The sequence below is a fragment of the Zonotrichia leucophrys genome, chromosome 7 (genome assembly GCF_028769735.1).
Source record: "Zonotrichia leucophrys gambelii isolate GWCS_2022_RI chromosome 7, RI_Zleu_2.0, whole genome shotgun sequence".
NCBI classification, from domain to species: Eukaryota; Metazoa; Chordata; class Aves; order Passeriformes; family Passerellidae; genus Zonotrichia; species Zonotrichia leucophrys.
The window spans coordinates 38045481-38329642 of NC_088177.1; the positions used below are offsets into that span (position 1 = coordinate 38045481).

Below are 284162 nucleotides of genomic sequence, written 5' to 3' on the forward strand. Positions count from 1 at the left end.
TACTTTTCTACTTCCTATAAAAACTTTCTGCTCACAAATCTCATGGCTACTGCTTAACTCTAATGGCATTTCTGCTGTCTCTGAGGCCTGCCTTGTGTAGCTTTCCTAAAACGCTCTGATTTTCAGGATTCCCCCACCCGGGATGGATGAGCCTCTCAGACTGCGGCCAGGCAAAGCAGATTGGGCAGCACCTTCCTCCCCACCCTCCTCCTCCTCCTCCTCCTCCTGCTCTCCCCAGCAGAGAGAGGAGCAGCACCATCCCCATCTCCCGCTCTGCGGATCCAACTGGTAATGGCCGGGCTGATTGACCGCAGATTTCCCCTTAACTGAGCTTAATTAGCGAGCTAATCAGCTCTGGAGATGCTTCCAATTTATTTATTGGCTGGTGGCTGTTGCCACTTAATTGGCCCGGCCAGTTCACGCTGGCATCGCCGAGCTTTTGTGCCAGGTGAGGAAAGAGAAATTTATTTTTCTTTTTTTTTTTTTTTTAAGAGGTAATTTTTTTCCTGGATTTTCCTTTTCCACTGGAATGGCTGGGAAAGTGGCATCGGTGTTCCATGGGTGCTGGGACATCTCTGGGCTGATGTTCTTGGGGTGGAGGCACAGGAGGAAGGGGAGCACTGCTGGTGGGGCAGACAGAATCCAGACAGAACCTCTGTCCCAGGTGTTGGGGAGCAGGGAAGCAGAGATGGGAAAAAACTCCCAGCCTTGGCTCCTGGCCCTCCAGATGTGGGACAGAGATGTGGGATGACAGCAAGAAAAGGAGGGAAGGGAATGGGATTTCCACACCTTCCTTCCCTGCTGCTGAGAGGAAGCAAAGGGAAGAGAGGAAGGATGGAAAGGGAGGAAAACAGCTGGAGAAGGCACCTGCAAGGGCAAGAATCCACCCATCAATGCCCTGAAGGCATCCAGTCTCCAGCTGAAGACCTGGAGAAGATGGAGAGACCCCCCCCCATACCTTGTTGGATCTGTTACAGATCCATATTTTAAGCAAAACAAATTAAGGAGAAAAGGCCTTGCTGCTCATTGGAGCCTGCCAGGCTCCATATGCTGGATCCATTCCCCTCCCATTGGTCCCAGAACCCTTCAGTGCCAGTGTTTGGGCAGTAATTAGTAATAATTGAGTTAATTAGTAATAACTGAGCCAATTTCCCCCCTTTCTGCCAAGGCAGGAGGTGGGTGGGGGTCAGGGCCTGGCACCTTGGGGACAAGGGGTGACAATGCCAGGGGAAACTCCCCATCCTTCCCTCCCCTGGGGGATGCCAAGCTCATCCCTGGAAGTGTCCCAGGCCAGGACACCTGGAGCCACCTGGGCAGGTGGGAGTTGGGAATGGGATGAGTTTGGAGGGGTCTCCCCACCCAAATATTCCTGTGGGTCCTGCAGGATCCTGCAGCACATCCTGGAGCTCCACGGCAGGCAGGGACATGGGGCTGGATGGATCCAGGGAAATGGGGACTGGGAACTGGATGGATCCAGGGAAATAGGGATTGGGAGTTGGATGGATCCAGGGAAATGGGGAATTGGGAGCTGGATGGATCCAGGGAAATGGGGGACTGGGAGCTGGGTAAATCCAGAGATCCCTGGAATAATCAGGGTTTGGTCCTGGCACCAGGGGAGCAGAGGGTTCCTGGCTGCAGCTCTGGAATCTCTCCTGGAGAGGGTCATTAGAGGGAGTAATTGGGATCACCTCACTTTACAAATGTTACTCTGCAGCACCAGGCAGGAAGACAGATCGATCTCAACTATTATTCATTAAGGAAAGTCCTTTATAAATCCCAAATTAACAATTTCTCTCCGAGAGAGCCTTCCCATTACCCTCCTCTGGCGGGGACTTATTGCCTCTCTGGAAATGGGGAAATCTGAAAATAATTGGGGAGGGGGCAGAAACGGCAGCTGTGGGCTTAGGAGCCCAACATCTGGCTGGGAAAAAATACAGATGTGTGTTTTAAAAATGGCCATGAGCCTGATTCAGAGGGGATGGGACAGAAAGCTGCTCCCACTGGGGAACTCTGCACTGGTGATTTGTGTAACCCATTCCCATGGCTTCTTCTGGCTGTTCTGGGAATGCCAGCAAGGGATGCAGATTCTTCTTAAAGCGCTTTTGGGGCCAAACTCACCTTTTCCCACAACATTCCCAAGCATGGATGCTTTTGCAGCAAAACCAAAAATCCTGAAGAGGGTGAAAATGGGGAGGAAAACGGTAAAAAATTCTGTTTATAAAAATTCTGTTTATATTCAAGAAGTTGCAATTTTTATCACTTCAGGTAGCATCAAGACGTGCTAACTTAAAAAAAAAAAAAAAAAAAAAAAAAAAAAAAAAAAAAAAAAAAAACCCAAATCACTGAAAAAGGCCCTTTTGGGGAGGCCGTTTTTTGGGCTCTTTTAGAGAAGCTTGGGAGCCCCAGGCAGGTGGCACCACACAGGAGAGTGTTATGATGAAAATGATAACCGGGAATCCCCGGGTTGCTTTTGCTGGGTTCATTAACAGATGTGAGCACTAAAAGCCGGCCGTGGGCCCTTTGCCACTCTGGGCTGAAATTCCCATTTCCAGCGTGGTTTTAGGGCTCTGACTCGGGGCAGCTCAGCTTCAAACACCCCCGGTTCCACCGCCCGATCCCCCTGCCTGGTGATTATTGCCCCGGGGCATGAATTCCCGTTCGGAGCATCCTGGGAGCAGCCGGGACTCGCTGCGTGCCCGGGGATGCTCTGGGGATGCAGGATGCGCATCCCCAGGGTTTTCCCCTCGCTGGAAAAAGCAGAACGCCGTGCCCCACACGCCCCTCACGGCAGGGTCTAAATCTGTAGGAATTCCGCGGAATTCTGTAGGATTTGGCTATTGCTAAAATCGCCCTGTACGGGTTTAACTCGATCTCCTGCCAGAACCGGCAGCCGAGGAAACGCCGCCTTTTAGTTGGGAGCGGAGATTCCGGGAGATGAAGCAGAGGTTTAAAATCCACGTGGTTCAGGAAAAAAAAAAAATAAAAAAAAAGAGCAACAAGCCAAGAAAACAGGAGCAGCCTCCGTCCCTGCATCCCTCCATCCTTGCTCCATCATCGGGGCTGCTCGGGGGGCCGCCTTTGCCTTCCCCCTCCGGCCCGGGGAAAGTTTGGCGAGCGAAGTTGGGGCCGGAGGGAGGGAGGGAGGGAGGGCGGCCCCGATCCACGGGCGAGTTTAATGGGATCAGGTCAGTGTAATCCTGTTTCAGCCATTGTCGCGCCGGCAGCCAAGGAGACCTCGGACTATAGGGGAAGGCGCTTTTCAAGCCTCCGCGGTGCTGCCACAAAGCCAGAGGCACAAAAGCGGCCGGGAGGATGAAGTGGCTCGAAATAAACAGATTAAGGCTCTCTATGGGCCGGGCGTAGCGGGAGGGAGAAAAGAGCAAGCGAGGGGCGGGCGAGCGGGGCACGGAAGGGACCCGGCACCCCCGAGGGGACACGGGGGGACACAGGGGGGACACGGGCCCGGCGCCCCCTCCGCGCTGCCCAAGGCTTTGGGATGAGCGATCCATTTTACGGAGCGCTCTGCGATTCACACAGGTTGTCTCCGTGCGTGCGGGGCTGCTCTGGCGGTGCTTTGTGGCACCGGGATGCGATTCCGTGCGGGACAGAGGGGACACGGCCGGGACACCTCGGGGATGGGGGCAGTGCCGGGGGGCACCGGGGGACGCTCGGTCCCTCGGCAGGGCATTCCCAAGGGATCGCAGCCCCCCGCCCCTCTCCGCACCCCCGGCCGCGTCCTGGCACATTCCCGGGGCAGGGAAAAGGCAGGAAAAGCCGGACCGGGCTGGGATAATGAAATCAATTAATGCGGGACACACAGACCCGAGCCGCGCTGGGTGCGGGGGCTGCGGGCAGCGCGGTGAGCGGGGGGGATTTAAAGGCAATGATGTCTCATTTAACATCCCAGCGCCATCCCAGCCCGGCTGCCTTAAAAAATCCCCATTTGTGGCCAAACGCAAAGCCGGGTTTGCAGCAGAGAGAGGAGAGAGCTCCCCGTCCCCTCCGAGCTCGGGTTTGCCGCCGCTTCTCCCCGAGCCCCGCGATTATTTGATCTGCAGATGTAAGAGGAATTTATTGTAACAACAAATATAGTGATGTCAAAGCCCAGCCTTGGATTAAAGCCGGCAGCCAAAGGGGAAGTGTATTAATTTCAAACAGCATCAGAGGCCAGCGCCTATTAGGACGAGCTATTCTTCAGACCCCCCCATCAGAATTAATCATTGGGAGTTAATTTGAAGCTCAGACAAGTTGCTGTTAATTTAGTGCGGGGAGGACGGGATGGAATAAAAAGCTGAGGTGCTGGCCGGGCCTCCTGGGTCTCATTAATCAGCGAGCTGAGACGGCCTGGCTTGATTACAATTTGCAAAAAAATTCATTAGAGCCCGGGCGATTGACAATTTTTCTCTCTGCCTGTGATCTGACTCATTAGGCAGCCAAATGAAAGCCATGATGATGGTGATGATGACAGCTATCAACCCCCTCGCTTGTTTATCTCCTTCTCCTCCGGCCCCCGGCCCGGGGCTTCCCCTCCGGCCCCGCTCCGGCCTGGGGGGACCCAGAGACTCCCAGAGACCGGGGCTGGCACCGGGGGGATCCCCGAGGGAACGGGGCTGAGCGGCGGCCGCTCCTCCCCAAAACCCCGCACTGGCAGCCCCGTTTGGGGGCACGGCCCGGTTTGGGGCGCACGGCTCAATTTGGGGGGCACAGCCCCGTTTGGGGGCACAGCCGGGTTTGGGGAGCACAGCCCGGGTTTGGGGTCGTACCCCGGTTTAATGGGTCAAGACCGATTTGGGGGGCACAACCTGGTTTGGGAAGCACAACCTGGTTTGGGGCGCATCTCTCAGTTTTGGGGAGCACAGCCCCGTTTGGGAAAACAGCCTGGTTTTGGGGTCATACCCCGGTTTAAGGGGGCACAGCCCGATTTGGGGTGAATCCCCCGGTTTGGGAGCACAGCCCGGTTTGGAGGTGCATCCCCCAGTTTTAGGGGCTCAGCCTGGTTTGGGGCGCACAGCCCGCTCTGAGGTGCATCCCCCGGTTTGGGACACCCCGTTTTGGGGTGCATCCCCTAGTCTGGGGATGCATTCCCTAGTTTGGGGTGCATCCCCGCTTTGGGGAGCACACTCCTGTTTGTGGATGCACCCCCTAGTTTGGGATCGTGCCCCCGTTTTGGGGTGCATCTCCCGGTTTTGTGGATGCACCCCCCGGTCTGGGGCCACAGCCCGGAGTTCTGCAGGCTCCGCGCCGCCCGGGCAGCCCCGAGATCCGGCCGGGATCAATCCCAGCAATTCCACAGATGATTATTTTTGTTTTTAGCAGCAGCAGCAGCAGCGCCGGGGGTGTTGCGGGGGGTTCGTCCCACGCGTGTTTTCCCGCGGCTCTCGGCGAACCCCCGAAAATATGATCATTATAATGAATATTCCGCTTTTTAAAAGCTTTTTAGAGCTTTTTGCAGCTTTCTAAAGCAGGCTGGAACGGCGCGCGTTTCCCCGCGTGTCCGCGCTGCCCGTGGGGCGATGCTGGCCGGGGTTTGGCTTTTTTGGGGAGCGGCTGGTGGGGATGGAAACGGATCCATTCACCCCCGTGCACCCCCGGAGCCACGGCCGAACCCCCTCGGACCCAAACAACATCATATTAGCAGCATTAATTATAATCATTATAATAAATTAGTGATGAAGCGCGAGCGGCGTGGCGCGGCCGAGCCTGGGAGCCTGTCCCGGGACAGAACGAACCCCCCCATCCCCCGATTTAATTATTTCATTTTAATAGACCTCACCTCCCACCAAAACCCCCCCTCGGCGCTCCGTTTTCCTGGGGAAAATTTCATTTTTTAATCCCAAATCGCCGCCGCCGATGGCACCGGCACGGATGGAGCCGGGATAATGGGGAGGGAAAATAAAAAAAAAGGGATGAAAAGGGAAAAGGATGCGGGAAGGGAAGGGGGGACGCGGGACCCTTCGGCCCCGAGCCCTCCCAGCCCCGCCGCAACGAAAACGGGCGCGGGGTTTGGGGCAGCGGCTGCACCCCCCAAAAAATCCCCCAAAACGGGGCTGGGGGAGCAAAGGGAGCCCCAAACCCCGGCTGGGGGCGGGAGGGAGAGGCGGAACCCCAAACACGGGCAGGGTCAGAGCCGGGAGGGTGCGGGGCTGCTCTGCCCCCCAGCCCCGAGCAGGCACTGCCGAACAGATTTTTGGGGGTTTTTTTGGAGCTTTCACAACCCTCAAAATAAGGGGAATAGGAAAAAAAAAAAACCCAACAAAAAAGAGAAAGTTTTCCACCAGGCTCCCCCCTCCCCGGCAATAAATGCGGCTAGGAAAATATGAAAAACAACCACAAAAGCAGAAAATCGAAAATAGAGGCGAGAGCAGCATCGCTCCGCTCCGGCAGCGCAGGAGGGGAAAGGAAAATCAGCTCAGCGCCAAATCCTGGGCAGAGCAGCCGGGGGCTGGAGGGCGTTTTTGGCTTGTTTTTTTTTTTTTTTCCCTTTAAAGTCTTTTTTTGTTTCTTTGTCGGTTTTTATTCACAAGACTTAGTTTGCTTTTAAATTTCATAACTTATAAGGAAATAAGCTACATTGAAATAAATTAAACACAATAGTGAAGATCGTGCTGCTTTTTTTTTTTTCTCTCTCTTTTCTTTTTTTTTTTTTTTTTTTGCCTTTTTCCCACCCTCCCTCCCCTTCTCTCCTTTAAACATGACTTGGTAGAATAGGCAAACCAAATCGACAGAAAGCCAGGCAAAAAAAAAAAAAAAAAGAAAAAAAAAGAGAAAAAAAGAAAAGATTTTAAAAACTCATTCCCCAGTGCCTGCCACTCAGCCATCGGCAATAAAACCAAACAATAAAAAAGGCATGAAATGAAACTCTGAGTTTTCTTTCGGCTTTTTTTTTTTTTTGTTTGTCTGTTTGTTCTCTCGTCTTTTTGTCGGTTTGTTTTTGTTTATGTTTTTTTACCTTTCGCCCCCGAATAAGAAAGAAAACCCCAAAGGTGGCAAAAGGCGCGGCGGGGCTCGCTGGGGACGCTCCGGCCGGGGGATCCGAGGGCGGCCTGGCAATAATAAATATCTCTGTTCTGGGGCAGGGAGGGCTCTGTGCGCCTCTTCCCGCCGGGATATCCCCGCTCCGACATTTCCCAAACATTTCCCGAGCCTTTTCCCCTCGCGGCGAGCGCAAAGTTTCGCTTTAAAGTTCGCCCGTGCTGGGGACTCGACTCGCCGGGCGCTCACAACGCGGGGTTCTTATTTTTTCGTGCTGTTTTTGGCGGTGCGTTTTTGTTGTTGTTGGGTTTTGTGGGTTTGTTTTGGTTTGGTTTTATTTTTTTCTGCTCCTCTCGTTTTTGTTTTTATGCGGGCGGGTCGCCTTCAAACCCCGGGTTTGGGAACTTTTCCCGTGAAAAACGGAGCGCGGGAGGGAGGGAGGGATGGAGAGCGATCAGGGTCGGGCTTGCTCCAGCTGCTGGTGCTGACTCCTGATGGCGAACCTGCTGACGTGCACCGGGATGGGCACCACGATCTTGGGGTTCCGCGAGGGCTCCCCCGTCTTGGAGTTGGCGTTGCCCGCCTTGACCCGTTTCCACTTGGCCCGCCTGTTCTGGAACCAGATTTTCACCTGCACCTCGCTGAGTTTGAGGGCGTGCGCGATCTGGGAGCGCTCGGTGAGCGACAGGTACTTTTTGCAGTGGAACTCCTTCTCCAGCTCCAGCAGCTGCTCGCTGGTGAAGGCCGTTCGCCGCCGCCGGTTCTTGCCCGTGGCCGTGGTGCTGCCGGAGCTGGGCGCGCTCTGCGGGCTCTCCTCCAGCGCCGCGCCCGAGTCCTCCTCCTTGTGAGCCGCCTGCCCCGCGATGTTGTCGTCCGAGCTGTAATCGAGATCGCTGTCCATGGAGAAACTTTCCTCCTTGCCTTTCGCCTCCTCCTCCGCCTTGGCGTCCTCCTTGCCCTGGCCGCGGAGAGCCCCGGCTGCAAGGGAGCAGAGGCCTCGCGTTAGCGTCCCAGCGCCCCAAAACCCACGCTCTGACCGTACCCCCTTTTTTAATTTTTATTTTCCCTCAGTTTTTTTCCCCCTACCTTCCGCTCGCTCCGATGTTACCGAGAGCTCAGCCCTCGCTGCCGCCCGCTGCCCCCCATCATCCCCGCGCCATCACTCACCGAGGGAAGCCTGCACGGCGTCGGCGGCGGGGAAGGGCAGCAGCGCTCCGTCCTTGCCCAGGAAAGCTTTTCCGTCGTCGCCTCCGCCGTCCGGGGGGATGCCCTCGGCTTTCTCGAAGTTGCCCGGCGGCGGCGCGAACTTCCTGGCGGCCTCCTGGTGCTGCGGGGACGCGGGGAAGGTGCCGGGCAGCGTGGCCATGAGCGTGGAGGTGAGCGCCATGCCCTGCGCCAGGCTGGAGCAGAAGCCGGAGGGCAGGCTGGGCAGCGGGTGGTGCTGCGGGTGCGCGGGCGGCAGCGCGGGCGGCAGCGCGGGCGGCGGCGGCGGCGGCGGCGGCAGCACCACGGGCCGGTAGGGCATGAACATGGGGTAGCCGGTGTACACGAAGTGCCCGGGGGCGGGCGGCGGGGGGCTGCCGATCAGAGAGTCGATGCTGAAGGCCGTGCTGCTTCCCAGCGGGCGCTGCATCATCATCAGCGAGGGCTGGAAAGCCGCGCTCATGCCGGAGCAGCGGCGGCGGCGGCGGCGAGCGGGAGAGCCGGCACCTTCCTCCTCCTCCTCCTCCTCTTCCTCCTGCTCGTCCCGAGGCTGCTGCCGCTGCTCGGCGGCGGCGGCGGCGGCGTGCTGGCCGCTGGGCCGAGCCGGGGCGGAGCGGGGCCGCGGCCCGGCAGCTCCCGCACCTCGGGGCCGCCCCGCCCGCGCTGCGCCCCCGCGGAGCCGCCGCCGCCGCTCTGCCCGCCCGCGCTGCCCCGCGCCCATTCACATTTTGGCCGCCTGGGAACCCGGCCCGCCCCACGTGGCCGCCGCCGCAGCCGCCCATTGGTGGAGAGGCGGAGGGGGCGGGGCTTGGAGGAGAGGCCACGCCCTCGAGGGCACGCCCCATTCCCGGCGCCCCGGACGGCGCGGCCCACGCGGGACCGCCCGCGGAACCTCCGCGGCTCCGGCCGGGACACCGGGACAGCCCCGCGCTGCCTCCCGAACCCCGGAACACTGCTTTCCCTAAACATTTTCCTTTTCCCTTTTTCTTTCCTTTTTTCCTTTTTTTTCCCTCTTTTTTTCCCTCTTTTTTTCCTCTTTTTTCCTCTTTTTTTCCATTTTTTCCCATTTTTTCCCTTTTTTCTCCTTTTTTCCCTTTTTCCCCCTTTTTTTCCTTTTTTCCCCCTTTTTTCCCTTTTTCCCTATTTTCCCCCTTTTTGCCCTTCCTTTTTTTTTAAATTTTTTTATTCATGCTTACCCTCTCTTTTTTCCCTGTCCCTTCTTTTTTTTCCCCCTTTCTTTCTTTTTTTTTTTCCTCTCTCTTTTTTTTTTTTTTTTTTTTTTTTTTTGAAAAGCCCCCAAATAGGCTCCATGTGGTTCTGGGTAAAGTCAGCCCCTGGCTTGGCTTTGAAATTGCTTCTGCAATTATGTAAAAGAGCCATTCAGCAACACGGCGGAATTAAAAGCGATGGAGGGGCTGCTCCCTTTTTCTCCGGCGAGCTTCTCATGTTGGCCGGCTCAAAGCCTTTTCCAACACGACGTCTTTGGCGAGGACAAAAGCTGGAACAAAAAAAAAAAGGAAAAAAAAAAGGGGGAAAAAGGAAAAAAAAAAAAAAGCCCCCAAACTTGTAAATTGAACGTCAAGGGAACTTTACACAATTTCAAAGGCCATAAATAATGATAAAGGGACCAGGCGAAGAGGCAAACCCAGGCAATTAATGGAGGTTCCCAAGCAAAGATCAAGTGGTTTGGAAAATAAAATTAAATGCAGGGAAAAAAAAAAAAGAATAAAAGAAGGAGAGGGAAAAAAAAAAAAAAAAAGAGAAAGGAGGGGACTTGCCTGGGGGTGGGTGGGATCCCTCCTGCCTTTGGCAAGTTGAAGATTTCCCAATGGGACAATGGCGCTGGCTGTGCCCCTGCGCTTGGCTTTGGGGGGCTCAGCGGGCAGACCCCGCCTCAAAGCGGCTGTGGCAGGAGGGAAGCTCCCCAAAACCCGGATCACGGAAACCGCTGGGAGGGTCCCAAACCCGATCAGCGGAGATCCGTGGAAGGTGAAGCGGAGATCCGCGTGGGAAGGGTCCCCAAAACCCCGGGATCAGCGGGAAATCCCGCTTGGGAAGGCTCCCCAAAACCCCGGGATCAGCGGGAAATCCCGCTTGGGAAGGGTCCCCAAAACCCCGGGATCAGCGGGAGATCCCGCTTGGGAAGGGTCCCCAAAACCCCGGGATCAGCGGGAAATCCCGCTTGGGAAGGGTCCCCAAAACCCCGGGATCAGCGGGAGATCCCGCTTGGGAAGGGTTCCCCAAATCCTGGGATCAGCGGGAGATCCCGCTTGGGAAGGGTCCCCAAAACCCCGGGATCAGCGGGAGATCCCGCTTGGGAATGCCCTGCTGCTCCCTCCCAGCCCCCCAGTACCCCAAATCCCCTTTCCCGCAGGTTCCCATCCCAAATCCCGCTGTGTGTGGGGGTGGGATCGCCCCCGGCCCCTGCCCGGATATCTGGGTCAGTTTATCCCCCAGCCACCATCTGAAAACGTTCTTTGCAATTAAAGCAGGGGGGCAGGTTATTTCTTGAAGGTCTTGGCGCATTTTTTGCTGCATCCCCCTCCCCGCCCTGCAGTTTTTGGGGTGCTGCCCCCCCGTTGCTGACCCCATCAGGATTTTGGGGTTTTTGCGGGAAGGATTTTCCGCGGCCAGGGGAGCAGCTGGGCTGGGGATGGGCAGGGGGGGTTTGTGTGATGTGCGTGCACAAACACTTTTGGGGCCCAGCTCCGACTTGAAGGGAGTGGGAAAAGTTGGATTTCCCAGCTCATTTCCATATGTCCTGGCTCCGTCTTGCGGAGGCCACCATATGTGCAGCAGCTCGGGAGATTGCCCGTTTTCCCCGTGGATGCTTCGTGGATTCTTCCTCTCCCATTTTTTTCCCCTTTTCCCCGTGCTCCACCCTGCATCTCATCCCTCTCCTTCCTCCCTCCCTTTCCACCATGCTAAAAAACCCCCCAAAATCTGGGAATTCTCGCGGGGAGCAAAGCCAAGCGAGCCGAGAGGGGCAAAAAAAAAAAAAAAAAAAAAAAAAAAAAAAAAAAATCCCATTTTTTTTCAGGATTGCGGGAAGGGCAGGGATAATTAGGAATGGCAATGTGTACCAACAGGCAGCTCCTGCAGCTGTTTTTATTGTCAGCCCCCTTCAAAATTTGCCCACAAACAAGTGCCTTTGCAGGACGGCAGCATTATTTCGGGCAAGAATGGGCTTTTTGTTCGGCACATAATTAGCTGATTTTCTTTTTCTCCCGAAGGAAAAAAAAAAAGCAAAAAAAACCCAACCAAACTCGGCGATCCCTGATTGTGGCAGGAGCAAGCGGGGCGCGATTGTGGCAGGGAGTGGAGCAGGAGAGAGGGGGGAAAAAAGGCAAAAAAAGGGCGCGAACCCCAAAGATTTGGTGGGAATGAGCGCTCCAGAGGGTCGGGATGGGTTGCGGGAGCGCTTTTCCCCCAGGCTGGGCCGTGGGGAGGGAGCAGCCCCAGCTCCAGCAGGGAATGCGGTACCCGGGATGGAGCAGGAGCAGGAGGCTTCGGGCAGAGTTTGTCCCCAAAAAACCTCGCAGGGGAGGAGCAGCAGCGATGTTGGGAGTTTGTGGGGTGGGTGTGACCCCTCTTGGGGTTTTAACCCAATTCCTTGCAGGGAGGGGACGCAGTTTGGAGAGAAGGGAGCGCTGGGATGGGCTGGAGCCGCTCCAGGTGGGAATGCCCAGGGCACAGCATCCCCAATGCGGGCACAGCATCCCACCACAGATCGGGGCACAGCATCCCCAACCGACAGCATAGCTGACAGCATCCCCAATGCGGGCACAGCATCCCCATAGGGCACAGCATCCACGGCACAGCATCCCAGCCGGCACAGCATCCCCAACCCGGGCACAGCATCCCCAGCCTGGCACAGCATCCCCAACCCGGGCACAGCATCCCCAATGCGGGCACAGCATCCCCAACCCGGGCACAGCATCCCCAGCCTGGCACAGCATCCCCAGCCCGGGCACAGCATCCCCAACCCGGGCACAGCATCCCCAACCCCGTCACAGCATCCCCAATCCGGGCACAGCATCCCCAGACTGCACAGCATCCCCAGGCCGGGCACAGCATCCCCAGCCTGGCACAGCATCCCCAGCCCGGGCACAGCATCCCCAATGCGGGCACAGCATCCCCAATGCGGGCACAGCATCCCCAACGTGGGCACAGCATCCCCAGCCTGGCACAGCATCCCCAGCCTGGCACAGCATCCCCAACCCGGGCACAGCATCCCCAGCCTGGCACAGCATCCCCAACCCGGGCACAGCATCCCCAACCCGGGCACAGCATCCCCAATGCGGGCACAGCATCCCCAGACTGGCACAGCATCCCCAGCCTGGCACAGCATCCCCAACATGGGCACAGCATCCCCAACCCGGGCACAGCATCCCCAACCCGGGCACAGCATCCCCAGCCTGGCACATCCCGCCTGCCGTGCCAAGGGATCGCTGCCCACCCTGCCCTGGCACCCCCATCTCCCATTTCCAGCTGCTGATCTTCTCCAAAGCGAAACCCCGGCTCCCAGAGCCTCTCTCCAGCTCATTCTTGCGTTTGCCGGGGAAATTTTAATTGCGTGGGAAACGTCACCAAAATCACCCAAACCACATCACCCTGCGGTGCTTTTAAAGTCTTTTTTAATATTTTTTTCCCCCTAGGAAAGGGAGGTGAGCACGAGAGGAGAACCTGAGCAGAATTACCCCCCAAAATCAGCGAGTTCTTATCAGTGACGCAGGTGTGAGCCAAAATCAGGCATGCGGCCGCGGCTCGCACTCCTCCTCCTGTAGGGAATGGAGGCACTCCCGGGGTTATTCCGGAATTTTGGGAGAGTTTTGGGAGCTGCCAGCCGGAGGGTGGGAGGGCAGGATTTCGGGGATTTCAGGGATTTCAGGATTTGCCCCTGGCCGTGCACGGAGGGATGCGTGGAACTCTCTCCTTGCTCCCCCTTCCCCTGCACAGGAGAAAGGGAAAAGGCAAAACAAACCCCAAAACAGTCCCCAAACCCCAAACAGTCCCCAAACCCCTCATTCCCCGCCTAATCCCATTAACTCCCTCTCGTGTTCCCCTCTGAACTCCTTCCAGCCCCTCCCGCGGGTTCCCCCACTTCCACTCCACGCTTCTTATTTTTTTTCTGGCTTTATTTTTACATTTTCCCCCCCTTCCGTCCTCCCTCTTCCCTTTTTAACAAACTTGAAGGTGGTCGGGATTTTCGGGTAAGGGGAAAAAAAAGAGGCTAAAAGGGTAAAAAATAACACGGTGCAGGTTAAAAAAAAAAAAATAGAAATTTGACTTCCATAATCCCGGCTCTCATCCCGAAATTCGTTCGGATAATGGCAAATAGGTTCTTTTAAAAATGATTTTAAATGGATACTTATTTAAACAAGCGGACACAGAGTATTTTAAGAGCCTTACAGGAGATCTTAACCAAACACATCGCCACGGAGAGTTCAGTGCTGGCAAACCCCACGCACCCTCTCGATCCCGGCTTTTCGTGGGATCCAGTTGAGAAATCGGCCGGGTCAAAAAGGAAAAAAAAAAATTAAAAAAAAAATCCCGACTAAAAGTCTAAAATATTCCCGGGTCAGAGGGGCACCGTCTCATTAAAACCAGCGCGGTCCTGAAACTGCAGTGCAGACATTAAAGTGCAGTATTTTTCAATTAGAGCTGACGAATTCAATCAAAATTCCATAGATTAGGATGAAATGAGGCATGGGTCATTTACAGGGGAATTTAATTGCAGAGCCATTAGACAAATAGTATATTTGCCATTCTCACATTATCCATCATTTTAGACATCAATAGAAGGAGCAGCATCTTTGCTAATACAGCAGCACTTCCCAATCTCTGCCTGTAAACACTCCCTTTCCCCATAGCTCCTGATTATATCTGATTTCATTTAAAGCCATGGGGGATTATAAATGTTCCTGCAATCAGGTTCATTAGGACTTCAAAAAAAAAAAAAAAAAAAGAAAAGAAAAGAAATCTCATTTCTGATTCGTATCCGCGCTTTGCGGATCGCCCGGCTCAGCCCGAGCTTAAAAAAAAAAAAAAAAATTGAAATAAATAAATAAATAAATAAATAAATGAAGGAAATCAAACGCTGTTTCATTACCGGGGCCACTTCGGGGTTTGATTATCGCCCTGACGAGCCCCTGGTCGGATGGTGAGAGGCAAACTCGGCTTCCCACCGGGATCACCACCCCCTGCATCCCGGGGGGGGCTCCATCCTGCTCCAGAGGGGACAAAACACCCGACGGGACGGCAAAACCTTCTTTTTTTCCAAATGATTTTTATTATTTTTATGTGATTTTATTTGTATTTTCCGGTGGGAGGGCGCGCATCGCTCCTTAATTCTCCCCAGCTCCTCGCAATCAGAGAGGTGTGTGCAGCAGGGCGGGCAATTCCCATTATTTGGAAATTGTTTTGCAGCTGGACCATCGGTGCTTTAATACCGCAGGGTGGGAAAACGAGCAGGAGCAGCCCAACCACACACACACACACACAGAGGAAAAAAAATAAAAAATAAAATCCTCGAGGAGAGAGGAAGGTCTCTGACATTTTTTGCCTTAATAGCAGCTTAATATTAAACGTCTTTCATAAAACACGCACATCCAGATCTACTTAAAAAGAAAAAAAAAAGAGGAGAAAAAAAAAAAAAGAAGAGAGAAAACACAGAAAGCCTTCATTTCCCCCAAATGTATGGCGTGTGCAGCGCTGTGTTAGCTGCCTCAGTAATTTAATTGGAATGAAACGTGAAAAATGTGTCATTTTTTGAAGAATTTATGCATCGCTTCCTGGAAATCTCATTGTCTTAACTAGCAGCCTACTGTGTTCTGTTTAGCAGGCATAATCGCATTTTTATGTGTCTCCGTATTAGAAGTTAATGTGACCTCCCGTCTTTAGCTGCTGGAAAATAATAATAATAATAGCCAAAAATATAATAATAATAACAATTATAATAAAAACCTCCAAAAAAACCGAAAAAACGAGAACATCTGCATCAAAACAAGGCGCTGCCAGGAAGGCAAAAAAAAATCTAAAAAAATCTGTATTTGGGGTATATATAATTTAGAGTATATATATATATATATATATACATATGTATACAACGCCCGCCAAACTTATCAACCGCAGCCCGGAGCATCATCCCACTCGGAGCATCATCATCATCAGCCTCATCATCATCATCATCATCATCATCATCCCACCCGGAGCATCATCACCATCATCCCCAGCACGAGCACCATCCCGCCCGAGCATCCTCCGGCAGCCGCGCTGCCCCTGCCGCGGGCAGAAGGGCTCGAGCCGAGGGCAGAACCTCCCCCGCCAGCCCCGAGGGCTCGGAGTCCGTTTTTTTAGAGTTTTTTTTGGCCTCTAAATCTCATTTTTCGGCTCTTTTTGGGGCGTCGCGGCTGCCCCCGACGGCCGAGCAAAGCGCGCCCCCTGCCGGCCGCGGCGAGCAGTGCACCCCCCCACTGGTGTCCCCTCCTGTCCCTTCTTGTCCCTTCCGGTCACCTCCGTCTCCTCCTGTCCCCTCTTGTCCTCTCTTGTCCCCTCCTGTCCTCCCTGTCACCGCCTGTCCCCTCCTGTCCTCCCCTGTTCCTCCCCGTCCCCCCCTGTGCCCTCCTGTCTTCCCGTATCCCCTCCTGTCCCCCCTGTCACACCCTGTCCCCTCCGTCCCCTCCTGTCCCCTCCTGTCCCCTCCTGTCCCCTCTTGTCCTCTCCTGTCCTCCCTGTCATACCCTGTCCCTTGCTGTTCCCTCCTGTCACCCCCTGTCCTTCCCATCCCCTCCTGTCCCCTCGTGTCCCTTCCTGTCCCTCCCCATCCCCTCCTGTCCCCCTCTTGTCCCCCCTTGTCTCCCTCTGTCCCCTCGTGTCCCCTCTGAGATGCATTCCCCGTTCCACCCCTGTGGATTTGGGGTTTTGGGGGATTTGGGGTTTTGGGGTTTTTGGGGTTTTTGGGGTTTTTGGGTGTCCTGGTGGCTCCCTCTGTGTCCCCCTCATCTCACACGGAGGTAAAAGGTGACAGAGGTGACAAAGAGCAGCGACATTGGGCTTGACAGCTCAGCCAGGATGGGATTTGCCTGAATCCCCGACAACTGCCACCAAAACAAACCCGGACTCCCACAGGCACGGCGGTTTGGGATGGGGACACCCCGGGAGGCACAAAATGTTGGGGACACAACGCGGGGCAGGGCTGGCAGCGCTCGGGCTGTCCATGGAGGGACAGGGACGCTGTGGAAGCAGCAGGTGGAGGATGGGAGAGGGGAAAAATTGTTTAATTCCTTCTCCTCATTTCCATGCTCCAAGGGCAGCAGCTCTGGGAGCCAGGGATGCAAAGTCCAGCCAAACAGGAAAAATGAATTATCCATATATATCAAAATAAAAAAAACTATATAAATTAATATAAAATATAAATATAAAATATAAATATATAAAATATAATATATGTATTTTATACACATAAATAAATATTTTTAAAATTATATAAAATATATTTATATATAAAATTACATATAAAATAGAAATAATTATATTAAAATAATTTAATATATTATTTTTATATATAAATAAATAAAATTATGTATAGAATATGATATATAAAACTGTATATAAAATATAAATAATAATAGAAATATATGAATTAATTTACAATACATTTTAAATATTTTAATATATTATATATAAATATATAAAAATTATATATAATATATAAAATTTATTTTAGATAATATATATATATTTACATATATTATATATAATAAAAATATAAATAAATGTAAAAATTTATATTAAAATATCTATTTATATTTAAAATTATATTTATATTTATAAATATATAAATACAGAAAATATAAATTTATATATTTATCTCTATATTTACAAATATATGCATGTATATGTATGTATACATATGTGAATATATACACACAATTATATCTAATATATATTTTTTATTTATATGTATGTGTATATATATGCATATCTATAAACACACAATTATATCTACTATGTATATTCATATATTAAAAATACAATACATATAATTTTGTGTTTTTTTTTTTTTTAACCAAACCAAGCCCAGGTGTAATTGAGCACTGGAAGAATTTTGGGGAGCACAGTGGCAGGAGGACAGCTGTTCCCCCAAGGGATGCACGTCTGCACATCCTTTGGTTCAGCAGGATTTAACCTGGGGATCCTGAGGGTGTGGGAAAAACAAATCCTCACTCCTCCTGGTCCTGTTGGGCAGGTCGCTGTGGGAAATGAAAACCCAAACTGCACAAATTTGGGTTTTCCAGCCCCCTCCTGTGCCAGCCTGGGGACAGTGACAGGCACAAGGGGTATGGGAGGGTCTGGGACATCCAGGGAGCTGTGTCACCCTGCTGCATGGAGCAGCCACAACATTCTAGGTGGCTCTTACATTAAAAAAAATATTAATTTTAAATCATTTGTAGGGTCTTAATGCCACAGGACTTTGCATCCTGCTAAGAGCTTCTACACAACCCCTCTGCTTGTGCCACTCCCAGGGGAGATTTATCCCAGGGGATTTGATGCTCACCTGGGCTGGTTTGGGTCTCCTGGGCTGATTTGAGTCCTCTGGGCTGATTTGGGTCCCCTGGGCTGATTTGGTCCCTGTTTGATCCTGGCTGGTTTGAGTCCCCTGAGGTGATTGGGTCCCTGGGCTGGTTTGAGTCCCCTGAGGTGATTTGGGTCCCCTGGGCTGATTTGGGTCCCCTGAGGTGATTTGGGTCCCCTGGGCTGATTTGGGTCCCCTTTTGGATCCCCTGGGCTGATTTGAGTCCCCTGGGCTGACTTTGGTCTCCTGGGCTGGTTTAGGTCCCCTAAGCTGATTTGGGTCCTCAGGGCTGATTTGTGTATTTGTGTCCCCTGAGCTGATTTGGGTCCCCTTTTGGATCCCCTGGGCTGATTTGTGTCCCCTGGGCTGATTTGGATCCCTTGAGCTGTTTTGGGTCCCCTGAGGTGATTTGGGTCCCCTTTTTGGGTCCCCAGGGGTGGTTTGTGTCCCCTGCCCTATCCCTCCCTTCCCACACCTGAGCAGCCCCCACTGCTTTGCAGGGATCCTCTACAACCAGCATTATTCCTACCAGCCACTAATCATTTTATTACTCTTTACAATCTACTTAAAGCACAATTAGAAGGGGGAAAAAAAAATCAACTTATACAAATTTCCAGCCAAAAGCACATTTTATTCCTGGGAAAGCCAGGACTACAAATGGAGCCATCCACCCACCACGGTGACCCCGATAGACACGGATGCTCCTGGATGTGCTCCTGGCTGTGCCCCCTCACAGCACCACTCCCTGGGGCTCCAGCAGCAGGAATTCCTGCAGGGCCCTGGGCAGGGGCAGCAGGGGGACGAGGCAGTGGCACTTGTCCCCAAGGTGTGCCCGGAGGGTGGCACGGCACAGGTGCTGCAGGCTCCGCGCCGTGCCCGCCAGCCCCAGCAGCGACTCGTAGAACGCCTGGTGCTGCTGCAGAGAGGGGACAACGGGGACAGTGCCACCCACAGGGGCTCTGCCACGTGGGGTCACACCTGTCCTGGCTGCCAGGGAAGCTGGAGGTGTTCAGGGATGAAGGGAGGAGGGAAGGAGCCCAGGTGTGGCTGTGGGTGTGGGGAACGGGCACAGGGAAAGGGTGGGCGAGGGGTTCTGGAATTCTCCTGTGGAATTGGGCATTTTGGACTGGAATTTTCTTGTGGAACTGGGACCTTGTGGACTGCAATTCTTTTGTGGAACTGGGACCCTGTGGACTGCAATTCTCATGTGGAATTGGGACCTTGTGGACTGGAATTCTCCTGTGGAACTGGGACCTTGTGGACTGCAATTCTCCTGTGGAATTGGGACCTTGTGGACTGGAATTCTCCTGTGGAATTGGGACCTTGTGGACTGCAATTCTCCTGTGGAATTGGGACCTTGTGGACTGCAATTCTCATGTGGAATTGGGACCTTGTGGACTGGAATTCTCCTGTGGGAGCACCTTGGGGGAAGCCAGTCTTGGGGAGGGTGCAGCAGCATCCCACAGAAAGCTGATGGAGAACGAGCCTGTCCCTGAGGGAACTGGGAAACAAAGCAGGATTGGGCTGTTCAGCCTCAGCCTTTCCTTAATCTGGGGGGATAAAATCCTTTGTCCCATTCCTCAGAGCATGGTGAAGGCTTTGTTAGCATTCCAGCCATTCCTTACAGCCTGTGGGGCCAGGAGTCATCCCAAATCACTCCAGAGTGGGCTGCATGTACCTGTTGCACATCCAAGGAGGAGCTTTTCCAGCCAAAAGGAGAGATGTGGGCTCCTGCTGGGAAGTGCTCCAGAGGCTGAGAGTGGATTTTATGGCAGGCTGGGGCAGGGATGTGGGGTCTGAGCATGGTGGAGGTGGAGGGATGCAAGCCTGGAGGGATCAGGTGTGTGGTGCTGCTCTAGGGAAAATTCCTTTTGTTTCCCCTCCATCCAAATGAAGTCTGGGTGCGGGGAAAAAACAGTCTGAGGGGGAAAAACGCCCTAATTCTGTGGGGAAAATAAACCCTAATTCTGTGGGGAAAACCCCCTCCTAGGGTCTCAAAGCAGCAGGGCTGCCTCACCTGGAACACCTCCTGTGGCACGGCCTCTCTCCACTCCTGGGACACCGGGATTTGGGAGTAGGAGTTGAAGAGCACCTCGATGACCTCTGGCACGGCTGCACAGGATCTCAGCACCTGTCCAGGGATGGTGGGAGGGCTCAGACAGAGAGGCAGGGCCAGAGGGGACAACACCCACCTGCAACAGCCGGGGTTTGTCCCACCCCACCCTGCTCCAGGCTGGGACAGCCCCTTGTTGGGATGGGGCAGGCGTGGGGTTTCTCCTGGTGCCTTTTGGAGCAGGAGAAGTCCCACCCTGCTGAGGCACTTCTTCCTCTGGATGCACTCCCTGCTCCTTATTTACATTTTTGGCTTGTGCCTGACAAGGCAGGATAATATTTTCTTTATGGTTTGGTGTAAAAACAATGGAACGCAGAGCCACAAGGCAGCTGATGTGCCAAGCCTGTCTCTGATATTCCCTAGAATTCCAGTGCACAAGGAAAATCCCCTCTGAGCCACACTGGCTCCATCCTGCCCTTCTGCTGAGCCTTCACTTCCATCACTCCCCAAACCCTGCCCAGACTGGGAAGCTCTCCCAAGTTCTCCCACCCTGCCACCTCCAGATGTCCCAAATCTCCCAACTGTCCCTGTCATATTTTATGAAAAATCACTTTGCCAGGATTTCTTCTCCTGGGAAACTGGGAAGCTTCAGCTACTCCATGTTTTGCTCCTCTGGACTGCAATACTTAAAGAACAATTAGAAAAAAATATAAACCTATACAAAATTCCAGCCAAAAGCACATTTTATTCCTGGGAAAACCAGGACTAAAAATGGAGCCATCCATCCACCACAGCAAGCAGTGACCCCGACAGACACAAATGCTCCTGTGCTCCATGGATTTGCTCCATGGAGCAAATGTGATTTGGCGAATTGCTTACCCAGCACGTGAATTGCTTTAACTTAATGACCAATCCCAGTCCAGCTGTGTCGGGACTCTAGTCAGTCTCGGGTTTTTTTATTATCATTCCTGTTTTAGCTTTCTGATGTCTCCTCTCTCTTTAGTGTAGATTGAGTATATAATTTTCATATAATAATATGATATGATTGATATGATATGATATATAATAAGATATCAGCCTTCTGAGAACTTGGAGTCAATTCTCCTCTATCACCTCGTCCTGGGGACCCTCAACAACACCACAACAATTAACAACTGCACCCAACCTCAACCTCCCGGGTGCCAGGTGCTCTCTGGGAGCCGATTTGGGGCCAGTACTTTGATGAAGGCCGAGGGCCAAATCCTCTGGGAGCAATTTTGGGGCCGGTACCTTGAAGGCCAAGGACCAAATTTTCCAGGAGCCATTTTTGGGCCAGCATGTTGCTGAAGACCTGGGGCCAAATCCTGTGGGAGCCATTTTGGGGCCTGTACCTTTCTGAAGTCCGAGGACCGAATTTTCTGGTTCCCATTTTGGGGCTTGTACCTTGATGATGGCTGAGGGCCAAATCCTCTGGGAGCCCTTTTGGGGCCTGTACCTTTCTGAAGGCCGAGGGCCGAATTTTCCAGGAGCCATTTTTTGGACCAGTATGTTGCTGAAGACCTGGGGCCAAATCCTCTGAGAGCCATTTTGGGGCCTGTACCTTTCTGAAGGCCAAGGGCCAAATTTTCTGGGCGCCATTTTGGGGCCTGTACCTTTCTGAAGGCTGATGGCCAAATCCTCTGGGATCCGTGGTTGAGCAGCAGCTGCACGGTGCGGTGTGGCCGCAGCTCGGGGCGGGAGGCCGCGGCCTGCAGGGCCCATCCCAGCGGGGACACGCCGTCGTAGTCGATGGCGTTGGCGTCGGCGCCGCGCCGCAGCAGCAGCCGCACCAGCTCGGCGTTGGCCGCCCCGCAGGCCCGGTGCAGGGGCCGCCTCCAGCTCTCATCCCGCGCCTCCACGTCGGCGCCGTGGTTGAGCAGCAGCTGGAAAAGCTGCAGGGAATGGTCGTCCTGGGCCGGGGCCTGCCCGCAGAGCACGCCCAGCGCCGTCTCCTGGCGCGCGTTGCGGGCGTCGACGTGGGCGCAGCGTCGCAGGTAGAGGCGGGCGTGGTGGCAGAGACGGTGCCTGGCGGCCACGTGCAGGGCAGTGTCACCTCCCACCTCGCTCGGCAGCTCCACGGCCGCCCCGTGCAGCAGCAGGAGCTTGGCACACCTGTGGGAAGGGGTTTGGGGTGGTGTGGGGTGAGACATGAGGGATGGTGGGGTGGGGTGAGGGGGGAAGTCCTGCTGGAGCTGGGATTTTTGGGAGGGTGGCACTGTGCCCTGATGCACTCCACAGTGAAGGCAGTGGTGGTTTCTGCAGTATCTCCCTCTGCCCCTTGACCAGGGTTGTGCATGGATGGTCATCCTTGACCATCCTGGACTGTCCTTGAATACCTTGACCCTCCTTGACCATCCCAGACTGCCCTTAGCCATCATGACCATCCTGGACTGTCCTTAGCCATCTTGACCATCCCTGATCATCCTTGACTGTCTTCAGCTATCCTTGGCCACCCTGACCATCGTTGACCATCCTGGACCGTCCTTTGCCTTGACCATCCTTGAATACCTTGACCATTCTCAACCATCCTTGACTGCCTTCAACTATCATTGACCACCCTGACCATCCTCAATCATTCTCAGCCATCCCTCACCACCTTGATCACCCCTGATCATCCTGAGTGTCCTGGACCATCCCTGACCATTCCTGAACACCTTGACCACCCTAGCCTCACTTGCTTGGATATAAAAATGGATTTTCCCTCTCCCTCAGAGGGACCCCACACCTGTGCTGTGCTCCTGCTCCAGAGGATTGTGTTTTCACAGGATCACAGAATATCCCGAGCTGGGAGGGATCCACGAGGATCATGGAGTCCAAGGGAGGAGCACCAACTTTTAACTCCCTCCTGCCTCTCTAATTTTCATCTTTTCTTTCACCTCAGGTGCCACTGGAGCCCTGGGAGAGGGTCTGGCCTGACACAGAAGCAGCATGAGAGAGAGAGAAGTCCCAGCCTGATCCTTCCAGCAGCAGGAATGGGGAAGAAGAGGAACCTCAGGGAGGAAGGACAGCACCAGGATATTGCTTGTTTTTCCTGGCCCAGGGGAATGCTAATGAGTGTTCGGAAAATATCAATAATAAAATAATGAGATAATGCTAATAATGCTAATACTAGTAACAATATACTTGACTTTTTGTGGACCTGCCTCATCGCCTCCACAAGGGTTTGCTGGGAGGATTTTCACTGTCCTTGGCAGTGCAGAATCTACAAACACCTCCCTGAGCTGCTTTTCCTGTGCACCTCAAGCCTGAGATACCAGGAAAAATCCCTTCAGGATCTTTTCCTGCACCTCCCAGGGGTGCCAGCCCTCACCAGAGCCTCCACCACAAATGCTCTGCTTGGGCTGTGGTTGCCTGAGAGTGGATTTAGGTGGGGTTGTGCCATTCCCAAATCCTCAGGCCCCCACTTTCCAATTTCATTTTTTGCACTAGGATGCTGAATCCCTTTCTTTAGGAGTGGTTTGTCTCCCTGAGGCTTTTTTTGGGGCTTGCTGGCTGCTGTTGAGGGGATCACTCAGACTTTTGGTGTCTTTTATTGGTCTTGGCTATCCTTGTCAGCAGGGAATTTGAGGCCCTGATTATGATTATTCTCTTGGGAGTTATGAGCAAGGAGTGATCTCTTCCAGTGAATGGAAAAGGTGGGAGCCTGGGAGGATCATTTTCCTCCTGTTTGGATATCTGGGCATCAGCAGGTTAAGGGGAGAGGCTCTGGTTAAAACTCTAAAATCTCTATTGATGAATTCATGAGCTCCAACACTTCCCCAGCATTTCTGGCTTCCTGTATTTTCATTCACAGCCTGGTTGTTGCCACCAGATTGGACTAAAATCCCATTAAATAAGGCCCAGCAATGGCTTGCTGCTTTTTCAAGGACTCCTCTACAATTTTCTGGGGATACTGAAAGAGCACACTGAGTTCAGCTTTCTGTTTATCTCAGCAGAAATTCCATGGCAAAATAGGTAAGTTTGTTTTCCATCCAGCCTGGTGCCTAATTTTGACTAATTTAAACTCACTTCCAAGTAATTTGCAGGTGATGGGTGACATCCCCTTGCTGGACAAGTCACTTCTTAAGGTAAATTAAATTTGGGGTGAGTGGTGCCGGTGCTCCCTGCTGTGAGCTCCTGGATCAAATGGAATGGGAGAAAATGATTTGGGATTGATTTTTTTAATCTCTTCACCCATCAGAGAGCCAGGCCAGGATGTGCCCATCCTCCTTTATGCCAGGATGGCTCCCACTGGCTGGGATGAAAACCACCAGGCTGGGAAAGTGGGATTTGTTAGAAATGGGATGTGAAGAACAGCCAGCAGGAGGAGCAGGAGCTTGGGGCAGCGGAGGCTGCAGGGAAATTCCCAAAGTCCCAAAACCCCACTCAGGCCCCAGATTCCTTAAGGAAAAACCTCCTGTTTGTTTTTCCCTCCCATCCCCGGGGTTTATCTGTGAAAGCCCTCATTTTGTCACGTCTCAGAGGGCAGGGCCAGCCCTGTGGCTGCTTCTGGGCTCTTCATTTCTCTGTCAGGACCCAGCCAGGAGCTGCTCTTGCCCAGCTTCCCAAAACGATGGCTCCAAACGCTCCGAGTGCTGTATTTAGCAAGGCTGAACAGAGCAGAGGATGAGGTTTAGCACTAGATGATGCTAAATGCTGGCTTTTCATATCCCTGGGCTTTTTTTCCCTTGCAGTGCTGCTCATTCCCACAGCCACAGGGGCAGAGTGCCCAGGATGGTGCTGGAACAGCTGGAGAGAGTCTGGAGCTGGCTCCTCTGGGTCAGTCGCCATTTCCTGGAGTTTGGGAGCCTTGACTCGGCCTTTTCAGGCTCCTGCCTTCCTGCTCAGCTCCTGTTTCCAGCTCCTTCCTCCCATTCCCCCTGTCCCTGGTGTTGCTCCCCATCCCGGTGCTCCTCGCACGGAGCCCCTGAGCTCCTGCATGGGCTCATCCCACCCTCCATCCCCCACCCCTCACCTCTGGGGGCTTGGAGGAGCTGGAGAGCTCTGATTCCAACTCCCAGGGTGGGGAGAAGGCTTGGAGAAGGGAATTGCTCAGCTGGAAGCGGGGTGACACCTTCACGTCCCATCCCTTGGCTTCCCAGCGCTCTTTCCTTGCCGAGCTCTGTCCTCCTGTGCGAGGCTTGAGAGGGGAAATTCCTCTCCAGGCAGGCTCTCCCTGGCCTCGAGGGGAGCCTGGGACATCCAGGGAGCTCTGGAGGAGGGCTCTGCAGATGTTCAGCATCCCTCCCTGCCGTGATGGGAGGCAGGAGCCGTGTCCTGCATCCCTGCCAGGCCCACGCCCGCTCTCCCCTCCCCTCCCTGCCACCGAAGCTCTTCCTCTCCCCCTCAATTATTTTTATTTTATTTTTTTTTTCGGGGTGCCAATAAAGGCAGGCTCCTTTAATCATCCCCAGCTTTAAGAGGGAAAAGGGAGAGCGCCAGGGAGAGAGTGCAGTGAATTTAGAGACTCATCTTACCCCACCATGTTAATTATCTCGGCTGTAAAAAAGAGGTCAAGGAGAGGAACTCTACTAAATAGGCCGACGTTGGCATGAACAGCTCCTAAAGTGAAGAAGGTAAGACTGAACTTTACTGGAACTTTTTTTTTTCCATCTCTTCAAAAAGCTCCTAGATTAAAGCTCTGATATCCTTTTTGTTGAAATCTCATGGATTCTGAAGCTCAAATGGCTGGAAGGAAGCCCAGATAATTTTTTTTTATCCCAGTCACTGAGAGGCTCAAAGGTTTTAAGTCCTGCCCCCATGGTGAATTGCCGAGTATATGGGAATACAGAGGAACCTGGCACATAGGTGTTCTGGCCATTGTTATCGAGAGGGAGAAAAATAAAATAGCTCTCTATGTAGGTCAATGACCTGCTCTTTGTTGTCAGTAAAAAATTAAGGATGACCTAAAATCTACTACTCGACGAAAAAAATAATAAAATAAAAAAAAAGGAGGCGAGGTAAAGTAGTCTCCCCCTAATCAAAGAGGAAATGTTTGTGTTACCCAAAGCTTGACCTCCTCAGTCTCTAACTTTAGCAAAGTCTTTGCTATTGAAAAAGCAGTGGTCGAAACCTCAAACCCTGTCTGAAATGTCTATTAATTTTTGATCTTTCAAGGGAGTTGGCTCAGTTATTGTAGAAGCCCCCGTAGCGCTGGGCGCCGCAGTTAAGGGGCTCGCAGCATTTCCATTATAAAGCCCCAATATTCCAGGCCTTACAACTCAGCTGTTGCCACCTCGGGGCTGTCTGATCCCCTTGGTGGCTGTGCTGCCATCCCCCTCTGCCTTCCAAGGGAATGGAACATGCAAATCAGTGAGAGCAGATCTGTTTTTTAATGCATCTATATAAAACAGTATTTTTTTTCCCAAGCTTGGAAGCAAAGACCTCTGTGGTCCAGGAGATCCTCTGCACGCCCTGGGGTGGTTTGGTGGCCCCATCTCTTCAGGGAGAGAAGCCCAAAATCAGGGAAGCACTGGGGTTTTAGGATGAGGTTGGAGGTGGAAAGGGAGCTCAGGTGAAGGAATTAAAGCCAGAGCTGCCTGCAGCATTCTCCCTCTCCCATCCCGCTCCTTCCATCCCTCACGGCACCAAGGATGTGTTGGATTCATCCCTGGATGTTTTTGGCTGAACCAGGAGTTGATTAATAGCTGATTTTTGGACATCCTGCAGAGGCTCTTATTGATGAGCAGGGATCAAACCTTTCCCTCTCTGGCTGCTTCCCTTCTCCAGAACTCTCTCCCTGCCCATGATATGCTGGAACCTTGCTTTCACCACCTGCTTCCAGGTAATTTTGCCTGCCTGGAGGGCAGAGGATGGAAGCCAGGCTGGCTTTCCAGGGAAGCTGACAAGTGATGGAATTCACTGTGGCCCTGAGCAGTTTCATCAGGATAATATCAAGCGGCTGAGCTCTTTATTAAAAAAAAAAAAAAGAAAGAAAAAAAAAAAAAAGAAAAAAAAGAAAAAAAAGCAAAATATCCTGGTTCCATATGTCTAGCTATCCAGGCACATAAAGTCCTACAGAAACATATTTTTCTGTGCTTTTCCATATTTTTCCAGGCAATTTTTATGCTCATCTGTGTGATGTTGATCCAGGGTGGGATGTGGGTGCACCTGGAGGAGCTCAGCCCTGCCTGTGAACCAAGGGGGACCCCTATATGGCTTGTGTGGGGTGAGGGGGTGGGAGCACTGCTCCACATCCCATAAACCCATCCTGAGCAGCTCCTGGGGAAGTGTGCTGGATCTGGGCTGCAGGACACACTGATTTTAGGGGAAATAGTCAGGAAAGAGGAGGAAGGAAAGGCTGAGGCTGGGCTGTCCATGGGGAGAAGACTTAGGCTGTGCAATGTGCCTGGCACCAAAATGCCCTTTTTGTCTCTGCTGTGGCAGTGGGGAGATGTGGGAGCGTGTGGGAAGCCTTGCCATGGATCATGGCAGCTTTTTGTGCTTCATCTTTTTTTGTCTCCAACAGGCAGAGCTCCTGGGCTGTGTGCACAGGGGATGCACAGCAAGGTTAACACAGAATGCCAGAAGGGTTTGGGCTGGAAGGTTTGGGTGGAAGAGGTTTTACAGCAACTTCTGTGAGCCAGGGAGAAGCCTGAGAAGAGGATCCATGCTTGATAAGGGGATCCATGTTTACCCCTGAAAGAATTTCCTACCAAGGTCACTGGCATAGAAACCAAGAAAGAAAGAAGGATAAATAAGAGAATAAACAAGAGAATAAATAAGAGAATAAATAAGAGAAACCTGCAACTGCCTATTCCAATAATTGTGGCATTCACATTTTCTGAAAAATCTCTTCACCCAGGATTTTTCTCCTGGGAAGCTGAGGAGCCTCAGAGAAAAGGAAAACAATTCTGATCTCATTTGCTTCTCCTGTGCTGTGCTCGTGTGGAATGTGTTTGGGGATTGTTCACCCACAGGTGATTGTTCCATTGGGTTCTGCTGGGAGTTGTTTTGGCTCTTTGGCCAATCAGAGCCAAGCTGTGTCAGACTCTGAAAAGAGTCAGGAGTTTTCATTGTTATCTTTTTAGCATTCAGTAAGTGTCCTTTCTGTATTCTTTAGTATAGTATAGTATTCTTTAATATAATATAGTATAATAAAAAAATAAATTAGTTTTCTGAGAACATGGAGTCAGATTCATCATTCCTGCCTTCATCTGGGAACCCCACAAATACAATTAATAATCCCTTTGTTTGTCTCTTCTAATCAATGAGTAAAGTGTAAAGTTCTGAGCTTTGTAAGAATGTCTAAAAAGCATGCCTTCTAGAATAAAACCAGTTTGAAGCCATCTGGAAATGGAATGTTGTGGCCGCATTTCTCTTCACAGAGAAAAGCAAGGCCCAATTTCCCAAGCACATCTCTCGGATTCACATTCTCTGAACCTCAGAGAAAGAAAAAACCAATTCTTATCTTATTTGCTGCTCATCCTGTTGTTCACAAGTGTAATGCCTTGTGGAAGATTGTTTACCTGAAGGCAATTGGTGATGGGATTCTGGTGTGTTTGGATTCATTGGCCAGTTGAATCCACGTGTGTGTGTCGGGACTGCTGGCTGGCAGTCACGAGATTCTGGGCAGTTGAGTCGGGTGCTTGTGCAGATTCAGTTTGGATGCAATGAAATATAGTATAGAATAATATAGTACAGAACAATATAGTGTAATAAAGTAATTAATTAGCCTTCTGATATCGATGGAGTCAGATGCATCATTCCTCCTCATCATCAGGGCTGCCTGCTTTAGTACAGAGCATTTCCATCTGTCTCCATCTCAACTACAACAGAAGGGACCTCAAATCCAGACCCATCCCACCTCATTCCAGGGCAGGGACACCTCCCATTGTCCCAGCCCCATGCCAGCCCCAGCAGGGCAGCCCCAGCAGCGGGTGGGCGCCGTGCTTACCGCAGGGAATCCCACGAGGTGCAGAGGTGCAGCGGGGCCGTGCCGCGCTCGCTGAGCAGGTTGGGCTGGGCCCTGTACTCCAGCAGCAGCTCCACGCAGTCGCTGTGCGCCCCCAGGCAGGCCTGGTGCAGGGGGGCCTCTCCCCCCGGGGCCAGGTTGGGGTCGGCCCCGCGGCGCAGCAGGTGCCGCAGGCAGTCGGGGTGGCCGTGGCGGGCGGCCAGGCACAGAGGGGAGCTCAGCTCCAGGCGCTCCTCCAGAGCCCACAGCCCTGCGGGACATGGGAATGGGCGTGGCACTCACAGCCCTGGATGGGCGTGGCACTCACAGCCCTGGATGGGTGTGGCGCTCAAATTTCTGAATGGCTGTGGAACTCACACTGCTGAATGGGTGTGGCACTGACATCTCTGGATGGGTGTGGCACTCATGTCTCTGAATGGGTGTGGGATTCACATCTCTGAATGGGTGTGGCACTCACAGCCCTGGATGGGTGTGGCACTCACAGCCCTGGATGGGTGTGGCACTCACATCTCTGGATGGGTGTGGCACTCACACCTCTGGATGGGGTGTCACACCCTTGAATGGGTGTGCACTCACATCTCTGAATGCCTGTGCACCAGATCTCCTGGATGGGTGTGGCACTCAATCTCATGATCGGTGTGTGCACCACATCTCTGGATGGGTGTGGAATCTCACGATGCCCTGGATGGGGTGCTGGCACTCACATCTCTGGATGGGTGTGGCACTCACATCTCTGGATGGGTGTGGCATTCACCCCTCTGAATGGGGTGTCACACCCTTGAATGGGTGTGGCAAGCACATTCTCTGATAAAATCCCTTTGCCCAGGATTCTTCTCCTAGGAAGCTGAGAAGCCTCAGAGAAAAGGAAAACAATTCTTATCCCATTTGCTTCTCCTGTGCTGTGCTCGTGTGGAATGTGTTTGGGGATTGTTCACCCACAGGTGATTGTTCCATTGGGTTCTGCTGTGAGTGGTTTTGGCTCTTTGGCCAATCAGGGCCAAGCTGTGTCAGACTCTGGACAGAGTCAGGAGTTTTCATTATTATCTTTTTAGCCTTCAGTAAGTGTCCTTTCTGTATTCTTTAGTATAGTATAGCATTCTTTAATACAATATAGTATTATAAAATAATAAATCAGCCTTCTGAGAACATGGAGTCAGACGCATCATTCCTGCCATCATTGGGATATATCCCAGCAAATACAATAAATGAGGCTCCGATTGCACCTGGTCCAGTCCTGCCCCTGCATTCCCTCCCCTGCCCAGCAGCCTGGTGCCTGAAGCAGCTCCTGACTCCTCTTTTCCCATTTTTCTCTGGCAGCTTTAGGGGCTGGATGTGCTCAGTGGCTCTGACTGCAGCTGGGAGAAGGGGAACACAACCCCCTCAGTGCGTGCTCATCCAGGAGTGCCATTCCAGGTGGAATCAGGTGGGCAAGCCAATGCCCTGCTGGCCACCAGGACATGCAGGTCCATGTGCAAGTGGCTGGTAGGAGCTAAAGGCAGCTCAGAATTCCCCAGGAAAGGAAAAGCTGACTTTGCTGGGAGTGAAGGCTCCCAAGCCAGGTGGGAGGGTGATGGAGGGCTGGGTTTGGGATGTGCTGGCTTTGGGATGAGCCAGAGAGAGGAATTGGGTTTCCCAGCATCTCCAGGACCTCCTGGACCATCTCCTGAGCACCTGGGGCCATGGGGAGCATCACCTCAGGGCATCTTATCCTTCCTGATAGGACCATGGGGAATTTGGGCTGTGAGCCCTCCTGAGAGCATTCCCAAAACCCAGAATGCCTAATCCCAGCCTGAAGAAATCTTGTGGATGCACAGATTTTACACTTCCACTGGGTTACTGGGAGCAGAAGAGAAGAAAATATTAAAAGTGATGAATATTAATGACCAGAACTGTGGGCTAACCAGAAACCTTGGGCACGCCTAAGGCACCAAAATGCACTGCACCTCTCCTGTTCAGGGTTAGTAAATACCCACTGACTTCATTTTCATTTCCTTCAAAGGAAAAGTACCTGAGAGTCCATAGGAGGCTTGGCTTTTCACCTGCCACTCCAGCTGGTTCTTACTGATCTCAAAGACCAGGTTGACATCTTGGTGGTACCTCTCAGTCAGGAGCTGCAGGCTCCTCAGGTCCCCTGTGACCAGGGCTGTGTAGAACCTGGCGATGGGGGCTCGAGGTCCCAAGGGATGCTCCGGGTCCAACTTGGAGGAAATCCTCAGCTTTCCTGTCCCAGCTCCTGGTGCCTGGCTCATGCCAGTGCTTCCTGGTGTGCAGGTCCTGCCTGGGGGGATGGCCAGGCTTTTATAGCCCATTGGTTCCATCCTCTTGGCTCATTGTCTAATTATAATCCAGTCCAGGCTCTGTTGTGGAGTATTTATAACTCCAGAGGGGCTGGAGCATGATGGACATGGGCTACAATGAGGATCAGGTGGTCATTGGGCCATGCTGCAGCAGCACCTCTTTGATTGAATTGCTGGATTTTTGGAGGGTCCAACTTGAGACAGAAGTGTTTAGGCTGGGAGGAAAATGGTGCCTAATGTTTAGGAAACTAAAAAAAAAAAAAAAAAAAAAAAAAAATTAAAAAATTTAGTCGTGCTGTCTGTCCATCCCCAATAACCTTATTTGTGTCCTCTCACCCAATAACCTTATTTGTGTCCTCTGAGCTCTGAGTCGATTTTATTTTCCCCCCCTCTACATTCTTTTTTTTCATGAAGGTGCTCATAGGAGATTCCAGTCCTGTGGTTGCAATGTGGAAAAATCTGGGCTACGTGTTGCTGGCCCAGCCTGGAACGCTGGGATGGCCCTTGCAGCAAGGTACAAATGCTCCTGGGGCTTTGGCACTCCCAGACAGTGCCTTGTATAGCAGACAGAAAGCTGCCCTGGATGCCAGCAGAGCATTCCCTGCTCCCACTTCCCCTTTCCCCAAGGTCACCGGAGAGATCCGTGCTGGGGACAAGAATAGAGACTGGCATCTCGTGACTGGGAGGCTCTGGGTGACAAAGCCTGCCCTTCCCAGCCCTGCCACCCAGCTCTGTGGGGATAAACCTGCTCAGAGCACATTTTGGGATGTTACACCACAGCTGGAACTGCCTCTGTGTGGAGCCAGCCTGAGGCTGGGAGAACATTTTGGGACCTTCCTGGGGATCCTGAGCATCCCTGAGCCAGCACCCCCTGTGCTGCCAGAGCCACCTGAGGGTCCCCTGTGTGTGTGTGTGTGTGTGTGTTGTGTCCCCAGCATGGCTGTGGTGACACCCAGCTCAGGTCCCGGAGCCACAAAATCTCCCTGGGGTGTCCATGAGTGTCACAGACACATTTTATGAAAAATCCTTTTGCTAGCATCTTTTCTCCTGAGAAGCTGAGAGGCCTCAGGAACAAAATGTAAACAATGATTATCTGCTGCTGTGGAATGCAACAGGTGCATCTTTGGCTGGTTGTTTTTAATTAATGGCCAATCACAGTCAGCTGGCTCAGACTCTCTGGTCAGTCACAAGATTTCAATTATCATTCCATTCCTTTCTTTTCTAGCCTTCTGATGAAATCCTTTCTTCTAGTCTTTTAGTATAGTTTTAATGTATCATTTTATTTTAATATTATGTATATAATAAAATAATAAATCAGCCTTTTGAAACATGGAGTCAAGATTCTCATCTCTCCCCTCATCCTGGGACCCCTGCAAACACCAGCACACATGAGGGACGGGGTTCCTGCTGAAGGACCCTCCTTAAGGCCCCTGCTCATGGGAGCAGCACTGGGAGATAATTTGAGACCATCCTATGTGGTTTTTCCTATTTTGTCCTTCTTTTCCCCTTGGTCTCAAGGCTGGTTGGGGACACCTAGCTGTGCCCATCCTCTGTGTTGGTTTGGAGCCTCCAAAGCCCTCATTTGAAAACATGAAAACCCCCCTGGGCATCCCTGGGCTCAGCAGAGGGTTTGGAGATACAGGGAGAGGCACAGCCAGGGATCATTCACCCTGGTTTGGCATTCCCAGAGCTGCCCTGGCTCCTGTCCCTCTCCTCTCTCTGGTGACCCTGTCACATATTTCTGTGGTGACAATCCTGCCTCACAGCCAGGGCAGGGATCACCTTCCCCGGGCAGGGATTGCCTCCCTGGGTAAATTTAGCAGGCAGGGCAGACACTGTGGGCTCTAATTCCCTGTGACCCCTCTCAATCTGCATCTATTTGCATATAAACACTGGAGCGCCGTGCCAGGGTTAAAAATACCCAGGGACAGCAGGAGAGGAGAGAAAAGGGACCCTTGGCACACAAACTCCAGGTCTGGGCTCCTGCCAGCCCAGCTGAGAGCTGTGTGATGTGGAGGGTGCTGTGGGGATGCTGCTGTGGGTTTAAGGGAACGTGGCTGCACAAGGTGGGGCTCACTGCAGAGAGGGGCCAGGAGAGCTGGGCACAGCCTGGGGCTGCCCAGAGCAGGGGCAGAACCGCCTGGTGGGGTGTGGAAGGGAAACAAGGGGGTTCCAACAGCTTGTAGAGCTCTTGCTGCCTTCAGGCAGCGAGTTTGGGCGCTGGAGGAAACCCCACAGCCTCCCCTTGTCACTGCTGTGTGCCTGGGGCACATCCCTGCCAGCACAGCTCTGTGATCCCCGAGTGCCTGACCCTGCCAAAATCAAGCCTGGGATCGTCCTGCTGTGGCCTTACTTCAGCAGTGTGAAAAATGTGTATTTTATTGTTGGCTTTCTGCAAATATTCAAATGAAAATTATATGTGCTGTGTTAGAAAGTGATGCTGTATTAATTCTCTTAAGTAGTGTGTTAAATATAGTTTTGGGTTATAGCATAATGTTAAAATAGAAACTATGCTATGTAAGATATAAGAAAGGACTTGCACTGACATAGCAGCCACGTGAATCTTTCAGAGAAAGAGAATTTATTGCTCCATTATCAGAATAAACGAACTTCTTCCCACCTTGCTCAGCCCTGAAGATGCTGTCAGGATCAGAGGAAGAAGCTGACACTGACCAGACAGAATCCTGTGTTTGAATGGAATTTATGCACCATGGATGAGGTGTATGAATGTGCAACAGGCTGTTGCTTTTAAGGGTTAATCCTCTGTTAACATGGGTCCTTTTTTGGACTTATTTTGCCCAGAAAAGGTACCCAGACCATCCTTTTGTTCTTATTGTCTTGTATTGACCTAATCCAAATTATTCAAATTTTTTATTACTGTAATTATATTGCTATTTTTATAACCATTTTATTACTAATAAACTTTTAAAAATTAAAAAAAACCCAAGTGATTTTCCACAAGCAGGGATGCCCCTGCACACACCAGAGCCCAAAAGGGTGACGTGAGCCCCTGCAGCCTCCCCCTCATGGATCTCCAGCACCTTCTCCCTGAACAAAACATGCTGCATTTCCCTTCCCCATTAATAACAGCTTCCACTGCCTGCTCCACTCCCCATCCCTGGCAAAACTCATTCCTGGCACCAGCAGCAGGAGGGGTTGCAGAGAGCCTGTCCCCAGGTGTGCTGCTGTCACCTAGCTCAGCCCTCACTCTGGGGACACCGCGGCCCTGCTGAGGCTGTGGTGAAAAACACCCAGATGTGCAGATCTCCTGGCACCACCACCCCGATTTACAGCTGGCCCCTGGCAGCAGGCATGGCATTGTTACCATCATCATTATTATCATTGTTATCATTGTTATCATTATTATTGCAGGGAAGTTTCCAGCGCGGCGCAGGGGCCTGCAGCACTGCCTCCTGCATCACACAGGGGCTGATTTACACCTTGCATCCCCTCCCAGCCGCCCCAAACAGCTCAGACGGGGTCCCTGTGATGGCAGGGCCCCCCAGCACCCCTGGCAATGCCCCCAGTGCCCCACACCTACCTTGGGGCCATGGGAGGGGGGCTCTGCTGGCTGCTGCTACCTCATGCCCCCTGTGTCCCCATCCCTGCCCGGGCACAGCGAGGGGTGAGCTCCAATGGTGCCACCTTGCCAGGGGCCACCCCGTGCCCAGCACGTCCCCACGTTTATATTTGCAGCTCTCCATGTGACAGCACTGCCCAGCTATGTGCCTGTGCCAACACACATGTCCCTGTCCCTGTGCCTGGGGAGGGGACATGCCTTTAACCCCCCCTAAAACACTTCTGCAGATGCTGCTGCTCCTCTTTAGGAGCTGCTGCCCGGTGAAATATAAACTCGTCCCGAGGCTGCATTGATTTTGTGCAGTTTTTATTGGAAATAAGATGATATTTAAGCATTTCCCTTTAACAGCTCTATATAACGTGGAAAGATCTCGTGCTACAGTTGGTTTATAGTGGCTTATCTTTGTCAGGTGTAAATAATTCAATAAACCCCTCTCCAAACTCTTTCCAATTATAACTGCACAATTTTCCTTTTTCTTTTTTTCCTTTTTCCCCATCAATTACAGGAATAATAATAAAAAATATTGCTCTTAGCTTAAGTAAAAATGCAATTTGTCCCCACCTCCCTGCCGAAGAGCTGTTAATTATCCCCTGGGAATTCAGTCCTGGGGCACATCCTCTGTGGAAGGTGGAGCCCTCCCAGTTATTTACCCCCTGAGTTATGTGCTCATGGAATGTCACCCTGGGTGCCAGCCTGGAAAACCAGCTGGGCTGACCCTCATCACGTGTTCCCCAGCCAGGCTCAGGACTAGGGGCTCCTTGTGGGGTCCAAAATGTGGGATTTCCTCCTGGGATGGGAGACACCGAATCTGTGATTTGTGTGGCACCCTCGCCCCTCACGGACTGCCACCAAACAGGGTTTTGGGAAGGGCGACAGTGAGGACACAGCACTGGGCACTGCAGGACTCAGAGCCCAGCTCTTTCCCCCCAGCTCGTGGAATCTGGAGCAGGCTCACCCCATTCCCACCTGGAATTCTGTCAGAACCCAGGACATCCCTCTGGCTGCCCTGGAGGACTCCAGACCCTGGCAGGGGCTCAGAGACCTTGGCACAGAGTCACAAACACCTGTGCCTTTGATTCAGCCCATGGAAACAATTACCAACCTTGTGTGAGGAGTTATAAACCACAAGAGTTTGAGTAGAATGATAGTGAATTTGTCACAGGTGAAAAAGTAGAATTTTGGGGTTTTAGAATGGGGATTCAGGGGGCAAGATGGAGGAATCTGGGCATGTCCAGCCTTTCTCCTCCTTCTTCTTGGCCTTCATCTTCTGCTGTGATGTTGGCACTTTTAGATTGGTTTAGAGTAGAAGCTCACTGTCTAACGTAGATGATAGGTATTGGGAAATTATTGTAAATAAAGTACACATAGTTTTTAGTATAAAAAGCTAACACCACCCTGAGAGTGGTCAGTGTGCCTCAACCCAGCCTGCTGGACAGACCTCAGCAGGTCAGAGAAAGAATTTTACAGATAAGAGAAAATAAACAACCTTGGAAAGCAGAACTGAGGAATCCTGACTTCTTCGAGCGTGGAGCTGGGAGAAAAAGAGACTCTTTAGTACCTCTTTTATCCCATTTCAGCAACACAAAACCCAAGGGAATTGGAGGTGCAAGGCCACCACGAGCTCCAACAAGCCCTTCCCTTGGCTGCATGTCACCCCTGAGCACAATTAGAGTTTGACACCTGGAAGTGCCAGGCAGCTGTGGGGGTTATTTATGGGCTGGGGGATGTGTTTCCCAAGCACAGCCCCAACAGAAAGTTCCTGAGATAATTGCTTGCCCTCTGGGGTGCAGGAGAACAAACCCAGCCATCCATCCCACGCCCATTTCTGGGGGATTGATTTATCCCTTCCCACTGGACACACCGCCAGAGCTGGGCCTGTCAGGGTTAATTAGTGGGGCCTTGGCCAGGTTCATCAGGGCTCCTCCTCTCCTTGGGGCTCCAGGAGGGAAGCACCTGGTTCTGCCCCCATTCCTTCCCATCACCTGTGGGGCAAGGGCTGCAAATTACAGGTTTGGTTGTGCTGTGCTGTGCAGCTGGTCCTGGCTCATGTGTCACAGCACGTTGTCCCCAGTGCCACCCCTGAGCTGACCCCACTGTGGGTATGGGGGGACAGGGCTTTGGGGTGTCCCTGATGGCTGCAATGTGGTGTCACCAGCGGGGCAGTGACGTCCCAGGGCTGGGGGATTGGAGGGAGCAGGGATGGGGTTGGAAACATCAAATGGAACAGTGGGAAAAGGGGCAGGACCTGCTTTAGGGTCAGAAATGACCCAGTGAGGATGGGGCAGGTTTTGGGGCCACGTGTGTGTGATGTCCCAAACCACCCCCAGGGAGAGGAGGTGATGTGGGGCTTCCATTCCAAGCCCACCAAACCCCAAATTCCAGATGGGCCTGATGCCTGTTAGCATTTCCCAGAATCCCAGAATAACGAGGTTGGAAGAGCCCTCCAAGACCATCGAGTCCAACCCATGCCCTGTTTCTCCCTGCCCAGCACCCCCTCCCTCCCTGAGAAGCTTTTTGGGAAGGAGTGGCAGGCATTTGGGATGGAGATGGGAGTAATTAGGGTAATTAGGGGTGTCACTTCCCAAACTTTGTGCTGAGAGGTGCCAATGGCTCGTTGGCACCATTCCCATCTCCTGCTGATCCCCCAGCCCTTTCACTGTTCCAGTTATTGCCAAAGAGAGCCCAGGGCTGTACCCAGGCCTTGACCTCTCCTCAAACCTTCACTGGGGCTTAGAGCCCACCATGCCCAGGCCAGTCCTACGAGCTGATGTCCAAACAGAATTTCTTGGTGGATTTTTTCGTCATTTCACCCCATTCTCTTTCCCCTCTGGTTTGTTTTTTTTTTTTTAATTTGTTTTTGGTTTTTTTGTTTGGTTTTTTGTTTGGAGAGGTTTTTTTGTGTTGTTATTTTTGTGGGTTTTTTGGGTTTTGTTTGGTTTTGTTTGTTTTGGTTTGGTTTATTTTGTGTCGGATTTTTGTGGGTTTTTTGTTTTCTTTTTGGGTGTTTTTGTGGGGTTTTTTTGGTTTTTTTTTGTTTGGTTGGATGGTTTGGGATTTTTGATTTATTTTTTGTGTGTGTTTTTTGATTCCTGGAGTTCGAACTTGAGTTATTTTGACTCAGAAAGCCAACATCCCGCTCTGTGGGTGGTCAGGCACTGTGGCTTCTCCTTGCTCCCCAGAATCCCACAGACAGTGCTGTGCCTGGGGTGGGAATGTGGGAATGCCTGTCCTCTGGGGGCAGCAGGTGGTTTGGGCGTCCCATTTGCTCGTGATCCACTGAGCCATTCCAGGGCAGGACCTGCTTTAGGGTCCTGGCTGGGTCAGAAAACACCCTGTGAGAAGATGGGGCAGCTTTTGGGGCCAGGTGTGCCCACACCAGTGACCTTCCCACCACCCTGAGGGAGAGGATAACAGCCTTGGGGCCAGGATTCCTTGGGTTTTGTTGGTTTCTGGTGGCTGAAGCAGCACTGGAAATCCTTTTCAACCACAGCCCAGCTCTCTCCATGCAGAACATGAGTTCCAGGGCAAGGGGAGTTCCTTGAGTGTGTTTTTCCATGTTTCTGAACCTGGCTGTCTTCTCCAGGCTCTTCTTGCTCCGTTCCTTGTTTTGTGTTGCTGTGGGTGCCTTCCCCCCTTCTCACGTTTCCATTACTCCTGGTTGCCTTTTCCTGGTTGGGAAAACTGATTTAGGGTCAACCCTAAAGCAAGGAAACTGGCAAAGGCTGTTAGGGAATGCTGGTTTGGAGCTGCCCTCCTGTCACTTGTCATTTTCTGGAAAATCCTCTTTGCCCAGGATCCTTCTCCTGGGAAGCTGAGAAGCCCTAGAGAAAAATGAAAACAACATTATCTCATTTGCTTCTCCTGTGTTTTGCTGCTTTGGAATGTGGTTGGAGCTTGTTTATCCGCAGGTAATTGTTTGACTGGTTCCATGTGAATTATTTTGATTTAATGACCAACCAGTGCCAAGCTGTGTCAGGACACTGGCAAGAGTCATGAGTTTTTCATTATTATCTTTTAGCTTTCTGTCTGTATCCTTTCTGTATTCTTTAGTATAGTATTCTATAATATAATATAATGTAATGTAATGTAATATAATATAATAAAATAATAATTCAGCCTTCTGAGAACACAGAGTCAGATTCATCATTCTTCCCTTCCACAGGGGTCTCAGAAAACCCCACACCCTCCTGGGAAGGGAACAGCTTTATTTTGGGTTTCTCTCCCCCTTTGCTTTAGTTGTGTCATTAATGATGATTTTCTTGCTAATTGGAGCAACTTGAAGCTTCACACTTGTCAGGAGAGGAGATTCCACCCTTAGGAAGCTGAGTGGGTTTGTTTGGGGATGCTCAGAGGAGGTTAGGGGTGGGATAAGTGATTTTCCAGAGGACTGGGGGAAGCTGGGAAGGATTTGGGGTTGGCATTTCCCTCCTTTGGCTTTAAGGCTGTTGGGAGGTGGGTGCAGAGCCTGGCAGTGCCCTGCTCTGGGGGGTTTGGGGTGGGATGGGGGTCTCTCCATGCTGGCACATCCCCTGGGGCTTTCCCTACTACACCAAAAAAGGGATTTCAGCCCAGGGCTGTGACAGCCCCACAAGCACTGTCCAAACCCCAACAAGAGCCCCAAACCATTTGGGGATTTTGTGCAGCTTGTTATCTTAGGCGTAAGGTTTTTTATTTTTTTTTAATTTGAAATCCCAGCACGAAATAATCCTCTTTTTCTGGTCGGAATAGAAATGGCTTGATGCCACGAGGCAAAAAAAAAAAATAAAAAAAAAAATAAAAGGCAGCTCTACCCAGTGCTGTGCTGATTTGCAAGGCTAGTGAGAGACTACAGAAGGTGTTTTCAAATAGACTCTGATATTTTCAGTGCTTGAAGAGGGCCCGACTACATGACACCTTTTTTGAAGCCCTGATTTACAATGGCCCCAGGCTGAGTGCATTATAATTTGCTGCCAGAAGTTCCAAAGTCGCAGTACTTTCAATAATGAGGAGAGAAACCCTAATACCAGAAGACTTTTCCCTTTCTTTCTTTTTTTTTTTTTTTTTTTTTTTTTTTGGGGCATTGTGTTTAATGAAAAGCTAAAAATGTGCTAATTTGTAAGTCCTGTTGTGGTAGTGGCATCGGAGGCTTTTGAAATGCGTTACTGACTTGGGGAGTATTAAGGAAAAATGACATTTTGCTACTAGCAGAAAAGTCAATTATAATGTTTCCACACTTTAGAAAATTGCTGATGCAGGATGGGAGTTAATAGAACAGTCAGCTTCACTTTGTGTTACCGGATTTGGGGGGTTTTGCTGAGAAACCTGGGCTTGTTTTTAAATTCTGATGGCAGCTTCAATCCCGGGCTGCCACGGGTGCTGTGAGCCTGGGCTCAGGCAGGCTGGGATGTGTTCCCTGCTCGTTCCCACCTGGAGCTGCCAGCCTGGCGTGCTGCAGAAACAGGGAAATCAGCATCAATGAAGATGTAGTGCTTTGCAGTCCCTTTGATCCATCCCTGGTGGTGCTGGAGCTCTGAGCCTGCTGCACTCTGCAGAAGAGCCCCGAGCACTCATTTCAAACATTTACAGCCAGAAACAGGGGAAGGAGCTGCTCTTTCCCACCGTGCTCCCAGTGCAGCCTTTCCCCCTCATCTCCTGGGGAAGAAAACAGCAGAAAACTTTTTGTGAGCTCCTGGGGGAAGGAGGGTGGCAGCTCCGTTAGAACAGAGTTTCAGTGCTGCTGGTGAATCCCTGCTGTGGTGTTGGGAGGGTCCCTAGGATGAGGTGAGAGATGAGAATTTGACTCCATGTTCTCGGGAGGTGGATTTATTATATTATGATATTATATAAAATAAATTATATACTAAAGAAAGAGAAAGGATACATCAGAAGGCTGGAAAGGAATGAATAACAAAAACCTGTGCCTGACCACAGAGCATGACACAGCTGGGCTGTGATTGATCATTAAGTAAAAACAATTGACATGGAACCAATCAAAGATGCACCTGTTGGGAAGTAACTTCTAGACTACATTCCAAGCAAGCAGATAATTGTTGTTTACATTTCTTTTCTGAGGCTTCTCAGCTCCTCAGGAGGAAAATCTTGGCAAAGGGATTTTTCAGAAAATATTCTAGTAGCAAAAGCCCAGGGCTGGAGCTGTCAGGCAAGCAGGGGCAATCCCAATGATCCCATCTCTGGGCTGGGACAGGTGAGGAGGCAGAGCAGCTCAGGCTCTTTTATTTCCAGCCCTTTCCACGGGCAGGGACACCGTCTACTGTCCCAGGGAGTTCCAAGCCCCATCCTGGCCTTGGACACTTCCAGGGATGAGGCAGCCACAGCTTCTTTGGGAATTCCATTCCAGGGCCTCCCCACTCTCCCAGGGAACAATTCCTTCCCAATATCCCACCTATCCCTGCCCTCCGGCAGTGGGAGCCATTCCCTGTGTCCTACTCCAAGCATGGCCTTGGGGGCTGCATTTTAAGCACATAAAAATCCACAGGGCAGGGAAATGCTAATACTTTAATTATCTTCTGCTCCCCCTTCCAGGTGTTCCAAAAAGGGGCTCCTGCTTGGTGTCGTTAAAATTGGAGGGTGGGGGAATGAGCATCAAGACTTTTCTAAAAGTCACGTCATATGTAGTTCTCCTGAGTTTGCAGGAAGCAATTAAGGCAATTAATTTATTGGTAAATTATCTGATGATGAAGTACAAAATAACTGCAATGAAATGCTGACATTCACATTAATACCAAATTAGTTACTGTATTATGACTGTTCTTACAATGAATGCCCAGTAATTTAATAGTAATGGGACATTTAAATAATTTAGCTGATCGTTCTCTAGATCACTTCCATATATAAATGAGCATGACAGCTTCTCCTCTCAGCTTTGCTGCTGCTGCATTGCTGCCACCTCCACACCAGCAGGCACAGCAGCCTGGCCTCTCTTTGCTGTCCCCCAGAGCTCCTCTTTTGTGGTGTTTTCTGGGGTTTCTCATGGCAGGAAGGAATGAATCTGACTCTAGGTTCTTAGAAGGATATTATATGATATGATATTAATTTTATGTAATAAAATACAATAAAATTGATTTTATTTATTATCATTTTATTTAATTATTTATATTTTATTATTTACATTTCAGTATTTTATTATTCCATTTTTATTTTATTTTTCATTTCATTATTAATTTTATTTTATTATTTTTAATTTTATATTATTTATTTATTTTATTATTAATTTTTTCTTTATTTTCTTTATTTTCTTTTTTATTTTATTTTATTATTAATATTTTCTTTATTTTCTTTATTTTATTTTATTTTTTATTTTATTATATTATTAATTTTTTCTTTATTTTATTTTTTCTTTATTTTATTTTTTATATTATATTGCTATACTAAACTATACTAAAGAATAGAGAAAGATACTTACAGAAGGCTTAACAAGATGATAAGGACAAAACCTGTGACTCTCCAGAGTCCAACACAACTGGCTGTGATTGGTCATTAATGAATAACAATTCACATGGAACCAATCAAACATTCACCTGTTGGATAAACAATCTCCAAGCCACATTCCAAAGCAGCAAAACACAGGAGAAGCAAATGAGTTAATATTGTTTTCATTTTTCTCTGAGGTGTCTCAGCTTCCCAGGAGAAGAAATCCTGGCAAAGGGATTTTTCAGAAAATGTGACAGTGACAGAGGAGGGGGCAGAGCTTTTCTGCTTTATGGGATGGCTTGGGTTGAGGGGACCCTAAATTTCATCCAGTTCCACGCTGTGCCATGGGCAGGGACATCTTCCAGGGTCTCAAGTTGCTCCCAGCCTTATCCAGCCTGGCCAGGGACACTTCCCCATCCCTTTGTCACCTCCTGCACCCCTGGAGCTGTTTGTTGAACCAGCTGGGGCTTCTGGACCCTCACAGAGAGAAAGAAATGCAAGCAGCCACCAGTGCAAGCTGCACCTAAAGGAGACACTCTCTCCTTTTATTTCTTGGTTTTATTTGGGTGTTTTTGTGCTTCGGTGTTTTTTTTGGGGGGGGGGGTGGGGAGGAGGATTTTGTTTTTTTAAATTTTTTTTTTTTTTTTTTTGTGGGGGTTTGGGGGGATATTTGGGGGATTTTGGTTTTTTTTGGTTGGTTGGTTTTTGGGGTTTTTTGGTTTTTTTGGGGGCCTTTTGGGGGCAGTTTTTTGGGGAGGTTTTGGGTTTTTTGGGGGGGATTTTGGTGGGTTTGGGGGGTTTTCTTGAATTTTTTTGTTTCTTGGGTTTTTTGGGGGCCTTTTGGGGGAGTTTTTTGGTGGGTTTTGGGTTTGTTTTGGGTTTTTTTGTTGTTTTTTGGGGGAGTTTCTGGGGGGGTTGGGGTTTTTTTGGGGGGTTGGGGGAGCCTTTTGGTGGGTTTGGGGGGTTTTCTTGGGTTTTTTGTTTCTTGGGATTTTTTGGGGGGGTTGGCGGAAATTTTTGGTGGGTTTTGGGTTTGTTCTGGGTTTATTTTTGTTTTTTGGGGGGAGTTTTTAGGGGAGGGTTGGGGGTTTTTATGGATTTTTTTTAGGGATTTTTGGGGATGTTTTTTTGTTTTTTTTTGTTTGGGTTTTTTTTGTTTGTTTGTTTTGGTTTGGTTTTTTTTTTTTTTTTTCATTTTTAGTTTGGTTGGTTGGTTTTTATTTGGTTTGGTTTGGTTAATTTTATTTTTTGTTGTTTTTTCCCCACGAACTGGTGCCTATCTGGCCAAACCTGGAGGTGTGTGGAAGCTCAGCACCCTCGCTGTGCCCTGGAGATGGATGCTGCCAGTCAGCTGCTCTGGCTCTGCTATTGAGATTGCAGTGAGGCTGCTGAAATATGAGTTAATGGGCTTGCTTACATCCTCCTGAAATGTGCTCCTTCCATCACCCCAGCCCTGCTGTCAGCCCTGGTGTGCAGAGGAGGGCTCTGCTGTCGGCAAGATTGAGGGCAGAATTACCCAAATTAGTTTCCCTGTGCACGAGAGCAGAGATGAGGGGGTTTTAAACACCAACCCTGTCAGCTCTTTGGAGCTTTTCTGCCCAAGGATGAAGTTAGAAGTGCCTTATTTGATCAGTCTGGGGTGTGCTGCTGAGTTTGGGCACCCACAAAGAAGAAGGGATGGGAAGCTGATGTTTGCAGCTGCATGCTGCCATGGATCGAAGCCAGGGGCTGGCAGCTCCTAGTGTGGGTTATCCCACATTATATCCCTCTTGTGGATGTTCCAGCAGCTGGATTTCTGCTGGGGGAAGGGCCGGTGTCCATCAGGAATGTCCTGAGGGGTGACACAGGGGAGATGGAACAAGAATTCCCTCTGTTGTTGCTTGGATCTCCTTGGTGGGGCTGGAGGTGCAGCCTCGAGGTTGGAAGGGGGAAACCATGGGGAGCCCTGAACCAGAGTGTGAAATACAGCTAGGAAGGACCAGAGAAATCCCAAACTGGGGTGGCTCCATCCTGTGTGCTGGGGTAGCCTAAAGGGAGACAATCCCCTTTACTAACCAGGCCAATCCAGTTCACAGTGACACAACTGCTTGAATCCTTTTCTGTGCAGTCTGTTACACCCAGGAATCCTCCCAGGCCCTCCTGTGCCTGACATGAAGGTGCTGCTGCCTCCATGAGCATCCTATGGGGTGTCCCAATGCTTTAGAGTGTCCTTATAAATCCTTTGCCCTCAAAACTGCTGATTTGTAAGTAAACAACGCTCATGAAACAACAAACTGTTTGCTGTTTATGCAAACAAGCTAATCAGGCATTACTTTCTATGGCAAAATAGATTAAAACCAGATTTTGGTGGCCATCCACCCAAATCACCAGCTGGCTGCTTGGCTTTTTTCTGCTGACACCCACAGATATGAATTTGTCTGTGCTAAGGCCTCCAAAGGTGCAAGTGCTGTTCCTCCTGCAGCTGTGTAAATATCCAGCTTGTAGTGGATTGCACCAAGTGCCTTCTAATCCATCCCAATTAAAAAGCAGTTTTTAGAGCTGTAATGGTTTTATTGAGGACTGTAATGCTTTAGACCCACAGATATATAAAGCAGTTAGTTTTATAAAGCATATAGGATATTAAAGTAATGAAAGACATTAAAGTGACATCAATTTTTAAGGAGAGTTACTTGCTGAAATAAATGAGTATGGCCTAAAAGTTGATGGCATGTTACAGGCCTGAGTAATGAACCCTTCTGCCCCCTAAAATCTCTTAGAATAAATAATGCTTGAGCAAGTCAGTGGTCATTAACTCTTTATCCTCTGAGAGCTACATGTTACATCTCATCTGATTTTCTTCCCCTTTTTTAACTTTAATAAATCCATTCAGAGAGGAATTCTCTTCCCTGGAATACCTATAACATTAATTTGTCATGCCTTCACAGAGAAATAGAGTTGTGACTGGTATGGCCAGGTGAAAAATCCTTGAGAAAGTTACTTTTTCCCTTTCCCTTTCCCTTTCCCTTTTCCTTTTCCTTTCCCTTTCCTTTTCTTTCTTTTTCCTTTTCCTTCTTCATCTGTTGCATGTTCTGCGAGCCACGCTTTCCCCAGCGGGGTCTTGCCATACCAGGCCTGGAGAACGAAAAAAGCATTTAATAAAAAAAAAAAAAAAAAAAAAAAAAATCCCCAAACCTCTTAAAATCCAGGCTGGCTGGTGGAGAAGCCAAAATGAAAGCCTCAGATCTCTTGAGAACATGATTATCCCAAGAAGTGCAGCAATTGATCGAGCTGAGTCTCATTAACAGCAATACTTAGCTGGGCCATTTGTGTTGCTATAGTTATGGAAATGTTAAATTCCATGATCAACCCCCATTTCCAGAGAATATAGCTCTTGTCAGAGCTCCCTCTGCTCCAGACTTGGCAACAGACAAATCATCCCCTCCTCGTGCCTCTGCAAATCGATGCAGACAGCTTTGATTTCCATGAGGGAGCTCAGGAAGCCAAACAAACCCCCAGCATTAAGAACCTGTTTATTGCTTTCAGATGCCTGCTCACAGGCCTGTGACTTGTAAATGATTCTGCTGGAGCTGCTCTGCACACTTGTCCAGCTCCTGGTGTCAGGGAGGCAGCTCCAGGCTGTGTCAGAGTGATGGGGAGTGAAGGAGAAGGGGAGGCTTTGAAGGCAGCCCTGGGTGGGAATTACTCCTTCCTTACTCCTTCCTTACTCCTTCCTTACTCCTTCTTCCCTACAAGAACCTCACTCAACAAAGTCCTGCCTAAACCAGAGATTCAGACTGTGCCAGGCATTGATAAAATTCCTTCCTGACCATGGGCTGCTATTTAATCTCACATCTCTGCCCAGGTCATCTCCAAGCTCCCTCCCAGTGTGGCATCCTGCAAAATCTGCCTTTTCCCAAATCCTTTGCCCCAAATCCTGCTCCCAGCTTGAGCCTCTTCAGGCATTCCTGAAGAATTTGTCTTCTCCAGTGTGTGTTACAGGAAGAGAAGCTGGGAGAAGAGGTACTGGAAGGGAATAGGGAAGGAAAACTCAACATGTTCCTCTCCTGACCCCAGATGGTCCTTCCTGGTGCCACCTTTACAAGGTGGGGTAAAACATCCACTGCAGTTCTGCTTTAATTATCTGAATTAGCTGAGCATCTCACCTTCAAAACCCCGATAAAATCATTCTCCAGCCTCCTGGGTGCCCACATCCAGGCAGGGCATGGATGGTGGTGGCAGGAACCCCAGTGAAGTTGAACTTTTGGCTCTCAGTGAAGTTGAATTTTGCTGCCTCAGTCCCAGGCCAAACTATTCCAGGTTTTGGGAGAACCACAGAGCTGGGCTGTGTTGCTGTTTCTGGCCCATCCCACGAGAGGGATGAGGTGGGGACTGTGAGTTTGGGCTCCCTGGCAGAAGCTGAGGGAAGCCAGGAGAGCCCAGTGATATCTCTGGCCTGGATGAGACTCCACAAGGCTACAGGGATTTTATTTCCCCCTCAGTTTTGTCTCCTGGGTGTAACACCCTCCAGACCTTCTGTGGGAGGTGGAGAGGGTGGGAAAACCTTGCCAAGAGCTTTCTGGGAGCTTGGTGGGGTGGAAAGAGCTGTTTGAGCATCTCCCTGCCAGCTCTGGGTCACTGGCAAAGGACTCGAGGCATTTGGCAGGAGAAGCCAAGAGACCCTGGATGTCTCTTTTTGTTCTCTTCCCAATTCTTTGTGCAAATATTTCAGTGCACAACAGTAACTTTTTGTCTGTTTAGCTGGTGGAGCTGTTCCATGAAATTAGCTCCTCAGACACAGCTAAAATTAAAGTCCATTTACCACCAGCAGCTGAACTGGGGATGGAAGTTACTGGCAGCAGCGACTGATCAGTGTTAAAATATTTGGCTTTTGGAGGAATGATGTCCACAGGCTTTGGAACGGGTTCTCTTAGGTATTTCTGTGGCTGCCACATCCCTGGAAATGCTCAAGGCCAGGCTGGATGGGGTTTGGAGCAACCTGGGATAGTGGAAGGTGTCCCTGCCCATGGAATGGGGTGGAACAAGGTGGGATTTAAGGTCCCTTCCAACCCAAACCGTTCCATGATTTTGGTCCAGTCACTACCAGGCAGAATTGGTGTGGTGAGCTGGCTTTGCCTCTCCAGAAATCCCTTCTGTGTAAGGATTTATATCAACCACCCTGGTGCACTAATTTATAATTTCAAAAAATGAGAATGTGTAATTGGGACAGAAATTTGAGTAAATGGAAGGCAGAAATCACATTGTCACCAAATTTTGCATTATTTATACTCATTTTGGAACACTGGCAGAATATAAATGTCAGACTGGGAGATTCATGCTTTCAGGGAAGAAAAACCCAAGATTCATCACAGGGCTAATCTTCACTTGGAACACAGTGTTTTAGCTGCCCCACTTCCACAGGGGACACAGCAAAGCAAAGGGAAAGGTCCAGAAATGGCAGTGATTGGAAGCTTGGGAAGAGGGGCTTCTGTGTGAGGAGAGATGGGGATTACTGGAGTTAATTAATGCACAAGGCTATTTTGACAATCCTGCTCCCCTGTGCCATATCTCAGGTGCTGCAGCAAGGCTCCGTGACATTTAAAAGGGAAACAAAATTCCACCAGATATAAGGAAATACTTTCTTAAGGGCTGTAATTAATGCAAGGAGATGATTGCCATGGGATGCTGAGGACAGGATCATTTGAGCTGTGTTCCAAATGAAGGGCTGCCTGGGCACTTTGTGCTGTACAAAACAGGAACATTTTATAGTGCCTGGGATAATATTTTCAAGTTAAACTCACACTAAATACTTGCTCTCATGTTTCAGGGTACAAATGGATTACTACTTGGAGCTGGGAATGATGGAGTATTTTTTTTCCTCTTTGCTGTAACACTGAACCATTAGCCTTTCCCTGAGGAGAGATAGTGGTTTAGTGAGCAAGCATGAGGAAAAAAAAAGGGTAATTTGCCAAATATCACAAATTCTACATGTGCTGAGTGAGCCAAATGGCTCTAAATGGAAATTGGGAAGTACTCAGCAGGGCTGGAAGAAATGTGCACTGTCATTAGGTCAGCAGTGGGAGAAGCCTTGGAGAACACTGTGGGAATCAGCATCCTGGTTGTGCTGGGAGCTGCTGGGGGGAGCAGGACAACAAGGAAACCTCCCAGCCAGGAAAGGTTCCTGGCTGAAATTAGATTACAGGAATTATTCCAAATAATTCCTAGAAGCAGTAGGAATTATGGGGGCCATGGGATGGAGAAAGCTCTTTTGGGGTCTCCTGGAGCAGTCCAGAGGTCTCACCTCACTGGGAGACAGCAGGGCTCTGCCCAGTGCCCAAGGACTTTGTAGCATTTATCAAGCTGGAAAGTGATCCATGGGTACTTGAGGCATGTGTGGAATCACAGAATCCCAGACTGGTTTGGGCTGGGAGGGTCCTTAAAGCTCATCCCATCCCACTTCTTGCCATGGCAGGGACACCTTCCACTATCCCAGGCTGCTCCAAGCCCCATCCAACCTGGTCTGGGACACTTCCAGGGAGCAGCAACAGCTTTTCTGAGCACCCCGTGTCAGTGAAAAAAATACACCTCAAACTCTCAGTTCTGCCCTCAGGATTTTATAGCCCTGAGGGATGGAGCTTGAGGCAGAAACTCATTTATTTTAAAGCCTGGAAGGAAAACTAGATTCTAAAGAAATTATTTTTGAAATGATTTAAGAGAAGGGCTTAGAATGGATATTGAATGGCCAGGTGCTTTGCCTTCTCAAGGTGATGTATCCAGGCTTGCTGAACACCTCAGGTCTGGAAGGGAAAGGACAAATGCATGGAATTGATGGTCCCTGTGTGTTTTATCCATGCATATGGGAGGCTACTCTGCTCAACATGAGCAGCAGCAGGTTCACCAAAGAACCTGCCAGCTGTGCTGCCAAAATAAGGACTGCTTTGGCACATCCAGCTGGGGGGAGATGGGTTTTGGTGCTGTTGAGCCCTAAATCACCTCTCAAATGGTGAGGTGCCAACCCACGAGCACAGTGAGCAGGTCCCTGCACCACGTGTGGCTGGACATGGCAGGGGATGTGTCCCAGACTGCAAGGCAAGATGTATTCTGTTACCATCTGCATGGCAGCTGTCTTTTGTCAAGTGGGCAGCTTTCCTTATCTCTTCCACACCCACTCCTCCCTCTGGGGAGACACCTGCTGATAACAGCTATGGAATGTCACTGCATGGCTGATAAGAACTGCAGCATCCCATTGGGAGATGGGAGCCCAGAGGGAGGAGCCAAGCATTCCTGCCTGGATATAATCTGGAGATTCTGGAACACCAGCACAGCTTCTGCACTGGATTCCCAGAGGAACAGCAGCTGCCTCTTCCCCTGGACCTTCAGAGGAAGAATCCATCCTTCTACAGGATCCTGCTCCAGCAGAACCAGCCCTGACACTGCAGGAGGGCTGAGCCACAATTCCAATGGGACTGCTGCCAGCACCCTGACCCACAGGGTGTCAGGTTGGGTTCTGACTCTGTCAGTGCTGTTTTAGTTTACTGCATTGTTTCTTTTATCCTTTTATTTTTTTTTTCTTTTCCCTATTAAAGAACTGTTATTCCCTGCTCCCATATTTTTGCCTGAGAGCCCCTTAATTTAAAATTTATAGCAATTCAGAGGGGTGGGGAGGGTTTACATTCTCCATTTCAGGGGAGGCTCCTGCCTTCCTTAGCAGACTCCTGTCTTTCCAAACCAAGACAAATGACAAAAGACACGAAACAGAGAATTCACCTGGAACGCTGCTTCCTCCTCGTTGTACACTGGGTCGTGTCTGGCCAGGGAAGTGACAAACTCAATAGTCCTCAGGGGCTTCCTGGCCATCTGCAGCAGCCTCAGCTCAGTCAGCACAGCGTGCACCACCTCCACAACGTGGCCCTGGGTGTAGCCATCCGACATGTGGGCCAGGCAGTTGAGGTTCAGCAGCTTGGTGAGGGTCCCACCACCCTGCAGGATGTAGTGCTTCCACAGGGCTGAGCACCAGGACATGCAAAAGAGACAATGCAAAGACAGAAAATCAATGAAAGCAGGAGAAAGATATTTTATTATTATTTATTTTGTTACTGGAACAAGAAAATAAGGACTAATAATTAGGAAAGCCAAAATTCAAATTTTTTTTTGTGTGCTCTCTTTTCCCTTCAGATTTGCAGCATAGGGCTTTTAGGCATGAGTGCTTTTAAACCCTTACTGAAAATTTTTGGTTTGTGCCAGTGCCTTTCACTACTGAATTTATGGTCTAGTTATTCAAAGGCAGGCAGGAAACAATCAATTTAAAGAAGGAAATCCTTATTTCCAGAATAAATCCTTATTTCCAGCTCAAATATAATAACATTTTATTATTATTTATTTTGATACTGGAACAAGAAAATAAGGACTATTGATCAGGAAAGCCAAAATTCAATTTTTTTTTTTTTTGGTGTGCTCTCTTTTCTCTTCAGATTTGCAGCATTAGTGCTTTTAAACCCTTACTGATAATTTTTAGCCATCAGTCAGTGCTTCTCAGCAAGTCCTTGAGGGCACACAGAGTGGGCTGGGTATGTGTGTAAGAAGGGAAAGAACCACTTGTGTGTGTCCACAGAACCTGTCCAGTGCTCCCATTTGGATGTGCAGAGTTTAATGCCTTTACCACCAGCCTGTTTTTATTTCTCTGACCCTCATCACAGCTTATTCCTGCTGAGCTGAGGGGCTCCATGTCCCAAAGGCTTCCAGCTATCAAGCACATGTTTAAAGGTGCAAATTTTCTGTGATTGGGGTTTTGCTGGTTACTTGAAAGGTGAACTTGGTTGTATCTTTTAGCTGTGAACTTCTGTGACCTGATTGATTTCTTTGGGGTTGTGAAGTGGCTGAGATTTTGTTCCCAAAGAATAGGAATAATACCAATTTTTTGCTTTGTTTTATGTTGAGTAAAGCTCTATTTCAGAGAAATTTAGGAGAGCTTTGATGCGGCCTCCTCAGGCTTTGCTTTAAAGCATTACATAGAAATATTTGGAAAAGATTAGGAGGATTATGGATAAGAGGTTAAAAAGTTCCTTGAATGAGACATTTTGAGTCTGCTGTGCCTGAAGGCTCAGATGTAGCATGAAGATGTTGGGTGGAGGTTGGTGCTGCTGGAAAAGCTGCCTTGTTCTCCCCTGGACATCAATTCCATGGACTGGAGCCCATAACTATTGACAGCTCTGCTCTGCATTTCTCACTCCAGCAATTTGTGGTCTCCCACTTGCCTCGTGCTTGTGCTCAATAAATATTGGCTGAATCACTAATTCATAAAAGAGGAATTGATGCACACAGGCAGACATTGTGTGCTGCAGCTCCTGGTGCAGGTGTGTAACACAAGGCACTGCCTTGCTGGGTGATTAATGGCAAGAAATCAGTATGGGATTGTGAATCTTCCAGTTTAATGATTTCCATTGTATATTTACTGCTCCCACTGAGCACAGATTGGAATCCTCTGCTCTGTAACCAGAGGGAGGGCTGCAGCACACAGGTACCTGTGCACTGTGTGTTACAAGTATTTGTTATGTCATTATTTTTCTGTCAAAACAAGTTTCTTTCCTTCTCAAAGGGGGTGTCAGGCACTGAAAACTGACAGCACTGGGAGCTGAAGATCCTATTTCCATAGAACTTCAGGGAAGCTTGGGGCTGAAGAACAAGCCAGGTACTCTGAAATGGGGCAACATCAAAGAATTAAAGCCACACATTTATTCTGCTTTAAAATGCCACAAGTTAACTTTTTTGGGCATTCTGAAGTGTGCAGTTGAAACCCCTTGAGCTGGCCATTTTTTGGACTCCAGGTTAGTGGTGAAAGTCCCAGAATGTGGCAGTTCAACCCCTAGAAGTGAGCACAGCTAAATTCAGCTGCTGTCACCTCCTTTCTCTGGGTTTTGCTCATGTCTCCTTATCTCTCAGCAATTCCTCAGAGCTGTCACCTAACAAGAAACACTTGTTCCCTTGGTTGGTGACCATTTCCCATCCACAGCAGGAAAATGATGCAACCTGGGAGAGGTTTGCAATGTGCTAGGCAGCCAAACTCTGTCCTGGGCTCACCCAGATGTGCAACACCTGGGTGCCTGGGCTGCCCCTGAGGGATGCAGGATGGAACTGGACTGCACAATGTGTTTGTCAGAGTTTTGTAACAAGGTGGCAATGGACAGAGCAGAGAGTGCCTGTGTGCCAAGGTCCCTGAGCCAAAGGGGTTTTCTTTTATTGCTGTTTATTGCAGATTTCAGGGTGCTTAAAACCTCAAAACAGTGGAGGTTTGTTTTATTAGAAAATACCCCTGTTTTCCTTGAAAGCTTTGAGTCTCAGTACATGGAATATTCAATGATTTTGTCAGAATTGGAGAGGGCTTGTTTATCACTGTAAACATTTGACAGACCAGACATGCAAAATCATGGATGCCTGTACAATTTCTCTCGTGATCTGTAAGCACAAAAAGTGGAATTTGTGAGAGAGAAAATTTAGTACTCCTGACATGGTCTGGTTTTGGAGAGGCTGAGAAGTTGTGTTGTTTGGAGTATGGAGACTGGAAATTCAGAACTGCAAACTGGAACCAGAAATTCAGAAGCAATGTGTTAAAAAAAATTAAAAATTAAAATATAAAATATGTGCTGAGATGGGGTGGGAGGGGACCAGCTCAGCTTGGTGCACACTGAACTCATGGAAAAATGTGAATTGGTGGTGAAGAGTATTTTAAATTATTCTCCTAGCTTCCACTTTTATTATTTGGCCTTTGGAGGAGCCTGTATTGATTTAACCTACATTGCCAGGACTTGAGCCACACCAGGGGCATGACTTGAGCTGAAGGGCAGTTCTGAGGATGACCAGGCAACAAGCAGGGATTTGAAGCAGTGGGATTAACCCTGAGGATGACTGAAATACTTGCCAAATCTTGTCAGGTAGTCAGGCTTTGAGATGAGAATGATTTTCTGGTAGAGTTTGCAGAAAGGTCCCACATTGGCATCAAAGGGTCTCCTGGTGGTGCCCACGAGCAGAACCCTGTCCTTGGGTTTCAGAGTCCTCAGGAACTGGGGCAGCAGCCTGGCCAGGCGCTTGAAGTTCACCTGCAGCACGTGGGAACAGGAGAAGGAAAGAGTTGTTAAGGATGCTGACAGCTCAGAGTTAATGAGCTGGAGCTGGACCTGCTGCCTGCAACAGGATTTTGGGTTTTTTTCAGTGCTCTGGTTGTATTTGGTGTGAGCTGGTGAGATATCAACACAAGCAGAAAGATTCTGCCTCCTCAAATTGAGATAAACACTTAATTTCTGCTTCTGTTTTTGTTTTGGTTTGTGCCAGTGCCTTTCACTACTGAATTTATGGTCTGGTTATTCAAAGGCAGGCAGGAAACAATTAATTTAAAGAAGGAAATCCTTATTTCCAGCTCAAGGAGAAATATTGCAGGGACCTGCACACCTGATGAACCTCGACAGGTAGAAAATTGTAACCTGGCTTGGAATCCTCCCAGCTCTTGGAGGTTATGATTTTCTGACTTCTAAGTGTGAAAAATACACTCCCTATTTTTTGCTGTGCTTTTTAACTTTGCTGAGGCTCTGAGAACAAAGGTTCTGGGAGCTAAGGGTTCATTTCTTTGCAATAATTTACTGCTTGACTTTGTAACACATTTTTAACTGCTGCTTACAGAGCAAATGAGTATAGAGCAGAACCTTTTATTGGAGAACCTTTTATATCAAATATTATTTATATTTGATAATGTTCAAGTGAATATTGGCTGAAGAAGCCTCACCAGATTGTTGTAGTGTCATTACTGTTAATCCATAAGCTTTCCCACAAGTTTTTGGGTAGAGTAGCACTTTTTTTCCCCTAAATAAGCTTGTCTTAACACAATACATTTGGTGGATCATTCCTTTGCTTCTCATGGTCATGCTGTGCATTTCTGTCACCCTGGGATGAGCACAGTGACTGGTACTTGCTCTGGCCTCTGGAGGCTGAGCTTAGCTCATCTTTTAGGATGGGCCTGGTCTGGTGGAAGATGTCCCTGCCCTGCAGGAGGTGGAACCAGGTGAGCTTTAAGGCCCCTTTCAACCCAAACCATTCTCCAAAATTCCAGCACTCTGCCTGTCCTCCCAGGTCCATGCTCTCTCCTCTAAGTGTTGGGTGTGCTGTGAACAATTTGGGATGTGTGGGATCCCAAGCCTGGAGCCAACAGGCTCCCACCAAGGGGGAATGTCTTGGGATGGGTACAAGGGCCAGAGGGGACACCCTGGACTCTGAAGTGGGCAGGACAAGAAAGTTTTCCACACAGATGGCAAAGCAAGCAAGGATCATGAGTAATCCAGGCCATTTTGGGCCCCTAATCTTAATTTTAATCCTCATCTGCATTCTCTGTCAGGGTTTGAGCCCAAGAGAAAGGTTCCCTCCCACTGTGGGGACCACTAAGGGTCCCTCTGATGCCTTGAGAGGCTGCCCTAGAACAGAGGCTGGAGAGAGTTAAAGAATAAAGCAGGGATTGATTAAAAGGATCTCCTCAATGGACACACCTTGGGTAGCACAAGAGCCCAGCCAGGGCTGCACCCAAGATGAAACAAAATGGTCACAAAATGGATGACTGGTCACCAGGTCTCTAACTTTTAAAAGTTCTGCTCCATTTGCATATTGGAGTTAATTGTCCCATTACAGCTGTAGGTTATCAAATCTCATCCTTCTTGTTTTTCTCTCTCCAGCCCACGGGGTTTGTGCTCCTGGGCTGAGATTTGGATCATTTGTCCCTGGTGCCCAGCTGGAGCAGGAATTGTTCTGTCTCCCTGCTCTGTGCACAGAGCTCACCAACCCATAATACGAAGTTCAGACCCACACACTAGAGCAGCACAGAATGTGAAAATACAAAAGCTCAAACCTGAGGCATCACTCTAAGGATCCCTGCACAGCCACCACCTCACCCAGCCCTGGCAGAAGGAACAGCCCCAGCCAGGGTTGGGTTGCCTTGTGCTGCCTTTCCAAAATACATTCTTGTGACCACCCCACAGACACTCTAAGTAAAAAAGGTTTAATTTTTCACATAAAGCTCTAATAGCAAAATATTCTGCAGGCAACAGGAACTGGGGCGGTGTTGTTGCTGTGAATATGGGGCAGAATTTCATTTTCTTTCCAATGGGGAAGCCCCACAGGAGAGGAAGGAATGGAAGCAGTGGCATTAGGACTCCTGAGAGCCCAAAGAAAAGAATCTCTAATTGTAACTATTTAACACAGGCTCATTGTTTTTGCAGTGGAAATCTATCCTTGTTACTTTATTGTTCACTTTGGCTCCATCCAATTTCTCAAATTAATAGAGCTGAACAATTTAAGCTCATCTCAACTTTTAGCTTCTTGCCTCATATTTTGAAATTCTCCATTATTCCCTTTTACTTTCCAGGGCACTGATGAGCAGTGACTGGACTATTTTTAAATAAAGCAAGGATAGGTGGAAGAGAGAAATGTGACCTCTTGGGGGCTCTTAAGAAGTCACAAGACTCTCTTAAAAGCTAAAAAAAAAAAGAAGTTAGTGAGACAAGCTATTATCAAGCAAGCTTTGGCAGGTCTGGCCATAGTGCTATGTGCTTTGTGTGGGCTGTAGTGCAACAGGAGAAATTATCTGCACTGAAATAAAGAAGAATTCACCTCATCTTCTCCCTTTGTTGCTCCTTTGGAATATATTCTCTCTGTGTCTCCAATCCACACCACTGAAGGCTGCAATTCCTTGCCCACCTAGGAGAAAAGGCAAAGAGTTGATTAAAGCAGCTGCAGTTTCATACCTGGGAGCCTGTCACTGGGCTTTTGTATCCAGATTGCAGCAGCTCAATTAGTCTGGCTCATTTTTTATCCCTGGGAATGTTGAGCAGTTGTGGAAAGCAGTGCTTGGCAAATCCAACTCTTTCTAGTCAGGAATGGAGCATTAAGAGCCCACCCCAGACTGGATCATTTTGTCTGCTATGCTTATCTTTAATTTCTCAGCACACATTCAGTTGTGCTCCTGCAAGAGGAAGCCTGGATTTGGTGTTCAGTGGAAAATCATGGTCCAAGGGCAGCTTTAGGATCCCACCCTGCTTTTCTGGATGGGGACACAGGCAAGGCATGGCTGCTGCATGAGAGGGAGGGCACTCTTCATTAAGCAAAACAGTTTGTCAATCTTCTGGTTGAAACATTTAATTTGCAGTGAGCCCAAGAATTAAATTTGAAGGAGTGGGGGGGGGGGGCATTGCCCAAAATTGGTTTTTCCTGTTCCAAAGTGGGAGGCTTGATACCCCTGGTTCACAGCAGGATGGCAGCAATGCTACAGGCTTTTTCCATATCCTGCACTCTTCCCCATTGCTATAGAAACGCCAGAGGTTGAGCCATTCCAGAGGTTTAGACACTCTGCTGCCAAATTTTAATCACTTTCCAGTGGCTCTCAGAGTTTGCTCAGCAACAAAAAGTGACGGCTCGAGGAGTCAGCGGTAACGAGAGAGAGAGAGACAGGCACAGCTTCTTTCTATCCTGCCTTTTGCTTTTTTTATTTTTTTCCTTTAATTCCCCCTAGTTGAAGCTGCTGCTTCCAGGAAGGCAGCTGACAAAACCCAGGGGCTGTGTACATCACAGGCTGCTGGCTGATTGGCAGCCAGGCAGGAGGAATTGAGTTGTGAGCAGCTCTGCAGCTCATTTTGGTGGCTGTGTTTCAAAGGGTGAGTGTGGGAGTGCAGGAGGGGTGGGCTGGGATGGGGGAGAGCACGGGGAACAAGGGCTGGTCACTTTGTTTGCTGTGCTGCTGGTGGGGTGAAGTGGGAGCAGTGCCACCTTCAGTGTGTGACACTTTGATGGGTGGCAGCTGGTCAGTTCTAGAATATGTCAGGTGATACCTCCAAGTCCAGTTGGATTGTAGAACTCTGGAATGGTTGGGGCTGGAAAAGATCTTAAAGCTCATCCCATTCCACCCCTGTGCCACTGTCCCAGGCTGCTCCCAGCCCTGCCCAGCCTGGCCTTGGGATCCAGGGGCAGCCACAGCTGCTCTGGGCACCCTGTGCCAGGGCCTGCCCACCCTCCCAGGAACAATTCCTTCTTCCCAATATCCCATCTAAACCCACTCTCTGGCAGTTTAAATCCATTCCCCCTTGTCCTGTCCCTGCAGGCCCTTGTAAATAGCCTCTCTCCCTTTTTCTTGTAGCCTTTTCAGGCACTGGAAGTGATGCCTCAGGTTTTAGCTTTTATATTTTTCACATTCTGTGCTGCTCTAGTGCATGGGTCTGAACTTCATACCAGGGGATGGTGAGCTCTCTGCACAGAGCAGGGAGACAAAACAATTCCTGCTCCAGCTGGGGACCAAGGAGAAATGATCCAAATCTCAGACCCAAGAGCACAAACAACGCGGGCTGGAGAGAGAAAACAAGAAGGACGGGATTTCATAACCTAAAGCTGTAATGGGACAATGAACTGCAATATCCAAATGGAGCAGAACTGATCAGAGTGAGAGATCCTGTGACCTCATGACCATTTTGGATCCATCTTGGGTGCAGCCCAAAGTGGATCCATGGAGGCCTTTTAATAAATCCCTGCTTTATTCTTTAGCTCTGTTCAGCCTCTGTTCTAGGGCAGCCTTCACAGGGCATCAGGAGGGGCTCTAAGGTTACCCCCAAGCCTTTTCTTTTCTAGGCTTGACAATCCCAAAGTATCAGCCTTTCCTTGTAGGAGAGGTGCTCCATCCCTCTGATCAGATTGGTGGCCTCCTCTGGCCATGTCCTTCCTGAGCTTCTTCCTTTGGTGGATGGCAGGAACTCAAGTATTTAATGTTAATAGTGAAGATGGAAAAAAATAAAACCAACTTATTAGAAAAGATATCACATCCCTGGGGAGCCTGTTCAGTGCCTGCTGCTGCAGTGGGAAACAAGGGTGGGGAAAGGTTACAGAGGCTACAAAAGCTGTTGGCAAAGGTTGGACACTGCTGGTGTCTCTCTTTGTCTTTCTGGTGGGGTCACCACGGGCTGGGAGGTGCAGGTATTCCTTGTTTGGCTTGGAGATGGTTTCTGTGCTGAGCAGACCCCTGAAATGCAGCCTAGGTCTGAAACCAGATTATACCTTCATTTTTACAGGAGAACACTCACTGTGGTCACATCTTTCATCTTCTTTGCCCCTTTTGTTTCCCCACTAAGTGGAAATAGAATGAATAACCTCAGTTTTGGCCCCTAAAGAGAGAATTCCCTGTGTTTTCTGTTTTGAGGCAAAGAGCCAAATGGAGAAAATGGCCTGCATGTGTTTGTTGCCCAGAAAAGCGGTGGATGCTCCATCCCTGGCAATGTCCAAGGCCAGGCTGGACTCTGGGGCTTGGAGCAGCCTGGGAGAGTGGGAGGTGTCCCTGCCATGGCAGGGTGGCACTGGATGAGCTTTAAATCCCTTCCAACCAAGCCATTCCATGATTTGTCAGGTGTTAATAGACATTCACAGAACGCAGTCCAACACACTGTGTTTGAGCCTGGCTGTTTCTTCTTGGGAATCCAGATGAGACCCCCAGAATCCACTGGCATCTAATTTAAATTGTTGGCAGATCTGTAGCTGCCTGTATATCCCCCTGTGAAATGCTCCATTTGAATTATCCACGGACAGTTTGAATCCATGGATAATTAAATGCACTGTACATAATTAATTTGTAATTGAAATTTTATTAGCTTCGCTGCAATTCCACAATTTGTTGGAGCTGCCAGCAGATGGCCCCTTAACCCTTCTAATACCACACTGAGTGAGATTTGCTCTTTGGGAAAATCATTATGGGGAAAAAAAAATAAAAATCCCTCTCATCCTGCTGTCAAGAGTCACCAAAGATCAAACAGCACTTTTGAAAGCCTTGGGTTCAGCTTTTCAAACCTGGGAGCCAGAGTTTAACAGTTAAATTGTTACACTTGAAAATGCAGCAATGTGATTCTTGCCCAGGACATGTTGCACAAGGCTCCTCCAAACTTGAAGGATTTGATGGATTTTTGTTTTTTAAAGGCCCAAGATTTTTTGAAAGCTCAAGTTATTGCTGAAAAACTTAGTGCTCTGTAGTTTATACCCCCAGAAATGCTGCACTGAAAGCTGTGATCAGACCTGATCAGCAGGAGCATCACCAGGTAAATATTCCTGTGCTACAGAGATGATGCCACTGCATTCTGGTTTGTGAGGCAGAAAATGACTTGCATCAGGATAAATTTAATTTTTAACCTTAGGGTAACACAAGTTCAAGCTGCTTTCTCACAGAAATAATTGCATATTTGAGCACTGTTTGATACTTAACTCTTCAAGGATCTAAGAATTACAGCAGGCTGAGCTGCACCAAGAGCAGAATTGTTTTGGATGCTGGAAGAAAGACTCATTGTACTGTTCCCAAATTTTAGCTGTGGTGGGAGAGTCTTGTGGCATGGAAATGCTAAACACACAGAGAATTCTGTCAGTGTAGCAGGACAAGCTCCTCAACCTGGCAGAACAATGGTCTGGCTGACAATACAGCAGTGCTTATGAACAAATGAACACAAATCAGTGGGAAAAAATTAAATTAATGGCAGACTTCAAAATTCTGTTGCTTCTAAATGCTGGGGTTGTGTAATGTAATTAAATAAACTGCATCACATCCCTTTTTTGGGTGTAACACTTGTACAGTCACCTCTGAGTTGCTAAAGAGCAGACCCAAAGAGGCTGATAAGAATCCCCCAGCACTGATGGTGCTGAAATATTTTTGGACAATATTAATCTCTGTGGCCCTGCACAGCACACATCGAGCTGCTGGCACACAAACACAGCTTCCCTGCTGGCATTTCCTCCTTCCTGGCCATCTCTCCCCAACCTTTCAGCCTGGCCAGAGCTGCTCTGAGGAGGTTTCCCCAGGTGTGGCTCGGAGCACAATGAGCTCTGTGTCCTGGAGAGAGGATGGGTCCCTCTGCTCGGGATTAACCCCCTGCTTGGCATTTTATTGCCTGCAGCTAAAGCTCTGAACTACCTGGGCTTTTGTGTCACTGAGCTGTGCATTCTGCCCTCTGCCCTTGCTCCTTTCTGGGTCTGATTTTGCTTCCATGCCTCCCTCCCTGCCCTTCCTTGCATCTTTCCTGGATTTTATGGGGACATAGGAGAGCCAATTGGCACAAGCTGGCAGCTCAGGCTGGGAAATGGGGCTTAATTGGAATATTACAGGGTGGAATATTTCAGTTAATATTTAAATATTAAATTAGTAGTATTTCATTAAATTGTTACATAATATTACATTATTATTGTATTTTATTATAATGTATAATATATAATTATTATAGTATATAATATTACATGATATAAATAATATAATATAATATAATATAATATAATATAATATAATATAATATAATATAATATAATATAATGTAATGTAATGTAATATTATATTATATTATATTATATTATATTATATTATATTATATTATATTATATATAATAATATTATACAATATTATCTATAATATGATATAATGATATATAGTTATATTATATTATACTATAATTATATTATATCATACTATAATATATAATATGATAATATAGTATTATATTGAAGTATCATATTACACATTAGAAATAAATAATATTTACTATTGAAATATTAAGTAAATAATATTTCAATAAATTGTTGTGTAATATTACATTATTATTGTATTATATTATAATGTATAATATATAAAATATTAAATATTATATAATAGTATACATATTATTATATTGCACATTAAAATAAACAATAATTAATATTGAAATATTAAATAAATAATGTTTCATTACATTGAAATCGTTACATGATATTACATTGAAATAAATAATATTTCGATATTATTTTATAAATAATATTTTAATATTAATTTTATAATAAAATATAAAAATATATTTTATTGAAATAAATAAGATTCCAATGTGGAATATTCTGCTTCACGCTTCAAGAGTGAGTTTTGTTCTGGGGGGGGGATTTCTGGGAAGTGCTTCTCTGCTGGACACAGATCCTCCCCTTTTTGCTGTGAAGCAGAGCTGCCCTGGCAGGATTTGCTCAAGCTTGGTGTTTGCAGCCTCTTTCAACAGTTTCCCTATTCAATATCCACCTCCCTTCCATCTCTGAACAGGCAGATTGAAACGCTGGTGTTTCTGCTCTGGTATGAGAAGTCATTTCCTCTGGATGACATTAAAATGCCTGCCTGGAGTCACACTCGAGCCTCTCTTGGATCAGGGCTGCTGTGTCTCCTGTGAGTCCCCTCCCTGGGAAAGGGAGGGGGGGAAAAAGCATTTTGCTTTTGCATCTGAAACAAATTAAAGTTTCATTTTTTCCCCAATCCTATTCACTTGTTTAGGGCGTCTCCCACCAAACAAGTGCCAGCAGCCAGCACTTCGGTCATGGAAGGAAAGTTTCCTCATGGTCATTTTATGCTCTCCAGAGTTTCCTTTCATTGCAGAAACTCTTTTGTTTGCATATAGGACAGGTAATCAAAAGTGTGAGGTGACTTCACCTATCCCACAGAGCACCATAAATCCTTATTTACTAAATCCTGGTTGTGTGGATCAGAATTTAAGCGGCAAAGAGCTGTCATGTTTCCTGTCCTTCACTCACAACTTGCAGTGCCAGGTCTGCATTTTGCTTGACTAACTCTCCATAAAGGCACTTCTGGGAAGCTGGAGTACAGAGCTGCCTTGACAACAGTTGCTGTTTCCAAAAAACGCTGCCCAGAAGTGTCTGATTATGGAGATTTGGGGCATTTTCAGTGATCTCTGCACACAGGGCCCTCAGATGGGGGGTACTGTGATGGGTCAGGTAAGACTGAGAGCTGGGAATAGTAAATATAAAATATCAGCTGCAAGCTACCAACGACGTCCATGGTTTGTCTGCCACATGTGCCACTGTCCAGTGTAGTCTTACATTAACCAAATAACCAGATTTTTGTACCATGGTGAAAAATGAACTTTTCTGGGGAGAGCAGTTACCAGTGCTCGGCTTTCTCTTGTCAAGGAATTTGTTTTGAATGTGTGTTGTTTTTTTCAGCTTGGGTAGCAGTAAATTCCTGCAGGATATAGGAGATTCCTTGTCCTTTAGCTCCTCATAAAACTTTCTCCTTAATACACAAACAATTTCCCTTGTTGCTACTTGTGCCCATTTCTTCTTGTCCCATCTCTGTGCACTCTGGGCAAAGTCTGACTCTGTTCTCTGTGTTATCCCATGAAAATCCTGAAAACAGCCGCTAAACTCCCTCTCACTCCAGCTTTATTTTAACCCCAAACAGCTGGATTTGTCCAGATGTGTCTCACACTCCTGCCCCTTATCTCCACAGCTCTCCTCTGGAGCTGCTTGTCAAGGCCTGTTTTAACTGGGCAGTCCAGTTGTGGTCTCATAAATGCCCAATAACAGGGAATAATTGATAATTTTAAGGTGTTTGCTGTATTCCTGCTGGTACAGGCAGGTATTTGGCTGAGTTAGTGCTGCTGAACTGGAGCAGGGAGAGGGGGCAATGAGGCACATTTGGCATTGTCAGGAATAAAGAGGTGGAAATTCTGTGGGGTAGGATTGTTTCCAGCCTGGCTCTGGGAACCTACAGGCTCTGAGCTGAAATGCTCAGCCATGGGGACAGAGGGTGATGGGAGAGCTGAGACCACCACAGGAACTGGGAATGCAGATGGAGCACAGTGGATTGGGATGCTGCTAGGACTGGTTTGGGTGGGAAGGGACCTTAAATCCCATCCAGTGCCACCCCTGCCATGGCAGGGACACCTTCCACTGTCCCAGGGTGCTCCAAGCTCCATCCAACCTGACCTGGGACACTTCCAGGCATGCAGGGGCAGCCACAGCTGCTCTGGGCACCCTGACAGGGAAGGATTGAACACCCAGGAAAGAGAAACCCTGTGCTGTTCAAGCAGCAGGGTTTGCAGCAGTGCTGCAGTTGGAACAAGTCAGCTTTTGGTAAGCAAGGGTGCCAGGGATGCTGTGCCTGCTTTGCTGTGCCTGCTCGACATTCCTATGAGAATTTATAAAATTAGAGGGTTTTGGGAAAGCTGTAAGAGGTGTGCTTATAGTGATTGCATAAAACTACTGTCAATATGCTTTTACTTTATGTGATTAGTCAAACAACTTTTAAAATAAGTTGTAACATTAAGTTCTTAGTCTGCTGCCTGAAATGTAAACTGATGGCATCTTCCCATTGTCATAACCATGTAATAAAACTGATGCTAAAAAACAAAACAACTCAAGACACATTCCTAGCAATCTCATCCTGTTTGTGATTTGTACATAACCCCCAACCAACAACATATTCCCACTCTGTCTCCATGGCTGCTCCAGGTAAATTCATCCTGGGCTGTGACAAATATGATCCATCACCTGGGAAAGCCTCAAACTGGGGAAACACAACAGCCCTGAAGAGCCCTGATTCCATGGGATTGTGAGCAACTACATCCCAGGAACTCACAGGGGCTCACTCAAGTGTCACTGTCCTTTGCAAGAGTTTGAGTAGAGAGAAATAAGCTTGGACTGCTCCCCATGGTTTTGAGGAAGGAGTTGGAGAAGTGTTTCCAGTTATTTGTAATTATTGTAGAAAAATATAAGGGTTTGAATGTACCTGTAGGCACTCATATACATGATCTGTGTGTGTATTCTTATTAAAGTGTATAAATACACATTTTATACATGCTCCTCTTGTTCACATTATTTATATGCAAGTATGAAAAAATCCCTTGCTATCTTCAGCTGGAACCCTGTCCAGGAGTACAAAGGCTTTCCTCATTTCCCCTGTGCCCAAAGCCCTGAGCTCTGCCATGGATGAGGGCACAGACATGGAGTGCAGAAAGGTGAAATGTGCAGAGAGGAGGGACTGCTAGCTCAGGATCATGGCTCTGAATCGTGCCAGGGAGCGCCAGGCCCAGTGCCAGTGCCACAGCACCACAGGTGTGTGATCACAGCACTGCCACCCCTCCCTTGGCACCACCTCCTCAGGGGTGGCTTTGCTCACCTGTCACAAAACCTGCTCCAACACTGGATTCCATGAAATACAGCTGATTAATCCCCAGCAAGGCAAATTTTAGTAGACCACTGGCACTGGAAAAATATTCCCTTTGGCTTTTTCCTAATTTTTTTTTTTTGTCTGGAAATGTTTACCAGCTCCTATGCAGAGCAGAAATACTGAGCATTTAAAATCTGGAAGAAATCTTGCCAGGATAGTGTATTTTTTAATTTTTTTTTTTTTTTAGGAGGAGGGTTTGGGCTGTGTTCTTCACAGTTCATATGCCTGCTTTCATTTCCAGACTTCTCACACGTTTCTGTTCCTATAATCCTCAACCAGGATTCCTTCTTCTGAAGACCTTGCTGATAGGTAAACAGAGAGCAATATAGGGGAGAGAGCTCTTGTCCAGCAACAGCCCCAGAGAGGAAATTTCTGACCACCCCCAGCCTAGCATTTGATTAAATGCTGCATGGCAAGCATTCCTGGCTGATGTGCACATAAACAGAGAACAGAATTTTCTTTATCTGTGCTGCTTTTCATATTCAAGGTAACACAAAGCTCCCATAAATCTTAATGTGAAAAATATGGCTGCTCCCAGTGATTTCTCCTGGGGCATTAAATCCTCTGCAGAGCTGCACACACTGGCTGTCAACAAGTGGTTTCACAGAATCACAGAACCATTTTGGTTGGAAAAGACCTCGAAAATCAAGTCTAACCTTTGACTTATCACCACCTTTCAATTAGTGCAGAGCACTGAGTGTCACATCCAGTTGTTCCTTGGACCCACCACTCCCTGGGCAGCCCTTTCCACCAAGAAATTCCTCCTGATGTTTTGAACACTTGAAGGCAGGGAAGGAACTCCAAATTGGGCTGAGCAGCTTTGCCCAAGCTGTGTATGTTCCTTGTTATGGAGGAACTACCATTCCCTGTTTGTCCCACAAAAGAACTGGGCCACCTTTGTGGAGAATTGCCCACCTTGAGAATCATGTGAAGCAACATGATGAGGCCTTCCTTGCCTGAATAATTCACAGTGTTGGAAGGAGTGAGGCTGAAGAGGTTGGCTCCTGCTTCTGTGCAGATGGCATGGACCAACATTTTCTTTCCAACACCAGCAGGTCCTGCCAGCAGCAGGGATTTCACCAGAGGAGCATTCTCATGGACAGTTTGGGAACCTGTAAAAAGTCATAAGGCATTATTATTGCTTTCATTTAAATCTGCCATAAAGGTAATGGAATGATTCCTCCTTTTTTTATTCACCATAAATAATTGATAACATGAATTAATTGTTTCCTTCCTATGGCGTGAGTGCTCTTGAGTTCAATTCTGTATAACCTGAGCTGAGAGTCCAGCAGATTAAACATCTCTTTTTGGAACAAGACTCACCCACCCTTATTTGTACCTCCTGGTGGGAAAACTTCACTTTTAAACCCCTGTGTGAGTTAAAAGAATGATTTTGGGAGCAGAGGAAATGTGAGTGCCAGGGTTGCTGTGCCTGCTCAGCATTCCCACTCTGTCTCCATGGCTGCTCCAGGTAAATTCACTCTGGCTGTGACAAATATGATCCATCACCTGGGAAAGGCTCACTTTTGGAAAACACAAGCACAGACAGGCTTAGGTGGTTGATGGGGATGGAACTTGTCTTCCCTGCAGCTGCCACCACCACATGAACTGGGGACAGGGGAACCTCCAGAGGTGGAAATAGCCGGAAATGTCAAATATTTTGTCCATGCCCCTTTTGCCTCAATGCCTAAATAAGTCCTGTGTCAACAGTGGTGCTGTTTAAATGTGCTTGAAAATCTCTGGGAGCATCCACAGCATCTGGAGGTCTCTCAGCCTGGTGTCCACCAGATTGTGGGAGTGAAACTGGCCCCAAAACTGATGGGCTGCAGAGGGAGCCTTTGCCTCAGCCTGGAGCAGCCCTCTGGCTTAATGGGGATGGCTGCTATTTAAAACAAATCCAATCAGGGTGGTTATCTGTGTCCTAATGGTTTAACATCCCAAATAGATGGCAGGGAACTGAGCACAGAGACAAATGCCATTATTCCAGCACGGTGCAGGGTGTAGGAAGTTGTCAGCCACCCAGGCTTTATTAATTTTTGGTCATTCCACAGCAATCCATTACTATTGCACAAAGATTTATTAGGAGGGGAGCAGCAGACTCCTCTGTGTTAAAAATGAAGTATAGCTTCTACTATTCTTTCTCCTTTCAGCTGCTTGTAATTTTCTTAGTGCCATTTAAGCTGGGGCTTTCCTTGCCATCAGGTGGCTATTTTGAGAAAAACTTTCACTTCTGTGATACACAATTATCTCATGATGAACTAGTTTGGAGACCAATTAAGTGAAATGTCATCCGTAACAGATCACCCCATAGGTGAAACCATTCCTGAACCTTTTTTTTTTTTTTTTGGCTCATGTAATGGCTTTTGTTACTCAAAGGCATTTTTCAAACTGCTCTTGCAAGTACCTTTTATTTGTTTAACTAGTCCAGGGTCTCCTCTCCCTAGAATTTTTGCCAATTGTATAAATGGCAGAAAATTTATGGGTTCTCCTGATTAAGGGGTGTCTCAGGGCTTGATTTCCCTGGATCAGATGGTGTCAAAACACAGCTTTGGAGGAGTCTGGGGATAAGTGAAACACATTGTGCAGACAGGCATAACTGCTTAGCAATCTCAGCTGACTGCAGTCAGACCTTCAGCCTTACCCAAACCAGCTGAGGGTGTTGCTCCAGGTGGGAAGAGCCCCATCCAGGCTGAGGAGAGAATAACCTGAGCACACTTTGGGAGGAGGGGAAAACAGAAATTCTATGCTTGCTCTGTGTTCCAGGGTGGGAGGCAGGCAGATGTTGGTGATTTTGCCCTCTAAGGGGGATGAGCAGACACTGACACAGCTTGGAGGAGTTAAAATCTCCCTGAGATCCACTCAGGAATGGAAAAGGAGGCAAGTGAAATGTTGAGGCTGGAAAATCCAATCAGGAGTGGAAAGGGACACAAACAAGGTTTTGATAAAGGCCCCCGAGACAGGCACTTCTTGCAATCACTGGAGTTTGGCACAAGGCCATTCCCAAGTGAAAAATGGGATAGATTTTACATTAAAAGCAAACAACCTGACCCAGCAAAGCCTTGCTAGATATTGGCTAAGCCTGGCATTAAAACTGCAAGGGCATTTACAAGTGTTTTCTGTGGTGTACAAAATGTATCCAGACTGATTCCTCCAACGATTGCACTGTGCAGCACCAGTAACATTAGCCAGCTTGTAAAAGGTAAATTGCAACCTTAGCCCTTGCCTTAACTTGATTAATTTTGATCACTGGAGCTTGTTTGAGCTATTATCTTTCCCAAGTGGTTTCCCTTGATGTGCTGCCATTCACAAACTGCTGCCATGCAGGCAGAGATGGGCTGGGGAGGGCATGCACTGTTCAAGGGAGCCAGCCCTCACTCTGAAGGCTTCATTGAAAAACAATTAGACTGCAAAATGCTTCAGATTGCCACTAATCAGCCCTGTCAAAGGCAGTAAAATGCAGTTTCTGGCAGGGAGCAAAGGCTCAGAGTGCTGTGCCCTCTGGTGTGCTCTTACCCAAGGGCAGTATTCCATAGAGTGCCACGAGCTGCCTGACTTCTGGGATGGAGGGCATGGGCTGGGCCCCTGTCTCACGAAGCAGGGTCCCCAGACAGTCGTAGTAGCCTGTGAGGAGGAAGCAGGAGCTCAGCAAATGGGCCAGTGTCGTTGCAGAGAGCATCACTCAGGGAATGGGGAGCTGCCACAGCTCGGGGCTGGGGCACACACTCAGCAGAGCCAGGCCCAGGGACTCAGGCTGGGCAACCTTCTGGTGGAATGTGGCCCTGAGAAAGGTGAAGTGCAGAGGGAAATTGGAGCTGAGCAGGCTGTGGAAGTTGTTCAGCGGAGAGCAGACGGTTTGCAGTAACCTTTGAAAGGAACTTTGTGGAGAGGAATCATTAGCAGCGCCATAAATCATGCTGCTGGCAAAGCATTCCTGGATTTGGGATTTTGCAGGGCTAGAATCCCAGTGAACCATGAGCTCTCAGAAGGATTTCAAAAAGGGGAAAAGCTATTTTAACAAGCTTTTCCCTGGCTGGGTCCCATCTCAGCTCCTCGCTGTGTCACCTCATTTGGTGGGGCCCTCTGCTTTGCAGTTCACCTCTTCTTTTTTCCCCTCTTTTGTTCAAAAAACCCTCCACAAAACAACCCAAGGAAACTAAAAATCCCTGACACGAGCTGAAAGGATTTAATCTTGCCTTGGCTCTTGTTGCAGAGCTATAATCACATTGCTTGCCCTGTCAAAGCCCATATCCAAGCAACGTTGGAGAGCAAAGATACAGGAGGATGAGCCACAAGCAGGAAAAGCAGTTGTGATGCAGTCAGTGATTATTTTTAGCATAAATTACATGTGATTATGGTGATTATTATTGAAAAATAATAATATATTATGTTTTACTGAAGATAAAAAGGCAGAGGGCAAGAGGCCTCTGGAGCAGAGGCAAATTAGCAGTGGTTAAGAGCAAAAGTGGAGGTATAATTTGGGGGCAAAAAGGCAGACAAGGCCTGGTGCAACTGCCCCCTCCCCTTTGAAGAATAAAATTAATTTCAGGTTTTATCTTTTATTTAAGGAGAAATCAAAAGAACGGGATAGGAATTAATCTTCACAGATTTAATTAGAAGGCATCAAAGGGTTTAATTGCAACTGCACATAAATCACAGTGGATATTCTCTGACTAATTTAGATAAGGTCACCAAGAAAATTAGTTCAGTGATGTCAGTTTGTCATAGAGGGGGGACATTTCAGTGCCTTTACTGGCTGTGTAGCACAGTTCCACTCTTTGTCCTTTCCCCAGGAACTGGAAGTGACCTTCCTTAGGCTCCAGCCATGGAAGGCTGAGCAGATGAAGGCTTCTTTCTCTGTGTCCTTGGGGCCTTCAAGAGAGTTTTTCTGGATTTCAAAAAATGGTTGGAGATGTGCTGTTTTAAAAGCATTTGTGGTGGGGGAATGTTTGTTGGACAAAAGTGACCTTGATAGGTTGGGGGAACAAAGAAAGAATGGAAATCTTCCTTTACTTGGTGGTCTTTAATGAGCATGGAGTGGATGGGACACTTAACTGAGAGAATTCACAGCTCTTCAGAGGAATAGACAGAGGCTCTGCAGGCTGAACTGGTGCTTCTGAGAGTTTATATAAACATGGCATTTGGGGTGATAGGAGAGAATTTGTCTTTTCTGCCTTGGCCTTGTACTCTCAGCCTGTAGCACTTCTGCTTCTGGATAGCAGCAAATTCAAACCATGGCCTTTGACATAGCTGAATCTTGGGGTTTTTTTTGCTGTTAAGATGCTGTGATTTCACTGTGTGTCACCAAATGTTTGTGGGCATGGTGTTAGACACCTCTAAAGTCTGCAAATGTGGGGCTTGGGGGTTTTTACCCCTTTTTTTTCTCTGTAGAGCACAGATAAGCAGGACTGGCTGCAGTTGCAGCTAACAGAAACCAGACAAGAGGAGTGTGAAATGCAGAACTAGGCAGAGACACTTCTTTCTCACATGAAGGGCCAGATATGCCTCAAAGCACTGCTCAAAGTTCATGGGCAGTCAGGGAGGTGCAGGGAAGGGGCCGAGCCTTTACAAAAGACAACAAAAGCTGGAGGTACAATTTTTGCTGCTCTCTGGGAAATATTCTGCATTATGGATTTTTTATGACCCCTGCTCTGTTAGACTGGCACTGTCTTGGCACTGCCTGGCAAGGGCTCCTTAAAGGGTGTTGTGGTTCCAGCTCAGAGTGGCTGTGACATCCACAACCCTTCAAGGCTGCTGCTGTTGCTGCCTGGAGTCAAACACCAGCTCTGCAAACAGGTCCTGCCTTCAGCAGCAGAAGTGAAAGCTCCTGAGCAGCCTTGATTTGCATACCTGGCCTTAGATATTCAAAGTGCAGTGACCTGAACTCAGTCCTGACTGAAAACAGGGGTCAGTGAGGATGTAATGGCTGGAGGTCTGATCAAACACTACATTTTCTCTGAAAGGGGTACTTTACCCATGTAGTCAGAGAGATTCACATTCTTGACTTGGATGAGCAATCTTTCTTCTGCAAGCTGCTGGTACAGGGAATCAATGCTCCTGCGGGCAAGAGACATCACTCAGAAATGGTCAGGAAAGGCTCAGTGCTCTCAGAACTGAGCCAGCCTGGGAGTTGTTTGTTTGGCCAGCTTTATAAATGCCCTCTGTGGCTCAGAGGTGCATGATTAGTGCCATCAGTGTGAAATCAATAAGCACAGCTTCTGTCTTGTGCTGAGCAATGTCTTTCCCTCCCTCCCAGGCTGGGTCCCCCTCTCCTGCTGACTCCATTTACCCATTTCAGGTGATGCCAGATCAGTTATGACTTGTGTAATGGACTCATTCATTAATATCAATTACTGGGAAATTATTTTTAAATTACACAATAATGGCAATCCTAACACTACTATACCTGTTCACCCAGCTCTCCAATTAGTACTAATTCATTAATTCTTCTTGGAATTTATTGTGTTGGCAACAGACAGCCTCATCTCTCTGGGAACACACTGGGAATGCTTTGCTCACATCCACCACCTGCAGGGTTGTGGTCAGAGGGGAACTGGGGCAGAAATGTCCAGTGGAAGTGTTGCCCCATCCCTGGCGGTGCCCAAGGCCAGGCTGGATGGGGCTTGGAGCAGCCTGGGACAGTGGGAGGTGTCCCTGCCCATGGCAGGGGTGGCACTGGATGGGTTTTGGGGTCTCCTCCAACCCAAACCAGTTTGGGATTCCATCAAATGGGCAAAAGTTCCCCAGTGGAAGCTTCTCCCTATCTCCATTAGTGGCTGGAAGTAGATCCCAATAACGAAGGAGTTAAACCACTTAAATTTGAGTGTGGTTTTCTATTGATGTGGATCCTCTCTATGCTTTCTTTTGGAATTCTAAGTATTAATTTCAATGACATTTCTGGCACTTGGTTTTATGGAGTAATACTGCTTCCAGGATGATGAAAACTGAATAAACCTGTCGGAAATTCTCAGTGTATTGACAGCATAAACAATATTGATTTTAGTCTTTTTAGATCTCTCAGTGTTTTTCCACACTTTTCACATTCTTTCCCCTCAATTATTCTGTCTTTCTCACCTATCTTAATTGGGATGTCCTGGTCTGGCTACAATAAATATATTTAATAGTGCCTCTCAGCTGGCTAATAAACCTCCAGGTATAATTTGAGGTCTGCAGCCTTTTTTCCATTTCAGCTGAGGAGTTTTATGTTTATGCAGTCTTAGTGGCACAATTAATGTAGGAGCAGCAATAAGCAAATCCAAAATTTAATGCACCTTCAACAAGGTTGATTTTGCTGCTCTGACTCTTGCTTTCATCCTCAGTGGTTTTATGTTGGGAATGCATCATAAACCAGGCAGAAGTTGGAATGGCACTAACCTGGCAGCTCTGGTGGGAGCAGGACTTCTACTTTTTCTGGTTTATTATTTTTACTGTGCCAGGTAAATGATGCATGTCCCCTCTAGGGGAGGGGATGTGACCAGTCTGTGCTGGCTGGAGCCCCCTGTGCCCCCCTCACTGGGCCAAAAGGGACATTTTGAATCTGTTATTCAGCCTCTCTCTGGGTTATTTCTGAAATGCTCAGCAGGGAAGAGCAAAGCAGGGAGATATGCCAGATAAAAAGCCAGCTACTAAAAAGCTCATGTTTTCAGCTGGCTGCATGGTAAGTTTATATCCAAAGAAGCAGGTATGTGCAAGAGCAGTTTTAAAAGCAGGGAATATATCAGATTTTGGCACTGTTCTGTAGGAGAGGTCCTGCTCTGGTATAATCCATGAGACATGGATTTTAAATATTTGCTTGGAGGTGTTTTTTAATTTTTAAAATATATTTTAAAGCAGGTAAAGAGATCATTGGCTGGTTGTGCGGTGCCAGCACCCAAATGATGGAGTCCAGGTCTGGCTGTTCTTGCACAAATGGGTTTTGGGGTGAATTTCACTGATTGTGTTTGGCACTGTGCTGTTCTCCAGCCCTGCTCCTGGATCAGCTGCTCCCTGTGGTGATGCCTCTGTGTTGTGTGAAAAATGGATTTTTAGGGAACACATCACTCTCACTGGATATGGCAGGGCAGAAGGAGAAATCCTCTCAGATCCTCCAAATAAAATAAGAGTGCTTCAAAGAGCAAGGGTCCACAAGAGGAGGCCAGGTCTGGCAGCACTCTGATTGCTGCATGAGACTGATTTATGGCATGTACACCACAGCTCAGCCATGAGGGGATTTGGGAAGAGTCTGCAGCCTCCCTTATTGGGATGGAAAATCTGAGAGCCACCAAAGCAGCCAGGTGCTTCTGCACCTGCAGAGAGGGGGAAGAGGCACCCAGGGCCCATCTCCTGCTGAAATGCTGCAAGTGCTGAGCTCTGCCCACTGCAGTTCACCTGCCTGCAGGGCATGGGCTGCTCCTGCTGCTGAGTGACAGCACAATGGGGATTTTAATCTGTGTTTGTGGTGAAGGTGAGGAAAACCAAGGCTGATACTGGAGATGTAATGCAGAGAGGCTCTCCTTACCTGCCAGGAGTCAGATCTTTCTCCAGCTCAGATACCTTTTTCTTCACAGCTGCCTTGCTTACCTGAGGACCACACAAGCAAGCAGGAGTTAGTGACTTTAGAACAGATAAATATTTTTGGATGTACTGAAGCCAAGTGAGGGCCAGAACAGCCAATGTTTCAGTGTATGAATGTAGCCCAAAGGGAAAAACCCCAGGGTCATTTTGCTCCGAGGGAAGAAGCTTCTCTCCTTCCTTTTGCTTGGATATTAAACTTTTTTTTTTTTTTTAATTGGCACAGCTGTCCAGGACAGAGGTGGAAGCCCCAGCCCTGAAGGGATTTAAAAGCTCTGTGGATGTGGCACTTGGGGACATGTTTTAGTGGTGGCCTTGGCAGGGCAGGTTAAGGACTGGACTCGATGATCTCTCAGAGACCTTTTCCAGTTGTGTGATTCTTATTCCATGATTTTTCTGGAACCCACTTCTGTGGCTGAGGGGAGACATGGCCCTTGCTCAAGAAGGAAGCAGGAAGGAAAAGGGTGTGGGGTCCAAGTAGCTGCTCCAGAGACTGTTTATACCTTTTTAAAAAACAGATATATATTAAGTAAATATATATTTACTTAATATATATTAAGTAATATATATTTACTTAATATATATTAAGTAATATATATTTAAGTAAATGCATATTTACTTAATATATATTTAAGTAAATATATATTTACTTAATAGAGATTACTTATAAATATTAAGTATATATATACTTAATATATATACTTAAGTATATATATTAAGTATATCTACCTATCTATCTATATCTATATATATACTTAAGTATATATATTAAGCATATATATATTAAGTATATATCTATAGCTATCTATCTATATCTATATCTATATCTATCTATCTATATATATATACTTAAGTATATATATTAAGTATATATATACTGAGGGGAAAAGCTCCTGAGACTCTGGCTATCCACCTAACCACTGGACATCCTTCTCCTCCCTAATGCCTCAGGGAAGAAGCTGGAAGAGGTCAGAAAAACACTACCTGCTCTTTTCATCTTTTCACCACAATTTCACCACAGAAAGATTTTTACTCGTGTGCCTCATTTCTTTACACCTTACAAAAAAAACTCCTGGCAAACATAAATAAGGAAGATGTGACTCAGGCTTGTCAAGGCCCTCCATTAATTACAGCTCAGGAGCCATAAATATGGTTAGGGATAATTAGTAGTGTGGAGAGGGCATCATTAATCCATGTTAGTGCCCACCACTGGTGTCTGAGCTCCTTAAAGCACTTCAGCATTGCTCCAGTGGAGCTGTTTACACAGAAACCTTGGGGCACCAGGGGATTTCTCCAACAGCTTAAATTTAAGCACGTGCTTAAATGCTTAGTTGAACAAGACAGCTTATTCTTTCCAAAAGTTTATGTTCACTTTCCTGGGAATACAGTCATTTACTTTGCCTTTTTTATAAGAGTGAATACTTCTGCAGAGCTCTGGAGGCTGTGTTGTTGAGTTTGAAAAAAATCCTATCCAATTATCTGGAAAATGCTGGGCTTTTTCACAGAATGGATCAGCAGCCTTCAGGAATACATCAATTTCAGGTTTTTCAAGATAGACACAATGTGAGGAACCTGTGGTTCAATCACCTGTTCCTGTTTGTGATGCCACAAAGATAATGCAGAGGAAAATGCAGCCTAAGCCCAGCACTACATGGATCAGCTACTGAGAAAAGGTTTGGGTTAGGATAAAGCAAACAACTCTGTATTTGGAGAACTAAACCTTGGGTTTCTTTACATAAATAAGTTTGGCAGCAAATATTCGTCCAAATGTGCCAGGGGGATTTTGTTTTGAAGAAAAGGAATGGGAAGAAGAAAGCACATGCCATGCTGTTTTAACAACTGTGGAAATATTGAGGCTGTCACTGGTTTATTTTTGCTGTTCCTCCTGTTTTGTCTTTTTAACTTCTCTTCCAACAAGCCAGAAATTACATATATTTGTGTCTGACTGGGAAGAAAAGCTCGTTTCAACCTATGTAAAGACACGAAGCATATGTTGAATTTATTGGCCAACTGGTATTGTCCTCAAGGCAGCTTCACCAATAAAGTAACTCCAGAGCAAAACAAAAATGAACTGTGTGGAGGAAAAATGTGTTTTCCTAATTAACAACAGCACTTGTGGGGAATTTGGCACAGGCTGAGATGTGATAAGAGCAAATATGAATTGTAGACAATGGCTTGTCTCCAAAATGTCTTGCTGGGAACTGCTTTTATTTAGGAAATGATAATGTTTAATGGATGTGAACACGCTGCTCATTTAGAATGGAAATCTCTGGCTGCTCTGCCTGCAGTGCCAGCTGAGCTCCTGCGCACCGTGCCCTGACTGGGGCATTCCCTGCTCTGCTGCCCCCACAGGGTGAGCTGCACCAGGTGCCAGCTGCCAGGGACACTGGGCTCTGTCCTGTGCCCAGGGGGGACTGCTCCCACCCAGCAAAACGTTTTGGGCAGCTCAGGGGCTGGAGCAGACAAGAGCCTCATTTCAGAGCCAATTCCAGAGCCCTGGCTGCTGCTGGGGTGGCAGCAGGAGGGAGAGGCTGTCCAAATGTGTCCCTGAGGGGAATGGATGAAACTGGAGGACGTGTGACACCCTTTGGCTGTGATCTCACAGTCCTGTGACACAGGATCACATAGATCACAGCTATGGCCACCACAGGAATCATGGCATGGCTGGTTTGGCAAATCACACAATGCCACCCCTGCAGGGACACCTTCCACCATCCCAGGCTGCTCCAAGCCCCGTCCAGCCTGGCCTTGGGCACTGCCAGGGATCCAGGGGCAGCCACAGCTGCTCTGGGCACCCTGTGCCAGGGCCTGCCCACCCTCACAGGGAGGAATTCCTTCCCAATATCCCATCTAAACCCACTCTCAGTTGGACGCCATTCCTCCTTGTCTGTGGAGTTTGTGAGGTCCCCAGGAGGAGGTGAGAGATGAGAATCTGACTCCGTGTTCTCAGAAGGCTGATTTATTATTTTATGATATTGTATTAAAGAATGCTATACTAAAACTGTACTACAGAAAGAGAAAGCTTAACAAGAATGAAATAATAAAAACTCATGTCTGACTCCTCAGAGTCTGACACAGCTGGCTGTGATTGGTCATTAATTAATAACAATTCACATGGAACCAATCAAGCATTCACCTGTTGGTAAACAATGTCCAGACCACATTCCAAAGCAGCAAACACAGGAACAGCAATCAGATAATTACTGGGGTTTTATTGATTCCTCTCTGAGGCTTCTCAGCTTCCCAGGAGAAAATCCTGGGCAAAGAGGATTTTTCAGAAAACATCATGGTAAAACTTGTCCCCTGTTGTAACAAGTCCCTCTCTGTGGTTCTTGTACATTCCCTTGGGGAACAGGGACAGGAGGGAAGTGCTCCTGTGGTTTAAGGGAAACAGCAGCAGCTGGTGCAGTTTTTTAGGGGATTCCTTGGATCATGTGAGATGTTTAAGATGGGAGGTTGAGCAAGTGCAGCTTTGCACTGGGCCTGGGTTGAGAAGCCTGTTCTGGCAGTGCTGAGATAAAACAAGCAGCTTCTGGCACCTTCACTGAAAAAGTGTTCAGACAAAGATGCTCCCACTGACTCATTAACTTGCTGAATGAGGGACTCTGCTCTGCCATCCCTGCTGGATTTAGGATCCAAAGAGGTGACAGCTCCCACAGCTGGCTGAGGGCTCTGGGTGCAGCAGTTACAGGAAATCCAGCAGGGCTTGGGAATCAGAGCCTCCAAACCCAGCCTTTCTTCAGTTCTCACCCAGCTTCCCTCCTGGCCTCCATTTATATATATATAATCTATCTATATATTTATTTTCATATATATGTACATATAAATATATAGTATTTATATAATATATATAAATTTATATTTATACACATATCTACATTTATATTATAATGGTATATAATTATTATATATTTATTTAATTTTATAATAATTATAATACATTAATTTATATTTATATATAAATAGAATATTTTTACTTTATTATTATCTATTATGATAGATAAATAATTATTATAATATATAAATATATTATTTATATAAATATATTATATATTATTATATATATATTATTATATCTAAAATAATTATATATTATTACATAAAACAATTTACATTTATAGATATAGTTATATTTACAGATATATTTATACCTCTTGTCAGTATTTTTGTCACACCCACTTGTGGTTTTCTTGCTTCTGCCCAGTTTCACCAAAAAGGAACCTCCAAAGCTGTGCTGAGGCATAGCCCAGAAGGAAGTTTTCCACACTTAGGTTCTCATGTCCCCCTTTCCTGGGTTGTTCTGTGTCTTTTTTTCTTTTTTCCCCCTGAATTCTGGCCATGCCTTTGTGTCTGTGTGGGTGTGTTCATTTCCAATGCATTGCTTTACCTGCACTGGGGATCAGCAATAAATCCTTGGGGGAGCAGAGCAGGAAAAGCAGCACAATGGGCTTGGGAGAAAGAGCTCTGATAAGCTCTTAAATGTAACTTCCAGATCAGTGCCTGCCATGTTCCTCCCTCAGAGGACATCCCCTGCCAGCCCTTCCTCAGCCTGGCCTTTCCCAGTGCTCCCAGCCCCAGCTGGTGATGCTGCCTGGGCAGGGGATGAGCTGCCACTGTGCCAAGAGAAGGAAAATGCAGTAGAGAGCAGAGCTGACCCAATTCCTCTGTTCCTGTTGTGTCCCCATCCCCTTTCCTGTGACAGTCACGGGACCAGGGGCTCTCTGGAAGAATCAGAGGAAAGCAAAGTGTGTCTCAAACAGGACACTCTGCTCGATCCCTGGGTGTGGGAAGCGTCCAGCTTGGAAACAGACACAGGTCTCATGGTCATATTTTATGAAAAATCTTTTTTGACAGGATTTTTTTCTCCTGAGAGGCCTCAGAGAAAAAGAAAAACAACAATTATCTGCTGCTGTGGAGTGCAACAGGTGCATCTTTGGTTGGTCCATGTGAGTTGTTTCTACTTGATGACCACTCACAGTCCAGCTGTGTTGGACTCTCTTGTCAGTCACAAGATTTTATTACCATTCTATTCCTTTCTTTCCTAGTCTTCTGATGAAATCCTTTCTTCTATTATTTTAGTATAGTTTTAATGTAATATATATCATAAAATAATAAATCAGCCTTCTGAAACATGGAGTCAAGATTCTCATCTCTTCCTCATCCTGGCACCCCTGTGAACACCATCACACACAGGATCTGTGACTCCAGTAACAGCACTGTGCTTTATTCACTATTAGCTGCAATCTAATAATTTTGCTATTTCCACATCAGTCTGCTGCTCTGGAGACCCACTTGTCATGAGAAGAACAATTTTTTTCACCCAAGTTTGTTCTTCCACACAGCTGCCAAATGGAGGATTTGTAGTTTTACAAAGTTTATAGAGAGAATAGCTCTTGTAGGTGAGTAATCTTAATTTCAGCACTGAGAATGGTGGGGATGGAGGAGGATGGGGTATTTTGGCAATGGAAGACACTCCAAAGAAACTCCTCTTATCTCCAGGAGCTCTAAGAGCAGCTCTTGGTAGGGCTAAGAGCTGAGCCAAGAGTCAGCTTTTAGCAGTAAGTGGTATTTGAAGATTTGGGAATCAGTGATAAAGAGCTCATGGAAATAAAGGAGTGGCTCTGGATAGGCCTGAAGATGTTATATCTTGTTTTTCTTAAATCTAAGACCTGAGATGTCTGGAACACTCAAATTTCCCTTCAGATTCCAGTTCCAAAATGTCCTTGCTGTATTCCCCACAAAAGGGATTTTAAAACTCAGATTGGTTCTTGTGGGTCAGGCAGATTTTTTTGGTTTTAATATGGATTTGACAGAAATTTTCTGAGTTGAGAGCTACTCATCTTAAGGCTTGGGAAGGCACAGAACCTCTGGTAGGGATTATTCCCTGACAAAGAGAGCAGAAGAAATTGCTCCCTAAAACAGAGGGAAGGGCCAAATGTGGCATCAGGAATTTGGGATAATGGTCTCTAGACACAAAATTCCACCTGTAAAAGCTCTCCTGAAGAAATTCCCCTTTTATTGCCCCTTGCCCACTGCCAGAGTGCAGGAGAAGGTCTGATTCCTCTGAAGAATATTGAATTCTCCTGAGAATGCAGAAAATCCCCTTTGTTTTTGGGCAGGGGAATGTTTCACACTGAACTCAGCCACACTCCTGGCTACAATGAGAACCTGAACCTGTTATTTTGTGCTGCATAGCTGAGGGGAGACATATGGGACCTCTAATGTTGCTTGAAAAACTAGAGATTTTTTTTGCTGAATAATAAATTAATGAGCTATTTCCAAAACTTTCCAGCTCATATTATTCTTATTATCTAGAGCAGGTTATCCTGAAGCAGATCTGCAGTCTGTGTGCACAGGTATGCACTGGTTTGGTTTATGGCTGAGATATTTATGCAAACACTAATTGGAAAAAGCCTTTGCCAATGCTGAATGGACATTTTAAATGGTTTTGCACAGGGGAGATGTGTTTTGACTTAAACTGCACCCATCCCTCAAATAGAACTGTTTTGGCTTGGGTGGGGTTATTTTAGATGAAATCTTTAAGGAATTTCTATTATCTAATTAGTGCTTCTTTCCCTGCCTCATTCTCTCAGGCTACTGGCATAACTTGGAAAGATAAAAGTTAAATAATCTCCCTCCACCCTAAGCTATTCCAACAGTACATTGAAGGGAAAAAAACAAACCCAACCCAGCCCTAAGATAAAGCTCTGTAATTCCAATGGGACATTTTGCAGCAGGGCACTGACCAGCTGATCTAAATGTGGCTGCCCATGAAAACTTGGGGGAGATTGTTGCAATATTTTGTCTGTCTGTCTTAAGCCCCCCCCCTATTTTTGAAGCAGATTTAGGAATCCAGTTGGGATCAGCTTTCAGAGCTGCCCCAGTCTTTTCTTATTAGATTGTCCCTGGAGGTTTGTCAGGTGAAAGAGCATTTTTAAAGATAATTTGAGTAGAAGTAGAGCAACAGCAAGTATTTGCATGCTAAAAGGTATTACAGAAATGAAATACAGCATGAGATTAGGGCTGGCTATTTGCCCTGAGGGTTTTAAGTGGATCTGCTGATTGAGTGGTGGGCTGTAAGCTCTGAGTGATTTTGCACTGACATGATCTCTCATTTAAATGCTTTGGTAAGGAATTTTAGAGAACCACAAGCTGTGGAATTCTTCATATGATAATGCTGTAAAACTAGATGTGAACATGACATGTGCTGTGTTTTGGGGAGGGTTTAACCTATTTTTTATGCCTAAATAAACTTGGCTTAATTGCAAATTCCCAAACCCTTCAAGAGGATGTAGTAACATAATGAGTACCTGGCTGTGTGTGATCTATGTGGTGTTACAGACAAATGAAAGGTTACATCAAAACATTCAGAGGGAATTTTTTGGGTGTATGGTTTTGAAACATAATAACCAGCCCTTATTCAGGAGGAAAACAGCCAGCAGCTGGAAAACTCACCGGCCTCCAGATCCCTGTTTTCCTTGGAAAACTATAAATCTGAACTGGTCAGGCTAAAGAGAGGGATTGCTTCCATTCTGCTGTTTGACTGCATCCAAGGATTTCAGGAAGGTGAAAATCTGAACTACATTGCAGTGATTTATCTCTGGAACATCTCAACTTGCCCTAAGCAATATTTATACCAGTTAAAGAGCAAAAGCTAATGGAGAAGGTCCTGGAAATAGCCACAGGTGAAGAGATTTTCAGATGTTCCTGATGTGAGATTCAGTAAATGTTATGGGGGGACATTTTGATGATTGTCCCTGAGGTTTGCACTGATGGAATTGAGGCTGCCCCTCAATTCCCCACCTTGCTGCTCTTACCTTCTCTTTGACAGCTTTGACCTGACCTGGACCTGTCTCTCCATCCACAGCCTCTTTGACTCTCAGCAGCTTCTCCTGCATCACTACATCGACCTGCCCAAGACAAACACAGAGGGACCTTCCTCAGCTTTCTGTTCAGCTGAACAAGCACACAACAGCCAGCAGGGACTCTGGAGGGAGGGAAGGGCTGTGCCAGGGCCAGTTCTTGCAGCTGGAGAAAAATCTCCCCAGGTAATGCACGTGAGCAGTGTCCTCTTGCTACTGTGAGCTCACCTGCACTCTGATCTCCTCCACCACTTCTCCCCGTTCCCCTGCTCTGATCAGCTCTGGGTCATGATCCTGGAGAAAATCTGCTTTGTTATCTCTGTTCTCCCAAAAGACTGTTAGCCAAAAGAAAGAAAAAAAAAAAAGGGAAAAGTTACAGAAGCCATTGGTTTCTCCAGCTGCTTCTGGAGGCAAAAGAAAGGGTGGTTGTAGGCAACTTTTATTTAATGATGAGCTGCAGGAAGGCAGCAGGCTCTAGGGACCCTCACCAAGTTCAGAGCCCTGTTGTCATCATGAGATTTTCTGAAAAATCCCTTTGCCAGGATTTTTCTCCTGAGAAGCTGGGAAGCTTCAGCTTCTCCATGTTTTGCTCCTCTGGAATGTGGCCTGGAGATTGTTTATCCAAACATATTAATTGCTTTTAATTAATGACCAATCCCAGTCCAGCTGTGTCAGACTCTCTGAGTCAGTCACAGGTTTTTATTCTTCATTCTTGTCCAGCCTTCCAATGTCTCCTTTCTCTTTCTTTAGTATAGTTTTAGTATAGCATTTCTTATACTAGAATATCATATCATAATATAATATCATAATAGATCAGCCTTCTAAGAACCTGGAGTCAAATTCTCATCTCTCACCTTGTCCTGGGCACCCTCACAACCCCACGACACCCTGTTGTGTTAGGATCTGCAAATCTTGAGGTTAAGGGATTTCTGCTTTTGCCTTGGCTTGCAGAATGGGAGCAGAATTCAGGAGGATTTTGGGATAGTGAGGCTGTGAAGCTGAGAGCCTGGAGCGTGCTCAATCTCCATGAACCCTGGTCCCGTACCTGATTTTGGCATTATTTTATTTTATTTTATTTTATTTTATTTTATTTTATTTTATTTTATTTTTTAAATTTATTTCTTTAATTTCATTTCACAGCGCAAGGCTTCAATCTTTTCCATGAAGAAGGCACAGGGGTGGCTCCCACCCTGAAGGATGTGCTTTCCACCAGTGTCACTTGGCTTGGGGACCAAAGGAAGGGGACTAATTCAACCCACAAATTTCCTTCTTTCATTCCCAGGAGGCTGAAATATGGGAATAGGGGCACTGGAATGGGAATAAAACCAGCACAGAGCACCTGGAGGTGGGAGAGAGGAGGGAACAGTGAGGGTGACAGAGCAATAACCTGCAGCTGACCACAAGGGATGCAAGGCCACACAGACCTTCACTTTTTAAGGGGATTTTAAACTCAATTCAGAAGTTAAAAGGCAGTTAAGCCCAAAAGAGACAAGACCCACCAGATCCAACCCCTCTGTTTTGAAGTGCTGTGCAAAGGAGAAGTAACAAGAAGACCTAACACCCAGTCACAGTGAATTTGTGGAACTGGGGATGGAAAAAAAAAGCTGTTTATGATAAAGTACCTAATGATCCTGAGGTGCAGCTCGTTATTTTTGTTGAGGCAAACTGCAATTTTCTCTTTAGAAAGAAAACTAAATGAAGTCTGACGAGCTCAGTGCATATCTGAGTTCTCTAAGTGTCTGGTTTTAATGGAAACACCTTTTCTCCTACACTCCTTGAGATAATTTGAAGGAAGACAATTCATATCTTGCCTTTCAAGCCCTGATTGTATCTTCCTAAATGACAGCTAATCTCCAGCTGTGTGCTAATTCAATTTCCTGATGATTTGAAATGACAGTTTTCCACTTTCAGATGTTGGCTTCTGTATGAATCAGTTTTGTACAGATATTATATTTGTACAGACATTCTTTTTGTACAGATATTATATTTGTACAGACATTATATTTGATATTCTCCCCTGCACCCCTGGCCTGCTGAAGGCACCATGCAAATTCAGAAGGGTTTTAACATCCAAGTTTTAATTAATCCAAGACTGGCTGCTCTTTCCATCCCCCCAAAAATTTTTCAGGGCTCAATTCCAGGCAGAGGATTTGGAGTTTTACAAAGTTTATAGAGGGATTAATTCTTGTAGGTGAGTAATCTTAATTTCAGCACTGAGAATGGTGGGGATGGAGGAGGACAGGGGAGATTTTGGTAATGGAAGAAACTCCAAAGTACAGACATTTAATTTCTTTAAATTACTTGTGGGTCATCAGAGGGCATGACAGATGGCATGTAATATTGCAGCAGGAAAAGCTGATTTGCCCAAGTTATGAGGTAGCTCCTCCAGCCTGGAATTCCAGCCTTGGGGAAAGGGGACATTACATAAGAGTTATGTGAATTTTTAAACACTTTCCTGACTGGGTCAGCAGGTTGCCAGTGCTATGTTTTCACAGGAATACCAGGCTTTGGAGATTTATTTTTCATAGAGGGATCTGTAGGTTTTTCTATTCTGGTTTTTTTCTTTTTCATAATTGTTTATTGTCATTTTGTAGATTGATTAGTGGTTAATACCCACTGCAGGCAAAGCAGGGAGGGTCCCCCCAGACCCAGGGATTACCTGGCAATGAGTTACCTCAGTGTTATATTAACCACTGGGTTAGAGGGGCCTAATTTTAGTAGAGACATCAATAACTCATAGGTGCTAGATGCTCTGTTATTCTTTTATAGATCAACAAAATGTTTCAAAGTTAATTTTAAAGGGGGGTCAGGAGGCTAAGGATGTTATGTTTTCACTGGCTGGTCAGCAGAGTCTGGTATTTTGTTACAGGCAGGGTCAGCCAGCTCCAGGAGCTATTTCTGTGCCTGTATGTGTGCAGTGAAATTGATGTCACCTTTTCTAAAATAGTGTATGCTTATTTTGGGATTGTTTTATATGCAGAGATGGCTCAGGGCTCAAAGGCAGCCCAGAGCACTCCTAAATCTGCATCCCAGCTCTGCAGGCCAGTAGGGAACTCCAATATCCCCGAATTTCACAGAACAGCCTGTTAATAACAATTCTAAAATATTTATTTGAATCATGAAGCTTCTCTTGAAATGGCCACTTTGAACCTCCTGGCAAAAGGATTTGAATCTTTTGAAGGCTGGTTAAAAATACAGAGTATCACCACACCTTCAAGGAATATTTGGGCACACCATGGAGTATTTGAACTCAAATATCCTCTGTGACACTGAGCAAGTCATAAATATAATCTGTAGGATGGGGAAAATGGCACATTGCTGCCCCACACTGCAAAAATACACTGCAAAAATACAGAGGGAGGAAAAGGCTCAGCCTTACATTTGCCCCCTGTAAACTCTGGCTATTCCAGTGTCACAGGAGATGCCACACAAAGAGGCTGTTTCCAACCACATCATTCAAAATAAATGTTTTAGGGCTTGGCAAGTGGAATTTAGCCACTAGAAAAATGGCCAGATATAGCCTAGGAGGATAAAAGGCTTCCAGTGACGTTTAGGCAGCAGCTCTAGCTTGGTAAAAGAGTTAAAAACAGAGTGAAATGTTTAGATTTTTGTCAAAACTGATCTAAATTTAAAAATTATATTTAAGAAAGCTAGGTATAAAGCACCAATTTCATGGGATGAGAACACTTTCTTCAAATTAAGTGTTGGGGGCTGTGACAAAAGAAAGATGCTTGTTGTTTGGTCAGCTGCCATTTAGGTGAACTTTAGACACTTTGAATTACTCCTGATACAAACAGGAGCTTTGAATTACTCCTGATACAAACATTTCTTAATCAGGCTCTGTTGCTTCAATCATGTCTTCAAGGTTTCTGCACTAACAAATCTGAACTTCTGTGCAAATGCTGATAGCAAGTGACCTATTTCTGTATAAGATCAGGGGGAAAAAAGTTCTCAGTAGAAAGTCCAAACTCAGACCTATTTTTTCCTGCATAATTCTGCTAGTGAGAGGAAAGCGGCCTAAAAATTAAAAATACAAGAGTCTGTGGTGTTCTGGTGGATGTTGTTGTAGATTTGATTCTGATGAAAGAATTTGATTCAAAGGATCCATGGTCAAATTAAAAATGAAATCACTTTGGACAACCCCCAGGTAGTATTGTGTGAGTGCCCTGCAATGAAAAGCCCAAACCATCTAATTACTAAAAAGCTAAACCAGCTAATTACTAAAAATAAGTGTGGTGTCAAACAGACCTGGTTCACCAGGAGAAAAGGAGGAAAGAAAAACCCCACCTGAAGTTGAACAGCTACAGACTCCTCCTGTGCCTAAGGCAGAGCTGCAGGTATCCCTTGAAGCCTGCAAGAGAGCTTTTCCACTCTGAGGCTCCTGCTTGTGCTCTCTGCAGAAAAGGGCTCCTTCTCATGTGCCTTCAGAGCTGGGGAGCAGCTGGCAGCCCCAGCAGGATGGGCGGGAGGTGTGGGGTGTGGAACTGGGAAATGGGAGCCACAGAGGCACTCACACTGTGGGATAACCCCCAAAGTTCTGTGTTTGGGAATGGGAATCACAGAGGCACTCACACTGTGGGATAACCCCAAAGTTCTGTGTTTGGGAATGGGAATCAGAGGCACTCACACTGTGGGATAACCCCCAAAGTTCTGTGTTTGGGAATGGGAGCCACAGAGGCACTCACACGGGGATAACCCCCAAAGTTCTGTGTTTGGGAATGGGAATCAGAGGCACTCACACTGTGGGATAACCCCCAAAGTTCTGTGTTTGGGAATGGGAATCAGAGGCACTCACACTGTGGGATAACCCCCAAAGTTCTGTGTTTGGGAATGGGAATCAGAGGCACTCACACTGTGGGATAACCCCCAAAGTTCTGTGTTTGGGAATGGGAATCACAGAGGCACTCACACTGTGGGGATAACCCACAGAGTTCTGTATCTGGGAATGGGAATCAGAGGCACTCACACTGTGGGATAACCCCCAAAGTTCTGTGTTTGGGAATGGGAATCAGAGGCACTCACACTGTGGGATAACCCCCAAAGTTCTGTGTTTGGGAATGGGAGCCACAGAGGCACTCACACTGTGGGATAACCCCCAAAGTTCTGTGTTTGGGAATGGGAGCCACAGAGGCACTCACACTGTGGGATAATCCCACAGAATTCTGTATCTGGGAATGGGAATCAGAGGCACTCACACTGTGGGGATAATCCCACAGAATTCTGTATCTGGGAATGGGAATCAGAGGCACTCACAGTGTGGGATAACCCCCAAAGTTCTGTGTTTGGGAATCACAGAGGCACTCACACTGTGGGATAACCCCCAAAGTTCTGTGTTTGGGAATGGGAATCAGAGGCACTCACACTGTGGGGATAACCCCAAAGTTTTGTGTTTGGGAATGGGAATCAGAGGCACTCACACTGTGGGATAACCCCAAAGTTCTGTGTTTGGGAATGGGAATCACAGAGGCACTCACACTGTGGGATAACCCCCAAAGTTCTGTGTTTGGGAATGGGAGCCACAGAGGCACTCACACTGTGGGATAACCCCCAAAGTTCTGTGTTTGGGAATGGGAATCAGAGGCACTCACACTGTGGGGATAACCCCAAAGTTCTGTGTTTGGGAATGGGAGCCACAGAGGCACTCACACTGTGGGATAACCCCCAAAGTTCTGTGTTTGGGAATGGGAATCACAGAGGCACTCACACTGTGGGATAACCCCCAAAGTTCTGTGTTTGGGAATGGGAATCAGAGGCACTCACAAAGTTCTGTGTGTGCAGGGCTCAGAGCAGGTCCTGGTGTTCAGATACAGCTTGGTGACAAATCCCCCATCCCCTTCTAACCCCCTGGCTTCTCATAGAGGATAGTTGGGAAATTTGGGAGACTCCACCGCTGTCCAAGTCCCCTCTGTGGTGTTTTTATTCCTCACTCCTGTCATGTTTCTGTGGTTGAGATGACCCCTGAGGTATTACAAAGTCTCTTTTTCCCAGCCCCACGACCAAAGAAGAAGTTGAGGCTCCTCATCTCTGCTTCTCAAGGCTGTTTAATTTTCCTTATCTACTCCTTTCTCTGACCTGCTGAGATTTGTCCAACAGGTCAGATTGTGGCACAGTGACCACCCTTGGGGTGGTGTTAGCTTTTTATACCAAGAACCATGTGTATTTTATTTACCATAATTTTCCAATACCTATCTGTTGGAACCCAGGAATCCCTCTGGCTGTCCTGGATGGCTCCAACCCCTGCCAGGGGGCTCAGAGACCTTGGCACAGAGCCCAGGACACCTGTGCCTGTGATTTTGACCCATGGAGCAAATTACCACCTTTATATGAGGAATTACAATTATTAAGTAGAATAATAGTTTCTCATGGGGTGAAAAATAGATTTTTGGGGTTTTTAGAATGAGGGCTCAGGGTCCCAAGATGGAGGAATTTTGGTGTACCCTGTCCTTCTTCCTTCTTCTTCTTGGCCTCCATCTTCTGCTGTGATGTTGGCACTTTTAGACTGGTTTAGAGTAGAAGCTCACTGTCTAACGTAGATGATAGGTATTGGAAAGTAATTGTAAATATTGTACACGTAGTTGTTTTTAGCATAAAAAGATAACACCGCCCTGAGGGTGGGCAGTGTGGTTCTGTCTGACCTGCAGAACAGACCTTGGCAGGCAGAGAAAGAATTTTATAAATAACAGAAAAATAAACAACCTTGAGAAGGAGAACAGAAGAGTCCTGACTCCTTCTTCCACTGCCAGGCTGGGAAAAGGGACTCTGACACACCTTGGGGTCACTCTGAGCAGCAGAGATTCCAATACCTGGAATCCACCTATGTCAGACAGTCTGTCTCTACTCTAAACCAATCCAGAAGTGTCACTTTCACAGCAGAAGATGGAGGCCAAGAAGAAGAAGGAAAAAGTCTGGATATGCCCAGATTCCTCCATCTTGCCTCCTGAACCTGCATTCTAAATCCCCAAAATTCTACATTTTCACCCTGTGACACATTCACTATCATTCTACTCAAACCCTTGTGGTTTGTAACTCCTCACACAAGGTTGGTAATTGTTTTTTCCAAGGGCTGAATCAAAGGCACAGGTGTTTGTGACTCTGTGCCAAGGTCTCTGAGCCCCTGGCAGGGTCTGGAGTCCTGCAGGGCAGCCAGAGGGATGTCCTGGGTTCTGACAACTCTGGAAGCCACAGCTGAGCTGAGCTCAGAGCCAGGCACGTTCCCTCCATGGCAAACCCCTCCTGCCCTGCCCTGGGCACTGCCTGCCTGGCAGCCCCACTCTTGCCAAGGCTGCCTTTGACTTCCAGGGGCCATTTCATGCTTGGCCAGCTCAGGAAAGGACTTTGGATGGATTTGATGCTTATCTAAAGCTCCTGCTGCCTTCAGCAGGGTTCTGACGTGCTAGTTGAGAGCAGATGGGATGCAAAGCTCCTTTTTTTTTAGCCAGAAAGCTGCTCTGTGATTTATAAGGTGTAAGAAAATCCTAATTGTTACGAGTCAGAGGTCAGGCCAAACTACTGATGCACATTTAGCAAGTTTAAGTTCACTTCTTTCTCTCCAGCCAGCTGAAACCAGGCAGAAAACCTGACACCAGTAATTTGTCAGCAGGAGGGAATAATGGAGACTTTTCATATGAGGAATTTTAGCAAGGCACTAGCTCTGAAGAGTGGAGAGCAGAAAAGATATTTTTCCATATTGTATCAGAACAGGATCTGCAGAGATACAGCAAAAATAACCTAATTTTCCACTTTAGACAAGTGCAAGACTTCCTAATTCATGTGTGGATCAGGCTGAGCACTGAGGACAAGGGTTGAAGAGATAAACAGAAATATCAAAAGCAGAGGAGGGGATAGAAGAGATTTGGAAAAGAACCAAATGCCCTTTCATGGTTTTTATTAAGAAATCCCTTTTTGGGATTTCTCCCCAAAGCTTTTTGGGGCTTTCTCCAGATGAAAAACCAGCCAGACCCCTTTCTCAGTCTGATTATGTTTTAGTTTCACACACTTGGCATGAAGCAAGTACATTCAGAGTTTTGTGCCTCTGCTTGGGAAAATGCTCCTCCTATTCAAAGACATCATAAAAAATAATTTGAGCAGCTGTGAAGGAATCCATGGACTCTTCCATGAGTTCTCACTCTTGGAGGAGACGGGACAGGTAGAATTACAGGAGTAAGAAAACATTGATGCTGAAAATTGGTCTACAGTCTGCTGCTTTTGAATTATTGGCTATTCTGATGTCATCCTTGTTGCCCTCAGAAAATCCTAAATTGCCTTTTTTTTGCTTTTTGAAGCACTTTGCTTTGAGTTTGTTCACTTTCACCCACAACAATGTCCCTTCCTGCATGATTAGCTCAATGGTTTTGACAGATTCCTTGGAAGAACTGAGGTCCTGAGAGCCTCCCTCCCTAAATACCATTTTTAATCTAACATCCTAATTTTTATAACATTCCATAGTTTGGGCAGCTGCCCACTTGACTTTATAGGAATGAAACTGCCAGTAAGCTGATCTGGAAGAACATTCCAGCTGGAATTGCTATCTTTTGCTACTGACCTTGGTACTGAGAGCTTCCTTCCTCCAGCATTGAAAGGAAATTGCTTGGAGCCATTTTCCAGCCTTCATCCACTACCTAGATTGGGGGGAAAGTGAAGAGAGGAATTGCTGACAGCATTGTTTCACACAATTATGGAATGGGTTGGAAGAGGCCTGAAAGATCCAATTCCACCCCCTGCCATGGGCAGGGATACCTTCCACTAGTCATTTTATCAGCTGAAGTCACCAAATTAAACAAGAATTAAACTCCAGCTTGTTTGAAGATGTAATTTTAGGTAGGCGACTTGCAATATTGAAATGGAATTTCATTTAAATGCCATTTTTGTTGTTACTTTGCCACATTCCTGAAACAGTTTCATTTAATTGAAGCAGTATTGCCAAGGGAAAAACCTCCCAGAAAATTATCAAAGTTTCTTCACCTTGTATCAGTCATAAGTCTCAAGATGTGAGTAAGGCAGCAGTTGATAAAGAGAGATTAGATCACTGTTTGGGAGGAGATGAATGTAGATTTGTACCAAACAGGATCAGGATTTTGCTAAATAACCTGCAAACCAGTTGTTATCAGCAAGATAAAACAGCAGCAGCTCTTGGGATGATTAAAACTAAACACTACCTAAATAAGCCCTAATAAGTAATTAAGGAAATATCTGATACCGGCAGGTACAGCTGCAGCCCCATTATGGAAATTATCAAATATCTGCTTTTAATTAAAGTATCATTACACTAATTCCAGTTTGGGCCCAGAAGGACAGGAAAATAATACATTTATCACTTCTACCCTATAGATGCATTTGAAAGAGACTTGGGAGATTCTTGACTGAACATCAAGAACTGTTTTGTTTTAGAACTTTGTTTAAAGGATAACAAAAAGTTGGAGGATTTGAGCTCAGTGTTACTCCAATGTATTCCCAGTTTCACAGGGTGTGGTTCATCCTTGGATCATTTGCAGTGGGCAGAATCCTTCTTGTACCATTTTTTCCATGGTATTTTATAGAAAATGATTCAACCACGATGTTCTGAGAGGAAATGTGTCAACTATTAAAAAACCCAACAAACCAATTCCCCCCAAACCAGCCTAAAAATGGGCTGTTCATTTTTAGCCCCTCAATACCACAGGACACATCAACATTTTATTGTTATAAATAAGCCCATGAATTGTTTTAGTTATTTTCTTCAGTGGTTTTAGACACTGATGTCAATGATATCATTGTGTCAATTTAATTGATTTTAATAAAACCCATTCTCTTGTGTCTTAAGGACAGTTGCTGCTCTGTTTTCTCTTGCCTCAATTAACAGCCTAAGAGTCAACATAATAAAAAGAACTTTTCCTTTGAAGCCAGTTCATGTAGTTTTTGATTTTCAGTGGATTGAGTCCATGCTTGTTCTGTTTTAAATGAGTTAAGGCCCCTTGAACCAACAATATATGTTTGAATTTAAGCAATGCAATCTGAATTAATTAAGAAATGTGGAAAAAAGAGCCTCAATCTATTTCTGAGGCTTTCCAAAGCCAGCTCCACACCAGGTGATTCCCACTGTACAGCAGGGATAACTGAATGCCTTCAGTTCACTGTGCACATTTCCTTTGGAGATTTCCCTCAGAAGTTTCACAGGGACAGGAATGTGCCTCACCATTTGACATTTCTGGGTGAAATTCAGGGATGCACAGCACAGCCTTGCTCCCATTCAGTGGGACAAGCTCCAGCAGGTTGCTGGGTGAGGCAGCCCAGACTGCTGCTGCTTTTGGAAAAAGGGATTTTTTGGGGGATGGAGACATGGGTTGTTTTTTTCCTTAGGGAAATCAAATCAGCACCTTGCAGAGAAAAGAAAAAGTGAAGTTCCTTTGATATCAAATACTCTTTGTAAAGATTGCTATCAGGCTTTTCAGAAATACTTGAATTTCCTTCTGGGATCCAACTTTTGTTTTCTTTAAGAGCTGAAGTTGGGAGCAGAGCTTTTTTCTGCCTGCATCCCTATGACTTATAGCCTACACTTATTTTAATAAGAGTCCTGCTGTTAGAACTTTTCCAAATACTTCTCAACTGGTCTAAGACACTCTTTTTTTTCCCCCTGTCAGTGCTATAACCTTGGAGAGAATGTTCCCTTTGTTGTTTCTCAATGAACCATAGAGAACCTGATATAATGGCTCAGAATTTTACTTGACAGGAGTTGTGATGGCTGAGGAGATGGGAATGACATGAAGTTATAAAACCCCAGAGCTCCACGCTGTTATTTCACCCAATTCAAAACAGCCTTGCAGAGGCTGCCAGGGGATCGAGACACATTTCTGCTGTTGTTGGTTCTTACCTTCAGAAATGTGCAAAACCAAAAAAGAATTCAATTTTACCCTGGGAAAGTCAGGTTTTTAAGCAGATGGGTGAGATGCCATCCAGTTTTAGGAGTTTCACCACCACGGCTGTGACAGTGTCACCCAGCAAATCTGTCACACTAACAAGGGACTGACTGAAGACATGTGTGACCAGAACTTAAAAATTTGGTTTGCACAGGAGCAGTCACAACCATTCCTAGTTACCAAACTTAAGCAATCAGGCTTAAAGACCTTGAAAAACTTTCATGTAATTCCTCCTTCAGTCTGCTGTGTATTTTCATCTACATTTTTGCATTTTCATTTACATTTTCATTTAAGGAAAAAAACCCAAAACACCCCAAACCCCCAAATAGTGTTTTCAAGGTGCTCATTTACAAGTTAACATTTAGGCATCTACCTTCCAATTAAATTGACTGATGCTTCCTAGATTCATGTAATTTAGGTTCCTGGCTAGATGTTCTGAGAGCTTTGGCCAGATTAATGGATGTTGTCCAAGAAAAGCATTTTTTTGGAAATATATTTGTTCTAGGGTTAGGCCTTCAAATTAATTTGTGTAAAACTTGCAGTGAAGAGTAAGCTTTGCCCTAGAATACTCACCCTTCTCCTCCACATATTTAGTGAGAGATTAATGACCCTTATTAAAAAAATATATATTCTTTTAACTTTTGTTTATACTGTGGAGGTAAATGAGAAACAAAAGCTGCTGCTTCAGCAAAAGCTGACCATTTTTGTTGCACAGCTTGCTTTTGAAGATGCCCTTTGGTCACTGCTCTGTTCCACAGGTGGTTTGGTCTCTGAAGATGGTCCTGAAATAATCTGCAAGTGTCTTTTATGAAAGCAGCCCTTTACCTCAAAAATTTCGGGGGTATATTGCACATTAAGTGGTGTCTATTGACATTTGAAACAAAACTAGTTCCTACCCTGAGGACATGAAAAATGCATGGCTTTATTTATGCATGGCTGATGGGGTTTAAAAGTTGGTTTGAAATCCACACAAGTTCTGAGGTTTTTAATTCCTAATTTTGCAAGGGGTGGCAGTGATGAACTACTCTGCACCATTAAATTCTTTTTAAGGTTCCCTCCAACACAAACCATTCTGTGATATTTACCTTTGGGGATGTATGCTGAGTACATCTGAGTGCTGTAGAAATTCTACCATATTCTGAAATTGGGAAGGGTTTTCTGGTTTATAATCTGTATTTTCTGTGTGATTCTCCTCCTCTGAGAGGGTGCAGTTGTTTGGGGTGATGTGGCTCCTCTCACCTTTTTTTGGTAGCAACTTCAGCTTATGTCAAAAAACGAGGGGAGGAGAAGACAATGCCCATCTTTCCATGGAAAGAGGGTCAGGCATTTACTGAGCAGTCAGGGAGAGCTGGGATTTTCCATGGAAAGAGGGTCAGGGAATGCTTGGTTACCACCTTGTGTCCTGGCAATGACCTCAAAGCCCCAAAGTGGATTTTTGCTCTCATGGATGTCCCTGACAGTCTGCACGTCCTTAGCTCTTCCCACTGAGCTCAGCTGTGGCCATTCCTAAAATATGAGAGGTAAAAAGTTCCCCAGAATCCCTGAGGTCATGGGAAGGCTGAGAGAGACCAAGCTCAGCCAGTTCTTGGTGTCCTGAACCTGAGCCTGGAGCTTTGGTGACCACTTTAATGTCACTTTCCAGCCCCTGCCCACACCTGAGGCTTCACAACCTGCTTTCATTCCTTACCGGCTTTTCAACTTCTGGCTTTTTCTCTGGGGCAGGTTCCTTGGCTTCTTTTTTCTTCTTATCCTTTTCATTTTTCTGTGCCTCTGCCTGTGCCTTTTTGGCAGCCAGCTCCTCAACGATCTGAAAGAGGCAGGGAGGAATGGGATGGGGAAAACACAACATCCAACAGGCTCCACACTCTGAATTCCAGACCATCCCAGAGAAGCCTTTTTGTGCTGCCCAACTCCAGCACAGGTCCTGAATATCCCAATTTATCATTAGGGAAAGGCTGATTTCTCTGTCCCAAATCATGGGGGCTCTTATGGAGTAAGACCAGTTCCTGAAGCTGTCTAGAAGCAGAATATTCTAATGATACACAACTCAAAGTTCCCTCTGGACACAGACCCATATGATGAATTCATAATGAATTATCTCTGACCCAGATGATGAATTTGTCCTGGTGTTTGTAAGGCAGATTGATTTTTACAGGGATGGATTTTGAGAGGCTGCCCTGAAGTGTATCTAATTTCAATACACGGCTAAAGACTGAAATTGTTCTAGTGGCTGAAGGAGATTGGATGGAGATATTGTGACAAACCCTGACAGATACACAGGGAAAGCTCAGCATCTTTATCCCTGCAAGCAAGAAGCAGCTGATAGCTGGGTACAGCTCCATCAATTCCCATATCTTTAGTTCCTGGCCAATTATACTTTATTATCTGAAAAAGGCAGGGAAAAATTTGCTGCTTCCACCATTCTCTTGTTTCTAGGCAGCTTTCTTGTCCCTGAGAGGAATTCTAAGATCATTTACTAATGAGTCTAAATCAGAACACCCATTGAAGTTCATTAATGGACCACTAATACTGGCAGTACTGTGAAAGAGTACAAAATAAAACATTTCCATCTGTAAGATGTGTTTCCTGTAACAGTGAAAATATTTGTTTTCTCAAGTATACCTTTTAATATAGGATGCTGGAGGGAGACAATGACAAGGGCTGTGCTTTGCAGCCATTAGTGGCAGTTCCATTAGTGGCTCTCCCCGAGCATTTCAGTACCTTACATTTAATTAAATATGGTAATTCAAGCCCTGAGCACTGCTCAGTCACATCTTGTGCTGATAAGCAGCGAAGCATTTCATTCCCTGGGATAGATTAACAGATTGACTGGGGTTCAGAACAGGTTTTTAGTGTCCCAGCAGGCCCGTTGGATCCAAAACCAACACAGCTACTCTGAGTGTATCCTTTACTGCAGCGCTCCCACACAGCCAGAACCCAGCCCTGTCACCTCTGCTCTGCCTGCAGAGGGGAAGCAGAACCATGCCCAGCACCTCTGGATACCTGCACACACACATGGGATTGACAAAAGGTCCCACTTTGCAGCAGGGCCACTCTGCAGCAGTATTTCAGTGCACCCACACTCTGCTTTCATGTTTCTGCACAGAGCAGTGATGCTGGAAGGGGTGAGCCAGAGTTTGTGTTCTCATGAACCTGCTGGGGTGGCACTGGGCACCTCAGGTGTCCTTGTGCCTCTGCCTGGCCTTGCTGCAGCTCCTCCAGCTCTGCTCCAAGCAGCTCCAGCATTGCAGACCTGGGGGAAGCTGTGTCCAACCTTGAGTGGCTTCTGCTCCTTTATCCAGAACCACTTCCCTTCCAGCTGCAAGGTGTCACTGTCATATATTCTGAGAAATCCCTTCGCCAGGATTTCTTCTCTTGGGAAGCTGAGAAGCCTCAGAGAAAATGAAAACAATAATTATCTGATTGCTTCTCCTGTGTTTTGCTGCTTTGGAATGTGGTTTGGAGATTGTTTATCCAACAGGTGAATGTTTGATTGGTTCCATGTGAATTCTTTTTACTTAATGACCAATCATGGTCCAGCTGTGTCAGACTCTGAGTCAGTCACAAGTTTTTCTTATTCTTTCTTGTTAAACCTTCTGTCTGTATCCTTTCTTTAGTATAGTTTAGTATAGCATTCTTTTATATAATATAATATAATAAAATAATAAATCAGCCTTCTAAGAACATGGAGTCAGATCCTCAATTCCTCCTTCATCCTGGACACCCAGAAAATACCACAGCAAGAGGATGCCTGAACAATCTGACAAAATGGGAGGGAAGAAAGGGAATGCCAAGCAAAGGTTAGTTTGAGATTAGTAGGCAATTCACCCACATTTTAGTGTAGGGTTTTGGTTTTTTTTTTTGTCCTGGAGAAAACTTCATAGTGGAAAGAGAAGTAGATATTTTCTTAAGTTGTTTTGGACTCCCCTTTTCTTTGCTAGGTTGTCTGGTTTTGAAATTATACAGAAAGTGGTTAGCAAACTCTTAATACTGAGGAAGAGACTGTGTTTCAATAGAAGCAGATGAATTTTAGCATCTTTGTATTTTTTCCCAGTCCTTCCTAGAACTCTTATTGTGCCCGTGATGATTCTTCACCAGTAACATTTTCTTCAGTGGCTGAAAAGACATTTTCCTTTAAAACTGATGCTCCATGAAAGTTGAATTGACTTTTGTATTCCTACATCAGTTTCTAAAGTCTTGCAGTGCAAATCTCCTTTTTTTTGGAGGCAGGGGAGGAACTGGGCACTAAACCAGAGTGTAGCCTGTGAATGAAAATGTCTAATGCTGGTTTATATGAGCCAAGAATAAGAAAACTTCCAGCTGCCAGCAGGACTCACTTGTTCTGCTGTCCTCAGACTCAGGAAGTTTTGGTGTTGGCTCAGGTAAAAGTTCTTCTTCAGGAATAAAACCTTCCCTTATTCCTTGAAAGAAAACCTTACTTGAACTTCTTGCCTTTCAGAGCTGTGGGCACCAAAGAAAAGCAGGGCTGGAGTGAGTTTGGGAATGCTGGATCTCCAGCTGTGCAGGTGAGAGCAGCCTCAGAGCCTGGCTCCAACACTGCACAGGGACACAGCCCAGTGTTCCTGGAGGGAAAATTCCTCTCTTGGAATATTAACTCTACAGAAAGAAGTTTTGCTGGAATCCAGGAAATGTTTCTTCTTTATGGAAGATTTTTGGTGGGGTTTTTTTGGGGTAGGTAGATTGCTGTCTGTAGGTGAGTGTAATTTAACAGAGGCCAAGGAGAGTTTCCCTCCTGCACAGTTAACTAGAAATATTCAGAATATTTAAAGGCTTTTAGTCTTTCTCTGACATCTTTCTTTTTGTTTTTTAATGTCATTTAATATTGGAAATGAGGAGCTGGGAGAGGGGGAAGTGCCTGTGAAATGGCAACTCTCTTGGCTTATTTTCATGGTGATGAGACTTAATGAGCTGCAGGGAAAGATCCTAATTTTGTTGGCGGCAGGATAAGGGCAAAGCTAAAAATTGTCACAACTGATGATTATCTGTGGAGCAAGACATAAAAAACCATTAGGGATAGAAATCTGGAACAGATGCAGGGAGATTACACCAATGTCCTGGAATGTTAAATTTCTCTTGAAGAGCAAGTAAAGAGAAAAAAGAGAAAAATCTTCTTTTTGAGGGACAGCACTTCTTTTTCTGACTGAAGCACCAAGTGCTGTGTGTTGGGATGTCTTTGGGAAGGTATTTGTAAAATGTCATGGAAGCAGTTTGTGCAGAAGGCCAGCTACATCACAAAGTCAAGTAAGGTCAGGGTTGTCAAAGGATCGAGAAATATAGAATGTATAATAATGCAGCAATGGTTCGTGAAGTGATTAATTTGTATTTTATTTTCCCCAAAGTGTCTTTACTGAAGCCTTATAAAATGCTCCCTTTTTAAATACAGCTTAGTCTTGATTTTTCATGGAGTTTGACTTGGGAGTAACCAAGCCCTGCTCATACAGGAGCTCAGACAGACACGAGGTGAACTCCTGTCCCCCCTGGAGTCAAGGACAAAACTCCCATCAGCTTGCATGGGGTTCCAGGATTTCTTTCTCTATGTTGCCCAGCAGACCAGTGAGTGGAACAAACCCAGTGGCCTCAGGGATATTTTAAATATGCAGCTGACTCAGTGGAAGAAAAAATGTTTTAATTGTCTGGCATTCAGGTAAAATCATGATTGCACTGAACTTTCCCTGGCCAGCTGCACTGGGGAGATCTCTTGAGGCTGTGACACACATTCTGCTGGCTAAAAAGGGAGAAAAAAACAGGCCCCAAAATTGGTGAAAATCAGATAATTGCTAGTGAAAATTTGTTAGGAAAATAGAGGAAGGTTTTTTTTTTTTTTCCAGAGTGCAGGGAAAATGAGGAGTAAAACAACCTCTCCAGACTTTTGGCTTCCATTTTTCCATGCAAAGAAAAAGCAGATGCTCAGCAAAGGCAACAAAACAGCTGAAGGTGGGAATCGAAAGCAGGGAGCATGACAGGGAGGTTAAACCCATTTCTCCAGAATCTACCTCCATATCCAGTGTTGCTCAGAAGAATTCCTTGCTGTGTTTTCCTCCCCAGCTGTGTTAATCCTTGATGCTGGCAGCTGTTTGGCACCACCTCCCCCAAACCCATCCCTAGCACTCGGCCCCACTTGCTGGGTGGCTCCCAACAAAACCTTCTGGACTCTGGCAGGAGTTTCTGCTTTGGAGGCTGAAAACTTCACTGAGGGTCTCCTTCCCCTGCCTGCATGAACAGAAGTGCCACTGTCACATTTTCTGAAAAATCCCTTCGCCAGGATTTCCTCTCCTGGGAAGCTGAGAAGCCTCAGAGAGGAATGAAAACAACAATTATCTGATTGCTGCTGCTGTGTTTGCTTCTTTGGAATGTGCCCTGGACATTGTTTACCAACAGGTGAATGCTTGATTGGGTCCATGTGAATTGTTATTAATTAATGACCAATCACAGCCAGCTGTGTCAGACTGAGGGGTCAGTCAGAAGTTTTATCATTCATTCTTGTTAAGCCTTCTGTCTGTGTCCTTTCTCTTTCTTTAGTACAGTTTTAGTATAGCATATAATATAATATAATATAATATAATATAATATAATATAATATAATATAATATAATATATCTCTGCCTTCTGAGGATGTGGAGTCAGATTCTCATCTCTCACCTCCTCCTGGGGACCTCACAAACTCCGCAGAGCAGAGCCCAGCAGGGTTTATCCCCTGGACTTGGTTAAAGCAGGAGTATGCCCCAGACTCAGCTTTAGTGGGGCACAGGGAGCTGTTTGCAGCAGTTTTCCTGTGTTTTTAGCAAAGCTGGCTGATGGTTAGTGCTGTGCTCTGTGCTGTCCTTCCATCCCCCCAAACCACACAGAGACTGCTGTGTATTCCAGGGATCCCAGGGAGGACTGGATCCAAAATTCTCCATCCTGGAAGCATTCAAGGCCAGCCTGGATGGGGCTCTGAGCAACCTGGGCTAATGGGAGGCATCAGGGTGGCTGCAATGAGAGGATTTTTACATCCCCTCTAACCCAAACCATTCTGTGATTCTACAAAAATCCTCTTTTACCATGCACCAGCTGCAGAAAAATCATGTAACAATCTCAGGGGTGGGGTTTTCAGGACCACAGAGCTTGGGTTTTGACCTCTGAAGTTTTGCTAGCCCAGCACAGTGGTTGACTCAGGGGCCAAATCCTGCGTCCTGTTGCCCCCCACCAGAGCCATGACCCCCTTGGCTGCTCGGGATGGGTGGGAAAGGCTCCAAGTGCTCAGTGCTGCCTTCGGCTGGGCTTAATCACTTTCCCTGTGTGACACCCAGTGATCAGAGGAAGAGATTATCAGCCACTTCCATTAGCCAGAGAAATCAGGAGAGGGATTTATCAGGAAAAACAACCTACAACACACAAGATAAACTGAGATACTTCCTTTGCTGGGATGTTCAATTTGCTTAATGAGGCTTGGCAGTAAATCAAGGCTTAGCCCTGCCTGCACTGGAACCTCTCCTCTGCTGTTCTCTACTTCTTTCCCATCACCTGAGCACCTTCAGTGGTGATTAAGTGGTTGCAGAGCCCAAAATGGAACAGATTTTAGCACCTGATGAAAACACCCTGGGAAAAAACTTCATTCTTTCATTTGCAACAAAAAGCTTTTAACCATAAGGGTCTTGGAGAACTGGAGCCACTGTTAGGGAAAATTGCTACTTAAATAAACTGACATGTTTTGTAGCAAATCCTTCTGCAACACCATGAGGTTTTTTTCATTAAAAGAGGGACAGTACCTCCTCTGGATGTTTTTCAACAATAATCGCCTTGGAACCACCTGCCTTCTCAAGGGGGTAGTCAGGAAACCTGCCTGTGACATGCCTGTGGGAGAAACAAAAGTGGAAGAGGAATTAGAGTTCATCATTTTTCACCTGGTTGATGAAGATGTTAGATAGCAGGGAAGCTTCTCATGGCAGTGGTTTCTGTCCCATAAGTTCATTAAGACCAATCCATGTCTTCTATCCCATGGCCCAACAAAAACTGCAAATTCTCAGGGAAATTCCTAAAACTGCAGATTCCTGCCTAGCTGAGAGATGGAGATGAAAGTGTTTGTACCTGGCAGTGCCCAAGGCCAGGTTGGACAGGGCTGGGAGCACCCTGGGACAGTGGAAGGTGTCCCTGCCCATGGCAGGGTGGGAATGGGATGAGCTTTAAGGTCTCATCGAACCCAAATCATTCTGGGAATGGTTGTTATGTTATTTTACACTATTTAATGTTCATAGCCCAACTCTCTGCTTTCAACATCCATTTTGGCTTTTTTTTTTTTTAAGAGTTATTTTGCTTAAATCAGGATTTAATCTCTAAATGTCAGGACTGCCACTCCTAAATTTCCAGTGGACTTGGTGGTGATGGAAGCTGGGAAGGGGCAGTTGTGACTGTGGGAAGGTTTCATGGGTAACACAGGGAGCTTCCAGACCTTTCAGAAAGGGATTAAAAGATACAGAAAATAACTTCAGCCCCAAGGCCATTTATACTGACAAAACCCTTTAACTTCTTTCCCTTTTGTTGCTTGGTGGAATATATTTGTAAGATTTTCTGTTTGTTTGGTAATACCAGGAAGATTTTTCTGTTCCAAAGAAAATTCTGACAGTGCAGAAAAACCCTTGTGATACTTTCAAACAGCATGGTTATATTTCCTCTAAATGAAATTAAATTTCCCTGGAGAAAAAAAGAGCTCAGAAAGGTCAACACTATTCCTAAAAATGTTTTCTTTTTTTTTTTTTAAACAACTGGTACCTTAAGGGACTTTGCTAGGCTGGTGTTAAGCTGCAGGCTCAGTTTTAAGCTGAGATCATTGGAACAGAGCATCTGTTCTGTTTCTGTAGCACCACGTGTAGGGCTGGGATCTCTTGCTGCTATTAATGCAACACCAATTAGGGCAGAATCAACAAACATTCATCTGTGCTTGGGAGCCCTGGCTTGTTCCACAGTTACAAGTTCTACATGCAAACAGATGCAAATCCTTGGTCACTGCATTCCCAGAAACCAGCCTGCATCAACAGAGGGCTGTGCTTGTCAGTGTGTTTTTTAAAAATCCATTAAGAATGGGATTTTGGCCTCAAAACCCTGCCTGATCTATTATTTAATGTTAGCTCGTGTTCCATTTTTTGCAGACAGCCAGAAAATAGCTCAGTTTTATGTTAAGTGAAGCCTTAAACTCTGTTACAAGTCTGGTAACAGTAAAAAACTTCCCAAAATTTGTAATTGAGGTTGTTGCTACCTCAGTGCCAGCTGGGAGGAAGGAACGGCAAATGCACTGTGGGTGAAGAATCAGCTGGGAGCCCACTGAACATGATACCAGGGCCAGCTGCCAATATTGATTCATGTTACATTTGGTATTTGCACTCCCTTTTTCACTTTTAAATCATTTACAGCTCTTAGAGATGGAGGGGGGTTGGGATTAAATTCTTTTTTAGGTTCCCTCCAACACAAACCATTCTGTGATATTTACCTTTGGGGATGTATGCTGAGTACATCTGAGTGCTGTAGAAATTCTACCATATTCTGAAATTGGGAAGGGTTTTCTGGTTTATAATCTCTATTTTCTGTGTGATTCTCCTCCTCTGAGAGGGTGCAGTTGTTTGGGGTGATGTGGCTCCTCTCACCTTTTTTTGGTAGCAACTTCAGCTTATGTCAAAAAACGAGGGGAGGAGAAGACAATGCCCATCTTTCCATGGAAAGAGGGTCAGGCATTTACTGAGCAGTCAGGGATAGCTGGGATTTTCTGGCTGAGGGCACTGCAGGATGTGATTTTCCATGGTCATCAGTGACCTCAGAGCAGACAGTACCAAACAGTTTGATGTTCTAATTCTTCCAGGGCATCTGCTTTTTTCTTGAGTGTATCCACTGCTGTCTGATGGTCTGGAAGCAGCACTCTTAAATCTTATTTCCCTGCCCACCCTCTTGTGGGTTTTCCTCTTTCTCTTCTAGGTTGAAATGACCACAACTTCAATCTTGTAATGCCTGGGAATTCACATGCATGACCCCCAATTGGCAAATTCCTCCCTTCATGAAACCCTCTGAGTTCAGAGGTTAAACCAGGGATTCATTTGGCCTGTAAATCTGCCCAGAAAAATGCAGCCATTCATCTTCCTGGTCAAAAGTCCACTTTAAACATAATGAATCTCAATTTTCATTCCCCCTTCACTTTCTGGCAGCGTTCAACTCAGAGCCATCGCAATGGGTTGCCTCATGCATTTATCTTAGGATGTTCATTTGGATTCAACTGCACCTAAATTCCTTGGTTTGCAGTTGGAAACACCAGGATAAAATGAGCAGCCAGAGCAGCTGTGGCTGCCCCCCATCCCTGGAACTGTCCCAGGCCAGGTTGGATGGGGCTTGGAGCAATCTGGGACAGTGGAAGGTGTGGGGTGGTACTAAATGGTGTTCAAAGTCTCTTCTTACCCAAATCACTCTATAATTTTAAATTCTTATATCTTTGTGCCATCAGATAAGCTGCACTTCTTCTAGGGCTGAAGAGGGTCCTACCAGGTGTGTCCCATGAACAGCTCTTGAATTAGGAGGAGCTCCCAAACACTGTGGAGGGATTCTGAGCTTGCTTCACAATATTATTTGTTCAAATAATTTTTAACTGCCTTCCCCTTTTGAAACTTCCTAGAAACACTGAAGTATTGGTGATTAGAGGTAATAACACGGTAAGAAAATGATCCCAGATGATGCAAGAAGTTGCTCCCAACTGGAGCCCCAGCAGGCTGCTTTGTTTTGTGGGAAGTGTGCAGGGGAGCTTTGTGATGAGAATCCTCCCTGGTTCCACTGCTGATGGGGAGAGGAGGATGTAAAAAGCTTAAGCTCTTGATAACAGGAGCATTAGAGCGTGTAATATATTTGAAAGCCATGGTACATGTCAGAGACACCTAGATCCGAGTCAGAACTCTGTGAATCTGTTACTTATTACTGTCTCAGCATTTGCAAGGGGGAAAAATATCCAACTGTACTTTTCCACCATCTCATAAAAATGTGTAAATGCCAGAACTGGAAGAAGCAACTCTTATTTTCAGTGTGATTGCTTCACTGGGAGTGCTGACAACGTGCTAAGCACTGCAAGCAAAAGCAGAAGCAAATTGTCCTGGATTTCTTAGGGAGGATGCAGCTCCGGTAAAAACCAATTGCCTGAAGGAACAAATAAGGTTTACAAAAGCCCATGGTGGGACTGGGCTCGGTGGCTGAACAGAGTAAAGAAGGGGAGATGGAAGGACAGGGCTAGGAGAAAACCTCCTCCTTGTGAGACAAACCCCATCAGCAGCCTGGGGAGGCCCTCAGGAGCCCCAAGCCTGCAGGATGGCTCAGGAGCTGAGAATGGCTCCTGGGGGCGACCTGCTCCTCATTTTCTGCTCCCAGGCACCGAGCAGCAGCCTCTACTTGCACTGCTGCAAATAAAAATGAGGAGTGTTGGAGCTCTCAGCAGGCAAGAAGATCCTTCTTTGGGTCAGAGCCACTGCTTTAACACAACTGCTCAAGGTTTCTGTGCTGAGGAGGATGCTGTTGAAGAAGGGACCTTTAGAAATTGTGCTATGTGAGAAATCCATCACTTTTCTGGAAAGCAGTGAAATCATGTCAACGGAAGCAGAGCAGGGGTTGGAAAGCAGCTTTACAGAAAAGCCATCTAATTGGGATGAATGAGGGCCCTAAATCTGAATCAAAGCAGCTCAAGTGGAAGAGTAAAGGGATGAACAAGGATGGAGGGGTGAAAAGATACGATCTTGCACTCCCAGCTGAAAAGGAAAAGGATGTGATGAGGTTTTTGTGCTGTTTCTCAAATTACATTATGTTCTCTGGTTCACTGTTACTGCTCCAAACCTATTCCTCTTACAATAACTCAGACCTGTCAAGTGTAATTGAAAAAGAATGATCTTTTATGGTCTGCAGTACAAATCCCTTTGTCTGTGATCTGTAGCAAAGAGTTCTGGCTCTTCTGGGCTCAATATTTGTACAGCACAAACCCCACATAAATGTCCAAGTTTTAACTAGGTTCAAATGGTTCTGTAATGTCCCCAAATCACCACCAGGCCGGGACAAGTCGGGGTGACTGGCAGGCTCTGCTCAGCCCTCAGTGCTGTGGCACCTCCATCCTCACCTGCACAATAAATTCTTTGTCTGGGAGATGACCCTGCACTGTGCTTCTCTCATCTGCTGCTTCCTCCCTTCCTCATTTAGGAGCTTCAAATTTTTCTAAAGTGTTTTCTCTCTATTCCACATTGCTCAGGGATGGTTGTAGTTCGGACTAAATATGGCTTTTGATTTATGAGAGCACACCATTGATTTAAACATTTTGTCTGGTAATAGACTCAACAAGTTCCTACCGACTCTGTTCTCTGGCGTGGTTTTACATGTGTTATTCTTTCTTTTTGGCTATGGCTTCTCCAGCTAATTGCATAAAAGGCCTTGTCAGGAAAAATAAATTGTTCTTTGGAGGAACAAGAGCGTTTAACTCTTCTCAGGGGAAGAAAAGATGTGGGCTGTGTGCAGAAGAGGAGGCATGAATGATGGTGAAGGCTCTGAGTGGAGGGACACAGGGGTGTTCTGTGCAGAAAAGGACACAAACTAAGAGGGAGGAGCTCTTTAAAAAAATAAAACCCTCATCAGTTGTGTAGTTCTTGCCTGTTTCTGTAATCCCACCTGATATGGATTCTCTCAGACTGCTTAAATAGCAGCGCTGGTTTATTTTAGGTGTCTTTGCTGTGGTGCTTTTTCCCCCTTTTGTATTTGTGCTGTCTTTAGCTCTTTGAAAATCACTTCCAGAAAAAATAGCCTGGGCAAATACAGAATTACTTCTAAAGTGAGATTGATTTCCACGGGCTTCTTATCATCTTTAATGAGTTTGGACACAGACAACGTTACAAGTGATGTTTTATCTCAGGTCCTGATCCTCCCAGTGTTTGCTTGTACGTGTGCTTGTTATGCATGGAAGCATTTCAGTGCAGGGTAATTGGAGGATCAGAAACTTTATTGTTCTGCATAAATATTCAGCTTTGAAAATTGAAGATCAAGTGTAGTGAGGCCAACAATGTGCAAGGGAAAGCATTCCCATGGAGGAATGAGGAGGCAAGGTTTGTGGGGAAAGGTGATATCCTTTATTATAGTAACTATCATAATTAGAATGGTCTTTTGGGTCCCCAGTGCCTGCCTTAGATCTGAAATGGGAGAAGGGAACTTCAAAGCCAAGTAATAGTTGGGAACAGTTGTTGGAGGGGACAGAGCTAAATGAGGAATGTGGTAATTCTCCCTGATAGTTTTATTACATGTGGTGTTACTGGCCAGGAAAGGTAGACCTTTGGCTGACCCAGTGCAGTTGTTCATAAGCTGCTTGAGTTCTTACAGCAAAAGAGTCTGTTCTGCTTTGTCATGAAGTTATTACCTTTCCAAGGATCCTTCTGGTCTTTTTGGGATAGCAATAAGTAATTAATGTAATGGAAAAATGGGAATCTCTGTTCCCCTTCAGGTGGGCTGGGGCATTTCTCTGCCAGGACTCCTGGTTATCCTGATTCCTGCTGTAAAACCCCAAGGGAAAAGGATTTAAAAATTTTTTTTCTCTTCAAAATTCTGACAAATCATTGCTGGTTTAAAATGGGATTAGGTTTTTCTCCTTGAGATAATTGGAGACATGGATGATAGCACTGCAAATGGCTTCTAGGTTTTTGAATGGGAATAAAAGGCAGCTTGGGCATGAATAATGCCAAGGAAAACCAAAGCCACTTATTCTTCCAATAGTAGCTTAAGTTAAAAGAAAACCTGCTACAATCAGAAGAAAAACTGTGTAATATTGACACTGATGGAACGTTCTGGTGCTCTGATTTTGCATGATCCTCCACACACTCAAAAATTGTTGCCCAAAGCTTTCTCAGAGCTCTCATTTGAATGAACTGAGGACTGGGAGAAATCACACCCTGGCTGATAGAACTGAACTGCTTGGAAAGAGCTGATACCATCCAAGGTATCAGCTAGGTTCATTGAGTGTTTTCTAGGTTCAGACTAACCTAGAAAACACTCAATGTACCCACCAAGCATGGAAATGGAAAGATTAAAGGGGCGGGAAAGCAGATACCTGGAAGGTTATTTAGGGTTTTTGGCTTGACTCCTGCAGTGCAGAACAGCTTTGGGCAGAGCTGCAAGGTGTGGAATAACACTGAAAGCATCTCCTGATGGATCTGAGGACACCTGCATGTCCCACGTCTGCCCCTGGAGGGAAAACTGACATCCAGCACTACCCCATGCTTGGTTTCCTAGCTCTGAAGTTCCTCGAGTTTGTTTCCTTTGGAGAAGGAAACTCTTTTGGAGTTGTTGATCATCCTGTGTTTACCAGGGTGCATTCCTCCAAGGATGAAGGGCTGCTCCCCCTCTTTCCCAGGCTGGCTGTCCCCAGGCTCCTTTCCAAGGTCAGCTTCCTGGTGGCTGTCTCCAGCCTTTGGGGGAGAGCAGGGTGAGCAGCCCTTGCTGAGCAAGAGCAGGGTGAGCAATCCTTGCTCAGCAGGAGAACAGGGTGAGCAGGAGAACAGGGTGGGCAATCCTTGCTGAGCAGGAAAGTAGGGTGAGCAGGAGAACAGGGTGGGCAATCCTTGCTGAGCAGGAAAGTAGGGTGAGCAGCTCTTGCTGAGCAGGAGAACAGGGTGAGCAGTCCTGGCTGAGCAGGGTCAGCAGTCCCTGCTGAACAGGAGAGCAGCCCTTGCTGAGCAGGGTGAGCAGCCCTGGCTGAGCAGGAGAGCAGGGTCAGCAGTCCCTGCTGAACAGGAGAGCAGCCCTTGCTGAGCAGGAGAATGGAGTGACCAGCCCTTGGTGAACAGGAGAGCAGAGTGAGCAGCCGTGGCTGAGCAGGGTGAGCAGCCCTGGCTGAGCAGGAGAGCAGGGTCAGCAGTCCCTGCTGAACAGGAGAACAGCCCTTGCTGAGCAGGATGAGCAGCCCTTGCTGAGCAGGGTCAGCAGCCCTGGCTGAGCAGGATGAGCAGCCCTTGCTGAGCAGGGTCAGCAGCCCTGGCTGAGCAGGAGAGCAGGGTGAGCAGCCCTTGCTGAGCAGGGTGAGCAGCCCTTGCTGAGCAGGAGAGCACGGTCAGCAGTCCCTGCTGAACAGGAGAGCAGCCCTTGCTGAGCAGGAGAATGGAGTGACCAGCCCTTGGTGAACAGGAGAGCAGAGTGAGCAGCCGTGGCTGAGCAGGGTCAGCAGCCCTGGCTGAGCAGGATGAGCAGCCCTTGCTGAGCAGGAGAGCACGGTCAGCAGTCCCTGCTGAACAGGAGAGCAGCCCTTGGTGAACAGGAGAACGGAGTGACCAGCCCTTGGTGAACAGGAGAGCAGAGTGAGCAGCCCTGGCTGAGCAGGGTGAGCAGCCCTGGCTGAGCAGGATGAGCAGCCCTGGCTGAGCAGGGTAAGCAGCCCTGGCTGAGCAGGGTGAGCAGCCCTGGCTGAGCAGGAGAGCAGCCGTGGCTGAGCAGGGTGAGCAGCCCTTGCTGAGCAGGATGAGTAGTCCTTGCTGAGCAGGAGAGCTGCCCCCAGGGGCTGCTCCAGGGCTGGGGCCTCGCTGATGGAATAGCTCCCATTAAACTCTCATCTGGTTTGACTTTCTCGTGTCTTTCCACTCTCTTCAGAGCAAGGTCAGAAATACAGAAGCTGGCTCAAAGAAACACCAGGTCAAATTCCCCCTGCATTTACTGAATTCCTTACCTTTGGTCAGCTTATCCTGCCAGCACAGAACACCCAATCCTGGCTCAAATTTGGCAGAATTTCCAGTGCTCAGCATTCAACTTAAGAGACTGAAACAATTATGGGCAGTTTTAAGCAAGATTACTTTAACCCAGACTAGAAGCTTTGTAAGAATAGTTTTCCTGCAGAGTCAGCCAGAGGGAATCAAGAGTACTTTATTAACACAATATGAATCCTGTAAAGAGGAAAATAAAGCATGCCATTTTTTTCTAGCAAGGCCAGCCAAAAGAAATAACTTGCCCTCCAACATCACAAGTTTCTTTGGGATTTGGAGCGAAATGGAGTATAAGAGAGCATTTTGCTTTATGAGATTTGTTTATGAGAAATCTGAGCAAATGTTTTTGCTTCTCAGAAGTCAAGGTGGACCAAAATGCATCTCTACAGGAGGGGAAGAAGGCTCTAACCTGGCTACTCCACCCTGCTTTGCCATGGCCCATCAACTGAGGATAATGCAGTGCTCCCGGGGTGTGCCAGCCTCCCGTGTGTGCTGTGCAAAGGGACACCCTTTACATCTGCCTGGAAAACTGGGAATGGGAGCCTGGGAGGAGCACAGAAGCTCTGTGCTTTCATCCTTTTTTCCAACACTAGATATCTAACATTCCAACAAGGAGGACATGTAGGAGTGATATGACGATTAGACAACCCTGCTTATGGGTAAATGATGTGATTTTCATTGATGCAATTTTTGCAGGGTGATGAAAATGGATGGTGTGTCTGAGGTGGCATCAGACACATTTCAGTATTTCTATCTCTGCCTTATAGCTGTGGTATCAGTGCAGAAATCCAGCCCAGGCTGCCAGAACTCATTTTTTGCCTCTCAGGACCAAAATGCTGCCCAGCCACTGTGTCAGCCACTGTGTCACACATCCCTGTGCCCCTGACGTGCTGCCTGACCATGGTTTAACCTCACGAGTTTCCAAAGGACAGAGTGTGACCAGGCTCATCAGGCACTGCATCACTGCTTGGGAGAGTGGCTGGAATTTCATTTCAAACTGGAATCACTATTTGCACCTAGGACTGAACTGCCTTCAGAAGCACTTGTGATGCAGCAGGAAAATGTCAGTGGGAAAGGAGAAGCTGAAAGTGGTTTTTAGGAATGACCAGACACTGCTTTCTCTTTCACTGCCCAGAATCCCAGAAGGGGCCACAGTGAGGGTCTGGTCCAGCCTCCCTGCTCCAGCAAGGTCATCCCAGAGCACAGGGCACAGGATTGTGTCTGGATGGCTCTGGAATATTGTCATACACATCTTTTTGTGAAAATCCTTTCTTAGGATTTTTTTTCCTTCTGAGAAGCTGAGAGGCCTCAGAAACAAAATGTAAACAATGGTTATCTGCTGCTGTGGAATGCAACAGGTGAATTTCTGATTGGCCCATCTTAGATGTTTATATTAATGGCCAATCAAGGCTGAGCTATTTCAGACAGAGTCCCAGAGAGCTGCCTTTTGTTATTATTTTTTCTATTCTATTCTTAGCTAGCCTTCTGAGATGAAACCTTTCCTTCTACTCTTTAGTATAGTTACAATGTAATATATGTATCATAAAATAATAAATCAAGCCCTCTGAAACATGGAGTCAACATTCTCGTCTCCTCCCTCATCCAAGAACCCCTGTGAATGTTTCACAGAACATCCCCAGTGAGGGAGGCTCCACAGCCTCCCTGGACACTCTGTTCACTGCTTGGTCAGTGCCCAGGGAAGGATTTCTGCCTCCTGCTCAGGTGGAACTCCTGGGCATCAGCATCTGCCTGTTCCTCATGTCCCACTGCTGGGCCCCATGGAGGAGGAGAGCCTGCTCCATGCTCTGGGATATCCAGGTATATAAATATCCACCCTTTGGATATTTATACACGTTACAGAGGTCCCCTCTCTGCTGTGGCTACTCTTGAGCTCCTCCTTTCCTCCCCAGAGATGCTCCAACCCCTCCATCACCTCTGCAGACTCTGCTGGATCCCTCCAGGAGTTTCTTGTCCTGAGGTGCTCAGAAGTGGACACAGCATTCCAGGGGTGCCTCCCAGGGCTGAGCAGGGGGCAGGATCCCCCCCGACCTGCTGGGAATGCTCTTCCTGATGCACCCCAGGATCCCATTGACCTTCTTGTCCCCTAGGGAACACTCATGGCTCAGGGACAGCCCCTTGCCCACCTCAAGAGATCTGGTTCTCTGTGGTTTATGTGAAAGCATAAATGAGCTATTTAATGATAATTCTGAGGCAATTTCATGCAGATGGAAGCAGTCTCAGTGCTTGATTTTTCCACGTTCATCCCAAGTGGCTTTTGCAGCCTTATTGGAAAAAATCCCCATCAGGTGTACACAGAGGGTAAAACCAGGGAAAAAAGGATAATGTTGCAGAGCCCGTCTATAAAATTAGAGATGTTTACACTCCTGGCCAATGCTGATAACCAAAGAGCTCACTAGAAAGAAAAATAATTTAGAACCTCTACTTTGGCATTTTAAAAGTGTGGGAAAAAACCAGGAGAAACATTCCAGATGAGCTCAGCTGTAAGCCAGGCATGGTATTAAGAGCAGCCATTTATCAGGAGCTTTAGCTCAAAACCCCAGTCATCTCTGCAGTCCAAGAAACACACTGTAATGCCTGGAGGTGCCAAGTTCCTTAACTATCACCTTTTTAGTTTTGGGAGGGAAAAATTGGGATGTTCTAATCCTGTACCTGTTTCATGTGGCTCTGGTACATGATTTATAGTTTCTCAAAATTGACTGGAATTGTGCAGACTGATAGAGTTGAATACCGTTTGCCTCTCCAAATGACTGATTCCTTCTGCACATTACTCAGTGGGATACACTCAGATTTAATCAAAAATAAGCACAAAGTGCAGCTTTTTTATTATTGCTAATTTAAATGATGGCTTAATAATGTGCTTTTAAATAATTTCTTTGGTAGACGGGGTCGGTGCTGCTGAGAATTGCTGGCAACATGGCAAAGAGGCTGGAAAACCAGGGATAAAAGGGATATTCTCCGGGAATTTGGAGCTGGAGCCTGCTCTGGGAAGCAGCAGAGAGCACAAACACAGGTAATTTCCCCAAAGTGGTGGAAAAGGCAAGGTGGGGTAGGACGTGCAGTTGGGAAGTGAGCCCTGCAGGGCAGCTTTGCTCAGTCTTTGGTGTTGTTTTCCATGCCTGGAGACGTGACTGTGCTGCTTGCCAGGCCTCTGCAGAGCATCAGCTGTCTGGGATGGCCTCACTGCAGGACAGCAGAGCTCCCTGGGGCAAAGGATGGGAGATTTGGGCAGAAGGGAATGCAGGCACACACGTGGGAGAGGCAGCAATCAGCCGCTCCCAACAAACTGCCAGCCTGGCACAAGGAACAGGGACAAAGCCACGTGTCAGAGATGGGGTTTTTCAGGAGGGGATGGAGGTGGAAGGATTCTAAAATTCCAGAGCCAGAGCTGAGCCTGTGATGGAAGTTCACCTTCGCACATGGCGCAGCTCTGGCTCTGGAGTTTTGGAACAATTGTGCTTTGCCTTGGGATGCTTGGAGGAGTCCTGCAGCTACACTGGCTTTAGCTCACAGCCATGCTTTCTACCAGCAGCTTCAGGACTGGTTGCTGGATTAGAGATGCTTTCCAGAAAAAAAAATAAATCTGGGAAGAGCTGTTTTAGAGCTGGTTTCCCTGTGTGATGAGGAACACAAAGCAGGAGAGTAAATTTCCTTTCCAAGCCACCAGACGATTACTGAGGCAGTAAGGGGCTCTGGCAAGAGACAGGGGAGTATTTGAACAGATTTCAGGGCCAGCAAGTTTCCTGCTATTCCATAAATGCCTCAGGAAATACTGAACCAGCTTTTTTTAATGCTTCTACACCCTCTGCTCAATTGGTGGAATCAAGGGGTGCTTTGGGTTGGAGGGACCTTAAAGTCCATCTCATCCCATACCCTGGCCAGGGACACCTTCCACTTGTCCCAGCTTGTTCCAAGCCCTGTTCAGCCTGGCCTTGAACTCTTCCAGGGATGGGGAAACTCAAACACATTTGTATTTGGCACAAGATCTTACTGATTTAGTTATTATTACTGTTGATATAGTTATTTTGTACAAGTAGAGCCTAAGAAGAGCCACCTAAACTCCCTTATATGCCATTAAATGTCTTTTATTCAGCCTAGGATGATCCTAAGCCTGTCTGACACAGCACACAAACCATAACAGCTGGGTGTTTTTAGAGTAAATGACTATAAATAATTAGAATTTCTGTTGTCTCTGCACAGGGCTGCAATGCAGCATGACTTAAAAGCCCTGGACTCTGACCTGGATAATAAAAACAACCTGCTTGGTGGAGTCTGACTAATCTCCCCCATGCTGAAATTCCCAGTAAAACTGAAACACATTGGCTCTGGAAGGAATGGATGTGACTCAGGTTTCAGGCAAGTTCTTGCTCTGCCCACAGAAATACTGCCATCAAACCTTTCCAGCCTTGAATCGGAGCACAGGATTTGGACAGTGGCTTTAATGTGAATTTTGCCCTGGCAAGAGCTTCCCTAGGTGCTCACCAACCCACGCCGCCCAGCTAAGAAAGGAGCAGCCTGGTAGTTCTTGAGGGAAATTATCAAATAATTTTTGAAGAAGCTTTGTCTCAAGTGTGCTTGCCATATTTCCCAGCCCTGGGACTGCAGCCAGTGTTCTGCTGTCACCTAGAGCCTGTTCCAGCTATTCCACCATGGAGATGTTGAGGTTTAGGGGATAACCTGCTCCTGCTGCCTGTGTCCTCCTTCCCCCTCAGCTCCTGCTCCTTGGATTTGCAGAGTAAGCCCGGAATTTTCTCTGCTGGGTGTGGAATTCACTTGGAATTCAGCACTTGAGGAACTTGTCAGCAGCCTGTTAAATAATCCTGTTGGCACACTGGAGCCACAGTGCCCTGAATCAGCCTCGTGTTCCAGCAGACATGCCCCTGCCGTGGTCCCTAGCGTGAAAAGTGGGAAAAAGCCCCTGCCAGTGAAAACAGGGAAACAACTGGATTTCAGAATTGAACATATCCTTCTTCTCTTGGGGGAAAGAATAACAGGCTGTCATCCACAGCCACATTCCCAGCCATAACTTGATTCCTTCATCTTCTCCAAGTCAAATCTGTTCTCTTGGCAATCAAGTCTTTTTTAATATATTCACCTGCCACAGACTTTTGGGAACTGCTCTTTTGTCTTTGCCTTGGAAACACTTCCTATTTTCTGTCAGTCTTTGGTCCTAACTGTGCCTATTTATCAAAATGGTAACTCATAGGGGTTTTATTCCCCCAGTTTTATGCCTCTTTCATCCCTTCTCTTCTGATTCTGCCTCTCCAGCTCCTCGTGGCTGCTTCTGCTATCCCTTTGCTCTGCTTGTGTCAGTCCATGCCACGGTTCTTTTTTACCCCACTTGCCTCCTTTCTTCTTTGCATTCTACAGAGCCAAGGCTGAAAATGCCTTTTCCAGCTCCTCTGCTTGCTTCTCCAAAGAGATCCATCTGTGGAGCAAGGGCTGCAGCTTGGGAGCCACTGCTCTGTGCTTCATGCTCATTTTTATTCTCCCTTGTTCTGAGCTTTTCCCTCAGTCTTTCTCTTCCCAGAATATCCATTAAACACCTCTCCTCTGCCAGCCACTGGCTCTTCAGTGCTTCTACCAGGCACCAGTGGGACTCCTGGCTCTTTTTTCTTTGCCTGTTTCTTGTTTCTGTATGCCAGCAGATCTTTGCTTGTTGGAAATGAGGAAGTGGGGAAAATTGCTTCTTCCTCCTGCTCTGTATTAACTTGCTGGAGAAGACACCTCTCCCTGTCACAGTAGAGTGAAATAATAGCTGGGCTGGGTCTCTTCCCCTTCCCCTTGGGATTCATTCCCTTCTTCCTTTCTTTCTTTCTCATTGATTAGGACCAGGCTGTGCTGGTTAAACCAAGAGCAGATCAGATGGCAGAGCAGGCTCCCCTGGGCCAAGCCTAGTAGGTATCTAGCTGGATTCCTGAAAGAGAAGCCAGCTCCAAGGTGAACATCAGGCCCCAGTTAGCAGTTTGAAACACCCCACTGCTCTGTGCCTGCCTTCAGAAACCCAGCCTGCTGTGTTAGGACTCTGCTTGAGAAAGGAATAGAGGAGGACAGCAGCTTAACACACCCACTGAACGGGCACAGCCTGCAGGATTTTCCAGGAAAAAAAATTTTAAAAAAGCCCAATCCTGCCTTTCAGACATGTAGAGCTTTATTATAACAAGCTGCTGGCAAGTGTGAGTCCCTGGGTGCCACTGATGTTTGTGTCTGGGTGAGTATCTATGACAACAAATAAACCTAATGTTTGGGAAGTGTCCTTGGGAATCTCACTGGGGGGGTTGCTGCATTAGGTCGGGAACACTTTGCATTTTCAGACTTTTAATTCCTAAGTATTATGGAGATGAGTATGAAGTGCTTTAGGAAAATGAACTAATTAGTCACCAGATTTTATTTTTCTTGTGTGCAAATGGGCCAGCTCAGACTAATGCTATTTACTTTAGCTGATTCCAGACTTTTGGATGTATAAAGGAGGGAATATTTTTAGGAGCTTTAATTCTAAGCAGGAGGCTTAGCCTCAAGGTCAGTGGACTGTGGGTATCCATGGGTCACTTGCAGCCATTTGAAGAAAGCAGGAAAGGGAATCTAGCCTCAATTTTTTGTAATGGTCAGTTTTGCTTCTAGAGTGCTACAAATCAAAAATTGGGAAGCCTGGAGTTATCCTACAGAGCAGTGCTCAGGATGGGTAGGTCTGTGAGAATGGATCAATATAGTTAAAGGCATAATAATTATGCTAAATAAATGAAAATGTCTAATTGGACCCATCTTTTTGCCCACAGGAGTTTTACCTTTCTCTTTGGTCCTTGTGCCTTTTGGAACAGAAATGTCTCTGCTATCCCTGTAAAAATTCACACAGGCTGAGGACAATCTTGCCTTTGGTCTACAGCTGAAAACCACAGAGACAGAAACTAGGGCAGGAATGGGGTGGGGAAAAGGTAAAGCCTTTTTGGGCAGAGGGATTTTGTAGCAAGCAGGTTGAGGAGAGCCTGGTCTGTAGAAGAACTGTGCTTGTTGTGGCTTTGCTGATGTGGGGTTGAGATCTCAACGAGCCTTTTCATGTTGCTTCTGCATCATTTGTGTGCAAGTGTGGCAAGAGGTGTGCAGTGCAAATCCTGCCTGATGGAGAGCTGGGTATCAGCTCACAAATGCTCGAAGTTCTGAGCATTCCTGCAAAAGCAGAAAGCCCAAAGTGCCACGGCACTGAAATGTGGTTTTCCCTGGTTTTGCACTGGTGAACTGCTTAGAGAACAAGACTGTGATTCTGCCTGGTGCAACAGCCTTGGAAAAGGCTCAAAACCAACAATGCCTTATTCTCTGAATCCCTGTGGAAGTCAATGGGAATCTGCTTGGAATGAGGACAATTAAACAACATCAGGACCTGACCCTCTTCCCAGTGAATGCAAAACCTCTCAGGGAAAGGAGAGATCAGTCAGGGAAGATCCCTAAGGGCTTTGTGATCTGACATAGCTGCGTGTCTCTCTGGAAAGGAATCACAGTGTTTGGAACGCTGGTGAAGATGTGCAGCATTGGTGCACTTGGTGATTAAATAAGAGTTCAGGAGCATGACTTGTTATGTTGAAAACCCCTTGGGGAGCTCAATTTGCACCTGTGCTGCTTTAAGAATCTTCTTTTCGTTCCTTAGAAATTTAGATAGTTGAATGAGCAAAATCCAGGATTGCAAAGAGCCCTTTGCATGTGTTTTCAATCACTGCACAGAGGTGGCAATCATAAATCCAGGTGTCAAACTGGAAATAAAACATTATCTCGGAGTTTGTGGTGATTTAGAAAGCAGAATTGGTGATCTTATCAATGCCTCTCTGGAGATGTGACACCAGGGTCCAAGCGGCCTTGCTGTTTCAGATAGCTGCAGCCAAGATTTATCTGTGTGTGGGAAATGGATGAATCCAGGGGCTTCCTGCTGGTGCCCCCCAAAGCCATGGAGCTGCCTCCATTAATGTCAGCACTCTCGTAAATTCTGAGCTTGCACTGAAGGAGGCAACTTCTGCCACTGCACAGAAGCTTCCAGAGGTGTCCCCTGCCTCCTGTAAATCCATGGACACCCAGTAAAGTGGATTAACTGCAGGTGGACTTCATAACAGCTGTCCCTCCTTTGGAATTAGAGGGGTTCACGCTTCTAAAAAGATGATCCCATAAGCAAGAAAGGCCTGAAGGGTTTTTTTGTTGTTGTTTTGTTTTAAATGGCTTTCAGGTTAGGTAGCTGATTCCAATCTATGGGAAAACAGGTTGCAGAGCTGTAGGCTCCACTCTCCCCTGCCATAAACAAACAATTCTCTTGTTTCTGATAACTTATTTCCCCTCTATTAAAGGAACCCAGTGGGTTATTTGCTTTGGTTCACTCCTCCCGTGAGCCAGTGGTGCATTTGCATTCCATTCCCCTGCTCCCTCCAGCCCTAAAGATGCCTGCCAAAATTAGTCAACAGATAACTACACAGCGGAAGCTTTTAAGAACGTGTTAGGAAAGGCTTGAACATTACCCATTAATGTTTACAGCTCCTAATTATCTTAATTAATCAGTCTTGGAGGCTGTCTGAGCCGGGAGCCCAGAGGCAGCATTTCAGTTCCCACAGATGGTCTTTAAGTCACTGCCATGGCTGCTTGCAGCGAGGAGCTCAGCAGGCTCTGCCTGCCAGGATGTTTGTGCTGGGTGCTGGGCAGCCTCTGCTGGGGGGTTCCTGCTGGAGACTCAACTCCCAAAAGCACCTGGGAGCAGGCTGGGCTGTGCTCAGGGAGAGGGATGCTGAGTGGAAGCTGTCCCTGCAGAAATGCCTCCCGGCAGGGGACAGAGGCACTCAGAGAGCACCAGCACTCATTGTTGGGATACAGGGATTGCTGCCTTGGCAAAACCTGGGATCGCTGGCTCTGTCAGAAAACAGAGAAACTACTGATAGAAACCCTCTCCCCCAGATATTGCCTCTTCTAATAAAGTTTCTTTACTTCTGCAGGAAGGCCAAGTGTTTGGGCAGAGGACACTCCAGGTTGTGCCATCCTCTTTCAGAGCTTCATTTCCATAATTCAGAGCTTGTCTTCACTCTCCTGAGGAAAACCAGGAGATTTGGCAAACGGACACAACCCTGCAGAGGAATTCAGAAGGAGAATCTCCTTGTTTTGTGCTATTCCCAGAAGAATTTGGTTTGTGCAAACTGCACAAAGTACAAGAGGGCAGGAGAAGGTGTATTCAGCTCCAAGCGAGGACAGGAGAAAACATGGTGCAGGTACAGATCTCTTTCTAATTTAGTTCAGCTCATCCTCATCTGGTGGAATTAGCAGACAACCACTTATTTATACCCAAATCCTGATTATTACGATGAGCTCACAGCTGCTCCTACCTGGTAATTTCTGCTCCTGGGTGGAATGTCACGTGCATGTGGTTTGTGAGCATGTTACAATGATGACAGGGAAAACAGGTAATGAGAGTTTTCATTAGGTGAAAAGAGAATGGTTCTTTAGCTATCTACAGACAGCTCTTGTGGGCAGCAACTCCTCTCTGTGCTGAATATCAAGTGCCAAATACCAAAGAGGCATTTTTTTGGGTAGGTTCCTACAGAAGGAATGTCCCTGCAGTGTGGGAAATGGATTTATAGGGAATTTTTTAGAAGGTTTACATAGTATGTATTTAAATGTAAATACAAATTTCAGCAGGGATTCCTGCAGGAGTTCCTCCAGCAGGAATGCCCTGCAGGAGTGGCTGAGAAGTAGGGAATGGTTCTTCCAGACTCACAGGGCATTGCATGGAAAGAGGCCTGTGATCAAGGAGCTCCATGTCTCTGGTTGTGTTCCAAGGATCTTCAGCCCGGCGCTTGCTTTTGGACAACTGTCTGCTGGAGAGGCCCGTGCCACCAAACCTGGTTTTGAAGCAATTTTCCATCAGCTGTTCCAGGAGTGGCTGCCATGCTGTGTGGAGGCTGCAGTCCATGCTCCTGGGCTGCTGGAAAGCAGTGCTGGCAGGCTGAGGTGAGCCAGATGGGACTGGAAAGCGTCGCGAGCCCGGCTGGGTTTGGAGCCGTGATTCCCTGGTCTTGTATTGGACTAAAGGCAGGAATTGTTACACCTTGGAAGCAGAGCAGGGGGTGCTGCTGCTGGCACTGCTGGGGTGCCATCTCTCTCTGCCCTGTTGGCCAGGCTTCCCTGCTGAGGGATGGCCTGGCAGCTGCACCACTGACTCCAAAAAGGCAGAGTGCATGGAGTGCGAAATGGGCAGTGCCTGACACTGATGCCTCAGGTTTGAGCTTTTCTGTTTTTCACACTCTGTGCTGCTTTAGCGTGTACTTCTGAGCTTCATATTAGGGCATGGTGAGCTCTCTGCACAGAGCAGGGAGACAAAACAATTCCTGCTCTAGCTGGGGACCAGGGACAAATGATCCAAATCTCAGACCCAAGAGCACAAACAACGCGGGCTGGAGAGAGAAAAACAAGAAGGATGAGATTCATAACCTAAAGCTGTAATGGGACAACGAACTGCAATATGCAAATGGAGCAGAAATGATAAAAGTGACAGACCCTGTGACCAGTCATCCATTTTGTGACCATTTTGGTTTATCTGAGGTGTAGCCCTGGCTGGGCTCTCGTGCTGCCCAAGGTGGATCCATTGAGGCCTCCTTCTAAATCCCTACTTTTATTCTTTAACTCTGTCTAGTCTTTGTTCTAGGTCAGCCTCGACAAGGCATCAACACAAATGAACGCTTTCCCTCTTCTGTGGGGTTTCAGGGCAAAAACCTCTCTCTCCATTCACCTCCCTCCTGCCTCCCCCTTCCCCAGCCCCTGCTGCCCAGGGAGCCCCAGGAACAGGAGTATTGGCAGTAAACTCAGCTCCACAAAACAGGCTGGGGAGAAAAGGGAAACAAAACACCATCACTTCCTATTTCTTTCTCTTCCCTCTGCATCAAAGCCCGGGCTGGCTGTCAGGAATGTTCAAAATGAATAAATAAAGCACAGGAACCCCCCCTGCTTCAGGAGGAGTCTCATTCACTCACCATGAAGCTTGGCCAATTCCTATTCTGACAGTACTTGAGTCAGCAGGCAGAGCAAGAAGATCATTCAAAGCTAATCAGTAAAGTGTAAACCTATTATGGAAGCACATTTACCCCTGACTGCCTCCTCCCTCCCGAAAACCAATCCCCAAATCTGTGGGAATAACACACAGCCTCCATAAAAGTTGCTATTACTTAGATCCCCTGTTATTAGGTCAGTGATGGCACTGATGAAATGCTCCCCAGAGCTCAGAGCAGTGGTGGATAAATCCTGCCAGAAATTCACGGAGTAATTTGTTACAGCTCGAGGGCATGAGGCACAGCACAGCAGAGCCCGTGCATGAGGCTCTCCCCTGTGATTCTGGAGGCCATCTCTGGTAATAAAAACCTCATCTTGATTTCTCATCCTTTGTATTGATTTCTGTCAGAAAAGACTTGTCTTAGACAAAGATACTGCTGTATTTCTCTGGATAATAAAGGCATCCTTCTCCCCTTTTCTGCCCATCCCTTTTTGAAATTCATTTTAGGGATGACTCTAACAAGACTCATTCTTTGGAAACTGGTTTATTCACTGGGTAAAGAGTTCAGAAAATGATGACTGCCTTTGCATATTCAGCACAAAACCCTAAATGTGAAATTACAGAAAAATGGGTTTGGTTTGGAACAGGAAAGGAAATTGAAGCTAAAACCCCGGCTCTGCTGTATCTTAATATGAAACTTTGTTATTAATTGCATGGATGGAATGTGTGGGACTTAAGTGATTACCATCCAGACTCAGATCTATAGAATTGTAGCAACTGCTAATTTTGGATCATTTGTACTCCTTCTGTTGGGAAAAAAATAAAAGAAGGGCAGGTCTGTAGGTAAACTGCATGATGCTTCTTCACAAAGCATTCATAAACAATTATCTTTCTTTTCTAGTGTGGCTGGACAAGGCCACATGGGAATTTGGAAGGCCTTATGTGAATAATTTGCTAACCAAAAAAGAGTAGCTCCACAGAAGTCAACCCAGGTAAATTGAAGGATGGATGGTAAGGCTGAAAAATGCAATGTTGTATCAAAATTATTTTATCTTCTCTGCAGTAGGATTGATATAAGCAACTGGAACAATTTCATTTAGTCCATTCCTTGGGGTTTTGCTTTCCTTGGCTTTTTTTATAACCTCTCTTCCTAAGAAGCTGCTTTGGGTCTTGAAATGACTGAAGCTGCTCCTTTGTGCAATGAAAGCGATAAATATTTACAGCAGCTCTTACAAGTTGAGAAATTTAATATGTGCTCATTCCTTTTGTAATCTAAGAGTAACTGTGCTGAAAGACAATGCCTGCTAATTGTATTTTCTATCACAGTCCTTTCAGAGTGAAGGATAAAATATGGAAGTTTGGCTTTATTTTCTACTCCACACAGCAAAATTTTTTCAAAAGAATCTTTGTTCCCCTTTATCTATTTATTTAATAGACTATAAAAAATAGTAAACTCTGTCAAAAAACCTAGTTGAAGAATAATTTACAAGCTACAATTAGCTGTTGATCTGTCAGACTGGCTTAGGGGAGAGCCAAACTATATCCTGGCAGGTAATAATTAATGCAAACCTTGACACTTCAGGCCTGGCCCTCTGTTGAGCAGGACACAGCTCCCAGTTCTCTGGCAGGAAAGCCTGGCTCTGCAGGATACACACACTCCCCTTGTGGAGAAACAGGCTGGTTTTTTTGTTGTTTTTGAATGTATTTTGGATGCCAACAAATGTGTCTGAGGGGAAAGTGATTGTGGTCACTCAGACAGAGGCCTGCTGTGAGGAGCAGGGCTCAGCAGCTCGCTCTGGTTCCTCTCAGCTCTGTAAATCACTGCCTCACGCAGCCAGAGTCAAACGAGCCCCAGCACTGGGCCATGGCCAGCCTGTGCTGCAGCTGATGGCAGCTCTCCCACTGCCTTCACCAGGGGCAGGATTTCATCTGCTAAATCACCACAAGAGCTTTTATCAATGAGAGCTGTCTGGGCTTGGCTGAACCATGCACTAATGATTTTTAGGGGTCATGACACAGAGTTCATTTGCAAGGAGAGAGTAGCAGGGAGTATGATGGGGCTTGGAGCAGCCTGGCCTAGGGGAAACTGTCCCTGCCCATGGCAGGGGGTGGAATGAGATGAGCTTTAAGGTCCCTCCCAGCCCAGACCACGCTGGGCTTCTCTGATCAAACACTGACTGTAACAAGTGTGACACTGTCCCTGTGCCACCTGCAGATTGCAGTCCCACTGTCCCACTGCAATGACCCTGCTCTCAGGCAGGCACAGAACTGCACATCTTGAGCCTAAAAGCAGTTTTAAGCCTAATCAGACCATTTTGATAGGAAATGGTTAATGGTTAAAATATGATATTGTTTCAGATGGGTGGGTTGCTGTACAAGGTTGGAAGGGAGCTGTTTTCTCACTCTGTCTCAAAAGCAGCAGAGCAAGCCTGACTGGAGGCTTATCTCTAAGCACCCTGTGGGTGTATCTTAGTCCCATCTAATATAATCCCTTGCTCAGGGGATTATCCATAAAACTATCCAAGAACAGTTAATGTGGTGCTTAAATTCCAGCCTCTCCTTTAATCTTTGTTAATTTTCAGATCTAGATGAGATTCAAGACTACTGAACCTGACTAGGCAGACCCAGAAAAAGGAATCCTTGGAGCTTGTTTAATCAGGTTTGTTCATAGTCTGGGCTTCTGGTGTGCCTCTAGCCTTGAGTCTCACCTGAAGCTGAGAAATAAATGTAGCAAGCAAGTCCCATCCTGATTGTAAGGGCTGCAAAAAGAAAGCTCAGCACTTTACATGCCACCTTAGACAGGCACATGGGGCTGAGGGCTCCCCTGAACCAGGCAGCAGGAGTTTTGATGAAGTGCCCTCTCAGCCACCCCTCTGCACCTCCCTCCACTGAACCATGGCTTCAGCTCCCTCAAATGATCCTTTGGATGGCTTAGGCTGCTGGTTGGCTCTGCTGTTAAGGGTCTCTGTGGACCAGATTTAACTTTTAATAGTGTCTCATAATGTCTTTAAAGAGGTTTATGGCTCAGCCTGGTTCTCTGGGAGATTGCCTGCTCCCTGCTAATCTGCTACAGAAACATTGCCATTGGTTCCTGCAGTATTTCAGGGAGTTCTCCCCCAGCTCCACAGCCAAGTTAATTGGACACAATTGACCTATGGTAGAGAATTACTATTAGGTGAGGAATACTAAGCAAAGGGAATAAGATCTTTCTGTAGCTCAGAACATGCTGGGAGCTGTGGGGAATGGCAGGAAATGGCAGCTCAAGGAGTGTGCAGAGCAGGCCCTGGGAGAGGGCTGATTTAAGGAATGGGAAAGTGCTTTGCAATAACTGAGGTTTGTAAAACCAGCAGCTCTTTCCAAAGGAGAGTAAAAATACACTGCAGTCTTGAGAGTCTGTAAGAGGCAAAAGTGCAAGAAAGAAGAGAAATAGGTTGTGGCAGACCTGTGAGAGTGCTGGTTTTGATCATTCTTTCTTTTTTAACAAACACTTCACTGGAGCACAGCTGCCCAAACCTGACTGAAGGAGCCAAGGAACAAACAGGGCAGGATTTTATCAGAATGCATTTGTGTTTCCAACTGGAAACTGCATGCTGAAGGCAAGTCCAGTACCCCGAGCAAACACTCAATGATTAATGGGCATGACACTGGTCCACAAGACAAATATGAGCCCTGTAACATCCGTGAGCAGCTCAAGACACAAAAACAGTTTGCAGAGCAGATTTATGCAGAGCAAATGAAGCCTTGCTGCCAAATCCTGGAAGTTTTGGTAGCTGCTTCCCAATTTACTTTCACACACTGATCCTCTGGATGGGTAAATCCCATAAAATTATCAAACCAGCCCATACTCCTTAAGACAAGAGTTCCCAGTGTCAGAATTGCCAGTCTGAAAAGTTCTTTGGCTGAAGTAAACTTCCCGAGAGAAGCAGAGGTGTCAGCAGAGGGTTTAAAACTGTGTAAGTACGTGCTTAACTCTACTGAGACGTGAAGTTTCCCTGAGATCAGCAGAGTCAGGTTCCATTTGGGGGAGTGGCTCCAAGGTCAGGCCTCAAGAACTAAAGTGTTTCAGATTCATGGCTAATACCAGCAGCAGGATGGCAGTGCCAGTGACGTGATGTGATTTGCTATGGCAAATAATGGTCCTTCCATCTCATGGAAGAGTGAGTTCCCTCTCTTAAACCTCAGGGAGAAAAGTCACTGCTCCTGAGGTTTAGAGTGTGCTGCTTGTGATTCCAAAGACTGGGCCCAAGGTAATGTGTAAGGTGAAGGTGTCCCACTTGAATATTCGTGGGCCTGACCCACAGCCAGTGACTGAAGGAGCACCTCTGAGCCCTGCCAGGAGCTCTGGTCTCCCCGGTCAGGAATCCTCCAGCTCAGCATTTGGGCTTTGCAGCTGGTACAGAACTAACTCCTCACCTGGGACTGGCAGCACTGCCTTAAAGATGGGCTTTGCAGTTTGTGGGAACTCAAACTCAGGCTCTGTGGGGCAAATGGACTGGTTCAGGGGTCAGTGTTTCTGCTCACCTGCACTCGAGGAAGCACTGGGTGATCTCCTCCTGGAAGGTTTCCTTGATGTGGGGCCCCTCTGCTGCCCTCAGCTCATGCACGAAGGAGTAGTCTGCTCTTTCCTGGAATTCACCTTCCAGGACATTTGTTTTCTGCAAGCTGATCATTACCTCCAACTCGGGAGGCAGGCTCTGAAAAGGAGAGGAGAAAATAAACGGTATGAATGAAAAGAAATTTAATATTTACTGGAATGCCAGGTTGACAGTGAATCTGAGATTAAGCCTTAATTTACTTGCAGGAAGCCAGGAAAAAAAACCAACCCTGTGCTCATAAAAAGTGCCTGGATGCACACAATGGTCTATTGTTGGTATTTCAGCATTAATTAACAACATTGCAATGCACAAAAACAACCTTTGCAGCGTGGGATCCTGGATCTCAATGAGACAGGTGAGAAAGCTGCTGTTCTGCAAATGCCAGCTTTATCCATGTCAGAAGGGTGCCAGAGAATTTTTTAATTGAATTTTCAAATGTCTGGACTTCCCATTGGAGCTTTTTAATTAGCCAGTATTGTTTTTAATTTGTGCACTGAAATTTTTATATGCACACTGCTTGGTCAGTGGTTTCCTGGTATTTTGTTGCAGCTGGTCAGACTCCTTTAGGAAATCAACTTCCCTTGAGGAACAACAACAACAAAAAAGGAATAAACACCCCCCCCCCCCAACCACTATAACAAAAATCACAGCTCCCCAAGTTTCCCATGATTTGATAACCTTGGAAAAAAGGGCTTCTCAGCCAGTTTCAAGTCTTACAACAATTTCTACTCTGTGATTGATTTTACACATGTAGTGTGAGGGAGAAAAATGAAAGTCTTTCTGGTATTCAAATACAGAAGCATGAAAAAACCCATCTGTGTGGGTGGGCTGAAACTTTGCATTTTTCAACATGCAATCATTGATAAAATTAAGATGTTCCCAGTGTTTTACGAGCTATTGCTACCTTGTAAGTGTAGAGGAAAATCCATTTTAAAAATCAACTTGTGAACTGGCTTTGTGGTTTTAGGTTTTCTTAATTCTGGAACAAATTGGTTTTTTTCATGTACTTGGGAATTATTAATCATATTGTCTGATGGCATATGGCAAATTTAAGAAGGGAAAAGAGGAGAAAATATGACAATCTGGTTTTGTAGTACAATTTTATTTCTTTTCAAAGTTTGTAACTGACATGGGTGGCAGCATATGTGAACAAAAGCTTGGTTTGCATGAAAAAAAACATATATATAATTTTGCTCTGGTCTTTCAACTTCAGGGCATACAGAAGTTGTCCTTAACTGGCACATCTCAAACTGATTCAGTAATGCATTCTTCTTGCTCTGGTGTATTTTTTGGTGTGCTCCTCAGTTCCTGAGGCCTCCCATGAAGACAAAAGCTCTGTCAAAGCTTTGGCCAGCTCATATTTTTTAGATCTGTTATTCCCTGGTTTTCTGTGCTTCCACCAGGTTCCAAAAATCACTAATAAGTGCCAAGCAACTTTGGTTTCTGAGCACCCAGAGGGATCCCCCAGTGTCCAAAGCAAGCACACAGGCCCCATTCAGAAAAGCAATTTACTGCATCTGGGATGTGTGACTCGCACTGTGCTCCAGGAATGGGTCAAGGCCACCAGGGAGAAAATTTTCAGGAGGAAATAAGAACAGCAGTGTGTTTCTGAAAGGTGGCTGCACATGTTCCCTCCCTGAGTATGTGACCCCAATGCTGCCTTTCACCCTGAGATGTTGCCTCTGCTCAATTCTCAGTTTTCAGGGAAGTTGAGTGTTTCCAATCTTCTCCCTCACCGGCACCTATTTATGAGTATAACACAGCTACTATTGACAGTGTTTATTTGTATTTCACCATTGCCTGCCTTGCTGATGTTGAACAAAGCCCAGATGTGATGCTGTTCTCTCACGGGCTCCTTTGGAAACCAGAGGAGCCCCCACAGGGCCTGTTTTCCAGACTGAGATACAAAACCAACTCCTCTGTTTGTTACAGCAATCCTCAGGGGATTCCTGAGACATTCCCAGCAGATGGGCACGAGGGTGCCTGCAGCTTTAGGGAGGCTGATGGACAGAGACAGCCTGCACACTGAAAGCTGCAATGTCACCAGGTGAGCAGGGAAGGGTCAGCTCCTGCACCACCTCAACTGCTGGGTGCATGATCCCTCCCTTCTGCCCAGGCTCCGGCACTCACCTGAGCCTGCAGTGAGCCAGTTCAGCTCCCTAAAAACCAGAAAATAATCCCTTGTGTCTCTTCCTCTCCTCACACCTCCTCAAGTCACTCATCTCCCACTATAACAAGGTGGATCAGCCAGCTGAGGGCCAGTGCCACAGCAAGGGCAGTGGGAGCAGAGCAAGGTGGGGAGAAACAGCAGCACAGGCAGCAGAGCTCCTCCCTGCCATCCCAGAAGCTTTGCAGCTCCTCTGAGAGCTCCACCTTGAGGGGGCCTTGCATGACCAGCTTGTCCCACTGTGAATTTATTCAGCAGCCCCAAAGCCAGACAAGGTAAGAGCTGTTTGAAGTGGCAAAGAGGAGGTGCCAGTGTGAGATCAGCACTAGGAAATTCTTATCTCAAAAAGAGAATTGCTACAGCCCATATCTGATGTCAAGAAGCTGCTGTGGACACAGCCCAGGTAGCTCTGAACCAGCTGGCTCAGATGCTGACAACAACAAGGCCATGGGAAGTGTTCTGGTTGGCAAAACCCAGCTCAGTCCTGGGTACATATTTGTCCAGTTCCCTGTCTGAGCACCATTCAGTTATCAATACATCTGCTAACAGGAGTTTGTCAGCTGTACTCAGCACCAAGGCTGGAGTACAGACATAAACCTGCAGAACAGCTTATGAGAAGCTCTGTTGTATTTTTTTAAAATTTGTTGTTTTCCACAGTCCATTTTACTACAAGAAAACAGAAGAAATGAGAATTACTTCTAGAACAAGACCCCAGCCATTCACCTTCAATATTTCCCTAAAGAAAAAGCATGAAAGAGAATAGAAGTTGATAAGGCTGTACTCTCTCTTTCCCCCAGTCCTCCTGATTTCTTGTTTGGCAGTAACACCCTCCAGCTGTGATGGGAGCAGGACATGAGGAGCACAGCTGGCTGTGAGAAATGAGGCCTGAAGGACTCAGGGCTGGCTGACGAGGAACTTACACAGAGTAGTGCCCTGTCCATGGGGGAAGACAGGAGGGGTCAGGAACCCAAGGCTGGCTCCTGCTCTGGGACAGGAGAACCAGGAGGAAAGCACTGGCTGGCAGTGAGGACATCGTGCCACGGGCACTGGGTTTTTAAATAAAACAGCACAGGTGCATGTACAGCTGGCTTGGCTCTCTGTTCTGTCACTTTGAAATCAATGCAGTCATGTAAACAAAAAATGAATGGACTTGAGGAAAACAAGGATGAGGAGACATCAGAAGAATTTATGTGTATGCTGGCCAAGTGAAATCGGAACTATGTTAAAAACGTAAGAACTGATCCAAGAGTGTGGATGCTCAAGGAAGTGAATTAATTGATTAGGGAGGGACTAAGAAGAGGAATAGACAAAACTAAGTGTGGAAGGGAATTTAGCAACATAACCTAGACACTGGGGCAGTGGGAGCTGCTGAAGAGATGTAACAAGATGTCCAGAGGATGGAACTGTCAGTTGTCTACCATTTGTCAGGAATTTCCACAGAAAATGCTTTTCTTCTGTCGAGTAATTGATGATATAAAATGTTTTAGACTATTTAAACACTTTAAAAAAAGAAAATAAGCTATGAATAGCATAGGTGATACCTTCCAGCTTTGAAGAAAGCTGCTCTGGTAAACTTGTTTTATTTTGTCCACAGTGTTCTTGACATAATCACAGAAGCATGAACCTCACCAGTTTCAGGGTTTTGTTTGCCATGGAACCTCTATTAACACCATTTTCATTCGGGGGGGGGTTGGAACTGGATGGGCTTTTAGGTGCTTCCAACCCAAACCATTCCATGATTTTATGGTTTCAGCATAAAACACATTCCTAACCCTGTTTCGGGAATGAGGAGCCAACTGCACAACCTGTGTGCCTTGTGTTCACCTCCAGGTGCTCCTGGGCCTTCAGAAGGAGACAGAATCTCTCCAACAGCCCTGCTGGAGGTTCTGTTCTCTTGCCAGCCAGCAGAACTCAGAAGGAAACAGGTCTGAAAAAGCTTTGGCCATCTGAAGATGCAAGAGGGAATAGGAAGTGAAATGGCTGGAAAGTGCCAAGAGAGAGGATGAATTCCAGCAGGAATGCTGGGATCCCTGCTGGCCAGCCTGTGACCTGTGCCTTGCAGCATCATGGAAGAACTCTCCATGTTTCCACGTGGCTCTTGAGGAGCTCTGAAGTTATCTGAGTGTGCTTCCACAGCCCTCTAATGTGCATGGAAGGAAGACAAAAGCCAATTTATCTCTAACGTCCCTTCTCTCCACGCCTCTAATGTTCCTGCTTCTGAATCAAAGGGAGGCATTCTCCAGGAAGATGCTAATAAATAGCTTTTCCTTGGGGGAAGAAGCATTTTCCTATCTTTAAGAAATTTCTCTGGCCATGTGAAATTCAAATTTGTTAACTTGCCCTACAAACAGCAACTCATTTAGAAACAAATTACAAATATTAGATGGAGACAGTGAACTTGATAATGCAATGCTGCCACATCAGTTGTAGAATAATGCATCTTAATGAAGGCTTCCCATGTGAATAAACCATTATATTTACAAGCTTTTCACAGTTAATGACCCAGAACTGGATAACGAAACTCACATTTTTAGTGTGGTCCTCTGTCAGCAAAAGTATACATATTAATAATTGATGTTGCTGTAAAAATAGGACATATTATGAAGATTCCTGAGTTTGTGGGAAAATAGGACTACATGGTCCATTAACTTAAAAGGCTTATCTAATGTTTGATGGGCTTTGTCTTTAAAATCCTTGTTTAAATTAATAAGGCAAAATGGACATTTGTCTAAAAGAGAATTTTATTCCAACTCATCAGTCACAAGTGTGCTGCTAAGATTCTTCTGTTCTGTTCTTTACTCGTTCCCCAAAAGAATTTAGGTTTTAGGGAAGGGGATGATGCACCAGCAGAAGGGAGAAGATATTTCCTACAGCTCCCAGGTGAGTCAGTGGGATGAAGGACCATGTGGGTGCTGAGGGGACTGGAGAACCTCCCATCTGGAGACAGTGAGGGAGCTGGGCATGGTCAGCATGGAGAAGAGAAGTTTGTGCGGAAACCTCAGGGCCCCTTCCAGTATCTGAAGGGCTTACAAGGAACTGGAGAGAGCCTGGAATGACAGGACTAGGGGGAATAGGTTCCAACTGACAGAGAGTGGGTTTAGATGGGGTATTGGGGAGGAATTCCTCCCTGTGAGGGTGGGCAGGCCCTGGCACAGGGTGCCCAGAGCAGCTGTGGCTGCCCCTGGATCCCTGGCAGTGTCCCAAGCCAGGCTGGGCAGGGCTGGGAGCACCCTGGCACAGTGGGAGGTGTCCCTGCCATGGCAGGGGTGGCACTGGATGGGCTTTAGGGCCCATCTCAACCAAAGCACTGCGTGGTTCCACAGAACTGGGCCTGTTTTCCCTGCCCACCTCGGGGCTTTGCTTGCTGGGATCCCTTTCCTGGCTGGAAAGCCCTGCCTTGGTGCTGAGCCAGCTCCCCAGCAGAGCCTGTACTGCTCATTGTGAAACACCCAGAGGTGTGCAGGCTGCCCGAGCACCCTGGGGCTGCTCTTCCTCACAGAGAAGGAGGAGGAGGAGGAGGAGGCCCTGCTGTGGAACTAACTGCTCCTCAATTGTTCCATTAGGAGGGCAAGAGGCTCGGTGGCAGTGAAATAAATACATTTCATTTCCCTCCACGTTGGAAGGCCAACATCCCTATTATGCCTGAAAGGTAGATTTACTGCAGCTTTTATTGCTGGGTACTTAATTTAGGACAGCTTCTTGTCGTAGGCCTGGAACAGCAGAGCTGAAGCACATGCTCTGTGGTTTTATGGGGCTCCAGGAAATGTTCTGCCACAGCCAGCATCACCCCCAACAGTAAGATTTCAAAAGATGGACCAGTTGTGCAATATTTTCTTCAGTACATTTGCAGTTTGCTTATCTGGGGGAGAAGCTTAATTTCCAGATATTTTTAAAGTAAGTAGTTGTAATAGTCACTTATTTTAACCAGTAGTGAAAGTGAAATTCTTTTTTTTATACGTTTGGATTACACAGGCATGTAGACTTAAATAATTTACTGTCAGAGAAGCTGGGGTCTTGTTCTTTACTTACAACTCTTATTCTTCAGGTGGGAGGCCCTGCCCATGGCAAGGGGTGGAATGAGATCATCTTTAAGGTCTCTTCCAACCCAAATCATTCTGTGATTCCATGATATGATTCTGCTGAATTTTGAACTGTGATCCAAACTGCATTTAGAAGTTTGCTGCAGGATTGAGCTATGTCCTTGCTTTATTTCTTCAATATAATTTGTCTGGCTGAGGGAAGAATAGATTTTTAAAGAGGTCTCTTATCTTGTGAAACATAAAATCACAGAATGGTTTGGGTTGGAAGCACCTTAAAGCCCATCCAGTTCCAACCCCCCAAATGAAAATTGTATTAATAGAGGTTCCACAGTACACAAATGGTGATAGCCACATCAATTATATGGCTGAATTCCTAAATTAGGCACAAAAAAAAAGGAACAAGTAAGCAAAATATATTGCATTCATTAAAGCTTCCCTACTCTCTGACTCACTCCAATGGCTTTGCCAATTAAAGTAATTGTCATATGCATTCAAACAAAGCATTTGTAGTAGGAGGCCTTGCTAAAAAAATACTGAAAATGGCTGGTTTAGAGATTCATATCATACATATTTAGAAATATATTTACATGTAACACCTTTTAGGAAGACAAAGAAAATTTAAAGGTTTACACGCAAGGTCAGATGAGTTTACATAATTTGGGTTTTGTTTATTTCTGATATGATACCTGGGCATGCTGTTAAACTTGACTAAACATGGCAAGCATGTTTTGGGCTCTGAAAGGCAGTGATTTCATTGTTAGGGTGACTGCAGCCAATGAAAGCCAAATTATTTAGCATTCCTTCTTCCCAGAGTCTTTCTGTTTCAAAAGTAAGCAGGCTTAAAATTTCTATTGAAAACAGGACAGATTAGTTATCACTGCTGAGATGTGAAATAACAGAGGACTTTGTGCTGACACCCAGGCAAGCAAAAGTCATTTTAATCTTAAACTTGGCAAAACCAGGCCTGATCTGCACCACTGCTGTAGCTGCCCACTCTCAAGAGCTGATGAAATATTTTAAATTTCACTTGATGGAGTTTGTACTTTGTTAAATCCTGTGTAATATTTATTTAGCCATAGTCTATAATGTTTACACAGGAAGCTATTCTGGGAAATGCTGATTTTTTTTTTCTTTCTGACTGGATGAAATGAATTATATTTATCAGGAATTCAGAGAAGGAGGAATGTTTGGCAGCCTGTTTTCTCAGATATAAATAAAGCGTTAACCAAGACAACATGCCTAAATTTGGGTATGTTTAAAAGAGGTACGAAGGAGAGAAAGCTTTTTATTTAACACCACACAGATCCTTTCATGTGAAAAGGATCATGGAATGGTTTGGGTTCAAAGGGATCTTAAAGCTCATCTTGTTTCATCCCCTGCCAGGGCAGGGACACTTTCCACCAGCCAGGGTGCTCCAAGCCCCATCCAGGCAGGCCTTGGATATGGAGGAAGGAAGGATGTTGGAAATATCATGTCAGAGAATCACAGAGCAGCAGGTGTTGCACCTCCAGCTCTTTGGGAAGGGCTGGAATTTCAGGATAGAGCTCTGTAAATGTAAATTCACAGCTGTGAGACCCTAAACTGGGGTTTGGCTTGTCCTGCAACGTGTTGGAAGTCTGATATCCAGGGAGATGTGTTTCTATGAGGACCTTTAGGAGAAGCTGGATCTGGTGTGGTGAGGAAAACCTGATGTTCCTGTGAGAACCACAGTGGCTCCACAGGCTCATGCATCCTGCTGAACTTCATGCATTTAAGAAAAGAGACAGAAGGAACCACGAGGCTTTGTGCCACTAAAAGGAGAATTCCTTAAGCTATGGAATGTTTACTTTTCTGAAGGGATGGGTTTCTGGATGTGCTGCTGGGATTGCAGTTCTCCTGGTGAAAACGGAAGGAGGAGCTGCTCTGAGTCAGCCCAGCCCAGGGAGAAGAGGCTTGGGGGCAAATGTATTAGAGCACTGCAGGTGGAGAGAGGGACTTGTCCTTCTGTACCCTGTTTTCCTGGACTCCTCTAATTCCTGCTCAGCAGGTTTAGGGGAGGTAGTGTGATTTATTCTGGGTGTGCAGAAACAACAAAACTCTCAGGAGCTCCAATAACAACTTTTACTTGCCAACGTTGGAACCGCCTGACAAAATAAGGCATGTGGCAAACTTTAACTCCTCCAGACACAACAGTGGATTTACCAAAGCATTGACTGGAATTTTTTGGCCTGACTTCCAGAACATTTTGAGAAGAACAAGGTAGAACTGGACACAGCATAGGCTTGTTCTCTTGTTCTCTGTCATCAAGCAAAAGATGAAATAGAATCAAATTCCAGAAAAGATACATAAATTTTTTGTGAAGCAAGTAGAGAGTAAAGAAAATAACAGCCTGACCAGTGCGCAGCCCAGGGCAGGTACACAGAAGTGCCCTTGGCCACCTGGGCACTTGCTGGCTTCATGTTCTTCCCACTTAATTGCTTTAAACCAACTGTTCCTCCAGTCCCCAACATCCTCCTACCCTCCCATAAATCAGTCTGATGGCAAACTGTTTATCCTAATGTTTTAGGTTGAACCCAGCCTTTCCTCTTTCCAGTAGCCTGTGCTGTGAGATTAAAAGTATAACTTCCTGCAGGAGAGTGCTGAGGGGGGGTCCAGGAGCAGCCTGCACTAGCCTGAGACACAGCAGTTGCCAAAAGCCAGGTCACACAGCTCTGCAGCAAAATTCAACAATCATAACCTCTGCAGGGGGGTTTTAGTGACAGGGAATCTATAAATGCCAGAAGAACAGGGCAGTTTAAAAAGCTGGTGTGTTGAATTGAGCTGGGAGGGTAAAGCAGAGCAAGGAAAGGCAGGTTTGCCCAGACAGCACGTCTGTGTTTTCAGACAGCTCAATGTGTTTTCTTGCCACATCAGTGTGGTTTAAACACAACCCTGTGCCTGGAGCAGTGGTTCTGGTGGTCGTGCTGGAGCTGGCAGTAAACAGCCCTGTGGCAGGAATGTGAGGAAGATCAGGAAGCAGCTCAGGATACAGTTATCAAGATATATGTGCTCTTAGGAGGCTTGCTTCTCTTCACAAATTAAACTGGGACTGCAAAGTGTGATTTATCGGGGCTTTGGAGAACGGGTGCTGAGGGGATCATGCTGTTTCTGCAATTAGGCTTTAATAAATAATAATAATAATAATGAGGCTTTATTTTTGAGCCAAGAAAAATCTCTCTACCATAGGCTTGTTCTCTGTCATCAAGCAAAAGATGAAACAGAATCGAATTCCAGAAAAGACACATAAATTTTTTGTGAAGCAAGTAGAGAGTAAAGAAAATAATACTGAATTAAGCAGAAGACTGGACAATTCTTGGGTTTGACTATTATTTTCCTATTTTTCAGGCCAACACAACTGAATTTTCCCAGAAATCTTTTACACAGAACTTCAGATGGATCAGCTCTTTGTGCAAAGCAGTCTTTGTCTGAAAGTAACACAGACATTTTTTTAAAAAAGCCCTAATTATAAGAGAATTTATATTTATTGCAACAAAAGTCGAGTCTCCTTTGGGATGGACTTGGAGTAATGGATGGTTGGGTCTTCTAATTTGTCTAAGTCGTGCAGCATTAGAAAAGCAAATTCAACATATTTACACATGAAGATCTGTGGTCATTTTTTAGAGGGCTGACGTGATCATACATCAAAGGGACTTGACCTTTGGAGCTCCCTGCCTATCTATCAGTGGGAACCAATGTCTGCTTCCTTTGGAGACCAGGGAAGGGAATGCAGCATGGAAAGGGAAAGGGAATATAAAAACCCTGGAAAGAAGAACAGGATTTTTAAAATTTTATTTAGAGTTATCATTTTTTGCTCTCAGCATGCTTTGATTATAAACTTGATAAACAGCAATGAGTCAGAGTGCAGAGGAACAAACATCAATTCTCTTGCTTTTTAAAGGAGGTCAGGAACTGAATGCACTCGATGTGTTTGGTTTTAATTCCCTTCATCCCTCTGATGATATAGATTATATTATTCTCCCCATAAACCAGGCTGTTCACATCCTAGTTTCCAGTTCCTCCCACACTGGCCACCATGAAATGAGGGCTTGGCTGTGAACCCTCAGATAACTGATGCCAGATTTACATTTCCTTCCTAAGGACTCGACAGAAACATCGTGGGATTTGACAGGAAACAATCCCTTGTTCTGCAAAAGGTGCCCTTTCCAACTCATTTGCAGTACATCCCAAGTATTTAGGTCTGCACTGGTTAAAATCTTTGAGAATTTTGTCTTAAACAGAGGCAGAATTGGCACCCAAGGTTCTGTTTAGCTGTTGGAGACCAGCAGATACTAAAGGAGTAATCCCTAAGGTGTCACCCATATTTAACATGGCAAAGCTTAGGTAAATGTACATTTTCCTCCCTAAAGGTAAGGTATTAATGGCATTTTTAACTGATGCGAGATGTATTCTCTAGGCACAATCAGTTTTCAGAACCCTCTAAAGCAGCTAAGGGCAAGTCCATTGCTGGGCAAGAAAATCCCCCAAACTGCTTGGGAAAAGCAGAAAGCATGTTTTAAATCAAAATTAAGTTATTGGTTTATAAATTAATCACTTAAGAACTGTAGACCATGGAAGCACAAATAAACTTAACAAATGTAGAGCAGTGCTGGATGTTTCTGTGATGTGCTGCTGCTTTACTAGAACTTAGCTTGGTACAAGGGCTACTAGAGCTTGGTACAATGGCTGTGCTATGTGAAAAATGGATTTGTAGAAAACGTTTATCATTTGATAGCAGAAGGATACACTTATCATGTATTAGAACTAAGAAATAATTAGCTTCTAATAATAATAATAATATAAATTATAACATCTGTATTATCTCATCCTTCACATAAAACTAAAAATAAAATAAAAAGTTTTTAAACACCTCTCAGTTACCCCATCTCTAAACAAAAAAAAGAGTTAGTCCAACAGTGCTACTGCAGCTGGACTTGGGTGAGGCTTGACACCTGTTAGTGCCTCCAAAAACTTGGAGGGGGGCAAAAAAAAGGTCAACAGTAAAGAATTTATCCTATTTTTGGGGTGTTTGTTGCAAGGAAGGGGGTGGGAGGAACAGATTCCTTGTGGAAAGGATGCTCTGATTTTTCTCCTTCACCCCTGTGCATTTAACTGACCATGGGCAGCTGTTCACTTCCCTGTGCCTCTGCAGTGTGATGTGAGGCAGATTTTGATTATTTTTATATGGACTTAGAGAAATATTGATGGATTAACATGCTAGTTCTTAGGTTTCTCTTCCCTGCTCTTGACACACACAGGCAGCGGCTTGCAAAGGGGTGGGAGAAGAGGATTTTGCTTCTTTAGTTTTATTGGATATTAGGAAAAATTAATTATTTTAGCCCACTCTAAGGGCTGTCAAGCATTGCAACAGGCTGCCCAGTTAAGTGGTAGAGTCACCATCCCTGGAAATGTTAAAAAATGCGTGGATGTGGCACTTGGGGACATGGTTAGGGGTGGCCTTGGCAGTGCTGGGTTAATGCTTGGACTTGACGATTTTAGAGGGCTTTGCCAACCTTCGTGAATTCTACTCCAGACATAAGGCAGCTCACCACTCTTGAAATCAGGACTGAAAAGCTGATTAACAAAATTTCCTTGCTGATCATGCCTAGGTCAAATTCCCTGGAACCCAGGGCAAATTCTCCACAGGCAGCTTCCACATCTGCCACACACATTGGAGAATGTATGGACAGCACAAACCCATTCAGCAGAAGACAAATTGTGCTACTCCTGTGCCATTTATCATTTCAGCTGAGCTCTGGATTCCTCGGAGACTCCTTTTAAAATAGGAGGAATCACAGAAATTAATTTCTTCTCTTGGGCTGAATGATAAAAGCCTGAAGAACAAACAGAGTGTGGCATTTTGTGCTCTGGAGGCACAGCCCCACTTACCATGCCCAGAAATATCATCTCCTCCTCTCTCAGCCTCTCTGTTTCCTTGCGCTGCCTGTGCCCACGCCAGACCTGTGTTGCAAACAAAACTCTGCTCAGACAAATGGGCCTTGGTACAGCTTCCTCTTCTGGGGCAGACACAGGAAAAAACAAATAGAGGAAGGAAAGGCACAATACACCATTGAAACTATTGCTTTTTAACAGGTTGCCATCTGCTATTCTTTTTTTTTTTTTTAACAAATTTTGAGGTTTGTTATCCCCTCATGATGCTCTGGGTGGCTTCTAAAAACTGTCACTGCTTCATGAAGTTCAGACATAAGATTTAGGCTGAGCTCCTGCTCTCAACAGGCTGAATTGTCTGAATTATTCATGTGCAAGAACTCTTTGTGGAATTTAGCACTGACCTCCCTCTGTCCTTTTTTCCAGATATGGGATGAACTCTTCCCCTGGAGATCACAGAAAAAGGCATGGATTCAGAGATGCACTGAATTCCAAGGGGAGGCCAGAAAGAGCAAATGAGGTCATAAAAATCAGAATGGAAAAACAACGTGTAAGTTACAAAGTCATCCTGCATTGCCAGTGCAGGACTGGTTCCACTGATCTTACATCTGGGGGGTCCTGTCTCATTTTTTTAATTTTAAATGATATATTTCACCGTGCTGGACACCCTAAAAAGGATCATTTCAGAAAGCTCTCCATCATATGAGCTGTGTTTCTGCCTACAGCTGCTCTCCTGACCAAAACATTGTCATGTGGCTTTGCTAGAATTGTTGCTACACAAGAAACTCACCTTTTGAATGCAAGTGGCAGCTTCATCTGGACTTTTAGTTTGTTGCTCCTGTGTTCTACTTTGCCTTTTCTCTTCAAGGTAAATTCTCCTCATGAAGGCGGCTCGAGCGCGGCCCTGGCGAGCCCGTTCTGCCACCTGGATCACTCGAATGGCCTCCTCGAGTGTCATGGCCGTGACAACTTCCTTCAACAGCACAGCCAAAAAAAGGGAATCAGCAAAGCAAAGTTATGTTTTGTAAATTGCCTGCCTCAGTTAGAAAATGGTATCTTAGCAAACAAAGAGCAGAGACTCCTGTTGATGTGTGAGGTGGAAAAGCTGCTCTGCTGGGAAGCCACAGTGGCTCATGCAGCCCTGCTGAACTTGATCCATTTGAGCAGAAAGACACAACCATGGGGCTTTGTCCTTCCAAAAGGAGAGTTTCTTAGGCTGTGGAATGTTTTCCTTCCCTTTTCTGAAGGGAGGGTTTCTGGAGGTGCTGCTGGGATCACAGTTCTTTAGCTGAAAATGGAAGGAGGGGCTGCTCTGAGTCAGAGGGGAAAAATGGATCAGAAGAGAAGGGACTCCCCCTTCTCACTCCTGAGACCCCTCATGCTCCCCATGGAAAAGCTGAATTGGTGTTTCTTGATGTTCATCTCCCAGCTGGAGGCAGCTCATATTTAATTATTATATTTATATTGTGTAGCACTTACTTTCAGCAGGGCTTTCTAGGACACAATTACACAGACTAGATTTCCTGAACAGAATCCCATAAACCATGTGCAGAGCAGATTCCTGAGATGAACTCTGCTGGTTTTGATTTATGTTGGAGTGCTCCTAACAGCAGTGCCACGGACATGGAGAGCTCCAGTTGGTTACACAGCAGCCAGGATTTCCTGAGAGGATGAGGTGCAGAGGTGCTGACAGCCCTGCAGCAATCCCAGCGGTGAGTGAGCTGGAAGTGCAGCACAGGACACTGGGTTTGCACTGGGTGAGGTGATTTTATTGCTGTTTGTTGAATCCCCTGGCTCCCTGCAGCAGCCTGGAGCCTGCCAGAGCCTGGGGCTCTGCCTCAGCTGGCTGCTCACTAGACAACCTCATCCCTAATGGGTGCCACACTGGAAAGGGGCAAGAGCAGAATTCTGGGAAGCAAAAAGGCTCCAGGATAAACTGTGCTGAAACAGGATCTCCCCAGAGCAACAGCAGGAGAGCAGAGAACTCCATCAGGGGAGCTCTGCAGCTGCCCAACAAAGCCTCTCCCCAGCAGGGAAGCCTGTGCTCTGTCTCTGCAGCCTGCCTGGGGCTGCTTCCATCCCTGGGGACTTTCCCTCTGTTGTTTTGTGGGATCAACAGGCACAATCACTGCTGGGGAAATCAGGGCAGCAGTGTGACTAAGTGGGCCATCAGCACTGTCTCTTATGGCTACAACAGCCACGAATCCAAGTTATCCAGGCATGTAGGCACAGTTGTTTACTTCAGGGGTCAACATGCCACTCCCAAAAGGTCAAAAGTATATCAAACCCAGAGCAGCCTTCACTGCAGTGCTTATGTATTTGTCTGTAATGACTTTTGCTCTGCCAAAACTCAGTTTTCTGCTCCTCCCAGCAGCTGCAGCTCTGTAGCTGCACAGGGGAAACTGCACTCATTGTTCAGAGGTTACAAACAAGTGAATGCCAGCAGTTGTGCTGACCTGAACTCCGAGTTCTGCCTGCTCCAGTGAGGAATCCTGGGCCAGGACAGCTTGGTTTCAGTAGTGATGCTTCAGGTTTTAGCTTTTATATTTTTCAGATTCTGTGCTGCTTTAGTAGGTACACTGCTTTAATCTGAGTTTCATATTAGGGCATGGTGAGCTCTCCTCACAGAGTAGGGAGACAAAACAATTCCTGCTCTAGCTGGGAACCAAGGACAAATGATCCAAATCTCAGGCCCAAGAGCACAAACAACATGGACTGAAGAGAGAAAAACAAGAAGGATGGGACTTCATAACCTAAAGCTGTAACGGGACAATTAACTCCAATATGCAAATGGACCAGAACTTACAAAATTTAGAGACCCTGTGAGCAGTTGTCGTTTTTTGTGACCATTTTGGGTTCATCTTGGGTGCAGCCCTGGCTGGGCTCTTGTGCTGCTCAAGGTGGATCCTTCTAATAAATCCCTGCTTTATTCTTTAGCTCTGTCTAGTCTTTGTTCTATGCCAGCATTCTCAAGGCATCAGTAGGACTAATTACAAGATGAGAGTTAGACAAATAAAGCACTGACTTGGCCAAAGTGCTGCTCTTTCTGACACTCTCACACACAGAAAGCAGAGTAGAATCATTCCAGTCTTACCCAGCCTTGAGATGTGACTGGATGTTGTTTGACAGGGAAATCTAAGGTTTCTTTCTGCTTGTGCCTTATCTGTAAACACACTTTTACTTCCTCACTGCTGTAAAAGCACTTCTCACCTCAGTGTCTCATGCTCAGACACATGTGGCTGTGAACTAAACAAACCAAGCACAATATGTAGGTATGGGGTACATTTACCTGTTCTATCAAACCAGCATTCAGCAAAATCTCATGCAGGTATTTCTCCCTGTACTGCAGGATTCCCAGGTTTTCTTGAATGAAATACTTTGGGATGGGTATTTCTATGTCTTCCTGGAGGAAGAAAGTCACAAGATGCTTTTTAGGACTGTATTTAAATCACATTACTGATTAATTGAACACCTCTACAAAGCAATAAAATAAGGACAGAGGTTGTTGAGTATTTTTTTGAGTATTGGGGAATTTGACCTTTGTAACAGCTGCTGTTATTTTTCAATTACTTTAGACCTAATTCAACAAAAACAAATAAATCAACCCAGTTTGTGAACCATGTGAGCCCAGAAATCTTTCTTCTTATAATGTCTCAATTATATTATCAAATTGCTAAAATATTTGGCAGGGCTGCTAGAAATTTAAACATGATTTCCACTGAGCTGAATACCTATGGTTGTGTGATCATCCCACTTCTTGTTTTAATCAACATGAAAAATAGATCTGTTCTCTTGCCATTTTTTTTTATCATTATAAGGAACTAAAGCATAATTCTACAGTTTTTTTATAGATATTTTGAGCTGTAGACAGACTGTCTGCCTGTGACTGTGGTATCTCAGGCACTTCTTAAAATCAGACATGACCAGTGCCTGTCTTTACTAATTTCTGTAATTATGATATAACTGATTTACACTTCTCCCAATTTCATTCCTCACTCCCTCAGCTGCACACTGAGGGACATCCCTACCATGGCACCACAAGAAAGGCTGTGCTGATCCCTGATGATTTTATCAGTGCAGAGGTCTGCTCTGATAAAGTTTCTAAACATTTGTCTTGCTAAGCTCCCTGTTTGCACCTTCCAACAACCCTTGGCAGTTGATGGAAATGATCATATGCTGTACTCTGAGTGCAAATCACTCTGGGTGGATTAAAATCTGGAGGTATAAGAAATCAAGGGTTTGTATGGACACCCTCCTGGAGGATGAGAGGATTTTCAGGGAACAGAATCAGTGTAGGAGTATCTCTGATGTCTCACCTGGCCTCTAATTCCAAGTGATTCTGGATTGTGACTTTTACTGACTGGAAAAAGGAGCTCAAAGCCCCAGTGCCAGGGCTGGAAGGGGTGGAGAGCCTGCTTCTCTTCATAATCTCTTTTTGGGGCCCAGCACTGAAAAGTCAGGCTTGGGATGTTTAACCTCAAGTCAAATTTGTGGCTTTTTAGCCACTCCCAGCTCCACATGGGATTTATGGATCCAAATACCTTCCCAATTAGCCCAGGAAATGGAGTGACTGGATGCTGGAAGGCAACTGCACAAAAACACAGTTTACAGAAATGGGGAAATAGGAAAGCTTGGCCTTGCAGTGACACAGTACAAACCAGGCAATATCATCACAGAGAATATAAAATGTTGTGTCCTCTGCCTTCAATCCTGCAGGATTTTAGCACTGATAATAAAGGGAAAGGAATGACAGGAGATATCCTTTCTGGGCAGATCCTTTGAGAAACAGGAGTTATTTGTCCAGTAATTTTGTTCTGTTACCAAGAATATTTAAATATTTTATTAAAAAGAACACCCCATAAATCTATATTCTTATCTAGCACGGAATTTTTTTTCTTTGAAAAAACCTGAAATCTCCTCAGTGATTGATTTCTTTTGTGGTAGGTAGGTATGTTATGCCCTCTTAAAATTAAGGTGTGGTGCAGGAATTTGAATTTATGCTTGTTTTTGAGGAGATGTCAGGCATGACTCCTCAGACTTGCCAACTTTTTGCTGCAGATGGATTTACTGCTGAGTCATGAAAACAGCAGAGCTAAGGATTTCAAAATATGATTTGAAGGATTGTTTTCCCTGGAGATGTGTTTAAAATAGTTTAAAACAGTGCTTAATGTTGAAGGGAAAGGGCTGGTGGAAATTCCTGGCAAATCCTCTCCTAAATTTGCAGATGTGCAAACAGAAACACGATGCAGATCTCAGAGTGATGCTACAATGATACCGGGCAATTTATCTCGGAGCTGCCATCCTACAAAAAGCAGGAATTTCAAAGCACAAAAAGCAGCTGGTTTTAGCGAAGCAGCGGTACCTGAATGTGACAATAGATGGAGCTGTCTGCGAGAGAAGTAACCCTCTTTGCCAGCTCATTTTTCCTGCGGCTTTTAAAGCACAGCTTCCACGCTTGGCCTCATTGTCATATTCACGGTGCTGATTTCACCGTGCCACGAAGGGCAGGCTGCAGTGGACTCCACTTTACTTATCAGTGGCCCATTTTCTATCTCACCCCACATGAAAATCTGGCAGAGTCAAGCTCCTGACACTTAACAGCAAAGCTGTGAAGTTATTACTGACAGACACAAGGGTTAGATGGGATATTGGGAAAGAATTCCTCCCTGTGAGAGTGGGCAGGCCCTGGCACAGGGTGCCCAGAGCAGCTGTGGCTGCCCCTGGATCTCTGGAAGTGTCCCAGGTTGGATGGGGCTTGGAGCAGCCTGGGACAGTGGAAGGTGTCCCTGCCCATGGCACAGGGTGGCACTGGATGGGCTTTGAGGTCCTTTCCACCCCAAACCATTCTGGGATTCTATGAATACACATGTAATACAGAATCATGGAGTGGGTCAAATTGCAAGGGACCACAAAGGGTCATCTGGTCCCACCCTCCTGCTCCCAGGCAAAGACTCCCCTCCCTTCTGAGGAAGGTGGGTGCCAACTGATGCCAGCACTCCTGGCACTGCACAAGCCATTGCACTGTCAAAACCCTCAAAATTATGGTGCTGACACCAGCTGGGGAGCCATCTGCTTCTTTCCATATCTCTGCTTTCAACTGCAAGTGTCAGGAGCATGCCCCAGAATCCCTTACTAGATGCTCCAGAACCATGAAATCATTTGTGATCACCCTCAGACTGTGTGTCACCCTTTCCCTGCCCTCTGCATGGAAGATCAGGTGTGTGGGGTGTGAAAAACTTGGAAGTTTGCTGGTGACCCCAGAGAAGCAGGAGGCAGGGTTACAAATAAACGGCCTACAAAGAGAACCCATCTTTCCTGCGAACCAGCTCCATGTGGGGTGTGAAAAATGTGGAAGTTTGCTGGTGACCCCAGAGAAGCAGGAGGCAGGGTTACAAATAAACGGCCTACAAAGAGAACCCATCTTTCCTGCGAACCAGCTCCATGTGGGGTGTGAAAAACTTGGAAGTTTGCTGGTGGCCCCAGAGAGGCAGCAGATTAAACCAGGGTTACAAATACAAGGTCTACAAAGAGAACCCATCTTTCCCGTGAACCAGCTCCATGTGGGGTGTGAAAAATGTGGAAGTTTGCTGGTGGCCCCAGAGAGGCAGCAGATTAAACCAGGGTTACAAATACAAGGCGTACAGCCAGAAGCCGTGTTTCCTGTGGAGGCAGCCCTACCGGCACTCGCTGCAGCTCCTTGAGGACGGCAGCCATGGAGTGGCACTCGCACTTCTCCAGGGCCACCATCTCGCCCTTGATCTCCAGGATGCGGCCCATGACGCCGTCCAGCGCCTGCCGCACGGCCGCGCGCTTCTGCTGGTGGATCAGGGGCGCGTGGGCCTCGTCCAGCTTCCGCAGGATGGCCAGGTACTGCACGTAGGCCGTGGCCAGCATCTTCATCGCCTCCTCAGGGTCCTCCTGGGGCTCCTGGAACTCCTCTCTCTCTCTCTGCAGCATGACGTCCAGCTCTTTCTGGGTGTCTGCCCATATCTGGCAGCAAGTGCTGGTTGGGAAGAGGAGAATTTCGTGTCAGCCTGATATGAAAGCAGGAGTGAGCGCACAGAGCCAGAGCTCTGAGGGTGTGGATTTCTCACAGAGCAAGCCTGGAAGTGTCAGCCATTACATTCATAAGGAGGTTTTTTGTGGTGGTGTTCACGGGGGCCCCCTGTTTCTCATCTCAGGAAAAGAATCTTGACTCCATGTTTCAGAAGGCTGATTTATTATTTTATGATATATATTGTATTAAAACTATACTAAAAGAATATTAGAAAGGATTTCGTCAGAAGGCTAGAAAAGAAAGGAATGGAATGGTAATAAAATCTTGTGACTGACCAGAGTCCCAACACAGCTGGACTTGTGATTGGTCATCAAGTAGAAACAACTCACATGGACCAACCAAAGATGCACCTGTTGCATTCCACAGCAGCAGATAATTGTTGTTTTTCTTTTCCTCTGAGGCTTCTCAGCTCCTCAGGAGAAAAAATCCTAGCAAAGGATTTTTCAGAAAATATGTCTGTGACAGTTTTTAACTACAAAGCATTTTGAAAACCATTAGCAGAAGTTTCTGGGTTTGTTTTATTAAAACAAGCTTAATACTTTAAAGCTTTCCAACTTCATTCTAAAAGGCTTGAAGCATCCTTCAAGTGCTTGAAGTTACAACCCCCAACAGTGCCAGGAGTTTTATTCAGCTGTGCTAATTGAGAAAATGGTTTAATTGAAAAGGTGTCTCCCTCCAATGCCTTTTAATAGGCATTTTAATAGTCCTTCTCCCTTTTAATATGGGGAAGGACTATTTGAAGCTCTGCAATTTTAGGATCTGGACCAATTCATGTTTCTAGAGCTGTTCTGCCTTTCTGAAGTGGTTGCTTGGCATTAACTGCAGGGTAAGGGTGGGGTTGGTGCAAATGCTGGAGTGAAGCTGGGGGCCCTAATTCAAATGTGAGGTAAAGAAAATAATTTTATTTATTTCTGTGGTAGCAACTATTGCGCTCCAGGGAATTGCTAAATGTCTGGTCTGATGGCTGTGGGATTATGTGGCATGGAAGCTGTCACCTCAGGCCATCTCCATATCCAGGAGCAGTAATGCTGCTCACTTGGTAGTTTTGGTAGGAATAGGTGGAGTTCTGAGGTGAGCACGGACTGGCTGTCAGTGGCTTTTTATGGGAAAAGCAGATCAGAATGTCCTGGGGGATGAGCCTAAAGGAGGAAGAAATGAGCCATGAGGTTTTTATTCAGAGAAGGGCTCAAGACCTTCCTGCCAAACCAAGCAGGTTTGTCATGGAAGGGTGTTAATAACACCTGTGGCAGAGAAGACACTTTTAGGTCCTGTTCTCCTTTGCCAGATGGAGACTCTTGGCAGTGAAAAGTGTTAAAAAATCCTACATCTTTGAAAATGCCTCTCTAGGAATAGAGCAAGGAAATTCCTTCTATGCTGAGCCACGGTTGTGTTGGGAGAAAATCAGTTCATTCACACTGTCCTGGTGAGGGGAAAACAGTGGCTATGGAAAGAGGGACAGCTGACTTGCTCCTTAATCCCAGGAATGAAGGCTTCAGTGGTGCAATCTAGACCCATCCTTGCTGAACCAAGTTGCTGTTCCTAGAGCTTCTCAAAGAGGCATGAGAACAGCAAAAGGCCTGCCATTGTTAGATGAGCTTTGAGAGCAGACCTTGCATTGGGGCAGTGTTGGTTTATTTATCCCGACCAGAAAGCTGGACAGATGTTGTTAGCATTGTTTGTGCATGACAATAAATGCTGGAGCTCTGTGAGCTGATCTTATCATTGCCAGTCCTGGAGGTCAGAGTGACCCAAGGCTTGTGCTGCAAGAGGGATGTGTGGAGTGGGACAGGACAAACTCCAGCCCTGAGTGCCCCGAGTGTGGGGTGCCCTGGGTGGTGACAGGGCTGTGGGACTCCCCCCTGCAGTCAGCAAAAACACCAACAACCAAACCTTGCTATTGAATTTGCACCATTAATGTTTTAGAGGGCGTATTATACACTTCAGCTGACCTGGCTTTCTGCAGGATGCAGCTGGCCTTGCTTTTCCTAATGCTTCTGCAGCCCACCCAGCTCTTTCCCCTTCCCTTTTTTTCCTGCTTCATTTACATCCCACTGCACCACCCGTATCAGTCAATTGCGGCAATTAAGCCAGGTGCAGGAGATAAACAGAACAAACCGGCCGAGGGGAGGAGACGGGGCCGAGCAAGGCCAGCAGGGCTGGAGCCAGGGCACGGAAGGATGTGAGGCACGCGGGTTTTCCAGCGCGGGAGGAAACGGCGTGGTGTCCTGCGTACTTTGTGTGATTTCTCACGGATAGGGCACAGCTTGTCAGCCTCGGAGGAAGCCCAGCCCTGTGGGGTGTCCCCACAGCCATCCCGCTGATTGATGAGCCCTGGGGATGCTGGGGCTGGAGCCTTTCCCGTGCAGGTTGCTCTGTGCACGCAGAAGTGACCGATTTACAATAATCTGCCTTCTCTGAGTGAGGAATGTCAAGTGGTTCCTCCTGCTGAGCCAGCTCATATCCAGTTTCTTTTTACATTGGGAATGGCTGCTGGAGGGAGGAGAGGAGAGGACGTTTCCATGAGGCACTGCAGATAGGACATAATTGCTTCCATAAAGCATTAGTTTATCAGATAAGCACAGGGATGATTGCAGGCACGGTTGCTGGGGGTCAGATGTTAAGACTATGGATATTATGGGATGATTGTGGCTTTTGCAACATGAGGGCAAAAGAAAGGATGGGCCCACTGGAAAATGAAGGGCTGAAGGAGAAGGTGGATGTGAAAGTGGTAAATTTGTAGCTGATAACCCTAATTACCTGCTGTGTTCGGGGTCACTGCCACCTTTGGGACCCCCAACTTGACCCCCAAGTTTCTTAGGCATGGGATGGGTAGAGGCCAAGCAGAAATCTGATTTGAGTGTTATACTGCTTCACCCTGCTTAAAAACTAGAGGACACATCCCCAAAATGGGATTAAAATGGTTATCCCAGGTCCAAATGAGAGCCCTTCTGGCCTAGTCTGAAGGGTGAGCTGTGCCTGGTGTTTAGAGCTCCTTTTGGGGCACTTGGCAGAGCTGCTGTGAAGCAGAGGAGCCTTTCAGCTTTAGAGACAAACGTGCTCAGGGGTAGTCAGGAGGAATAACTTCAAGGTCATGCCTTAAAAGCAAAGGAGAGCACTGCCTCTCCTTGCCTGTGAATCAGACACCGTGTGATCCCCAAGTCCCTGTTGGAATTTTTGCCTATTTGCTCAGTGCCCCTTTGCATTAAATTGTGAACTGCCTCAAAATTGCTTCCACACGCTGCAGGGGGAGGACAATGTAGCATTGAATGCACTGGGCTTTTATTTACTGTGACTGGTCCACCTTGTAGGCTCTGTTCTGTCCTGAGCTGTGTCTGTGCCCAAGGATATTCCACCAGATTTAGGTTGGATTAGAGCCTCTAGCTCACCTATTAGTGCAGGTAATGAGCCTAACTTTCTTATTCAAGGCTTAAGAAAATAAAATCCTGGGAAAGAAAGCTGTCTCCTGATCTCTCTGTGCATACGGCACTGTAAGTAATGCTACAAATTGTCATAGCAACTCCCAAATAGGGGTGTTATGGGGGAAATAAGCAATGCTGTAATGGGATGAGGAAGAAGCACATCAAGTGACTGAACTCCAGAGTCCCCAGAGTGATTTCTGGCAGCTCACAGCTTGGAGGGAAGGTCAGAGCTTTAACTCCTCACTGATGTCCTTTCTCTTCCCTCCCACAGAGTAGAAACAGAGACTAAAACATGGGTTTAAGAATTTCTTTTGCCCATAGCCTGATTGCCAGTTCAAATCTCACTTTTATTGCTCAAAATAAAACCTGCTCTCCTTATGTAGAGTGAAGCTTAACAACACAGGCTTTTTCTCCTGCTGAAGTTACAAAGAGATGTTTAAAATCCTGCCAAATTGTGCATGCCTTGTTTTAGTATTGTAGGGCCCTCCAAGTCTGCATGTTTGCTTGCCCCATCTCTCCCAACACTTGGAAAAGCCTGTTGGTTTGCAGTCCAGCTGAGGTGAGCCTGCTCACTGGTGCTGGGCTGGTTTTAAGGCTGAAGCATGCCCCTCTTGGAAGGGTTTGTGCTGAGCATGCAAGCTGTCCCTCAGGCCGCTCCTGAGCCAGGGCAGCAATCTGCCATCAGTGGGGTCACCTTTGTGTGCCTTTTCTTCTTCCCCCCAGAGCGTCTCTGGGTTTCACTCCCTGCCAAAGGGAACACTGCCCCTGTAATTCCAGGACATGGCACAGCTTGTCTCTGGATTTGTGCATGGGCTGCCGCCTGGCTTCTTTGCTGCCTGGTTTTTCTGGGCTGCCCTCAGCAATATCTCCTGCTTTCCCATGCTAAAGCTGAAACAGTGAAGTGTGCCTGGGTCTCCCTGGTTTATCCTGATGGATGGAAGGAGGTGGAAGGGAAAACATTTGACTCTGACTCCAGCTTTCCTCACCTCGTTTGGGAACTCCTGTGTGATTAAAGGAACTCTAAATTGTGTGTGTTAAACCGCTGCTGAAGGAACCTCTGCTGCCACTGCAAAGCCACCTTGTATTTCTTTCTCAGCAATGGGGCTGGAGAAAGTGCCCCAGGGCTTGTGACAGCTCCAGGGATGTGGAGCAGGGCTCGGGGAGCCTGGCACAGGACACACAGGCAGCAGGGACAGAGATGCAGGGCTGGTGACAAGGAAGTGCACGCAGGGGCCACAGCTCGGGGTCCCCTGGCCACACTGGGAGCCTGACAGGTCAGGCATTGTGCTGAGCCCTGGGCAAACACGGGGGAGGGAAACCCTGCCCTGCAGCCTCGGGAAAATAAAGAAACAAGAGACAAAGGTTGGGAGGGGAAAGTGAGGCCCTGAGAGGAAAAAGGGTTTTTTATGCTGCTGCTGCTGCTTTTTTTTCTTCTCTCTTTCTAAAAATCACCAGGCTTAGGGTGATGCTGGCTGATCCAGGTCAGCAGTTAGCTGTTCCCTCACAGGTGTTGTGGGGTGATTACATTACAGGAGTAACCCCCCTTTTCTCTTTTGCCCTATTATAGGCAAACATTTTTTGTGCAGGCAGAATCAGAGATCAGTGTGGCCTTACAACAAAACGTGTCTGAGCTCAAGAAGTGCTTAGACAATGCTCTCAGGCACAGGGTGGGGTTCCTGGGGTGTCCTGTGGAATCCAACTGCAGGCCCAGCAGTTGGATCAATGGCTCTGGTGGGTCCCTTCCAACTCAGCACTGATCCTGTGAACCAAATTGCCTGAAATGTTGTCGGAATTAATTGCTGATTTCAAAGCCTTTAGCCTGCAGTCTGGAGCAGTTCAGGCTCATGAGCCTGTTTAAGCCTGCCTTGCTTCTAAAATAAGATTAGTCTCACAATTATGCCAAACTTCTCAGCTGGTGGTGAATGTGACTCTGCCAGATGACTTTTTAAGCAGGCTTGCTCCAGCCACGATGTTTTACAGAGTTGGAAGCATTTGGGGGAAAATAAAGGCTAAACCTCAGTAGGCTTTGGTTGTGACAAGAGAAGAAAACACACAGCCTGCTGGCATTGTTAACGTGAACAGCTCTGTGCTTCTGTCATCTCCAATTTCAGTCCTGGCTACTATGACAGAAAGTGAAGGGGGAATAAAAGATTTGTGTGGCAGAAATGTAATGGGAAACCACAGGGAAGGCGAGGAAGCAGCTCCATGGAGCAGCAGCAGCAGCAGCAACACACCTCAGCAGGTCTCAGGCACCTGCTCCAGCCTAACTCACAAGGCTGGCAGGAAAAAGAACTGTTTTCTTTCATGGGTTTTTTTAAAAAAACAACGTTTTCCTAAATGGCAAAGCAATTAAGGTGTGGGAAAAGCTATTTTGAGCTGTCCAATGCTCCAGAGGCTGCCCTCCTGTCCCTCAGCTCCTGCCTGGACTGTGCCCTGGGCTGATCCCACAGTGTGGGCAGCAGGAAAGGGGGAATTCTGCCCCTCTGCCCTGCTCAGTGAGACCCCCCCTGCAGAGCTGGCCCAGCACAGGAAGGACCTGGAGCTGCTGCACACAGTCCAGAGGAGGCACCAGGATGAGCAGAGGGATGGGCCAGCTCCATGGGGAAAGGCTGGGAGAGCTGGGAATGCTGGAGAAGAGAAGCTTTGGCGTGACCTTACTGTGGCCTGCCAGTACCTGAAGGGAACCTGCAAGAAAGATGGACAGAGACTATTGACAAGGGGGAATGCCTTCCCACTGCCAAAGGGCAGGGATAGATGGGATATTGGGAAGAAATTTGTCCCTATGAGGGTGGGCAGGCCCTGGCACAGGTGCCCAGGGAAGCTGTGGCTGCCCCTGAATCCCTGAAGTGTCCAAGGCCAGGCTGGATGGAGCTTGGAGCAGCCTTGGGTAGTGGAAGGTGTCCCTGCCCATGGCAGGAGGTGAGCTTTAAGGTCCCTTCCCACCCCAAACTATTCTGTGTTATTACATGAACAGCAGCCTCTTCTCCTTTGCAAGCAGAATTTTTCCTTCCAAGCAGTATTTGCCTGTAACACACTTCACTGCTTCTGACAACAAAGTTTATTTCAGCTTTAACCATCCTGTGTCATCTTCCTTTTACCCCTCTCTTCCTTAGGCCAGGAAGGAGAAATTACCCATCCAGCTGCCTAAAATTCCATGCATAAAGGGCTGGGTGCTGCCCTATCCCTGCCAGGAGCAGGATCTACTCAGTTTCCTGGAAAACTGGAGCCTTTTCTTTCCCTGTTTTCCAGCACAAATGCTGCTGGGATATTTCCACTGACAATGCTTTTTCCCAGAGGAGACACTGAAGGAGTAATACACAAGATCTTTCCCTACCTGCTCATTAAGGATGAAGGGAGGCACAGGAGGGAGTTGTAGCTTTGAGTCTTAGCTGTGATCAATTTGATCCTGTCTCTGATTTCCTGCTTTAACATAAGCAAGATGATGTGCTAATGCTCACCAGGGGTGGAAAGAGGGGCAAAGACGAATCTGTGACTGCCTGGGAGATGTATGAGAGAGAACATGCAAGGAATGCCCAGGAGGAAGCTAATAATTGTGGCGTTTGGTTGGAATTTGAAGAATATGGCCCGAGGCCAGACGCTGAATGAGGGGATAAAAAGAAATATTCAACAACGGGCCAATGGCTGCATGAGGCTGGGGCCCCGTGGGAAGGGAATAGGATGTGATCACAGCATCAGAAACTGCATCGTAATGCAGCCACAGAACGTGAGGGGGGACAGCAGGGGGGATCAGAAGTTGCACTGACATTTTTTCACATTTGGGTGTTGCAACCTTAATTTTCTTCAGCTGAGCCTCGGGGATGTGATGTAAAACAGAGAGCTCTGCTTTGGCTGTTTCTGTTGGAAGCAGGGAGGGAGATGCTCAGGATCTTGTCTTAGATCAATATTTAACCAGTGAATTAATATAAATTCTATTTGTGACACGAGATTAAATTTTAAAGCGCTTTGATTGTTTAAAGCTCCTTGGTGGCAGTGGCAAATGTCTTGTAGCTGATTAAAACCTGGCAGGAGTGGTAGCAGTGCCAAGGCTTGGCTTTGAACGTGTCTGGGCTAGGGCTGTCAGGGGCAAGGTAAGAAATCACTGGTCAGGATCCCAGGGGTCAAGGAGAGGGTAAACACATCCATAAAAGAGGAGGAAACAGCAGGAAAACATAAATGCAGCAGCATCTCTGTGAATCTCCAGTGTCTGGAACAGAAGGTACATCTGCATGCAAATGCTGGGGCTGAGTGCTTTGGGAAGTGAGACACCCCAGCACTTTTTAATCACCCTGCACTTGATGGCTCTGTTCCCTCCCGAGGCTGAGACTGCCCCTGGAAAATCCCAGGCATGTCGGGGCATGCTGACTGCCCCCTTGGCTGCCTGCTGCACTTAGTGACCCTAAGAGAGCACTGCTGACTCTGAGCTCCCTCCCTGCCCTGACACAGCTTCCTGAGGCAGGGGAGTTAAACCTGCTGCTTTAGCCCACACCTCTGAGAATCACAGCACCTGGAGGGTGGTGAACGTGCCTCAGAACCAGGAAAGCTGTGTAGCATTTCTATTTCTGAAGAACCAAAGTTCTTTCTCATAACCCCCTTGCATTATTGTCTCTTTGTCTCGCTGCCTTCAGGTAAGGCAGGCTGTTGGAAGTCATTTTTGTCACATAGCATTTAAAGCACCTTGAGTTGCCTTGAGTTGCACCAGGGAAGGTTTGTAGAATAACAGAATCATGGAATGGTTTGGGTTGGAAGGGAGCTCAAAGATCATCCCATCCCACCCCCTGCCATGGGCAGGGACACCTCCCACTGTCCAGGCTGCTCCAAGCCCCATCCAGCCTGGCCTTGGGCACTGCCAGGGATGCAGGGGCAGCCACAGCTGCTCTGGGCACCCTGTGCCAGGGCCTGCCCACCCTGCCAGGGGAGAATTTCTCCTCAGTATCCCATCTTTACCTGCCCTCCTGCTTAAGGCCATTCCTCCTTGTCCTATTATTTTATACCTGGTGTGTGAAAAGTCCCTCTCCAGCCTTCTTGTCAGCCCAGTTTAGCTACTGGGAAGATACAGGACAGGCTGGATATCAGCAAAAATGTCTTCATGGAAAGAAGAAGGTGGTGGAGTCCCCATCCCTGGATGGATTTAGAAGCCATTTGGATGTGACTCCTGGGGACTTGGGTTAGTGGTGGCCTTGGCAGTGCTGGGTTAAGGCTTGGACTGGATGATCTCAGAGGGCTTTTCCAACCTGAACAACTCTGATTTATGGTGCACAGCCAGCATAACCTCACTGCAACCAACCACATTAACAGTAGCCTTTGAGATCCAGCTCTAGCTCATGTTTAGGAAGGGCTGGATTAGCCCAGCTGTAAATCCTGTGCTGTGCACAGCTACAGTGCCATTACAGCAACCTGAGCCAAGGGGGTTCAACACCAAACTGGAGTCCCTGAGCAGCACCTTGCTCAGAAACAGGAGTGGATGTGTGCTCTTGTCATGGGGCATGGGCATATGATCCTGTTATATGGATTTGCTGTTCAGTGCTGGCAATGCCATAGGAAATGCTAAAAGCCCTGTCTCTCTGAAAATTAAACCAAGGCAAATCAGTTGAAGCACAAGTATTTTTCCAGCTATGCTCAGTTTGACTCCTTTGGTGTTAATCTGGCTCAAATAACAGCAGCCATGATCCAGAGACTGGGTAGGAATGACAGATTCTGAGATAACTCTGAAGAAGAGGTCAAACACTGCTTTTGTGGGGGTTTTTTTTCTTTCTTCCTTTATCTCTTTTTTCTTTTTTTTTTTTTTTTTCCCTTTTAAAGAGCACAATTCAGACAACTCTCCACTACCCTGTGAACTTCACTTAACTGATTCCATGAGAGTGTTAGGCAGGATTTATACAAGCCCTGCACTGGATCCACTAGGGATCTAACCAAGCTTTCCTCCAACTGCAGGCTGAGATGGGTCTGTCCTTGGACACAGCTCCCAGACCTTCTCTGCCCTGCCCTTGGGGATGTTGTTCTTCATTCCTCTCACCTTCCTCTCCTGAACCAAGGAGCTGCCTGGCTGGAAAGCAGTGGAGTTTTCACTGGTGTCTGGCTCTGCCAATGTGTGGAGGCAAGAGTGGAGAAAAGAAGGCTGGAGAAAACTATCTCAGGGGAAACCTTATTGCTCTCAGCAGCTGCCTGAAAGAGAGTTGTGGTCAGCTGGGGCTCAGCCTCTTTTCCCAGGCAACAAGCACTAGGATAAGAGGAAATCTCCTCAAGTTAAGCCAAGAAGGTTCAGATTGGTTATAAGGAAAACGTTTTTCACTGAAAAGAGTAGTTAAGCATTGGAACAGGCTGCCCAGGGGGAACAGTGGAGTCACCATCCCTGGAAGCAGATGTGGCATTTAATGATATGTTTTGTTTGATGGTTGGATTTGGTGATTTCGCAATCTTGTCCATCCTTAATAGCTCTATGAATCCCAAGGTGCTGGTGACAAGGAGAGCTGCTCTGGTTCTGAATTTGGAAGGATGGTTTAGAATCTGAGGGCATTTTCCCTGGCAAAAAGCTGTGAGCTTGGAAATGGGATATTGGGCAAAAGAAGCAGTGGGCTTTGAGGTTGGTACCACTGATGCCAGAGGAGAGAGACCATGGGAAAGATGCCAGGAAAGGCTTTGCTCACAACCTGCAGTTTGGATATGGTCAGGTCTGGGTGTAAAGGAGAGGAGCAGAAGGAGGTAGCAAAACCACCTCGAGGTGTTTTCTGTTTTGCTTTTACTAATGCACAATTATTCAGTGAACTTGAATAAGCCATACCCAGCTTGGAACTGGGAAAAAGAGCCTCCACAAACTGGGCTGTGCTGCTGGAGCTGGGAGCAGCAAACAGCACAACAGTGAGGGATAACATTACGGAAGATGCTCACAGTTTAGCTCTCAGCCCTGCAGCACAATAATAATAATAATAATACTTGCTGGGCTTGGAGTGATGTTTCTGGGGCAATGAGCACAGCTCTTTGCAGGCACTTGGATCCAATGCTGTCATTGTCTATTTTTTGCAGACAAACTCATAAAGCTTTGCACTGTGCTAAAATTACTGGGAGGCAACAAGACACGATGTGGACTGTAAGAGAGAGGAACCTTTTGCACAAAGGGCCTGAGTGAATAATTTTAAGATTTGCCCGGTTTTCCTAAGCAGACGCGGTCGCTTTGTGGGGTGCACCCGCCTCCCCTCGGGCTGTGTTTCACCCCTCTGAGGCGATTTTCACGGACAGTAAAGAGAGAGGAACCTTTTGCATTAAGGTCTGAGTGAATAACTCAGGCTAATGTTAACAACTCAGAATAATGTTAACATTTAAGAGGTTTTCCTGTGAGGAAGCGGTGGCTTTGTGGGTGCACTCGCCTCCCCCTGGGCTGTGTCTCCTCACCCCTCTGAGGCGATTTTTGCAAACAGTGAGCTGTAAGAGACAGGAACTTTTTGAGCAAAGGGTCTGAGGGAACAACTTTAGCATTTGCCTGGCTTTCCTGTGAGGACGCAGTGACTTTGTGGGTGCACCCGCCCGCCTCACCCCGGACCGTGTTTCACCCCTCTGAGGCGATTTTCACGAACAGTAAAGAGAGAGACGCCTTTTGCACTAAGGTCTGAGTGAATAATGTTAATATTTAAGTGGTTTTCCTGCGAGGATGCGGTGGCTTTGTGGGGTGCACTCGCCTCCCCTCGGGCTGTGTCTCCTCACCCCTCTCTGAGGCGATTTTCACTAACAGTGGGCTGTAAGACAGAGGAACCTTTTGCACAAAGGGTCCAAGTGAATAATTTTAACATTTGCCTGGTTTTCCTGAGAGGATGCGGTGGCTTTGTGGGAGCACCCACTTGCCTCCCCCTGGGCTGTGTCCAACCCCTCTGAGGAGATTCTCACGAACAGTAAAGAGAGAGGAACTTTTTGCACAAAGGGTCTGAGTGAATAACGTTAACATTTGCCCGGTTTTCCTGTGAGGACGCGGTCGCTTTGTGGATGCACGCACCCGCCTCCCCCCGGGCCTTGTCCCAGCCCTCTGAGGGGATCCTCGCCCTCAGCCCCGCTGCAGCCCCGGGCTACTCACTTCTGGGACATGCTGAGCACCGAGAGCCGCACCGGCACCGAGGCGGAGCCCGGGTCGAGGGGAACCGAGCCCGAATCCCGCTGGGCCGACACCGGCACGTCCCTGGAGCCCCGGGGTACCGAGCCTGAGTTCGCTGGGCCGGCACCGACACCGGCACGGGCCCGGCCGAGCCGCCCGCGGCCGCGGCGTTGCCTTGGACACAGCCCGGGGGGGCCGAGCCGTGCCCGCGGCTTCTCCTCCGAGCCAACGGAGCTCCAGGCTTTCCGCCTTCTTTTTTAAACCTTTTTTTTTTTTTTTGGCCGCAGAATCACGGGGTGGTTTGGGTCGGAAAGGAGCTCAAAGCCCATCCAATGTCTCTGTCATGGGCAGGGACACCTTCCACAGTCCCAGGCTGCTCCCAGCCCTGCCCAGCCTGCCTTGGGCACTGCCAGGGATCCCGGGGCAGCCACAGCTGCTCTGGGCACCCTGTGCCAGGGTCTGAGCACCCTTAAGGTCAAGAATTTCTTCTCTGAATCTGATCTAAATCTCTCATTTTTTACTTTAAAACCATCCCTCGTTGCTATCAGTATCACACCGCCTGCTCCCTTAGTTTTGGTTTTTTCCCCGAGTTGCATTGCCAGCCCCCCATTACTTTCACCTCCCCATTAGTTTCCTTCACTCCCCTTTCTTTGCCTCACTTTATTTTCCTTTTTTCTCCCTTTCTTTTATCTTCCTTCCCCCTTTCACTCTTTCCTTTCTTTTCCTTCCCTCCCTCCATGTATTTTTCCTTTTCCCCCCTTTCCTACGTTTCCTTTTCTCCCTTTTCCTATATGTTCCTACCCCTTTCCTCTACTTTCTCCCACTTTTCTTCCCCTTTCCTGTATTTTTTCTCTTTCCTCCTTATTTTTTTTTAATTTCCCCCCTCCCTGTTATTTCCTTCTCCACCCAAGGGCTTGTCCCTGTTGCATTCACATTTTCCCTCTTTCTTCTTCTTATTTCTTTCCCTATTGAGGCAACTTTCTAGTGGTCTTCCACTCCCTTAACACTTAAAAAAACAGTTTAGAGGACAGGATTACAGCACAGATTTTGGGGGGGAAATGCATTCATCCACAGAGCCAATGAGAAAGTAAAAAAGCAAGAAGTTTGGGACAATAAGTAAAGTTTTGCCAGTGATCATATTTTTTTAACACAAATTTCTGTATGCCTGCATTCCTTTTCTTTCTTTGCCCCCCCCCCCTTTTTTTTTCTCCCATTGAAGCCCCAGTCCACATAATTAGGTGAGACTCTTGGCTATCAAGTTTTTGAAATAAAGTTTCTAGCCCTCCCTGGTTTTGGAGGAAAAGCTTGAAAACATGAATCTTGAAGACCATAATAAAAGCATCTAAGGATATTATTCTTCAAGCCATATGATGACTATGCCCACCACATCATTTCTTTAAGTGTGTGGGATCAGTGGGGGGTTTTTAGGAGGACTTGTTGCATTTTCTTCGTGCTGAGGTTGGAAAATGCTGTAAAATCAGCTTGTAATTTTCAATGTTAATATCAAAGTGGTTCTTCACGCTGAAATTAACATGGGAAATTTGTCTGCTTCCTTCCAGTGCCTGATCCTCATCCACGTGCAGGTCAGGAGGGTCTCAAAAGCAGTAAGTAACTTGTATTTTATTCCTTTTTAAATAAAATATTCCAGTCTTTGCAGCCCAAATAGGAACTTTGCATTTTTATTTCCATTGATGCTGGCATCTGTTCACCACTTCTGATGCCAAACTGTGCTTTTTTCAGCCAAAAGTTTTACCTGCAGAGTCCCAGCAGTGCTGTCTCCATCAGCGTGTGTGGCTTTAAGGACTGATCGACCTATTGCATGTGTTTGCAATAAAGAAGTAGGAAGATTTCTGAAGCAGTTGAAATGAGAGCACCAAGATGGCTTGATATGATGTGGATGTTAATTATTAATGTGAATTTATTGCCCTCTGTTAGCACCTCGGTGTCACAGTGCACAAGATTGTCATTGTATTAATGATGAAATAATATTTATTGCTCACTTTCCCCACCTGCCTTCTCCACTCTCCCCCCCCCCCTAAAAAAATTTGGAGGAAAGCAAATGTCTTCCTTTTAAAAATGGGAAATTAAGCTACAAAGAAGTGATGCACATGAGAGCGTGCAGGGAGGCTGAGGGGATTTTCATTTTCATCAGTTCATAGAGAACTTGGGAAAAAAAAATGAGTTGTGTTGCTGGGAAAAGTCATGAAGAAAAATTAATTATGAAATGAGGAGAGTTGGTTTTTATTTTTTCTTCCATGGGAAAGGAGCCTGCTTTTGAGCTGAAATGGGAGCTGTGGATGACTAAGAGTAAGTAATTGGTTTAGAAATTAGACATTTGGTTAAGAAAATAGACATTTATAAAAGGAGAAAGCAGGGAGTGGGAGATGTTCTGGTTTCCAACAGGGTTCCAATTGACTCCTTGAGCTTTTCAGTAATTTGTAGTGAAAGGACACAGGTCTGCCTGGGCTGTGGTGTCCCCACAGCTCAGCCTGGAGCAAAGGAGGCTCAGGGGGCCCTTGTGGCTCTGCCTGACAGGAGGGGACAGCCAGGGGGTCAGGCTGTGCTCCTGGGAACAGGGACAGGCCTCAGGCTGGGCCAGGGCAGGCTCAGGGTGGGCAGCAGCAGGAATTTCTCCATGGAAAGGGTGCTCAGGCCTTGGAAGGGGCTGCCCAGGCAGCAGTGGGGTCCCCATCCTTGGAGGTGTCCAAGGATTTCCTGGACATGGCACTCAGTGCTTGGGGTTAGGTGACGAGGTGGGGATTGGTCACAGGTTGGACTTGATGATCTTGGAGGTGTTTTCCAACCAAAATGATTCTGTGCTCACTGCAGCTGAGGTCCAGCAGACCACTCATGGTCAGTGATCACCATGAAGCATCTCCCTCTTTCCATTCTGGAATCACACGTCTCCAATAATCCCTGCAGGCTCCAAGCAGTCTGAGATGTCGAGGTAAGACCAGAGATTAAAGGGATTTGTAGCTGTTATCCCACTCATTGTACATTTTTTGTACAGCATCACTGGCCACTTCCTCGTTCAGCTCGTGTTGCATTAAAAACTCCAAGTGTTATTTGATCTATCCAGCAGGAACAGGGGATGGGTTTTGTACAGCCTGTGCCTTTTGGCATCTCTAATTCCTCAGGCTCTTGCAAACACAGGCTTAAAAGTCCCGCTGCCTTGGAAACTAGGTGCCATCATTTTTGAAAAAAAAAAATCTTTTATTACGAGCTTAAGAGGTGACTGTGAGCTTACAAAGGGCGTAAAACATAAAACTGGAGGGTCTTGTTCCTCTCAACGAGGCTCCCTGGCAAAGAGCTTAGTGCACCTGTCTGTTATTGAGGAGGGCTTAGGGAAAGCAAGCAACCTAATGGGAATTATATTTTGTCTTTGCAACTTGTATTTCAAAGCACTTCCAGAGGTTTGGGCTGTCCCTCAGGGTGCAGGGTGGAAGGTGGAATGGGTTTTTCCTGAGTGCTGCTGGCCCAGAGAGGTGCAAAGGGAGAAGCTGTGGGTCCAGGGCTTCCTCCTCTATCCGGGGTGGGCTGAGGCTTGGGCCAGCACTTGGGAGTCCAGCACTCTGTTTGCGGTGTGACACAGGTGTGACACAGGGTGTGATAGCCTGGGATGCAGTGTGCCATGTGCTCTGTGGGGCTGGGCACTCCCCAGCTGTGTGAAACTTAACAGTGCTGCATCCTGCACCTGGAATGGGGCAGCCCTGGAGGCAGGGACACACTGGGGAGTGAGAGGGCAGCAGGGATCTGGCAGTGATGGTCTGTGGCCTGCTGGATCTGAGTCAGCAGTGCCTGGAGCCAGGAGGGACATCCCTGTCCTGGGGGATCACCCCAGCAGTGCCAGCCAGGCCAGGGAGGGCACTGTCCTCTCTGCTCTGGGCTGGGGCAGCTTTAGATAAGATCTAAAGCTGTTAGAGGGTGTTCAAAGGCGAGACAGAAGATAGGGAAGGAGCAGCTTGAGGGCACTTGGATTGTTCAGCCTGGAGGAGACAGAGGTCAGACCTCCCTGGGGTCTGCAGCTTCCTCTGAAGGGGCTCTTGGGCGCAGGGTGGGATTTTTGGGGTGTCCAGGGCCAGGAGTTGGACCTGATGATCCTTGTGGGTTCTCCTCATCCTGAAGGATGGCAGTTACAGCAGGACAACTGTTCCCAAATGGGGACCTGGTTACAGCTGAGTTGCACAGCAAACCTGTGAGTCTGGAAAGTAAGTAGGACCTTGTGATGGGCAAGCCTGGGGAGGTGTTGCTCAGGGCTTCACAGAATCCCAGAATGGCCTGGGTTGGAAGGAAACTCAAAGATCATCCCATCCCACCCCCTGCCATGGGCAGGGACAACTTCCACTGTCCCAGGCTGCTCCAATGCCTGTCCACTTTGGCCTTGGGCACTTCCAGGGATCCAGGGGCAGCCACAGCTTCTCTGGGCACCTGTGCCAGGGCCTGCCCACCCTCACAGGAACAATTCCTTCCCATTATCCCACCTAATCCTGCCCTCTTTCAGGTTAAAACCATTCCCCCATGCACTGGTGCTCCAGGCCCTTGTCCAAAGTCCCTTTTTAGATCTCTTGGAGCTTCTTCAGGGCTCTGAGATCTCCCTGGAACTTTCTCTTCTCCAGGTGAACACCCCCACTCACCCAGCCCACCTTTGTAGGAGGTTTGCTCCCTCCCTCTGACCATGACTTCCTTGCAGGTGGGTATTTGGTTTTCCTTTAGGCTTGGATGGAAGTGTTTAAAGGAGCTCTGGGTGGCCCTTTGCAAACCTTGGGGGCTGGGGTCACCCTTGTGGCCTCAAGTGCTGGCTTCCAGCTCATGGTGACATCCAGGAGGGGTGGCTCTGCCAGCTGGGCTGCACTGACCATTTCATTTAGCCTTGTGATTGGGTCATTTTTCCCAGTTAACACTGACTCCTGGATCTCCAGGAGGTTTGCTGCTTACTTCCAGGCTAATTTTTTCCCAGTTAACACTGACTCCTGGATCTCCAGGAGGTTTGCTGCTTACTTCCAGGCTATTTTTCCCAGTTAACACTGACTCCTGGATCTCCAGGAGGTTTGCTGCTTACTTCCAGGCTAAGTGAAGGGGATTTGTCAGCACTCAGGGCTGTTACACTTTGATATAACAGTGTGTTCATCAGGCCCGAGCGTGGTACATGGAGGAGGAGGATTGCAGCAGAATTAGAAGATATAAAGTTCAAATCTAATTTGAAGAATTTTCCCTCTATCACTTAAATGTGGGAAATGTTCCTGTGGCTACAGGGATAAAATGTCACACTTCATAAGGAGCATGCGTTTTAAATCTCAGCCAGATATTAAGTGCAGTGTGCTGCACTCCACTTCTCTCTTTGTTAAAAAGCAAAACCCCAAACCATCTCTCCTGAAAGAGTGTTGTTTGATAAAATTAAAGCTTTCCAAAGAAGCTGGTTCAAACAGTGCCAGCTCTGTATCATTATGACACGACAGGGAGTGGATTGATTTTATTCTGTCTTGACAACAGTTCGTCAGCGCTCAGCTATTTAATTATATAGGATGCTGTTCCTAAAGATGCCTACAGCATCAAGAGAGCAGTCAATACAGACTGGCAACACACACCAGATGTTTTTTGGGTGAGAAAGAAACAGAAAAAGGGACCAGACTCGGGCTTCTGGCAATTATCCAAGTAATTTGTAAGCAGACGTTTTAGGACATTGGTTGGCTTGAATGTTTGGCTTCGGCTCAGGAGTTTTTAATAAATTCACACAAACCCTCTGTCAAGCTTTAGTCACTTATAGGGGCAAAGTTCACTTCTATATCATCCTGCAACTCAAATATTGGAAATAAGTAGCATTTCTTGTGAAGATATATTCAGTATGGCATGTGGAATGACACTTCTAGACAGACCCTTTTCAGTTCTGCTAAGATATACAGAGCCTCTGACCACTTCCTCACTGTACAGGCTCACCATCAGCAATCTGAAGTGCTTTATGTGCTTTTCTCATTATTTTGATGGAAAAATGACAAAGTTTGGGTGCTAACACTGGCTTATGTGCACATTAATCTCTGAAAGCTTCAAGAAATTCTCCACAAACACTACACAGCCTCAGCTGCTGTCTGCTCCCTCTGTCCAGCTCCAGCTGCAGTGGGATTTTAGCTGACCCAAGCCCCCATGTCTCATGCTGTGGCCAACAGGAGCTTTGGTGGGACCAGCTGGGTTGGTGAGAAATCAGAACAGCAATTTGTAATTTGCTTTCCATGGCCCAAAGGGGAGGTCTCTGTTTATTCCTGTGCTGTTTGATGGTCGTCCTGCTCATTAAAGAAGAACTCTGAGGTGTTATCATGAATTTACAGGGCAGCAGTCTGGGCTTCAGCCATCCTAGACCGTGCACAGAGGCTGCTGGAAAGTCCTTTGTACTCCAGCTGGTGTCTCTGAGCACGACCAGGGTGCAGGAGACCACGAGTCAGGGGCAGTGCGAGCAGCTCAACCCTCGAGGTCAAGTCTGCATCAGCAAGATCCCCTTCCAGACCTGACTGAGGGGAAGCGTTTGAGCTCTGGGACTTGAAGTGTTTAAAGCCAGAAGTAAGAGTGACTCGGGGCTGCAGGAGAAGGGGATGCTGCCATCTGCTTTAGCAGTTCATTCCCCAGAAAAGGAGGAGAAATTCATCTGCTATTCGTGCACGTAGGCAGTTGTTTCATTGTGTTTTGTTTTGTTTTCCCTCCCACTCTTCAGTAAAACACCTGTTGAGTTAATCCTCTTTGACTCAGCTCAAAAGCAAGGAAGTCAAACTCCACGAGAGGCTGAGCAGCTCAGCTCTCATTTCCCCAGGTTTCTGAGGGGAGGCTCTAACTGGTGTGTTTTGAAGGCTTTCAGAAGTGAAACTATTAAAAGGAGGACATGAGGGGAGGGAATACTTAATTTTGCTGGACATAAGAATGACTTGAGTCACAAAGTGTTAGTCTGGAAGGCAGAGATGCTTTGGAGCTTCCCGAGCTGTTCTTAAGGATGGTGAGAAATATTTTAGAGGTTTCATTTTGGTGCATCTTCAATGAATTTGATTAAAAAAACTTGGTCTTGTTACTAAATTGGATGTGTCCTGCTTTGTTTAAAACTTAAAAGTCGAAAGGAAGCAGAGCAAAATGTCATGAGAAAGAACTTGCAGAAGCAGTGGTTCTGTGGGGGACCACGAGCCATCAGCAGCTGAAATTTGGTGACAACCCTTGGTTCTGCAGATGTGCTTGGTGCACTGTGCAAGGGAAGAAGTTCCTCTATGTCCTCTCTGAGCTCTGGAAGATCCTCTTGCTCTGTTGGCCCTCAGGATCCCACCTTAAGTGCTGAGGATGAGGAGTTTCCCTCATCCCTCCCCCACAATGTCTGTGAGTTTAGGCTTTAGGGACGTTATTTCCAGAACGTGGTGACTCAGTTTCCCTCCAGGGTGTCCCACAATGAGTCAGGCTTAACTGGTCACATCGATGAAGCAAACCCAGCAGGCTGTGCCCTGACCATTAATTAATTGCAGCCAGAGCTGAGGGGTTAATGAGATCCCAGAGCTGAAGGGACAATACAAGCCAGCGCCCGCCGCGTCGCACGTGCGTCACTCCTGCGTGGAAACGAGTGAGAAACCTCTCACTTCTTTTTTTCCTCCTCCTGCTTCAGCTTCTCGTGCTATAAATAAACAGCCCAGTGTGAGAAAAAAAAAAAAAAAAAGAATAACAAGGGGCTGCAGCTTTTTAGGTGCCTGTGGCAGGATGTTTTCTTGCTTATCCTGTTTCTTGTAAACACAGCGATGACTTTTGTGGCCCAGATGTAGAGGCAGCTCTGCTTCATTGTTCGAACACCTGCTGGCTTTTCAAATGGACCCAGTGCAGCCCATTGATAAAAATTCAGACTCAGAAACCTGCAGCGCCAGGCTGAGCTCCTGTAGATAGCTCCAAAAAAAAAAAAATCCTTGAGGATCCAACATCCGCTCTGTTGAGGTTTTTTTTGGTTTTTTTTTTCTCTATTATATTTGATTGGGAGGGGAAGGGAAGCATAAGATTATTTTTTTCCCCTGCTCTTGTTCTCACAATAGCAATAAAAACAATACTCCTTGGCTTGGAGGTGGTAAACTGTGAGAAATAACAACAATAGCTGACTTGGTGGTTGTGCAGCCAAATTTATGAATGAAACTAGTGGGGGCAGTTTAATTTCCAGGCCTGGCTCTGCTTTTGGTGTTCTGGAATGAAACAAAAAGGCCAGAGAAGGAGCAGCTCATAAGTGCTGCAGGGTTGTCACTGGGAATGAGCACAGGGAAAGGTTTGTCCTGAGTTGGTGAAGGGGTTTTTCTGTATCACAAAGTATGAAACAAGTGAATTTTCTCAGTCAAAAAGTGGCTTTGCAGAATTTTCATTATTTGACACCAGTGTGTGGTTGTGGGACACCTCTGAGGCAGCAGTTCCTGCTCTTCCCAGTTTGGCTGTGTGGGGTAAATGAAGCAGGTGGGCCCTTGCTGGGATAGCTCTGCTTTGTGAGGTGCACAGCAGAGCCACCAGGTCTGGGAAGAAGGGAGTAAAGTTTAGGAAAAAAAGAACCAAGAATACTTGGTTTTGCAGCTAAAGGTCAGTTCTTTGCCTGAGTGTTCCTTTGGATGTGAGTTGAGGACTAAAACCTGCTTTTTGGGGTTTTTTTTTGTGTGTGGAGTGAGAGGTTAAGCTGAGGTGTTCAGGCAGGACTATTTGTGTTTCAGCAGCCTCTTCTCACCCAGATTTGCTCTCCACAGTGCTCAGAGCAGGATTTTTCCTGTGTTGAGACCTCCTGCCTCCTTCCCTGCTCCTCACGTGTCCCCCACCTGTGCCTTTGGCTGCAGGAGCACAGGGGACGTGCTGGGTTTGTTTCCTGCAGCTTTGAGCAGGGATTTGGAGCAGATGGGGCTGTGAGGATCCCTTCCAGCCTGCATGACTGTACACTCACCCTGCCAAGAGAGGCAGATGCCAACAGCAAGTCCTCACAAAGGCCTGCAATGGGTCAAAGGCTTTCTCCCCCACCTCCGACAGTGAGATGTGGGGCTCTGGAGGAAGCAGTCCAGCCCCAAAATGGTCATTCTGCCTGAGACAGGTGAAACCAGGTGGCCAGATGTTGTGCAGAGAGGAGGGCAGGGCTTGAAGGATTGCTTGCTCAGAGTGTCCCTGGGGTGTCCTAGGAGAGGGGACATGGCTCCAGCTGTGGGATGAGGCTGTGGAGGGACCTCTCTCCTCAGCAGCCCATCCCTCCTCGGTGGGGACCTGGGGAGGGAAGCATCTCAGGATGAAAATTCCTGCAAACCTCCCTCTGCATCTGCCTTTCCTTAGGGCTCCCCTAAAGCCGCGCGTGGATGTGGGCGTGCGACGGAACCTGGCTGCCACCCCATAGGCACCGTGGGCAGGAGCCAGCTCCTGCTGGATCATGGGACACAGGAGAACCTCCCAGCAGCCAGCTCCCGGGAGAAATTTGGCTCTTAAATCCAATTATATCTGCAGACTGAGCTCTTTTGTCCTCGCTGCTGCCAATGCGTGCGCAGCCTTCGCTTTTTATCCCCGTTTTTTTGGTCGCTTCGGACTTGTTAATGGCCGTGTTTCAAACCAAGAGAGCAAGGAGTTGGAAGGTGCTCCATGTCCTCAGCTCTTTGCGAGGGGAATGCCTGTTTGCTGATGTCACCTCGTGTGGCTCAATGTCAGAACTCCGCGCTGACCACGCGAAATGCTCGCATGAATTTTTCTAGCATGCACGGGGAGGTGTCCTTGGTGACCTTTCGCGGTAATTACAGCAGTTCGGAGATGTTTGCCCCAGGCAAGCTTCTCTCTAAGGTCCTCAACATTGTGCTCGGAGTTGTTCTGGATTTCCCCTTCCACGTTCTCCATAAAATAGCAGTGTGGCCTCTAATGTCTTACTTTTCCCCTGAAATCTTTCAGTCGCTGTTGGGAGGCAATGAAAGCTGCTGGGGATTTTCACAAACAACCCGAATATGGCTTTAAGGAAGCATTTATATTTCCTATTTATGTTTTGCTTTTAAACTGTGACTTCCAGAAATGCATTTTTTCCCAAGAAAAACCCAGACAATCAGACGAATGTTTCTTTTCAGACGTGTGAAAGATGAAGGATGAGGCGTCGAGTTTCCTTTCAAGCAATTCTGAGTGAAACCGAAGCCTTTTTGAAGTGGTTTACTGCAATTGTAGTTTGCTTTGCTTCCTGCTCCTGCTTTGGGCACACCTCCCAGCTCGTTGTGTGTGGCTACAGGCACTGGGGGAAGTTGGAAGGCCAACAAAAGGCAAGGGGGCTCTAAAATCTTATTTCTCTCTCTATTTAGAGTGCTGCCAACGAGACGTTGCATTTTATTCCTTCCTACCATCGAGGCACAATGTGTCCCCCAGCATCAGCACCAGTGGAGGCAGGGAGGGGTGGGGAAGGAATGGGAATAGATTTCATGCTGGATGAGTCTCCAGTTAGGAGTCCAGACTGTGGGCAGGGTAAAAAAAAGCTTTGTTTAGTCTGCAGTCAGTAGTTTTAGCAGGAGCCCTGGGCCCAGAGCTGGGAAGTTGCGTGTCCTCTTCTCAGGCTGATGTGATTTACAGTGTTGGGATCTGACTATGGGATTGACAGAGCCAAAGCAGAGGGAAAAGTGTTCTGGAGAGCTTGTCTCAGTGCCAAAGGGTAGGAAGCAAGGGTAGAACTGCTCCTTCCCTGCAACCACATTTCTCCTCATGGCCAGATCCATCTTTCCTGCCACCCTCTGTGATATCTGGACCATTTGTCATGTTGGAATTGTGCTGGCAGAGCTGTCTGAGGGACTTTGGGATGCACTGGGTGAGGATGAAGGAGGCTCAGGATGGCTTTGACGCTGCTGCATGGTTGGGATGTCATGAGTGATGAGCGTTAAGGACACTCCTGCCCAGCTCCAGCTGCCTCCATGAGAGTGGGAAGCACCTCCTGAGCCCCTCCTGGCCCAATTCCTTTCAATAAATGGGATATTGCCAGAGTAGGACTCCATCAGCTGGGTGAAAAGCTGGGGCTTGCAGCAAGGCTGTGGCTTTGTATCACCACGGTCTTGCCAGTTCCTCCAGCAGTACAAAAAACTCCTTGCTTTTGGTGCCAACACCACTGGAGGAGCTGAGTGCCTGAGTTTTCTTGGCGCTGTTTCAGGGCAATAGCTGTTCTCCTTGCTTGATCAACATATCTGTTAATTACATTAAGGTAATCTGACCCTGGGCTCTTGCAAAAACCTCCTCCTGCTGCTGAAGGTAGTGGAAACCCTCCCTGAAGTGAGCATTGAAGCAGCACATGTGGGATCAGAGGGTGGCTGGGGGATCTGGCCACATCCAGCACTCTGGATGGTAAAGATGCCTCAGCTCTCTGATATCCTGGTGGTCTTGGACTCACACTGGCCTCACATCCCCGTGTGGCTCCACATCCAGAGGCTGGCAAAGAGCATAGAGTCCCTAAGAGGTGCAGCTTGCGTTGCTAAAAAAGCCTGGAAAAGTGGCGAGCAGCCTTTCCCTTTAACTCCTGCCTGGCCCAGGGAGGAGCAGGATTTAAGCACGTACCTAAATTTCAGCGTGTGCTTAAGTGTTGTCCTGAATGGGGAGCCTCTTGAGCTTTAGCTGAAGTGCTGTTCTGAACAGGGAAGTCACCTCTTGTTGCCTCCACCCCACCGTGTTGGTGCTCATTGCAGCTCTCTGGCTGTTCGCTACAAGGAGAAAATCACTTCATTTACTTGCAGCTCACTCAGTAACTGAGAGCAGGCAGGTTGGGAGAGTCTCACATCAGCTGGGAGCGAGACATCTGACCTTGTCTCTTGTCTGTCTTGTTTCTATGATCCTAATTCTGCTCTAAATTAATTCTTTTGTTTAGCTGCTGGGGTTTTTTTTCCCCTCCTTTTTGTTTTCGCATGAATGCTTGTCTCTATATTTAGGTCTGCCGGGGCGGGATGTTATGAATAATTGTTGATTGATATTATTAAACACTAACACGCTTGGCTGTGTTGCACTAATGATGGGGCTTTGGGGATATGCAAATCAATTAATTGCAGTAATTGCTGTAATAGCTGTTTTGGAGGAGGCTGTTGAAGAGCCCTTGGGAGAGCGGACAAAGACGGAGACGTTTGGAAGTGCAGAGGAGAAAGGGTGCTCGAGTGTCATTCAAGAGGGCTCCTTCAAGTTGTCAACTTGTAAAGTTGGGTTTGTTTTGCTCTCCAAAACCCACTCACACCAAATCCTCTCTTGCTTTTTTGCAGTTACCCCAGCGTGGCTACTTCTGGACTTTTCCACTGCAGTGGAGCTGAAGAAGCTCACAGATGAGACAGAGCCCTTTCCAGGTAATCTCTTGCCTTAGAAATCTGGGAGACCTCCCTGGAAAACACCCGAGGGGGAAAAAAAAACCACCTCTAAGGCTAAACCTCTGTGTCACCTCACACTCAACAGCTTTGGTTGTCAGCTGATTCTCATTCAGGTCAAAGCTCTTTCTCCCCTTCTGTGGCAGCATCACGGGGCCTCACAGTGGGCACAAAGGGACGTGAGGTGCCTCAGGAGCCACGCTGGGAAGGCTGTGAAGGGAATGGGATTTTGGGTATTGTGAGGATAGGGAGGAAAACGTCTCTTCTGGCTTCTTCCCCGTGCTCTATGTGTTTTCCCTGCCTTTGTGTATTATTGTATATTCTTTTGTCTGGCTTTCCATATGCAACGTGCCTGGGTCTCCGTGCTCCGGGGCGGGTGCTCAATGTGGTGCACAGATGGTGCTCCCAGAAATCCCGTTATTTGCTAATGGGATTTGGTGCTAAGCGTTTCCACTCTTCTTTTCAAAAGTCTGCGTGTTTGTGTCAATATGGCCAGACCCCCATCTTGCAGAGACACCCTCTCCCATGCAGCTGAGAACACCACTTTATTTCTTTATTTGCCTGGCTTCTTAATCCCTGGGAAGGATGTCAGGACAGCTTCTGTGGGAGGCAGAGGTTGCAGGACCCAGGCAGCTCTGAGACCACCTTGCACAGTGAAGGAGGGTCAGGATAATTAGGGCTGGATGGCGCCTCTGGAGATTCTCCAGTCCAACCCCCTGGAGCAGGTGACACAGGAACGCATCCAGGTGTGTTTGGATGTCTCCAGAGAATGAGATTCCATTACTACCCTGGGCAGCTCTGCCAGATGTCACAGCCCTGCCAGGTGGCCTGGCCAGGCCGATTGGGGCACTCCAATGTGCACTTGTCACCTTGTTGGTGGCCCTGCCCTCACATTTTGTACTGAGATGTACTTACCTATTCAGCAGCTCCCCCCGGGGTCCTGCAAGATTTCAGTAATGCAGTGTTCAGCTATTATGCAGCTATTCCCAGCTATTATGCAGCAATTCCCCTCTGTGCCCTCCATTCTTCAAGCAGTGCTCCAAATCAGGATATAAATAGCAAAAGCCAGGAATATGTTGCTTTTGTTACCAGAGGCCTTTCAGAATAGGTTAGATGTGTGCCTGACAGGGATAATACAGTGCTAACTCTTCCAACGTGGCCCAGAGCTGGACTAGGTGACCCCCTGAGGTCTCTGCCAGCCCTCATTTTTCCATCCCTGCGTGACATCCCCTGCTAGTGGGTAAGTGGAGCTTTGTTTTGCGTCACGCTGGCTGGAGCGAGGTCAGGGCTGTGTGTCAGGAAGTTCCCTGTCTGTCTGCACACCCCTGCACGCCTCATCCTGCACAAGGCCCTTCTCCTGGACGCTTCTCAGGCTCCTCAGCCACGGGAAGGTGAGTCAGAGCAAGGCAGAGGTTCTGCTGGAGCTGGCCAAGGGCTCCAGGTGGTTCCTCTGGAGCTGAGCTTAGCCAGAAGGATCTCATCATACCCTGGGCAGCCCAAGGCAGGAAAACTGCCAAGGACTGTTCCTGTTGTGGTACAGGGCCACTGAGATGGTCAGTTTGGGATGAGGAGCTGACCAGGCAAAGAGACCCAGCTGTGGGATACTGCGGTGAGCACATGGACCCTTAGAGCCCCGCTGTGCTTCTCTGAGCATCCAGGGCTGTGCTGTCCTCCAGAAGGGGGTCTGACACTCAGGAAACCCTCATCTGGGCCTGTGCCAGATTCCAGCTCTGGGCTGGGGAGCTGTGCTAGCAAAGTAAGACTTGTGGTCACCTCCACAGCACCTGGATCTGTCTCCAGGCTTTGTTTGGACCATCGCTGCACTTTTTGAGCATGTGGCTTGCACAGTGTCAGTCCGTCTGTTAGTGATTGTGACTGCTCTGTCCAAAATGTAGGAGCTATGGGGGACTGTGGAGTGCTGCCCTCTGTGTCTCAGGACCCTCCTCAATGGCAGAGTTTGTGAAATAACATTTTTTAGTTCTGCAAAAGATGGCAGGGAACGGCACGGACACTTCTCTTCAGCAATGCCCCGCTGTGATCTGATGTCTCTGCAGGGAAAACTGCTCTTCAGAGGTGTTGGCTTTCCGTGCCCATCAAGAAATACCTCTTTGCCTCGTGTTTTTGCAGCCTCTCAGCCTCGTTGATTTTATCACCCTTCTGATAAGGGTGATTAGATCTGATTTGTTTGAATTGCAGCTCGGCTGCTTTCAGCTCTCATAGACACAACACGGTGCTGCGCGGGGCTGGAGCAGGGAAGCAAGGAGGGAGAGCCTTTCTCCCCCCTCTGATAATAGTTAGCAGATGTGATACCATAACCAGGTCAAGGATCTGAAGTCACCCAGCAGCAGGAAAAGCGCTGTGCTGGGCTGGCACTTGAAAGCCGTGCAGGGAAGGATGTGGCAAAGGCTGAACCATCCCGTGCTCAGCAGCACCTCGGAGTGCTGCTCTGCAAGCTCTCACAAGCTGTGGGATTTTCAAGCAGCCCTGGATTGGTGGTTTGGCCCCAGGAGCTGTTCTTCACTTTTAGAATACACCATTAGTGATGTCTTGTTAAAAATCAAGGCTGCCCATGGCTCATTTATTGCTTGGAAGCTGTGAGCAGTCAGTGTGTCAGTGTGTCTTGTTTTTCTGGAGGTGTGATGCCCCATTTTCCCCCCTTTTTAGATGTTCCTGGGCTACTAGAAAGACTTTTCCCCTGAACTAGGTTTTGTGCAAAGTTGGTGCCCTGCTGTGAGCCGCACCATGATGCACACAATATTAAAACCTGGCTTTCTGTGTTATCAAGAACATTTTTTCCCCTAAAGCCTAAAGTAGCTTTCTAGGGTAGTTCAAAAAATCTGGGACAGGTCAGACAGATGACTGTGCCCTTGTGGCTTTGTCCTTGGATCTAGGGGCTGAAAATCTGAAAGGAGACACACGATTCAGCTGTGGGTTTGGTGCTGGTTTGGGCTCTGGCAGCAGCCTGACTTCTGCCTGCAGGTGCATCTGTCCTGCAGGGCTTGGCCAGGAGCATCCCTGGCTCTTGCAATCTCCTCTCCCCAGTGATTGAAATCCTCATAGCAGAGCCTTGTGGGATTGCTCTTTAAAAAAAGGCTGTGCCTTAACTTTGGCTGGTTTCAGTGAGAGCAACATGCTTTAAAAGCCATTCCTGGGCTCCAAACAGCCCTTGGAAAAAGAGCTTCCCAGGTTTCTGGCCCAAGGGGTGGTCATCAGGTAGTAAATGGTCACTCCCAGCATGAGGGCAGAGAGCTGCAGGAGTTTTAAGGAGACAATTGGGTGTGCTTACAGCATGCCAACAAAGAACAAAATATCTGGGAACACTGGGTTGAGGCTCGAGGAGTCGCTTTTGGGAAAAGGTGAGTGAGTTGCATCTTTAAAGGCTCCCATGGGGAGAATGTGGCAGCTGCAGTGGGAAGTGGTTATGTGATCTACTGGTGGTCTCGTGGCAAAAGTCCTGTGTTGCAGACATCTTTTATGGAAAATCCTTTCCTTAGGATTTTCCTCCTGAGAAGCTGAGAGGCCTCAGGAACAAAATGTAAACAATGGTTATCTGCTGCTGTGGAATGCAACAGGTGGATCTGTGATTGGCCCATGTTGGATGTTTGTAATTAACGGCCAATCACAGTCAGCTGGCTCAGACAGAGAATCTGAGCCACAAACCTTTGTTATCATTCCTTCCTATACTAAGCCAGCCTTCTGATGAAATCCTTTCTTCTATTCTTTTAGTATAGTTTTAATGTAATATATATCATAAAATAATAAATCAAACCTTCTGATACATGGAGTCAGATCCTCGTCTCTTCCCTCAACCTGTGAACACGGTCACAGTCCTGTCCTTTTCTCTTTCTCTGCTTTTTCTCCTTTTCCCTGCTCCCCTCACCTCCAGCAAGGTGTCCTCTAGGTCAGGTTTAGGCTGAGAGAAGGGAAGTTCATGTATTCAACCTAATGAGTGGTTTCAGTGCCTGCAGCATGAATGCAGAGCAGGGGGTGGGACACAAGTGTGCACAGGTGTGTCTGGAGAGACTAGAAATAAACCCCATATATTGCACTCTAGTGTGCTTCTCTCTGAGGCTGCTGGCATATTTGCTAGCCCCACAGGTGGCAAACCCTTCCAGGTGATGTTTGCCCATGGTGAGAGCCCCTGTGACCTCTCCTGCCACTGCTCTTTGCTGCCCAACGGCCACGGGAAGAAAATGAAAACTGCAACGCTTGCAGCATGCCCGCTCTCTCCCACCTCCCTCCCCGCTGCATCTCCTTCCCCAGCTGCTCTGACCAGGTCGCTCCCCAGCTTTGATTCTCTCCTCCTGCTGAAAGGCCTCCCGTGGCTGCATTGTCTGCAGAGCTCTGGTGGAGGCTGCAGAGCTGTACTTCCACCTCAGCAGAGAGCAGGCTCTCATTAGCAGCCCTCGGCGAGGCTGAGCGTCACTGCTGCCTTCAAAGGCACCGAGATGGAGCTCTGCTGAAGGCACCAGCAGGATCAAAACATCAGCTGGGGAGAGCACAAGGGAGGCAGGAATTGCTGCACCAGGCTGGAGCTGCCAGGAGGACACACCAGGTGTGGGTGGTGATGGCACCGATAAAAGTGCAGCAGGCCCAGCTCTTGGGAGGGTTTCCATGCTGCTGCCAGCACTGACTGCTGGCTATCCTCAGGGTCCCCACACCAGTGGCAGCTGCACCATCTGCAGCTGTTTTTTTTTTATTTTTTAATCTGTTTTTTATATATTTTTCGGCTGACATTCACCTTGATAAGCTACAAAGAGGTAAAAACAGACCCTCAGCTGCCATCCAGAGAAACCACACTGAGGCTCAAGAGACAAAGCCCTCGTCCCCCTCCCGACCTCCTCCTCTCTGAGCACCTCTCCAGGCCCTCTGTCTCCTCCCCCAGAGCTGCACCTTGGTGGATGAGCTCCAGATGGTTGGGTGGAACCTTGCCAAGCACGGGGGGCTATCAGCAGTGCTGGGGATGACTGCAGGCTTCCTGCTGGGAAGTACGTGGAGATCTGTTGGCTTCTTACTTCAGGCCCCTAAAAATGCACTCTCCCAACTACTTTTGGCTTTCCCTTTAACCTAATGAGTTCTTCTCCCTTTTCCAAAAAGTCTGAGGCCAGTCAGTCCTGAAGTCTCCACAGCACCTCTTTGTCTGATTCCCCTTGTCTGGAAGCGTATCCGAGGAGTGTGGTGGGGTGGAGGTAGGTTGGACTTGGGCCATCCTTTGGCTCCTGCCACGAGTGCATAAACTTTTATCTTTTCAGTGTTACCATTAAGGAGAGTTGAAAAAAATAAAAAAGAAAAGGAAAGGAAACTAAACCACAAACAACTGCATTAAAATAATAATCAGAGCCTCATGAAAGCGCACGAAGCCCCAGCAAACCCTCTGTGCTTTGAAACTTGAATCTTATCTCCCCCTGTCAAGGTTAATTGTTGCTGGGTTCAAACCATGGACAAGCTTTCATTAAGGCTGGAGATGGGAGCCATGGCTGGGCTGGGTGTGTTGGAGCAGAGTTGAATTTGGTCCAGTCTGCTAAGGAGGGAGTCACATCTGCAGCTACACAATTTCATTAGAGTCGTTGGATTTAAGTCTGATCTTTAATGTTCCTGGACTGTCTTCTCCCAGGGTTATAACCTGTGGAGCTCTTTTGAAGGTGGTCACTTAATTTCTTTCCATATAACTTTATTTCTTTCCATATCACATTGAAGACTGGAGTGCTGCAGTGTGATCAGATCTGGAGAGCTCAGGAAGAGCTGATAAACGTTCCTCTATATAAAGACCTTTCTAGTTTATGTGGTGGGGAGCAAATAGTCTGTCCTGGGAAGCAAATCCTCTTAGTTTCTCACTTAATCAACCTACCAAGAGCCAGACACTGCTGGTTTTCTCTTTGTTTTGCTATTGCAGCCCAACCTGAGTGTTCAGGATCCCAGCTCTTCTGGCTGTGATGGTTCCTCCTCCTCCTCATGTTCTTCTAAAGGGATGCTTGAAGGAAATGGGCTTCTAAGAGCATTAACAGTGAGAAAAATTCATCACAGCTTTAAAAATACACTAATGAAAAAGGCATAATGAGTGTTGGAAACAGTTTTATACCTCGAACTAGAAAATATAAAGATACATCAATACAATGACAGTCCCCTTACCCCCCCCCCAGAGTGGCTAGATGAGTTGGGAGATTGGGGAGTTGGCTAGATGAATTTGGGAGACAGTTTTTCACATGTTTGGAATAGGGTTCTGCTTGGGTAAATTAAAGAAATTGTTCAAGGCCTCAATTTGGTCAACCTTGAAAGGGTTGTCCATCTCTGCTCTGTTTCCTGGGATGCTCAAGCAAAAACGAGGCTGAGGAGATATTGGATGAAAAGAAAATGAACTTATTTTCTCACTTGTAGCCATTTTTATGAAGTGGGTTAAAGAGTTGCTTGTGCCAGTGCTGGAACCTTTCCTGGTGTTTGTGTTAGAACCAGCAATAGGAAAAACAAGCTTGTTTTGGAAATAACAGTGGTATGTTTTTGTTGTTGGGATTTTGGTTTTTTTTTTTCAATTTTCATTACTTTTGTCAGAACGTTGCAATTTCTAATACGAAGTAAAATCCATTCATTCCTCTCCAAGCTCCTTTCTCCCAGCTGCACAGTAACTTTGCCAAGCATCTCCTAAAATGGTGGTGAGTTTGTGGGGCTGAGCCTTGGGAGCTTTCTGGGTTCTCCTGGTGTAAATCAGGGCAGCTCTGGGATGTGCAGCCATTGCCTTGAAGGAGCTGTGCCCCAAAAAGAGCCCAAGGAGCTGCAGGACTGGCTTTGCAGGGTTGCTGCTGGGCTGTTGTGACACAAGGAGCCCTCAGACACGGCTAACGGGATGTGGCCAGCCGTGACTTGACATGATTGCTTAGCATTCCATCCCCACCTTTCCCCCAGCCCGCTCCTTTCCTGTGGCTTGTTTTCATTTCCTTGCTAATTCAAGCATGTCTGATGTTAGCAGGAGGAATTCTTGTGTGGTGCAGAGGTCAGGGAGAGCTGACTGGGACTGGGTGTTACAGGTGACGTTCATGTGTAGAGGTGGGGGAGCAGGACAACAGAAAGGTCACGGAGATGGGAGCAGGGAATTGCTGTTGTGCTCGGTGGGGAAGCCTGGGAAGGGGAATGCAGTGGTGGAAATGAGGTTTAAACACTTGTGAATGGGTTCAGTCCGTGGGGATTTGTGTTGTTTTCTGCTGGTGGAGACACAGGAGTGCCTGCTCCCTCTCTGTGGTCACTGTGTGCCCTCACATGCCATCCTTGGTCACTGTGTGCCATCCTTGGTCACCACAGATAGTGCTGGTGATAAGCAGGTGTCCCTGGCTGGCATGTGGGAAGGAGAGTCTGCTTTCCTTGGGAATGCTTTCCCTGGGAATGCTTTCCCCGGGAATGCTTTCCCCAAAAACTGCTGCAGCCCTTCTGAGAGGCTCAGCCCGCTCCCTGTTGCTGTGGCTGACAGAAACCAGACCCCTCACTTTGGTGTGGACTCTGTCCACCAGCAACCAGCTGGTGCTGGTATTTGATATCAGCTGGGAAAATCATCAGGAAGCTTTGGTTGTTGTTTCCCCCTTTTTTTAAGATTTCCATCACCTTCTCAGCCTTGCTCCCCGCTCTCTGCTTGGTCTGTGTGGCTCCATGTGCCCCCAGCAGGGACCCACGCAGTGCCAAGCTGTAGGGACATCCCTGATATGTCTCACTTTGGGTAGCCTGAACTTGGCAGCATTTCTATCAAACTGGAGAAAAAGCTCTTTTTTTTCCCCAGTCAAATGCATTTCCATGAAAGTGGGTACATGTACGATTTATTAAAAGCGATCCTTAGAAAGCTACAAGCTGTAGCTTTTCAATTTCTTCTGTGTTTATTTTTATTAAAAAAAAAAATTCCCATGTTTTCTTCATTAATGGATGGTATTTACTTTAAGTACGCCAGAAATCTGATGTTGAGCTTCAAACTAAGTAAATCTCCATTTATTAAAAGGCTAAGTGCCTCCATTTCCAGATTTTTTCACGGTACATTTAGGCTGCATGTTGGGGACTCAAGGCTGAGCAGCCTGAGCTCTGATCCAGCAGGAAGGGATCTAAGGGTGGGTTTGATTTTGGGGCTGCATTAAAGGCTGGTGCCATGCAGGGGTGTGAAAAGCCTTTCATGTGGCCACAGGAGGACTCTTCAGAGGCCAGACTGCGTGGAGGAAACCTGGGAGCAAGGCAAAGACAGGGATCCAGCCTGTTAGAGGCACCAGATAAGGTTTCATTCCTGGGGGCTTGTTCCTGTGCTCTAAAGCAAACAAAGCCTCGCATTTGACTTTGCTCATTTGGTTCTGCCTTTTCTGGAAATGTGTTGCTTTATCAAGAAGTGCTGGAAGCCTCTGAAAGCTTGGTTTGCAAGAGGACACTTGAGCAATTTTTGAGAGATTTCTGTGTCAAATCCAGTCAGGCCCTTTTAGCACCAGTGTCTCCAGTTTATTCCCAGTCTGATAGGTACATTTGGAAGGAGAGGTGGCACTCACACCAGTTGTGCTTCCTAAGCTTTGTACCCAGCTCTGTGTGCCTTCCAGGCACCATCATTAGCAGATAATTGTCCCCTTCTGCAATCAGCTGAAGCCTTTGGACTCGCCTTTGATTTTGTCCAGTGTCAAATGTGTACTGAAAGGTTTTCCCTCCTCTCCAGAGGTGCTTAATTCCAAAGGATCTCAGGATGAGATAGGTTAATAGCAGCAGTGAAAATCTGTGCCCTTAGCACCTGGAGCTGAATTAAGGTGGGTGCCCCATTTTTAGAAGAGAGGAAAGCAATTTCTCCCCACTGGCACAGGCTCTGTCAGGCCCTTTTGCAGTATTCTAATGCTGGTATTATATTAACAGAACTGGAAATAAGGAAGACAGGGTTAGTCCAGCAAGGGTGAAACCACCCCAACCAAAAGCTCCAGAAGGATTTGACATTTCCCTGCCCCTCCCAGTGTTCAAAATGTCCACAAGACTCCTGTGTGCTGGGAAAAATATGTTAGGGAATAAGCAGATGCCACAGGTGATGGTCCTGAGGAGCTCTGCCCTCACCTTTCCTCCCTGCAGCCATCTTCCCCTCCTGGAAACATGAGGCCTGTTCCTAAATAAATCACATTAAATTCCACACCTCCTTCCCAGGCAAAGCCACCCCGGAGTGATGGGCATTAGCATAAGCAAAGCTAATTCCCTAACTTATCTCCAGCGTGCCGTATAATTGATTTCATCAAATAAAATCTGCCTAATAAAGCTCTGGAAGTGAAGGCAAAGCTACAACTTAATTGTAGTTCAGCCAAGAATCAATTCCTCATCTTCCAGCTTGTTTTCTGACAATTCCTGAGTGTTGGTCAGGGCCAGGAAAAAAATGGACGTTTGACAAATATTTCTATCTCCTGGATCACAGACATTTTATATCCAGACTGAAAATGAAAGGAAATTTTGCAGATTGGATCAGCCACAGTAAGGAAATATCTCTGTCAAAATGTCCAGCAATAAAGAGCTTTATTTCTCCATAAAGCTAAATATGAATTTTATCTGTAAATTTGCATTTTAGTTCATCCTGTTGCTTCCCCTGAACACAGAGTTAAGGAAAAAAGGGATCAAGACTAACTTGTTTTATGATGTCTTCATTTCAGAGACACAATAAAAATGTGAAGCACAATAAGAAGTTACAGGCTTGTTTGCAGAGTGATGTTTAGGAAATATTTTGGATAAAACATCTGCAGCGAAATTCTGCAGTCATGCACACTGAAAGATATTCAGCTTTTATTTGTTTTCAGTGTGGAATTAAGTGTCATATCCAGGAGGAAAAAAAAAAAGGAAGGATTGGACCACATTTATCCAATTTATTTTTGGGAATGCCTGGGTAGCTGGAGAGTGATGGATGGTCTGGGTGAGCAGGTGCTGCACAGGCATAAATTGCCTGTGAAAATAAATGTTGTAGGAGTCCAGCCCAGCCAAAATGCAAGATGTAGGGGTTTTTCTCAAGATGGAACTGCTTCTTTTTTGGGAATAGCTTGGATCTCTCCAGTGGGAATGTCAGCTGCAGCTTTTGAATGCTTTAGTTCTTCACCTTGTCTCAATTTGTTGCTGCTTTTCAAGACCAGAGAAAATGCAGGAGACGTTTTGGCCACGTAAGAAGCCTTAAGCTCTTCAGAGGAAGATGCTAAGGGAAGTGGTGAAGTGACAACTCCTGTCTCCTCTCCTTAATCCTGTCAGCCTTGGGATTTCAACGTGGGCTGCTGAGACGGGAGCATCACCTCCATTTGGAGCTCCAGTCCAGGTGGGCTGAACGTGCCAGATGCAGCAGCCTGGCTTCAGCAGGGGTTAGTTAAAGCAATCATAACATGGCAGGCTTTTAATTCTGGGGATGCCCCACGTGTGTCTTCAAGCTGAGAGGGTGCAGAGATCAGGGAAGGTTGGGAATGGGTGGAGGAGGAAAAAGGAGTTGTGCTGTCCAGAACCTTCCACACAGAGCTGGCCTTCACCAGAGATACCTCTCCTTGCTTTCTCTGTTTGCACAGCTGGGTTTGAAGCACGCTCTTGCAGCACACGCATTCAGAACAAATATTATCCCTGTCCATCCTCCCCTGGTATTCCTTGTGTGCAGCAGCTTGCAGCCCGTGCCTCGAATCCTGCAAGATGCTGCAGCCACCCTGAGAAGCATGGCCTTGAAACACAGCCTGGTGCCAGGCCAGGCCCCAGGATACTGGAATGGGGGCTGGAAGGTGCCTTCAGGCAGGCTGAGGATCCTGAGAGAGGTTTCAGTCTGCAGGGAGGAGCACGAGGTGTGACAGGGCTGCCTTTGTGCAGCTCATTACGCTCCCGTCGCCGATTTCTGAACAGAGTCCTGGCGCTGAGACAGACCAGGTTTGCTTTTACTAAAAACAGAGGGGTGGGTTCTTTATTTTTCTTGTACCAAAGTATGTAACTTTAGATGGCCATCTCTGTGCCTGGTCACCTCTGAGATTTTTAAAATTTTTTTTCCACTGACATTCACCTTGATAAGCTACAAAGAGGTAAAAAACTACAGTGGCTTGCTGTGTCTTGACTAGTGTCTCGCTTTGATAGAAATCCTCAGGGTAAAAAAAACACCTTGTGCAGCGAAAGCAAAGGCTGAAGTGGCTTTCATGAAGCAGGCTTAGTTCCCCTGGAGGACTGACAGGCCCATTTTTGAGGCCTAATTGCACGAAGTCTCCTGTGATAATTTCTTAGACAGCGATGAAAAGCAGCTGGAGCCAGCCCCTGGCATTGAGGGGTACGAGCCCAGCGGGTCGGAGCCGTGTCTTGATAGGGCAACAAAGAGATCCAAAGCCTTGGACAACAGCGATCCTGTCGGATGTGCTTAGAGCCTTTCTTCATCCATTGCTGACACAGATCCCCAGGGGTGATCAATATGAAAATGCCTCCCTGGACGGTGTGTTTCCTGTGCAATTTGGGGCGATGTTGTGAAGATAAAGGAGGGCTTTTGTAGCAAGTGATGGTGGGTTTGGAGCGGAGGTCAGTGTTTGTAAGAGTCCTCCGTCTGACACGGGGCTGATGACATCAGCCTGGCCACACAGGGTGATGGCAAGCACCCATCAGCAGCACCTGCCTTTGTGTGGAGGGACCACAAACCAGGCTCCCTGCAGCAGGAACCTGAAGGTTTTGTGTTCCTGGCTCCCCCTTTTCAGGATTTCCATATTTCAGGATCAGGCGAGGCTGTGCTTGCTCCCTGTGTGTTATTCCCTCCTTGCTTTCCCGGTGATCCACTGCCCCAGCCCCGGGCTCAGCTCACTGCAGTGTGTGGGGTATTGATTTCTGTCCCACAGAACGATAGCCTTCAAAGGATGGCTGGGCATAATGAGCTGGGCAGCTGCCAATAGCTCCGTGTCACCAGCAGCTCGTGACTCTCCGTGTGTCAAAGCTTTGCTGCCCCTCAGTACTTCAGATGGCTTTGTGTCTGTCAGAGCAGGCACAATGTCTCAGCTTCTTGGGGTGCGCCTACATCTTCTGAACCCTTTTTGAAGCTATTTCTGCATTTGATTTGGCAGCCTAAAGCCCACAGAAGGGAAGAACATAGGTTTGGAGGCACGCAACCCCTGCGTTTAACTTGGACATCACAGCCCCCTCATAAACCCTAAGGAACAAGCAGTTTTGAAAGCCCTCTGCAGTATTGATTTATCACTTTCTGCAGCATCAGCATCGCTTTGAAGAACAAGGGGCTTTGTAATGTAGTTGTACATTTTTCCTAAAAGTATCTTAAGTGCCTTATAGGAGTGCAGGATTGCTCAAGATGCTTCATTATTTATTCCTTCTCACATTTTTCAGCTGTGCAATAAAATATTGGTGAATATCCAGGAATGAGGGTCCTTAGAGATGGCATTGACATGTACCAGGCTCACATGAAAACCCTCACATCCTCTGCAGGAAGGAGAAAAAGAAGGTAGGAATGAGCCTCAGAATTTCCTGAACCTATGTGGCGGGTTTGAAACACCTGAAAAGGTTTTAAACGTGGTAATTTTGCTTCTTGAATCCTGTTCACTCTCAGCAGTGTTGTTTCTGTTTAAGTACTTGGTAGGCTGGATGTTGAGCTGGTAGCGTGAGGTCCTTTAGGATTTTGGAATCCTTTAGGATTCCAAAAGCAGCTGTCCCAAAGTGTGAAGTTCCCCTTGTAACTCAGAGAAGACCTCAATGACCAAATGTATGCAAGGGATTACAAGCCCCACTTGCCTCTTGCTGGTGAGAGCAGGCTTATGTCATCCCAGATACTTTTTGAGAGTAAATAAATGGCTTTGTTTTCCATTATTTGAGAGAAGCCCAACAGGAAATTTGCTCTGTTGACTTCAACGACCTTGAAAACACTCATATCCATTTAATCTGGCTCGTTCAAGTTCTGTGTGGATTTGTTATGGGGATGTAAATGCTGGTTGAAATCTTACAAAGATGTTTTCCTTGAGTGGGAAGGCCAAGAGACGGCAGTTCAGTGAGTAAACAGAGAGGAATATTTATTTCTGGCTCCATGTTGGGATTTCTAGCTCACTGCTCCTCCAGGCTGAATGCCAGCAAATCCTTGAAGGTAAGGCAGGGCACGGGGGTCCTTTGACAAAACAAGTCTTGAGGGGTTGAGATACCATCAGCATAGCCCTGTCTGCTTAAATTAGCTGAGGCAGAGCTAACAGTGGTTGTGTGACTCAGGGTATGAAGTAAACACCAGTCACTGCTGAATGTTGATCTCTGGAGCACAGGAATTGTTCATGGCGTGTTGACCTGCCCTGAACTCCTGGGCAGGCCCAGGAGTTACTGATGGTTACAGCCCAAACACAGTGAGCAGCACCTTTTGCTCTGTGCAAACACACTGTGAGACCAATGCTGAGTGCCAAGGACTGCCCTAAATCCATCTTTGGTTTGCTCTGACTTCCCAGCATGGCCAAGGCACCTGGAGCTGTTCTGGAGGGACTGATCGTGAGCACCAGATGTTTACCCTACCATGGCTGGCCATCCCTGCTACCCAAACACCTGTCTGTGCTAACAAGTACTTCATGCCAAGTCCTGAAGGATGAGCCAAAATGTCTTGATAGCCTGGGAAAGCCCCGAGAGCGTGTGTAATGTCTGTTTTGCAAGAGCAATCACCATGTGTGGGCCTCTTGCTCAACAGGGGCTGCTCGGTGAAGGTCCTGCAGAATGGTTGGGAGTGCCTTTTGCCCTCTCCTTCATCCATCTGGCCATTCATAGCTTGGTGGGGGATCCAGAGGATTGAGAGGGACTGGCAGAGGTGGCAGCTGGCCTGGTGGCAATGCTGCTGTGCCCTGGTTGCCTGTAATAACCCATGAATTTCCCTGCCCCTCTCCTGGAGCCAGCGGTGGGTGTGTGCTGATTACAGCGCTGTGCCTGACTCGTCATTGCAGCTTGCTTCAAAACCAAATGTATCCCTTTCTTTTTCGTGTCAAGAGCATGATTAAGTCCTCCTGTTTCTGTGCAAGAGCCTGGAGCAGCTGCCTCCATTCTCCTCTGGCTGGACTGTGTTTCTCAGGATACAGGAGGGATGCCAAGGAAGCAATGTCTCTCCTGGGAGAGGGTTGGATGAATCATGTTAAGGGAACTCCAGCAGAAAGTTTCACCCACAAAGGGTGGGGAACAGCAGCTGATCTAGACCAAACGATGACTTAACCTTGAAAATTAAGATGTTGTTCCTTCAAATTTTATCCTGCTGGAAAACTGAAAATATTTCCATGACGATATGTCCATGAAACTCAACCTTTTTTTTTCCGGCAGAAAACCTTTCTTCTGCCCAAAGCCTGCCTGCTGGAACACTCCCCAGCAGCTCTACTGGTGGGCTGGGAGTTTTCCAGGACTAGCCTGAAGTTTCAATCAAGGAGTTGTTTGGGGGTTTTTGGTTTGTTTATTTGTTTGCTTTTAAGGCAGCCAAGCAAAACAACTGCTGGCAAGAACTTTAGTACCTGATTCATCCCTATAAAATTCTCTGCAAAGTGAGAAGGCATTTGCTTTTAAAACTGAATTTTCTCTGCTACTCCAAGCAAGAGTTAATAGAGGACTTAGAGGTGTTTGTTTCATTTTGGGTGCCTAATCGGTTCTCAATTTGTTTCAGATGAGCCATGTTAAATTTATCCCATGACCCTATAATTACAACCTGTCTTTCCATCCCTTAAATAGCCACTCTGTCTTTTCAAGCATCATTTTGGTTCACCTTCCTGGCATCCAGTTTTAAGTAAATATTTTAAGCTCTGAGGAGTGTGGCTCTCTGTTTCCTGCTCTCCTGGCTGCCTTGAGAACAGCAAGGGCTCCACCGATTTCCACTGATGGGCTTCAGATCAGCTCCAGATTTCTTTTCTGGTGGAGAACAACTTTTGGGCTGTTTAGAGAGTGGAAAGCAGCCTCAGGGCACCTCCTTTTTCTCTCTGACAGTGGAAAATGGGTACTTTCTTTATGTTTTGTGCCTTGGTGCAGCTGAAAGGCGCTGGAGCAAGCCCTGGAAAGGGAAGGTCCTGCAGAAAGAGGAGAGGATGGGCCCATCCTTCCTGGAAAGGGTGGAGCAGGGTGGCCTCTGGCTCTTCAGGACGTCATGGAAACACCCATCAGATCCTGGGGATGACTTCAGACTGGCTTGAGGATGGAACACCACCAAGGAATGACATTTCACTCGGACTTCTAAAGTTCTGGGCACAGTTTCTGCTCCAGGTCTCGTTGGTAACTGAGTTCATAGTTTTGGCTTTCACTGCTTGGCCACAAGCAGCGTGCTTTGAAATGGGATTATCCATGAGGCAGAACTGGAGTTTTTCCCACCTCCTCCTCCTCCTTAGTGCCTTTCCTTTCCTGCATTTCTTGTGCTCCTTCAGCCTGCATTGCACTGCTCAGGAAAGATGGAGTTGAAATAGCCACAGCTTCTTTGAAGACTGCTGCATTAAAAAGAGCTGCTTAACTCCCTCTATGTCAAGCTTGTGATATTAAACTCAATAATTTTCCCTCTTTTCCAGCTGGTTTTAGTGGTGTGAGCTGTGCAGAAAGGACTCTCATGCTGTGGCTGCAATGCACTTGGCACCTGAGCAGAGAAGGGGCAGGTCATGGATAAACACTGGGCCAGTCTTCTCCGTGCTGGGACTTCTCCTGGTGGCAGGAATATCTCCAGGCTGGTCTTGCTCATGGTTTTGCTGTTCTGAGTGGAACTGACTTATAAAAAGGAGATGGTCCTGCAAACACAGAGGGGTTGAGAAATTCAGCTACTGTGATGATGGGTATTTTTTGGGAAGGGAAGATGTGTCCATTAAAAAATACTTGAGTTTCTACGTGCATAATGCCTAGACCTGCCTCGGCAGAGCAAATTCTTGTCAGGTGAGAAGTGATTTTACAAGGACCTTTAGGACAGGACAAGGAGAAATGGCTTCCCACTGCCACAGGGCAGGTTTGGATGAGATATTGGGATGGAATTCTGCCCTGTGAGGGTGGGCAGGCCCTGGCACAGGGCCCAGAGCAGCTGTGGCTGCCCTGGATCCCTGGCAGTGCCCAAGGCCAGGTTGGACAGGGCTGGGAGCAGCCTGGGACAGTGGGAGGTGTCCCTGCCATGGCAAGGGGTGGAAGGGGATGGGCTTTGAGGTCCCTCCCAACCATTCCATGATTGTCCCAGAGCTCTCCAAGATGAGCAGTGGCACCAACCTGCAGAACCCCTGAGGAGAGACTGATGTGTGCCTTTCTTCTCTCTGAGAGACAGGTAAAGCCCTCCCCAGCACTGGTTTCTTCGAGATGGCATTGCCTGCCGGTGAATATTCATGTGCAGCTTGTTTCTGCAGCAAAAGTGTGAGCAGGGCTGTGATGCTGCTAATTGCAAGTGAAAGTGTTAATTTTCACACAGTTGTAAAAGAAATCCCGATTTGTGAAGATTTTGCTTGAGTCAGGGGTGAAGCTCCTGTCACTTTTAGAAGGCGCAGATGGGAAATGCTGAGTTGGAATATTCAGACACTCTTAAAATACTTTATTCCATCAGAAAGATTCCCAGGCTCTCTCAGCATGTTACTTTGTCAAACTCACCTTTTTTTTTTCCCTGAGAGAGGTTGGAGTCTCGACTTATTATTCAACTTTCTATTGCAGCTTTGTTTAGTGGAGTTTATACATTCTTAGATCAAACATTATACAATCTGACCAGGAATCATGCAATCACAGTGGGAGATGCGAGGAAACAGCATAATTTATTTTATAAACAAAGGCATCATCCACATTAAAGTACCAGTTGGTTAATAAAATGGGTTTTAATGCAATAAAAAAAATAAATATGCAGCTTTCCCTGAGCTGTGTTTAGAAATAGCTGCACTCAAATGAGGAATGTGGTGCTCATGTCTTCCCACAGAGGCTGCCTTCATCTCCTGAAAGCACCTCCTGAAACCCTGGCTGGTTTTGTCTGGGAAAGCTGCAGGGATTTGACCAGCTCCTTATTGTAAAATGGAGTGGATAATGAATGTCAGCAGAAGGACTAAACTCCTTTTATAGGTTGGAGATGTGCTAGGAGAGCTCTGAGCAGGCTTAGAGGGACAGCAAAAGGTGATGTCCAAGTATCACTAGGTGTAGTCATCACACACAGCTTGTTCTGGAGGATGCATTCATTGGATCCTTGTGGGACAGCTTTGCTGGTAAAGTTGGGACTTGGGGAAAATGGCCAAATTACTGTGCTTGGGCTGCTGGCTGGGCAGAGGATCCTCCTGAGGGGTTGCTGGACAACCAGCCTCGTTGAGGAGCTGGAAAATGTGCTGAGTGGGGTTTGTGTTGTGGGCAAAGGGCTGGTGGGTCAGGCTGCTGCTTGTGGAGCTGAGCCCTGGGAAGGAGGAGAGCTGGGGGCATGTCCACTTTTTCTGAGGATGTGGGAAGGGATCTGGGAATTATCAGCTGGATCAAAACTTGCTTTATCCAACAAACACTTTGACAGCTCCTGGAAGAGGAGAAAGGCTGACTTCAATGAAGGTAGTGGTACAGTGAGCCAGCAGAAGGTTTCATCCTGGAGCTGCAGTGAGTACAACCTGGACTGCAACCCAAAAGCTGCAGAGAGTTATTACACACACGTGCACACAATAGAGCTCAGAGCCCGGCCACTGAGACCCTTCCTTGGGGATCCATATAAAATACCTCTCACAAAAGCTGCCCTGTGTGCAAGCAGAGGAACTCCTGCTAGTGACGTTAAAAATGGTGAAGAAAACAAACCCCAAAAAATCCCACATCCTCTTTTTCACACACATCCAAGTGGTGTAACTCTTATCTGGCTGCCAGGCTGTTGGAGATACCAGCACAGCTAAGCAGCACACAGCATATGGGACACTAAAATGCTGCCTGGGAAGCGCTTTTCAGTCGCTGCTCTGAGCTGTGCCAATGTAAAAAATGTCCCCTTTGTCGTGGTGGTGAATGCATCTTCTTGTTCCCCCTTTTGCCTGGATTTATGTTAAGCCTGGCTGTCAGCCCAGTTTGATCTGCTCACTTTATTGTATTGCAAACAGTAGTCAATGGCTCTTCAGCTCGAGATCGCCTGGATTTATTTTCAGGTCAAGTCAACTCTCCTTGACCCAAGCCTGAACCAAAATACATTCCCAGAAGATTCCCCCACAGGATACGGGATCCAGAGACAGAGTGACATTGTAATGAGTTCAAGGTTTCAGCTCAGCACAACAGAGCCCCTGTTGGTGCAGGGAGGGCACTGAGCAATCCTTATTTCAGCAGATTTTGTCACCCATCCGTCACTGCCCTCCACTGAGCAGTGTCACACCACGGAATCCCAGGATGGTTTGGATTGGAAGGGACCTTAAAGCTCATCTTGTTCCACCCCCAGGTCACTCCAAGCCCCAAAACACTGCTGGTGTTTGTGGTCTGCAGGGAAGTCAGTCCTTATGGATGTGTTTGCATGGCTCCGACATGCCTGCGTGGAATTTGCTGTGCAGGCTTTAAACAACTGATGAGATGGTCTGCATTCTTTCATTATTTTTTATAAAGAGAAGTGGGATGTCTTTTGGGGACTGCCTGGCACAGGGGCAGAACCAGTTGATACTGTGTCATGAAGTGTAAAACACTGCTTTGAAGATTTGGGACAAAACCAGAATGAACTCATGGATTTAGCCTGGGTGATAAATCTTCCTTCAAAATAAGGCAGCCTTATGTTTGGTACAAAAGACTGTTTATTTCTTCTATGAAAAAAAAAAAAAAAGAAAAGAAATGGTGTAATCAGCTAGGATTAAATTTCCAGGGGCCCTGGACAGAAGCTAAAGCCCACATTGCCTCCTTCTCATGGTCACACTGGATGATTTGAGTAGTTTAAAACCTCTCTGGCTTCCTATGGTTTTGGGCTATGAGCTGCTGTCAGTGTGCCTTGAACCTAAAGCCATTGCTGAGGAGGACCTCAGCAACAGAAATTTAATGTCCAAGTGTTTGGCTGGTATGAACTGCCTGTTTCAACTAGGAGCCTGGCCCAGGTGTGGAAAAAAAATAGGGCTTTATTCCTGTTTTCCATCTCAAGGAGGTATTGAATCCACATGGCAAATACACAGCTGAGGTCCAGCTGACTTAATGTTGCATTAAGAGCCTTTGTGGTTCGGGTGCACTGCCTTTGTTGTTCTGCCTGCTCGTGGTTAATGTTTCACCAGCCCTTTTTTACTTTATCTGCTCGTGTAATTACCCAGGAACAGCCCCGTGTGCACTTTGGTGATGCTTCAAATTTCACACCTCGTTGGGATGGATGCTGGGGAAGCTGTCAGTGTGAGAGCCGGGCAAAGAGCTGGAAGTCCTGCAGGAGCTTGGATGTGTGAGCTCTGCTGGGCAGAGTGGCCTGTGCAGTCTGAGTGATAAGCAAATCCCATCTTTTCTGGTGGCTCAGGCTGGGTTATCTGTGCGTGAGCTGGCTGGGAGTGTGACAGGGTCAAACAGGCATCGATTGTTTCATGGTGCAAGAGCTGCTCTGTGGTCCCTGCTATCTTGTGTGGGGAGCTTAAGCTGTGCTCTCCCCTTGTTCCCATGGAATAAACTCCTTGGGATGGTGAGGGGAAGGCCATGGGCACAAGCAGTTACTGTGCAGTGAGTTGTGTGTCTGCTGAAAACACTCCTGTAGCTGTTTCCTGAGGTGCTCTTCTACAATCCACAGGTTTCCCCCGAGGAAAGATATGCTCCAGGGAGCAAAAAGGGAGCAGGGATGCTCCTCTTCCAAAGGAACACAACATTTCTGTGGTCAGGAGACAGGTGGGAAGCCAAGGGTAGAGTGTGACCATACCTGTGGAAGGGGGCCTGTGGCCAGTCCCACTTGCTGTGTGCAAGGTGTCTGCCAGGAAAGGTCTCTCCAGGGAGGCAGGGCTCTATCTGCCTCCGTGTGATGGAATTTGGGCAGGAGATGGGGCTGGATCGGCAGCAGGAGCATCTGGCACGTGCCCCTGGAGACTCCTGGAGAATGGAGACCAGGCATGTAGGGAGCCTGGGCTGGGAAGCAGCTGGAGCAGGGAGCAGGGCTATGGAGAGCCCATGTTCTGCAGGTGGCTGCTGAGGTCTCCTCAAGTCCTGAGTGTCTGGCTGGACTGAGAGCCAGGAGAGCTTGGCAATTTCCACTGCTGAGCCAGAAGCTGTCCAGAGGGAGATGACCAGACAGTTCCCAACCACCAAACATCAAATGAAAGCAGCTGCAATGTCTTTGTCTTCTCACCTGTTTGCTGGTGGGCAAACAGTGACTGTTCACAGTAAAAAATTACCCTTTGTGTTCACTTACTTAACATTTTCAAGGAGTTGTGGCTAAATGGAGGTGACCTTCACTCTCAGCTCCCATGCACGGGCTCAGCTCCAAGAACTGCAGTCGAACCACGCTGACTTTCAGCAGCTGGGACTTGGGCCCTGCGTTTAATGTCCCTTCCTCGGTGCTCGTGCACTCGCTTTTCCTTGCCAAGATTATATTTGCTTTCCTTCCTCAAGGACTGCTCGAAAAATCAGACTTTAAAACAATATGTCTTTTTCCCCCTGCAGAGAACAATATGATATGCCACTGTTGAATTAATATGTCCATGAGAAGTGAATATAATCTCCCCAGTAGATCCCCTTTCCAAAAGATTTACAATTTAATGAATTTTTTTATTTCTTACCGGCCTGTAACATTTAGCTGTTTTACACCTACAGGGCTCTTTCCCATGGAAGCAAGTGAAGGTGGGGGGATCCCATCATCCTAATTCCAGCTCCTTGCTTTCTTCTCTCTGTCCCCAGCCTGCCACTTGCTGCTGATGCAGATTTCCATGGCATGGCTCCTGTCAAAACCTACCCTTGCCATGTTCACATCTCACTGCTAATCTGAGAGTGCGCTGTGAGGACAGGAGAAGTTTTTGAATAATGTTTATGTAAAAATCAGTGTCTCTGAAAAAATCTCTGCTGCCTGCTTAGCTGCTCGAAGCAGGATTTCTGGCTCAGGGTTTGATGTTATCCTCCTCACGGTCACATTCTGGCACGCTCTCAAATAAATGGCAGTAATGCCTCTGACAGCAGATTAAGAAGCAGCAAATAACATCCATTGGTAACACCTTTATTTAGTGGAAAGGGTAAGATGGAAATGAACTGTGAAGGGGAGACCCATCTTCTATAATTACTGGCTACACAGGTCATATTCCTAATTCCACCACCAATTGATTTCTCCTGAAAGCTCTCATTACATTGAAAATAGCAAATTGATTGCTCTGCCAGCCCTTTCCTCAGCAGATCCTGCTGGAACTGTTGCAGTATTATTGCTTGGCTTTGGGAAAGCTTGCTGAGATTGACAGAAAATGCCCTGCCATGCAAGTGGACAAGACCTTAAACCTTTCTCCTGCTGTGTCTCTCTCCTTCATCCCTGGGGCTGTCCAAGGAATGCTTGGATGTGGCACTGGGTGACAAGGTGGGGATCAGTCACAGGTTGGACTCAATGATCTCGGAAGCATTTTCCAACCTAAGCCACTCTATGATTCTGCCTCTGGGTGGACAAAGCCAGAGAATGGTTAAAAGCCTGGGTGGCCCAGCTGAAGAGGGCCACGTGAAGCACTGTGTGCTTTGAGTTGTCTCCCTGAATCAGAGCTGCTCACCATCACTTGTCAGGAGGCGAGAGCTGACGGCAGCGTCCCCGCGCCGGACAGGGCCTGGAAAACACAGATCCCTCCCGGCAGCTTTTCACAAAGCTTTCAGCGTGTGCTGCCTCAAACCACGGATGCTGCAGGCCTGTGACAGCCCAAGCAGCTCAGCTTTATGCTGGAAAACCTTCCTCTTCTGTTTGGTCCTTACTGTTGTGGTGCTGAAGCTGAAAATGCAGCCTTGGAGCTGCAGCAGAGATGGAAACCAGCCCCCGAGCGGCTTTTTGCAATAAAAATAAAATATCTCATGAACCTTTGAACTAACAGGTGGGTGCTGTGGAGGAGGAAGGGAAGTCCTGAGCTGTGATTTCTCTTTTATAGCTTGGCTTAGTGGTTTAGGGGAAGCAGGAGCCTTGCCCTAGGATGGGCTGTGGTTGCCCTGGCATCCTCTCCATGCACTTCTCTTCCTTCTTTCTCCACTTTTAAGAGGTCAGCTTGTTTCTAACACAGCTTCTCTAGCACTGCCTTTCCCACCCCCTGATCAGCTTCCTCAGCTTGGGGCACCTCTGGCTCGCTCCATCCCTGTGCAGAGGAGGACTCTGGTTTCCTGGAGCTGCCTGCGAGCACGTTCTTGCCTGGCTGCTTCTCCCCGCTCTCTTCCCCCTGCCTTCCTCATTGTGTGTCTGTTCCAGACCGGACAGGATGGAGCTGGACAGGAGAGCAGCCCTGGGGCTTCCCTGAGGCTGCTGACGCTGCTGGGGGCAGGGTTTGGCACTAAATGCCCTGATTGTTCCCTGCTGCTGCTGCTGCTGCTGGGAAGTGAAGCCGGGCAGCATTGCTGGAAACGCACTGCTCGTTTCCTTTCTGCCGCCGTTGCAGAGGTGACTCCTGACGCAGTCAGCTATTCATTCCTTTTGTTAGCACAGGGGCTCGTTCCTCCATCCATCCATCCATCCATCCATCCATCCATCCATCCATCCATCCATCCATCCATCCATCCATCCATCCATCCATCCATCCATCATCCATCCATCCATCCATCCCTCCATCCATCCCTCCATCCATCCATCCATCCATCCATCCATCCATCCATCCATCCATCCATCCATCCATCCATCCCTCCCCATCCATCAACATCACCACATCATGCATCCTGCGAGCATCACCACAATCTCAAAATCAGTTATTCCTCCTCTCACATCTCATGTATCCATCCATCCTCATCCCCTGATGCGGCTGAGCTGTCTTGGCAGAGGGAGGAAGCACAGGATGCTGGGTTCCCCCTTTGGACACTTCATGGATCACAGCCTGCCTTCCTCCAGGGCTGTGCTGGGTTTTGGTGTGGCTGGGTGGGTGTTTGAGCTCCTGGCACTGTTCTCTGTGTGTGTGTGTGAGGCTGCTCCCACCTCGCTCCTGCTGCATGCAAACCCTCTCTCGTGCAACTGGAGAAATGTTTCCACTTTGTCCCATTCCCATACTTGCTGTGCAATCAGAATGCTCCCCCCGCCCAATAGAATCTGCACTTTGCCTTCTTGGCCTTCCCTCTCATTCCCAAACCTGTGTCTTCCCAGCACTCGAAGCTGCCAACTGGAGTTTTTTACTTTTTATTTTTAATTTTTCTGTTGATTTGAATAGGCAGGGCTGGGTGTCAGCTTCCATCTGCCTCCCAGCTGGAAAGGGAAGCCTGAAGAGAAAGGGAGGGTGCTTTCAGCCTGTGTTCCCAAAGTCAATAGGGAAAGGCTGTGAGGGCTGGGAGAAATTCAGGATTTTTTCTCTCCCCTACCCCCATTAGTAAAAACTTGTGCTTTTGGAGAAAAAAAAAAAAGAACATATTGCTGTAGTTCAGACAGTTAAACAAAACATAAATGCAAACCAAAGCAGTTAAATAATGATCTGGCTTTCAGTGCTGCATTTTGCCCAATGCTGACGTGTTGCCACAGACTCCTCCATAACAGGGTGAAAACTGCAAAACTTTGCTTTCCTAAATCATAAAATGGTTTGGGTTGGAAGGGACCCTAAAGTTCATCCCATTCCACCTTCTGCCATGGGCAGGGAAACCTTCCACTAGCCCAGGTTGCTCCAGGCAAATGGCCTGGGACATTTCTAGGTATCCACGGGCAACCACCCTGTGCCAGGGCCTGCCCACCCTCACAGGGAAGGATTTCTTCCACCTAACCCCACCCTCTGGCAGTGGGAAGCTATTTCCCCTTATCCAAAATCCTTCTTCAGCTCCCTTGGAACCCCTTCAGGCACTGGAAGGTGCTTTAAGGTCTCCCCAGAATATTCTGAGCAATCCCAGTTCTCCCAGCCTGTCTCATTTCAGTAAGTGATGGATCACCTGGACAGCTGCATCTCCAAGGAGCTGCTGGCCACAGCAGCTGCAGTCTGCCATCACATCTCTTGGATCACCTGCTTGGATTGGTGGCAGACACCAATTACTCATGGCAAGCAGGCAGCAGGCAGCAGCTCGACCTTCTGCTGGTTTGATCCGAGGTCCCCAGCTCTGCTTGCTCTGTTCTAGGCAGGTGGGTTCGCATCGTGCACATTTTTAATGCCTGAGCACCAAACAAAATGCAGTTTTTGTAGCTAAAGGGGAATTGGCCCTGGCTGTCCTGTGGGGAGTGTGCTCCTATAAAATGACACCTGAAAGGAGGAGCCCAGAGCACTGGGCAACTGCAGGACAGGGGAGGCTGACTGTGACTCCTGGACTTGCAGCAGCTTTGTGGTTCCAGGTGCTGGCTGGTATTTTTGGAGAGCTCTGGAAGACTTTGCACTTTTTGATGTTATTTTCTGGCACACCAAGTTAGGCAAACCCACTCCACTTGCTTTTTTTTTTGGCCAAGTGATCAGAGTGCTGCTAGAGTGCCTTTAGTTTTGTTTTTGGTTTTTGTTTTTTTTTTTTTCTCCCTAGGATTTTCAGAGCCTGATTCAGCCAAGTTCTTCAGTCCCTGCTTATTTTTAAACCTAATCCTGTCACTCTCTGACATCACTGTGCTTCAATCCCACCAACATCCATGGACTTGGGCAAGCACTCAGAATTCGAGCAGATGCTGAAACGCTTTGCTCACCAACAGCTGTGAAGTTGGGAGGACCTCACCCAGGGAGAGCAGGGGTCAGGAAGGGAGATGAGACACTTTACATCCCACCCCTTCCATCCATGGGTGTTACATTCATATTTTCTGAAAAGTCCCTTTGCTTAGGATTTTCCTCCTGGGAAGCTGAGAAGCTTCAGAGAAAAAGGAAAACAATATATATCTCATTTGTTTTTCCTGTGTTTTAATTTTTTAGAATGTGTTTAAAAATTGTTTAGTAACAGGTGATTGTTTTATTGGTTTCTGCTGTGAGTTGTTTTTACTCATTGGCCAATCAGTGCCAAACTTTGTCAGAGCTCTAAAAATAGTCATGAATTTTCATTATTATCTTGTTAGCCTTCTGTAAGTATCCTTTCTGTATAGTTTTGGATTCTTTAATATAATGTAGTATCATAAAATAATAAATTAGCCTTCTGAGAATGGAGTCAAATTCATCATTCCTTCCTGCCACGAGGGACCCCACAAATACAATACATGGGATGGTGGGAGACTCATCCCTGTGTTCTTGTTCCCTGGCACCCAAACCAGAAAGGACCCCAAAGCCCATCCACTGCCACCCCCTGCCATGGGCAGGGACACCTTCCAATATCCCAGGCTGCTCCAAGCCCCATCCAACCTGGTCTGGAACACTTCCAGGGATGGGGCAGCCACAGCTTTTCTGTGCCAGGGCTTCATCACCCTCCCAGGGAAGATTTTTTCCCCAACATCCCATCTAAACATACTCTCAATTTGAAGCTATTTGTCCTTGCCCTGTTAATTGCCTGTGGATATAGGATTATGTGTTTTTGGGACAGGTTCAAGGGCTGAACTTGAGCCCTGTATCTTCCAAAAAGCCATGGTTCAGAGGTGTCAGCTCAGCTGCATGTGCTGGCTGGGCAGGGCTCAGCCCTGCTGAGGTGATTTAGGAGCTGTAGAGGTTGGTGTGGGTTCAGGGGAGGGTTTGGGGGTTGAGCTCACCTGGTGTTTTGGGAGCTGTCAGTGCTGCTGGCAGGGCTGGGCAGGTGGATGGACATCAATCCCAGCATTTCCCTGGGACACACAGCCTGACTGACCCCCCTTTCCCTCTGAATTATTATTTCTGCTTCTGATAAAGGCATGGGGCTATTTTTGGGCTGGGAACCACTTATTGCCCAGATAAACATCAGTCTCAGAGGCTGGGAGATTGCAAAGGAGCAGCAGTCACAAGTTTCTTCGTTACTAGGTAATGTATAACTTTCTAAACTAATAGACAGTTGTCACAGGGTTTATTTTGGGTTTCTAAGCTATCACTTTTACTTGTTCCTACTGCACTGTGGATACTTTTATCTAATGGGATATTATCACATGTACACAGATGTGCTTCTATTAAAACTTGTAAACTTGTAGTTACTCTAAAAAATGACAGCCCTACATTATAACCCTTCACCATCTTATCAATACAGTTTCTCACTTAAGGCATTTTCTTCCTTATAACTATAGAAACATAAGTTTATAATTTTTCTGCTTAATGTCTGTGTATTGTATTTTTACATTAATCTAAGCTTCTTCTAAGGTTGCAGATCAAACTCTTCAGTGTCTGTGGAAGTTTTCATTTTTCTGGTTCCCACACCTTGCAGGAGCCATGGAAGAAGGGGATTTGCACCTGGAATGAGTGACTCCCTGGCTTCTTGCTGCTTTTCCTTGGTGTTAGTGTTTCTTGCCTTTGGGGAGGGAGCAGAGGTGAGATCTGCTGCCTCCCCTTGCCTTGTCTATTTCAATACTTTATTGTGGCGAGGAAAAAAAAAAGAAAATAGAAAACAACTACACACATGCTGTTTAATTTTTTTCCCCTCTTACATAATTTTTTATGCTTCTTCACATTTTAAAATATTTTTTCTTTCCCTCCCCTTCTTTCATCATCTTTTCCTCTCCTCTCTCTTCTTCCATATTTTTCTCTTTTTCTCTTCTTTTTTTTCTTTTTTCTCATTTTTTCTCTTTCCCCTTTTTCCCCCACTTTTTCTTTTTCACCTTTTTTCCTTTTTTCACTTTTTCTCTGGGTCTGTCTTTTCTGCTTTCTCTTTTCTTTTCTTTTTCCTTCTCTTCTTTTTCTCTCTTTTTTTCCATTTTCTCTTTTTCTTCCTGTTTCTTATTTTCCCCTCTTCCCTATTTTTCCTCTCCTTTTTCCTTTTTTCTCTTTTTTCTTTTTCTCTTCTGTTTTTTCTCTCCTTTCCTCTATTTTTTATCTCCTTTTCCCTCTTTTTCTTTCCTTTTTTTGCTCCTTCTAATTCTCTTTTTCTTTTTCCTCTTTTCTTCTGCTTTTTCTCTCACTTTCCCTCTCCTCTCCTTTTCCCTCTTTTTTCCTCCTCTTTTCATTGCTCTTTTTCTCTCCTCTCCTTTTTATGTCCCTTTTTCCTCTCTCTTTCTCTATTTCTCTGCCTTTTCCCTCTCTATTGCTCTCTTTTTCTCCTCTCCTTTTCCCTCCTTATTTTCATCTAATTCTTTTTTTCTCCTTTTTCCTTTTTTCTTCTGCTTTTTCTCTCACTTTCCCTCTTCTCTCCTTATTTTCCTCCCTCTGATTCACTTTTTTGGCTTTTTCTTTTTCCTCCTTTCTCCTGCTTTTGCTCTCCTTTGCCCTCTTTTTTCTCTCCTTTTCCCTTCCCCCCCTCCTTTTTTCCTCATTTCTCTTTTTCTCTCCTCTCCTTTCTGTGTCCCTTTCCCCTCTCTCTTTTTCTGTCCCTTTTTCCTCTCTATTGCTCTTTTTCTCTCCTTTTCATTTTCTCTTCCTCCCTTTTTCCCCTCTTTTTCTCTCCTTTTTTCCTCCGATTCTCCTTTGCTTTTTCTTTTTCCTCTTTTCTGCTTTTACTCTCCTTTTCCCTCTTTTTTCTCTCCTTATTTTCCTCCTTCTGATTATTTTTCTTTCTCTTTCCTATTTTCTCCTGCTTTTATTATCCTTTGCCCTTTTTTCTCTCATTTCCCATCTTTTTTCTCCTTCTCCCTCCATATCTCACCTTTTCTCTCTCCTTCTCTCATTATCTCCCTTTTCCCTCTTTCACACTTCTTTTTCTCTCCCTTTGCCCTATTTCTCTCCTTTTTCTCTGCCTTTCCCCTCTCTCTTTCTCTTTTTCTCTCCCGTTTCCCTCTCCATTTGTCACTTTTTCTCTCCTTTTTCCCTCTTTTTCTCTCCCTTTTTCCTCTCTCCTTTTCTCGTTCTTATCTTCCTTTTCCCTCTCTCTTTTCTCTCTTTTTCTCTCCCTTTTCCCTCTCTCTTTTCTCTGCCCCTTTCCTCTCTCGTTTTCTCTCCCTTTTCTCTCTCTCTCTTGCTCTCCTTTTCATTTTCTCTCTTTCCCCGGCTTTTCCCTCCGTGCCGGTATCACCCCTCCCTACCCTGGCTGCCCGCACCCCTTGCTCCCGTTCCCGGAGACCCGGCCGGGGCCGGGCCGGGGCCGCTCCGAGCCGGGGCTGGGCCGGGCCGATCTGGGGCCGAGCCGGGGCTGGGCTGAGCTGATCTCTGGCCGTGTTGAACGCCTGTGGGGCCGTACCGGGGCCGTGCCGATGGGAGCCGGGCGGCCGGAGCCGCCCCCGGGAGGCGGGCTCCCCTCACGGCCGCCGATATAAGGCGGCGTTGGCGGCGGGGCCGCGCTCACTCGCTCGGGCAGCGCTGCCGCCAGGCCCCGAGGTAAGGGCGGCCCCGGGGGAGCCCCGCGGGGCTGCGGGACCCGGGCTCGCTCCCCCTGAGCGCTCGCAGCCTCTCCCGCGTCCCTCCGGGCTCGTACGGGGTGGGGGGAGCCTCTCCTGCGTGTCCCCACCCGGGTTTCCCGAGGCGGGAGGGTCTGCGGGAGCTCGGAGCGGCCGCCGCTCCCCTGTGGGTGCCCCTGCGCGCCCAGGTGCGATCCTCGGCTCCGCTCCATGCCCCGCGGTTGTTGTTTGTTTCCTCGGCTCGGAACTGCCGGGGAGTTTGAATGTGCCGGGCTCGGGCTCGCAAAGCCCCTTGCGGGCATGGGTGTCCTCTTGTGGTGGCCGCCTTCCCGTGCTGGAGAGCCGGGACACGGGCAGCGTGAAGGCTTGCGGGTGACAGCCCGCCCGGCCATCCTGACTTTTCCTTCTCTCTTTGGGAAGGGCAGAGCGCAGCTTGCCCACAGTCCCGAGCAGTCGGGAGGCAGGTCTGAGTGCGGGCAGGAGCGGTCTGTGGGATGCTCTCCACATTGCTGAGGGCTCGGACGCTGCCCTGCCGTGCTGGGCTGCCCTCCTAGGCAGGGGTGCTGGTGCTTGTTTGCTTTGTCACAGCCTGCGGGAGGTGGGATGGGGAGGATTCAATCCTGCAGGCTGCATCTGCTCCAAGGACAGGAATTTGGGTGCGTCTCCTTTCCTTCTTGTCCTGTAAACTAGCAGCGACTGGACTCAGCACATGTGCCTGCCAGCTGGAAGGGGTGATGGCCTGCAGGAGTTTAGCAGGGTCGTGGACACAAATTGCAGTCCCAGCTTCCTTCAGGAGTTTTTCGGATGCTGTGCTGTCTGCAGAGAGCGCTGAAGGTGTTTTCTTAGGAGCACGGAGTGGCTTTATTGAGTTTGTCTGGTGGGTTCCCCCCGTGCCTCCCAGCTAATCTGGGTGGGAGTGGGAGCTCGGGTTACAGCAGCTAATCCCAGACTAGAGCCCGGTTTGCGGGGCTGTAATCTGCGAGCACAGCCCTCCTCCCCGGCGGGGCTGGAGCCTGGGAGGCCGGCTCGGTGTCGGGTTTTTATGGCCGCGCTGGGGATGCGGAAGGCGCAGGCAGATGGATGGATGCACGTGTGTGCAGCAGCCGGGCTGCGATCGGCCCGAGCACCCTCCCTTCTCCCTCACATCCCCAGGGTGGCTCTGAGCCACCGGCTGCGACTGTGGTGGCCGTGGTGTCCCCAGCATTGGTGTGAGCCCCAGCCTCGGGGGCTCTCTGCTGCCCTGGTGCTGCCTCTCTGTCGGAATCTGACACCCTCAGCCAGGTTTGAGTTTCTTCTCCTTGAGGTATGGGCTGGACTGCGTGGTCACAGTCCCGTCCTGAACTGGGGTCTTGGGATGTGGAGTCAGCCTGCTCCTCTTGTTTTAGACCATATGCCTTTCCAGAGAAGCCCCGGCCCGCCCATGCCACTTCTGTGGGGTGTTCCTCCTGCTGTGCTCCCCTTGCTGCCCCCAAATACCAGCAGGAGCAGCCTTTGCCATGGGGCTGGAAGCTTTGTGGCTTTGAGGGAGTTTGCTTTAATCGCTGCAGAGTTTTGAGGTGCAGGAACTTGGGGGTGGTGCTGCTTCTCCTGTGTGTGAGAGGAGTGGAAAGTGTTTGTGCTGGGCGTGCAGTGGGACCCTGGGTGAGGTCTGGCAGGAGCCCCATCCCTGTGTCCCACTTGAAGCCTTGAGCATCCAGGGGAAGCATCCAGCCCTGCAGGCAGCAGCTCTTGGGGGGTGGATCAGCCCCTCTGCCCTGCATAGCGTGGGTTAAATCACTTTGCTTTCCCGAGATGAGCACGGGATCGGCTATCCCAGGATGGAGAGCTGCCCCTGGCTCAGCTCCCTCTTTAGCCAGTGTTTGAGCAAAAGCCGTGCTTAATTTGGTTTGAGTCTCGGCTCCGTCTTTCATCAGGCCAGCAGGATGAAAGGCATGGGCCAGATCTCCTCACGGGCCAATTTGGGCCTGTTTGTGGAGAGATTTGATCTCCCCTGAATGTGTGCAGGGCCCCCCTCATTGTTAGTGCCACCAGCTTCCCCTCTGCTGGGACAATAGTGCCTTGAGTCTTCTCGGGTAATCTCCCCCCTTATCTCCCTTCTCTTCCTGAGCCTCTGTCCCTGACAGGCAGGAGGGTGGGAGCTTTGGGAAGAGCTGATTATGCAGATGGAGCGGTGCTGTGTCTCCCTTTTTGGGGAGAGGGGGTGAGGAGAGGGTATGCAACACATCCGAGCTCTTCCCTGCTTACCCCTCACTCTGTGCTCCTGGAAAGCCTCCCAAGAGATCCTGTGGTGGGATCAGGGATGTTTGGAGATCCCTGTTGCTCTCTGGTCACTTGGCCACACTGGCTTTGCCCCAGGCTGGTCCCTCTCTTCGTGGGGTCATGGGGAAGAGCGAGGTGACCATTGCTGGGGATGCTGGATGTGTCCATGGATGGCCTGATGGGCCAGCTCAGGTGGAGCCATGAGGGAGCAAGGATCCATCCCTTGGGAACAGCTTTATTTTGGCTCATCCCAGGCTGGATCCTGCGCTCCAGAACTGGCCTGGCCATCGTGGGCACAGGCCTGTGCATGGTACTGAGGGTCCCAGGGTGCGGGGACAGCATTTTTATACCTCCCCAAAAAACACAAGGGCAGTTATCAGCCCACTTGGGGTTTAGTGTGAGCCATTAAGGGCCTTTTCTTTCTGCTGGCGAGGAAGTTAACAAGTTGCTTTGTCCACTGCCTGCAGGTAGAAGAAAACGCTGAAGAGGCAGCAAAAGTAGATATAGAAAAGCAAAAGGGTGGAAAGGAGGCAGTTGTAGAGCCAACTTTTGGGGGAGTGTTTTGAAATCAAAGCACTCTTCTAAAAAGAAAACTTAAGACCAGCAGATCTATTCAGCAGTCAAGCTCTGAGGTTTTTTTTTTCTTTTCTCAGCGCTGTGTAATGATTGTTAAGTGCAGGGGATACTTTGTAAAATAGAAAGGAGGGAGGGAGGACAGAGCAGAATTTAAATTTAAGTTTGGATAGCAGTACAAAGCCCTTTAGTTCCCCACTTCTCCTTTATACATCTGTATGACTTGACAAGATGCTGACCAGAGCCTGTGGTAAATGTTTTACAGTACCATGTATCAGCCAGATCAATTCTGCTGTGCTTGAGGGAGTGCAGATGAAATGGCTTAAAGGTTCCCCTGCTGAAAGCGATAGGAGCATCATTTCTGCCAGAGGAGACAGATTTAGTCGCCTGACGTTTATTTGGCCACGGTGTACTTTGCAGATTTCACACCCAGGGACGATAGCCAACCTGATGATGTCAGATGTGAGCTGGAGGAGAGGGGAAAATCACACAAAATCTGGTGCTGCTCCTCTTTTGTCAAGCAGATGAGCTTTGCTGAGTGTCTTGGTTGTTTTGCCCCGCGGAGTGCTCTGGTGGAAGGTGCCTGGCAAGAGCAGGCTGTTACTGAAGCGGCGCGTCCCGGTGTGACACGGCAGCAGAAATAGCTCCATAATTTACGTCATTTCTTTCAATCCTGTTCTGCCTTTAGGTCACTTGCGTTCCAACCCGAGCAACCATGAGCGCGCTTGACTTGACTTCCATCCTGGATTTCCTGGAGACGGCCAACCTGACGGAGATCAACTGGACGTGCAGCAGCGGCGAGTGCATCACGGTGGACGCCACGACATGCCCTGGCACGCTCAACAAGAGCGCCCTGCTCTACACCCTGTCCTTCTTCTACATCTTCATCTTCGTCATAGGCCTGGTGGCCAACTCGGTGGTGGTGTGGGTCAACCTGCAGGCCAAAATGACGGGCTATGAGACCCACCTGTACATCTTCAACCTGGCCATCGCCGACCTGTGCGTCGTCATCACCCTGCCCGTGTGGGTCGTCTCGCTGGTCCAGCACAACCAGTGGCACATGGGGGAGATCACGTGCAAGATAACCCACCTGATATTTTCCATCAACTTGTACAGCAGCATCTTCTTCCTGGCGTGCATGAGTGTGGACCGCTACCTCTCGGTCGCCTACTTCACCAACTCCAGCAGCCGCAAGAAGAAGATCATCCGCCGCTGCATCTGCGTCCTGGTGTGGCTCCTGGCCTTCTCCGCCTCCCTCCCGGACACCTATTACCTCAAGACTGTCTCTTCCAACAGCGAGACCTACTGCAGGCCCGTTTACCCCGAGGAGAGCTTCAAGGAGTGGCTGATTGGCATGGAGCTCATCTCCGTGGTGCTGGGCTTCCTCATCCCCTTTCCCGTCATCGCCGTGTTTTATTTCCTCCTGGCCAAGAGCATCTCCGCCTCCAGCGACCAGGAGCGCAAGAGCAACGGGAAGATCATCTTCTCCTACGTGGTGGTGTTCCTGGTGTGCTGGCTGCCCTACCACGTGGCCGTCCTGCTGGACATCTTCTACAGCCTTCACTTCATCCCCATCAGCTGCCAGATGGAGAACTTCCTCTACGCCACCCTGCACATCACTCAGTGCTTCTCGCTGGTGCACTGCTGCGTCAACCCCATCCTGTACAGCTTCATCAACCGCAACTACAGATACGAGCTGATGAAAGCCTTCATCTTCAAGTACTCTGCCAAAACTGGCCTCACCAAACTCATCGACGCCTCCAGAGTGTCAGAAGCAGAATACTCAGCTCTGGAGCAAAATGCCAAATGACTGCAAGCCCAGAAAGGAACTTCCTTGACTCTCTAACCTGATGTGGGGGTTTTTTTGTGTGTTACGGTTTGTTGTTTATTTTTTTATTTTTTTTACCCCTTCCTTTCAATGTGCTTGTTATGAACGCGGCGTGAATTCCAGCCTACAAAAGAGAGAGGATAAAGTGTAATTTAACAGTAGGATCAGTTGCAAAGTGGAAGTGGTACCAAAATGAAAACCTTTTTTCCTCCTAGCCCAGTGTGGACTCCTCAACAATGCTATGCAAGTGGAAATTATTTCCTAGCAGACAAAGCCATTGTGTACCATAGATAACATGGATAAGCTTCTCCTTCCACGTCTTGATTCCCTCTTGTCTCCTTGTGTATGTTTATATATATAGTGTGTTGTATTTAAAAGCTCAAGACTTTATTTTCTGCCCCTTGGTGTACCTTATACAAGTGTATTTGAAAGTTAAATATATTTTTATCATGTATTTGAAGTATATTGCTGATGAGTGTATCCAGAGTGCTGTAGTCTGAGTGTTGGGTGGTCATTTGGCTCCAAGAGGATGCTGATAAATAGGATGGAAATGATCTCTTGGGAGCATCCTCCCTGGCTAAAGGCACACTTTATGGACCATGGCTTTATGTGGTGTCACACCCACATGCTGGAGCATGAAATATATGTAGTGTAATATAGCTGCCATCATGTTAAAATTAACAGTATTGTCAGAGTCCTTAACTCCTACACCCCTGCTTCACCAGGCTGTATCCTCCTGCACAGAGTGAGTGATCTTACTGCTGAGAGTTGTTTCATTTGTAAGTTATTTTTGTAAAATAAAGATCTGAGAAAAAGAAAACAAAACCTGTGCCTACCAGTGGTTTGACTTGCCAGCCTTCTCCTCAGGGGAAAAAAACTAAAAGCCAAAAAGGAGGGATCTCAAGGCCACTTCAGTCCTTTGGTGCAGGAGCAGATGGGTCAGTCGAGAGTTTTCCTGGTGTTTGGTGGCCAGAAAGAACTGATGGAGGAAGGGGAGATGGCACTGGAGCATGGTGAGCAGGGAAGGGCTGGGAGGAGTGGGTCTGTGCTGGTGGGGAAGGTAAAAATTATGGATTTATGAGGTAAAAGCTGCTAGCACTGATGAAAAGCTGTGTTTGTAGCTTAGGAATAAACACAGGGCAGAGAAATAAAGAAGTGTGCAGATGGAGCGGATATTTGGACTAATCCAGGTTCAGCCCTCTGAACAGTGATTTTTGCTGGCTGTGGAATTGGGGGTTAGCAGTCCTGACAGCACTAAATCCCTTTTTATCTCTTCTTCCCTTTGGTGTGGATTTGCAGGGCTGTAGTGTCCGAGTGGGGCAGGATCCAGGCTGTGGGATGCCTCAAGTGGAGCCTTAAGCCAGCAAAGGACTGGAATCGTGGTGGTGTTCACCTCAGGACAAGGTATTTAATGTCAAATCATGATGTCTCCCAGCCGTGTTGGCTGCTCCAGGGCGGTGCTACACTGAAATTCCTGTTCAATCCAAGCATGCCCTCATCCCTCTGCCATCCCAGCAGCCAAACAATCTGGGAATGACTGGTTTTTATTTCTCTGTACATGTTCCATTTCTGCCTCCTCAAAGGTCGTCTTGTAAAAGCAGATGTTAAGTCTGCCATCCCCTCCTCGTACTGGTGTTGCTAAAAAAGCACCAGTCCATTCTCAAACGGGGAGAAATCCCAAAAGAAACAGGATTTCTGGTTGCAGGGAAGCTGTCAGGATGGAGAGCAGGCGTTGCTTTTTGTGCTGATGCTTCTTGTGCACTGTGGGTATTTTGAGTTTCCTGTTAACCTTAAGCTGCTGCCGAGCTGCAAGGGAAGTTCTCCCTCGTGCTGACATTGAAATGGGTTAATGCTGAGAAATTAATGCCCTGCTTTAGCTGGGCATTGCTTCCCTTCCCTCAGCATCCCTGTGTGTGCTGGATACAGCTCTGGCACCCTGCTCCTGTCCCCCTGCGGGCTGTTGCTCGTTTGAGAGCAGCAGAACTGTTTCAGGTCAGGCTCCCTCTCAGGCAGTGGGTTGTTATCACATGGTGCTGTAGCTTTACACTGCCAGAAACTCACAGAATTTCTTTTTTTTTTTTTTTTCCTTTCCCTCTGCAGTTCGGTATTCACAGAGCGGCGTCAGCCCTGCACAGAGCCCGGGTGGTGCTGAGTGCTGGGGAGATCCTGCAGACCTGCTGCTTCAACCACACTGATAAAGCCTTCTCCTCTGGGAGGTGAATCGTGGTGTGATGGTGCCTCTTCCACAAGCAGGGTCAGACAGGGAGCAGGGAAAGGTCAGGACCATGACCCTTGCTGTCAGTACTGTGCACACATGGATCCTTTCCAGCTCCTTGATGGGAAAACCTGGAGCTGAGGACTCACCTTGTCCCTTGAAAGGTGAAGTGGGAGGCAGCACCACCACACAGCAGCAGTTTGGGAAGTGGGAACCTTCCAATCCTCTCTCCAAATCCTCTCCAGGCACTGGTGAGGGGGCCTTAGGTGGCCACGACTCTGTGGGAAGGGGCAGAGGATGGGATGGCATTTGTAATTGTGTGTTTCTCATTAGGACTTTGGTTTCATGCTCAAAAGTCTCAAAAATCAAACTGCCAAGGGTGTAATAGCTAAAACTTGTCTGTGCTCTAGGAAGCTTTTCTCCTGTGTGACACAATACCCCAGCTGGTGTTTGCACTGAGACCAAAGTGTGGACGTGGATTCTTGGAGACTGAAACGAGGGAATTTATCAGCAGATGGCAGGTGAGTGAAAATAGGTGTCTTCTGTGATATGACTGTGACTTAGAGTGACTGATGTGATGGCTGCTGTCTCTTTGTTTGGCCAAACGTCCCAAGCCTGGAACTGGGGATGTTCAGGAAGAATTTCTTCATGGAAAAGGTTGTTAAGCTTTGGAAGGGGCTGCCCTGGGCAGTGATGGAGTCCCCATCCCTGGAGGTGTTCAGGGAAAGACTGGATGTGGCACTCAGTGCTCTGGGCTGGGTGACAAGTGGGGGTTTATCACAGGTTGGTCCTTGTTGGAAAAGACCTCCCAGACCATCAACATGACTCTGTGATTCTCTTTTATGAAGGGTCCCTGCTCCTCCCTGCTGTGTCTTTGTGGCTTGCTGTGCCTGGGGATCTCCCTGCTCCTCTGACAGCTACAGGTGCCTGTGAGGATTCAGGTCCTACCTTTTCCAGGAGGTCAAATTTGCTGTGTTAAGGCTTGGCTGGAAAAATGAGCATAAATCAAACATAATCCATAACCTGGAGCAAGTCCTCCTGCCTAACTCTTGGGCTTTTTGGTAAAGCATCTCCATGTGCCTCAGAGGCAGGCACTGAGCAAATAAAAATGCATCTGCTCCGTGAGAAAGGCTTTATTTCTCTTCTTCCACAGAGAGTGCAGTGCTGCTTTATTGTTCCTTAAACACAGCTTTCCTTTTATGAGCCATAAACGACGTTCAGGTGTAGCGCAGTGACTTTAAATCAGCTCCTCTGGCATTATGCAGATAATGTACTGCAAGAAACACCCAACTGGCCCTTTCTCCTTGTGCTAATTCATGGTTTCAGCACTGCTGACTTTAGGTACTCTCCTTTCACGAGTTCACTGAGCATAAAAGCCAGTTAAAATTCCTAAGAAGCAAGAAATAACTCAGCTGTGAGCAATATTGAAGCACGTGGGGGCGGGGGCAGCGCTGCCAAAGCCCAGCTCTTAACTCTCTTTCTGAGAGTTCCTCCGTGACAAGAGTGGAGCTGCTGCTTTAGAAAGTGAAGGGATGTGGGGCTGGGGATGGGTTTTGGGGGGAATTGGTGTGTGCAGAGCCCAGGGTTTGCTTTTAGCCTCCCTGCTCCATGAGGATGTGTGGCTGAAGAGCATCTGAGGCAGAGCCTGCTCCGACTTACACCCCGGATTTACAGTGGGATAATGCTGCTGGTTTAAAAGGAGCTCTCTGGGGTTTATAGGGCTTTTTATAAGCAGGATCAGGAATTTCAGCCGTAATCCTGTGCAAATGTATGGGTGTGAGTGGCGATGTGTGCATCTGCATGGCTAATGCAGAGTAATACCCACATCAGCCTGGGCTCAGAGATGAAATCACAGCAGCACAGCAGAGGATAACCATGGCAGTGTGTTCCCACAAGAGCACTTGCATTACAGGGTAATAATGGGATTCAAACCAGGCTCCCAAAGATCCTGGCATGGATAAGCCAGCTGTAAGTCTAAAACATGTGGCTGACTCTCCAACATCCACTGCCACGAGAAAAATCAGCCTCCTTCCACTTTGGTAACTGCTGTTTGAAAACAATTCTTTTCTTTTTCATAGAAATCTTGTCTCTTTGTTTTTATTACATGAAATACATGCAAGGCCTTAGCTAAAGGAAATGCTCTAATTTAAAAATTTAAAAAATGCTGTAGCATAGTACCAACATCCCAGTGATGTGAATCCAGGAGACCCCTCAATCCTAAAATACTGAGCAGGAAGGCACTGGAATGAGCATCAGAGTAAGGCTTTTTGGGGTGTTTAACTTACTAAAAGGTACAAGAAAGCACTGGGAAACCAACCAGACCCTCTGCAGATGATGCCTCTTGTCATCCTCTGGTTTGAAGCCAACTCTGATGATGGATGGTGCCTCTTGCCTTTAGGTTAAGGGGGGGAAAAAAACCCAAGCCCCTCTCGTGTTTGCTGTCTGTACAGTGCTATTTCCAGACTAAAGAAAAAGAGTTAAATTACATTTTAGCAGAACAATACTGACAACAGCAAAGGTCAGGAAACTCTTACGTAAGGTCACCCTATCGATTGCAGCAGTGAAAGGAGAGACATCAAATACTTGGCTGTGAAAGGCTGAAAAGCAGTAAATTCAGCATGAGATATTGAAACCCAAGCCTCTTTCATATGTGGCAGAGCCTCTGACATAGCAGGTTTACTGTTCAAGCTGAGATATGTTGCCTTGCCAACATACATTCTGAGTTACCCAAGCAGATTTAATGTTTTTGCAGTGGTGACTTCTCCCTTTTTATATTTTTTTTGTGTGGGGGGGAGGAAGGCTTTTCTTTTACTTTTCAAAAAAGCAAAAAATTGTTGCAGAAGATTTCAAACCTACCTAGGAAATGACCTTAATCAATTTAGTTCCACCGATGAGTATGAAAACTCAGATCTTTCTTTTTGCTTTCTCTGAACATTGTCCTGCCCGCATTGAGCGGGGTGACCGAGTCACAGCTTGAGAGAAAAGTGTGTTTTGTTTGTTGTTTTGTTGTGGGCTTTTTTTTAATCCATCCAAGTGGCAGCTCTGTTTTGTCCAAGAGGATTGACGTGACTGACAAGTGTTTTGAATTTCTAAGCTCTGAGGTCTCCGAATGCATGAAAAGCGAGTGACACACACATAAAAATGTAAATCTTTGGAAAACAAGCACCAACTACACACAAAAAACATAACAATTCTGCAAAAGGGTGACAGACGCTGCATTCATTCTGAGGGTTTTTTTTTTTTTCCTTCCCTCCCTTTTTCTTTTTTTATAAGCCAGTGTTTCTGGGCCACCTACAGGCACATTTGCGTGTCCTGCAGTGGGGAATTGGGATGCACAATAAGGCAAAGTCATGGCTGTGTGTCAGGGTGGGTCTGGCTGCAGCTCCCATCACATCACCAGCTCGCCAGGATCCCTTCCCATCAGCTCCATGGCCATCAGGTCACTGCCTGGATCTTCACCCAGCAGGCACACAGCTCTGCTATGTCCTCCTTGTCTGGGGCCTGGGCTGTGGGAGTCTCCCAGGGGGCTGAAGGCACTGGGCAGGGCTGTGCCCCCCACCCTGGGAGCATTGTCCAAACCCTCCTGCAGCTCTGGGGAGCCTGGGTCTTGTATTTGAGGGGTGCCCCGCGGCACGAAGAAGTGACGAATCTGAGTCCGTGTTCTTAAAAGGCTAATTTATTTTATGATGCTATATTATATTAAAGAATGCTATACTAAAGAATACAGAAAGGATACTTACAGAAGGCTAGAAAGATAATAATGAAAACTCCTGACTTTTCCAGAGCCTCGGCACAGCTGGACCCTGATTGGCCAAAGAGCCAAAACAATTCACATGACACCAATCAAACATTCCCCTGTTGCATAAACAATCTCCAACCACATTCCAAAGCAGCAAAACACAGGAGAAGCAAATGGGATAATATTGTTTTCATTTTTCTGCAAGGCTTCTCAGCTTCCCAGGAGAAGAATCCTGGCAAAGGGATTTTTCCAGAACAAATGACTGCCATGCCTGGGCAGTGCCCAGCACCCTCTGGGGGAAACCTTTCCCAGATCTCCAGGCTAACCCTGCCCTGACAGCTCCCTGGCATTGCCTCCTGTCCCTGGTCACCACAGAGGGACCACAAGGTGTGAGAGGGAAGGAAAAGCACATTTCTGGGCTCCCAAGCAGCAAGCTGGCTTCTCCCTTCTTCCAGGCATCCCATCCAGGGCTGGCTGGGACCTCAAGGTCGTGCCTTTGGTGGGTGGCAGCTGTGTAAAGAGGAGTGGTGGTGGGGAGAGAGGTTTTCTTCTCATTTCCCATCCTGTCTGGCCTGGTGAATGCTGCGTTTTGGTTGAGGGGTTTGAGAGAGCAGTGAGCTGCAAAGGCCAATCCCACAGCTTCCCCTCAGTTCGGCTCCAGTGCTTCCCCATGGCTGCTTTATGGGAAGCTGGCTGGCACAGGAGGATCCATACCTTCCCTTTGCACTCTATCCATAAAACACCCGAGGGTTTTGGATTCCTGCTTCCAGCAGAGAATAGCCCTCATTGTACTGCTGGAGAATAAAACAGGAGAGGGAGAGGGGGACTCTTCCCCACTCAGGCTCTGGCTCCCTTGGCTCAGAGGCAGCTTTGCTCATTCACGTTGGATTTTTGGCATCATTCAAGGATTTCTTGCCTGAGTTGTGGAGCAAATGCCAGGCATTCTTTGCGCAATGTCATTATGGGATGAGGGTGATGGAGCCTAGGAGATCCTTGGGGAAGGATGGAAAGTGGATTTTTCCATCAGCAGCCCTGGTAGTTTGCTGTCGCAGACATCCTTTTATGAAAATCCTTTCCTTATGATTTTTTCCTCCTGAGAAGCTGAGAGGCCTCAGGAACAAAATGTAAACAATGATTATCTGCTGCTGTGGAATGCAACAGGTGCATCTGTGATTGGTCTCATGTGGATGTTTGGAATTAATGGCCAATCACAGTCAGCTGGCTCAGACTCTCTATCCAAGTCACAAATCTTTGTTATTCATTCCTTCCTATTCTATTCTTAGCTAGCCTTCTGAGATGAAACCTTTTCTTCTATTCTTTTAATATAGTTTTAATGTAGTATATATAATAAAATAAAGAATCAAGCCTAATGAAATATGGAGTCAGATCCTCATTTCTTCTCCTGAGACTCCCGTGAACACCGTCACAGTTTGCTGTCTTCCCCGGGCACCATCTCAGCTCCTTTGCACCTGGTGATCTCTTGGCCCTGCTTCTGCCAAAGATACTTCAGGATGAAAGCCTGGATTTCAGGTTGGAAACTCCCAGACAGGTGAGCACCCCGTGTGTCTGAGAGGGGCGAGTGCTTGGCTTGGCCCCTGGAAGCCTGGATGCAAACCTGAAGAGCATTAAACCTTCTCCAAGAGTTGGGAGCTGTGACCGTGTTCACAGGGGTCTTAGGATGAGGGAAGAGACGAGGATCTGACTCCATGTTTCAGAAGGTTTGATTTATTGTTTTATTGTATATATTACATTAAAACTATACTAAAAGAATAGAAGAAAGGATTTCATCAGAAGGCCAGCTAAGAATAGAATAGGAAGGAATGATAACAAAGATTTGTGGCTCAGACTCTCTGTCCAAGCTAGCTGGGCTGTGATTGGCCATTAATTAAAAACAACCACACCAGACCAATCACAGATGCACCTGTTGCATTCCACAGCAGCGGATAATCAATGTTTACATTTTGTTCCTGAGGCCTCCCAGCTTCTCAGGAGGAAAAATCCTGAGGAAAGGATTTTCCATAAAAGTTGTCTGCAACAGGGAGTGGGGCAGTTCACACTTTGGAAAGCTTCCTGAGCTTTCCAGTGTCTGCTGCTTCCAGTCAGGCTGGAATCCAAAAGTGCAAAGGCTCGTGAAAGTGATTAATAAGGAACAAAAACCAGACCCTGAGACAGGTTCAGCTCCACAACAGCTCTGAAATCATGGGCTTGCAGCAGACTCGTGCTTTCCTCAGGTAGGTTTCCTCTTGGAGAGCTGGAAATCCATTTTTCACTCTGCATTCACTTCCAGGTGCTGTTTGTATAAGAGTGAGGAATGTCTCCAGGTGCAAAATTTCCAGAGTCTGCTGGCATCTGTGTCTTCCACTCCTTAATGTGGCTGGAAAGTGTGGTGCAGGCAGTTTGGGGAACTGAAGGGGATTTACTTGTACACGTGGCCTTCTCCCTGAGCTTCCCATAGGCCTGGTGACAACCTCTTTTCCCTGAAGCCACTGAGAAATTCCCAGACACCTCTCAGCCTGGATTCCTTCCCAGGAAGTTTCTGGATTCCCCTCTGCCCTGTGAGACCACAGCTTGTTGCCTGCTGGGAGGGAGAGGCTGTGTCCCTTTTGTGCCAGGCAGTGTCTAGGCAGGAAGGTGGTTCAACCCCAAGGATGAGCTGCTGTCACACAGACTGTGAAAGGAAGCAATGCACAGCACCAGAAATACTGCTTGGGATCTCACAAATCCCTTCTCCTTTCCCTTGGGAAGTGACCAGCCCTTTCCAAGCAGTTGGAATAGGTCCATGTTGCTGCCGAGCTAAAGGTGTGTCAGCTTGCAGGGTGATGGAAAAGGGAACTTGGAATGAGCTGCAGGTTTGTGTTGCACATGTTGCACACGCTGTACCTTCCTGCAGGGAGTCCTCACCAGCTGATTCAATCACCTTTCCCCTTCCTCTGGCAGCTGGAGTTGTGCATTAGAGGGAGGTTATAAAGGAGAACAGCTCAAAGCAAGGCTCTGAGGTAACCCATCAACCCATTCCTCACAGGAGAGGGATGGAGACAACTGCTGGGGGAAGAGCAAAGCTGCTGACTGTTTCCAGGACCTCTGCTTCACAGCTAAGGAAGGGTTTTTTCCCCCTTTGCTGCTCTAAGATATAAATTAAGCTGCCCTCTTAACCAGAAACACATTCAGTGCTGATTTTTGAGTCAGCTGAGGTGTTGTTTGAGCTTTATCACAGTGTGCAGCCTCTCTGGGTGCTCCTGTTGTTCATTTGCAAGCAATGAAGGTGAGAGCTTCAAGAAGCCCACATTGAAGTGGAGGGCTGCTTTTAGCAGCAGCATCTGCTCAATAGCCAGCCCTCCATTCATCAGGATGGATAGAACGGATTTCTCTGGATTGATTTCACTGTTCTCTGCCTCCTGTGCTCTTCTTGCCCTCCTCCTGCAAAGCTGAGGCTGGGCAAACTCTTTTCCCTGCAATGGCAGGAGCCTTATCTCTGCCGTACAGCCAGGAGCAGGGCCCTGTGCTGTGTGCTGCTGCAGGCTGCTGAAATCCAGCAGGGCTGGCAGGAGCACCAAGCTCTCTGTTCAGCTTTCCCAGGTCCTTTCCTGCTGGGGGACATTTCTCTGAGCTCCCTGATGCAGTGACAAGGGGTGATGCTGTGTAAAAGCCATTTTGGGGCTGAGGAGTGCCTCAGGCCTCCCTGGTGCTGCCAGCAGTGTTGTTTGTAGGGAGCAGAATCTCCTGTTAGATTATCCAATAGATTAGGGAAAAAGCAGAGAAGCCACTCCTCAGGCTAAGTGCAGGTCTGGTTTTCCCCAGCTGTGTCCATGCTGGTTTTTCCAGTGGTGCACAGATAAAAGCCATGTGCTCCCCACTGTTCCCAGAGGAGCTGCTGGGGTCCAATTCCTGCTTGTTTTTTGCCTGGAAGCCCCTTGGGGGGTGATCCCAGCTCAGTGGGGGCTGCCATCGACACCCACAAAGACGTGGATGTCCCTTCTCCTGGCTGGAAGTGCCTTTTCCCTGTGGCTCCTGAGGGAGAGGCTGCCCACAGCCCCTTCCCATCCATGCTTGACAGACTGAAGCAGCTTCTTGTGAAACCCCTCCAAGAAAACGGAAGTCTCTTTTGGTTTACAGTGCAATCCACTGACTTTTTATTCCTGCACCACCAGCAGCCAGTTGTTTCTGTGCAAGTATAATACAGGTTAGTTATCCATTATGGAATAAAGTTATGGGTTTTCCTCCAGTGCCAGACACTTGGAAGCATCTGCTGAGATAGAGGAGTACCCAGCATGGATAAATCATGTTTAAAAAGCTTGTAAATTTTAACAGCTTGTTAAAGTGCTTTGTTTTCCCTCGTGTGTATGCTTCCACCTTGGGGGCATCTCCCCAGCTGGCTGGCAGTGAAAGCCCAGCCCAGAGGATGCTCTGCTGGAAAGGCAAGAAAGGCAAGAAACTGTTCTGAATTCAGTTTTATACCTCATTTACTAGGGATTGCCTTTAAAAGCTGGTTCTTCAGCGAAAAAAAACCCCAAACAAATAGGTTTCCTTTACTCACTTGGCAAAGGAAATATTTTGTGCAGTGTTCTTGTCAGAGCATCTGTTCCCTTTGTTTAAAGCCCAGCTTTTTGAGCTGTGCTTTGTAAATGTTTAGTGCAGCATATTGCTGATCTAGTAATTCCCTGCTCCTCCTAAAAATAGGCTGGGATATCCTCTCAGCCCCAAACAGTGATTGTTGGGATGGGAGTTTTCCAGCTGAGGTGTCTGCCTTGGACCAAGTTCTTCTGGAGAAGCAGCAGCTCAGAGGGGAACAAAGAATAAATTTGTGAAAAACCAAATAATTTTCCATGCTGAATTAAGCCTGGTTCTTGAGGAAAAGGCAAAGGGGAAAGAAGAGGGGCTGTGTTAGAGCTTTGTGGTTAATTCCCTGAATATGCCTCTACCTGGGTCATCTTTGATCTTTTCTCTGAGCTGTCCTTAGTTTGTGCAAGCCTAAGGGCTTTGCAACAAAGAGATGGGTAGCCTGGTTTTGGGGGAACTTCATCTCCTTTTGGTGGCTTCCAGTGGGATGAAAAGGGGCACTGAACTGGCTGGAAACATGAGGAGTTTGCAGTTCATGTTTCTATCAAATTCAAGACTATTTTAAACATAATTTCTTTACTTCTTACAGAGAGACCATAACCCAAAATTAAAGAAGTTATATGAACGGTTAAAATCTGGGTGAATTAATCACACTGGAGTGACACCTAAAATCGTCATCAAGTTTTGTGTCCAGTTCTGGGCACTCACAGCCAGAGGGACGCTGAGGGGCTGGAGCATGACCAGGGCAGGGAATGGAGTTGGGGAAGGGTCTGGAGCCCCAGGAGGGGCTGAGGGAGCTGGGCAGGGGCTCAGCCTGGAGCAAAGGAGGCTCAGGGGGCCCTTGTGGCTCTGCACAGCTCCTGACAGGAGGGGACAGCCGGGGTGGACAGGGACAGGAGCAGAGGGAACGGCCTCAGGCTGGGCCAGAGGAGGGACAAGTTGGACATCAGCAGGAATTTCTGCATGGAAAGGGGGGTCAGGGATTGAAGGGGCTGCCCAGGCAGGTTTGGAGTCTCCATCCCTGGAGGTGTCCAGGGAACTATTGGAGGTGGCACTCAGTGCCCTGGGCTGGGTGACGGCCAAAGGTTGGACTCGATGACCTTGGAGATCTTTCCCAACCTAATCCTGTGATCATAAAAACCACCAGGACGTGGAGTTGCCCACCAGCAGGACAGGACTGGCTTCCTTCAGGACGCCCAGTGCTGGCAGCCTGGCAGCTTGGGCTTTGGGCCCAAGTTTGGGGCCTGCAGAATGTGCCAGAGGGGCAGTGGCTGTGGGAATGCTGTGCTGAGGAGCCTGTCACCCTGTCCCATTGCAGATGGGGAATTGTGTGCTGAGGAGCTGTCACCCTGTCCCATTGCAGATGGGGAATTGTTGTGCTGAGGAGCTGTCACCCTGTCCCATTGCAGATGGGGAATTGTGTGCTGCTCTCCCCAGCCTCTCACGGCAGGGACACAGGGCACAAACTGCCTGGGCTTCAGGGAGCTGCTGGCTGCTCTCCCAGAAAGGAGTCCCTGGTGCTTTCCTCTTCAGGGGATCTCTGAAAGTGAACATATTCAAAGCTAAACAACAACAACAAAAATTATTTACATGAGCTAAAGCCCCAGCCTGTTGTTTTCCAGCTGAAATCTCCCACCGGGTTCTCCTGATCAGACAGGAGGGTGTGAGTGGGGTGTTATGGATAATTTCTGGATGCACCATATCCCAGGGATTTACCCCGGGCACTGAGATCTCCCCTGGACCAGCTTTATGTTCCATTCACGAGCGATTTGCTGCGAACAAACGAGGCCGGGTGTGATCTGCATGACAAAAGCCAGCTGCAGGGAGGGTGGCCCAGGCAAGGCCACCTTGGTGGCAGCCCAGCTTCCAGGACAGCAGCAGAGGCAGCAGAGTGGCTCTGTGACAGATGAGTGGTTGATATCCACAATTAACAGGCAAATATCATGGGTATGTGGTAGGAGAGGTTTTACAGATTTATAGTTATGTTTTACCCCTTTGTGTTGTTGTGTTTGGGACATTTGGGAGGGTCAGCTTGTCACTGTGGCCATCACTTGTCACTTCCTTAAATGCTGAACTCCAATCAGGATTTAAGGCAGTGATCTCCACCACTGGGCAGTGAAGGAGTCGTCCATGGACAGAACCTTGGGAGAGCTAAAGGGTTCAAAGGCCAAAGCTCCATGTTGTGGATGAGCACATGATGGGAAAAATCCTCTGCTCCTGTGCTGTAGTATTTCCTCTGTTCAGTCTTCTGTTGTCTTTTTGATAAGGTTTTAATCAACCTTTTACATTTTTGGTAGTGGGTGTCATTTCTCACAGCTCCCTGAGCAGCTCTGGGAGCTGAGGGCAGAAAACTCACTGGATTAACTGGGCAAGGCTTGCTCAGCAAAATCTCAGCTGCTCCTGCAGGGTTTGGCCTCAGGGCTCATGTTTTGGGGCAAAGCCTGTGCAAGGCATTGAAGCATTGTTATCCCTCATCATGCACAGCAAAAATGAGTTTCTGCAGTGCTGGGGCTGGGCAGGGCAGGGAGTGCCAGCACCAGGACAAACTTCCCGAGGATTTGGGCAAAGGTGTAAAAAGGCAAAGAAAATTCCTGTAGAGAGAGAGGTGGTTTTGGCTGCTGCCTTTCAGAGGAGAGAAACTCTTCCCAGTTTTGCTGTTTTATCCCATCCCAGCAGTGGGCAGGAGGGTTTGGTACCCCAGCTGCCTCTGTTGCCCTTGGCAACTCTCCTGCCCTGTGATGCTTTTCAACCGGTGGGAAAGGTTGAAAATCATCTCCCTCCTCTCTCAACTGCTCCATCCCCTGCTTCTTTCCAACCCTGCTGGAAATCTCTAGGTGCAAGGGCATGGCTCAGCAGAGTATTTAGCCCAAGCAGATTAGGGGAAAGGCAGGAAGGGCTTCTGAATTGTGCTCTATCTGTGGCATAGGTGTTAAAGATGTATTTGTGAGCCAGTCAGAGAAGAATGCTGAGGAAATCCTGTTTGGGTTAATCTTGTTTAATTTTGTAATAAAAACCAGATGGCCGGCCATCTGGTGCTTCTTGCAATCAAATATCTCACAATTAACAGTCATTTACTTGCCCTGAGACTTCCATGATCTTCATGTGCTTTTTTTCCCCTCCAACCTGAGCCTGTGTGGTCCCTTCCCGGAGGAAGGCTGAGGGTGAGCCTGCCTGTGCAAAGCGGGGATGCAGGGGCTCCAGGGAGGCATCTCCTTTCCTCCTGGATTTTTCCCCCAAAAGCAGAGGTTGGGCAGCACATCTTGTGCTTTTCTGACCCTCCAGGACCTGTGTTCAGGGTGAGCAAAGTGAAGGACTGTGTAAAGCTGTGGGTGGGTCGCTGCAAGGTGTGTAAGTCAGGACTTCAGGGGAATATACAAATTAAATCTGCATTTTTCACCAGGCTGGGGCATTTCTTCAAAGCTCAACATGGTCGTACCTAAAGTGGTTTTGCTCCAGCAGTTGGAGTTGCTGGATGTAATTAAATGAGATGCAGGCCATCCTCAGCACTAAGAGAGCTTTCTGAGGGAATTGGCAGCAAAATGGGATGCAGAGTAAAATCCATGGAGCAAGTATAGAATCACAGAATGGTTTGGGTTGGGAGGGCTCTTAAAGCCCATCCAGTGCCACCCCTGCCATGGGCAGGGACACCTCCCACAGGCTGCTCCCAGCCCCATCCAAACTGGCCTTGGGCACTGCCAGGGATCCAGGGGCAGCCACAGCTGCTCTGGGCACCTGTGCCAGGGCCTGCCCACCCTGCCAGGGAAGGATTTTTCCCTAATATCTGCTGATTTTCTCTGCAGTCTCCCTCCAGGAGTTTGAGAGACCCCCAGTGTTTGTTATTCCCAGAGCTGGCACTGGATCCTCTTCAGGATCTGCAGGACTGTGCCCTTCCCCAAGCACCTCTGCAGCTGAGCAGCACCAATAGTGAACAGGAATAAATGAATTCCACATGAGAGCTCTGCATTGCATGCTCCAGGTAGGAGCTCTCCAGGCATCCCTGGGTGATTGCTGCCTGTTTACCACCCCAATATTTTTTTGCTAGCAGATTAAGGAAAAAAAAATTGAGCTTTTCCCTTTCCTCTCCTCCCCCAAACCAGCTTGGTGTGCACTCAAAGGGTATATTCAGATACTGGGGTACCTCAGTGCTGCTCTGCTCCAGCCCCAGGCTGTTTATTTAAATATGGAGGAGCCTTCTGAAGGGCAGGAGCTCATTTCACCAGGGCTCCCCAAGGGGCTGTCAGGGCAGCAGGGATAGGGTTTCACACTGCCCCAGCTGCCAAATGAGCCCATCTCAGCCTGGGAGGGGATCCCACGTCCAGCACCTTCACCTTCAGCCCAGACAGGGGCAGCTGGGAACACAGAGTGAGCACTGGAATGGCATGGGCACACAGGTCACTGAAATGGGAATTATTATTTTTATTATTTTATTTTATTTTATTTTATTTGCATTATTTTTATTATTGTTATTAATCACAATCATTAATTATTAACTTCTAAGGTAACCTGGTGGCTTAATTTCACAAATCATGCAGAGAACCCTTCCAACTTCTACCTTACTTGTCTTTCAAGTAGATATCAAGGAAAAAAATGCTCATGGATAAGCATTTTTAAAAATGTATATTTTGTTCAAAAATACTGTTCTTTTAAAGTGGCTTCTTTCAGCTTTTCTTTCGGTGTTGCCAAGTTGTGCTTGTATCTCTGGAATTATTATTATATATTATTATTATATTATTATTATTATTATTATTATTATTATTACTATTACTATTACTATTACTATTACTATTACTATTATTATCTAACATAGCCTGGTGGCTTAATTTCACAAATCCTGCAGAGAACCCCTCCAATTTCTGTCTGCCTGTCTTTCAAGCAGATATCAAGAAAAAAAAAGGCTCATGGATAAGCATTCAAAAAATGTATATTTTATTCAAAAATACTGTTCTTTTAAAGTGGCTTCTTTCGGCTTTCTTTGTTTGGTGTTGCCAAATTGTGCTTATATCTCTGGAATTATTTATTATTATTATTATTATTATTATTATTATTATTATTATTATTATTATTATTATTATTATTATTATTATTATCTGGATATTGTTATTATTAATCACAACAACAACAACAATAATAATAATAAATTAACTTCTAATGTAGCCTGGTGGCTCAGTTTCACAAATCGTGCAGAGAACCTCTCCAACTTCTGCCTTACTTGTCTTTCAAGTAGAAACCAAGAAAAAAATGCTCATGGATAAATATATTTTTTAATTTTTTAACATTTTAATATAAGTTTTATATATTTTAATAAAATATATATTTTTAAAAATTCTATTTTATTAAAAAACACTATGCTTTTAAAGTGGCTTCTTTTGGCTTTCCTTGTTCAGTGTTGCCAAGTTGTGATTGTATCTCTGGAATTATTTATTCTTGTTATTGCTATTGTTATTGTTATTATTTGGATAATGATATTATTCATTATTATCATGATTATTATTGATTATTATTATTGATTATTGGAGCAGTGGGAAGTTGCTGCATGTGCTGACTCAGGAACTGTGTATGTATAATCATTCATGAGCATTTCCAGGCAGGTGCTGCTCATCTCACAGTGTGTTTTGGGCCTGTTTCCCCCTTTTCTTTCTCCCTTTTCCCAGGTGGGACCAGGGCAGACTCTTTGGCCCTTTGATGCTGCTTTCCCCTCACCTCATGCAGTTGTTTTGGTTTTTTTAAGTGTTTTTTCTGAAGAAGGAGAAGAATGGACAGGGCTTGGATCAACCGGGTGCAGTGGAAGGTGTCCCTGCCCATGGCAGGTGGTTGGAATGAGGTTTTCCAGGCCCCTTCCCACCCAAATAATTCTGTGATTCCACCATCCAGTGATGCCAGGCAACTCCTCAGGCTTTTCCTGAGGGATGTGCTGCTTGGGATGTCACTGAGGATGTGATTGCAAGCTTTGCTGCGCCCTGCATTGGAGGGTCCGTGGTGCCCCTGCCAGGCAGGGCAAAGCCAGCAGGCCCTGGGGACAGATAAATGCTGCTGAATCAGCCATGCCAGGAAGTGAACCTTGCTCTTGAGGAGAGCTGGATCTTGCCAGCACAATAGCTGGATTACAAAGCCATTTCCTCCAATTACCTCCCCTGTCAAACCTCTGGGCTGTCGAGAGCTCGGATTCAAATTCGCTGTGAATCGGGGCAGCGACACCAGAGATTTCTAAATTAATATCCTGCCAAGAGGAATTGAGCTTGTTTTTTCCAGCCATGTCACTTCTCATTCCTTTGCTTGTCAGGGAAAACCTGGGCCTGCCATCTGTTTTCAAGGGCACGGGGTAGGGGAGCTGTGGCTTGCTCAGCTCAGTGCAGTGAGCTGCAGGGAGCTTTGGGGGGAAAACAGGGAAAAAATCAAGTAAAAGGGCTTAGTGGGCCATTCCCAGCACCTGGCAAAGAGCAGAGAGGGAGAGCAGAGGCACAGGGTGCTGCTGAGAAGGAAAAAGAGGGCATGACCTCTTCCTTGGAGCAGTGGGAACGTGCACAGCAGAGTGGAGTGGGATGAATTACTGCCCTCTCCACGTCTGCCCAGAAGAGTCATCAGCCATTCTGGGTGCATTAACCATGGTCTGTTTGCTCCACAGGCTGCATTAAACATATTCAACTGAGTGCCAAAGGGCTCCTTTGCCCTGCAAAACCCACAGACCTTAACACTTCCAGGAAAGGAGCAGCTCCTCCGGCACTGAGCTGGGGTCTGTCTCACCCTCAATGTGTGGGTTTATAAATTGGGACGGCCTTGGGAAGGAGATCTGCACAGCTGATGATGGGGATGCTGTGGGAAGGGAGGACGTGGAGGAGCTGGGGGGATTGGGATGGCCTGCATATCCTTGTGCTGTTGCAGACAGGCTTCAGGAAGAGGGGGTGCAGGGAGCAGCCTGGCATGCCTCCTTCTGTGGGAGCACATTTGGGCTTTGTGTCCCTCCTTTTGGCTGCCAGTGGGTGCAGGAGACTGCTGGGGTGTCCCAGAGCTGATCCCTGCCAGCTGGTGCCACTGGGGCTGCCCAGCTCCTTTGTCACATCAAACACAGCTCCGGGCACCCAGCCAGGGTCACCCCCTGCCAGCCCTGGGTGCCAGCAGTGCCAGCCAGCCCCTGGGAAGGGACAGCTGCTCCCCTGGGCTCCCCTGGCACGGCTGCAGCTGCCAGCCTGGGCACTGTCCCCGTGTCTGTCCCTTCCCTGCCAGCCCCTCCAGCTGCAGCAAAGGCCTGGGACAGGCAGTGCTGGGAAGGGGCAGGCTGCTGTGTGCTCCTGGGAATTTGGAGAGATTTCCAGCCCTCTGCCCCTGAGCTGTTTGTACAAACCCTCTGCCTGGGACCTGGGGGAGCTGCAAGGACACAGCCATGGGTGGTGGCAGGTCCCTGCCCAGGCTTTTCCTTGGCATGTCACTTGTGACGGTGTTCACAGGGGTCTCAGGATGAGGGAAGAGATGAGGATGTGACTCCATGTTTCAGAAGGCTTGATTTATTATTTTATGATATATATTACATTAAAACTATACTAAAAGAATAGAAGAAAAGGTTTAATCAGAAGGGTAGCTAAACTAAGAATAGAAAGAGGAAAGAATGATAACAAAGGCAGCTGTCTCGGACTCTCTGTCTGAGCCAGTTCACTGTGATTGGCCATTAATTAGAAACATCCAACATGGGCCAATCACAGATGCACCTATTGCATTCCACAGCAGCAGATAATCAATGTTTGCATTTTGTTCCTGGGGCCTCCCAGCTTCTCAGGAGGAAAAAACCTAAGGAAAGGATTTTTTCATAAAAGATGTCTGCGACAGTCACTAAGGATGTGAATACAAGCTTTGCTCCAAATGCAGTTTTCCCACCCACTCCACTACTTTATGTGGAGTAGATGGAGGCTGTGGGGCTCTCCAGGTGGGATTGCTGCCCCATGAACACCCCCCATCCTCGTTCTCAGCCCTCTCCCTCGGCGTTATCCCCACATCCTGCACTGCTCAGCTCTCACAGAAGGATGGGCAGCTCTCTCTCCCTCAGCAGCTGGGGAGGTATTGATTGTCACCCCATTTTTATCACCCCCTGCCCACCGTGCAGCCACTCCTTATCTCTGTTCCCAGCTCTGGGGCTGGACAAACCCTCGGCTGCTCTGTCCCCCCTTTGGGCGCCGGGGACATTCCAGGTGCTGCTCTGGGAATGCTGCTCACGGCTGCCGGGGGCTGCCTCAGGCAGGGCTTTGTACAGCCCAGCAGATGTGGTTTAGAAAAGTTCAGCTCTGGCTCTCCAGACGGCTTCCGAGGAAATTTGCACTTCAGTGGATGCGCGGAAAAATGGCGTTTTCAAAGTGAAAATGAAATGGAAACCAGCCTTCCCCCTCCCTCCCTCCTTCCTTCCCCCAGTGAAGCAGCATTTGCAAAGTGGGGCCTCTGTTTGGAGACATTTGAAGCACACAGACGTCCTTCTTTCTGCTCCTTCCGCTTTGCTGTTCTTTTCTTTGCTTCTATTTCCCCGATTTTCTTTATGTCTGCAGTCCATTCCCAGGCAGCTCCCAGCTCCCCCTCCTTCAGCTCCCCAGTCCATTCCACACTTGCAGGGTGTTGGAGGTCAGGAGAGGGCTGCTGAAGGCTCCTCCAGTGGGTTAAATCCTGGTATTTTCCATTTTCTTGGGGGTAAAATGTGCTCAGAACCGAAACTCTCTATAGAAACTTTCTGCTTTCTCCACAAATCAGGCCTTATAAATGATTCCTGCTTCCCTGAGGCTGTGCATGAGGTGGGAAGGAAAAGGGATGGATCCCCAGGAGCTGCTGGCTTACCTGGGAATGGGGAGCCTGCTTGCACTGGCAGCTCCAGAAAATCCTGAAAATCCTCACATCCTGCTGCAAATCCTTCCCTCTCTGGCTGAAGGGGGTTCCTTTTGGCAAGTGGATGTTCAGGACAAGGGGCAGTGGATTCAAATTGACAGAGGGCAGGATTAGATGGGGTATTGGGAAAATTGAGGAAAAAATTGGGAAAAATGAGGCACTGGTTACCAGAGGAACTGTGGAAGTGTGTCCAAGGCCAGCCTGGATGGGGCTTGGAGCTACCTGGGCTAGTGGAAGGCATCCCTTCCATGGCAGGGGGTTATTGTGGATATTTTTGCCCCTGATGAGAGGGAGAGAATGATGTATTTGACTTCATCTTATTAGAAGGTAATTAATTACTTCATTATATTATTTTATATTCTATTACACTACGTTACATTACATTTAAACTGAATTTGTTAAGCACTCAACTCTGCACATAACTGCACAGAATTTTGTGACTGTCAGCTGACAGTCCTGGTAGGCCCTGACAGGCCAAGGAAACAAACCACCATCACTCTGGGTAAACAACCTCCATATTTTACTTTATTTTGGTACAAGACAGGTGCAGCAAATAGGATAAGAACTGTTTTTTTCCTCCTCTGAGGTTCAGAGGATGTGAAACTCAGGAATATTCTCGGGAGGAATTGTGCCTTGCTTTTCTCTGTGAGGAGAAACGTGGCAACAGAGGGTGGCACTGGATGATCTTCAAGGGCCCTTCCAACCACCAAATCATTCCATGATGCTGCCTGCAGCTTTCCTGTGCCCACACAGCAGATTTAAGGAAAAGAGCTTAAAAAAAGAGAGCAGGGACACCTCAGAAGGGGGTGGAACAGACAGAGAGGAGCAGAGGCCGTGCCGGATGCCGGCTGCGCATCCCAGCTCCTGAATCCTGACCTGAGCCCTCAGGGATGCTGTGAGGGAGGCCAGACCCATCTCTGTGTACGAGGAGCTGCTCATTTGGGCTCGGCTGAGGCAGGATGTCCTTTCAGGAGAGGGAGAAGGGAGCAGATGTCTCATTCTGGCCGCTCACAATGCGGCCCCTCCCGGCGGCGCAGCGATCCATCAGGGGCTCCATCAGGCCCCACAGAAAAGTGCCTGACATGTTTTTACAGCAGGGCCAGGTTCTCACCACTTGTGTGCCTGGGTGCCCCTTGACAAATAGCTCTTGGCTCTGGTTTTGTTCAGAGTCATGGCAGTGTCAAGCACGGGGCTCCCATTCAAGTGCCCACCAACAGTGGCCCACAAATCGCCATTTCCTCCGCTTTTCTTGCTTTGTTTCCCCCTGACAGTCACTCAGGAATTTTATTTTTTTTTTTTTTTGTCTCTCACTGGGTATTTTTAAAGACAATTTTCAAGGAGCAGAGCAGCACCTCTGTAATACAGGTTATAAAATGCCCTGGGAGTACACGAGGTGAGGGATTCCAGTTTGCATGGTTATGTTAGTGACACGACATTCAATTGCTTTTTTTAAAGCAATTTTTCCAGCAAGTTGATTTATGGAGCTGGCTGGCAAAGCCTTGAATGCATTGAGAAATACTCAGACTGTTACAATGACCCAGTGCATCATTAATGAATGGTTCCCTGGTAAAACCCAGGGAATTCAGTCATGGAGCTCAGTGCCACTGGGGTGTTCTGTGGAGAGCTTCTAGAAAAGTGTGGGGCTGTAGCTGAGGAGTCCTTTGTATCCCCTGCAAGGCTGCAGCTTTGTGCTGCACCTCTCCATCTGCAGTCCCCCTCTGACCTCAGCGAGTTCATTGTCTGCTCAGAGAGCGTTTTCCATCACTTGAGCCTGCAAGGGGAGAGGATTTATGGAATGGGGAGCGTGAGGCACCAGCTCAGCACATACCAGAGCGAGTATGTAAGTGCTCACAGGTCGGAGATGGAGCTACACAAGTGGTCTTGATCATCTTCAGCCACTCTGTGTTCCCAGCTCCAAGGGCTGAGAACGTGCAGCACAGGTTGCACAGGAACATTTTCAGCTTCTCTGAGGAAAATTTTCCTTCTGCTCTGGTCGTGCATCTCCTTCTGATTAGTCTCAGCCTGCTGATGGACTTAGAGCCGCCCAGCTGAGCTCGAGTTGGCAGTGCTGCAGGTTTGTTATCTCCTTATGGCCTTAGCCTCCATTCCCTTCAGTCCTGCCAAGCCCATTTTGGTATCTGTGACCTCTCAGGGCTTCTCTCTCTTTCTGGCCTGCTGATGTCCCCCCTGCTGCCATCGTCACTGAGGTTTTTGGTGGCCCTTCTGCTTTTTGGTGGCCCCTTGTGCCTTACACTTTGTCTAGAGATCAGCTTCCACCCCAGCCTTTCAAGCCATCTCCTGCTTCTTTCCAGCCAGGTGAAGCCTCAGGGATCCCGTGGCAGATAATGGGAGAGTCTTGCCTGGTAATTAGAAAGCCAGGATCTGTAATTAAATTTTCTATAAAGCTCTGGACCCCAAGGTGTGCCTTCATCCCCTCTGTTAATTAGCACAGGGAAGGGACACTCCTGTCCAGAGGCGGAGGACAGAAATAGGAGCAGGGATGAAGCAGAACTGGCTCCTTTGAATGAGAAATATTGTTCCCTTCATGCCTGAAATAAAATGAGAGCTTGGCTAAAACCAGTGGAGTTTTAACCCTTGGAAGCACTGACTTCAAAAAGAATTGGAGGAAATAGTCCTGGAATAGGCACCAGAGACCTCTTCCAGCAGATTCCTGTCATTCCAAGGCTAGCTCAGCAATCACCTGTGTGGTTCTTGGGAAATGTTTGTTTGACCTGTTTCTGGGGCTGCTGAAATGTTCTTTTTTTTGCAAACAGGAGGCCCAGGAGCTCCCACAGTTCCTTGGGTTTGCGTGTTAACCCTCGTGAGCTGTGGCTTTGGGAAGACACCAAGAATTGGAAGCGCTGTTAGCACATCATTATTTGCTTTTAAAAAAGATTTTTTTTTGATTAGCAACTTGGAAGCAGTTTAAAAACTCTACCCTGAGAGAGACTGTCTGAGAAGGGTTTTTTCCCAAACCTTCATTCGGAATTGATTATCCAGTCCTATTTACTGGAAGGAGAACTTGATGTACCTCCATATAAATCTACAGGCAGCAGGACTGTGTGCTGCCAGATTCACAGGGAAGAGAGGAGTCCCCTTGGGCTGAGGGCAATAGCCAGCAAAAGCAGATAGTGCCTGACAAATCTTTTTAACGTTGACGATTCAAAGGTGGCTGGGCTGCAGAGCACAGCAGCTGGGTGTCTGTAGGATGCCTGCTTGAGGACCACGCAGCTGTGCCAAAAAAATAATGGGGATTCAAAAAGGCAAAGTAGACAGCTGAAGTGCTTGTTAGTTGGCTGGAATGAAATAAAAATGAAAAAAAATTAAAAGCTATTTCAGTTCATCCTTTTGAAGGATTTTGGGGGACGGTTGGAAGAAACACTGTGTGAGTGATGGCAGCTGGACTTGTCCCCCTCGTTGTGGGCTGCTGGGCACCTTTGGGAGGGCTGCACTGCCATTCCACTCCCCAGACTCTCATATCCCAGTGGGAAGCCAACAGGAGAGCCCTGTGAGCTGCTTTGGAGGTGTGGAGGTGACAGAAAGTGTGCTCAGACTTGGCTTCAACTCACCACCGAGCCCTGGAGCTCCTTCCAGGAGGTCCGAGCGTGCATTGCAGGGATGCTGAGAGACAGCTGAGCTGTTGTGGGAGGTTCTGAGCTGTTGTGGGTGGTTCCTTGAGGCAGGCAGCTTCCCTGGTGGGTGTGATTTTCTTCTTTTTCTTTTCTTTTTTTTTTTTTGGTTTGGGTTTGCTTTCCTCGTTGCAAAATTCCTTGGATTAACGCCCTTTGCCTTTTTCCTCTCGGTGACTCAGGTCGAAGGCATCTGACTTCAGGGCAGTTGTTTCACGGAGTGTTTTGTGCTTTTCCAGATGTGCAGGAGCTCTGGGACCATAGCTGGGATGGGGATGAGCGTTGTGAGTGGTGCGGGTGCTCAGCTCTGGCTCTGCCAGGAAGGGAAAAGGGAGCACAGAGAACCCTCACATTCCATCCAGGCACAGCTGATGATGCCCCTTTGGAGCTGGGACACCGACAGGTACCCACTGAGCTATGCTTCAGGTGAAACCACCACCAAAGGGGTGTCCCCAGGTGCCCAAGAAGGCAAATGTCCCCAGGGCTGGCCCTGCTGAGGCCCCTCCAGGGCTGGGGCCAGCCCTGGGCACTCACAGCCAGAGGGACCCTGAGGGGACACTGGAGAATGGCCAGGGCAGGGAATGGAGCCCCAGGAGGGGCTGAGGGAGCTGGGCAGGGGCTCAGCCTGGAGCAAAGGAGGCTCCAGAGGGATCTTTTCCCTCTCTGGAATTCCCTGACAGGAGGGGACAGCCTGGGGCTGTGCTCCAGGGAACAGGGACAGGAGCAGAGGGAACGGCCTCAGGCTGGGCCAGGGCAGGCTCAGGGTGGAAACTGGGGAAAATTTCCTCACTGAAAGGGTTGAGCAGCCCTGGCACAGGCTGCTCAGAAAAGCTGGGGTGTCCCCATGCCTGGAGGGATTTAAAATCTGTGTGGTTGTGGCACTTGGGGACGTGTGTTGGTGGTGGCCTTGGCCGTGCCGGGTTAAGGGCTGGATTCCATGATCCCAGAGGGCTTTTCCAACCTTAACCCTTCCATGATCCCATGGAAGGAGAGGCTCCAGTGAACTCCCTGCAGAATGCAGTGGTTCAGCACGGACCCTCCCTGGAGACACCTCACAAAATGAGGATCCAGAGTCCAAAACCGGAGGCTGTCCAGGCCTCCCTGCTTACCTCCCACGTTTAGTCAACCTGCTTGGTCTTGGAGCCTTTAAAGTTCCCTCAGGTTCTGCCTCTCCATCACCCAGCACCATCCCTCCCTCCCTACAAGGAGTGTCTGGGATCACACAGGTTTCCAGCTTGGACTCTCCAGAGCCAAAGCAAACCAAGCTCTTAAATACTTCTGAACTCTTGAAAAGCCCTCAGACCCTGTGGTACTGAGCCCAGAATTGCTGGGGTTATTATTATTATTATTAACTGGCTAATGACCCTGGAGGGCTGCCAGGGCTGTCATCACAGTGTGGGGAAAGCTCAGGGCCTTCAGGTGGGTGTTTCTGAGCAGCCTGGGCTCAAACTGGGGGGTTTAGCATCAAGAAGGGCCTTAAACCCCATCCAGTTCCACCCCTGCCATGGGCAGGAACAACTTCCACCATCCCAGGGTGCTCCAAGCCCCATCCAGCCTGGCCTTGGGCACTGCCAGGGATCCAGGGCAGCCCACCCTGTGCCAAGGCCTCAGCACCCTCACAGGAAGCAATTCTTTTCTTCCTGGGATATGTGTTTTGCTTTGCAGTGAAAAATACCCAATGGCAGCTCGAACATTTGAGTTTTCCACGCTGCAGCAAGCCACTTTTCCCATTTTCCAATTTTTCTCCCCAAGAAAAAGTTTTTTCACTGAATTCCCACTGGTGGAGCTGCCTCCCTTTCACGCTGTGCAAAGGCCTGGCAGTGGAGTCAGGACTTGTAATCCACAGCTGGCCCCAAGTCTCATGATCCAAAGTATCATGGGAGATGCTGGAAAAGGGCAGAGGGAATTTTTGAGTGTTTCAGAGGGAGGGGTGTCCAATGTGAAAGAACATGTGCTGAGGTCTGTGAAGCCAAGCCCTGTTGTCTTGGAATTATAATGTTAATTAGACCCGACCAGGCATTTCCCAATGTTGATATGCAATGATTTTTGCAGGTTGAATTTTCTAGAGGAAAGCATGTTGAAAGAATGTTAAATTTTTGCCAAAAAAAAAAAAAGTCCTTAAAAGAAACAAAACACCACAACAAAAAAAAACCCAAACAACCTTTTCAAACCCCTTTTGGCACACACCTAACCTGCCTTTGCCACAGGCCCCATAAGTGACATTCCAAAGGTCTCACTAGGTTTTTTGGAAGGGTGAGGAGCAGGAGTGCTGCTTTTCTTTTCCTTGGATGCACATCTGGTGTTATGGGATTGCTGCTTCCAGCTGGGATTGGCCTCAGCCAGAGCTTGGCTTCATGGAAGCAGGGCCAGTGGTTTTTGTGCCCTCACCAGCACAAATGGAACTGGGGGGAAATTGTGATGGTGTTCACAGGGGTTCTTGGATGAGGGAAGAGATGAGGATCTGACTCCGTTTCAGAAGGCTTGATTTATTATTTTATTATAGATATTACATTTAAACTATACTAAAAGAATAGAAGAAAGGATTTCATCAGAAGGGTTAGCTAAGAATAGAATAGCAAAGAATGATAACAAAGGTTTGTGGCTTGGACTCTCTGTCTGAGCCAGCTGACTGTGATTGGCCATTAATTAGAAACAACGAACATGGGCCAATCACAGATGCACCTGTTGCATTCCACAGCAGCAGATAATCAATGTTTACATTTTGTTCCTGCTTGTCTCAGCTTCTCAGGAGGAAAAATCCTAAGGAAAGGATTTTCCATAAAAGATGTCTGCAACAGGAAATGGAGCTGGGACCATGCAAAGTGGACATCGCAAGAAAATGAGAGTGCAGCCCCATCCATTCCTGCCTCCTGCCTGTGATTTTCCAGCTGGATGGCTGATGGGAACACTAGGAATCCAGCTGTCCTCTCTGCTGCTCTGTGTCACCACCAGAGAGCTCTGAAGGAAATCAGAAATGTGTTTTTACACCTTTTTGTCCTAAAAGCTTCTCCCAGCTCCTCCTCTGCGCTGACTCCTGGCTGTGGGTGAGGTGGTTGCTCTCTTGCTGGAATTTCATGGAATCAGAGAATCATTAAGGTTGGAAAAGCCCTCTGAGATCATGGAGTCCAACCATTCCCCCAGCACAGCCAAGGGCACCACCAGCCCACGTCCCAGGTGCCACATCCATGTGGATTTTAAATCCCTCCAGGGATTGCTGCTTCACCACTGCCCTGGGCAGCTGTGCCAGGGCTGGACTACCCTTTCAAGCTGTTTTTCCTAATCTCCAATCTAAACTTCCCAGTGATGCCATCTTGGCAGGACCTTGCTTTTCTCAGCACTTTGGATGCCATCAAGTCACAGGGCATCCCAGGAAAATGTGTGTCTTCATTTATTCCTGCTTTGAGAATATTTTTGGGCTCTTCTTCTGATCAGCCCCTCATTCAAAAGATGTGCATGAACCCTCATCCGTGCTCCCAGTGCCTCCAAACCCTGCCTTGGTGAAGGCTGCTTGCCCAATACCCCACTTCCCTGAGCTTTGAGCTGGATCAGTGCTCCTTATCTTCCTGTGGATGATGATAATGGCTTTGCAGCCCATGCATTCCTAATGGCAGGGACACCTTCCCCTGTCCCAGGCTGCTCCAGCCTGGCCTGGGACCCTTCCAGGGATCCAGGGGCAGCCACGGCTCCTCTGGGCACTCTACTGCACCTTGAGTTAGGGCAGGATCTTAGGTTTGAAGATTTAAATTTGAAGTTTAAAGTTTAAATTTGAACCTGTCCCCAGCCCAGGTTAGAGGGTTTCCTGCCTAACAGGGGAACTAAAGGCAAGACCCTGATTGTTTCATGCAAAACCTATGCATTTATTCTGGATAAAAGTAGTGCTTGAAATCGACTGGCAGAGTTATCAGGACAGGTCACCAGGCAAAGGGTGATTCAGACTCTCTTTTGTCTCAGCCCACAGCCTCCAAGGCTTCAGCAAAGCCTTTCAGACAAGGCCAAGGACAAAGATGTGAGGACTTTCCCGTGGAGGGTCAGACTTTGGTTCCTGTCTTGATTGAATTAAGCCTTGTACACGATGAACTCACATAAAATTCCTGCTGTCCACTTCCCTCCATGCTTTATTAGGTGCTTTAATTGCTTTACACCCTTTTCCACACTTTGCCTTGGATGTGCTGAGCTTTGTTTTCCTTCCTACAACAGCCGCTGATGGATTTTGACTGGAATAATCTTGGCACCAGCCTTCTCCTTTGGGGAATGCCCCTGTGAATGGGCCAGAAGGAGCTGATGACATTGCTGTGCCCAGAGGCTGCTGCAGCAGAGGAAATCTGTGATTAGACTTCAGCAGGCTTGGGATGGAACCTGCCCTAAGGAGACGGTGTCAACGTGCTGCTATTTCCTGAAAATCTGCCTGGCCTGGAGCAGGGATCACATCCAGAGGGCTCTAATCAGTCCTTCTGGCCTGTTAGTGGTTGCAGGGGATACCAAAGGCCCAAGTAAGGCCTGGACAATTCCTTTTATTTATTTTAAGCATTGCTTTGGGTATGAGCCTGGTCCAAGCAGCGCCAGTGGTGGAAGAGCGGAGAACCTGAGCCTCTCCACACGGAATGTTACTTCATTTTCCAGCTACTTCCTACTCAGGGAAATATTGTTTGCAGATGGTGCAGTCACAAAAGCATCATGTACCACTCTGTTATTATCCAGATGGATTTATTGCTGCCGGGAAACCACTCTGCTGTCTCGTTTTGGGAACAAGGCTCGCACACATGGAATGGTTCTGCTCAAGATCCATCCAGTGCCAAGACACAAAAACTCCACATCCATAACCCTGACAGACTGGCTTGCTGTTGCTTCCTTTAAATCCCAGCCTGGGCTTGGCAGGATGGGCAGAAAGGCCTGGAGATCTCGAGTCCTTTTGGGGTCAGATGGGGAGAGACCCAGTTCCCTACAGGAAAAGCAGATGCCATGGAGGAGGTTGTGTCCTCTGTCCCACCTCAGCTCTCAGGGGAGCTGGGAAAATGCTCAGCATCCCAGCTGGAAGAGGACTTGCTGCAGGTGCCTCTGACTTCTTTGCTCACCATTGGCATGAGTTGCTTCATCCACTTGCCAAAAAACTTGGAAGAAATGATAAAGGATGTAATGCCACGAGGCAGAGCAGAGCCACCTGGAAATCCTGGAAAAAAGGCTCTTCATCCTGTGGTGTGAATGATGCCAACATCTGGCTGTGACTTCCCTTGAAGACACACATTGTCAGGCTCCCATCAGCCTGCCCTGGAAGCTGGGCAGGTCCAAAACACCACTCCACACTGAAACCCCATTTTCCCAGAAAGCTGGGAAAATCCTCACAGGTGAGAGGAATTTCTCCCTGGTGACCATAGAGGAGAACCCCAAATTATCCCAGAGAACCCTGACTCCAAATGAGCAACCCTCTCATTTTCCACTCAAACCGGAGATGGGGAAGCATCAGGGCTGGAGCTCCAGGCTGGGTCCTGGATCTGCAGCAGGTTATTCTCCCCGCCCTGGTCACGCTCTCTTAAATTTCCCAACTTTTTTTTGGCTGGCAGCAGTGTTTTTGAAACAGCATCCACGGAAATTATGGTCTTGCTTCACTGCCCACACTTGGATGACAGCTGGCTCTGGCTGGAGCTCTTTAAATCTAGTGGTCTGCATTTAAATAAGTTTCATTTATTAAAATTAGGTGAAACATAACTCTTGCCATAAAACAATATTTGGTTTTTTTTTCAAGACCTGCTCAGCGATTTCATCTTTTCCTTTAATTGAGCCTTTTGATTAACTCTGTATTTTATCTTTTTTTTCCTTGCAGGTTATTTCTGTGTGTGCAGCCCATATTTGTGTGGGTTTGGTGCTGATCAGCTGCGTGTGTGTTTACAATAGCCCTTGTGTTATCCCAGCCGGCAGCCTAAAAACACTTCCAAATTATTCCACATCAGAAGCAATGAGGGTTTGGATAGGCTCCTGGGGGAAAGTCTTGACATGGTGCCCAAACCTCAGTCCCAGTGCTGTAAGTCAGGCACGTGGCTGATATTTTATCCAGCCCAGCCTGGACTTTCACAGGCTGCTTTGTTTGTGGAGGAAACGGGAACTTGGGAGCAATTTTAATCAGGGATTTCTTGGAGATGGGCTCTTCCTCCATCCCTTCGTCCTGTTCTCCTCTCCTGGCACACGTGCCTGCTCTCTGCCTGGGTTTTTTGTGGAAAAATTATGGAAAATAAGTGCCCAGAAGCACAATGGGCAGGCTGGACTGGAACAAATCCCTCGGTGGAGAGAGGCTGACCTGGCTTGTGCCTCTGGAGCAATGCTGATTTCATGTATAATTCTTTTATTTTAAAATTAGGTATAAAACTTGGATGACTGTAGGTGGGTGAGCTCCAGGGATTTCAAGTCCAGCTCTGTTTGGTGTTCAGGTCTAAATAGTGCAGTAAAAAATACTGGAAATGTTCCAGTAAATCCCAGAGTGGTTTGGGTTGGAAGGCCATCAAAACCATCAAAACCATCTCATTCCACCCCTTGCCAAGGGCAGGGACACCTTCCACTAGACCAGGTTGCTCAATGTGGAAAAAATCAGTATTGTCTCAAAAACAAATTCCTACAACATGTGAGTTCAGTTCTGGAATTCTTTCCTTTTTAGCTGGACTAAATATGACAATGTTTTCCACAAATATTGCCATTACTGTGGCTTGAAGACTCAACACCTGGGCCAGCTCTGGTCTTGGACCCTCAGTTACTCATAAATAACCCACTGTACTATTGGAGCAAAGATCACTTGAAAAAATGTAATTTAAAACCTGCACACGCATTGATTTAGGAATGCAAGATGATTTTTGTTGCTATCTCATCTCAAAACCTTTCCCTTGGCTGTCTGCAACTCCAAATCACAAAATGTGTTCCAGGAACGCCCTTGTCGTGTCCTGCAATGCAAGGGAAGACATTCCAGGGGGGTTGTTTTTCTCAAAAACATTAAAACATCACAAGCAGTGTGGATTCCCCATCCCTGGAGGTGTCCAAGGACAGGTGGGATAGGGCTTGGAGCAACCTGGGATAGGGGAAGGTGTCCCTGCCATGGCAGGGGTGGGATAGGATGAGCTTTAAGGTCCCTCCCAACCCAAAGCAGTGTGGAACTCTCTGATTAAGAGCTCTGTCTCTTTTTCTCTGGTGACTCATTTAGATGAACACCTCACAGGGGCTGTGCACTGAGGCTGGGAGAAGGACATAAATTCCTTCACCTTAAGGCAGTGCAGAAGTCCAGAAAACAAACCCAGATCCTCTTGGATCACCTTGTCCTTTCCTCTGCGACTTTCTAGAGGAAACCCAGGGGCGCTGAGTGACCTTTCAGAGAAGGGCAGGAATCCCTCTGGAACCCCTGGCCGGATTCCCTCATTAGGGCAGTGAAGCTTTCACCTCCCCTGCAGCAATGACCCGTTTCTAAAGCACTTCACACCCACTTTAAACCTCGGGGAAGGCCATGAAACTCCTCTGGCCATGGCCACGATGTTGGTGAAGATGGAACAGGAAATTCCTCGTGGAAAGGGTGCTCCAGGGAAATGGTGGAGTCACCACCCCTGAAAGTGCTCAAAAAACGTGTGGATGTGGCACTTTAGAACATGGTGGGTAGATGGCTGCACTTGGGGATCTTAAAGGTCTTTCCCAGCCTAAATAATTCCATGATTCTGTGTCTACAGAGCCTCCTTCCTCCTCTCCTTTCCCTGGCCTTCGCTCTCCCCCTCTCTGAGAGCAAGTCTGGAGGCAGCAATCACCCTCATCCCCAGCAGAATTTATCCTCCTGGTAATTAGAGATGGAAAATCACAACATTGGGAATGTTTGTGCTTAAACAGAGTCCTGCCAAGACTTGGATTGCCTTGGAGTAGCAGAGTGCTGTCAGGATCACAGGATGCCGAGCTGGAAATTTGGGAGGGGGGCAGATCCTGTGGTTGAGGAGGGTGGTTGCAATGCCACTGAGCTGAGCAGAGCTCTGGTTTGTGTCAGCCGGGGATGCAGAGCCTCTGGAATTGTGCTGGGATCCTGCTGGGTGGAGACTTGTCTCTCAAAAGCCAGCAGATGATACCTGAAACCTGGGAATGTGTTTAATATCACGTGCAGCTCCCCCAGCTCTGCATAGTCTGGCCCTCCAGCATAAATGCCATCTGGTGCCAATAGCTGCTTTGGATTATTCTGTGGTTTTCTGAAAGGCAAACAACTTCCATGCAGGGCTAAGGGAGGAGCTCCCATCTCTGCTGCTGGGTGTGCCACACAGCCCAAAGCTGAGGAAATGGAGTGAAACACAAAAGTGGTCACAGATCTTTGCTTCTTGCAAGACCTGGAATGTTGCACCTGCAGTAATTTCCTTTTCCTTTCCTTTCCTTTCCTTTCCTTTCCTTTCCTTTCCTTTCCTTTCCTTTCCTTTCCTTTCCTTTCCTTTCCTTTTCCTTTCCTTTCCTTTCCTTTCTTTCCTTTCCTTTCCTTTCCTTTCCTTTCCTTTCCTTTCCTTTCCTTTCCTTTCCTTTCCTTTCCTTTCCTTTCCTTTCCTTCCTTTCCTTTCCTTTTCCTTTCCTTTCCTTTCCTTTCCTTTCCTTTCCTTTCCTTCTTTCCTTTCCTTTCCTCTTTCCTTTCCTCTTTCCTTTCCTCTCCTCCTTTTTCCTTTTCCCCTTTTCCTTTCCTCTTTTTTCCTTTCCCCTTTTCCTTTCCCCTTTTCCTTCCCTGTCACTATGGTGCTTGATAAAGAAGGATGTAAGACACATTTTATGGTGCAAAAAGAAAGGATCAATCCTGGTTTGTTTTGTGTGTCCCTTTTTATAGGGTTTTATAAAGAACATCCCCTGTCTATCCCCAGCTGGTCAGTAACAAGTTGTTACTCTATTGATTGGTCACTCAAACCCACAGTATTTTGTGAGAGACAGTTTTCATTTTTCTATCTAACAGCATAAAAACAGTTTATACAGGTGGCTAGTATTTATCATAGTCCTAGAGTTCCTTCTCAGGGAAAACAAGTTGTTTTCCACAGTCCTAGAGTTCCTTCTCAGGGAAAACAAGTTATTTTCCACAGCTGCAGAATTCTGCTCTCACTAAGAGCCGTCAGCTCAGTCAGGATTCAGTCTTCAGGCCTTTGGCTGCTGTTTCACCAGCACACTTCCCCACAGTAAAAACTTGTCCAGAAGCTGCTTGGCAAATTTTGACAAAATCCTGGAGTGCCAAGACAAGGGGGAATGGCTTCAAACAAAAGGAGGGCAGGGATGGGTGGGATATTGGGAATTAGGAATTGTTCTCTGTGAGGGTGGGCAGGCCCTGGGTGCCCAGAGCAGCTGTGGCTGCCCCTGGATCCCTGGAAGTGTCCAGGCCAGGTTGGATGGGGCTTGGAGCAGCCTGGGACAGAGGGATGTGTGCCTTCCATGGCAGGGGTGGCACTGGATGGGCTTTGAGCTCCCTTCCAAACACAACCCACTGACTGATTCTAAATTCCCTGAGAGCCAGTCTGAGCTGTTGGTCTGATCTGCTGGGCCTGAGGACATCTGGAGGCTCCCTTCATCCCTGCCACCATCTTTTGGCAGGAGCAATCCCTGATGGAGCCACAGGCACTCGGCTCCTGCAGCTGGCAGCCAGGGCAGCCCCTGGGTCTGTGCCCACTTGGCAGCCCCCTCCCTGAACCCAGGGCTCACTGTGGGCTCAGAGCTCCCAGAGCCAGCCCCCAGGGCCTGGCCAGCAATTCCTGGCACTCCCTGGGGCTGATTTGCATCTCCTTTGGTCCCACCAGCCCACCTCAGTGAACTGCTCTGCCTCGCCTTGCGCTCCTTTCCAGCGAGCCACATTCTGGAGGCTGCAGAGACAGAAAGTCTGCACAGCTTGCTGAGGAGGAAAATCCTGAATAAAGCCCTGAACCAGAGCATTTTACAGCACTGGAAGTGCTCCTGGCATTCCCTGGTGTGAACAAGCCAGGATGGGATGGCAAACATCACACGCCTGCCAGGTGCTGGATTCCCTTCCCACTGCTGCCCTTCCTCACACAGCTCCACTCCATGCTGGATATCCCAGCAGGTATCATCCACAGCTCCACTCCAGGCTGGATATCCCAGCAGATATCACTCAGTGCTTCATTCCAGGCTGGATATCCCAGCAGATATCACTCAGTGCTTCACTCCAGGCTGGATATCCCAGCAGATATCACTCAGCTCCACTCCAGGCTGGATATCCCAGCAGGTATCACTCAGTGCTTCATTCCAGGCTGGATATCCCAGCAGGTATCACTCAGCTCCACTCCAGGCTGGATATCCCAGCAGGTATCATCCACAGCTCCACTCCAGGCTGGATATCCCAGCAGGTATCACTCAGCTCCACTCCAGGCTGGATATCCCAGCAGGTATCACTCAGTGCTCCACTCCAGGCTGGATATCCCAGCAGATCTTGTCAGGAGAGAGGGAATTCCCATGTTCCTGCTCCCTGCAGCTGGGCTGAGGGAATTGTTCCGTGCTGACTCTGCTCTGCACTCCCACAGCACAGCAGTGACCTCAGCTTGGGTCATTCTGCAGAGACAAAACAGGTGCTTGGTAACAGATATCCTGATTTCCCAGATTAATGCCTGCTCTCTTTTTATGTCTTATGAGCTCTGGCTCACTACTTTATATCCTTCAGAACTCGCTTTGCTGGTTGCATGCCATGACACCTATTTTATGGTGTTGTTTTTATCTGTTAAAAATGGTATTTCCTAAAAGTCAATTTTTCCTTTGTCTGCACTTCGCCTTATAAAAGACTCATTTGAAAGTCTGGTTTCCATCACTCTGGTGTCAATCACCAGTATTTTCTACTTATGAGAAGGAGAATAATTTGAATTTAAACGTGGCTTCAAAACACAGAGTTTGGGGGTTTTCCCTCAGGGTAAAATAGGTGTAATTTTAAAAGCGGTTTTTGTCTGTGTTAATGTCAAAGTAAATTTTAACTGCCTTTTTTTCTTTTCTTTTCTTTTCTTTTCTTTTCTTTTCTTTTCTTTTCTTTTCTTTTCTTTTCTTTTCTTTTCTTTTCTTTTCTTTTCTTTTCTTTTCTTTTCTTTTCTTTTCTTTTCTTTTCTTTTCTTTTCTTTTCTTTTCTTTTCTTTTCTTTTCTTTATTCTTTTAGCAGAAGCTTGAAGTTATTGATAATGAGACTTTTGGACAACTTGACTTGAAAAATTGATGCTTTGAAAGCTGTGAAATGTCTGAGAAAGGCTGTCAACTTTTTTTTTTTTTACTGCTTAATTAAAAATAATAATGGTTTTGGGAAGGGGCTTATTTATTTATTATAAATATTTTATATATTATTTATTATTTTTATTTTATTATATATTTATTTTTAATTTTTATTATATATATTTATTTATTTCCTGGCTTCTTGTTGGTTCCCTCCAACCTGTCTTGTCTCTGGTGATGGAAACTCATCCCAGAGCTCTCCTCCTGGACCTGGCTCAGTATAGGATTTGCTTCTGGAGGTGCTGCCGCACAAAACCAAAAGCTGTGGCTCTTGTAACTCACTGGGCACAAGCCAGCCTGGCATTTCCCTCAGCAGAGCTCATCCCAGACTGGTTTAAGAGCTGAAAGGCAAAGAAAAAGGAGGATTAGAGCAAAGCAGTTGCAGAGCACACGTTGCACATACTGATGTTAATACTGCCTGTGTTTAATGAGGGTGCAGTCTTGCTTCCTGAATGCCTCCTTTGCCAATCAGATATTCTGCATCGCTGAAGGAGCCAGGCTAATGAGATTATGGGTTATCACCTCGAGAAATAAAACCCAAGCACTGGAAGAACAAGATTTCTGTGGGAATGGAGCTGGAGGCTGGGTTGGATGGCTGGGCTCTGCTCCTGGGGCTGTTCAGGGGAAAGCACTGAACCTTCAAAGTGCTTCCACAGAGGTGACTCTGCACCTCCCAGCCAAAAAAACCAAGCTGGAGTCACTTTACATCCTGGGTTTTACCGAGGCTGAGCAAATTTTACATGTGGCACATCACAGGTTTGTTGATTTGTTTTGCCCCAGCTGCTAATGCTGTGCCTGCTGCACCACTGAACATCCTTGGGATTTTCCACAAATGCTGCTCCCCAAGAGCACAGCCAGATGTGCAGGCAGAGGAGGGAAACCTGCGCAGCAGTGATCTTCAGGAAGGGATGGGAAGTGCTTTTCCAGCTCTGTGCCTGTTTCTGGTGGGTTTAAAAAGTAGTTTTGCACTTGGATTTGTTTACCTTTGTTTCCCATAAAATCCCCTGCTGGCAGAGCAAACAGTGATGCTGTGGAGAGAGAGATCTTGGATTATGGAATCTCCTGAGCTGGAAGAGATCCACGAGGATCATGGAGTCCAACACTCCAACAACCCCACCCTGTGCATCCCTGGGAGCATTGTCCATTGTTCCTGGGACTCTGGCAGCCTGGGGCTGTGCCCAGCACCCTCTGGGGGAAGAACCTTTCCCTAAAATCCAACCCAAACATCCCCTGACACAGCTCCAGCCATTCCCTGGGTGCTGTCCCTGTCACAGGGAGCAGAGATTGGAGCTGTCCCTCCTTGTGAGGTAGCACAACAACCTGGCACCACTCTCAGTGGGGAATTTGCAGCACAAGGAGCCTTCATGGGTGAGGATTTATCCCTCTCCACCTGTTTTCCCTGTTGGCATGCTCAAGGCCTGGCCTATGGGGTCAGGAGGTTCTGAACTTAAACCTCGAGTGCCTTTCAAACCTTCTCTCCCCCTTGGTTTGCCCTTCACCAGCAGGAAAAATATTTGCAGGAGGGCAAGGGGTGAAGGATGGATTGCTTGGGCTGTGACCCAGGCCAGGCTCCCTGGGGATGCTCCCAGGGCCACCAGAGCCAGGGACACGAGTGCCACCATCACCCCAGGCTCCTCGCTGGGTCCTGGAGGACATGGACTGAAATTCCTGATATTTAGGGATTTTTGACTCAGTTATTTTTGGAAACATAGCTATGGACTGGCACCCTGCCTAATCCCCGCCCCTGGAGCACCAGCACTTTGAATTGTCTGGGGAATTGGAGTTTTCCCCTCTCCTGTGTCCAGGTTTTCCTTGCAGAGCCCCGTGCCACTCTGGGAAGCTCACAGTAATCCCTCCCTCCCTGATTTATCCAAACAAACCTGGCGTGCCACATTCCTCCTGTCTGCTGCTCCAGGGGAGAGGCAGTCCCAGGAGAGCCAGAGTGTGAGGTGAAGAGAAACAAAATAGGAGAGAGGGGAAAGAATTGGTGTTGTGGAGCAAATCCTGGGATTATCAGTCCTGCTGCTCCCTTGGGTGACAGAGTGCAAATGCTCCAGTGAAGCTCTTGGGAACTCAGCATTATTCATATTATTCAGCATTATTTCATATTATTTAATGTATTTTATTTGAATTTGCAGAATGCTCAAGCTGAGCCAAGAAGCCCCAGGAATCAGCTCCCCCTTGGGGCACTATCCTGCTCTCCCTTAGTTTAAAATCCCAGGATTTTCAATGTAACTGTGTTTGGGTTCTTCCTCTTTGGTTCCCAGCTTTCAAAAAGGCAGTTTAGAAAGTTCATTTTCCCCTCATTTAACAGAGCTTGTTAGAAGAACAGAAGATTTTAAGGCACAGGTACCAAAGCAGAGTTTGGAATCAAAGGCCTCAGTGCTCTGCTCTCAGCTCTGCTCCCCCTCTCCCTCATCCCACAGGATGCTCTGATGTGGCATTTGGGATTCCTCAGCTCCCCATGGTTTATCCTCACCACCCTTACCCTGAGTGCCACCATCCTGCTGCCTTTAAATCCCTGGGATGGAGGGGAAGGGAATGGGATTTGAGGAGATGGAATAGCAGGGAGCTGTTAAACCCAGAAGTCAGCCGGGGGAAGAGGATCAGGATCCCTGGATCCCAGGCCCTTCCATCCCTCCCTGGGGAGGAAGAGGAGGTGTCAGCATGCCTGTCAGGACAGGGTTTGCCCTTCAGCCTCAGGAGCTCACAATCAGAAGCTATTTCCTAATTACAATGCATTACCCAACTATTTCCTAATTACAATACCTTATAAATCAGCTTTTGCCACACCATGCTGTAGATGCCTTAAAGCCAATAATCTAAAATTACCCCTCGTGGGTTTTACTGCAATGCACCTTTCACAGCCCTGTTTCTCCAAAGTATCCAGCCTGATTTGCAAGGCCACTTTTTGAAACTTGTTTTTAGTCCTATTTCTCTCTCAGCAATGTCTGTCCTATCCCAGGGCATTTCTAAGTCAGCATTTTTTATCTCAAAGTTTGCATGCAGCTACGTGAGCCCTCCGTTAGGCTTTGAGAATTCTGAGAGTTTTGAGACTATAAATGTGTTTCTCACAGGATGTGATGTTTTTGGGGATGCTGGCCGGGGGATGCCGCTGGCTCTGAGCTCTGTGAGCACACCCAGCTCTCCCCAAAGCCCATTCCCCATCCCGGTCATGCCCGAGCTAGCGGGATCACAGAGGGAGCGGGGATTACAGGGATAAGCGTGGCCTGCCAAAGCCGGGCTCTGATCTGCGAGCAGCCCCGCACTAATTGCTCCCGATGGAGATGCTCCCTGCTGGGAATGGGGGCACGATGGATTCAGGGGGTCCCAAGTGAGGGGTGCTGGCACCGCGTTGGTTTTACAGGAGATGGAGACCACCTCTCGCTGTTTCTGCAGCAGGAAAACGGGGTGGGGGGTTAGCCAGGCAGGACGACCCCCATCCAGGAAATAATGGGCAGGGATTCCATGATTCAGAAGTCTGAATAAGAGCTTTATTAAGTATATTATATTATATTATATTATATTATATTATATTATATTATATTATATTATATTATATTATATTATATTATATTATATTATATTATATTATATTATATTATATTATATTATAGTATAGTATATTATAGTATATTATAGTATATTATACTATATTATAGTATATTATTATAGTATATTATATAGTATATATACTATAATGTATCTATAATATTATAGTATTATATAAAAATATAAATATATTCTTATATATTTGTATATAAAATATAAATATATATATTATATTATCTATAACTATTCTATACTATATACTATATATTCTATATTCTATATTATATACTGTTATGTTATATGTTATGTTATACTAATATGTTATATTCTATAATATATACTATATACTCTGTATAAATCTATACTATATTATACTAATACTCCGTATATACTCTCTATATACTATAATATGTACTACAATATAGATTATAGTCTTATATATTATGTTTAATATATATTTTATGTATAGAATGTAAATATATATTATATTATCTATAACTATCCTATACTATAATATATACTATATACTCTATATAACTCTCTATGCTATATATTATACTAATACACTACATATACTCATAATATAATATAATATAATATAATATAATAGTATAGTATAGTATAGTATAGTATAGTATAGTATAGTATAATATGTAATATATATAATATATGCATATATAGAGCATATTATATATTATATAACTATTCTTACTATAATATATACTATATACTCTATATGACTCTATACTATATTATACTAATACTCTATATATACTCTATATACTCTCTATATACTATAATATATTATAATATCTATATTATAGTATAATATATTATATATGAATATATATAGTATTTTATATATAGTATATAATTATTATATAGTATAATATATACTATACAGTCTATATAACTCTCTATATTCTATACTATACACCTAAAGAAAAACCCGTGACCCTTTCTGACAGTCATGACACAGCTTTGACCCAATTGGTCAATCAATCAAAACAACCATCAGCACAGTCTAATTAACAAATTCACTTTCAGTTAACAATCTCCATAACACATTCCACATGTGCCAAACCACAGGAGCAGCGAATAGAGATAAGAATTGTTTTCTCTGCTTTCTCTGAGCTTTCTCCCTGCCTTCCCCAGGAGAAATCCTGGGAAGGTTGTGCCTGCTGCTCTCTGTGAAGGGTGTCTCCCGCAGGGCCCTGAACTCATCAGTTTTCATTATGCAAATGAGGCAGGAGCATGGCAATAATGGCTTTGAGTGGAGACTCACAAATGATGCCATAAGCTTTAGCTTTCATATTTTCCAAGTTCTGTACTGCATTGGTTCAGAACCCTGAACTTCATGTGAGGTGTTAGCAGGTTCTCCTCACAGCTCAGCCACACCAAACAATTCCTTTCCAGCCCCAGAACCAAGGACAAAGCATTCCTTTTTCCAGAAATGCTGCAAAACTGCTGCAGCTTCTGGCCCAAAGAGTGTAAAAACAGAGAATTGAGGAGAGCAGACTGGGAGGATGGGACTGCAGAACTTTGCATTTGTGGGGTGCCCAGACCAAGGAGGGAATGATGCATCTGACTCCATGTTCTCAGAAGGCTAATTGATTATTTTGTGATATTATATTACATTAAAGAATACAGACAGGATACAGACAGAAGGCCAAAAAGATAATAATGAAAACTCGTGACTCTTTCCAGAGTCCTGACACAGCTTGGCCCTGATTGGTCATTGAGTCAAAACAATTCACATGAAACCCATCAAACAATCACCTGTTGGATAAACAATCTCCAAACACATTCCAAAGCAGCAAAACACAGGGGAAGCAAATGAGAGAAGAATTGTTTTCCTTTTCCCTGAGGCTTCTCGGCTTCCCGGGAGAAGACTCCTGGGAAAAGGGATTTTTCCAGAAAATGTGACTGTGACACAGAACCTGGAGCTGTAATTGGACAATCAACCCCAACATGGAAATGGATCAAAACTTACAAAAGTGTGAAAACTCATGACTTGGGGTCCATCTTGGGTGTAACCTTGGCCAGGTTCTTGTACAGCCCAAGGTGTATCCTTTTAATAAATCCCTATTTTATTCCTTAACTCTGCCTAGCCTCTGTTCCAGGGAGCCTCTTAAGCATTACACAGAGCATGACTAAAAAAATCCCAAAAAATTCAACTGTCCCTGGGATTGTCCCCATTCCATTTTATCAGAAATACCCATCAAGCACCCCCTAAATTATCCTACAACAGCCAAGTAAGGAACCTTGTTTTGAAGGAAATGCTTTTGGTTTTCCTCTAATTTGGAAAGCCTTCTCCTGTTTGTGGCTTTCTCCATCAGATTACTGATTTGCTTTCCCATAGGAATTGCAAACTGTGTAGCAAAATGTCTACTTATGGCAGTGGAGGAATTTAATATGTAAGTTATTTGAATGTGCAATGGGTTATACTGAAGTAAAAAATTCATAAAAAGAATTTTTTAAGGGTTTATTTTAAGGGTTATTTTTTTTTAGGGTTTGGGGTTTTTTTATTCTTTTGGTGGCATGGGGGTTTTTGGGGGCAGGATTTAAACTTTTATTGAAAGTGCAATCTATTTTTTGGCACCTAAACTGTAATGTAAAAGTCTCATTTTCCCTCCTTTCCAGTGCTGAAGGTCTTTATTCAGCCAGGGTGAGAGACTCAGCTCCTCACCCTATTTCCTGACACTTCCTCATGCTCTTCTCCAGTTCTTTTGTCAAAGAATGGAGATTGGCAATTGGGTTGGTTTTCTTTTTTTTTTTTTTTTGGTGGGTTTTTTGTTTGGGTTTTTTTGGGTGGGTGTTTTTTTGGGGTTTTTTTTTTTTTTGTGGTTGTTGTTGGTTGGTTTGTTTTTTTTTTTAATTTGGGGGGATTTGGGTCTTTTTGGGTTTATTTTTTAGGGTTTTTGGGTTTATTGTTGGTTTTTTTTGTGGGTGGTTTTTTGGGTTTTTTTGTGTTTTGGGGGGGTTTTGGGTTTTTTGGGGTTTTTTGCAGGTTTTTTGGGGTTGTTTTGTGGGTTTTTGGGGGGTTTTTGGGGTTTTTTTGGTGTTTTTTTGTTGTTGTTGTTGTTTTGTCATTTTGGTTTTTTGTTTGTCTGGTTTTGTTTGTTTGTTGTTGTTGTTTTGAGTGGAAAAGCACTTTTGCCCAAACACCAGGTGGATGTTTCAAGCAGGACCGCCCTGCTGATGTCCATGGGGATGGTTCATCTCCTCCAGCAGGGAATCGTGATGGTGCTGCAAAGCAGGGATTTGGTTTCACCCAAAACCACCCGGTGAAACGTGCTGGAATTGGGGTGTGGGGTTTGTAGGGCAGCTTTGTGTGCTTGGCAGCTTTGGTGAGGAGCTTGATGCAGGCAGGGCAGCTGTGCATGGATGGTTTCTCATCCCTGAATGCCTGCAGCCTGTTAATTTTTGGGGAAGAAGAGGAAAGAGAGGAGAATTGGATGAAGCAAACTGCTGCAACCCTGAGCCTGGGGAGCCTGTCTCTCCCTGTGGTGCCACGAGGCAGCCACAGCTCATCCATCACTCTGAGGGATGTGTCCAAACCTTCTAATTAAGGAATATAACCTGGGGTAGGGAGCTTAAGCTGCTTCTGACCTGTATTTTTTAATTAAGGCATTTTTTAATACAGCCCTTGCTCGGGGTCATCTGATAATACTCATCTGGACATAAAGCAGCCTAACCTGGTTAACCCTTGATGGTTCCTGCTGCACTTTAAAGCCAATCCTAAGGAAAACCATCCCAAAAACCCAACACCAGGCAGCCACAGCATCCCAGAGTGGTTTGGGATGGAAGGGACCTGAAGGTTGTCCCATTCCAGCCCTGCCATGGACAGGGACACGTCCCCCTAGACCAGGTTGTTCCAAGCTGGCCTTGAAGCATCTCCAGGCTCTCCTTGGGGTTCTCACTGTTTCCTTGGATCTTGCAGAGCAGAGGTCTGTGGCAAAGGGCGCTGTGGAGGAGAGCCTTGCTCCCATCAGCAGATGGAACAGCTGCTGAACTCAGGGGATTGAGGAGAGAAAACCAAGCACTGAGCAGTTTGACAGAACATTTTGTACACTTGGGTTTTGGCTTAGCCTGTGGCGTCCTGCACGCAGCAGCATTGCACAGGGAGAGCAGCTAATTCAGGGATTTCACTGGGAAAACTGCTAATTCAGGGTTTTCACACAGGGGAAACAGCAATCTGAGTGCATTCCTTTGTGACTGTGTTTACAGGGGTTCTTGGATGAGGGAAGAGACGAGGATCTGACTCCATGTTTCAGAAGGCTTGATTTATTATTTTATGATATATATTACATTAAAACTATACTAAAAGAATAGAAGAAAGGATTTCATCAGAGGGCTAGCTAAGAATAGAATAGGAAGGAATGATAACAAAGGTTTGTGGCTCAGACAGAGAGTCCGAGCCAGCTGACTGTGATTGGCCATTAATTAGAAACATCCAACATGGGCCAATCACAGATGCACCTGTTGCATTCCACAGCAGCAGATAATCAATGATTACATTTTGTTCCTGAGGCTTTTCAGCTTGAAAAGTCCTTAGGAAAGGATTTTTCATAAAAGATGTCTGCGACATTCCTTCACCCAGCCCAAGGAACCAGATCCATGGAAATCCCATGCAATGTGCCCTGCCAGGCCTGGCTCTTTCATATGGCACCCTTAAAATACTAATAAAATAATAAAAATTGCTGGGTGCTTTTGTTTGGGTCCTTGTTTCTGGGTACAGGTGTTCCCAAGGTGGGAAAGGTGCTCTGCAAACCTTGGGAATGGTTTGGGCTGGGATTCCCTGGGCTGGAGCCAGTGACAATAAGCACACAGCCTCAGATTTTTCCTTGCTTACCCATTCTGGAGTACAGCAGGAGAGGAAAAACTCCCTGCTCATCTCAAATACAAATAAAAAGAACCTGAGGAATGGGAAGAACAAAAAATTTGAGAAAGAGACTCCACCAATTCCCCCCCCCCCCCAATAATTCCCACCAAACTCAGTGTTTCAAACTCAAATTACCACCTCCTTGGTGGGGGGAGTGTTTACGACACATTCCCTGCATTCCTTTTCCAGAAATGCTGTAAAATCGGGCTGGGTTATTTGGTTTTTTTTTTTCCTTTCCCTTGCATGTGATGCAGAGAGTGACTCACATGTGGAAAATTCACCTTGCACTGAGCTCTTCCCAGAGCAACTTACCTGGAGGGGACACCAAAGGTGACCCTGAGTGTGCTGCCCCACTATTTTTTGGGGTTGAGGGTTCCTTGGCTCTCGTTCTCAAGGTCATTTATAAAAACTACATGTACATTATTTACAATAATTCTCTAATATTATTACTTATCTTAGACAGTTTGCCTCTACTCTAAACTATTCCAAAAGTGCCACCCTCACAGCAGAAGATGGAGGCTAAGAAGAAGGAGAAAGACTGAGCATGCTTATATTCTTCTATCTTGCCTCTTGAACCCCCATTCTAAAAACTTCAAAATTCTACATTTTCACCTGGTGATAAATTCACTGTCATTCTACTCAAACCCTTGGGGCTTGTTACTCCTCACACAAAGCTGGTAATTGTTGCTATGGGTTAAAATTGAAGGCACAGGTGGTTTTAATGCTGTGCCAAGGTCTCTGAGCCCCTTGCCAGGGTCTGGAGTCCTCCAGGGCAGCCAGAGGGATGTCCTGGGTTCCAGCAGGGAAGACCCAGCCAGGCTCTGAAATCAGGAAAAGGGCACCAAATTGCTGCTTTCCAAAGATAAAAAGGGTTTAACCATTGGCAGAGGTGTCTCCAGAGCACCGTGTGCCTCTGCCTCAGCTCTGCCCTGAGTTTATATCCTCCCTGCAATGGCTTGTTGGGCTTGGTGGAGGGATTTCCACCCCAGCTGGGTGTGTGTGAGGATCCTTTCCTGCTTGGCAAAGCCCCTGCTCCCGTCTCTGTCTCTTGCCACGAGCTGGGAGCCCAGCCCAGAGGGTGAAATTCCATACGGCTCACCCACGAATCCCACCCTCCATTCCTGCAATCCGCCCGATTGCAGAACCCCAGCCGGCTCGGGAAGGGGAAATCTCTGCTTTCCCAAATTCCCCCAATTCCCCAGCTGCCCACCGAGGCTGCAGCACCATCTCCTGCTCTCCCCAAGGGCTGTGCATCTCCCCTGATGATGCACGAGGGTGTCAGGGCTGGTTATGGCACGTCAGGGGATGCAGGGAGAGCTAATGGGATGAGGCAGGAGGCGTTTGGGAACGGGAGACAAGGGGGAAGGAGGCTCTCCGTGCACCAGAGCACACATCTGCTCTGTGGCATAATTCCAATTAACTGGGGGGGGAATCGCTGCCTCTCGCGTGTCTTCTGTGGTGGCACGCAGCACAGAAATGAAGGCTTGGAAAGCTCTTGTGAAAGCTCAGCAGCCACAGTGGGTTTAAATTGCTTTTTTTAAAAAAAAAAAAAAAAAAGAGAGGAATTCTGATGGCAATTTCCTACTCTTGACTGATTTTACATAATTTGTGCTTGCACTGATTGCGGTTCTATAAACAGGAACTCCAGGGCTCTGTGTCTCTCCACCAAGGGAGGAGAGGTTTAGCTTTTCACTTTTCACTTTTCTCCTGGGTGAAATGTGAATTGCTGCTGTTTCATCCCCAGGGATGCAGCAGGGAGATAATTCCCAGGGTGAGGAAATGTGGCTGCTCCAGGTGACAGCCCTCACAGCCCTTTTCTCCAGGAGAAAAGGGGATGGAAAAATGAATCTGAATATGGGATTTTCTAGGGGTAAGAAGAACCTGTGCACTCCTAAAACCCCCAAGAAAAGATCCCTTTGTATGGGAATCAGGAAACCAGAAACTTCTACAGACACTGAAGAGTTTAACCTGCAGCCTTATAAAAAGCTTGAATTGATGTAAAAATACAATATACAAACATCAAGCAAAAAAAAAAGTCATAAACTTATGTTTTTATAGTTGTAAGTAAAAATGTACTTAAAGTAAGTTGTGGAGATAGTGAGGAGTTTATAATATAAGAGTGTAGTTATATAAAATGAGCTTAGAGTTTAAAAGTTATAATAGAAGCATGTGTGTGTACATGCCACAGAAACCCATGAGGTTAAAGGATCCACAATGCAACACAATTAAGTAAAAGTGATAGGTTAGAAAAGCAAAATAAACCTTGCAGCGACTATCTGTTGAGTTAGAAAGTTATATATTGCCTAGTAGCAAAGAAACTTATAACTACCTTAAACCATGTAATTACTCCTTTATAATCTCACAACCTCTGAAACTGATGTTTACCTGAGCAGTAAATCGTTATTAACCCAACAATAATCCCATTCCTTGATTACAAAGCAGTGATAATGGCACCTTTGGGTGCTGCTGGTGTCCCAGATCTGCCTCAGGTGGCCCAAGAGAGGCTCAGCAGCAGCAGCAGCAGCACAAGAAGTGGCACCTCAGGGGTGCTCTAAGGGCTGTGATGAGAACCTGTGCTGAGGGCTCCTCCTGCCCACAAATAAAACTTTGGGGGCTCCCAAAGCTTTTCCTGCTGCTGAGGAGGAGCCTGCTGGGGTGGCTGCAGGTGGAAGGGTCAAAAGCACAGAGTTGGAGCCTGGGAATGTGGGAATTGCTTGGCCTGGAGAAGGGATTTTGTGCAGTGCGGGTCTGTCCTTCCCCACTGGGTGTGATAGTGGAGCCCTGGAAAATGTTAAAGATAAAACTCTGAAAATGTCGGGCTTTGTGTTTTCTCAGATCACTGCACCTGCATAAGCAGTATGATAAGTGATATAATTGTTAGATGTGATGATTGTTTAGTAATTAAATATAATTATTATATAACCATAAGAAGAATCATGAGAAACTATGTTGGATATTTAAGGGGGGCTATGCTGAGCTGAAATCTATGTATACAATAGAACAATATAAGTTTAATAATTAACATGAAAGTTATGTAACGATAGAGTATAAAAACATGATCATCTCGGATGTATGGTCACAATCAGATTTGGGTGGAAAACCTACCCTGATTCCCAGAGCTCTAAATAAAAAGCACCGCATATAATCACTAAGTGATTATGTGTTTTTGGACACTAACAAGTGCAGCCAGTGAAGCTGCAAGGAGATACAACCTCTTCAATCTGCTGCCAGAGTTGTTTTCTCCTTTATTTTCGGAGGTACTTCACCATCTCTCATTCATTTTTATTTTGCCTCTCCCTGTTTCCTCCCTCCCCAAGTGTCACTGCTGCTGCTTGGAATGTAGCCGAGCAATCCTGTGTTCTGTGGGAAGGAGCACTCCAGGAGATCCCCCTGTCCCCAGCCCCCTGGAGGAGAATTATTTCACTTATTTTACCCTTATCTGTCACAGATGTGGCTGCCAGAACCCAGAAGAGGGAGAACTGCTGGATTCTGTGTTCTGTTGGGTTCTGTGTTCCCTTTTTGCTCCATCTCCATCACCCCCAGGGATCTCAGCTGAGGAGGTGCCTGGGGATGCATCCAGTGGGGAATTTTTGCCTTTTCCAGGTTGTGTTTCTGAGGGTCAACCTGACAAATGTGAAGAGCCTTCCACCCTCTGCTTTTGGCCAGCTGCTTTCTGCCTCCCACAGAGGAGAGTTTGGGGCTGGAATCTGGATTTTGAGGCCAGGGGCAGTGGCTCCAGACAGCCCCTTTTTGCTTTGGGAGTGGGTTATCTCTTCTGGCTGCCTTTATCGAGCTCGCAGGCTGCCCAGCCCAGAGCTGGATCCTTGGGCAGGTTGTGCTTGGCTCTGATCCTTTTCTTCCCTAATCCCTGCACTTCCTGCCTGGTGGCTTTGGTGGCTGCTCCTTGCCATCCTGGCTGGGGAAGGCAGCTGGAAGCAATCTAACAATGCAAAGTCTTTAAAAAAAAAAGGTGGAGATTTCCCTTTTTTATCATCCTTGCCCTAATCCTGCTCTCCCTGTTTATCTAGTGCTGGCTTCAGCACTTGTCAGCCCCTGATTTAACTCACTAACCTGGCAAAAAAGGCAGCCAACAATAACACCAAATGACTTTATTTCTTTTATTCCTTTTTCCTGCTGTGTCTGAGTTAAAACAGCTCTGTGGGGCTGGATGAGGAGCCCAGCCCTGGAGTTTGCTGGTGCTGTTGGTGAAAGTCCTGCTGAGTCCTTTGGCTCTCTCAAATTTGCAAATATTGCCCAGTTTGAGCCCTGGTCCCTTTGCCAAGTGGGAGCTTTGGTGGGGAAAATCATTCTGGGCTCATGGTGGTCCCTGCTGCTGCCCCTTGCTCTGCTCCCTCCCTCCCCGTGGCACCCCCTGCTGTGTTCCTGGATTTTGGGGATGAAGGAGCGAGGAGCCCACCTGCCCTGGAAGCAGCTTTAGCCCTGGGGTGTTTGTGAGGTGCAGATGAGGGATTTGTGTGGTCACAAAAAGGCAAATTCTTCCCCAGCATCCTTTAGGAACACCTCTAGCTTCACCTCCAGCTGGTCTGGGAAGGGATTCTATTCATTTATTTAATTACAGCTAACTTTTTTGGGTGGTGCAGTTCATTTTACCCCTTGGAAAAAATATCCCTAAGCCTTGCAGCTGGTTCTGAGAATGCAGGGTGCTGTGCTCTCCTTTGGGATCAGGGAGCTCTTCCCACTGCCCTGGCCCTTCTCCCCTTTCTCCTGCCTGGCCAGAGGGTTTGGATGAGGAGGGCTGTGCTCACCAAACTGGGAAAGGTGGATTTGCTGTGCTTCTGTCCTCTGTTGGTTGGCTTTTCCAGGGAAAAGGTGTCCCCAAAAGAACAGGGGATGGATGGTGCAGCCCCCAGGTTGGCAGGCAAAGGGTGGCTCAGCTGGAGGCAGGAGGAGCCCAGGAGGAAAAGGCCCTGCCTGCTCCCCATGTGGATGATGAGAGAAAAAAAAAAATTAAAAAAAGAGCAGGAAAATCGGCAGGGAACAAATAGGTTTTGTTTTCCTTTCCTGGATGGAGAATTTCAGCTTCACCTTCCTCCTGGTGGCTGTGGAAAGTGAGTTCAGCCGGCTCCCAGGGCTGGGCTATTCAAGTTTTCCAACAGAAAAACTCTGCTTTTGCAGGGCTACTTTCCTCCTTAAACAAAAGGGACATTGTCCAGGGAAGGATTTTGATTTTATGCTTCTTAAGTCGGGACAGTCCTTCCTGCAGGAGCTTTGCAGTGGCTTTCCCAGCACGTTCGCTCTGCCACCTCTCTGGGGCTGCTTGGCACTGTCCCCAGGCTGGCATCACTGCACCCCTGGTCCCTCACGTTGGTCTGGCTCCCTCAGGAAAGCAGAAAACCCCCTCAGATTGCACACCCGCCCTGCCCCTGGTGCAGGGATTGGATGCCAGGGACTCCTGGAGCATCCCTGGATCCTGTGGGATTTATCTATCTGGTTTTTCCCTTGTGAAGGTCTGTGAAGATCTGTGCAAAGGTGCTGGGTAACAACCACTGTTGTCACCACTGTGACAGCCACTGCCATGATAGTCCAGCTCCTCTTGTGCTCTGTGGTGTCCCTGAACATCCCATGAGACCTCCTTGTTCCCTGGAGCTACAGGGAAAAACGGGCCTGGGCTGGGATTGAGAGCCAGCTGCAAAAAAGGAGTATCAGAAATAGATATATTGTTGTGGTTTGGGGTTTTTATCCTCACAGCTTTGTTCCATTTCTGCTTCCAGCCAGTCTGGAAGAGGCAGAGGAGCCCAAGCTCCCCTCCAAGGGAGGCTGGGAGGAAGGAGGGCCCCTGTGCTTTGCTGCTGGGGAAATGGCAGGCATTTGTCATCCTGCAGAAGCCAGGGCGTGAGCCAGGCTGCCAGACGTTTATGACAGGAATTTGTGAGATTCATGGCTGGGATTGCTGCTCAAACCCAGCAGGGATTTGGGAGCAGCTGGCCTGAAGAGAGGCTTGGCATGCAGGAAGGTGGCTTGGCACTGCCTCTCCAAAGAGATCTTCCAGAGCAAGGGAAGGTGGCTGGGATCAACCTTTCCCTGCTGCTGGCAGATCCTGCTCTCCCAAAGGAGTGCTTGAGCTCCAAGTGGGGCTGTCACAGCTTTCCCTTCCTGGGGCACCTTCCCTAATCTCTGCCTGAGGGCACCAGATGTTGAGGTGTTCCAGCTGTTGATGAATCCCCCACATGGATGCACAGGAGGGAGGTGGTGGCAGCTCTGTCTGCAGGGACAAGGCTGAGCTGGGCCACAGAGACCCCTCCATGTCCTCCCCTGGGGCCCATCTCTGCCTGGTCCTGCTGTTAGAACATTTGAGGTTTTCCTGCCTGCTCCTGCAGGGATGGGATTGCCACGGTTTGGTCTTCTCCTGCTCCCAGCAGTGTCTGCTTTGTGCTTCCTCCCCCTTCTGGAGCTTCACTGTGTGTGTATTTCTCAGGTTTTGATTGTTAATTGCTGCCCCGAGATGTGCAGGATGTCTCTGCTTTGGCCCACGCAACTGAAGAACAAGTCTGGACTCTTCACTTTTCTGTCTTGAGGTTGTTTATTAATTCTTATCTATAAAATTTTCTTTATGCCCAGCTAAAATCTGCTCAGCATGGCAGCCACAGGCACTCTGTGTTGTCCTTTTATACTACAAACTACGTATATCATATTTACCCTTAATTCCCAATACCCATCACCTGTGTTAGACAGTGCACTTCTACTCCAAACCAATCCCAAAGTGCCAACATCACTGCAGAAAATGGAGAACAAGAAGAAGAAAGTAGAAAGGCTGGACATGCCCAGATTCCTCCATCTTGTCCCCATAACCCCCATACCAAAAATCCTAAAATCTACATTTTCACCCTGTGATCATTTTGTTATTACACCATTCAAACCTGTGTGACTTTCCTGTCCTCATACAAAGATGGTAACTTGCTGCAAGGGTCAAAATCAAATCCCCAGGTGTCCTGGGCAGCATGTCAGGGTCTCTGAGCCCCCTGACAGGGTCCTGGGCAACTCTGGACACCCAGAGGGATGGACCGAGTTCCAACATGTATTTATCCTTTTTCTGCTCTTCTAAGCGTGCTGAGCTCCATTAAGCTCCACGATCCCAGATTCCCTCCATTGGAGCATTAAAAAATGGCTCAAAGGAGTGAGGCACCTCCACCCTTGTGCAGACAGCTGTGACACAGTGAGGAAGGAGGCAGGCAGGGAGATGCAGCACCACTGGTGGCCCTCATCTCGGGCCAGGTGTCATCCAAATCCATGTAGCACAGGAGCAGCACCCTGGCACAGCTCTGCAGCCCCATCAGGCAGGGCATGGGCTCAGTTAGAGCCCCCCAATCCACCCAACATGGGGTGAATTCCCTGCCAAAGGGGGCAGGGTTTCGTGCTCCAAGCACCCTTTGGCTCCGTGGGGAGGTGACAGGGGACAGATGTTGGAGATCTCATCCTGGAGGGACAAAGGGGGAAATCCTTCTCCAAACAAAACCTTCCCTCGCGTCCTAAAGCTTCCTAAAACTGCTCCCTTGTGACCTGCAGATATTTATCTCTCCCCTCCTCTGCGTGTGTGTACATTTATAGATGTGTACACACAAATGCATGTGGGGAGTGTTTGAATCTGTTACCAGTGACTTTGTGTTATTTCAACAATAACAGCAGGGCTGGGGCCGGAAAATTCATCATTGTGAGAGCTCAGCCCTAAAATTCATCATTATGAGAGCTCAGCCCTACAAACACCATCATCTTCTGGATGTCAAAACACTGGTGGCTCCTCTGATGTCTTGCAAGGATGCCTGATGCAAACCACCCTCACTGCCTCGTCTGCACGAGGGCCAATTATCAAATTAACGTGCTTTGGGTTTAAGCCCGTGCCCAGAAGCCGGGTGCCTGATTCTGTTGGAGATTTTGGCAAGTGTGGGAGGCTTGGGCAGCAGCTGGGTGGGAGAAGGTAGGCCCAGCCTAACAAATCTGCCTTTGGTGGCTCTTGAGGGGAAGAACAAGGCCCAGGAGTGAGGCAGGAGGAGCAGCAAGGAAAGGGAGCTTGGGGTTACAGATCCCAGCATGGTTTGGCTTGGAAGGGACCTCCAGGACCATTCCATTCCAACCCCTGCCCTTCCAACCCCTTCCATGAGAGCAGGTTACTCCAAGAGGAAATTTGAGGACTGGCTCAGGGATGTCAGAGCGAAATATTTTTCCTTGACTTCCCCTCTGGATTCTGGGTTTGCTCTTGTGGGTGTTGAGGCAAGTTTGTTTATTGCAGAGAATCTAAATACTGTGGTGCTTGTGTGTTCCAATCCATATGCAAATGGGAATTGCCCAATTTATTTTTTGTTTCCTCCTGCAAACAATTTCCCCGCTTCCTCCTGTGTAAATCAGGAGCATGTTCTCCAAAGCTGATAAATTCTGGGCTCATCTAACCCCGCTGGGGGAAGAACTGGACTCTCTGTGTTTATAAACACAGAGAGAAAATATAGATCTCTCCCCACAGAGTTTACATTCCACATGGGTTCTCTGGCCAGGGCGTCCAATAAAAGAAAAATATGGATTTCTTGTCAAAAAAAGGTGCTGGGGACATCTGGCTGGGTGGCACCATCCCCAAATGCCACGAGAGGGATCCAGAGGAGGCCAAGCACAATGCAATTCAGGGTGCTTGCAAGGGACAAATCAACTTTGTGATTAAAACTGGGAAAACTGGGCCCTGGGGCTCTTGGGAGAAGCCTTGATGGTGGCTGAACTTATTAATTAATTTCAAAAAGTGTTCTGATGCCTTTTTTGTCATGGTTATCCGTGCACTGTTGTCATCCCATGTGGTTCTAAACTCACTTGGAAGAATTTTTGGCAGGTTCCTAAGAGCGCAGAGACATTATTTTAATCATTAATTATTGCTGTTGCTCTCCTGTCCCACCACTGTTCCTTTACCAGGTGTCCAGGCAGCTTCTCAGCAGGGATTAGAAACCGGCTGGAGATGAGGAAAGGGAACTTTAATATCTATGAACAGGAGAAAACAACAAAAAAAAAATTAGTAGTTGATGTATCAATCAGCTTCTGCCTCTTGGGCCAGTGGCTGTGCAAGCCCTTGCTGGGATTCTGATGTGACAAATATTTTTTTTAACATAGCATTAATGTTCTGTTCACTCCATAAAATTATTTGAGTAACCTCTGATGAGACTCCAAGGGTGAAATAGTGCCAGAAAAATCCAATTCTGTGCACGGAGCACAACCTTCTCTCTGTTCCAGCACCGAAGTGCTCTTTCCAGCAAAAACAGGTATGAAACCACAGACATTCCTGGGGGCAAATGTTGGGAAGGTTGGGAAGGTGGACAGAGCATTTCAGCCCCACGGGGCGCTTTGAACGCTTGGCGGTCATGCAGGGACAAGCCTCAAGCTGCTTCTTCCTTTTCTTTGCATTTCAGCAGAATAAAAATCCCTGTTCACCTCTCACCTCTGTGGTATTCTCCCCTCCCTGATCCATAGTTTGGCTCGTGGCTCTTGATTTCGTGGCTCTTCATTATCCACCCAGCTCCTCACCTGGCACGTCCAGCCCCGTCCTCAGGGATCTGGGGTGGAAATCTGTCAGACAGACCAATGAGCTGAACCTTTCTCTCCTCCAGCACCCTCAGCTTGGTCTGCTTTCCAGAATGAGCGGACTGGAGGCAGAGAAGGTGCTCCAGTGGGTATCTTATCTTTGATAAGGGATCTTGGTGCCGGCCGTTCCGCCAGGATCGCTCTCCCTTTGAGGAATGAGGACACAAGCAGGATTTACTGGATGTCCCCAACCTCATCATTCTTCCCACGTTTCCCCCATAACTGTTCAGTGTGCGTGGGGCATCTTGTCGGTCACGAACCCTGAGGGCCCATCCCTGGCTGCAGAATTCCCTAAAGGGGGAATTTTCCCACTGCTGATCTTCCTGGCGAGGAGCGTGGGCCCGCTTAACGCAACTGTTGTTTTTATCAGTCACTGAACGCTCTGCAGCTCGAGCTGGGTGGTCTCTGAGATGTCACACACACAGCTCACGTGGGCTGGGCTGGGGAGAGGAGAGGGTTTTACGGTCAGGGAGGAGCCAGCCAAACTCCTGATGGGATCTGGTGGAGCCCCTCCTCGCCTGGTTCAACAGAGTGACCCTGCTCAATCCTGCTGCTTTGCCCAGTCCTGCTGCCCATCCCTGTGAGGAGGACAGCAGGAGAGCCCTCATTCCTGGGAGGATTGCTCACTGGCAGGGTCTCACCAAGAACAGGGCTGGTGAGCTCCATAAAAAGCCACCCGAGGAGCGTCGACTAAATTCATTTATTGTGGGCACAGCTCAGCTGGGAGGACTTCTAGACCTGGAGCCTGAGGGGGTCACCTTCAGGTCTCTGATCCAAACCACCACATCTTGCACCACAGGGAGATCTCCTGGCCCCCAAGGGTGGCTCCTTCTTCCTGCATTTGGGTTGTGTGTGGTCAGCAGAGTGACCCTGTGCTCTGATGGCCAGTGGGAATGACCAACAGAAGGAATTTGGGAGCCAACTCCAGCAGAGAGCTTAGGGCTGGACACACTTTGAAGGCTTCCACTTCCCCAAGCATTTATTTAAAAAGAGGGTGATGGGATGGAAATTATCCTCAGCAAGGGATTGCTCTTTTTCCCAGTTTTTTTTCCCCTGGTAGTGAAAGTTTTTCACAAACAACTGGTGAAGTTTTGCATCATCCCGTGGCAGCTGGAAGCAGCAATGGATTGTTGCTTTATTTCCCTCTTCAGCTGGGAAATCTTCAGCAAATCGGGAGGTGAAGGTGGTTAAAGGGACAAGTAATTGAAAAAGAAGGGGAAAACACCCTTCCATGTGCTTGGAGAGTGATGGAAAACCCCAATAAAGGGATTGGCGACAGGTGGGAAAATCCCTCTGGTTTTCCAGCAGCCCCAGAGCCTTGGGCAGCAGAATTCCATGTGCTGGTGGTGTCACCTTGGGGGTGTCACCTTGTGTGAGGAGGGACAGCCCAGCCCAGCCCACCCCACAGATGTCCCGGTGTTTTAGCGGATTCAGTTGCACGTCCCGTTTTGGGATGAAGGCCAGTTGGATGCTGCATTACAATTTAAGTTGGACTGGTTAGATCCTGCTCGGGCTTGGACTCCATCCTCAATTTCCTTTGTGTGGTCTTCTCTTGGGGAGCTCTAGAGAAAACCAGCAGTTTGTTACAGGAACGTCTGGATCCCGTCCAGGCAGCGTCTTCCTCGCGCTGCGGGCTACTGTGCAGCTCCATCCAAAGCAGCCCTGGCCACCTCCTGCCCTTCCTGGAGTCCCATCTCCAGGTGTTCCAGCCCTGGGTGTTCTCCCTGCCCCAAGCACGCTCAGCAGCTGCTGCCATTCGGGAATGGGGGGTCTCCAAGCTGGAAATGTGCCCACCCTGGGCTGGAGACCACCAGACTCGCCTGCTGTGCAGCAGCGAGCTGCCAGAGGCTCTCAGCCATCCGAGTTTCCACCAGGCAGGAGTTCTCCCTCTCACAGGGATCCAATTCCTTCTTCCCTCCGTCTGCAACCTCCACCTTTCAGATCCCTAAGTCGTGGAGCTGCCCAAATATCCGGATCCCTGCAGGGCAGGAGGCTCAGAGGATGAGGTGAGCCCAGGAGAGGCGTGGAAATTCCTCTCTTTTGGATTAAGTTGTGCTATTTCTTCCCAGTTTTCCATGAGGAATAATTATTGTCCTTGATCGTACTTTTTCCTCCCAACTCTCAAATAATTTTCCAGGGAAAATGATTTTGCTTTAGGAACAGGACAGCTCCTAAAACAATTATTTGTTTTCTGAGTGGGAAGCCTGATAAAATTAGTGTGGAAGTGGAAAATATTCTCCCTAGCTGTAGGGATGTTGCATGGCAAAATACTTTTGATTGAGACTAATCCAATTACTCTTGATTTGGCAATCCTGAAGGATGAGTTGCCAAACCCATCCCTTTCCTGGAACTGAAGTCCCTCAATGTTCCCACGTGCCAGGAATGCCAGGACCTTATGGATGCTGCCAAGCGCAGTGGTGCTGTGTTGTTGTTGCCCTTCCAGAGGTAATATCTTCAATTTCAGCTGTAGGGCTGCAATAAACTCCATCCTAAAGAAACCCAAAATGGGAGAAATTGGGATGTTTGCTATCTCTGGCAGAGGAAGCAGGGGAGATGGTTTTTCTCCCATTATCCTTTACCTCTAAACACCAAAAGGACCATCCCACAGGCAGGTTGGACTCTTTCACCTCTTCCTCCCACATTTCCAGCTTTCCACCTTCCTGGAATGGTTTCCACCTTCAGCCCTGGCAGTGGCTGTTCCCAGATGCTCCATCTCCCATCCCAGGAGGTGTTTGGCTGCTTTGAGGATTGGAGAGCAGCCCTGAGGGCACCATGAGTGACATCCTGTGACTTGCCAGGAGCACTCCTGCACCCAAAACCTGGTGGAACACATGACTGGAGCAGGGCCAGCAAAGAGAGGCAGGAAGGGTGAGGAGCTTGGAAAGCCTTCCAAACAGATTAGGGGTGTTTGATTCACTGAGGAGAAGAGCAAGGGATGCCAGGGTGGTGTTTTGACAGAGTGAGTGATGCAGAGAAGGTCAGGAAGCCACTGCTGTCTGCCAGCTCCTGTGTTTTATAGGATACCTGAAAGGAGGGCTGGAACATTAAATAATACTTATTCTAATGTATAGTATTAAATAAAATGTTTGAAATAAAAAAAAAAAGAGGGGTTTTCAAGTACATCGGTGCTCCAGCTGTCCTTGAGTGGTGATGTTAGGCCAGATGGTGTCCAGGTTTTGGGAGCAACATTTCTTCATGGCCCACAAGGGATTGCAGAACAATCTTCTGCCTGCCCCAAGAGGCAGTGAAATAATTCTCAGTGGATGTGGAAATCCAGCTGAGGTTTTTAGGATTAAAGGCTGAACCTTTAAAAGATTACTGAGGAGTTTTGCCTGCCTGGCCGTGTTGGGATGTGGTGAATGACCCATTGGAAAAAGGACGTGGATGAGGAGCCATGGTTTGCTCTCTAGGAGCTGTAGCATGATTTGCTGTGTGAGGCTGGTGCTCCAGAGGGACAGATGAGGTTGGGACAAGCTGTGTCACCAGTTCAGTGTGACCCTGTGATTCCACTGTCACTTAAAGTCACACGGATTTACCCCGGCAGAAATATTTGGGATGCCTGATGAAAGGGATTTGCTCTGCTGGGATGTTGGGATGTGGTTGTGCTGCTGGGTGCTGGTCTGGTGAGGGTCCTACAGCTCTGGGATGGAGCTGAAACTCCTGCAGGCTCCTCTTGGAGGGCATGGAGGGAAGGAGGGAGGCTTCCAGGGCTGGGCCAGCAGCTTTGGGTGTGTGGTGCTTTGCTCTGCTAATGATGCTCCTTCCACCCTTCCCCGTTCCCCTGCTGACACTGGTGACCCTCTGCCATGCTCCTGGCTTTGTTTTAATCTTCAGTAATGGCAAAAGAAAACAACTGGTGCTTTGCTTCCACCTCAGTCCGAGGATGCTCCTCAGATCGGGGATTAGGGATGGATTTGGTCCAGCCAAAGCTCACAGAGGCTTTGGTGGGTGTTGCTCTAAGATTCCTATCTGAGGAGCACTCCCAGGGCAGGGATGTGTAAAAGGAGAGCTCAGAAGCTTGTCTGGTTGCAGCAGCAGGGCTGGGAGAGGAGCACAGCCACTGGGCGCTGTGTGGGGACAGCAGGATGCTGTGCCATGCCACCGCTCTCTGTCTCAGCACCAAAGTGCAAAAATTCAAAAAGTGCCAGTGAAAACCCCTTCTCCAGCTCTCCTGGATCCCCCTCAGGCCCTGGAAGGGGAGCTGGGGTCTCTGGAGCTTTCTCTCCTCCAGGTGAGCACTCCCAGCTCTCCCAGCAAAGCCCAGCCCTCAGCTGGATGACAAATCCCAGAGTTGGGAGCATTTCTTTGGCAGGGAAACACCCAAGGACCATGGCCAGGGGGTTTTAGAGGAGCTGTGAGATGGGGCATCCCTATTCCACGGGGCTGGGGAGCTCAGACCCCATTCCCCTCCTTGGGGAAAGTGCAAAGGCAGCATGGAAAGGTTTGTGGGGCTGTTTTTGACTAGCTGTGAAAGGTTAAGGAAAGCTGGTCAGGAAATCAGGGGGCTGCTCCCTTCTGCTCTGTGTCCAGCCTGTTTGCTGAAACACAGATGGGGCAGCACACCCTGCCCTGCCTTTTGCCACAGGAAAAAAAAAAAAAAACAATTTCTGTGGAGCTGTGGGAAGTCAGCTGTGCCAAGACCATCCAGGTGGAGTTAAGCTGAGCATGGTACAGCCTGTCAGAGAATATTTCCTGACAAAAGCCAGGCATGAATCACTCTGCTGAACGTGTTTCGCCCACCTGGGCCTGTCATCCCGTGGTGGGGCTAACCTCACACAGACAGTAAATAATTATTCAGCCCCATCCAGCAGCAAACTTGGCTCTCTCCCTCTTCCCCACCAAGAAGGAGAGGTAAGACAGCAGGATTGTCCATGCTGGCTGCCCAAAAAATTAGTGTACAATCACACATCCTGTGTTTAGGCACAATGCGCTTCGGGGCATTCCATCTTTTTCCTGTTTTATTACCTAGAAAAGGTTGCTTTGGCTCAGAGGATGGGGCTTGGAGCACCCTGGCACAGTGGAAGTGTCCCTGTTCATGGCAGGGAGGGCCACTGGATGGGCTTTAAGGTCCCTTCCAACCCAGACCCAAAAATGATAATTTTATACACAGAGCCAAGTTCCTCCTCTCAGCAGTGCTTGGGATTTGTTGTGGGGCAGGTGTTGGTTTTTGGTTTGTCAGTGTCTATCCACCCACCTTTGATATTAAAATACTAAACTGGATGAAAATATTCCTCCCTCCTATAGTGGCCCAGGTTTTATTTAAAAACAAGGAGCGTGTGCAAAGTGAAATTTGTCACTGTAAAACATTAAAAAAAAAAAAAATCGTAACCAGGCCTTTGAAACCTCAAAGATGTTGTGGGATTGGTTTTGGCAGGAAATGAAAAAATTTCCTTTTCCTTGATATTCTTCTCTTTGCCTTTTAATTTTTTTATATTATTATTATTTTTCCTAAGACGATGCAATTTCCTGACTCTCCCTGATCCGAGCTGTGCAATCAAAGGGAAGGGAAGACAAACTGGGACAGCTCCTTCCTGTAAGGAAATGATTTCCAATCTTTATTTGAATGCCCCATTGCTTTGCAGGCCTCATCCTTCAGATATGCCTGGAAGTGTTCTTTGGCAAAGGTCCTTCCTGCAGAGAGAGACAGGCTGGGCATGGAGGGGAGAGAGGAACGGCCCCAGGTGGGGAAAAGGCTCCCAAGCAAAGTTCCCTGAGTTTTGCAGCAATTTCTTATAATCCAAACAGTGCTTTGTGTTTATTTTTTGCCATCATAGCCTGGCTTGTGTATTCAAGCAATTCCTTTTCTTATCTGATCAATATGAATCCTGGAATGGTTTGGGTTGGAAGGGAGCTCAAAGTTCAGCCCATTCCACCCCTGCCATGGGCAGGGACACCTTCCACTGTCCAAGGCTGCTCCAAGACCCATCCAGCCTGGCCTTGGGCACTGCCAGGGGCAGCCACAGCTTCCCTGCTCACCCTGTGCCAGGGCCTCAGCACCCTCAAAATTTATTCCCAAAGCTTTATCTAAATCTCTTTGAGTTTGGCTCTTCCAGGCCTAATTCTGGGAGTAATTAAAACTTGCTCCACTTGCAAACGGGAATATTTTGCATCTTTCAAACCAGCCTTGGGTGTTAGCAGCAGTTGCTGGCAGGGAAACCAAGCAGGAAATGCAGGAAACTTCCCCAAAACCAGATTTTCCAAGAGGATGCAAAGCTTTATGCTTCAAGCACTCCCCAAAAAAATTATGGAAGGCTGCCATGGTGTAGTTTGGTTGGGAATGGGGTTTCAGAAAGCTTTGTGACTGTGCTGGAAAATGCTCCTAGACTTGATGCTGACAGACTCTGCCAGCAGGACTTGGAGCCATTTTGGAAGCAGGAAAAGACTGGGAAATCTGTCACTGGCAGCAGCTTTCCAGCCACATCTGAAGCAGCATTATGAAAGGGGTCTGGTCAGGGTTCCCACATCAAAATGGTCAGCCACAGATCCAGACCTGGGGAGTCTCATCCCAACTGCAGCCCAGCTCTCCAAAGGCTTGGATTTGCAGCTCTATTTTCAGCCCCCTTGTAATGGGAAAATGGATTTTATTTTGGATGATCCCCAGGAGTTTCTCTGTCTTGCAAACTTCTGATTCCCAGATTTGTGTGCAGCACAGAGCAGGAGGTTGGAAACCTGATATTTTTTTTTTTCAAGCTTTATGTTCTTTCTGCATAATCCAACTGCTTCTGCTTTTGGCTGGCTCAAATTTCCCGTTAGGGAAAAAAGTGGGAAAATTTATTTGCATGTTCTTTGAAAATACAAAGAAATTTGCTTATGAACAAAGGCCTGGATCCCTGGAAGTGCCCAAGGCCAGGCTGGACAGGGCTTGGAGCAACCTGGGATAGTGGAATGTGCCCTGCCCATGGCAGGGGGTGGGATAAGATGAGCTTTGGTGTCCCTCCCAACCCAAGGGATTCCATGAGAGCTCAGCCCAAGAACCTTTTAGTCAGATCCTGGTCCTTATTTTCATTTTCAGCCAAATAAATTTCTCTCTGTTTCAAGAGTTACAGCCTGATCTAAGGAAAAGAAAATGTAATTCTTATGGAACTTCTTAACAACAGGTTGCCTTTGTCATTTACTGGGTGTTTTGCAGTATAAAACCTCCCAAATACTTGGGAAATGTTCCCTTTAATGCCCTTATGGAACCATTCTCTTGCCCCTGCAAAAAGCCAGCAGGAAATCATTCGTACATGAAATTGATGATCTTAGAGGTCTTTTCCAGCCCTAATGATTCTGTGCTGTTCACTATTTAAACAGCATGTTCAGTATCAGTAGGTGCTGAGGAAATATGGTGTTTTAGACTAGAATTATTTGACTTGTAAAACTTTAAGGGAATGTTGAAAACCATTCTGGCACTGGCTAGAGGAAAATAGAGGATTTGAGCTTCTAGTAGGATTTTTTTTCCTGCTTCTTTCCAAAAATGGCAGCTTCTAATGCACATATTTGAGACTCCTCGGTATTTATCACGGCCTTATCGAGGGATCATTTTCAGGGACTTTGAAAAAGCAGAGGGAAAAGGGTTTAAATCACTAAAAACCCTATTTAAAAACCTATTTAAATCATTTAAATCTACGTAAATCACAGAATTGTTTAGGTGGGAAAAGCCCTCTAAGACCATCAAGTCCAATAATTCCCCCAGCACTGCCGCAGTGTCTTCTTACCCATATAGCTTTTAAATCCCTCTGGGAATGGGGAATTGCCCACCACTGCCTGGGCAGCCCCTTATAAGGCCTGGCAATCTTTTCCATGATGGAATTTTTCCCAATCTCCAATCCAAACTTCCCCTGGCCCAGCCTGAGGCCGTTCCCTCTGCTCCTGTCCCTGTTCTCCGGAGCACAGCCCCAGGCTGTCCCCTCCTGTCAGGGAATTCCACAGAGGGAAAAGATCCCCTGGAGCCTCCTTTGCTCCAGGCTGAGCCCCTTCCCAGCTCCCTCAGCCCCTCCATTCCCTTCCCTGGCCATTCTCCAGCCCCTCAGTGTCTTCATTGGAACAAGAGGGCCAGGGCTGGGCACAGGCTGTGGAAGGAACTGGGTGTTATTTTGTAATATTTTCCACCAATTCCACAATTTTAAATTTCTTTCCCCGCTATTTTCCAGCTGCCAGCCCTCCCTCTGCTCTCAGCTCAGCCTCTTTCCCTCGTTGAGTGTCTGCAAACAGTTTGATCAGCTGTACCATCCCAAAAGCTTCATTCGTCCTGGGAAATGAGGCAGTGGGAGCTCTGCAGGTGCACAAAGGCTGGTGGTGAGTTTGGAATTAAGGGGAGGCACCTCCAAGCACCTCCTTTCCACAGGAGCAGGGCAGGACAGACTTTGCAGGCCAGAGGACACAGCCAGCTCTGGATTTTGGGCCTGCTGCATCTGCCTGGATGGTAAACGGTTTGTCTTGCCCTTCACCAGGATGTGTGCTCTCTGTGCAAGGTTAGAAAATTGAGGAATAAGGAAAAGAAACTTCACACAAATATTCTTTTCACCGTCACTTCACATCTGTCATTTTTTTTCCAGCCTGGAGAAGAGAAGGCTGTGGGGTTTTCCAATGAGGGAAAGCCACAAGGAACATGGAGAGAGACAATTTATAGAGGATGTAGTGATAGGAAAAAGGGCAATGGCTTCCCACTTGCACAGAGAAGGTTTAGGTGGGATTTGGGGAGAAATTCCTCCCTGTGAGGGTGGGGAAGCTGAGGTGAAGTTGTGGCTGCCCCTGGATCACTGCAAGTGCCCCAGGGCAGGCTGGATGGGGCTTGGAGCAGCCTGGGATGGTGGAAAGTGTCCCTGCCTGTGTCAGGGGGTGGGATGGGATGTGTTTTGAGGAAATTTCCCACTCAGACCGTTCTGATTCTGCTTTCAGGGCCTTTTCTGACAAGCTCAGGGGGTTTTGGAGTTCCTTCTGCTCTGCAGCAGCACACAGGGCAGAACATCCCTGCTCTGCAATAAATCACTGCTGCCCAGGGGCCTGCGGGCTTCAGGAAAAAAAACACTGGGAGCTCTCTCTGGCCCAGGATGAATCTCTGTGTGTATTTACACACACACACATATAATGCATGTGTCTATAGATCCTCAATGGATCAGTGAAAGGAGCCTGTCTAGGACCACAGCATGCAGCTTTTCCCTGCCAGCAGCCTTTCCCCCAGGCTGGGCTTCCACGTGGGGACCAGATGGGCCCATCCCAAAAGTTCTGATCACTTCTCTACACTCTCTCTTAGGGTTTTTTTACCCCCCCACCCCACTGAAGAACAGCAGGAGCCACATGGGCCAACCCTGCAGCTGAGGCTGAGCAGGCACCAGGAGTGGCTGCTCACTCAGAATGCCATAAATAGCTAAAGAGCTGCTCCCAGCAGCAAACAGGGACATGTGAATTAGGAATAAACTCTCCCACCAGTCTGTAGACATTCCAGTTGCTTGTTTTAATATCTTCATGTGGCTTTTTCCCTCCCCTCTCTTTCGCTTTTCTTGGTGGGAGGTGACGCAGAGAACAATGAGCAAGGGGCCCACTCTGGTTATCTGAAGCAAAATGAAAAACAAGAGGGGAAAAAAACAAAAAAAAAAAAAAAAAAAAAGAAAGGCTGGGATTCTTCAAAAGGAGCCTAGGAGAATTAGAGACCTCAGGCATTTTGGGAACTGCATATTCAGTTCTTTGAGGGGACCCTGAAAGAGCCCGTCCTCACGATGCTGGCAGAGGATTTGGGGATGCACTGCCAGCTTGGGGCCTTTGGATGAGCTTCCAAAACTTCCCTGAGCTGTCTCAGCGAGCCTCCCCTTCTTCTTGACAGCAACCAAATCTGTCCAGAAAGTGGAATTCCATGGAATGAAATGTCCTCATGGGTTTTTTCTTTGCTTTTGTTCCAGATGAGGGAGAAAGGTCCAACTTTTTTCACTGAGTGGAAGTTTTTCTGAAATGGAGTCAGATGTGGAAAATTTATTGTAAAAACCAGGTAAATTTGATACAAATCATGGGCATCCAGGATGGAAGGAAAGGGTGGAATAACCAACAGAAAAAAGAAGAAACAAATCAGCTTTTGGGTCTGAACTTTGAGATTTTGCTGTCCAACTCCTTCAAAATCACAGTTCTCCCACAAAGTCAAATTAATTGGGATGAATGGGAATTTTCTGTGGTTTACCTCAAGCACAGCCTGCTCTCACACCTGTGCCCATCATTATAACACAGAGCTGATATGGACCTCCAAAATTTGGGCTCCAGCTCTGAGTCTGGCCCTGCTTTGAGCAGGAGGGGAGATTAGAGACCTACTGAGGTCGCTTTGGACTTTGGAGATGTCCACAGCCCACGGAAAAAAGTGATTTTGCTAAAAGATCAAGAAGGAGGAAGGAGAAGGGAGGAAAAAAGCAAGAGAGGAGAATTAAACCAGGGGTAGAGGAACACGTTTTATCAAAGCCACGCCTAGAAGGAAAAAACACTTCCCAGGCTGAAAATTTAAAATCCCTTCCATCTTTTCTTCCAAAATAGCTCCAAAGTGATGGTTTGGGTTTGAAGGATCTTTAAAGTCATCTAGTCCACCCTCAAATAATGTCTTCCAGCCACCTAGTGGACCTCAGCTCAGCAGTGGAGAAAGGATTTTCCAGGTGTGATGTCTTTGGGAAAGAGACACCTCTGACTGTGGGTGCACCTATTGATGGGGAAGGCACAGGCTCATTAAGCAATAGGCCACTAACTTTTCCCTCTTTGCTCCACAGAGAGGGGAGGAAAAGGCAGCCAGAATTCCCGACTCAGATGGAGGAGCCCCTGCATGGATCCACAGGGAAGAGCAGGCTCAGCACCCCATGGCAGAGGGAGCACTCAACAGATTGGGAGGTTTAGTGAGCTGAGAAGAAGCATTTTGATGATCCAGCACTGATTTTCCCTGGAAATCTTGGAGCTGCATAAAAATCTGATGGTGATTCTTCAGAGAATCCATAACAGAGAGGTCTAGTTTGGAAGGAACCTTGGAGACCTTCTCAATCCATGGGCAGGATTGACTTCCACTAAAACAGGTTGTTCCAAGAATATTGTTGGTCTGAGAAGGAAATCAGAGCTCAAAGCCACCCAGCCTGAAGGGACAGCAGTGTGGCCTTGGTGCTGGTGTGGTGTGAGGTGGAGGCAGAGCTGCCTCACAATGTTCAGTGCCGGAATTCCAAGAGTTCTCGGCTCTGGCTCAGCCCAGCCTCATTCCAAGGCAGCAGGAAGGGCTGACAGGGAGCCAGCAGGGCTCTTGCAATCCCTTTGGCTCCCCTAATTACTTCTGGCTGCTCTGGAAGCCCCGAGGAGTTCAAAGGGACGAGGCTGGGTTTGCGCGGGGCTGTCTCTCCTCATCTCCCATCCCGGCTTCCCAGCCCATGGTGGTCCAAAAGGGATTGAAGAAAACATTAAAATATATTACAAATGCACATTCCCACACAGACAAAGGCAAGGAAAATGGAGAGAAATCAAAGGGCTAAGTGAACAATGGAAATTCAGCTTTTATTTGCCTCTTTGTTTTTTGTTTTTTTTTTTTTTTGGCTGTAAATGGAAAAACATGTGTGGGAGATGGAGCTGGCTTCTCCAAAAGGAGAAATGACACTTCTTGGGGTAGGTTTAGATGGGATATATGGAAGAAATTCTTCTCTGAGAGGGGTTGAGGCCCTGGCCCAGGGTGCCCAGAGCAGCTGTGGCTGCCCCTGCATCCCTGGAAGTGTCCAAAGTTAGGCTGGATGGGGCTTGGAGCAACCTGGGACAGTGGAAGGTGTCCCTGCCATGGCAGGGGTGGAATGGGCTGAATTTAAGGTCCCTCCAACCCATACTATTCTGGGGTGAAAGAAGAGAGTTTCTGGTCCAGGCTAAGCAGAAAAAGCCCATTTTGCTCTTGGTGGAGGTTTGATGGAGGTGTCTCCTTGTGCCAGGGAGAGTGCTGGCAGCTCAGATGGGATGAGGAAAGCTAGGCTGGGAATTGATGCTCTCCATACCCCATGGATGGGAAGCAAAACAGGGCTCTGGAACCAGAGCAGTGAATGTTCCAGGGGATTTTTCCTCTTTCCCAGAGCACTGCCCACTTTCCTGGGCTCTTTTGGGTTGGAAGAGTGAAATAATCACAGGGTTTCTCCTCTTAAGGCTGTTGGGAATGCTCCTGCATGACTCCACATCCTAAAAGACAAGGAAAGATGGATTTTATCCCGCTAGACATCATCAACCCATGGATCTTCTGAGCAGCGGGGAGCAAGGACAGTGGGGGGCTCTTTATCCATCAGGGGATCATCCCATTTGTTCAGCTCTTGGGACACAGTGGTGGCCCTGAGCCCCAGAGGGTTTTCCAGGCATGACGCTTGAAAAACACATCCCAGAGCTGGGTTAACCCTGACCAGCGTGGACAGCTCTGGGTGGAGCAGACATGGCATCATCACACAAATTTAAGTGATTTTGGCAAAACTGTTCTGGCCAAAAGGAGGTTGGCTTTGTTCGCTGATTTTCTCCCATTTCAACCCCGAAGAAAATGGGGATTTCCAGCCAGCCAGGCAGCTCTGCCTGTGCTTGAGCAGGCTTTTAGTAAGCTTTAGAGGCTGGCAATTGGGGTGGTAAAGCCACTTTATGGGCTGTTATTCACAGTGCTCTGCTCAGAGGCAGCAAAACTCATTATGTGTAGGAACGCTCCCGTGCACCCACGCAGGGAACCTTTCATGCTCCCCCTTTTCCGGCTCCCCAGCGATAAAAACACATTATTGGGGGGAAAAAAACAACAAAACAAAAGCCTCAGAGCGAGCTGCTGGTCCTCTCAGCCTTCAGGCTCCCGTGCTGGAGGTTTTATTTGGCTGCTGAGGTCCTGTGGATGGCTGCAGAACAGGCACTTGGGTTTTAGGAAGTCGGCCAGTATGGTGCACTCTCTGTTTTTTATTTAGCTGCGCATTAAATGTTCCCCTTTGCCCCAGGTTTTATTAAGGAGAAATTAAAGGGAGCCTTGTTAAGCTGGGGACATGAAAGGAGAGCAGGCCGTCCTGCTGGGCCGGAGAAACAACCTCAGGATCAACTCCACAATTAGCCCAGTTCTGCTGGCCCGGTATAATTATGGGTATCACAGCCTGCAAAGGGCATGGGAACAGCAGGAAACTCCTCTCAGAGAAAACTGGGGAGAAATAAAGGCTGAGAGGGACTTTGGAGTTCATCAGAGCTCCCAGCTGGAGGATGTCGGCCCACGCTGGGTTTGTGGGGTGGTGGAGATCCCTGCATGATCCTTCCCTGATATCCCAACATTTCCCTGTAAATTTGGGCACATTTTGTTACCTCTAGCAAGTGGAAACACCAAAGCCCACCAATGTCCCAGCCAGCTCTCATGGCCGTGAGTGAAAAACTCCAAGAAGTGAAGGCCCTGTGGAGGAGGCCCTCAGGACACAAAACACCAGAGGCTTTCCAAAGGTGCATGGAATGATGTCCTGAGTGTTGAATTCATGTTCCCCACTGCCTTGGCTTCTCCAGCCTCTCCCACTGCTTTGACTGAACCGCTGGTACCACAATCAGGACTTTATTAGGCCTTGGTGATGTTTTTCCCCATGCCCAACCCAGTGCTGGAGTCTCTCAATGGCAGGAAAAGGCCCAAATTAGTTCGGTATTAACTAATACTGAGAGCACCATCTGGTGGGCTGAGGGGCTGGGGAATGTGGCCATCAGAGCCAGGGATGGGCTTCTGCAAACATCCCAGAAATGCACCTGGGATGGGGCCACCAGGAGGTTGTGGCTCTGCCTTCCCACAGCCACCTCCTGACAGGTTCGAGGAGAAGGTGGAAATAATGGCCAAACATCCCCAAATCCTTCCTGCTTTTGGATGGATGGAGCTTGATGTGCTCCCTGAAGTGTGGAAAAAACCTCTGAGTGGGATGACTAAACTCCTACCATAAACATCCATTTTCTCTTTCTTCTTTGGACTGCATCATCCTTGTGGGGCTTCTCCGGCTGTGATTCTTTGGAAGTGGATAAAATCTTAAAATCAGCTTTGTTGTGGCCATGGGCTCCATGGATCTGTGAGTGTATATTTAGACAGATTTCTCTCATATATAATATATATATAAATACCTATGAATTTTCAGCTGGCTGATATTCAATGTTCCCATCTGTAGCCTTCATCTGTGAGAGAGGGATTAAGCAGTGCCTGTGTTCCCTGGACCATCCTCACTATTCCTGTCCCTCATGGATTAATCCAGAGTCCTGTGAGATCCCATTAACCCTCCCACAGACCCTCCATGTGCTGTGCTCACAGAACCCAGGCATGGTGACCGCCAAAAAAGCAGATGAATCACATGAAAATTACACAGCATTTTTAAAACCCCAATCTTTTCCTTGACCTTTCAGCACAGCCCCAGAGCTCTGTGTGTGCTTCAGGGTTGGGAACATCCTCCCAGGATGTCACTTGGCTTTTTCCAGGCAGCTGATCCTCCTTTATCTGCAGGAAAACAGGTCAAAGATGCTCCTTAGAACTGGAGCTCCTTCCTCTGTCCTGTTTGCTGCTGGCCATGGCTCTGTCCCTCCTTTAGTCCACAACAGGGATAAACTATCCCAGGAATTTTTTTATGCTGTTATCATATAAATTTTGATCTGTCAAAGCATTTTCTATACAGGACCTGTCAGGGAATGTGGTTTTTTGTTGTTTTTCTATGCCCTTGAGCTCAAAGATGTTTTGCTGTGGTTCTGCTGTGCACCTGCAGGAGGTGAAGGAGATGTTGGCAGAGGTCAGACTGGAGATAAAAGTGGGATATAAGTGATTATAACCCACAAATTTGTCATATCTCAACTGGCTGGCATTGCTGAGTGTGTGCTGTGACTGTCTGGGGGCTCTGCAGAAGAAGCTGGGTGATGTTCCATAAAAGTTTTACAGGGAATTTTATTGTCATTCCTTGTTATGAGGATATCAGATGTTGTGAGGCTATCAGATATCTCATAGAGCCATGAATTAAATAATCCACGTGAATTATTTAAGAACAGGGGCAGCTGATGGTATTTTATCAGAGCTGGGTTTTGATGCAATCAGCTCAGATGGAGCAGAAGAGAAAAACGAGTGCCAGGGGAATTTGCAGCCCTGCCTCTCCGGGATGCTGTTCCCTGGCTTGTTCCCAGGGCTCTCTGCTCCATCCTGCACTTGTGTCCTCCCTCTGCACCCTCCCCTCGAGGCTCAGGCACTTGTGGCACCAGTTCCCACGTCCCCTCAGAAGGAAGAATCCCAGAAGAAAACACATGAGGCATTTTTCTCATAGTTTTCATAGCGTGGCAGGTGGAAACGTGCAGGAAGAAAATCCAGCTGGGTGCACCCAGCCCTGCTGTCAGTGTCAAAGGTGCTCATGGAAGCTGCTCCTGAGCAAACAGCAAACAAGTCCCACCCAAAAAACATTTTTTGGCAGCAGCCTTGGGCAGGTTTCCCGACCTGGAGTGCTTTCCCCTGTGGGCTGAGAGCCCTGGGAATGCCAGAAGTGCCTTGTGGAGGTTTCCACACCTATTGCACAACCCCTTGCCCAGCTCACTGCTCAGTTTGCTTTGCCAACAGTGCAAACTTTGCCTTGGAGGGGAACCAAGGCACTCAAGGAGGCCAGGGGCAAGTGCTTAGCTCTCCCCCTTTCCCAGTCCTGTGCCAGTGTGACTGGGCTGCTGTCACTGCCACTCTGCCCTTGATGGGTGGGTGAAAGCTGCTCATCCCCCAGTGCCAGCCCCAGCTGAGCTGAGCCGTCCCCGTGCAGCTGTGCTGACCCCAGGCTCCAGATGTGCTGGCTGCTGTGTTTTGGGATCAGTGGGAGAGCCCAGAGCTGTGCTGCACACCAGCATCTCTGACACAGCCCCTTGCCAGCAGCTTGGCATCTTCAGGAGGAGGTAAAACATGGAATATCCTGGGCTGGAGGGGACCCACAAGGATCAAACTCCAGCTCCTGGCCCTGCACAGACACCCCAACAATCCCACCCTGTGCATCCCTGGCAGTGTTATCCAAATTCTCCTTGGGCTCTGGCAGCCTGGGGCTGTGCCCATTCCCTGGGAGATGTGTGGGAAATGGATGCTTTGATTAAAATTGCTGGGCATTGCAGCTGAAGCAGGCTTTGACTTCTGCTGGCTGCCCAGTGATGCTTCTCCAGCAGCTCCTCCCAACCCTCCCAGAAGAGCCAGCACCCCAGTGCTGCAATTTAAGAGGCAAAAATCCTAAAAATCTCTCATGCAGATGAGTTTCCCCCTGTGATGTCTCCCTCCCCTCTTCCCATGGGCTCTGAATCACAGCACCTGCTTGCTTCAGCTGCTCTGATTAAAAGTGGAAAAGAAAATGATCAGTGAGGCTTGCTTTCTTCTCGCCAAACAATGCCCCCAAACCTCCCCAAACTGGCATGTCCTGTACAAAAAGAAAACCCTCTGCATTAATAAGTCAGCCTTTGGACCCTCAGGAGTGTCTTTTGTGTGGGGTTCTCCCTGCATTTTAATAAGCCTGGCTTTTACAAGGCCCCCCCCCCAAAAAAAAAAAGAGAGAAACAGACACAGGCACAAAGACAAATTTCATTAGGCTCTAATCTCCTCTCTGACAAATACACTCCTGCAGATCCCTAAGCCCTTTCAGCCCAGCAAAGCTTATTTTATTTTATGTATAATCTTGTTGTTGTTTTGTTCCCCGCCAAAATAAAACTCGTTTTCCCGGCTCCCAGCACGGATAACATCTCTTTCTTTCGCAGAGGTGTGAAGTTGTTAATGAGCTGCCTCACGTGCTGGAAACCCCAGCAAATCCTTTGATTAAAACCAGTCCGAGGGACAGGATTATTTGTGCTCTGATGCCTTGGAGGGATGGAGGTGGCTGTGGCTGGGGAGAGAGGAGGGGAGGATGAGGAGGATGAGGAAGATGAGGGATGGCACTGGCTGGGGGCAGCAGGTTTGCTTGGCTTGGCAGAGCACTAGAAAGGAACGTCAGGGAAAGGGAGGGGGTTGTGAAATGCCATCAGCACTCGGTGTTGTATAAACAGAGATGCTGGCAGGAGGATTTGCTGTGAAATTCAGCGGTTTTTGGAGGAGGGGAGCTTTGAGTGGGAGATCTGAGGTCAGCAGGAGGGTGCTGACACGCCAGTAGTCACAGCAAGGAGTTTGGGAGGGCTTGGCTTGTCATTGCTCCATGCTCTGCATCCCTTCCCCTTCACAAAGCTCTTCAGCTCTGCTTTATCCTCCCCTGGCTCATGGGAGCACCCACCCATCACATCCCTGCACAGACAGGGTGAGCACACCTGGAACTGCCGAGCTGCAGAACTGGGGCAGAACCAGCAGGAAAAGCAGAAATGGCAGCAAAAGGAGCAAACCCCCCTCCAAGGGTGGATCACCTATTGTGGCACTGCTGGAGGAGCTCACACTTTTGGATAGGAGCCCACTGGAGCATTCCTGGCACAGCTGCTTTAGATCCAGGCATTTTGGGTGGCTCCTCTGCTCCCAGGGCTGGGGTGGGGAGGGAAGGCAGACCCTCGGTGCATTTTGGGCATTTTGGCTGGCTGGGAGATGCTGAGGGAAATGCCAGCCTGGCATCTGCCAGCCTGAGGCCATGCTCAGGGCTGGAGCCAGGGGAATGCAGTAAACATCTGTCCATCTGTTCCATCCTGGGATGAAAACCAGCCCCGGTCGTTCTCCCTCTTGGCTGCTGAGGTTCAAACACTCTCAGCGAGTTCCTGAGCCTCAGAGGAGCCTGGAAGGTGCCAGCAGCCGTCTGTCCCCCCCTTCCTGCTGCACATCAGGCTGACAAAAGCAGTGCAGGGAGCAGCAGGCAGAGCTGGCAGGCTCATCTGGCACTTGGATGCAGCTCCAGGGTCCCTTTGGCTCCAGCCCTGGTGGCTCAGCTCCATGTGGATGCATGGCACGGAAAAGCTGGCACACCAGCCCTCTCTGGAGCCCAGCCATCCCAAAAAGCAGCCCCCAGCCTGGGCAGGACAGGGAACATCTCAGCTGCAGCCCCTGGTGTCTGTGCTTGTGGGGGTTTGGTGGAAAATGGTTTTTATGGTTAAAGCACATCTGTAGCCCCTTAAAGCTGAGCCAGAGGTGGCTGCTGGTCACTCCCTGCCCTGATGGGGTTGTTTTCCTGATCAGAGGGGGACAAAGGCACCTGGCTTTTTTGCAGGGCTTGGGAGAATGATCCTGATGGATTCCCCTTTTTTCAGGGAAAATGACCCTGATGGATTCACCTGGTGGAAAGAAAGGAAAGGAGCCCCGTGTGCGAGGGAGCAGGGTGGCCAAGCTCCCAGCACCTCACCAGACACTCTGCACTGGTGGAAAGGTGCAGCCAGGCTCTATCCCACCCTGAATTCCTTCTGGCAATGGATTGTTTCCATAAAAATAAAAATAAAATTGCAAAAGCCAGCCAGGACTCTGAGGCTCCCCTGTCCTTGGGGAAAAGGTTTGGGGCAGAAATTTGAGGTTCTGTTATTGCCTCCCAAATTCTCCTGGGCATTTGGCACAAGGGAAACAAGGGGAATCATGGCTCTGTTACTCCTCCCAGAGGAAACTTCTGGGCTGCCTGCACAGAGAAAAACTGGGGGGGAAAGTCTGATAGCTTCAAGTATTTTAGAGTGGAAATATTTGGAGGGAAGAACTTAATAGGCACAGCAAACATTTGGTTGCCTCAGAGATTTCCTGCACATCATTTGTCTTCTGGTGAAATACTCTGGCTTCATTCTGGAGCCACCTCTCTCTTCTGGGTCAGAAAGATGTAAAACCAGCCATGTACTTCAATATTTTTACATTATAAATATAATATTATAATACATATTGTGATATTATAATAGTATAATATACATTATAATTACATGTAATATAATATAATATAATATAATATAATATAATGTTTTAATATAATTAATTATTACTGTTATTTAAATATATATTAATATATTATAATAGTATATTAATATATTATTATTCTAATATATTATATATTAGAATAATAATATATATCATACTATCATAATAATATATATTATATATAATGTTAATGTAATATTTTATGTTATATCTTAGGGGTGAGTTCATCACAGCTGCAATGAGTGAGATCTTAAAATTTTCCACCTTCTCCGTAGCAGAGACTCCTTCAGGTGTGAGAAGCAGCAAAAGCCCTGGTGGAAATCACCCTGTGCAAAGCTTGAAGGGGGAAAAGGAAACCCCAACCCAGCAAGAGCTTTGGGTGAACAGTCAGACACAAGGCTTGCAGAAGGATTTTTGTGTTTGAAAACTCCTGTGCTCGTTTTACCCAGTGATACCATTTGGGGCAAAGGGAGATGTAGATAGATGTTGAGGCTGTGGTAACCCTGCTTTAAGTGTGAAATGGAGCAAAGGAGACCACAGTGAATGTGTTTGAGGACTCACCCTCAATGTGTTGAGCTCACAAACTCAAAACTCCGCTGAGCCATCTCTAAAAAGAGGCAGAAAGTTGCTGGATTCCTCCTTCCCCTCCCTGCATCCCAACCACGTCCTCCTCTTCCCCTTGAACAGAACACCAGTGAGATGCAGATGAAACGTCAGAGATATTTTGGGGAGACAAACCCCAGCCCCAAACATCTGTTCCTGGCTTTCTCCTGGCCAGAGGGGACAGGTCAGGCTTAGCTGCACTCCAAGTGCCTTTTGCATCCGGCAGCTCTGCACAAGCTCAGCCTCGAGCCAGGCAGATCATCCCTGCTCTTGGAATTAAACACACCCAGGAGCCCTGCCAGCATCTGTGTGCAGGGCTTGGGGCTGAAGGAAATGATGGGTTCTGGACCAGAGCTGGGAAAATGAATAAATAAATGAAAAGGGAATAAATAAACTCCTCTGTGACGGTGTTCACAGGGGTTTTCAGATGAGGGAAGAGATGAGGATCTGACTCCATGTTTCAGAAGGCTGATTTATTATTTTATTATATATATTACATTAAAACTATACTAAAAGAATAGAAGAAAAGGTTTCATTAGAAGGGTTAGCCAAGAATAGCAAGGAAAGAATGATAACAAAGGCAGCTGTCTCGGGCTCTCTGTCTGAGCCAGCTGGCTGTGATTGGCCATTAATTAGAAACATCCAACATGGGCCAATCACAGATGCACCTGTTGCATTCCACAGCAGCAGATAATCATTGTTTAAATTTTGTTCCTGAGGCCTCTCAGCTTCTTAGTAGGAAAAATCCTAAGGAAAGGATTTTCATGAAAAGATGTCTGCAACACTCCTCCTGTGATGTTTGCATTCATGTTGGAGGTGAAAAAAAGGTGCAAAAAAAATGGCACACTGCATTACTGCAAGGAGGAAATAACTCTCTGTGCCTCCCCAGCCACCAGGGTGGGTGTTAGGGAAAGGATTCCCTGTTGGAGAGATTATTGTGGGATAAATTGGAGCAGCTCCAAGCCAGAAGCTTTTTTGGTTTGTTGTTTTTCCATCAGCCAGGGCACGGCAGAGTTGGGGGACCAGGGGCTCCATCCTGCCCGAGGCAGAGGATGAAGGCAGAGCACACCAAAATGGGTGTGTGGAGAATGGTAGTGGGGACAGAGTTTTAAAAATTAACAAATTAATTAATTTCAGCTAGATGGAAGGGGATGATTTACTGGAAAATGGGCCCTGGCTGTAAACTTCTCTGCCACTCACGCTGTCTGTAAATTGATTTATCACATGCTCACCTTTGGGCAAGGATTTTCTTCATTGCTGCCTGTCAATAGAATTTCTGTGCGGATGCACTTTAATTCGAGCAGGGCTGAGGTGATTTGGGAGCCACAAAACCCGTGGCCACTACCAAGAGGTGCTGGTTTCCCTGGGAAATCCAGGGTTGTGCTGTGGCCCTTGGGAAATGTGACCTAAATTGGAAGGGGAATAAACTGTGGAAGAACAAGAAAAGCCAGGGAATGGAGTGAAGGGTAAACAGAGCAAGGATCGTGTGTGATGTTTCCCTGACTCTGGGGCTGAAAGACATCTAAATATAACAAATATTGAAAGCTTTTATCCCATCCAGTATAAACAACAACAAAGTACTGAGTGGGGCTTTTTTTTTTTCCCCCTCTGCCTGGCAGAGAAATAGGAAAAAATTCCTTTTGGATCCCACAGGCAAAGTGAGGACAGGATGGAGTCCTGCCCCAAAAGTGGAGGCATGGCCCTTCCTGACCTCTCTCTGTTGAGCTCAGCTTCCCAGTCCACTCTGGTCCACCTGGGATGAACCATCTGGGACCAAAGCCTGGGATGTTCACTGGGAATATCCAGCCCTGGGGGCCTGCAGGGCCCTGAAGGAGCACAAACCCAAGCCCACCCCACAACTTTAACCCTATAACTTTTGTGGCTGGGGCTCCAGGCAGAGTTTTCCCCATAGGGAAGGAGCACAGGGCTGAGGAAACTGGGGAGAAAGAACATCTGGCTGCTCCCAGCAGCTGCAAGGATTTTAACTGAGTGTGGTTTCCCATGGGAGCTGCAGGGACCCTGCCCCAAACTGTGTCAGCTTGGAGTTGTACTGAGGTATTATTTTGGGTTTTTTTTCATTAATTCTTAGGGTAAAAATTATCCTAATCTAAATTTTAAAAATCCTAATTTATCCTAATATATTTTAAATAAAAATATCCTAATTATATGTATCCATATTGAAATAAAATTTTCCTAATTTAACCTAATATTTTTAAATAAAAATATCCTAATTATATATATACTAATTGAAATAAAGATATCCTAATTTATCCCAATATTCTTAAAATAAAAATATCCTAATTATATAATCCTAATTATATATATACTAATTGAAATAAAGGTATCCTAATTTATTCTAATATTTTTAAATAAAAACATCCTAACTATATATATCCTAATTGAAATGAAAATATCCTAATTTATCCTAATATTTTAAAATAAAAATATCCTAATTATATGTATCCTAATTGAAATAAAAATATCCTAATTTATCCTAATAAATTTTAAATAAAATATCCTAATTATATATATCCATATTGAAATAAAAATATCCTAATTTATCCTAATATTTTTAAAATAAAAAATATCCTAATTATATAATCCTAATTATATATATGCTAATTAAAATTAAAATAACGTAATTTATCCTAATTTATTTTAAATAAAAATATCCTAATTATATATTTCCTAATTGAAATAAAAATATCCCAATCTATTCTGCTATATTTTTAATAAAAATATCCTAATTATCTGGCAGGCAGAACAGGTACCAGGCACTGTTGAAAGCATGGAGGGGACAGAGCCCTTCCAGTGCAGGCTGGAAATAATAATTTATATTAATTAATATTAATTCCCCTGGAAAAAGCCCTGCATATCCCCACTGACCTGGCTCAGTGATTTTAGCAGGTCATTGCCTGGCAAAATATCCCTCAGCCTTCATCATCCTCTTCCTCCTCCTACCACCCTCAAGCTGTGGAGGAGGAGCTCCTTACCTGGCGAAAACGGGGTGGAGTATTCAGTGTTTACACCCAAAATTACTTTCAGCTCCACCATTTTGGCTTTTGCAGTCGCCTCCCTCCTCCAGGGCCAAGGGTGTGTGAAAGAAGGAGCTCTGCGACCTGCTGGGGACTCAGCTGGGTGAAGAAATCCCTCAGACAGGCAGGAATTTGAGGTCTTTCCGTGTCATCTATTTCTGATGTCCAAGAGCCCGGGCTGGGAACTGCCACCTTGGCGTTTCCAGCATTCCTGGGGTGGGGAAAGAAGCCTTCAGGAGCAGATGGACTGCAAAATATCAGAGCACTGGGAATGAATCAGTTCTATGGTAGGGCGCACACTGGAGCATCAGAGACACTGGAACTGATACTGCCTGTAAAACTCCTCGTCCCAGTGGGATGAATTCAGGCTTGGATCAAACCTGCAGGCAGAAATAAAGAGCCAACAGCCAAGTGTAGGCTGGTCTTGGCTGTGCCATGCCCAGTTAGGCTGGGGGTTTGTCCCAAGGAACTCACAAGAGGAATTCCTGCCTGCAGGCCAAAACTGACAGCAAGATCCTCGGTGGAAATCCTTGTGGGAGGGGAGGGAAGTCTGTCTGCCCCCCAAAGTGCACATCCCTTAGGTCTGAGCCAGCAAAAGCTGCTGGCGATGGTTGGAGGCACAGGATTAGCAGTGCCACACTTAGGAGGGGACAAAGGAGCAGTGGCAGAGGTTGGGGATTGTTCCATGGACGTGGCCAAGGATAAACAGTGTTAACAAAGCAGTGCATAAACAGAGGATGTCAATATGCCCTGATTGCTATCATGGAGGCAGCTCCCTGCCATGTGGCCGTGGTTTCCTGTTTATCCAGAAGGGAGAGTCACAACAAAAGCTGGAGCACTCGGTGCCTGTGGTTTATATTTTATTTGTTTTTATTTCTAGAGCTCAAAGCAGCCCTCGTTTCTGCTGGAGCTCCTGCTGGAGCACAGGTGACCTGATCCCAGCTCCTGCCACCCAATCACATCTTCCTGAAATCTCTGAAATCCTTCATCTGAACAAAGGAGAAAGTGTCACATGCTTGCAAGGAACAAAGGCGAGGAATTAATTCCCTGTGATTTCTGCTGCTCCTGGTTTGACACCCGATGACAGGCGCCTCTGGAGTCAATCCTAGGAACACATGTACAGCTGCTGGGGGGGAAATTCTGCCTTATCATCTGTCAGAATTTATGCTCCCAGGGCTGCTTATCTCCTGCTGCCTGGTGGGACCCCTGTGAGCTTCTGTAATTCTCCTTCTTCCAGGCTTTTGGTGCCTCCCCTGGCACTCCTGGTGGAGCAGACCCAGGATCAGTCATCGCTCTGCTCTCCAGGGAAACTTCCAGTTTCCCTGCTGAAAGGAAGGGGAAATCTCACCTAGCTTTGGCAGAGGAGACCTAAAAGAAAGAAAGAGGAGAGTGCTTGTGGGGTTATGGTGGTGTGAGGTTGGCAGGGACCTTGAAGCCCATCGAGTTCCATGGGCAGGGACACCTTCCACTGTCCCAGGGTGCTCCAAGCCCCGTCCAGCCTGGTCTTGGACACTCCCAGGGATGTGGCAGCCACAGCTACCTGTGGCCACGGCCTTTTTCTGATGTTGCTGTCTGGAAGCTGAAGAACACAGGTGATGAACCAAAAATATTGTGGAAATGGACCAGCACTAAAACTTGCTTTAAAAGAAAAATAAGGAGATTGTCTAAGAGCCCTTTCTTTGGAAATGAGAGCTGCCCCAAAGTTTGGCAAAGCCTTCCTTGGAAGAATGGAAGGCAGAATTAGGAAAGATAAATCAGTTTTACTTTAAAAGAATGAGTTATTTGGTGAGATCTGCAGCCATTTTGACTGTTTTCACATAGTCCATCTTTATTTACCTTCGTGTCACTCTAGCAAGGATTTTGGCTCTATTTTAGTGGCATATAAAGAGTTTCCTGCTTGCTCGTATTTTAGGGAACTTGATGAGTATTTCCATATAAAGAAAAAGGCCTGAAGGAGAGGGTTTATCTCAGCAAGGAGAAAAGTCTTCATTTTCCAGGATGTTTGAGATGATGCCACAGACTGCCTGGCTTGTGGATGGGGCTTGGAGCAGCCTGGGGTAATGGAGGGTTTCCCTGCCCATGGAGATGAATTTTAAGGTCCTTTCCAAGCCAGGCTGGGATTCTGTGGTGGCCAGACCATGTTCACCTGCCCACCAGGAAGCCAAAGCTCATCCCTGACATCAATCCATGCCAGGAATCATCGGTGTGGTGGCACCACACAGGGCAGGGCTTTGGCAGGACCACTTGTGAAACTCTGGATCCAGGGAGAAGAAAGCAGCAGAGCTGTCAAACCACCCCAGTTCCTGTTTATGTCACCAGAGCCCCTAGGTTAGGGCTTGAACAATGGATTAACTAATATGTTACAGGCACAGAAAGCCCTGGAAAAAGGAAGGAGGAAGAGGTTTCCCTCCCACATTCGGAATATGTGACGTGGGGCTGCTGGGCAAGCCAAAGGCTTTTGTAAAGCCAAGGAAGGCTTTAAAAAATTAAGGGGAGCTTGCAGGAAGGCTCAAGGAGAGAAGAGAAGAGCTGGAGGGATCCTCAGCTGCTCTGGGAGTCACGGCTCCGTGCAGTGAGGAGGTCAGAGCCAGTTCAGCACTTGGAGCCTGAGCTCTCCCCAGAGCAGCTCCTTGCTCTGTAGCACACGTTGGCTGACCAGGACCATTCCAGCTTGTTCTTATTCTGCCTAATCACATCACTCTGAGGAAACAACTGCACCAGTGCTGGGGCTGAGGCTTTGCTGTTCCTGAATCATCCTGATAATCCCCAAATCCCAGGAGATGCATGAGACTCCCTCTGCTTTTGGCCCTGGGCGAGGAGAACCCTCACAGCCACCCCTGCTCCTTGCCTCTCAGCCAGCAGCTCTGCTGAGTTTCACCCCACCAAGGCCAGGTGCAGTGGTGGGGACCAGTCCAAGGGCCAGAGCAGAGCTGTGGGTGAAGCTTGGGCTCAGCACCCTCACAGCAAGCGAGGAAATTCAAAGTTCTCTCCCTTCCTTTGCTGTGTGCTGTTAATTTGTCAAGTTTTATCTATTTCTGCTACCCCTGGCTGCTGCACGCTGTGTAAAATTCTCCCTGTATCACGTACGAGATGCTCTGCCAGCCTTGGACTGGAAAAACAAAAGCAGAGGTCCATTTTTATGTAAATGTCTCCCAAATCTGACTGAAGGCACTTAAATTGGTTTAAAGCCTTGCAGTTCCATGCTTTTGACAGATCCAGCCACAACCAGCTTGTTCTGGCATCTGTGGGCTTGTCACATGATTTTTTTTTTTGCTCTCAAATTAAGGTTTTTTTAATCACTTAACATCAGTTAATAGGCACTTAAAATGAAGTAATTTCCTTTTTATTTTCTTACTTGGTCTCTGCTGATCAGTGCAGGATGAGATCACCTGAATTTTATTTTGGGTGGGGGGAGGCCAAAGGGAAAATTGGCAACATCCACCTAGGGCTTATTTTGGTTTTATTTCCCCCTTCTCCTTTGAACAGGGCGGGATTTCTGCAGAACAATTAACATTCATTCGCTAAGTGCTTTTGCAAGCATGTTTACGAGAAATGCAAATACCCCAGGACTGCGGTGGGCTCGTTTTTCACCTCAATTTAGCCCCAGATCCCGCGGGTTTGTGTACACATCGGGGTCTCATGCTACAGCACTTGAAAGTTTGCACGCCCGGGGCCGAGCGTGTCTGCAAACCTCCCTGGGGTGGAGGGGCTGGGGCGTGAGAGAGCACGGGATGCTGCAGCACAGCTGGAAAACCCAGGCTGTCCAGGCCTCTCCAGAGGTCCTGGAAGGGAATTCCAGAGCCTGGAGACCACCGTCCCGTAAAGAGTGTTCCACCAAGCGGCCCAAGATAACCCAGGGAGGGTGATGCCTCCAGGGCTGTGTTTTTCCGTCTCAATCTGTGTTTTTCCACCTCAAACCATTCTGCTGGCAGAGCAGAGGCCATAGCAGGGCTGCTGTGAATTCTGTGATTTATAGGGTGGAGGCTGAGCTCCCAGCCAGGAGCAGCAGAGAGGTTTTCCATGGGAAGTGTGACAGCACCAAGGAGCAGGATCCGCATTGGGTTTCCCCAGCCTGGTGAAAGGCATCCCCAAATCAGGGGTTTTTCATGGGAATTGTAGGCAGGAAGACCTCTCTGCTCCTGTTTGGGCTTTCCAAGGAGCTGGCCAATCCATTCAGGGATTGAAGGAGGAGAGGAAAGCCCCGTATTCTTTCCCTAAGGAAAAAACGCTAAAAATGGAATTCCTTCTTCCCAACCGATTGGTGGACCTCAAAGAACAAACCACGACCAAGGGCTGTGGAAAAGATTGGCAAAGGACAGTGAGAAGGGGTGGATTTAACAAGGCAACCTGGATATCCTCTCCCACATCACAAACACAGTCCCTTGAGGGCACTCACTGGGAAACTCTCTGCTTAATTACAGAATTACAGCCTAATTGCTGCCCTGGGAGCAGTGCTCACGCCTTTGGATGATGGCTTGAGACTGGCTGCTGGAAAACTGCTCCCAAAGATGTTTTTTAGGATATCAGGCCCAAAGGAAGTATGCAAGGGAGTTGTGGGTATGGTTGGAGCAGGGAGGAGAAGAGGCATATTCTGTTCAGGGAGTCTTGGAAAGGGGAACAGCAGCAGCAAACACAGAGATAATTTATCCTTTTTATCCTTCAAACTTCATAAAAAAGAGGCTTCTTCTGCAGGGGGCAAAGGAGTAATACTGGGGGTGGGCAAAGAATGACCTTTACAATATTAAAACCCAGTTGCCTGGAAATCAAATGCTAGAAGATGATACAGAAACTTGGATTTAAAGCAGGTTTTTAAACCTGATAGGAATTAAAAACTCATCCAAAGGACCTGGAAGAAATGCTAGCTGATAAGGATGATGGTGGATAACTGCTCAATAAATAACCAGTGTGGTCAGGGCAGGGGGGTGAAAGCTCCTCTGCTTCTTCTGCACCCCTGGAGGTGCCCAGGGAAGGCCTGGATGGGGCACCCAGTGCTCTGGGCTGGGTGACAAGGTGGGGATTGGGCACAGCTTGGACTCCATGGCCTTGGGGGTCTTTTCCAAGCTGAAAGATTATGGGGTTCTGTGACACCCCCCCCAAACACTCAGCCAGGACCAAGGATGCTGCACCTTCCACCTTCAAGGTGCCACCTTGGGCTCCAGACTCGGAGCTTTAATAAAATCACCCTTGTTCAAGGTTACAGCACGAGTTGATTGCTCCTGATTAGGGATTTGTATTCAGTTGTGACATCCTGCCATTTTTATTACCTTTATGGCAATAATTGCAAATAATAAAATGACAAACTATCGTAATTAAATTTTAATTAATTACAAATCCATTACTTTTAAGTTTATTCATGGTAAGGACAATGATACCCAAAACAATTCATTAAAGCACTTGATATGTAAATTATGAAGCCTGACATTAATCTCAGGCAGCTCATGTATTCTCCATAGCAGTAGGGAATTTGTTTAAGGAAAGGCAGCTCTGGATGATCTTAACTGCTCACTTGAGGGAGCTGGGAAATACTGGAAATACTCTCAAGCTGAAATGATTCCCAAAGTCAAGTTCTGCATCCTCCAAAGGAAAATGCTAAGGAAGCAAAAAGAGATCTCTGGCTGGCCTCCCTGCTGTGGGTGTTTAATCACTGCCAGCCCTCCACTCTGAAACGATCCCATTTGGGATGGTCTGTCTGCCACCAGCTTTCGCTGGCTTAATTTAATGCACAAAGCCACGCCGGGCTTCGCTTCCCCCAGATAACCTGAGATCCCTGCGCAGATCCCTGCACACCCCACGGGGAAAATAGTCCATGTCAGGCACAGGATGAGGGTTATTCCTGGTCAGAAAGGCTCATCCTTGGCCCTGGTGCAACAAAGGTCGTGTTGGATGGTGCTTGGAGCAGCCTGGTCTGGTGGAAGGTGTCCCTGCCCATGGCAAGGGTTGGAATGGGATAAGCTCCAACCCAAACCACTCAGGGATTCTGTGATCTCCACAGCTGTGGGAATGAGCTGTTTGACAACATGGGGCACTCTGGCCCGAAGGAGGTCAGCACCAAGCTCTTTAATTTTATTTTTTCCCTCCAGCACTGCTTTATCTGGGGAAGCACAAGGCTATATTTGCCTTTTGCCGAGGTGAGCTGGCATTTGGCTGCAGCACCCCCTGTGCTCCCAATTGTCTGGGATCCATGAGTAATCCCAGCCAGCCTGGGAGCTCTCCTGTCAAGGGGGGAGGCACAGATGGAGGGGAGACGTGATCAGACAGCAAGGCACCTCGCAGGGAGCCTGAAGCAGGGAGGCACACCCAAGGTTAATAACACGTTGCTCCACCAGCTTCTATCTAATCTTGGAAAAACGTCCTCTGCTGCGAAGAAAAATGGGAAAGTGATTATGTGACTTGAAATAAGGTCTTGCTCCACTGTCTAGACAGCTTTAAAAAACATCAAGCTGGGGTGTTCCTATTTATGAGGAATGCAGCTGCAGCGCTGCCTTCCGCGGGCGAGGGAAGCGAGCGGAGCACTTGAGGTCATCTGGCTGCTGGCTGAGCCTGTCCATGGGAATTTATTCCTCTCTCCTCCTTGCTTTATTTGTTTTCTTCCTTCTGCTTCCCAACCTGCCATCCCCAGCCCTCTGTGTCCCTGGGGGCTGTTTGGCAGCGGGACAGGGATCCCTGTGAGGGTCCCTGCTAATCCAGGCTTTTTCCTTCCCAGATTATTGCCGTAGGGACGAATGCCCAGAGCAAAACTGCAGACAGCCTCCAGATCCTTAATAGAGTCTCTTATAACCTCTCTTTTAAACTGGAAGGATTTCATTGGCACTAAATGCAACCTCAGCAATTCCCCTCTGCCTTTTTTTTTCCCCCCGTCAGAGCGTGTAGAGTTGGAAATTTTGGATCAGGCAGGTGGAATCTGACGCCAAAACCGACTGGGGCAGGATTTGCAGCAGGGCTCAGCATCCCCAGCACCACATTCCTGCTAATGCTCAAGCTTGGATTGGTCTGGGGAAAAAAGAAAAGAAAAAAAAAAAGAAAAATAAATAGAAAAAAAGAAAAAGAAGGAGAAGGAGAAGGAAAACAAAAGGAGAAGAAAAGGAAAAGGAAAAGGTAGATAAAGAAAAAAAAAAGAAAGAAAAAAAGAAAAAGAAAGAAAAAGAAAAAGAAAAAGAAAAAGAAAAAGAAAAAGAAAAAGAAAAAGAAAAAGAAAAAGAAAAAGAAAAAGAAAAAGAAAAAGAAAAAGAGCAAAAAAGCCCAACTGGTCACGGGGCTGTGTCCTACAAAAGGGGGAAATGGGTCAGCGGATCTGTTAATCCCAGCTTGATCTAAAGTCTGCGGGACAGGTGGCAACCTCCATTTAATGAACAATGAGATCATTAGGAATCAGTAATGAGGGGCAGTGCAGCCAGGGAAGTAGGTCACCCCCAGCCCAGGGAGGCTCCAGCCTGTCCCCGTTGGTGGCCAGGGGCAGGGTGACAGCTCTGCCCTGGGCTTTGCTGAGACAGATGATTTTAGGAGCACAGCGGGGCACAAAATGGGTTAGATCATCTCTAATAATAAAATGCCTTAAAACCAGGCTGATGCAGGTTTAGGCGCTGTGTCCCACTGGCTGCCCATGATTTTTGGGGAGGGTGAGAGAACCAGTCAGGCCAGGGACAGTGATCAGCCAGGAGGGAAAGGGAAGAGATCCTCTCCTCATCCCCACGGGAAGCTGTGCCCACCCCTGAGCATCACACAGATCCCTGTTTCTGCATCCTGAGGGCCTCCCAGGAGGTCTCTCCTCTTCAGGGCTGAACTTTGGGTGCTTCTGGCTTGAATGATCCTGAGGCATCTCAAATAATAATGCAAAAGATCCATACCAAAGACATACCAAACTTTACCAGTTAGCCCTGCCCAAGGTCCCAAGATGTGAAACAAATATGTTTCACATCTCTGAATTTATTTCTTCTCCCACTGACGCCTCGTGGATGAAACCCAAGTGCTCCTGGTAAGACTACAAATTTGAAAAGCCTCTATTCTTCCCTCCACCTTCATTTGCTCCCAGATCTTGATATTACTACAGCTCTTTGTAACTTTCTGAACCACCAAGCAGGCACTGCTGCCCTGCAGGAGCAGAGAGCTTTGCTCAGCCCCAGGGTTTGAAGATAGGAAAGGTTAAGAAAATATTTTGCCCAAGATGCAACAAGCAGTAGTGGGGTTTTGAAGGTCATTTCACTTTACTCTTTTTTTTTTTTTTCCAAAGGGGCATTCAAGCAAGCATTTTATAAATATTTATAGACAAGCAACTGTGCTAAAATAACACTTGATGGCTGGTGCAGGAAGCTGAGGAGGTGCATTGTGCCCATGTGGCTCTCTGTGCTGTTAGTGAGGATCCTCCTGCTCTGCATTTCCAGGAATAGCCTTCAGCTGTTGTCCCTGTTAAGTGCACCTTTTGCATTTGATCCCCATGGACGTGTGACCCCAGGTGGTGCTGGGGGAGTGCCCTGATGTGCCCTGAGGTGTCTGTCCCATCAGCTCAGCAGAAGCCCCCACAGTCTCCACTCCCAACCCCACTAAAACCTTTTTAAGCCCAGCCCATCCCACTGAGGATTGTCACCACTCCCCATGAGCATCAGAGGACCAGGAGTGCCACCAGGCCACAGGAACAGGTCTCTCTTTGTCCCCCTTCACTGGGAAAAGCTCCACAAGCCCTCCCATCCCTCCACATCTTGTCCACAACCTCTCCTTCTGGGCACAGGTGCTGGAGCTTTCACCAACACTTAAAAACATCAGGAGGGGAAGGATTCTTCGTCTCCCTTCCCAGTTTTCCAAGTCTTGTTGATATTTTCTGTGCTTCTCTTCACCTGCCCACAGCTCCAGGCTTTCTTTCCATCCATCCACACTCCTGTGGTGTCTGAGCTGCTTCACGAGGAATTTCCGTCCAAGTCCTGCTGGATGGGATCTGCACAGCATTTACTGAATGAAACCAGAAAATGCTCCAGGTTGTCTCCCTCCCCACAACCCCAATTTCCTGCCAAAAACAGCTTTGGAGGATGGGGAGGGGCATGAAGACCCTGGTGGAGCTTGGAGAGAAGAATTGGGACACTCGTGACACCTTTGGGACACTGGTGACACCTTTGGTGCAGCCAGCTGGGCTCTCCCATCCCAAGGGAGCTGGCTCCGGGGGCAAAAGGGACAGACAAGAGCCTGGGGAGACACATGGAAAAGCTTGGGAACTCTTAAAGGGAGAGGGATCCAGTTCCCCTCATCATAAGGGCTGATTTCTATTAATTACTCAGAAATACAATAATAAGGGCTGATTTCTTTTAATTACTCAGAAATACAAAAATAAGGGCTGATTTCTTTTCATTACTCGGAAATACAATAATAAGGGCTGATTTCTTTTAATTACTCAGAAATACAGTAATAAGGGCTGATTTCTTTGCATTGCTCAGAAAGGGGCAGCCTAGATAGGTACCCGTGTGTGGCTGAGCTGCTGAAAAATATGTTTTTTCACCTTTTGGGGAAGGCTGGAGAGGGTCTTGTGTGTGTGTTTGTGCCCTTGGTTGTGACATCTGGCAATACCAGTGCTTGCTCTCAGCTCCCCCAGTTTTGAGGCTGAAATGAAGTGGAATATCCATCTTGCCCTGCAATGCAAACATTGCAGCAGGCCCGGCAGCTGATAAGGAGTCACTGCTTGGTTTAATGAGGAGACTTGACATAAACTCAAGAGTGTGCAGGAAAAAGGAAAACATTTCAGAGGGTGCCTGCAATGGAACATTTCTGGCACTTAAAGAGGCACGAAGCAAGTGTGGTTCACGTCAGTAAACTTCCTTTCAATAAAAATGTAATAATTTAAACCAAACAACAAAAGCTTCCTGTAAATGTACAGTGAGCACTTTGGCCTAGAAATTTTTTCACCCCTTCTAAGAGCAAGGAAACCATCCAGGTGAGTTTTGGGGGTTGTTTTCTATTCTCTCCTCATGGCCCAGCATTAAATGAGTGATTAAAAGCAGCAATCACCCAGGAGTGTTTCACCTGGTCCAGCGACATTGCAGCGATTCCTTGAGGTCCAGCCTAGAAATCAGGTTTGCTGGATTGAGCTGGACACTGGCCATGCTTCCTGGCAAATGCTGAATTCTTGGATTCTTTCCCACTGTTCTCAGCCAACTGTGTGCCCAGATGGAAGGATGGTGGTGCTGGATCCCTTAGGGATCTCCTTCTCAAGCTCTGATGTCCAAATGGAGCAGGATAAATGTAGGGAGGCAGGGGAATGGCTTCAGCGTGACAGAGGGCAGGGTTAGGGTGGATATTGTGGGAAAATTCCTGGCTGTGAGGGTGGAAGGAGCTTCCCAGAGGAGCTGTGGCTGCCCCATCCCTGGCAATGCTCAGGGCTGGGCTGGATGGAGCTCTGAGCAGCCTGGTTGAGTGGGAAGTGTCCCTGTCCCAGGCAGGGACAGGTGGAACTGGGTGATCCTGAAGGTCCCTTTCAGCCCAAACCATTCTGGCATTCCATGGTTTTCACAGAAAGCAGAGGATTAGGACACCACGCTGTGGTTCCAGGGTCAGGCCTTGGCCACGAGGCCTGAGATCCCCCTCAAAGGCTCCCAAGCACATTGAGGAGCTTGCAGCTAAAAGCAGCAGCAGCAGAAGGATGCCAGCGTGCTGGGCTGGGCCTGAAAACACTTCGTTTGGGAAGGAAATAAATCCAGAGGTTATTTTTACGACCACAATGAATATCCAGAGTGGATCCTGCTTCCAGAGTGCACATCCAGGAGGGCAGCTCCAGTTACTGATCTGAGGAAGTTGGCAGGTTCCTGATGTTGGGGCTGGAGTGTTTCCTCCTCAGGTGCACACAGAGGCTCTGAGGGGTGATGTTGTCCCTTCTTTGGGGCCCTGCTGCTAACCCAGACCCTTCAGAAAGAGAAAGCTTGGCAGCTTGTCCAGAGAGGGGTTCAGGGATGTGTTCTCTTATCTCTGCCTCAAAGTTCGGC

The 284162-nt window shown here is 47.5% G+C and overlaps 5 protein-coding genes and 2 long non-coding RNA genes across 10 annotated transcripts; 3 read left to right on the plus strand and 4 right to left on the minus strand.

Moving 5' to 3' along the window:
* Positions 1-6460: 6460 nt before the first annotated feature.
* On the minus strand, positions 6461-8866 carry GBX2 (gastrulation brain homeobox 2). The gene is made up of 2 exons (XM_064718781.1): positions 8140-8866; positions 6461-7950 (listed from the first exon to the last, which is right to left on the minus strand). Exons 1-2 carry the CDS (start codon positions 8636-8638, stop codon positions 7427-7429), a joined length of 1023 nt encoding a protein of 340 aa, XP_064574851.1. The 5' UTR covers positions 8639-8866; the 3' UTR covers positions 6461-7426.
* Positions 8867-18482: 9616 nt separating this feature from the next.
* ASB18 (ankyrin repeat and SOCS box containing 18) lies at positions 18483-31025 on the minus strand. The gene is made up of 5 exons (XM_064719057.1): positions 30725-31025; positions 28699-28966; positions 21437-21935; positions 19770-19883; positions 18483-18668 (listed from the first exon to the last, which is right to left on the minus strand). The coding sequence occupies exons 1-5, from the start codon at positions 31023-31025 to the stop codon at positions 18483-18485; spliced, it is 1368 nt and encodes a 455-aa protein (XP_064575127.1).
* Positions 31026-31234: 209 nt separating this feature from the next.
* Positions 31235-153434, minus strand: IQCA1 (IQ motif containing with AAA domain 1). Of its 4 annotated transcripts, none has more exons than XM_064718104.1 (19): positions 153301-153434; positions 141444-141768; positions 138055-138168; positions 135556-135738; positions 134766-134837; positions 122581-122753; positions 99069-99153; positions 92987-93106; positions 88950-89025; positions 80636-80742; positions 80363-80455; positions 72493-72554; positions 69970-70052; positions 67512-67619; positions 64914-65110; positions 55624-55710; positions 52895-53072; positions 49747-49985; positions 31235-31261 (listed from the first exon to the last, which is right to left on the minus strand). In XM_064718104.1, exons 1-19 carry the CDS (start codon positions 153309-153311, stop codon positions 31247-31249), a joined length of 2328 nt encoding a protein of 775 aa, XP_064574174.1. In that variant the 5' UTR covers positions 153312-153434; the 3' UTR covers positions 31235-31246. The 4 variants fall into 4 exon arrangements, with proteins under 4 accessions (XP_064574174.1, XP_064574172.1, XP_064574173.1 ...); XM_064718102.1 differs by lacking the exon at positions 31235-31261 and adding an exon at positions 44652-45114; XM_064718103.1 differs by lacking the exons at positions 31235-31261; positions 67512-67619 and adding an exon at positions 44652-45114.
* LOC135450185 (uncharacterized) lies at positions 142558-155194 on the plus strand. Its single transcript, XR_010440971.1, has 3 exons — positions 142558-142648; positions 154878-154922; positions 155059-155194. It is a non-coding gene; the product is annotated as an uncharacterized LOC135450185 (long non-coding RNA).
* A 38386-nt stretch (positions 155195-193580) lies between these two features.
* LOC135450679 (proline-rich proteoglycan 2-like) lies at positions 193581-194288 on the minus strand. The gene has a single exon (XM_064719058.1). It carries the CDS (start codon positions 194286-194288, stop codon positions 193581-193583), a length of 708 nt encoding a protein of 235 aa, XP_064575128.1.
* Positions 193811-199381, plus strand: ACKR3 (atypical chemokine receptor 3). Its single transcript, XM_064718082.1, has 2 exons — positions 193811-193876; positions 197417-199381. Exon 2 carries the CDS (start codon positions 197444-197446, stop codon positions 198536-198538), a length of 1095 nt encoding a protein of 364 aa, XP_064574152.1. The 5' UTR covers positions 193811-193876; positions 197417-197443; the 3' UTR covers positions 198539-199381.
* On the plus strand, positions 199382-201036 carry LOC135450176 (uncharacterized). The gene is made up of 3 exons (XR_010440970.1): positions 199382-199569; positions 199856-199960; positions 200657-201036. It is a non-coding gene; the product is annotated as an uncharacterized LOC135450176 (long non-coding RNA).
* The last annotated feature ends 83126 nt before the right edge of the window (positions 201037-284162 follow it).

Bases quoted from the DNA above. Each gene is read 5' to 3' on its own strand.
- GBX2 (XM_064718781.1), bottom strand. From the start codon at position 8,638: ATGAGCGCGGCTTTCCAGCCCTCGCTGATGATGATGCAGCGCCCGCTG. The intron at 7,951-8,139 runs GTGAGTGATGGC...GCTCCCTTGCAG, and splicing joins CGCCGTGCAGGCTTCCCTCG to CCGGGGCTCTCCGCGGCCAG.
- ASB18 (XM_064719057.1), bottom strand. From the start codon at position 31,025: ATGGGCTATAAAAGCCTGGCCATCCCCCCAGGCAGGACCTGCACACCA. The intron at 21,936-28,698 runs GTAAGCACGGCG...CCCTTCCCACAG, and splicing joins ACCTCGTGGGATTCCCTGCG to GTGTGCCAAGCTCCTGCTGC. The intron at 19,884-21,436 runs GTACAGGCCCCA...ATCCCTGGACAG, and splicing joins GGCCATCAGCCTTCAGAAAG to GTGCTGAGATCCTGTGCAGC.
- IQCA1 (XM_064718102.1), bottom strand. The intron at 70,053-72,492 runs GTAAGGAGAGCC...TCTTGCCCGCAG, and splicing joins AAAGATCTGACTCCTGGCAG to GAGCATTGATTCCCTGTACC. The intron at 67,620-69,969 runs GTAAAGTACCCC...TCCTCCTCACAG, and splicing joins GAATCTCTCTGACTACATGG to GCTACTACGACTGTCTGGGG.
- LOC135450679 (XM_064719058.1), bottom strand. From the start codon at position 194,288: ATGGCCGGGCGGGCTGTCACCCGCAAGCCTTCACGCTGCCCGTGTCCC.
- ACKR3 (XM_064718082.1), top strand. From the start codon at position 197,444: ATGAGCGCGCTTGACTTGACTTCCATCCTGGATTTCCTGGAGACGGCC.